We start from the raw sequence: 213,135 nt of genomic DNA on the forward strand, positions 1-213,135 counted from the left end.
CTCTACGCACTTTCTGATGAAACACGTTACACTATCAGCGTATAGCTCGATGTCGTCATTAGAGGCGGACCGGAACATCTCCCAGTCCGTGTGATCAAAACAGTCTTGTAGCATAGAGTCTGATTGGTCCGACCAGCACTGGATCATTCTGAGGGTGGGTGCTTCCTGTTTCAGTTTCTGCCTGTAAGCGGGCAGAAGCAGAATGGAAGAGTGGTCCGATTTGCCAAATGGTGGGCGGGGGAGGGATTTGTAGCCGTCCCGGAAGGGAGAGTAGCAATGGTCCAAAACCCGGTCCCCTCGTGTGTTAAAACTAATGTGTTGGTGGTATTTTGGTGCGACTGATTTGAAACTGGCTTTGTGACATGCACTGAACTTTGTGGAAATGCTACTGTAACCATTTCTTTCCATGCTCAGAAGCATTTGGCCCAATGGTGGAAAAGCGGCTAAAAGGCTTTCTTAATGCAACATTATTTTAAATTATAAAAATCAAACTATAGCAGTTAAGATGATGATGTTTGGTTGTTTACGTTCAGTCTTCGCCTTTCATTTGAAATCATTTTAAAACTCATTATGTCCACCGGAGGAGATACTTGGTCCATTGTTTCCTAGCAACACTGTCAGATGTCCTGAAGCACTGTGGGAGGCAAGTGTGAATATAAGTGGAATGTTTTGGTTCGATGTTGACATTACATAAGGACACTCTATGCTTTAAAGAATACAGTACAAAGTTTTTATTGAATCACTCACCCTTGTTCCTGAGTTTTGGCTTTGCATTTTTCCACTCTAGATGTTGGCCAATCTCTTTGTTACTTCTCAGTTTGTATATACTGAAATGGGGTGCTTTTGTTTGGTTAAGCCTGTCTGTACTAATCCTAGGATCTGTATTCCAGGTTTTTCATTCCAGAGAACCTTGGTGTTGTCCATTATTCTGGAGCCTTATTTGATTCATCGCCTACTGGCTCTTTATAGTCTGGGGATATTTTTTCACCAATGCTACATGTCTAAGCTAGAGGTCAGATGCCATACATGGCCCCCATACTATGAGCCAGGGGTCAATGAATGTGCTCTTACAGGTGACAGCAGTGTCCCCCAGACCAGACCTTTGCTCCTCCCGGTATGCATGTTATTTAGCCAGAACCTCTAAATAATCTGCGTCTGAGATGATTGAGGATGGAGGACCGCTGTGTGGTCCACTTTCACTGGTTCTGCCGTCACTTTTTATTGCCTGAGAAAGTTTCCTCTCTGCTCAGCTTTCAGGTTAAGGCAGAACTGAACTGAACACTAACCAGACTTCACCTCTGGGCTTTTCTTGCACCCTTGTACAATTCCATGGCTCATCCTCCTGACTCTGATCTCACATCTCATTCATGCCATCCCACATATGATCCACTCTCCTTTGAGTGATTGACACTAAGCTGAGCATCTTGGCCTGATGTGAAAAAATATGATTTGAATCACGTGACCCATATTTGAAAGTATGTGTGTTAAGTGTTTGACCTATTTCCTCTGCAGGTCAAGTGGAATTGGTAACATCTGTTTTTAATTTTTTTGATCTGACCTTGTTAGATCACTGTGCTTGAAGATGGAAAGTATGGAATGCGATAGAATAAGAAGAAATGGTAAAACTTTACACTAAGGTTGTATTTATTAACATTAGTTAATGTACTATATATCATGGACTAACAATGAAAAACATTTATTATTCTTATTATATTAAGAGGTCTATCATAGTACCTAACAAGAGGTTAGATAGCCAAGGTAATTGTACTGTCAACAGGGCTAAGAGACTAAAATCAAATAATTTATACCTTAAATATAAAAATTCGAAGTGAATTCGGATTTTCAAGTCACCAAATATTTACATTTATGTTATTTCCTAAGTCCAAAAGACGGCGCAACTAGACAGATAAACCCGACAGCACCGTGTTATTATTGAAAAGAACATTCCTGGCTGTTAAATTAGTCCATTCAATTTTAAACTAAAGTGCATAAAATAATAATTAAAAAATTAAAAGCCAATTTATTTTCTCAAATGTTAAGTAAAAAGTAAAATGTGAAAACTATTATTTTCCTGGCTTCTTTACACACTCAGGCACACACCAGGAGAGCTCAATCAAGTTCATGTAGGAACATGTTTGTTACATTTTTATATCTTCTCCTCCTTGTTCCTAATACCCAAACATTAATTTTGCCTACGATTTTATGCAAAGCGATGGAACATGTTTCCATACGTTTATCAACAGCACACAGATACAATATACAATAGTATCCATCTGCTGAGCCACAGAGCTGTAGGTTTGACACAGAAGTATAAATTGGCCTTAAGTCACAGTAGTTTCAGGCCCACAGTCTCCGGACTGGTGTTCTGGGCAGAGCGAATGACAGAACAATCATGTCGGAGAGCACGGTAAGTTGTTGTCTATGTAAAGTTTGATTAAATCTAGCATTTTTGGTAAACAATTACTTTATTAAGCTAAGTGTTTTTCTGCTAACTACTGGATCTGTATACATGTATTTCTTGTTATTCTTATAGAAGCTTAAATTGGTTGTCATAACAAATATTATTCTGGAAACAGTTCGATTAATGTTCGGGTTGTATTTTTTTTAAATGCTTTTGTTGGAGCCTGGGTCGCTGACAACCACCCCTGGAGTTCGCTGATTACCACCCCTCTCTCCCTAACAAAATGGATGAACTACATCTCACTCATACAAACAAGGACTTTTCAAACTCTGTTGCCTTGTGCTTCACAGAAACCTGGCTGAGTGAAGCCATTCCAGACAGCGCGTTACATCTGGCGGGCTTCCAGTTGTTCAGAGCGGATCACATTGCGGAGTTAACGGGGATAACATGCTTTTACATCAATGAAATATCAATGTTGGTTTACAGATGTAACAATGTTAAAGAAGATGTGCTGTCCTAATTTGGAAGCGCTCTTTATTAACTGTAAGCCTTTCTATTCGCCGCAGGAGTTTTCCTCGTTTATTCTGGTGAGTGTTTATATTCCTCCACACGTGTGCGTGAATGCAGCGCTGCAACAGCTGGCTGATCAGATCACAGACACGGAACAACAATACCCGGACTTTCAACAATGACAAACCATGGTTTACAGGAAAACTCAAACAGCTTTGTCATGCAAAAGAGGATGCTTACAGAAGCGGGGATAAAATCTTGTATAATCAGGCCAAAAACACACTGACTAAGGAAATTAAAGTGGCTAAAAGAAGCTACTCTGATAAGCTGAAAAACAAGTTTTCAGCTAACAACCCTGCTTCAGTGTGGAGAGGCCTGAAAGACTTTACTAACTTCAAGACACCATCCCCCAACACTATAGGGAACCAACAACTGGCTGACGACTTTAACGTGTTTTAATGTAGATTTGAAAAGCTCAGTCTCACACCCCACACCCGCTCTGACCTTCACTTCACACAAACACCAACACCACCTGCAAACACCCCCCACCCCCCACCCCGCTACTCAACCTGCAGATCTGTAAGTATGTGTGCTGGGTCTTCCGGAATCAAAAAACAAGAAAAGCACAGGACCCCAGACGGTGTTGCACCCACTTTTCTAAAATCCTGTGCTGACCAGCTGGCCCCCATCTTCACACAGATCTTCAACAGATCACTGGAGCAGTGTGAAGTTCCCTGCTGCTTCAAATGCTCCACTATCATCCCTGTCCCAAAGAAACCCAAGATCAAAGGACTTAATGACTACAGACCCGTCGCTCTGATGTCTGTTATCATGAAGTCATTTGAAAGACTGGTGTTGGCCCACCTGAAGAACATCACTGGACCCTTTATAGATCCCTTTCAATTTGCTTATAGAGCAAACAGGTCTGTGGATGATGCAGTCAACATGGGATTGCATCATATCCTGCAACATCTGGATAGACCAGGGACATATGCAAGGATCCTTTTTGTGGACTTCAGTTTGGCTTTCAACACCATCATCCCAGCTCTTCTATGGAATAAATTAACCCAGCTCTCTGTTCCCACGTCTGTCTGTCAGTGGATCACCAGCTTTCTGACGGACAGGCAGCAGCTAGTGAGACTGGGAAAATTAACTTCCAGCACATGTACGATCAGCACTGGTGCCCCCCAGGGATATGTGCTCTCCCCACTACTTTTCTCCCTGTATACCAATGACTGCACCGCCAAGGACCCCTCTGTCAAGCTCCTGAAGTTTGCAGACAACTCTGCTGTCATCGGCCTCATCCAAGATGACAATGAGTCTGCATACAGAAGGGAAGTTGAACGGCTGGCTCACTGTTGTAGTCATAACAACCTGGAGCTCAACACGCTCAAAACAGTGGAGATGATTGTGGACTTTAGGAGGAACACCCCAACACTGACCCTGCTCACCATTCTAAACAGCACTGTGGCAGCAGTGGAGTCATTCAGGTTCCTGGGCACTACCATCTCACAGGACATGAAGTGGGAGACCCACATTTACTCCATTGTGAAAAAGGCCCAGCAGAGGTTGTACTTCCTTCGCCAGTTGAGAAAGTTCAACCTGCCACAGGCGCTGCTAATCCAGTTCTATTCAGCAGTCATTGAGCCTGTCCTCTGCATTTCAGTAACTGTCTGGTTTGGTTCAGCTATGAAATCGGACATCAGAAGACTACAAAGCAGATTCCATTATTTTTTATTATCATTATTATCATCATTATCATTGCTGGTTTTATAGTTATTATTATAATTAATAGTTGCCAACAACAATAATATAATTCAGCAAATAGGGAGTAGAAATTCATAGATATTATTGAAATATGATGGCAAATGTTTAAATAAATAACATATACACATTTAATAACAAAAGCGTTTTGTTTTTATTTATATATTTGCAACATGAATAGTCTTTATTTATTTATTTATTTATTTTCTCCCCTTTTCTCCCCAATTTGGAATGCCCAATTCCCAATGCGCTCTAGGTCCCCGTGGTGGCGTAGTGACTTGCCTCAATCCGGGTGGTGGAGGACGAATCTCAGTTGCTTCCACGTCTGAGACAGTCAGTCTGCGCATCTTATCACGTGGCTTGTTGAGCGCATTACCACGGAGGCCTAGCACGTGTGGAGGCTTCACACTATTCTCCGCGGCATCCATGCACAACTCACCACGCGCCCCACCGAGAGTGAGAATCACATTATAGCAACCACGAGGAGGTTAACCCAACATGACTCTACCCACCCTAGCAACCGGGCCAATTGGTTGCTTAGGAAGCCTGACTGGAGTTGAACTTGCGACTCCAGGTGTGGTAGTCAGCGTCTTTGCTTGCTGAACTACCCAGTCCCCCCGTGAATAGTCATTTTCAGCAGCTTCACTCCCTGCAAAAATTTTGTGAGTACTTTTCAAGATTAAATAAATATGTAAGGAGTAAAAAAGTACTATTTTTTCTTTGCAAATGTAAGTAAAAGTAAAAGATTTCTGTTTAAATTGCACTCGAGTAAAGTATAAATCCCAAAAAATAATACTTAAATATAATACTTCAGCATTTTTACTCAGTTACATTACACTCCTGCTCTAGTCCTCAACACACCCCCTCCAGGGTCTCCAACAACAGTAGGGAACTACACATTACTTCACATCTAATTAAAGTTCCTCTCAAAAGCACCAAATTATCCAGACAACATGCAGCTTCTCTGATAAACAACACAGTTTAGCCTGTTAGTCGTAAAACTGCAGCCGCAATTCCAAGTCCATATGCCAAATGAGTGCGACTGAAAGACTGTGACTTTTTGGGACATTCCCACCTTAGTGCAAACAGGAAGTGAAATATAAAAAGGCCACTCAGGCTTATTACACAAGATAATAATAAGTCCCGAATGTACTTGGCCAAGCTCACACCAGCTTTACTGCATGGGTCTGTTTCACATTTATGTTATTAAGATTAGAATTCTGACCCAGAACTGCAAATTTAAATAGCAGTTATTTAAATGTCTCATTCAAACATTAACGCAAATGCAAATGACCGTTACAGGTGTGGCTGTACAGGTGGGCAGAGTGGGGAGAGAAGAAACTGGTTTACAGCTGAAGCTGTGCTGAGGTGAGCTGAATTATTTCTTTCTTACCTCTGTCCTATCTTCTTTCCTATATGAGAATCAGAATTAGTAATTAGCTTTATTGCCAGATATGCTTACACATACAAGGAATTTGTCTTGGTGACAGAAGCTTCCGGTGCACAAACAATACAGCAACAAGACAGAGATAATAAAAAATAAAAAAATAAAATAAATAAAATAAAATAAAAAGTGAATAGAAAATAGAAGTATATATAGAAATGCACAATAAGACAATATATATATATATATATATATATATATATATATATATATATATATATATATATATATATATACACACACACATATATATGAGAGTTCTTATAAACACCAGAAACTGATCTGTTTGAACAAAGATAGTTAAAATTGGATTTATTTGGCCTGATTAACTTTGATATTTAGTTATTTCTAAATAATAAAAGGTGTCATTTCCTTTGCATGTGTGTTTTGTTTGGCTCGTGCACATACCGTAGTAAGCTGATGTTGTGTGTATGTGAGAAATCTTCTACTCAGGTGTGGTCTTTTAAGTGCTCATTCTGAAAGATGATTTGCATGCAGGAAGGGCCCTTGTGATGTAGTAAGGCAAGTCATTCTTTCACATTCACTTCTAATCTAGAAACGTTTTCATATGAAGAAGCTTATCTGGTTTACTGTATGTATTTCATATATTATAATACTATCATAGTGTGTGTATAATTTTACAGTGCACCACATTAATCTGAGGTGTATTAAGATTTGATCTTATTATTTGTGTGTGGGTTTGAATATAAAGTACTATTGGTAATTGTATTGGATGTATGTTCTATATTTTTCGCGTTGTGACACAGTGTTTTATGAAAACGTGTTATATATGCAGTAAATATCCTGCAATACCACTGCTTTCAGCTCCTTTGGGTGAATCTTACGAAAACGTGTGAGAGTTGGATTTCACCCCAAAATCAAAAGAGAAAAATAATTATATGTTGCACTGACAATGATGCATATTTTTACACCATTAACATTTTTAGCATTGTGACACTATATTCATATAATTAAATAACAGTTCTCATTATCATTGATGAATCTCATTAAATTCTCAATATTGTAATACTTGAATGAAAATAAACCTGTCCAGGCACAGATATTTTTTATTGAAGTGAATTAAAAAATGTATAGTATATTATATTATATTATATTATTGTTGGCAGTACTAAAAAATATTGGATAGATGTGTAAACCTTACAATGTAGATAATATATAGATATATAGATATATCGTCAATTTATTTTGATTCCAGTAATGAGAATAAGATTTTTTCGCAATACAGTAATGTGAATCCAAGGGAGAAATTTGCGAAATTGTCATGAAAATGACACAACACAAAAAATTTCAATGGTACTAAAAACTGACTTTGTGTTCTCTTTGCAAAATATAACAATATTTTTGTCTTTTGACAGTGTCTGAGAGATTCACCCTTGTTTTGAGTGTCAATATCTTTAAACCGCCGTGATCGCTGACTCGTCATTCTCTTGCCAAACTCAGCTGCTGTAGGGTTGTGTGTTGTTTATTATCAGGTTGGTTTTTGTAGCATATCATATGGGATACCAGAGGCAATTTTAGTCAGACCCTGACCTCTGCTTCTAGGTTAAGGTTATTTCAGAGCCCGGTAATAACAGTCCTCTCTCTTTCTTTGAGCTCATTAGACGAGGGATGCAAATTTCAATTAGAGTCATTAATTGGAATGGGGGGCATACAAAAGAAAGAAATGAACACCTGAAGGCAAAAGAGAGAGTAGTTGGGATTTTAGAAAGAGCAGGGGTGATTGGACAAAGCTGTGTGTGTGTGTGTGTGTGTGTGTCTGCATCTCTGATAATTCTCAGCATTCTTATACAACACTGTTTTAACTGCACAGTTGAGCTGATAGACTATTTTTTTGGTTATGTCCCCATTTGCCCTTGCAGACTGTCTGTCTGTGGGTTTTGTGTATGAGACATTTTTTGTGTCTCCATGTGTGCTGTGTGCCATCTCAGACTTATTCTCCAGAATTATTCTCCAGGATACTCATGTCAGGTCTCTAGGGGTGGAGGTTATTCCACACCAAGTGTAAATTCCTCGCTCAAATTCCTCCCCCCTCTCTTCTTCAATGTTTCTGTCTCTCTCCATTGTCCTATTAATAAAGGTTAAAAAAAAAAAAGCAGCCTGATCTCATAAATAATGGGAATGTGGCAAAATTTTTGCAAAATGACATAACATAGTTCATAACATGCATTTCGGCAGTTCCAAGGTAAAATGTCCACAATGTGGCACTAAAAGCGAGTTAAGTGTTCTTCTTAAAAAACAGATACGGTTTTTAAGGTTAATGCTCTATCGAGTTTAAATCAACAAAACCTTCCTCCCTACCCTAAAACTTAAAGGGATAGTTAAAATTACTTAGAATTAAAATTCTCTCATAATTTACTCACCCGTATGCCATCCCAGATGTGTATGACTTTCTTTCTTCTGCAGAACACAAATTATGATTTTTAGAATACTTCATCTCTGTTGATCAATACAATGCAAGTGAATGGTGGCCAAAATTTTGATGCTCCAAAAAGCACATAAAGGCATTGTGAAAGTAATCCGTAAGACTCCAGTGTTTTAATTCATATCTTCAGAAGTGATATGATAGGTGTGGTTGAGAAACATAAATATTTAAGTCTATTTTTTACTAGAAATTCTTCTCCCTGCCAGTAGTAGGCGGTATGCATGAAGAATGTGAATGACCAAAAAAACAAGAAGAATGTGAAAATGAAAGTGGAGATTGACTGAGCATGGAGAAGAATTTATAGTAAAAAGGGACTTAAATATTGATCGGTTTTTCACCCACACCTATCATATCACTTCTGAAGACATGGATTTAACCACTGGAGTCTTATGGATTACTTTTATGCTGACTTATAAGATTTTTGGAGCTTTAAAATTTGGCACCCATTCACATGCGTTGTATGGACCAAAAGAGCTGAGAAATTCTTCTAAAAATCTTCATTTGACTTCAGCAGATGAAAGAAAGTCATACACATCTGTTATGGCATAAGGGTGAGTAAATGATGAGAGAATTTTCATTTTTGGGTGAACTGTTCCTTTAACCGATAGTGTCAGAAAAAGCAAATGTGCAATTATTCTCAAAGACTGGTCCAAGGTCAGCACCTTTTTGGATCTTCAGGACAAACCAACTAGTCAGAGTGTATAAATTTGCCTACTCAGCCACTGTGCGTGTGTGTGTTTGTGTGTGTGTGTGTACTCTGTGGGTGGTGAAAGTGCATTCTGTCCGTTTGAGGAAGGGATTATTCCTTTTTCTTTCCTTTGGGACAGGACATCAGTCTGACTGGGAGGAATTTTTACCTTCTGATGTTTTAATCCCCCTATTTCTCTCCTTCATCGCCCACCCACTCCATGCCCCTTACTGCTATCCTCATCAAAATGATGCTTAAGCATCTCTTCAACACTAAGAATTTTTGATGGGATTTAAGCTGCCTTGCATTATGGGTGTGTGTGTGTGTGTGTGTGTGTGTGTGTGTGTGTGTGTGTGTGGCTATGAGTGTGTTTATCTCTGTATGTGATTGTTTTTTTTTTTTATTACAGACAATGTTCAAAACTGGATTTATAATGCTGGCATACAGTATTTAATCAGAATATATCTTGTATCAATATATCTAAGTGCAGAAGTGTCAAGGTTAGGCACAATTCAGAATTTAGGACAATTGGTTCCCTTTAAATTTAGAGGAATTTACTGAATTGCAATTCAAAGAAATTTAACAGTCACACTAAAGTTTGGTGACAAAACATTTCTGCAATTTCAAATTGGAATTTAAAAGGCATTCTCAATTCAATTCCGAACGGCGCACAACCAGATTTCTGTCCTGTATGTGTGTTAATATGTTCATAAGTGAGAATTTAACACATTTCATATCCAGTTAGCTGATGTACAGGGACAAGCATAACTTGATGAGTGCAATTAGAGACAGTTCGCTTACTTTCTGCCTGACCTGGAAATAAGAGATTCACATTATGAAGTGAAAGAGGGAGAGAGGACAGAATGAGAGAGATAGGAAGTGAAAGAGGCGCAAGAGGCGGCCGTATGTTGCACTGGCGCATTGCTTTTGATTTGCATGCTCTAGATCTCTGAACACATTTGTGTTTCGTGCTATATGGAGATAAAACTAGAGCAGAGCTATTGTGCCGTGATCCAGTAAAAATGATGAAACATGTTAAGAAAGATGTTTGGATTCATGTACAATCTTCTCTTTCACCACATGGCTGATTCTTAAGATAAATCAGAAATCCACTAACATGCAAATACAAGTGGTTCATTACTATAATTAAAATAGAATTATCCACTCATTCCATCAAATCAGCATTAGTACTGTATTTCGGATCTAGCTATCCTTTGGGGAGATCATTGCTGAAAAATGTCCTCAGAAGTTAACTAAATCAGAAACAAAAAGAGGGTTTTCTTTATTCATTTTAGAGTTAGGAGTTGGTGTAGGCTTAAGCCAGAAACACTCTATGCAAGTACATGAATGCAGACGGTTCTAGCTATGCAAGCTTGATTTCATGTGTTGTTGTGTTCCAAAATGTGTCCGACCGCAATTCATAACTCAAAGCATGTATGCATTGCATTATCAACACTGCCACAAAGGGCGCTATTGTGGACATTAGTGTGAACTGTCCACTTCTACAAGTAGGTATAGCTGCAGGCCGTAGATCTCCATATGGGTCAGAATCTCCAAAATAGGGCGTGGTTTCTCCATAAGGGGGCAGGGTTAATCGAAAAGGGGGTTGCACCAACTCCAAAAGGGGGTGATACCGCCACAGATGGTTGGGGAAAGGGTTAGGTAAGGGGCTCTGTATACCCTTGCTGGTGATTTTGGAGTTCTAGCTATACCCTTCTTTACTTCTATGGTGAATTTTGTCTTTCAATCAACTACTGTAATGGTGGAGCAACAGTCTGAAAATTGCTGAGGAAATAAGTCAATATATTTATAGCAACATACCTGAATAACTAGGGCTGTACAAATTTTAATCAAATTAATTACATTCTATGCAGATTAAATCATTGCGTTAATAGCAATTAATCGCAAATATCAAAATTAGCAGAGAATAAAATAATTTAATATATAATGATTAAATAATTATATTTTAATAATTATAAATATAATTCATAATAAATATGATAATTCAGATAATTAAAATACTTTACATTATTGTGGCAGACAAGTAAATCATTGATTAGACAATACAAAAAAAGTGTCTTTAGAAGGCAATATATTATTTCCATATCATTGAACACAAGCCTGTATTTGGCCTGTAGTACACAGAAATTAATTTAGCAATTAAATTCATCAATCTGTCAGAGGTAGACTTATTATAAGGGCTTTTCTAAGGATGCGTCTGTGTACACGAGTTCAGACGAATGTTTTTTAAGAGTCTTACTTTGGTTGTGTCATCATAAACACAGCATTTTTAAGATGATGTCAATTTAAATGTAGTTTGAAACTACTACATATTGAGACCTCTGCATTCGGAGTTGTGCTCCGTCCAGCTGTGTTTGAATGCAAGAATGCATCCTAATATTGCTGTCTCCTGTCAGTGTGGTTTGTTGCCTGTTATGAAGTGCATCGCCTGTACAGCTGGAGTTGCGTTTACTGCCCCATGCTGACTAAGACTCATAAAAACATAAAGGTGTTACTTCAAGCTTGAATTGCTTTGATGGTAGGAAAATTCCTTATTATGGTCCGGAGACATGATTAATCACGTAAATTTTTTGAACGCATAATTTTTTATAAAATTAATCACACTGATTTAACACATTAAACCAACAGCCCTAATAAAAACACATCCAGTTTAATTACAAAGACATCGTCCCCTTGAGTACTGAGGTTTAATACCGCCACAGTAACACAAGAATGTGTGAATATGTTCAACCAATAACAATTCAATGGCAAGTGCTTGCTTCTGCACATGCATACTTGCATAAAATTTTTTTTTAGCCTTAGAGTTCGTCTATAGCAATTAGAATTACATTATTTTAATTACAATGGAAACCAATGGTAGTTCTCCATTTAGATGTGTGTGTGTGTGTGTGTGTGTGTGTGTGTGTGTGTGTGTACAGTATGTACGCAATACAGCACTACTATGGTACTGTGATGCACAGTCCATATCACACTCATAACTCCAGGTACTTTCTGCAACTAGGGATTACCCAGGTCCAGTGTACTGATTATCCCGATAACCAAAAACCAGCACACACTTAATATACTACGTGCTTCACTCGTTACTTCTCATTCTGATAAAATCAGTATTATCTGTGCAACTCCCACTCAAATGGAACTAATGTCATTGCATGATCCCAACAGTTTCCAATGAGTTTTTATATTATCTCTCCAAATGATGCAGGGACACAGCATTTACACTGTATTTTCAGTTACAGATATGTGACTATTATTACTATAAAGTCTAAGCTCTGACCCTTATCGCTTCTATTACATTACACAAGGCTTTTCATTTTGCCGTCTCTCTGTGACTAGCCAGAAATCAAAATATTTGAAGTGAAGTGAATAGCTTTTGCGCTTCGGCTCATAAAAGCAGTAATGGTTATGAATACTGTTCAGAAGATTTTTAAATTCTCATTGTTGATTCAGCCTACATGATCCACAGACTGTTTACAGACTAAATTTACATATTCACATATCTATGTATTATAGTTACCTTAGCTATTCACTATTGGTCTGATGGCTTATCAACTGTCATTTTGTTCTTCATGTATGAATTTGTGTGTTTTAGGGTTATGAAGGTTGTTACAACTCATTATTCTAAACAGCATCATAAAGGGTTGTATATATATATATATATATATATATATATATATATATATATATATATTCTTGTGGCTGCATCCTAAAAAAAATAAAAACAAGTGCTCTTGTTTTAGAAATGGCCACAATTCCAGAGTATTCCTTCAAAAATTCCATAATCCATTTCAATGAAGCTGCAAATGACAGGACTCCTCTACAACAAATTAACCTGCATTCAGAAAGCAGATGGCATGACTGTACGTAAGCAACATTCCTCACCGATGTCATGCTGAAGACCTCAATCAAAGTCAACCAGTCCCTGTCCCTGCCCTTCATATTCCTTTTGAATAGATTTGCATATTTCAATTTTACAACATAATGTAGTGCATGATGTTGTTTGGTCAAGTCCCATAAACCCATACTGGCATGTTTGCTCTCAAAAATATTTTTTTCTCAACCCCTAATGGACAGATCTCTCTTCTTCTGCATCACTTAAACGTTCGGCTCGATTTGCTCACTGGACTTGTGTCCCAGGGGTTTTGATGTAAATTGGAGAGAATCGCGGCACTTGGACACTCAGTCTGGGCGCCCAGCCTAATGAGTATGGCCTGGGTCAGCTCTGCACCTCCCTTTGTCTTGCGCTTTGCCTGCTCTTTCTATTTTCTGTGTGCCCTCCTTCTCTTTAAGTCACATCTTTTTCTGTTCTCTCTCATTTTTTCCATATCTAAACAAACACATTATTTTCATGGGCATAGTTCACCCAAAAATTCTGTCATTATTTACCCACCATAGGGTTTTGGAACGACATGAGTAAATGATGACAGAATTTTTATTTTTGAGTGAACTATTCCTTAAAAATACATTATTTCCATCTGTTTGTTCATTTCCATACATTTATCCCATTCATAATACATCTCCCTGAAGAGGAAGACCATGAAGTGGTTTCCTGCCCTCAATAGTCCTGCCCTACATTTTCAGCTTACTGTCAGATGTAATAATGTAGTAATATTCCTTCATTAGCATGTCTGGTTAGGAGGTGCCCATCAGCCTTACTGGGCTTAACTGGGGCTTGTGTAATTCATGAGGAACCAATCTGTGTGTAAAAAGTTGTGTCTATAATTCTATATATTGAGGAAGGGCATGTAGAGTTTCTATTTAAAATATCTGTAATGACTGGTTGACATGAATCATCCTCATGTACTGTATGATAAGAAGACACTTATTTAAAATAGTCAGAAATTTGCCCTGATCTCACTCTGTCTCTTTACAAATCTTGTTTCTGAAATATTAATAATAAATTATTGTAATATAGTCACTTAAGCTTTACATTACAGGAAAGAGACAGGCCCCAGTATGTGTATATATATATATATATATACATATATATATATATATACTGCATATAAAGAGCACAATAAATGTCAAGATTTTTTTATGAAAAATGACTTTAAATTTAAAACCTATATGCTTTCAGAAGACTTGGAATATGACAAACGAATCACGTGGACCTCTTTTATGATATTTTCAGAGCCTTTTTAAGCTTTAAAGTGAGTCACTATCCACTGCCTTTTTATTGGAAAGACTGACCATGATATTAATTAAAACATCTCTTTTTGTGTTCCGCTTAAGAAATTAAGTCATATGCCTTTGGGACGACATGAAGGTGAGTATATGATGACAGAATTCTCATTCATGCTATCTCTTTAATGTAAAAAATTTAATTCAAAATATTAATTCCTCACATTAGAAAATTGATACAGGCCTATTATTGTGAGGTAAAATGTTGCAATAATTTGAAATGTAGTTTTTGTTTTCTCCCCACCACTTAAAATACTTGTATATTATGTAATACAGTGTGTCACACCCATCATGGGAGAGCGAGAAATGCCAAATGGCAATGCTCTTGCGTGTTCCTGTCATGTGTGGTGTTCTCTATAATGATGCAGTCTTGTTAATAAGTTGTTCCTGTTTTTAGAATTCCTTCTGTGATTCAGTCTCCCTTTAGCTGCACTGTAGCTGCTGTCACAGGTGTTCTTAAGATAATTGATTAATTTGTTTATCCAGGTGGCCTCTGTAGCTGCAGGCTGACCGTGCCAACCTTGCTGTGGGCAGAACAGGGGAACTGAGTTTTAATCGCATGAATGATGCCTTGCATTACCTTTGTGTGTGTTCTGTGTAATTGTAATAGGGACACTGACATGTTTGGACAGTCCACAGGCAGTTTAATTGTGAGACTTGGCCAAAAACTGTTTACGCTTTGATCTTAATGGTCTCCGATGGTCTTTGTTTTAGCTGTGTATCAGCTCATCATGTTTTTTGGCTTGTGTTTGTGTACATGTGCATGCAGATTATAAGGGAGTTGGGATGGAGTTGGGCAACGCTGTATCCATTACTGTGTGAAAAATGTGAGAAGAATAGACCTAGGCCTACAGTAGGTCTAGATCTATACAGAGATCTAACTCCAATTTTTTTTCCCTCATCTTGCTTGAATTGCTACATACAACTCCATTTGATATGGCAATATTGAGACCAGAGTAAAAAACAGGTGTGTGCGTATGTGAGTGAGAAAGAGAGAACCCCACATACAGTATGTTTTGCATTTCACATTAAGTGTGACCTCACTTCCACACTGTAGAGTTGCTTAGAGATAAGAGAGCTGATAATGTCAACATGTGTGTGTCTTACCGGAAAGATAGGTGAGAAAGCAACAAGATATAGAATCAGATTTGGAACTAGATATGGACAAACAAGTCCACCAACCCCTGAGCGCCATGGCCTATTTATAGTGCACCCAAAAAATATTTGGACACTTAAGACAAACTTAAAAATGAATTAATGAATTTGCATTATGTAAACAAAATATCAAACCAAGTAACATTTATTTTAAATAAATATAGCACACCTTTCAACACAATTTTCAAGCAAAACATTTGACAATAAGTTAATGGCAAGTCAAACTTTTAATCATTCGCAGCATACAAGTTGTTATCAACATTATCATTTTCACTAGTTAAAATTTCAATTCTTGATATCAAGAATGTAATTACTACTAGTGAAAGTGCTCATTTTTTATATCAGTTAAAAACGTAAATTCTTGTTATCAAAACTGATGTCATTACTCAAAAAAATTCACGTTCTTGATTTCAAAAATGGAAATTCACAATGATCTGTCATCCACTCCTATTCGAAACACAATTACAGATATTTGAAATTAATTTTGGTAACACTTTACAATAAGGTTCCATTCGTTAACATTAGTTAATGCATTAGGTATCATGAAATGTAAGCGCAGCGTAGTTCTAGCGGGAAGACTAGCAGCTGTACATCATCGCACCATTAGCTAGGTAACTCCTAGCCAATCACATGTTAGCCATTCTTTATAAGTTTGCTCACAATCTATCATAGTGCTGTTTCAGTGTGCTAACACGGCAACCTCCACCACCCCACCACCACCAGTTGAGTCCCGTCATGCACGTGGGTCGGCTCCTCGCCCCTGCCTTCTATCTCTGGCTTCCGGTTCCGAGTACAACTTCTTCGGACCACCAGACGGGGCTTACGGCAAATAGAGACATTACATTTTCTGTTTTATATTCATCAAATAAATGTCATCTTGAATTTCACTCAAGTCTGCAAGTCTTCCTGATAGAACTAACAATTAACAATGTGTTGTTTACAGCATTTATTAATCTTAGTTAATGTTAGTTAATAAAAATACAGTTGTTTATTGTTAGTTCATGTTAGTTCATTGTGCATTAACTAATGTTAACTAATGCTCATTTTGATTTAAAAAAAAATTATTAGTATATGTTGAAATTAACATTAACTAATATTAATAAATGCTGTAAAAGTAATGTTCATTGTTAGTTCATGTTAACTAATGTTGTTAACAAATGGAAACTTATTGTAAAGTGTTACCTTCATTTCTTTCTAGTTGACGTTCCAATTTCACATATCAGCAATGCACATCTTACTAGTAAACATGATCATTTCTGATATCAATAATTACATTACTAGTGCAAATATTCATTCATGATACTAAAAATGTAATTACAACTTGTGAAAATGCTAATTTTTGATATATGTAAATGTATTTCATCATTGTTAGATTTGGTATTTCCGATATCTGGAAATTAATTTTGGATATCAATAAATTGAAGAGAAATTTCAGATAAAATGGCATTCTCACTAGTTCAGTCACATTACAGATATCAGAAATTAACATTTTCACTAGTTGCAATTCGGTTGTTGATATCAGGAATAGACATTTGCATTAGTAACACTATTTGCAATTCAGTTGTTAATATCAGGAATAGACATTTGCATTAGTAACACTATTTGCAATTCAGTTGTTAATATCAGGAATAGACATTTGTATTAGTAACAATGTAATTGTTGAAATAAAAAAATATCACTTTTACTAGTAAGAAGTGTATTGTTGATATGTGAAATTGGAATTTAAACTAGTAAAAATGACAGGTTTTACTAGTTGAAATTCCATTTTTGATCTCAAGAATGTGTATTTCTGCATGCTGATGTAATTTTTTATATCAAGAATTAACCATTTTACTGGTGCAAATGTAATTACTGATATATAAAGTTTACACTAACTAGTGGTACGAACAATCCTGATATCAAGAATTAGTATAGTATAGTATAGTATAGTATAGGATAGGATAGGATAGGATAGGATAGTATAGGATAATATAGTACAGTTTAGTATAGTATAGTATAGGATAGGATAGTACAGTACAGTATAGGATAGGATAGTACAGTTTAGTATAGTATAGTATTGTATAGTACAGTTTAGTATCGTATAGGAGAATATAATATAGTACAGCTTAGTATAGTATAGGATAGGATAGGACAGGATAGGATAGGATAGGATAGTATAGGATAGGATAGGATAGTACAGTTTAGTATAGTATAGTATAGTACAGTTTAGTATAGTATAGTATAGTATAGGATAGTATAGTATAGGATAGTACAGTTTAGTATCGTATAGGAGAATATAGTATAGTACAGCTTAGTATAGTATAGGATAGGATAGGATAGCATAGGATAGTACAGTTTAGTATAGTATAGTATAGTACAGCTTAGTATAGTATAGTATAGTATAGTACAGTTTAGTATAGTATAGGATAGTATAGGATAGGATAGTACAGTTTAGTATAGTATAGTACAGTTTAGTGTAGTATAGTATAGGATAGGATAGTACAGTTTAGTATAGTATAGTATAGTACAGCTTAGTATAGTATAGTATAGTATAGTACAGTTTAGTATAGTATATTATATTATAGTATAGGATAGGGTAGGATAGAATAGGATAGGATAGGATAGGATAGGATAGGACAGTTTAGTATAGTATAGGATAGTATAGTATAGTACAGCTTACTATAGTATAGGATAGGATAGGATAGGATAGTATAGGATAGGATAGGATAAGATAGGATAGTACAGTTTAGTATAGTATAGGATAGTATAGTATAGTACAGCTTAGTATAGTATAGGATAGGTTAGGATAGGATAGTACAGTATAGTATAGGATAGTATAGGATAGTATAGTATAGTATAGTATAGTACAGTTTAGTATAGGATAGGATAGGATGAGATAGTAAAGTTTAGTATAGTATAGGATAGGATAGGATAGGATAGTACAGTTTAGTATAGGATAGGATAGGATAGGATAGGATAGGATAGAACAGTTTAGTATAGTATATTATAGTATAGTATAGTATAGTGTAGTATAGTAAGAAGTAGTGAAAATGTAATTGTTGATATCAACAATTCAATACCTGCACTTGATTAAAAGTCAGTTTGGCTTGCGATAGAAGTTAGCGTTTTTACTAGTGCAATCTTAATTACTTATATCCAAAATCAGCATTTTCAGTATTAGTAATTCCATTGCTGATATCAAGATTTAGTATTTTAACTCATGAAAATTCAAATGTAGCTATTTACTGTATAATCCATATCCTGCTCGTGATGTCGAAAGGGCTTGCGATAGTGGTTACTCTGGACACCTGTGTCAACTTTAAAACTGACTTTATACATCCACTAAAAATCACCTAGTTGGTTAAAAGTAATGGAAAAATAGCTCAGAAAAATAACATTATTTCTGAGAAAAGGTCTAGCATAATTTTTATTTTATTTTATTTTTTGCAGATGCCACTTGGTTTGATATTTTATTATCTAATGCAATGGAATTCATTATTTTTTTAAGTGTGATTTAAGTGCCCAAAAGTATCCAAATATTATCTGGTGCCACCGAATGTCTAGACATACTGTACCACGGCTCTGACATATGTGCTTATTTCTACAGTGTTTGCCCTGGCCCTGGTGGTGGAAAAACTGCCGCTAAAATGATTCTGCAAACACCACCAGAGAGCTGCAACCCAAATGAATAATCCATGTCAATCAGGAGTGCAAAGAGCAGTGAGAAAGAAAGAGAGAGAAAGAAGGTGGTGTTCTACACTCATTTCATCTTTCCTCTCTTTTGTTTCTTGTTCACTCACTCAATCACCCCCTCTCATCTTAAAATGATTCTTATGGCAGTTTTTGTATTCCCCCTTCCCGCTCTTTCAGTCTCCTGCATTTGTAATCAGAGTTTGAGGTCTGTGAAGATAAGGGAATAGAGGGTGGACTCACCTGCTCTATTGTGTGTGACAGAGACTCATCTTCTTATAGCAGTTTACTTTCTTTCCATTTGACAGTTGTGAATTCTCATTTCATACTGCCTGAAAGGAAGCTTCAGCTTCAGCTTCAGATAACAGAATGAGGTTTGTTATCTGGCTTAAGTCATGTGATGGAAATATAGAATCTAATTGATATAAGTTAGAGTAGACGCCATTTTTAAAGTTGAATTGTGTTATTTTTGCAATGCTAAAATACTTTCTGCTATCCCAACTTTAAGGTGCACTCAGTAATTGTTCCCCCATTAAAAATGTTTTACTCTTAAATAATTTAATTGTTATTTTAAAACATATGTTTAAAATCTATTGATTTTGAATGATGCTGCATCCACACCACTAGGTGTCACTGTAAGTCCAAGATGACACTAACAAAAAGTTACTGAGTGCACCTTTAATTTGAACTTTAAAAAGAAAAAAACGGAAGTTTGAAAATCTGTGTTAATGTTCACGGATACCTAGTGGTGTATGTGCAACATCACACAAAAACAAAACGTTCTCTACCGATGTCATTGTAAAAATGTGCTATTCGCAGTCAGCTATATTAATTTATTCCACAAGTGGATGCGTCCAATTACAGGGGATTATTAAGAGAAAGCGAGTAATATTCGGCTGGTCATATGATCTCAACATGCCAACACTCTTGAATGTGCGCTCAGTGCCATAAGTAGAATAAAGCAGCTGTTTCTCTAAGATTGATAATGAGGAGAGTGTTCATTTCTTGTGAGTGTACATCATTTTAAACATATTTTTCAAAAATGCTATTCTGCTACAACATTACTATTTCTTTCTTTTTTTAATGTTTAGCAATTTCTCCCAAAAAGTGTAGCCAATGTGGCACTTTCAAAACATTACTCTGTTTGAGCAACCTGACCAGCCTGACGCGTCAACTTTGGCTTAACCAATGGTGTGAGTGTGGGGATGGAACTATATGTTTGTCCAACCAATTAAAGATGAGGGGAGTGTTTAAGAACATTCATTACTTTTGCAATTCCGTTTGGTGACACTAGTGGCACAAAAATTACACAATTTACCTTTAACTGGTATTGAACCTAGAACTTTCCGTTGAATAAGGTGCATTAGCATCTTTTATATTTTTATGATTATTTTGTTTAGCATGTCAAGAATAACTATATTTTCACATGTGCAGGAAGTTATGATGCCTAATACACTTGTGTATTTTGAGGATGTGTGTGTGTGTGAGAGCTAAACAGAATAATAGACTTTAGCGCTGGCTGACAATGTGCGAGACACATGTGAACAACATACAGGTTGAGCATCTCACACCTTGACTCTTTATTTTGTGTGCTTGTCTTAACACGCTCATCGCAGCTGTATACAAATAATTCTAGGGTGGCAGCCAACCAGTCAGCATTGAGTGATATTGAGTCAGTGGAGCAGGGGAAATGCACACATGCAGTCCAAAAGCTGAAAAATGCTGCCTTTACAGGTAGAACACGGATGTAGGAAGGCACATCCGAATGTAATGTTTCTGTTCCATTATACCTAGAATGAAAGTTCTGACAAAGCTTTTGAGTGTTCTTAAGATTTTTCCTAAGTTCCTAACCCAAACCCCAAACCTAAACATAAATGTTACTGTAATAGTAAAATAACTTTTGTGTACCATGGAAGAAAGACAACATAAGGGTTTGGAACGAGACAAAGGAAGCATATTACAGATTACTGACATATATCAGGCTTTTGTATTCAGGGGCGTGGCCAGAAGAGTGGCACAGGGTGGGAGATGCCACCCTGAAAATGAGCTTTGGCACCCCACTTGCCACCCTAACTCACACCCTGCTAGCATACTGTAGACGGTGTGCAACGGCTTAACTCTTCCGTGTCGCGCATGGTCCGTGACAGAATTCCGCCTCCCCCCACGACAACGTTAACACCCCCCTCCCCCCAGTCAGAAATCTGGAATGGCACAACATTCCGAATGCTCGGAACAAATACTCAGGGGGGACCCCCGCTTGGACGGTGTGGCAGGGTGAGCAAGAGACGTGTCAAGCTTCGGAGAGGCATTTATTGGAAATAATAATCAAAATAACAAGTCCATAAAGGGGATAATAAAGTGTCCAAGGGGAATAGTGTTCATAACAAAGAGGGAATCTGGCATCCTCGTGGTGAGACGGGGCTCCGTGAAGGGCGGGTTAGTGCCTTTGGAATGGCCCAGGCATGAGCTGGGTCCGTCGGCCGCACACGCTCCCCTCCAGGGTCCACGGTGCGAGGGGCGGCGGCGTCCTTGGCGGCCTGTCTTCTCAGGCCCACGACAGGTGAGGGGGAAGGCGGCCCGGCCTCTAGCCCGTTGGCAGCAATGTGTGCAGTTCTCCCTCGGCAACTCATCTAATCCCGGGGGTCCGAGGAGCGGGCCCGGTGGCGCATTATCTCGTCCGAACTCTCCCAGCAATGGTCCTGGGCGTGCGAGGATGCCAGTGTGTGCACACATGGTGATTTGAAGCCGGCTTCCCGAGAAGAGGTGCACTCTGCATTTTAAAGACAGCGGTGATGAAGCATTATTCACATCAGGTGTGTTTCATTCACCACTGTCAGAAAGAGGCTTATTAATTACGCACCTCTTCTCGCTCTCCTGTCCAACTCCCGTCGTGAGCCTGGCTGAAGGACGGCCCTAAGAGGCAGGGCGACGATGACGAGCCACAGGGGCAGATCATTCCGTGTCAGACTCAAACACCATTATGATACTATGGAGCTTGTTTGGTGTGTGAATGCCGTGGAGGGAAGGTGTGTCGTCTTAGTTTTGGGGGGAAGTTTGGTTTAGGTATAACGAGTGTTGGAGAGGCACTGCCTTCAACTAATTCTCCACTCCGCCCTGCTCCCTGCTCAGGCATGTTGGACTCTCACGGTCAATGAGTCACTCTTTCTTGCTTACTTATTTTCTTCTTTTCCAACTTAGTTTGATATTTTATTATCTATGTAATGAAATTAATACAGTAAATTTTATATGTGTCCAAAAGGGTCTGTTTGTGAATGTGGAAGCATATGAATGTGGAAGTGTTTCTTGTGTGTACAAATCTATATCTAAATTAGGTTTGTAACCCAGAAAGACACTATAACACTTATTTTCCTTGCCAGGAAGAGCTCTGACTGGTGATGTAATCTGATCAAGAGTGCTCTAATCTTGCACTCTATCTGTACTGTAACACAACAGCCTGAAGGTGTTGGTTCTGTGGTGACCTATAGACAGAAGCACATAAGGAATGCACATATATACATACACCTATGGTTTCTATTCAGTGGTATTAAGCGCTAGTTACTTATTGACCACAGTTTCCAGTGGAGTCTCTGAAACAAGAATAGTAGCTCTTTGTGATGTGGGTGGCTCCCAGCAGTTTGCTGTGGGTTAAATCCCTGATCTCCACAACTAGGATAAATACAGAGTTTCCCACGCCCCCTTCTCCCACTGACAGACTCGCCAGAGGCAGATGTGACCAGCTGAATTTCACAACATCTCTACTTTTAACCATAAATCCAGCGACATAAAATTATGTTCCTCATGGACAATCCCACATGATGTATATGCCATTGCACCTTTTATGTTTTTTTTACATCAACAGTATAAGATATGGTCATTTTAAATTTTGAAATGGTCTTTAAATGGTTAGTTCACCCAAAAATTTAAATTCTGTAATCACTTACTCACCCCTATATTTTTCCAAACCAGTCTTTCTTTCTTCTGTGGAACACGAAAGGAGATGTAAGGCACAAGGTTAAGGACTTACTGCCTCAGTAACCATTCACTTTCATTTTTTTTCATACAGTGGCAAAACAAAGGAATATTCTGGGTTCAATACAAGTTAAGCTCAATCGACAGCATTTGTGGCATAATGTTGATTACCACAAAAATTTCTTTAAAAAAAGCAAGTTAGAGTGGCACTTACATTTGAAGTAAATGGAGCCAATTTTTGGAGGGTTTAAAAGCAGACATTTGAAGTTTACTGTATAATTTTATAAAAGCACTTTAATTCTTATGTTAAAACTCATATATTATTTGAGCTGTAAAGTTGTTTAAATTGTAATTTTTACAGTCATTTTAGGGTTTTAGGGTTTGTTGACATTACATTGTCATGGCAATGAAGCTGTAAAATTGGCTATAACTTTACATAGAAAAGGTTAGTAAGTGATTTTATCATACTAAAATCATGTTAACATGCATATTGTTTATGTCTTGTGGCTATACTTTTGAAAAAGTGAGTATAATGTATAATCACTTCCGTGTAAGTGCCTCACTGTAACACAAATGTCTTCTTTTTTTTTTTAAGAAAAGGAGGGACAAGTCAAAATAAAATGTTGTGGTAATCAGTATTATGCCACAAATGATGTCGATTGAGCTTAACTTGTATTGAGCCCGGAATATTCCTTTAATAGAAAAAAATAGACCAGTTTGTTAAAGGTAATTGCTAAATGTGCTAAGAAAGAATAACTCTCAGTCACCATTCACTTTCATTGCATGTTTTTGTTTTTCCATACACAAAGTAAATGGTGACTGAGGCTAACATTCTGCCTAACATCTACTTTTAAGTTCCACAGAAGAAAGAAAGTTACACTGGTTAGGAACAACATAAAAGTGTGTACATCACGGCAAAATTTTAATTTTTCAGGTGAACTAGCATTTTAAATTGCTGTTATTTAAATCTGATTGAAGCAACTCAATCGACAGCATTTGTAGCTTAATGTTAATTACCACAAAAAAATATTTTCGACACATCCCTCATTTATTTAAGAGTAAGGAACTTACAATGGAAGTGAATCGAGACAGTCCATAAACGTTAAAATACACACAAAAGTATAAAAGTCTCAAAAGTATATCCACAAGACGTAAACATTATGTGTGTTAACACGATTTTAGAGTGATAAAAGCCTGATTGTAAGCCTTACTGTAACTGTGTTTTTTTTTTTTTTTAATAATCAACATTATGTCACAGATCTTGTTGGTTGAGCTTTTCTTGAACCCAGAAAATTCAGTTATATCTGAAATTTTCATAAAGATATGTTTTTCACATTACACATACAAGTAAACATTTTAATCTATCATACCCATGTGTTGTGCTATGGGATTATGCATGTGTGTGTTTGAGGACAGAAATGTGTTATCTAAGGACTCATGGGCAGGCAATTTAAAGGGAAACAGGGGATGTCTTAAAGCTTAGGCGCAAAGATCTAGGCTGCGTCAGAACAGATACTATTAAACAGAGGGGGAGGTGAGAAGGAGAGGGGGAGGAGAAGCAAAAGGAGGAAAGGGGATGGCTGAGCAAAAGGGTGAGAGAGAACAGAGAGAGAGAGAGAGAGAGAGAGAGAGAGAGAGAGAGAGCGCACACCCCTTTCTGCGCTCTCAGCAGACACACTCATTCTCACATGGTTGGACTGAGTGTGTTGTGGAGTTCTGAGATACTAGAGACACAGAGACACACAGGATTATGGCTTGTACTGAGAGGAGACATTACCTGTATGAACTGAGCTAGGAGACATTCAAACCACTGATGATTGGATACTTTATTGCAAAAACGAAAACGGACCTAGACTCTACCCCTGAGGTATGCCGCACTGCCAACTGCATGTCTTTGATGTTTAACTGTCTTTCAGAGTCTTCTGTGCGGTTGGGCATTAGTGTCTGTGTTGCACTGTCTCTGGATCCCCCGTGTTGGTATATAAGTGGATGGTTGACATTGATAAATGCCACACTGCTAGGTTCATAATGTTTCCCTCTCACAGAGGCTTTGAAAGTCTGGCTCTTGTGGCTTTGTTGGACAATCAATATGCTGTGTGTTTGTGAGTGTGTGCGTCTGTGGGGTTTGTTTTGGGAGGTCTTGGAAACAAATGGTTTTGTGGTGGTAAAGCCCCACATCCAGATGGAGATGTCTGGAAGCAAAAGAGGAGGAAAGATTCCTTGTCTGTCAATTTTTTATTTAATGTAATTTTTGGCAATTTTTTTTGGTATGCTTGTTTTACATACAGTATTGTCGTAGTATCAACACATACATAAAAACAGTGATAGAAAATAAATTAAGATGCCAGTAACATTAATAAAAATGCTAATTGCAATATAGAATATAAAAATACAATGGAATAAAATAAGCAAGATTTAAATGGAAAATGAAGGAATATTCTGGGTTCAATACAAGTTAAGCTCAAGCATGTGTGGCATAATGTTAATTGCCACAAAAATGCTTTTTGACTTGTCCCTCCTTTTCTTTAAAAAAAGCAAAAATCTGAGTTACAGTGAGGCACTTACAATGGAAGTGAATGGGACCAATCCGTAAACATCAAAATATTCACTGTTTCAAAAATATAGCCACAAGACATAAACAATATGCGTTAACATGATAAAATCGCTTAATAACCTTTTCTGTGTAAAGAACATTCCAATTTTAAAACTTTGTCACCATGACAACATACCGCCGCAAACACTAAAATTACCATAAAAACATTTTAAACAACTTTACAGCTCAAATAATGCACAAGTTTTAACAGAAGAATTAATGCAAGTTTTTCTTTTTTACTTATTAAAGATTCATATTTCTACCTTGAATCCCTTCTATTGTACAGTAAGTGCCTCACTGTAACCTTTTTTTTTTAAGGAGGGATGAGTCAAAATTCTTTTATGTTGTAATCAACATTATGCCACAAATATTGTTAATTGAACTGATATTAAACCCATAATATTCTCTTAAGATTACACTGTTGTACATGCAATGAATGAACTAGTGAGTAGGAAGATCAGAGCAGATGGTGCCAGTTAGGAGATCTCTCTCTGTTTCGCTCTCTGTCAAACTGTTCTATCACAGGTTGCTTTTCTTATCCACATACTTTCTCTGTAAGTAGGGTGACAACAAGCTTTAGTTGTGAATGTATGGTTTGTATGTTTACATACACTGAGCCATTGAGTTTTTGTGTGTGTTTCTGTGAGAAAGTGTGTAAATGTGCTCCCTTACAAAAATTGAGAGTTCAAATTCGCCACAGATCATTTTCACATGAAAATGAGGCAAGTTTGCAGCTAGTTTACATTTTTTGCAAGGGCTGCCATATTTTACAGCGTTGTTAAGTTCTGATGTGTTAACTCATGAATAATATCCCTCCTTTTAAAGTTTTACTATAAACCGCCAGAGCAGCTCCAGGACACTTGTGTGCTTCTGTGTGTGTGGTCTACCGTTCAGTGGAATGTGATCATTGTAATGTGATGGCTGGAGAAACAGCTGAGCACAAGATTAGACTCTAAGGAAAGATAGACAAAAGGCAGCAGATACATAAGAAGACAGGCAGCTTTCAGGTTTGAAAGATAGTCTAGTCAAAACGGACTGATTGAAAATGACAATAAAAGTTAAATAACATAGATGGGTTGGGCAAATGCAATCCTGGGTTACTTTGTTCCTTGTTTCACACTGTTCATACTTTTTCCTGGCTTGGTAATTTAACCTGAGTATTCAGGTTTCAAGATTTTACATTGTACATTTGTAAACATTGGGCTAACGTTCTGTTTTGCATATTTATGAGATAATTATCATAGACTGGACAAATACAGCTCACAATGGGCACACAACCTGTTTTAAGAACTGCTTGTCCATCTGTAAAAACTTCTCCACGTGCTTGCCATCACAGTTCTAAATTTTCATTTTTTTCCTCTCAGATGCTGAAACTAAACAGTGCATAAAAGTTTCTGAGTGTACTGAGCACATGAATATTAAATGAGGTAAGCATTGTTAAGTTCATGATTGGTTGTCTGTTTCCAAATAACACAACAGTTCCTGCCCACTTTTTCAGTCGTCTTCATTCCAGAGGTGTTTTTTCTCATTCTATTTTTTTTTCCATAGAGATTTCATAAAAGTCTTCATAAAATATTTCTAAGCCACGAACCAATCCAACCAGCTCAGAGGTGAATCACAACATTACAAACTTTGATTTGAAGCAAAAAGTATTTAAAAGTCGGACAAGGAGATGAAGGTACAAGAAGGTACTTACCGTCTTTAATGAGGGAATGAACTACTCGCAATAAGCATCGCAAATGAAATAGCTGAATTAAAAATGATGGAAATATATAAAACTAGTGATTTTAAGTTGTTGATTATTAGTATAGAAACATATTTTAAGTTTATCGCTAATATTCAGATATATACAAATACATAAGTAGTTTGAGAGTGTGGGGAGACAGATTTGATTGCGTCATTCACAGTGCATCATGAAAGTGGGCAGTCGCTGCACAGCTTTTATAGGCCTATTGCGATTTACTGATTGGTGGATCTTTCTATTCAGGATCAAGGGTAATGTAGTTCTTCAGCTGGAATTCTGCTTTTAAACATGTTTTTGTTTTAAATGAAGTTAGAATAATACAGACTGGTGAACAGAAACATATAACACAGATGAACAAACTCAGAGCTTACGGTAGGTCTGTCTTTAAAGATTTATAAGTTATCATTTAAAAATCAATTCCCCTATGGAAAAATCAGAACTGGAATGTATTGGAATCATTACAGCCTAGCTCCACACACTGCATACCTCTGGTGAAGCATTTTGGTATCAAAATCCAAGCAGTGCTAACCCTGCTGTACCTTGGGTTAAAAGTGGCTTTAGCTTGGGTTTAAAAATGTGATAACCCAGAGTTAAGCACAGTGTGAAAAGTCCCATATGAGTATTTGAGACAAGGGAAGAAAAGAAGTGGTATACCTAAAAAGGAAGATCTTGCAAGATAGAGAGACAGATACTGTCTTAATGCTCTAAGGTGTGAGATTTATACCGGTCTGTCTGGGCTCATGGCTTCACTGCTGCGGGTCTCAGCTGTTCAGACTCGGAGACAGAGAGAGAAAAAGGGTGCCAGATTCTTCGGTCACCCAGCTCTCTCTGCTGTCTTTATGAATGGATTACCTAAGTCGGACCAAACAAAGACACTACATACTTCACTCTGGTGGCAAACAGAGCAAACAATGAACCTCACTCTTCAGACACCAACTGTATCACTGACTGCCCCCACTGCTGTCCAGAAACAGCGTTGACAGAGACAATCTGTCTCTTTAAGAGCTCATATCTGGACTTTATCATCTGTGTCTGTCTTGTTCCTGTCATATGCTGTTTAAACTATCGATTAGACTCAATAAATGCACTCACTCCTTAAAACGCCTGCTATCACACAGCCAAATTGATTTCCAAGCCCACTAGCTTTGTGATTTGGGTCAATATGTAGCAGACACAGTTGTTCTTCAAACACTGGTTGTGTTTGGGAGCAAGAGACACGTGAACATAGGCACTGAAATGTAAAAACAACACGTTAACATGTAAAACAAGGGCATTTTTGAGATTTGGTATGGCGGACCTTGCGGTAGTCACGAGTTAGTGATGTGAAAAAGGGCAAATGTGTGTTCAAGCATGAGTGGGTGTCAGTCTACTGTATATGCATGTGCTTGTATATTTAACACGTTATCAGTCTAATAAGATTGTGTATTTGTATATAAGTGTGTGTGTATGTGTGTAAATATAAAGCTTATGAAGGCAGTTATGGTGCTTGGCTTTGCTCTGTGAGTGTGTTAAGTTGAACTAAGGAACAGAATGGCATCTTTGACCCTGAGGGCATTTCTTCCTTTTCTGCCCCACTGGAGCAGAGGGCATCAGGATGAAACGTGGGTGGTAGAGGCGCTATATGTCTGTGGGTGGAAACACTGTTTAAATGGGTCACAGCACTGCCACAGCGTGTGTAAAGTATATATTAACAAAGTTAATAAAAGAGATTAGGAGATAAATGTTCATTAAAAGTGACATAAAGGAATAGTTCACCCAAAAATGTAAAAAATTTTTCATTTTGCTCACCCTCATGTCATTCCAAATACTTTCTTTTGTTCGTTGAACAACCCATAGAGAAGATAAGCAGAATGTCTGAGCTTCTCTCTTCAATACAATGACAGTGGATGGGGATTTGGGGCAGTCAAGCTCCGAAAAGGACAAAAAAGCACCAAAACAACAATAATATTCCTTAAGACCTGCACACTTTATTCCAAGTCTTCTGAAGCCATGTAATAGATTTGTTTGAGGAATGGACTGAAAATATAAGTCTCCTTCACTGATAATTTTGCTTGATACCCATGGACCCTGTTTACACCTGGTATTAAGATGTGTGTTGGGTGATCTGATCACATGTGGTCAGGCGAGACACCTGATTGCTTAAATGCGTCTCCTGTGACCACTTGTGTTCGGTTTTCAAGGGGAGGGTCTCTGATTTAATTAAGACATACATCAATCACTATGTCAGTGCATTACTGCATGACATTAAAGTGCAACAAAGTCAGAAAAGAAAAAGAAGTGTGAAAAAAACAGCATGCTGTTTCTCCCAGATGCATCTGAAATTTAATCTAAGCACAAACGTAACATTTCGAGCAAAATTCTTAGTTATTTTAGTGGATTACCTGTATTTAAGGAGATTCAGAAGTGTGTGATTCTCATCTGTGTCCCTGCATGTTGATATCAGACACACTGAAAAAGATCTGTGAAGTTCCCATGCTTGTGTATGTATCCACTTTTTCAAATTTTCCGTTTGAAATGTCATTTCCTTTTAAAGCCACACGTAACCGGCAAAGTTTAAACTCTTGTTTTAACGTACCATTTGATTGACAAGTAAGGGGTGGTGCTTTGCTGGATTAGCATTTGCACCTCAAATGTGATGTGGTCACATGCATTGTTGACTACTTTCGTATGTGGTTTTTGTGATCCTATAACAAAACTTTTTAGATCCCGTTTCGACCTGTATTTAGCGCTGACCTCATGTGATCTGATAACTGGAAACACATCTTAATACCAGGTGTAAACAGGATAATGGTCACCATTCACTTTCATTGTATGGTAAAGAGCAGCTTGGACATTCTGCTATAAATATGTCCTTTTTATGAATATGAAGACCTGACAGATATTCCCCATTCTCTCCCTCCAATGTGTTATTCCTAATGCAGCATATACTTCATTCATTCAGCGTGTCCTCCTCTTTCAATATTAGAACATGACAGCGGGACTGTTTAAGCATAGACAGCCAGGAGGAGAGAGAGATGAAGGGGAGGAAGGTGACAGAAAAAGAGAGACGGATGTGAGAGGAGGGGTATCTGGGAGAGAGAGAGAGAGAGAGAGAGAGAGAGAGAGAGAGAGAGAGAATATTCAGAATATGTATCATTGATTTTTTGTTTTGTTCTGTCTGTATTCTAAGTTATAGTTAATGTTTATGTCTCTATCCCTTAGTCTTACTCTATGTCTTTAACAATTAAATGAACATTACTTGCACTCTGCACTGTTAAAAGTGCATTTATTTATTTAAGGAGCTATTTCTAATCTAACCATTAAAATTGGTCTTAAAACCCTTTTATGCTATTTCTGATCTAACCCTTAAAATTGGATTGGTGGTGTAATCCAATGTACAGTAAAATCAGAAACAGTAGGTTGACCTTTCTTTAGATAAAATCGGTCTGTGCTTACCGAAATTCGAAACACTGCCCCCAGTAGGAGCCTGTGTAGCTCAGCAAGTAAAGACGCTGTCTACCACACCTGGAATCGCAAGTTCGAATTCAGGGCATGCTGAGTGACTCCAGTCAGGCTTAATAAGCAACCAATTGGCCCGGTTGCTAGGGTGGGTACAGTCACATTGGGTTAACCTCCTCGTGGTCGCTATAGTGTGGTTCTCGCTCAATGTGGTGAGTTGTGCGTGGATGCCGCGGAGAATAGCGTGAAGCCTCCACACACGCTAGGTCTCTGCAGCAACGCGCTCAACAAGCCACGTAATAAGATGCACGGATTGACTGTCTCAGACGTGGAGGCAACTGAGATTCATTCTCTGCCACCCGGATTGAAGCGAGTTACTACACCACCACGAGGACTTAGAGCACATTGGAAATTGGGCATGCCAAATTGGGGAGAAAAGGTGAGAAGATCCCCCCAAAAAACAAACACTGCCCTCAGTGGCCAAAGCGGTAAGTGTCGTTGGGTGTATGGGCATGTGTGAGCTTCATTTGCCGGGTGTAATGTCCATGGAGGGGCGCCAAAAGAGAGTTGTGAAGCAAGTTGTTTTCAGCTGTATCCAGATTTTTTCTACTTCCTGTGTTGCTTAGCCAGAAATATGGGCATTACTTCCATTGTCAAGTAAACACAGTTGTTGTTGCATCATACATCCATTCATTCTTTCGTTGCGGTGTTGGGATTTTGAGGAGAGTGTGTATGATTTCGTATGGACATTCATCAATCACTATACCAGTGTGTTACTGAATGTTAATAAACAGCAAAAAAGTCATAAAGACAAAGAAAGCTCAAACAAAACCGTCACGCTGTTTCTCCCAGATGCAGTTGAGATTTAACCTAAGCACAATTGCAACATTTTGAGCAAACTGTTTTAGTGGAGTACCTGTGTTAGTTCAGCTTCAGATGTGTGTGCTTGTCATCTTGTCACCCTGCATGTTCAAATCAGACAGACACACTGAGGAAGAGCCGTGAAGTTCTCATACTTGGGTATATAATCGCAATAGTTTTCCAATCGGATGGTTATTTCCTTTTAAATCCGCACGTAAGTTAACATTTGTTTGGCGGGTGATTGACTGGTGAGAGGTGGTGCTTTGCTGCTGTCCGGGATGCTTCAGGATGCGGTTTAAAACCTCAAATGCCATGTGGTTTTTGACTACCACTGTATGTGTTTTTTGTGATCCAATCACAAAACATTTTGCACCCCGTTTACAACTATATTTAGCGCTGACCATTTGCGATCGGATCATCCGAAACGCGTCTTATTACCAGCTGTAAACAGGGTCAAAAATGACTGCAGCCAGAGCTAGGGAATGCTGTAGAACAAATTCCGGCAAGTCCCACCCACATTTGTTTCCCCAATAAGTCCCCCAGAAAAAAGGTGGATAGGCTGTAATACAGTGAAGAGGAAAGCATATTTTATTTACTGTTTCAAACGAACTAGTGAAGACAAAAGATAATTTTAATAGATGACAAAAATAGTGACCAGTTACAGGACATAAAATATACAACTCCCTTATAAATTCATATACATTTTAACCTAAAATCTTACTGTTGATTTTTAGAAAAGTCCCTGGACTTACAGAAGTGACCAGCTTCTACTATCCTTGTCCATTATCCAATTAACAGTGCAAAATCTAGCAAGTTAAAAGAGATTTTCAAGTACTGCACTTTACGTTTCTAAGAACATGCCATTGCCTACAGTAAGGGTGTGTGAATCTTTGTGTGAATGTGTCTTTCTGACATTCACTTATGTCATATTGTTTCATAATGAACAATGGAGGCATCTCCTCCTAAGAACCCAAACCCCGTAGAACCAGACAATTGGCATTTCTAACCCGAGGACAGGAAGACACACGCACACATGCATTGCTCGTTTCAGAAGTTCCATGAGAAAGTGATTCCAGCAAAGACAAAAGACCAACAAATGAACATGCGTGTGGCTGTGTGTCTAAGATACATGTGTTTATATGCAGTATTTAAACACTAGAAAGGTGATCTGTGTGAGATACCGAGTGGAAGAAGCTGAATCAGACTGTAAACATCTAGATCAATCACCTCAGGGTCACACAAATTTATTCTTTCTATTCTCAAGGAAAATCCACAGTGGATTTCAGATCAGTGTTTACCATTTTAATTTACCTGTCACAACAAAGACTTTGATCATCTCAAAATCACTTTAATCTCAGAAGATCTTCAGACCACAAGCCTGTATATATGGGCCGCACAGCTGCAGGCAAACCCATAGATTACACCAGCATTCACTTAACGACTTTAGGGAGACGAATGACAAGAATGTTGTTAAAAAGAGAGAGAAAGACACAGAGGGAGGAGTTTACTAAGAGAGAATTGCACCAGATAATACAGTATTTGAACTCAATGGCTGTGTTGTTTTAGCACCTGATTGACTAAAGGAATTATAGAAATGAATGTAGGTAAAGGTGCAAATATGCCCAAAAATGTAATGTTGAAAACAATTTGCACAGCATAATTCCAGATCTTGCTTGACGGTACTGAGTGCTAGGTTGTGCACAAGGCCAGACTGATCTCACAGTGAAATCAGAAACAGTGTTCAGATGCATTTGATTGAGAGTGAATGGAGCATAAAGTCTAGTGTTGCTATGGCTTAAGGTGCAATCTTTCAAGCCTAAATTGCATAGAAAGGAGGCATGTTTGTGGTAAAAAGATAAATAATGACTTTAAATGAATTAAAATATGGTGCAGTGCTATTTCTATGCATTTAGCACCTGGTTAAACAGGATTGCTGGTGGTAAATGAATAAGACACAGGTTTTGCAATGAGATACTGCACACAAAAGTAGCGCAACGTTAGTTCACTCCATAGAGAGAGAGACTAAAAATAATGAGAAGAGAGTGAGAGGGGGCTGTTGGGATTTAACCATGTGAACTTTTCCACCCTGCTGAATTTGTGTGAGTGTGGTCATGTTAAATTTAGGGAAAAGGGACACTTGGCCACTTAATCCAGCCAGTTCCCGTCTCTGTCTGTGACTAATCTCCTTTCAGCCACACAAAAGAGGCCCCCCTTCTGCATGAGCCATCAAGAGAGAAGATTGGTTTGCTTAGTATCATCTGCTGACCTGGAAGAGATCTGATCATGGGCTGAAAGGAGCGACTGCCATTGCATGCTGGTCTATTTTACTTTTTAAATTAGCTTTCTTTTAAAAAGAGACTTGAGTGTCTTCATTTTTGTCCTGTGGCATGCGGGTTCAGGTTTTGTTTAATCTCTTCTGCTTTTCTGCACAGAGAGGTTGTATGAATAAAAGTAGGTCTTGTTATGATTATGAGCAAAACCTTTTTCTGTGATCGCAGCTTTATTTAGCACAAAAGCACAGCCTGTGATGCTTCATTTTGGCTTTTACAAACAGCAAGGTCCGAGGATTAGAATAATACAAAGTCACACAAATAGCTAGTCCTCTCACTGCCTGGGGGCACTGTGGTCCAGCTCAGGAAAGCTCATATGTTTTTCTTTATAGCGAGATGTACATTTTGATTTTGTGAGCTTGATGTGAAAGTCCTCCAGGCAGTCTGATATTATAATATCTGAGAGTTAATCTCTGAATCCTGGCTTTGGTTTCTATATTTAACTAGACATGCACATGAGTAAAAGCATCTTTGTATATAATATGTTACATGATGTAGCAATATATAAGGATCTCTTAGATTTAGTGGGATCTTAGATAGGGAATGTAGGATTTCTTTTCGGAAGCTTCATATTGTACTTCTAAATGTATTTTTTCCTTGAAGTTCCTGAGAAGGGCAAGGATTCTTGCTTCAAAAGTCAGGTTACATTTATTTCTACAGCATATTTAAAAACAGCAAATGTTGGACAAAGTCCAACGAACATTAAGATCAAGCTAAATAAAAATAATAAGTTGGGACTCAGGACAATATCCTTGACTGGTTGTCTTTCCACCTTGAGGCGAGAACTTTTTCCATTCACTGTAACCTGCGGGGTACTGCAAAGCTATGTTTTAGGCCCTATTTTGTTTTCTTTATACACAGATCAGCAACAACATTAAAATCACCTGCCTAATATTGTGTAGGTCCCTCTCGTGCCGCCAAAACAGCGCAAACTCGCATCTCAGAATAGCATTCTGAGATTATATTCTGCTCACCATAATTGTACAGAGTGGTTATCTGAGTTACCATAGGCTTTATCTGAACCAGTCTGGCCATTCTCTGTTGACCTCTCTCATCAACAAGACATTTCCGTCCACAGAACTGACACTCACTGGATGTTTTTTTGTTTTTGGCACCATTCTGAGTAAATTCTAGAGACTGTTGTGCATGAAAATCCCAGGAGATCAGCAGTTACAAAAATACTCAAACCAGCCCATCTGGCACCAACAATCATGCCACGGTCCAAATTATTGAGATCATATTTTTTCCCCATTCTGATGGTTGATGTGAAAATTAATTGAAGCTCTTGTCCCGTATCTGCATGATTTTATGCACTACACTGCTGCCACATGATTGGCTGATTAGATAATCGCATGGATGATTGTTGGTGCCAGATGGACTGGTTTGAGTATTTCTGTAACTGCTGATCTCCTGGGATTTTCACACATAACAGTCTCTAGAATTTTCTCTGAATGGTGCCAAAAACAAAAATCATCCAGTGAGGGGCAGTTCTGTGGATGGAAATGCCTTGGAAACAGCGGGTTGGCGTTGATTTGGCAGCACAAGGGGGACCTACACAATATTAGGCAGGTGGTTTTAATGTTGTTGCTGATCGGTGTATATTCTCTCTTAATGTTCTATTTTTTTCGAAAACACAACCCGTCATACCATTGTTATGCAGATGATACTCAGCTCTATCATCACTCAGAATGTCAACAGTTATAATACCACCATAACTACAGTCTCATTCATCATGAGTTGTATGATTTTGGCAGAATGAGCAGCCTTCTCTTTAGCAGTCTGGTTAAGTGTGTTCACTGCTAGTGATGACGCAAGTTGATTAGACACCTTCTGTGATACATGACAGCCTGCTGAGGGGGAGAAGGTAAGAACAATAGTGTACTGTATATATGGTAGGTTGGGTATGTGAGTGTTTTTTGGTTGTTTTTTGCCGGTTAGTGTGTGAGATAATAGGGGTTTTTAAAGGACAGACTGGTCAGCACTAAGTCTTGCTCAGAATTGAGCCCAAATAACATGTGGCACTGATGTGGTAATGGGGTATTGATTTGTAGTGGAGTGGCCAATGGCAGTGTGTATATCTCAGAAACAGCTCTATTGTGTGCCTGTAAATGGTAAATGGCTGAGTCTTACTGGTACATGGACACACAAACACACATGCGCGCACACACACATACACACACACGCACACACACACGCACACATGCACACACACACACACACACACATATGTTGGTGCGGCTATCCTTATGAGGACTCTACATAGATATAATTATTTTTATACTGTATGAACTATAGATTCTATCCCCTAAACCTTCCCCTAACCCTCACAGAAAAACTTTCTGCATTTTTACATTTTCAAAAAAACATAATTTAGTATGTTTTTTTAAGCAATTTGAATTATGGTGACACTAGAAATGTCCTCATAAACCAATTTTTAGCATAATACCCTTGCAATTACCAGTTTGTGACCTAAAAAAATTTCCTCGTAAGCAACACAAACCTGCCCACACACACCCATATGCACGAATGCATGCACGCACACACACACACAAAATACCATGGAGGAGAGATAAGATTCATTGCCTCTTCAGCATAGAAGCACGATCATCCAGCACGGAGATAAATGTGTTGCTTCACACACAACCACTAACACAACAAAGTCACTGTACACACCCAGTGTAGAGGGCATGGTCACTTCTTGTAAAGTTAGTTCCTGTTTCTAAAAAAGAGCATCAAGTGATACAAATTAGCAAAATTCAGCATTTGGTTACACTTCACAATATGGCTGTATAAGTTAACATTAGTTAACACAATAGTTAACATGAACTAACAATGATAAATACTTGTATAACATTTATTAATCTTGGAATTTAAAATTGAATAAAATCTATGCTAATCAGTTTTTTTTTACATTGAAAGTTGTAAATGTTAACATGAATGCCTAATGTATCATTATGTAAACTAACAATGAACAATAATATATTTAGAAATTAACATTGATCAAGGTAAATTAATGCTGTGTTATTACATTTTGTACTATTTATTTTTCATTTATATAAATATATTTTATTATTTGTTAAGAATTTTTTGTTCATTGTTTTAGTTCATTAATCATTTAGTATATGAATGTATTAACAGTAACTTACAGTAATTGTAATTGTAGAGTGTTACCAGCTTTTAACATTATTTTAACATCGCAGTCTTTGTTTTATTTTATTTTATTTGGCAGATTTATCGTGGCTTTTACCAGCAGTGTTAATTAGCATCTAAAAGAAAGAAAGAAATAGATGCACATTGTCTGTCTAAAAGTCTATCTTTACTTTTGCAGAGTCTCTGTGCTGTTTGCGTGTGACATTCCTCTCAGCGTCAGCGTCCAAAACAAAAGCTTGTCTTTCACCTCCCTGTCCTTTCTTTCTTCTCCTTTCTCTCCTTGAAGGAGCACTTTCTTTGCGAGGTTCTGCTTGTTGACGCAGGTGCAAAAAAGTTTGAAAATAAGAGAGTAGAATAATTAGAGAAATTACCCCTACTCCTCAAACTCAGTCTGAGGTGGCTTGAAGCATTATGAGCTCACTCATTTTACTCCCTTTCTCTCTCTCTCTCTCTCTCTCTCTCTCTCTCTCTCTCTCTCAATGCACCTGTCAGGGCTTGTAGGTTGTTCTCATCAACTGTGAAAGTTTCTGTCCGTTGGCCTAATGTGTGCTGAGAAAGCAGGAAGGGTTGTACAGCACTAGTGTGACATTCAGGGTCTCCTAAACCCCCTCCACACCCCTGTCTTCCTTTCCAATGGGACTCTCTGGCAGATGAGAAGAGCCGTGGGCATGGAGCCAAAGCATGATCCAACCTCTCATTCACTGTCAAGCACCGGAATCCCTCCACTACGTGTGTGTGTTCTGGATGTGTGAACAGCAAGCATTTGTGGGCATTCTCTCACACACTTGACGCAAGATGCCCAGGTGTGCATTGAGAATTTGCTTTGATTGAACGTGCCATAGTGCTGTGGACCAGACATAAAGAGAAGTGGATGCTTATTCAGGAAGAGAAATGCATAGAGTGAATACAAAATCTCCGGTGAATGGTACATTTGATTTTCACTGCTGCTTTTACTTTGAAAAACAAATTTTTTTGGGGTGTTGTGGCCTAGCGGATAGCACAGTTATCACTTTCTCTTTTGTTATTTTAGCTTTGTAAAAGTGAAGCAGAACATGGCCAAATCCATTCCAGACAAACTCGTTCGCATTCATCCTTTTGTCTCATGCCCTCCCCATGTCTCTCTGTCTTTTTCCCCCAGACTGGCACTCTTTGTTCAAGTGTGTCATTGGAAGTGTGTAAATGGTGAGCCCCTCAGCCAAACATTTCACTCTCTGATCAGTGAGATGACCCATCTGCAGTCCTCCTCCTCTTCTTTTCTTTCATGTCATCACTCCATTCTCCCCAGACAGAGGACACAAATTAGCCCCATTTACACTCCATTTCCCCCAACTTCACTGCCTCTAACCTGATAATGACTGGCGCATCTAGATTAATTGGGATGATAGGGGGGAATTGTGTGTCAGAGTGTGTGTGTGTGTGTGTGTGTGTGTGTGTGTGTGTGTGTGTGTGTGTGTGTGTGCAATATCAAGATATAGACATTGAGCATGGCCCTGATGTGTAAATACACACACACACACCTGATAAAATTAAGCAATTAGCCACTCAAGGCCATGCATTACAGTGATTTTACCACAGGTAGGTGGTTATTAGAGCTTTATAAGTCCTTTTTACCCCTGGTAAAAAGTGGTAAAATCACTGTAACGAATGGCCTCGAGTGGCTTATTGCTTTTTAAATAAGATAAAAGTCACCAATGTTCTCTAAATAGTCACATTTATTAATATTATTAACTGGACTAAACAGTTCTTCCACTAAGTAATGTAGCTAGTTCATAAGCCTACCTTTAGATCATAAGCATGGCTGTTTATGATTGCCAAGCAACTAGCAATTTGGCTTATAAATATAGAATGTGCTGTCACAGGTGTGCATTTACAACAGCTTTTTTTTCTCCCCTTTTCTCCCCAATTTGGTATGCCCAATTCCCAATGCACTCTAGGTCCTTGTGGTGGCGTATTTACTCGCCTCAATCCAGGTGGCGGAGGACAAATCTCAGTTGCCTCCACGTCTGAGACCATCAGTCCACGTATCTTATCACGTGGCTTGTTGAGCGCATTACCGCGGAGACCTAGCACGTGTGGAGGCTTCAGCTATTCTCCGTGGCATCCTCGCACAACTCACCACGTGCCCCACCGAGAGCAAGAACCACATTATAGCGACCACGAGGAGATTAACCCAACGTGACTCTACCCACCCTAGCAACCGGGCCAATTGGTTGCTTAGGAAGCCTGACTGGAGTCACTCAGCACACCCTGGATTCTTGCGACTCCAGGTGTGGTAGTCAGCGTCTTTACTTGCTGAACTACCCAGGCCCCCATACAACAGCTTTAAACATGTCTTATCCAATCAGAATTAAGATTTGGAACTCTGTTTTATAACAGACATTTTCCCTCAAATATAGAATAGAATAGAATAGAATATTTCAGCACTTTGCTTAAAGCTTTGTCCATGACTATTTTACAGAGGCACTGTCTACAAAAGTACACACCAGAATGATCAACGTAACTACAGAGAGAAAGCTTTTTTGGTTCCACAAGAGAGTGTATTTGCTCCCTGCAGTCGGGCTCAGTTCGCTTTACTGGAATAATTATGGAACCGCAGACTCCATCTCCCCTTCTGAGAGGTTTAAATAGGATGAATGAGACTGGCAGGTAAGATACGCTAAGCACTATGTTGAGGTTTTGAGGAGCATGGAGTTTTGACTGTGGAACACCAGAGAGGGGTTAGTTTGAGGCGTGTTAGGCTCACAGCAGGGCTAGATCTGATCCCTCTTCATCTACTGGTCAGCAGCCTTCTGAGAGACAGAGATTTTAAAGGTCCCCTCAAAGATTCAGAGAAATTCACAGCTTAAATCTGCTCCTTTATTTGTTGATACAACCTAAAGTGTGCATCGTGTGATTGATGACAGTGTAACGTTTTGCTTCGGAGCAAATCTCTTCTCCAATTTTTCATTTAATCACACAAATATCCCCGAAATCACTATAGCACGTCACCCTATGTATCATCAGTCTCTACTCTTTGTTCTTTCATCATCACTTTGTCATTTCTGGAGAGAGGAAAGGAGCCTAGATAACTCAGCATTCCCTGTCGTGCGTCACTGGACAAAAGAAAGGAAACTGGTCTGCTGGTCTCACAGAAGTGAGTCAATAATCCTCTTCCACTTTAAATGATGGCACTTCTGGGTTCCTTTATGTAGGGCGCTGAGCTCGCCTAAAGGCCCCAGCTCACTTACTGAGAAGTTCTTTGTTCTTCGTTCAGAGGTTAAAAGAAGTTCGCTGAGCAAAACCGCTGTGGGAGGCGTTTAGAGGAGCATGTAAATATGAGGACACACAAGACTTCATGTAAAACCTTAATTAATGTGACATTAAAATGTGTTATCAATGACTTCATGCCTTATTCTATGAGTATAATTCACACGAGATCAGTAAAAGAAGCTGTTTTAACCACTTGATATTGATTTAAAGTAATACAGTATATGTACAGTAGAAAATTCATAACTTGTTTACATTCTGATTTATTGGTGCTAAGGTGCTAACACGGTATAAGCAGCCATAATATGCGCCGATTGCACTCTGTTATTGTAATTTATGATGACACTGATACTACTACAAATATAGGTGTATAAAAGAGTGTTAATGGGTGGAAAACAGACAAAAGAATGATGATAGGCATCTTTTACTTTGAGTAGATGGATGAATGGCTTTCGGGTGCAGATGGCACATGAGTGAAACAGCATATCAAACAACAGTCGGCCTAAAATTAGGTGGAGCACTAGGTCACACCTACTGATGGCATGGAACTCATTCAAGAAATGAATAACAGCATATTTATTGCTGGATAAAAAGTGTAAAAATAAATCACACTTTTCGTCTCACTGAATACATATAACCTATATTTGGCCATGTGCTTTAGTAAGAAAACATTTTCTAAGACAATATAATAAACACATAAATTATAATTCTACAGAGTCTCTCCAACCCTTTAGAAAACAAAACTGCCTGTTTCGAGTCAGTGGGGGGTCAGACACATCGGTGGTCTGTGTTTAAAGCATCAGCCTCTCATTACCGCTCATTGAGCTCTGCCAAGTGCAGACACGTCCTGTCACTTCATCTGGATTAATGGACAGTTAATATCTCCTGCCTTTGAAGATGAGGACTGCAGAGCTGGTCATACGGAAATGCTTTCCTGTGCTGTCATACACAGGGATATATGATAACACTTCCTTTTGTCTATGTTGCTAGAGTAATTTATTTAAATGTTTAAGACACAGTATCTAATTGAGTTATTGCAGGTTAATTTAGACTTAATATTGTCTTTAAAATAAGAAACACACATCGATGTGAATCTTTGCATCAGGTTCCTGTTTGTATGCCCCTCTCCTTCATACCTTGGAAATGAAGATGTTAACCTTTCCATCCCGTTGTAAAATAACTTTTCAACATAGTGAGCCATTATACTAGTAAACAAAAACGTACAAATAATCTAGAACTTGTGGTGATAAAGTTGTTATGAAGTCTCTTTTCTAAACTCTTATCTTACTGTCTCCATCTGTCCTGGTCTGTCTCTCCCTCTCTTTTATCTATTACTCCCAAGAGAGTTTTGTCATGGCTTTCAAGTCCCTCACATCTCATGCTAAGCGGGTCATTCCCTGGCGAAAATCCATGGAGGAATGCAAGAAATGGGGAGAATCGCCTGTGGGCAGGGTGGGTTTTAGAAGGTTCAGTGTTTAAGGTCAGGGGTGGATATTGTTTAAAGGTACAAGAGTAATTGTGAGCACAGAGTTGCATTCACCAATTAGCAGTGTGTGTGGATGGACTATTAGAGGCATCTTAAATTGGTTTCCCAGCACAAAGAACAAAGGTCAACACCATTATTCTGGGAATGTAGTTATGGAAGTCTCATGACACTCTGGATGAGATTTTTACGATCAGCACTGTTGAAGAAAGACCTTTTCTGTTAAAATATTTTCTCCTATCCCAGCTTAATGAGGAAAGACAACTGGAGTCAACTACAGTATATACAACTAAGTCATCTGTAAACTGATTTCCGAAAAGTGTAACACTGTTGCTCTATGGCGCTATCAAAACATTGCTCTATTTGTTTGAGCATCCCAAACCAGCCCAACACAGCAACATTGGCTCAACAAAAGGCATGAGTTTGGAACAGGACTATCTGTTTGCCAACCAATGGCAGATAAGAAAAGTGTTTGAGAAACAGTCATTATTTCTGTACTTCCGTTTGGTGCCACTAGAGATGCCAGTTCAAGAGAGATAGACAGAGAGAGAGACGCACATGGCCGCGTTGTGTGTGGCTGTGTGTCTTTATGTTGTTTTAAGTGAATTTATATCATTAAACTTTACGTTTACTGTTCAGCCGGTTCCCGCTTCCTCCTTGCCCATCCCTTACCCCGTTACATTCCCGGGTTTCGGGAATATGATGAGGACACACGGCTGGCACTGAATTGGGCTAATCAGCCAGGAGGGGGATAAAGACGAGCTGGAGGCGCCAGTTCGCGAAAGAGAGAGACGCACTGGTGCCTTCGGCTCGTCTCCCTCGCAGGTTTCGGCACCAATGTAATGGGGTAAGGGATGGGCAAGGAGGAGGCGGGAACCGGCTGAACAGTCAACGTAAAGTTTAATGATATAAATGAACTTAAAACAACCTAAAACATACAGACACACACAACGTGGCCGCATGCGTCTCTCACTCTCTCTTGAACTGGCGTCTCCGGCTCGTCTTTATCCCTTTCCCGCCCTCCTCCTCATCACACCTTGTTATTACATGAAAATTTAAATAGCAGAATTTCTGCTATTTAAACACAACCATTTTGTTTTTCATTTAAAAAAATGTATTATACGATTTAAAATAATGAAATAATTATTAAATTAATAATTAATGTTTTGGGCCTGGGTAGCTCAGCGAGTATTGACGCTGACTACCACCCCTGGATTGAGTGACTCCAGCCAGGTCTCCTAAGCAACCAAATTGGCCCGGTTGCTAGGGAGGGTAGAGTCACATGGGGTAACCTCCTCGTGGTCGTGATTAAGTGGTTCTCACTCTCAATGGGGCGCTTGGTAATTTGTGCGTGGATCGCGGAGAGTAGCATGAGCCTCCACATGCTGTGAGTCTCCGCGGTGTCATGCACAGCAAGCCACATGATAAAATGCACGGATTGACTGTCTCAGAAGCGGAGGCAACTGAGACTTGTCCTCCGCCACCCAGATTGAGGTAAATGTGCCACCACGAGAACCTAGTAAGTAGTGGGAATTGGGTGTTCCAAAATTGGGGAGAAAAGGGGATAAAATTAAAATAATAATAATAATAAAATAATGTTTTAAATGAATAATTATATTACGCAATAATAAAATGTATTTATATTTTTTTAACTGAATGAACTAAACGTAAATAATTATTTTTAAATTATTATTATTATTATTTTTAATCAAATATAAAGAGCAAAATTAAAACTGGTGGCCATTATTTCCTTGTCGAACACATGATGATGGTATAGTTGTGAGTATCTATGGGATAAATCAGCAGAGAAAGACAGTCTTTGTATGTGCTCTCTCAATTACACCAATAAGAGCAGATTGAGCACATTCAGAATTACAGATTCCATCTGAGGGAACAATAGATTGCATTTCTAATCCACTCTAGTCTGCATTCACTCTTTCTATGTCTTTGTCAGTGGGGCAGTAAAAGCCCACAAAGCCTTCCCGCAACTCTGTGCGCCAGTGCTAGGCTTTGGGGAGGTTTTAAACCTTGCTCTTTGCCCCAGGCCTTAAAGACAGGGAACAGAAACAAAAGTACTAGATTAATGGGAGCTGGTTTAGGGAAAGGAATAATGCTTTTCTGTTTGCTTTTCCCTCCACTTATAGTAACTCTCAGCAACCACTGCTTACAGCTTTTCTTTGTCTGTCTGGTGAATTTGCTTTTTCTTCCTGATATTCATCATGAATAACTAATACACTATGAGCGTCCCAGCACTTTCTATACATTTTGTAGTAGAAAATATTAGATATTATAATATCTGACTGAATGAAGTTTGGTGATTGAGTTATCAGACTTTATTTGCGGTTAAAATTTTGCCCTAGTTATTTTCAAGCAGGCTTGTCCGTGCTTTAATCATCCATAATGTGATATAAGGAGACATTTGGGATTATTACACTTCAGTAATGATAGATTTTGTGATTCATAGCAGCTCTTTTGAATTTAATATCGAAGAGCTTTATTTGTTTTCACACCCACCTTACCTCGCTACCATCTGTTTGCTCTACACTTTTGAGAGAGCTACGAGAGGTAAAGTTAGTGTGCTAGTGATCTATATAGTTACAGTTTATTAGCAACATAAGTCACCGTATTCTTCTTAAAGGATGTTTTAAAATAGCCCTTTGTGTGACCTGGAAACGGAAGGAAGCAAAGCTGCAATGACTTCCTTTTTTAACACTTGGCCCCACGCTGCCGTGCGTGTGTTGGTGATCCATTCTATAGCCTCCCTTTCTCCTGAAACAAAAGAGTATCTGAGGGAGGGAGAGGGACGTTCACTAGAGTCAGTCCATTTCATTATTCCATTACAATGCACACCATGCTCACAGCCAAACATTCGCTTTATACTCATCTGCAGAGAGAATGGGGGAAGAAAGCCTTTTATGAGAAAGAAAGAAAGAAAGAAAAGTCATAATCATGTAATAGTTGTAATATTAGTATGTGATCAATATTTAATAACTTATTTGTAGTATATGTTATAAACAAGGGTCTTCAACAGGGGATCCATGGCAGTACTGCAGGGGTTCTAATTTTCGTTAAAAAAAAAATGAAAATGCATTAGGTTGATTCTCATGAAATCAGTGAATAAAAATGTCATGGTCATATTTAACCCAAAATTAATACAGGACATATGAAATAATTTTTTTTCATAAAGAACATGAATCCTACATTCAAGAAAATTACGATTTTTTTGCATTGTAAGCACATATTACCCCCCAGTTCTCATTACTATAACTTGTCTGGACTTTTTACTCTTTCCATTGTTTTCAATGATGACTCTTATTACCATAACACAGTCAGGTTTTTACTGTATTACAGTACAAATATGCTGTTGTACAAATTTTTTTATTTTATTTTATTTAAATTTGCGAGGCAGTGCCAAGGGGGTACTACTACAATGTATAAATACTTAACAACTTAAATAATATATATATATATATATATATATATATATATATATATATATATATATATATATATATATATATATTCATATTGTGGTAATGAGAACATCATATTACCAATTTCTTTTAAACAATTCTGTAATGAGAACTGTGGGTAAAATATGCATGACTTTCGCAATTCTCTCAACATCCCCTTATGCCATCCCATATGTGTATGACTTTCTTTCTTCAGCAGAACACAAATCAAATTTTCAGATGACTGTCTCAGCTGTGTAGGTCCATACAATGGAAGTGAATGGTGGCCAGAAATTTGAAGCTCTGAAAAAGACATAAAGGCACCATAAAAGTAATCCATAAGACTCAAGTGGTTAATTCCATATATTCAGAAGTGATATGATAGGTGTGGGTGAAAAACAAATCAATATTTAAAGGGTTAGTTCACCCAAAAATGAAAAATCTCTCATCATTTACTCGTCTTCATACCATCCCAGATGTGTATGACTTTTTCTCATTTGCTGAACACAATCAATGATCTTTAGAAGAATATTTCAGCTCTGTAGTTCCATAAAATTCAAGTGAATGGGTGCCAAAATTTTGAAGCTCCAAAATCCACATAAGGGCAATATAAAAGTACTCTAGACAACTCTGGTGATTAAATCCATATCTTCTGAAGTGATATAGTAGGTGTAGATGAGAAACAAATCAATGTTTAAGTCCTTTTTCCTCCTTGTTCTGTTTTTAGTGATTCACATTCTTTGTGCATATCGTCCCCTACTGGGCAGGAAGGAGAATTTATGACAAAAAATGACTTCAAAATTGATCTGTTTCACACCCTCACCTGTCATATCATGTCTGGACACATGGATTTAACCACTGGAGTCATATAGATTACTTTATGCTGCCTGTATGTGGATTTTAGAGCTTCAAAATTTTGGCACCCATTCACTTGCGTTGTGAGGACCTACAGAGCTGAAATATTCTTCTAAAAATCTTCATGTTTGTTCTGCAGAAGAAAGAAAGTCATACACATCTGGGATGTCAGGAGAGTGAGTAAATGATGATAGAATTATTTTTGGGTGAACTATCCCTTTAATGGCCATTAAAATAGCCTTAATTTTCTATATGCAAATTCTACTTTCTATTTTGTTTATTTTGATTTTAGAGTAAAATAGGACTATGAATTTTTCTTGCCAGGTTTTGTGAGAATCACCCAGTAGTTAAAAGACAATATTAACTCATCTTCAACCAAAGCTAAAGAATAAAGCTCAGCTAACTTTTAACTACCATTGTCCCTCCCACATTGTCCCTCCCAATGTATTAAGTAAAAATAACATTTGATGTAAATTGAAGTAAATTACTCTGTACATCAGTAAATATTTCAATGACTTACCAATATAAGCATCATAACAAAGTATGTAAATCAAATACAGAACTATACACGTTATTATAGGCCAGGTTTAAAATGCAACACTCAGTTTTATACAATATGTAACAGGTCCCTGCTCCATCTGTCTCTATCCACCAAGGGGGCTTGGCCTGGAAAGGTTAAAGACCTCTGGTATAAACAAATAAGAATAACTGTAATTAGCATGCTCACATTGCATCAGAAGTTCTGATCTTTAGTACTTATATGATGTACAAAAGTACTTATACTTGTGCTATATTTCTTGCTTTTGTATAATCTTTTAGAGCAGTATTGATATTTGTATGACTGTTGAGGTAAGATCAGAGTGTATGCGAGTGCTTGTGTGCAAGTGTGACTCATTAGTGTGTCTGTGAAAGATTGTGTGTGTGTAAGTGTGTGTGTTTAATAATGAATCCCAGGCTAGCACGTCCTTCACAGTGAGTAGAGTGAAGTGGAGGAGGTGTCCTCCTAAGTGGTTGTGATTAAAGTTTCACTGTGAGACTATGCAAGGCTCAGCAGGCAATTCCACTGCCACACACCCTTCCTCCATCCTCTCCACCTGCCTCTTCCCCACAGTGGACATCTAGCTCAGAAATGACAAAACTATTTTATGTGTGTGTGTGTGTGTGTGTGTGTTTTAGGTGTCATTCCTAACTTGTACAACTTTCTTTCTTCTGTGGAACACAAATAAATATTTTTGAAGAGTATCCTGGCCACTCTTTTTTATATAATGAAAGTGAAAGAAAGTCATACGTGTTTTGAACACATGAGGATGAATAAATTATGACAGAATTTTAATTTGTTCGGGTGAACTATTCCTTTAACCCAGATATGCAGGGTTTACGTATCATCACAGAAATGTTTATGGTAGTGGGTCCTGTTGTCGTCATGCTGAGATTTATCACACATTATTACTGCTGAATCTCACCAGGGATGTAAAAGAGTATCATGTTGGTGAGGAAGAGGGAGAGAGGAGAAAGAGTGGGCTTCAGGTCATACGGTTCATTCGCTGACTCACGTTTTCCACTCGACTCATCGGGATCACAGTTTCTCTCATCGATTTTCGTTAACCTTTCAGTTATGACTGCAATGACATTTTAACTGTAGATCCCACTGTGATATTCCATCTGGGCTGTTTTTTTTTTTTTTTTTTTTTTGTGGTTGAAGGTTTGATATTTAATGGAATCGTTCCAGATGGTATCAAATCTGTGCTTGATTAGCACACATATGCTTATATACCATCAGAGCTCACATTCGCTTAGAGTGGCAAAAGACAGTGAAAATCTATTCAGGACTGGAAAAGACAGCATGATCTCATGAAAATTATGTGGCTGTGGCAACATTTTTGCTAAAGGATATTATGTGGTTACTTACACATATTGTGGCAGTTTAGAGGTGAAATGTCCACTGAGGGGTGCTAAAAGCAAGTAAAATTTTCTCCCAAACAGATAAAACAGAGTTTTAAATCAACAAAACTGACCTCCCTATCCCTAAACCTAACCGGTCAGAAAAAGCAAATGTGGCATGAAAAACGGAATTGCTAAAACAACCTCGTCATTTTGTGGGGCTTCTATGACACTTCTGGCTCACGTGTCGGCTTGCATGCTCTTCAGGACTCTGCATGCTACCCCAGTCCTTTGCACCTTAAGTACAATGCTCAATCAGCTTGTAAATGTAGCTGGTTATGTAATGCTAATGTTGAAATGTACCACCTTACAAGTCATGCATTATAGTAAAAGTGTTTAGATGCCATAATATATCATTATGTGAAGAACAGGGCAAAAAGTATTTGTTAATTAATTACTGTTTTATTCGTGATTTGTGTGAAAGTGAATGAAAGTTCATGTCACCACCAAACTGCCGAGATACTGTATGTACAGTGGGCCACGTAAGAATTATTTTGCAAAAATGTAGGCATACCAATGTGATTCTGTGAGACCAGGTTGGAAGAAGATTGCCAAAGTCCCTTTAAGGCAAGTCACTTTTCTTTGCCAGAGAACAGAGAGGATGCGCTATTCCACACCAATGAACAGCATACATTTACTGCTGATATAAAATTCTGAAGCTTAAACATGCAAAGTGGAGGACAAAGCATCTAACTGGACATGGACAGGAAGGTGTATAGAAAGTGAGGTGGATCTGCGAAAAGTAGTGAAGTACAGTGAAAAATGAGGTCAGCTCTGGTTTATGTAACTCTACAGCAAGGTTGAGTAGACTTACTGCAGTGTAGAGGTTTTCTATTGCTGTTCTTATGTACACAAACAAACATACACAACTCTGCAGACTGCCATCCTGAGAATTGAGAGTATCAGCTGGGTTTTTCTCTCTCTCTCTCTCTCTCTCTCTCTCTCTCTCTCTCTCTCTCTCTCTCTCTCTCTCTCGGCCTTAGTGCCTTGTTGACCCATACTGCTGAAACTGGACATGATCCAGAGAAATAAACACTGGCCTCAACACACACACGCACCGGTTCTACTCTACCCGCTCTGAGCGGGAATCGAACCGCATGAGAGGCGGGCGCGCTAACAAGGAGGCTAAAGGCTGCAGCCTCTAGCGTCAGTCGCTAGTACGCCTCTTGAGGCCAGGGTTGTGAGGTTTACACACTGCACAGCTACCTACCAGCTGGCTACCGTTACACACGCATGCACACACACATACACACATGTTGGTGTGGCTATCCTTATGAGGACTCTCCATAGACATAATGATTTTTATACTGTACGAACTATAGATTCTATCCCCTAACCCTACCCCTAAACCTAACCCTCACAAAAAAAAAAAACTTTCTGCATTTTTTCATTTTCAAAAAAAACATTCTTTAGTATGTTTTTTAAGCAATTTGAATTATGACATTTATAGCATAATACCCTTGTAATTACCAGTTTGTAACCTAAAAAAATGTCCCCGTAAACCACCCAAACCCGCCCACACACACGCACGCACACACGCACACACAAACACACACACACACACATTTACTAGTTTGAATCAAAGACCCTCTGGCAGGGAGAAACAATAAACACACATGCAAGAAAAGTAAAAAAAAAAAAAATATATAAAAATAAACAGATTTGTACATTTTCTGCAGAAAATATGATGTTTCTTTCCCGTGTAAAACTCGCCAATACTTTTAAAAAATTCCAAAAGCTTGAGGTTTAAAAGTTTATCAGACCTTACAGTAAGACAAACAGGGTTGTATATTGAAGGTAACGATCAGGATGATAAAAGTCTAGCGATAGTCACGTTCACACACTGTGTTGTTTATTTGGAGCTAGCTAGCTAGGTAGGTAGATGTGAAAAGTGTAGCATGTATGTTGGCTTGAAAAAGCCTCAGCATATACTTGTAATGACAGACATGCATAGGATAGACAAGGCCACTTTGATCAAAATAATTTTACTGTTTCTATTATAGCGTCCGATCATTTACTTTTCCATATTAAATGGATCTAATGTGCTACAACCACCAGAAATATACTCATTCTCCTATTCTATCCCTCTCTCTTTCTCTTTCTCTCCCTTTATTTTATCTCCTGGTTAGTGGAACAGTGACCATGTCATTTTAAGGCTTATCCACAAAGTGTGTTCAGAGTGCAAAAAGTCTAATCTGAATTCTGCTGCAGTAAGGAGATGAGGCTCTCTCTCCTGCTTTCTCTCTCTCTCTCTCTCTCTCTCTCTCTCTCTCTCTATGCAGGCCTTGAATTAGAAAAAATAGGTTAGATTGGCATTGATGTTGATATAACTGAGGTTCAGATTTATGACTGCTGGGCTGCCTTGATCTTCTGTCATAATTACCTTATTGTTGGCTTCTTATGGAAGGAATGAAGACAGTCTGAGCAAATTCTCCCTCTTGTGCAGCAGTGAGGGTGTGTGAAGTGTCGTTGAATGACTGTTGTGTTTTGTGTGACCGCACCTTAAACCAGGTGTGCTTTCATCTTCTCATATGTATTTTGTAATCCACCCATCACATCCTAAGAAACCCAGTACAGTATTGTACATCTCCAAGCAATCCTTACATCTAGACTTAATCCTTTCTTGTTCCATTTATTTAAAAATGTCTATTATGCTTGTTTTTCAGGGAAAACTGCCTTAGGACTGATGATGAGGACCATGAGGTCTATAAATAGAAGCATCCAGTTGTGGAAATTAATCTGATCTGTTGGTTCTGCCTCAGGTACTGCTGCTAATTCACAAACATTACATCTTGCTCTAACACAATAGAACTATTGCACTTACACAACTGAGCGCAACAGTGCCACTTTTTCAGCCGTCTGGGTTCCGGATGTATTTTTCCCATTAATTTCTTCCATAGACTTTTCAAAAAATCCTCCATTAAAGAGTTGTAAGGCATGAACTAAACCAACCAGTGCCGAGGTTAATCGCAACATTACAGACTTTGTTTTAAGGCAAAATAGTATTTGAAAATCCGACAAAAAGACAAAGATACAATTCTGTGTACTTACTGTCTTTCATGAGGGCAGGGACTGCAATCCCATGAAGCATTGCAAATGACGTAATCAAATACAGTATAAAACTATGGAAATATATAAAACTATTGATTTCAGGCTGTTGATTAGAAGTATAGAAACAATATAGTTTACGTTTATTGCGAAACATTCCGATAAACACAAATATGTAAGTAGTTTGAGAGTCCATGGAGATCGACTCGTTTGCGTCATTTAGGGTGTGTTCACACTTGTAGTTCGGTTCTCTTGGTACTCTTGGTCCGGACCAAAAAAGAAAATGATAATTTTAGTCCTGGTTCGCTTAGCGTTCACACTGGCATTTTTAACACCAAACCTAAAGATACAAAACAAAAGGCATCAGGAAAAAGTCACAACCTGATTGGACAGCTTTTATGATGTATATTTTGCGACGGAACTTTCAGAATATCCAAAACAATGCTGGCTGCTAAATCGTTAGATATATATATGTATATATGGTGGTATTTTTACCAGCTGAGAACAAACGAAGAGCTAATAAAACGTGTAAAGGAGTCAAAACAGCGCCAGGAATTCCTCCGTTGCACACACAAACGAAGATATGCTGCAAGGACGGCTGACGGCGGTTCCGACACCTGTACCGAACTGTAATGGGCAACATAGCTCCTATGATGAGAAGAACCAGGTATGCTTGAGGTCAGTATTAGGCAAATTACTTCCTGTTTTTGGTCTGTTTAGACATCTTTGGTCCATGTTGCGGTCGAACCGCACCACAGTTTGTCTGAAAGTGGACCAAGACCCAATATTCAGGTGGTCTCGGTCCGCTTGTTTGGTGCACACCAAGGTTCGGATGGCAAAGTTCACACTTGTTCAAATGAACCGCACTAACAGAACAATTGCACCAGAGTTCGTTTTAATCGAACCAAACCTGCCAAGTGTGAACACACCCTTAGAGTGTGTCATGGGAGTGGGCGGCCACTTCCGGTCTTATTTCGCTGGCTTTGTTGGCCACAGTTCTCTGATTGGTGAAGCTTTCTCTGCTGTACCATGGGTAATGTAGTTGTTCAACAGGAATTCCACTATTAAAGACGATTTTCAAACAAAGAAGTTGAAATAACACAGACTGATGGCTTCAACGGAAGCATATACCATCGATAAACAACCTCGGAGCTCACTGTAGGTCTGTCTTTAAAGGTTTATAAATTGCCGAAAATCAGTTTGTCCATGGAAGAAATTAATGGGATTTTTTCTTCCGGAACCAGACTGTTGCGCTCTATATCTCTTCACATTTTACTTTGAGGTGATGTCATTTTTTGGTGCAATTTATTGAGAAAATACTTTCTCTTATACCTGCTTAAGTGGATAGACAACCATAAGTAAGCTTTTATAGGTTGATCTCTCTAAAAAGTGTAAACACTGTGGCTCTTTTTGTTTGAGCATTATGACCAGGCCTGACATGGCAACAATGGTTCAACCAGTGGTGTGGGTTTGGGGCGAGAAAATCAACAGTATTTTCCGACCAATGGCAAATGGGGGAGTGTTCAGGAAACCTGTTTGAAAAAAGTAATTATTTGCAATTTAATTTGACCTTTAAGGTTACTCACCATAGTGCATGGTGAATAATGGATATACATGTATATGATCACATTCCTGTTTCTTTTTTAGGAGTGTGAAATAATTTGTACTCAAATTGAGTCGTTCCAACAATTTCAACAGATTTTAACAGAGATATGTATGGTGAACTCTCTAATGGAGGTCACTGATGATCCCAGCACAGCAGGTTGAGATTTTTCACATCCCACTCCTTCCCTCTCTTTCTCACTCTGTCTTTGTGTGCGTCAGAGATATTTCTAGTGTCAGGCTCTGATCACATGCTCTTCAGCTCTCACTTTTAAAGATGTTGAGATTGATTTCCTTCGCTTTAGATACTTACATCCTTTTTAATCTCTTTCAGCACTGTAATAATTCTCAAACCCTGAAACTTCCCCCTTTACATACTGTAAGTGCTGGACTGAGCAGGTATGCTGCCTCTGAGCTCCAGTGGCTCTTTTCGGCCATCTCAAGATAGCATAGCAAGAGTGTGGTGTGTTTGCTGATCGATCGGGACCCAAAGACTTGCAAATCTATCACTGAAATGACACACCGTCTCTTCAGCAATGGGACCTGTATGTTGTGCATTTAGAAACTGTTGTGTCTTTCACAGACATTAAGCCATGGGGAACGTGGAGAGCCAAAATGGAGACCACACCTACTACTGTGAGGGGCAGGGCCACCTCTCACGAAAGCACATGACCAGATCCCTTCGCATCAACAAGCAGTCTCCGCAATCACGTCACACCTTGTCCAGCAAGTCTGAGCACCGCAACTCTGAGACCAGCACGAGATCCAGCAGCACCCCTTCCATCCCCCAATCCCTGACCGAAAATGGTCTGGAACCCTTCAACGAGACCGATGCTCTGGAGGGCTATGGAGGAACCATTTGGGTGGACCGGGTGGCCATGAACTTGCAGCCAGTGTCCTTTCACGACCCCACCACCACGCCAGGCTCTGAAGATGGAGTGGAGATGGACACAGTGGTCCCAGAGAATTGTGATGATAAGGGACTATTCACAAGTGAGGACATGCACCTTCAGAGAACCAGAGATGGTCCTCGGGAGGGTGGCAGCTTCAAGAAGAAACGCTCCAAATCTGCAGACATGTGGAGAGAGGATTCCATGGAATTCTCTCTGTCAGATCTAAGCCAAGAGCATCTGACCAGCACTGAGGAGATTATCAGGACAAACGAGGATGACTGTGGAAGTCGACATCGAACCTCCAGCCCACGGACGCTCGAATCTCACTCCGGAGAGAAAGCAAACTCTTTGGATGAACTTTGCACGGAAAGGCTACCTCCTCTTCGTGGCTCCCACCATCTCTATAACAGTCATGATCTCAAGGTGATAGAAGGAGGTGTAATGAACAGCGAGGTCTTGTCTCCTGTGGAGGAGGACGGGAACGGATATGGAGCTTACACGCTTCCCTGTCGTCGCTCTCACTGCCTGTCGGAAGGACTGTCCAATCACCAGGCTCCCATCTGCTCCCGTATGCAGGGCCGGCGTGTGAAAACAACACATGTGAGTTATGCCTCTGACACATGATTTCTCACATCATCTCAACATAAACAGCTCATGATTCATCCAGCCTGATCTCATGAATATTATTTGACTGTGGTGACATTTTTGCAAAATTATATTATGTGGTTTATAACACGCTTCGTGGCAGTTCGGAGGTGAAATGTCCACTGTGTGGTGCTAAAAGCAAGCTAAATGTTCTCCAAAACAAATGAGGTTTTTAGGGTTAATGCTGTGTTGAGTTTTAAATCAACATAACCTACCTACCTCCCTACCCTAAACCTTAACCTAACTGATAGTATCAGAAAAAACAAACAAATATGAGATAAAAAAAAAATAAAAAAAACACAGATTTAAAGGTTAATGTTTAAAACAGGCTTGCAAATTAGTTCATTATATAATGCAAATGTTAAAATGTATCGTAAGTCATGCGCTATAGTAAAAGTTTTTAGATGTCATAAGATAGCATTATGTGAGAAACAGGGCAAAAAATGTCTGTGAACTTATAATGTGCCATTTTACTCGTGATTTGTGTGAAAGTGAATAAGTCGTTGTTGTAGTGTCTCTTATGTTAAATTCGCGTACAACCAGCCATGTAAAATTCATTTTCAAAAATGTACTGAAGGTATAGTAATGTGATTCCTTGAGACCACACTGGATTCACCTGCCATTTGTCCTGACTCTTTGTTATAAAACAGGTGTTTTTCCCTGATTAAATACTTTTGTTCCAAACCTATATGACTTTCTTTCTTCCCTGGAACACAAAATGTCAGTCACTATTAAATTGCATTGTATAGAAGAATATGCAATAAAAGTGAATGGTGACTAAGGCTAACATTTTTTCCTAAAATCTCCTTTTGTGTTCCAGAAGAAAGAAAGGCATAAGTGTTTGGAACAACATGAGGATGAGTAAATGAGAGAATGTTAATTTTCTGGTGAACTATGCCTTTAAGTTAAAATGTGAAAGGTAAAGACACATATTGATCCTTTATTCAAACAGAATTCAGACAGGCTTTCAACTTTTTGTGCATATTTGATATGATTTGAACTGTCTTTGCTTGTCAAGGAACTTTCAATTTTGAGTGGTCTCCATAGACTCTTCAAACACACAAATCCTGAATCATGTTAGAAACTCTATTAGAAACATAGGCAGTATTTCAGTGCTAGCAAAGGGAAGCATCATCCTCTCTGTAGCATGTTTCATGCAGGGTTCCTCTTTCTCTGTCATGCACAAGTAAAAAAGTTAAGAACAAGTAGAGATTAGTCTCGTTCTTTGTATTTATCAAAGGTCGTAAACAAAAAGAGCTTTTTAGCAGCCCAACGGAAGTTAGTTTCCTTCAATGTTTTATGAAATGTCGCATCATTGTTGGGGTTGTTCACAGGATGTTCATGAAAAAGTGTTGTCACTGTAGAAGGAGTGTCACCTTTTATCTTACCCTGTATGTTTGCTGTGTTTATGTGTCTGTACATGTGTGTAGGATATCACGGCAGCAGACGAGGGCAGTGAGTATGGAGACAGCGGTATTGACGGTGGCGCAGCTGAAGTCGAGCATTCATCGCGCCGTTGTAAGGCCATGTCCGCGTCCTTCTCTGTCTACTCCACTGCTAGCGGGAGTATCTTCGCAGGAAGTGACAGCAGCAGTAGTAGCGGAGGTGGAGGAGATCGCGAGCACCAGCCAGGTGGAGATCAGGGCATTTATGAGAACTTCCGGCAGGAACTGGACTTGAACTCATGGCAGACCCGGGAAGAGGCCAGGTCGGCTGCTAGCGATGAGAGGAGTAGCGGTACGCTCAGCTCCATTTATCCATCAGACATTCTGCTTAGCACGGTGCAGGGCACGGTGCGGAAGGCCGGCACGCTGGCCGTGAAGAACTTCCTGGTGCACAAGAAGAATAAGAGGGTGGAGTCAGCTGCGAAAAGGAAGTGGAAACAGTACTGGGTGTCAGTCAAAGGTGAGACGCAGGCTTTGGGAAAGCATACTTCGATATTACTGTTTCTGCAGTATATAGTATGTGTACTGTGCATAGTATGCAGATTTTCTGTATGCATGGCATACTACTACTTTTGATAAAATGTGTAGTTTGCAACAGAGCGCATTGCAATACAATGACATTCCTTTCTAGTGTGTTAAATGAACTCGAAGTAATATCAACTGTGATTTTTTTAACATCCATTACTAGACTTTCCTTCTTGATATGACTGCCAAGTTTGTTTGTTTTTGTACAAAAACTTGGATTAAAATGCAAACAAAACAAAACAAAACAAAACAGAGCATAGCAAAACAAAACAAAAAATATTCCTGAAATGTAACTATTAGCTCGACGTGTTGAATTAAAACATCCATATCTACTCTTTTATCTGTTGTCCTAAAACACAACACTGAAACACTTGTCAAAATAGTTATTACTACTTTCTAAACCTTCAAAATCAGTTTTGGTTAAGTGATCAAGATTGCTTTCATGGTTGCAACAGTAAAGCAAATGTTTGATTCTGAGCTTCAAAATGTCAAAAATCAACAAATATAAAAACAATGGCATCATACAAAACCTTTTTGTCTCTGCTTCAGTTTTAAAAAAGCGTATGCACCTATTATTCCACATCAAGATAATCGCATCAACACTAGTACATTTATTTTCTAACTTGGAGCCTTTGGTGCGGGTGTTTGATGTTTTGTACCCTTCCCATTCAATCAAAATCTAATTTCATACCCATTGCCATTTTAATTGCATTTTTGCTGTTGCTATTTAAAAGGTACAAACAAAATAGCATCAGAGATATTACAGGTCATCCTTTGTGGTAGAAATATAATCAAGTTATGCGAACAGTCTCCTCCAAACCTTGTGCCGTTTATTAAATCTAATGCAGCTCGACCCATCTGCTTCAAATCAAATTATTAATGCAATTTATAACATTCTTGAGCTAGAAGCTCATCTTCACATGACCATTGTGCTGGAAAAATAATCACCCTAGTTTCCATTTATGTATTCATTCTTGTAGACAAATCTGATCCAGACAACCTGAAACTTGTATTCCATTTCCACTCTGACTTGTGTTGTATGCAAGGCATAAAGAATCCAAATTCAGTTGGATAGTTTTTCACAGCTTAATATCTGATCTTCCCTCCAGGATGCACTCTATTTTTCTACGAAACGGATGGACGTTCAGGGATCGACCACAACAGCATTCACAAACATGCCGTCTGGGTGGAGAACAGCATTGTCCAGGCCGTCCCAGAGCATCCCAAGAAAGACTTTGTGTTTTGCCTAAGCAATGCACTGGGAGATGCCTTCCTTTTCCAGGTAAGATCTCAAAGATCTTAGAAGACCTGAATCTCAAAAGACTAATATTAAGGGCACACATAAATCCAGTTACTCCTACAAGCTCAGATTTTGGAGTCTACATTTTTTAAGTCATTGTAACAACAGGTATCTTTGAAGAACATCTGTGATATTTACATCCTCTACATTTGCAAACACAAAGCTGATACTGTGGCATATTTTTGTTATCAACAAATTAAATTGAATACTACCAAAACATTGCTCATGATCTACTGGTTCATTGTAAACTGCTATATGCTATTTCTGAATTTCCGTGGGTCTCTGTGACATTTTCTTTGACAGGTGGCAACATTCTGCTTTCTAGGTGACATTCTTAAAGGTTAGCCAGTCAGGTCTGACAGTCAATCTGTAACTGTCATTTGATAATTTATTTATTTGTGTTGAAAGAACCTATGTTTCTGTAGCTCTGATGGCACATGGCCTTGAGATATAACCTAATATGCATTATATGGAGGATGCTATTAGATGGTTTAATCCAGACCTAGTTTATCCATTTCTGTCAAAATATCACTAAGCAAGAAAAAGTAGTAACATCTATGCTTGGGTCCACTTGTTTTCAGACATCAGGTCAAACAGAGTTGGAAAACTGGATAACCGCCATCCACTCAGCCTGCGCCACCGCCGTTGCACGCCAGCACCATCGCGAGGACACGGTACGATTGCTGCGTTCTGAAATCAAGAAGCTTGAACAGAAGATCGACATGGATGAGAAAATGAAGAAAATGGGCGAAATGCAGCTCTCTGCTTTCACTGATGCGAAGAAGAGGAAGACCATCCTGGAGCAGGTATACACAGGCCACATAAGCCTCTACTATATTCTAGGTGGCAATTCATTAAGCTTAAAGCGTGAAGTTACAGAGTTTGAAGCGCGTGCAGAGGCAGAGTTACAACAAACAGGAAGGAATCTGCCCGGATCTTCATCAGCTCAGATCCTTCCGGGGGGTTTCCACCATTATCTCTGAATAAGAGCATAGATTGGCAAACCCATCTGTCACAGGACAGATCATTGTCTTAAGGTCTTTCCAAAACCTAGTGAGGCAGCATTTTAAGGTATCATAGGGGCGATCCCGACTCGAAATGTAGGTATCTTAATTATGCTGCCCCCTAAAATATTTCATTTTGGCCAAATTCTAAATTCAAAAACTAGCATTGTATGTATCCTTCAAAACAGAATGGTAGGCGATTCCAGAATGCAAGATGGCGGACAAATGAGGGAAATTTGTATTATAAATATACTTATCCAATCAATACTGCAAAAGTATCAATTGAAAATAGTTAAAATAATAGAAAAATGACTATTTTATACAAAATATGCATGTGATATGTATATTTATGTTCGTATAATTATGTTTGAGTATCACGTCGTGCCTCTCGCATCACCTGTATTGAAATCAGTTGCGAGTCGAATCTCCCATGTGCTGTGCATGAGGAGCGCTATTTGAATGACGCGCGGAGCTGCCGCCTATGAAGAGCATTCCAAATCGCTTACTTATGAGGCTCCATTTCAGTAAGGATGCTGCCATAGAAGACAGCTGCCTATGTAGGCAGGAGACAGCAAGGCAGCTCACTAAAGGCTTGAGTATACTGTGTTTTTCCACATTCCGGGTCGTCTCGTACACAGTCGAGCACTCAGACTTTCAAAATATACTCGTTTGACCTTGAGCGAATGTGAACGGGTTCCGACGCATGCATACTACAACTGCTTTGTGATGCTAATTTAGCACAGTCAACAGCAGGCACATGCGCCGTCGATGCGCACTGACGAGGACTGTCCGCGTGTCAAGAATATCTGGCCCGCACGCGGACAGTCCACGCAGACTGTGCTGATGGCTAAATTTGTGTCACGCATACTGTGTGTGTTCCGATCGTGGACAAGTGATGTATAATTTGGCCTTAAGTTTTGGAACACACCTTAAGTAAGAGATCTGATTTTAGTTAAAACTCAATTTTGAAAAAATCTGCAGTTAATACATTTTCCATTTGCATCGCAGTACAGGTGAGCCACCCTGTTAAAAACTAGGACACATCAATAATAGATGTTTTGTTTGTCATAATAAGTCTCTGATTTGGTGTTTTTAAGTTAATAATTGTTTAGGTTTTCCATGGGTCTCATGCAAGGGTAGGATTTTGTATCTATTTCAATGTGGCCATTCAAAATCATCTTTGACCTATATGATTTCATTGTTCTTACATAAAAGATGAGTGAATAAATGCATGTCTATTTATGTGTTTGTGTGTGTGGTGTAGCTCTATGTTTGAGTGGAGGTGGGCATACTCCTCCATGGTCTCTGAATAGACTCGGTCATGCTGGTATGGAGGAAGGCCGATGACTAATGATATATTCCAGTGTCCTTCTCCAGTAAATAAAATCGTATTAAAAACACTGCCCACACTCTTAATAGTCAGCAGCTTATATACTCTCATCAGTGTACGAACACTGAAAACAAAAAGGGCAGAGAACATTAAACTATTGAGAAAGTACAACAACTGAGATCCTTTTTACTTAGGTTAGACTTTTTCTGTCAAATATTTAACTTACATTCTTTCTTTTCAGATATTCCTCTGGGAGCAGAATTTGGAGCAGTTTCATATGGACTTGTTCCGTTACCGTTGTTACCTGTCCAGTCTGCAGGGCGGTGAGCTTCCGAACCCAAAACGCCTACTGGCTGTTGCTTCCCGCCCCACCAAGCTGTCCATGGGTCGTCTAGGCATTTTTTCCGTATCATCCTTTCATGCCCTGGTATGAAATACACTCATGTTTACTAATAAATCTCAGACATACCATAGACCTTTCTTTCTTTCTTAATAAATAGAAATGATTCAACATATATATATATACTTTATTTGCAAATAATTTTGTCTCCTAAAATATAGCTAAATATGTACATATATACACAGACCCACGTTCAAACACACTTTCACGCTCTATACTCATTTTTTCTCACACACACCTTTAGACTTATTCTAATACTCCATATTTGTGCATTGTTCCCTCTTTCTCTCTTTCTCTGTCTCTATCACACAAATGCTTTTCTCGCTTACACTTTCAAGTACATTTAGTTAACATCCACTTTTTATTTATTCACTCCATGAGAGGCTTGTGAGCGCACAGAGCTGCCTGCCAGCCTGCTCTTGGCTCGAATCCTGACAGAAACTGCATAACAAAACATGCTGTCGTCAATGTTTTTTGTTTTTTGTCATTCCTGTGGTCCAACACAGAATGTACAGAATGGCGTAATATTGGGGCAAATGCCTGAAACCACAACTGTCACCTCAAGTCCCAGTGAGGCGTGGAACAGTAACTCCCTTCTGATTGCATAACTCGTCAAGTTTCTTAAAAACTAAACCAAGTTTGACAGGAAATCATTGACGTTTTAAATGATGAAAAAGGGATGGCTCTAAAGTGGTAGATCAGTAACTGCCTCATGCTGCCATACCTTTTAACTATTTCCCCACATTTGTGTTTTTGTCTTTTAAGTGTTTTTAAAAATAAACATTGTCACTAAGAACAACTTTAAATTAATTTACCCAGCAAACAAAATGATATTAGTGTATGATTCCCATAAAGTTATTTTTGTGAACAAATTCTTAACATTCTAGGCATATTCTTATTAGGTTTTATTTTTTATAAACTTACGTTCCCAGAACGTTGCTGGGAGGTTTTTGTCTGACAACCTAATACGAACTCTAGCTAATGATTATCTTTACATGTAATTTTTCTATGAACGTAAACTAACCCATTAGAATTTTGCAGAGAGGTTTTTGAGTGACAAATTACAGTAATAGGCAACCAAAAAAGGACTTAAACAGAATGTTATCCCCTAATAACAAATGTAATCCCCTACTAATTTTTGCTTCCTGGAACGGTCTGGGAACTTTTTGTTGTTGTTGTTGTTGTTGTTGGTTCTCAGAATGTTCCCAGAACAATGCTTTGAGTTTTGTTTTTGTTTTTTATGGAACTAGGCATTTGTTTTAGGATGTGCATGATAGTCCGGACAACTTTTTCCTAATATTCCTGTAAACTTCCTGCATTCACTCCAAAACACACACACACACACACACACACACACACACACACACACACACACACACACACACACACACACACACACACACACACACAGTTTTAGGCCTTTAGATACTCTACTGCCTATCTCCATTAAATTACAAAGGTTTCAGTTCATGTCCATTCACCAATACTGTAGGTTTATGGAAACTCCTCTATATGGTCCAATTACTGAGGAAATCCATTATGACTTCTGTGGCACTGTACTGACGTTTATTATCCCAGAAACGTCAGTGTGGTTTTGTGCCTGTGTGTGTGAACGGCTGAGGGACATAATGACACCATGGTAGTTTATGTGTCTGCTGCCACTGAAGTGAGTCATACTGTCAGATTTTTTCCCATCACTGGTCTTGATCTGAACCCTAAAGGCACAGATTTCCCCTCACTTTTCAATGAATCTTTTCACACAGTGTCACTGAGGCAATTCATAATCAATGAAGGTTGTAACCTCTAGGCAGAATAAGAGTAGCTCACTTAAAATAAAATAAAAAAGCTGAATTACAGTCAGCTCATTTCTAAGATTAGATGTTTGATACTAACATTGAGTTTATGATGACAGAATTCTCATTTTTGGGTCTTTCCTTACTCTTTAACGTCCCATTCTATAGTGACAAATGCTAAATTGTTAAAACTACACACTGTGTATTGTTTGAAACCCTCTTGAAGATGTTTATTGATTGACTATAATAGTGTTTGTTGCACAGGTGGCAGCGAGGACGGATGGTGGCATTCGTAGACGTTCTCAGGCCCTGTCGCGTTCCTCCAGTAAACGAAAGAGTCGTTTCTCCTCCCTGTGGGGTTTGGACACTACCTCAAAAAAGAAAACCAAAGGCAGACCCAGCATCAACCAGGTCCACATTTGTTTCCTGCAATGCAAATCACTTACAGTCTGTTTATGACACCATATTACATTTGCTTAATAGAATGCATCACTATTCACTCTATTCATAAGTGCATTAATTGTTTATAAGAATGTTTCAAATTCTCTCACACACTTGTGGTGGGCTCAAAGTGTCACTGAGGCAATTGACACAGACAATGCACCAAATTCATCTATGTGGATTCTAATTAGAACATCAAGTTCCTTTCTAACCAGTAGCTTTGTCTCAACTGCAGGTGTTTGTAGACAGTGAAGAGCCGGTTAAGAGAAGTCTTGAGCACATGTTTGAGGACCCTGGAAAGGAGACTCTGGTGAGGGAGACACTTATACCTCCTAAAATGTTTTGAATAATTAAAACTGTCAAAGAGAAGGCTGTCAGAGGCAGAGTGAATAAGAAATAAGATGTTAGGCCGTGTGAAACCCCCAACGGGAGCTGGAGAGAGGTTGAGAGAGCTAAGACACCAAAGCTGGGCTGAAGGGCTTGGGCTCTCCTTGGCAGTGTTAGGGAAGTTCCTTTGAAACTTGTAGCTTCAGTAGTTACATGCTACTCATAATTTTAAGTAGCTAAACTACAGTCAAGCCACTCTTTTTAAAAGTAGTTAGGTGTACAACAAGTTACTAACAAAAAGTAGCTAACTACATTGAAGCTATTTACTACTAAGATATACAGTACTATCAGATGATGTTATTCTGCAATCACAAGTTCTATAAATAAATATTTATAGTTTAGTAACTATGAATATAGTTCTATTTACAGTATTATTTATAGTTTTATTTTTAAAAGATCATTATTGCTTTTTTTTGCCACATAAATTCTGTTCAGTGGGTAGCACAAAAACAAAGTAGCATCTCAATTAGGGTGACAACATCAAATCAAACAATACATTTATACTAAATAAAACAAATAAAACTAGACTGCACACTCATTTTACAAAACTAAGTTAAAAACTGATCAATATTTACTATTAATATTTCCTTTTTTACTATAAATCTCCACTTTCACTTTCACTTTCTTCTTTTGTTTTATGGCGATTGACATTGTTCTTGCATATCACCACTTACTGGTTGGGGCTGGTCAAAGGTGGAGATTCAAAGATAAAAAGGAATTAAATATTGATCTGTTTCTCACATACACATATCATATCGCTTCAGAAGACATGGATTTAACCATTGGAGACTTATAGATTACTTTTATGCTGCCTTTATGTGATTTTCGGAGGTTCAAACTTCTGGCCACCATTCACTTGCATTGAATGGGCCTGCAGAGCTGAAATATTCCTCTAAAAATTCCTTTGCTTTCGCTACATCGCCACTCGTTGGCTAAAGTAGCTTGTTATTGTGAAAGCTATGCTAGTTTTAAAGCAGCTCAGCTAATGTCATTCCACTAAAACATGTAGTTAAATTTATGCCACTTTTAGTTAGTTACTCCTTAACACTTCTCCATGGCCAGACTCATCTCCCACCCGGCACATCCATTAATAGCCGATAGAGGAGGCAGATGGCGGGTGTTTTGGTAGGGGAGCGTACGTGTGTGTGTTTGTGTGAGTTTGCTTGCACATTTGTATTGAGAGACTGAGTGACAGAAGGTTGGAGTGTTTAATGTACTGTCTGCATGTGTTTTCCAGTATGAGAGTGTGTGGGGTGTGTTTAAGTCCCTCTGACCCATTTTCCCGCTCACCCACTCTCCTTCACCATGTGTGGGCTTGCTGTCTCTCCATGATGGGGGACCACCATCACTGCTACACTGTGGGCAGATTGTCAAAAGGAAGGGGAGGGTGTTAGGCTGTCACCCGATAGCGGGGATAATCTATCTGAGCCAGGCAGCATGCCGATGCTGACAGCAGGCCAGACCCACTGACGGACCAAAGATCTCCCGAGAGCCCCACAATACAATCAGCCATTCACATCCCAGCCGGTGTACGTCAGCTCATCGATCATCCGCCAAACATCAGACGGAGACATTGCGTGTTGCGCAGAGCTTGCACATTGTTGTGGTTGGATGCCAAGTTAATTAGTTGTCTCAGATTAGATATCATCACATTCAGTGGTGGCTCGATGCTTGTCTGCTGCATCGATTCAGGCAGCTCTGCTTAAGTGTGATCAGGCTGAATTAAGCACACATCACCACAAATGTGAGACCTCTGTTAGTCTGCATACAGTGTTTAATAGATAATTAAGGAGCGTTTGTAATATTCACTTGTAATCATCACGGTTCCACGCATCATAGTAACTTTAAAGTCAGCGTGAAATCAAAATTGAGCTTAGTTACTTCCTTAAAGGAATGTTCCAGGTTTATTCAAGTTAAGCTCAACCGACAGCATTTGTGGCATAATGTTATAACCTCTAATTTCGATTTGTTCTTTTTTTTTTAAACAAAATCAAAAATCATGGTTGCACTTATAATGAATGGCCAGCTCATTATCGTTAAAATACACACTGTTTTAAAAGTATAGCCGCACGATGTAAACAATTAACATGGTTTAAGTGTGATCAGTTCATTGATTTCCCAGTGTAATAGTGTTAACGGGTGTTAAGCTGTCATGACAACAAAGTTGTAATATAGGATATGACTTTACACAGATAAAGTTAGCAAGTGATATTATTACACTTAAAACTAAACTTGACCCTCAGCCTCTACGTCCCATTAAAAAAGCCTCCAAAAGTTGGTACCAGGGTAACCAGTCTGGTATGGAAATGCCCACTTTTCATTTATCCAATATATTTTTGATGCCGGTCCAGCCTTTTTTTTCTTATTTAATTTCTTGTTTTACTGGAAAATACAGTACGTCACATTATGGTCACATTAAAATCGGTTGGGAACACTGTTTCAGGGTGCCTTTAAGCACTTTCTTTAACAGTTTTATATCTTTCATTATTTGTTTTGGCAGAAGGAGCAAGAAGGTTCGGTTAAAAGCCTCCCCCAGCACAAGACGGACAGTGAAGTTTGGGTTCCAGACTACCTCACGCCATCCTGGGTCTCTTTACCTGACGATCAGCCCGTGTTGGCGATCATACAGCCTGGCGAGACAGCCATGGAGGCCCTGGAGGCCCTCTGCAGGGTAAACGTCATTTGTACTAATAAATAAATAAATAAATATCAAAGTAAAAAATGGCAAAAATATAAATCAGTCAAGTAGATAACTGTGTGACTACCTGAACCATGTCACACTAATGTTCCCAGTCCCAGAGGGAAAGACAGGTAATGATACACGCTGTCCTATTCATTCCACATACTGCACATTTTAACCATACTTTCATTTTTGGATTATCTTAGTCTTACTTAACACATAATTCTTCTCACAGTCTCATGTAGAGCAGGAAGTTTCAATATGTTCCAGCATACCACATTCATTGTGGCTTGTTCTGTCTGATTACCTCAAATTAGTGCCGCTGCTCCCATATTTATGTCTACATAGGCACCAACCCCCTAGTGGGGCACCATCTTATCCTAGTGGGGCACCAAAACATCCACCGGCTGCCCGTCCTTGCATATTATATGAAATTGAAGAGCCCGATAGCAGTCGCAGAACTCGCACCCATCAAACCCCTCCCCTTTAGCAGACCCCTAAACCTTAGTATTAAAGGAATAGTTCACAAAAAAATTAAATCATTTACTTTCCCTCTTGCCATCCCAGATGTGTATGACTTTCTTCTGCAGAACACAAATGAAGATTTTCAGAAGAATATCTCAGGTCTGCAGGTCCATACAATGCAAGTGAGTGGTGGCCAGAACTTTGAAGCTTTGAGGCACATAAAGGCAGCATAAAAGTATTCCATACGACTCTTTAAATTAGGGCTACATCCATGTCTTCAGAAGCAATTTGACAGGTGTGGATGAGAAACAGATCAATATTCTTGTAAGTAAATATTCCAAGTCCATTTTACTATAAATCTCCACCTTTTGCCAGCCATGACCAGTGGGTGGTGATATGCACAAAGAATGTGAACTGCCAAAAAGCAAAAGAAGAATGTGGAAGTGAAAGTAAAGGTGGAGATTTATAATAATAAAAAAAAAGACTTACATATTGATCTGTTTCTCACCCACATGTTTCCTGACATAAGAAGAATTTAAACCCTACTGAATGGTGCTTCTCATTATGTAGAGGTGGGTAGAGTAGCCAAATCTGTACTCAAGTAAAAGTATTACTTAAAAAAAAAAAAAAAAAATACTCAGGTAGAAGTAAAAGTGCTAACATAAATAATTACTTAAGTAAGAGTAAGAAAGTGTCCAATTAAAAGAATATTCAAGTAGTGAGTAACTCGTTACTTTCACAAATGACATAATAGACGTTAACTCCCCTATATTCCATTACATAATACACATTTAACATTTATTACAGAATTATTATTATTAATGGAAATTCTGTCATCATTCACCGTCATGTTGTTCCAAACCCATATGACTTTCTTTCTTCCATGCAACACGAAGTAGATTTTAGACAGAATGTTTGCCTGAGTCATTATTTACTTTCAGTGAATGTGTATATATATAGATCTTGAAAGTGAATGGTGACCGAGACTGTCAGTCCCTAACATTCTGTCTAACATATTTTGTGTTCCACAGAATACAAAGGGTCACACTGGTTTGGAACAACATGAGGGTAGAGAAATGATGACAAAATATAAATTATGGCTGAGCTATTGCTTTAAAGAGATTACCCAAAAATGAAGATTCTCTCATCATTTACTCACCCTCATGCCATCGCAGATGTGTATGACTTCCTTTCTTCTGCAGAACACAAATTATGAATTTTAGAAGAATATTTCAGCTCTGTTGTCAGTACAATGCAAGTGAATGGCACATAAAGGAATCATAAAAGTAATCCATATGACTCCAATTGTTAAATCCATATCTTCAGAACTGATATGATAGGTGTGGGTGAGAAACAGATCAATATTTAAGTCATTTGAGTAACTTTTTTAAATTGACGCACAAAGGTTACGGTGCCAATGCTTCCCAAACCGTGGGTGGCGAACCGTATGGTTCGTTTTTTTACCGAGAACTGTTACACTCCTAATCCACACCTATCAAGATATTGATTTAACCACTGGAGTCTTATGGATTACTTTTATGCTGATTTATGTGATTTTGAGCTTTAAAATGTTGGCACCCATTCAGTTGCATTATATGGACCAAAAGAGCTGAAATATTCTTCCAAAAAACTTCAATTGAGTTCAGCAGATGAAAGAAATTCATACACATCTGGCATGAGGGTGAGTAAATGATGAGAGAATTTTCAGTTTTGAGTGAACTATCCCTTTAAGGGCTCTTGTCAGTTCAGGATGAATTTGTCAATAAGAAGAGAGGTTTGGAAATATTTCTAGTAATTATTACGGTGAAAACGTGAACAATGTCCCACAGGGACATTATATATAATGCGGAAATATAAACAAAAGCAAGATCATGCTATATTAATGCCTAGTTTCACTATTTCATAGCTTTTAGATCTTACTTCAGTGTAGTTACAGAGTTCAGTGCAGAAATAATTTAGATCATTAGTTCTGTACAGCAGCACTGCTGCTCCCAATACGCAGAGTATGCAGCCTGCGTAGGGCATCAACCCCGGTCGTGGAGCACTCTCTTCGCCATATGATCGCCTCGCGCCTGTACATCTCTCACGCACCTCACTGTGCACGTGCAGAAATGCTGTCTGTTCACGCTCCAGTTGTCAATCACACGAATGGCAGAGCAAAATGCATTTACACTTAACTTGGATGTTTACATGGTTTTATACAGTTAATCAGCCCGAAATAGCTGCGATAGCTGTGCGGGGTAAATGTGTAAATGCTGCTCATGACATGCGGGACGTGGGACAAAGCGCACTGATATATTGCTGCAGATTTAAAAATGTACACTTAAAAACTGGTCATAAGAGCCCATATTTACAGAATCACCCTGAAAATGGTATCCATCTGACTCCAGTGTTTTAATCCATTTCTTCAGATGCGATATGATAGGTGTGGTTGAGAAACAGATAAATATTTCAGTCCTTTTTTACTATAAATTCTTCTCTCTGCCCAGAAGGTGGCAGTATGCGCGAAGAATGCAAATTGACAAAAACAAAAGGAGAATGTGAAAGTGAAAGTGGAGATTTATAGTAAAAAAAAGAAAATAAAAAAAAAGGACTTACTGTAAATATTGATCTGCTTCTCACCCACACCTAGAATATCACTTCAGAAGATATGGATTTAACAACTGGAGTCGCATGGATTAATTTTATGCTGCCTTTATGTGCATTTTGAGCTGTTCTGGCCACTATTTACTTTCATTGACTGGACTTACAGAGCTGAGATAAGAAGAAAAAAAAGGCATGAGGGTGAATAAATGATGAGAGAATTTTCATTTTTGGGTGAATTATGCCTTTAAATGCCACTGTGGTAACTGGAGCAATCACACTCCAGTTACTCTGTCCACTTCAAATTTATGAGTCCTCTAAATGCATCTCTTTAGATAGTTGGTAACAGTGTAGCATGAAACACACATGAAGATTTATAAATAAATTATCCCGCGATGGAGGAAAGTGGTTGCACTAAATCCCCAAAATGATTTTCTGTCAAGCGCAGAAATAGAATATTAACCAATTCACAAATGGAGCACAACTATACAAAATTAACATCCTCTTGTCATGGACAAAATGTTTTAGATTTTAAGATGGTAGAAAGTAACAGCACTGTCTGAGTGGTATCGGATTGTAATTTTAACTCAGAGTTTGTTTTGACCTCACAGGCTCACAGACTGGAACTTTCTAAGCACTATATACGGTTGAAGTTCCTTGTTGACAATCAAGTGCAATTGTACGTCCCCAAACCCGAGGAAGACCTGTGTGACCTGGTGAGTCCAAGGAAAAGAGCCTGTCAGCGACCACACTGTGTCCATGGACAGCTAAGTACGCTTAGCGGTCAGAGACACAGCATGGGGTGAATTCATTACACAGGGGCTGTTCACGCCTGAACTTTATGTAAAAGTTTTCAGTTCGATGTAGGTTAAAGTGAGTCTGAACTCTCCAGCGGTGTTGGGGAGGGGCTGGTGCATATGTTATGAATTATGTAGAAGATGCATGTGTTGCATAATGTGCTCGGAATAGTTCTTCTATCCCCATAGCTGTGTCTGTTGCTTTTTCTATGTGAGTGTGTGTGTGTGTGTGTCTTAGTGTTTGTGGAGCCTAGGGAAAAACACATTTACAATGACTAGGCAACCTCAAAACTTAATTTACCCTGCTAGTTTTTTTCTTCATGGTTGTTCTTTTAAGATGACACACTAAACTCATTTGCATAGTGAGTCTTTGTGCTCCCCTTGTCTGCTCTCATCTTTTCTTTTTCTTTCTGAAGAGACTTGAGTCTCTCTTACTTTTACTCTCCCTGAAATGATCAAAGCCTAGATTTGTTTTAGGCTCCCTTGAGAACATGCTGATTTTTCTTAAGCGTATATATTTAAGCCGTGAGTTTCTGCGGACTAAGGCATTTCACTGTTTTTTTTTTTTTTTTATGATATATGTGAGCACTTTCTGAATGCATACGGCATTGTACATCCTAAGAGTGCAATCAATATTAACCCCTATCTTTCTCTCTGTTTCCCTTTGTTTAGCTCTACAAAGAGATCGAAATTTGTGCCAAAACAACCAAAGTCATGCACTTTGATAGAGATGAGTCCTGTGCTATCGGCTACGGTAACAATGCTGGTTTCTTTATTTATTAGTCTTTGTTATTTTTCAGTTATTCATATCCCTTCCTCTATAGGGTTTTCTGTGGCTGTGGTCGAGGAGGATGGAGGGCAGCAGCTTCATATCACAGAAGTGAAAGACAGAGGTCTGGCATTCGCAAAAGGTTTGAGACTGAACTCTAAATGGGACTATGCCATTGTCTTCATCATATCTGACACTGCACTTGGCATGTCACGATTATACGGTTTCACTATTAACCCCGCTAAAAATGTCATGGTTAATTTAACCATAAGTATTTCGAATCTACGGTTAAAAACCATGAAATGTTTTATTTACGCATGGCAAAAATATTAACTATAATATATATAAATATATAATAAATAAGAGTTTTTCGGTGTAAGCCTAAATGTGGAAATTCTTGTGCTTGTGCCTGGATGGTTAGTGCAGCTGTTACTGTTGTTACAGACGGTGTTGACGTGGTGCTTGGCCAGGTATCGCGAACTGAACGTGAACTTTCAATTCAAGGGAATCTGGGGCTACCTCAAATAATAATACCTCAAATTGTGTGGTTTGTTGAGGGGAGGTGTGCTATTACTTTTCAAAGTGATCAGATTATCTTCATAAAAATGATCACCTTGCGGATGATAAAATGGGCGAAAAAAATTCCATAGACATATCAGAAGTTCGTATGTTAATGTAATCTTGTGTTGAAGTAGTAAACGTATTTGGCTTGCTGTCCGTATACTGGAGGGCTCGGAGCTCGAGACTCGACTCGAGTCCTGATTACGCCCCCCCCCCCCCCAGACTTTTCTAATTTAGATAATGAATCAAGAGAATAGGTGGAGATAGGGTGGAGGTGGGATGTCAGGAGAGTTGTCACAGGAAGCAGGTAAGCAGCGGCTTATATACTCCTGCTCATGGGCTGTGATATGTCAGATTAAAATTAACATGCTCCTCCCAAACCTCTGTTAATTAACTCCCTACATTGAAGGAGGCACCCAAGCCATATCTTGGGACCAAAATATCATATAGACTTTGGGTTGAGCTCCTTTGACTTGGGCCAGTAAACGCCTACCTATTAACCACCCAGAACAACATAGCAATACCCTAGAAACTACCCAAAACACCCTGTCAACCATATAATATTGCCCTGACAACCAAAAACAACACCCTAGTATTGTGACAGCAAGTTCAAACACTCACATTTTCTTTAGAAAGTGTAAAAATCTAGTTTATAGTTTAGTGACTAATTTGAAGCCATTGTATAGTTGCTAGAAGTAAGATTTTATTTCAAATCTGCTCTAAGAATGGACTACACTTTTATTTATGGTATGGTATTTTAAATCACAAAAACTTCCTAGATTAACCTACTACCGATATTCAAAGTGTAAATTCAAACCTTATTCAGTTTTCCCCACCGTAAATGCCTCACCTGCAGTCGTGTATTAAACTGCTGAGAAATTAGCAAGGGAATACAGAGCAGTCTGAACTGAGAGGACTGGCCCAAATCTTCACTCAGCTGGAGAAATATCATTTAAAAAGCTTTCATATGAGCACAGGATTACCACGAAGAGCAAATTAAACCATTACACACTGCCAGTGATATCTGTGCCAAGTGACTGTGTTCATTAAGGGCAGCTTTCAGAACAGGTTTAAAGTTCTGACACTCTCTGTTTCAATGTAGAGTTCAGTTATTGAGAATCAGAGGATTATAATTTACGGTGCTTGCTAAAGCATGCGTGACTATTACTGTTGCTCAAAACTGAGGGTTAGGGATTTGTTCCAAACCCCTAAGTATTAAATGGTTGTGCTACAGAAATGAATGATACCTCAAATCATACGGCTTGTTGAGGAGAGGTGTGCTATTATCTTTAGAATTTATTGGACTTTCGATCACTTACGATTTTCACCTAATGGACAAAAAACAGGTGAAAATCCCATAGATTTACAATGAAAGAGGGACCTTAGCCATTCAAGGGATGAGAATATCTAAGAGAATTGGGGGTGGGTTCTTTGACTTATGGCAAATTCATGTCACATCGCAATTACCGTAATTACTAGTTTCCAACTTGCAAAAATTGTTTACGTGTTCGTAGAGCTTCGTAGAACAATTTGTAAACACAGAAAGCGCAAACTTGACCATTGTGACCATAGATATACATATGTAGATGCCTCATTCGGAGCGCCATCTTGGAATGGTCAACAAGGAGAGCTGTTTGAATGGAGAAGAAGCCTCAGATCACTTCTTTTATGTGGAAACTGTTCATCATGTAATGAGTTGACAGACTGGGTGCTAATTTTCAGTATATTTACCATGATATATTCATTTGAAGAGGACTTTATTTGCAGTTTTCTATGAAAAAGTACCCCTGTTTTAGAAGAGATCTAAAATATTGCCCAGTGTTTATGGAAACTCAGATAATGTGAAAGTTGGCTGGAAAAGATTCCAGACTGTTACAGACCATATCTGTCAATATACTTTCACGTGTTGACGGAAGGCTCTTGACCTTTCCAGTATGGCGGACACGCCGACATATCACAGCCCATAGGAACAGCTGCTAATAAGGTATATATGTATAGATATATCTATGGTTGTGACGTCATGGAAAAAGAACCAAAATAGCAGAAGCCTCAACAGGTTGTTTACAGATATGTCAGTTTTATGTCATTTTATTATTGCGCTTTTTTTTTGTTCTAAAACCTTCTGCAAAAGCATATAGTAAACTAATGTAGTGATTAAGTATTTTGCTGTTGCTATAGAAACAACTAATTTCAGAGTAGAATCTCTTGAGTCGTCATCGCATAATTCCAGTAATTCTCATGAATGCAGCACTAGGCCAGTAAACAGCTACCTAGCGACCATCTAACAATGCCCTAGCAACTGCATAGCAGCATGCCAAAAACCACTCAGAACACTTTAGTAACTGGACAACACCCTGGCAACCACCTACAACAGCCTAGCTTTGTTGTTGATAGTTTTGTTCAGCAAAATACACTATTTTCCTCTAAAAATGAACCCAAAAAAATCTAGTTATATTAATTTACTATGAAAACTATCTATCAGTGGATACAAACCCAAGTGGACAGTGTTTAGGTTGGAAAGCAATTCCCTTTTTTTCCGTAAGAATATGCCCTGAACACATTAAGTACAAGGCTAAAATTAGAATTGCCAATTAAAACCATGTGCTGTCCAGAATGAATGGAGACAGAGTGTGTGTAACAGACAAAGAATGTCAGTGGTGCATTGGCTGGAGGGAATACTGAAATTCAGGACAGTTTGGACACAAAGCACTGGGGGCGCTTGTTGATTACATCACTCCAACATTCATCATTACCCTATTGCCTGGGGCAGAGCCAAGCCATCCAATAAAAATCCTTTATTACAGCTGACATTTTGCTCTACACAAAACTGGGTCACACTTCAGGCAGTGTGTGCATGCATGCATGTGTGCAAGACCATACAGCATTTATAAAGACCAATGAACAGCAGGGAAACAGCAGTTTTCCTATGGGAACTTGGAGAATGGACAGGGGTGTCAATAATCAATTAAAGTGGCGGTCCTGCCTAACACGCCTTAACTGAGCTATTGGAGTCTAATTGAGCAGCTGATATGTTGTTAATTGATAATTAAGAGAAGGCAAGTCAGGTGGCGAGGGGGATGGGTAAACAAGAACCTTTCTTTGTTTTCATCCTGTCATGCACAACCTATGCACAAAAAACCTGCTTCAAAACGTTAGCGTAGCAATATGTAAATCATTTCCCAACATGCTTGTATAAATAATTAACTTCTTGGATTAATAATTAACCTCTCTAACAACATAACATTTTGTCAGCCTCCAAGAAAACAAGATCTTTACCGTTTTAAGATAGATGAGTTACTGAAAACTTTTGTCTCTGTTTGCCACTGACTGTGTGTTCAAGTGAGTTATTGCCTTTCGAGGGCTTACAAACTAGATTTGAGCTAATGTATGACATTGTGTGTGAAGTTTGGAGAAAGCCTTTCTAACTAAACTAATCAAAGACCAACTTCTTATTCACTTAACAGGCTACAAGTGTCAACTCTTAGGCCATGTCTACACTCATTTTCACTTTGAAAACACATTGATTTTACCACGTTCACAAGTCTTATCCACAATGGAACGGCGTTTTCTTCCACCAAAAATGGCGACTTTCAAAACCGTTCTCCATTACTGCATAATTTGGAAAAAGATGATGGTGGGAAACTGAAAACGGATTAGTGTGGATACATTTTCGTTTGAAAACACAGATTTTGCTACATTTATGCCTCTCATCCACACTGAAACGGAGACTTTCCAAAACATGATTATTGGAAACTGAAAACTGACTTTTTAAACTAAAACAGATTCGTTTGGATACGTTTTCATTTGTGAACACTGATTTCGCTACGTTTACGCCTCTGACATTGCAATTGCGTTTTCCTCCAACAAAACCGTAGCGTTTCGAACACGCACTCCATTACCGCATTTTTTGGAAAACAATGACATTAGGAAACTGAAAACAGAGTTTTCAAGCAAAACAGAATTAATGTCTTTACCTTTTAACTTGAAAGTTCATTTATTTTGCTACTTTTACAAGTTTTATCTGTACTGGAATGGTGTTTTCCAGTGACTTTCCAAAACACTCCATTAATGCCTATTTTGGAAAACATGATGTTTGGAAAAATGAAACAGACTTATCAAACGAAAATGGATTAGTGTGGATAAGTTTTCTTTTGAAAATGCATTGATTTCGCCCCATTTAAGCCTTTCATTCACCACTGAAAATGGAGACTTTTAAAACGCTCTCTAACGATGAAATTAGAAAATGGATTAATGTGAACGTGGCCTAAATTTGTATTCTTGGGTGTCTAAGCCTTGTGCACAGGCTTATGGAGAGGGTTGCAAGTTATGGAAAAGCCAAACAACTAGCAAAAATGCTGTTTAGGATCAGCCATTATTGGTAGTCGCAGTTAATGGGAATCGGTATTGCCATTTAATAATTGATGTGTGGAGTGTCCTGAGAATGATCTGAGAAGTGTCCATCAAGTTTCTGTAACCTATGAATCTAGATTTGAGCTATATATGTCCTTTTTGTAAGTGTCTTGTTCAAGTGGATATAAAAAGATATTTAAAATGTACATGCATGTTCTTTGTTCAGGTCTGCGAGCAGGTGACGAGATTCTGAAGTTGAACAGTAAGCAGGCGAGTGTGTTGGAACTGGCAGACATGCAGGCTGCGTTCTCTCTGCCCTCTCTCACCCTCACTGTCAGCACGCTGCCCGCGACTGATCCGCACCAGCTGTGCCAGCTTCCCCCCCGCCGATCAGATGGTGCCCAGGACCTCTGCACTGACATCTTCTCCCAGAGCCATGGTAAACTTCAATTCTGCTGCTTAATTGCATTTATTTCCATGTATTATTCTCATTGGGTCACTCTGACAAAAGAAGTTACCACAAACAGCTCAACTGATTTTCAAGCATGTGCCTTAAAGAAATAGTTCACCCAAAATTTTTAATTCTGTCATAATTTAGCCTTTCTAATGTTGTTCCAAACCTGTATATACACACTCCATTGCTCCCTCTAGAGGACATCCTGGATGAAGGTGTTGGCCTGGTGCTGCACAGCCCAGATGACACAGTGGAAGATCGGGCCAGTCTAGCAGCCGAGAGCCCTGCTGACAGCCCGAAGGATGAAACAGACTCGAGATACAAGGTGAGAGACCACCTATCCCGAAGATTCATCAAAACAAGCTTTGCTCGAACTGTCAGCCGTCTGTCTGTTTTGAATCACAGAGCGTGTCACCCCAGTTTCTTTTGCATCGGGGTCATTTTCAGTTGTGTTATTACGTTATATTTCCTCCGCTGCTGTTGTTGACATTGTTTCGGTTGGGTAAATATAGGCTCTTTATTGTCTGATATGAATGGTTTGTTCTAGGGTCAGGTGACAGAAATGTGATGGCTGGTTAAGAGCTCTTTGTCATGTAATCTAAGTGACCTTTGTTTTTAAGGTCACTTGATGAGAGCGTTCAGAGGCAGCAGCAGATGGGGAGACAGGTTGTCTTGCCTTGCGGATCTACACACACACACTTTGAGTTGTGATGACATATTAGTTTGTTTGATGGAGGTTAAGATCAGAGATGGCAATGTAATCATTAAAGCTGCCATACCATACATAACCTCTCTCTCTCTCTCTCTCTCTCTCTCTCTCTCTGTCTCATGCATTTAAAACACATATAAAACAGATAATATAAAACAAATAAATCAATATGATTTTGTTGTTTTCTAGTAAAATTTGAAACATCCTTACAAATTTACTTACTGTGTGTGATCACAAGACTTTTTTTTTTTTAAAGAGTTATCTATTTTTATCATTAACCTTGCTAAATTTTGTTAGATTGTTGCTTAAAGGGATAGTTCACCCAAAAATGAAAATTCTCTTATTTACTCACCCTCATTGCCATCCTGGATGTGTATGACTTTCTTTCATCTGCTGAAATAAAATGAAGATTTTCAGAAGAATATATCTGCTCTGTAGATCCACACGATGTAGTTGTATGCAGGGTCCAAAATTTTGAAACTCCAAAAAGCAAAAAAATGCAGCATACAAGTAATCAATAGGACTCCAGTGGTTAAATCTAAAGCTTCTGAAGCAATATGATAGGTGTGGGTGAGAAACCAAAAAAATAAATAAATAAATAAAACAAAACATATATAATTCCTTTTTTACTATAGATATGGAGCTCTGGGTTGGCATGAGTGTTTTGGATGAATTATACCTTTAAAACAAGTAAAAGAATATTTGCTAAAGGGGTAAGAAACAAACGTATATTCTCTGAAAACAAATCGTATATTTTATGCAAAGTAAATTGATCTTATTTAGAGAATGTTTAAATATTTTTATTGTAAATCAAAAATTCTGATAAACGATTTTTGCTGTGTAATTAAGGCTTTAGTTTTGTCTGTGATAATCGAGAACTGCTGCGATTTGTTTTTCTCTGTTTTGTTGTTTTCTAGTACTCTCTGTAGGTCACTCTGATTATTGGTTTTCTCCAGTTATTGACCTGATGTCTGGCCCCTTTTCTTGTTCTCTTTGTATAATGTTCTGTTTCTCCCTCCTACCCCCCCCCCTTCTCTGTGTCCTTGTCTGTCACACTGACACTGCCAGTCTGCCACAGTCTCTCTGCCCTGTTCTCCAGCACACCATCTGTTGCAGGGACACATTTAGCCCTAATAATTCACCCACAACAACACCATACACTGTTATACTATGTGTGTGTCTCTTCCTCCTCCCTTTTGTCCCACCCAAGTGTTATGTTGCCCCTTTCATTGTGTTGGTAAGATGTTTTGTGTTGTAACTGGTATCATGACATCCAGACAGTCACATAACCACATCACAACTGCTCTTTCTGCATCCAGCACGTGCCAACTCTGGACAAGGGGCTCTAATTCTGGGTCGCCACTTTATCCCTGGTCACTAAAATATGTTTAGGTTTGGATGCTGGTCCACAGCATGAGATGCTAGTCTCCTCACAAGGCTTCTTAATGAAATTGCAAATGTAAGTTTGTGAGGAACTTGTTCATCTAGGCCTGCCAATCTCCCAAGGATATATAAGCAGCTGCTTCCCTCACACCGGTGATGATTGTTCCGGCATCCCTCCATCTCCCCATCTCGAACTTTAGAGTTTATAACACTGTAAAAAAATCAGAAGTTGAGAACTTAATAAAGAGCTCAAGCCCAAAATAGTCCTTCCATTATGGACAGCATGCCAAATATGTTTACCTTAAAGGGATAGTTCAACCAAAAATTCTGTCAGTATTTACTCCTCCTCATATCACTCAAAACCTGTATGCATTTCTTCTGTGGAACACATAGATATTTTGAAAAATGTCCATCCGGTGTCTTTTTGTCCATACAATGAAAGTTAATGGGGTTCAATGTTTTTTTGGACCCCATTGACTTTCATTGTATGGACAAAAACAGTTGAAACATTCTTCAAAATATCATGTTCCACAGAAAAAATAAAGTCATACAGGTTTGGAGTGACATGAGGGTGAGTAATTGTTGACACAATTTTCATTTTTGGGTGAAATATCCCTTTTAATGTGCTCCAGGATTAGATGAACCAGTGTACATGTGAAATTTGCTTGGAGAAATTAGAGACTTTTTGTTTTTTGGAGAAACTATATTAAAAAATTGTGCACACACAACCCGAGTTTGGTACAGGTACAGAAAACATTGCTGCAAAACAGGAATAATATAGTAGATTTTAGATTAATGCTAATATGATGAAGACCTAGAGGTCAAAACGTGCAGATATTTACTATTTTCTCTACTTAAGTAGCTTAACCAGCAAGACTTACTTGGGGACTGTTCACACTGAAAGCAATTTTCCATCTATCTGTGCTGTTTTTCCATTGTTTTTTAACCGTATGTAAACATGCACTATACAGACAGGTCTTGCACAGGAGCACAGAATTTTTTTAGATGTTGTGTCAGGTTAAAAAGAACATCAACTTTTAAAAGCATGTCTCGAGACAGTTATGTTCTGTTATATTCATTGCACTTTTAGCTAGCTTTTTTTTATTGCATATACACATGTTTGGTTAGTCAACCAGCATCACCAAGTTTTGCTGATACATCTTTGTTATGCTGGTCAACCAGCTAGACCAGCATCAAACAAGCCTATAAAAGCATCATGGACCAGCATGGATTCATGTTGGTCTTTTCAGCATGGTAGTCAGTCCACAGACCCAAATTGTTGCATGATCCCAGTAAAATTCTCCCTCTGTCTAGACAGGAATCAGTACATTTCTCACAAACGGCGAGCATCATTTGAGCTGAAACCTTACTGATGGCTCCTAATCAGAAGTAATTTGATCATTGGCTTAAATGTGTCAGATTCATGAGTAAGAAGGAAAACCACATTAGACTTTGCTTATTTTTATCTTGGCTGCTTCTTCAGGCAATTTGTTCTTCATATTAACAAGATTAAGCAAACTCCCTCATTGTTTTCCCGTTTTGAGAACTTATTCTGTTGTCGTACGTGTTTTTGCGTGTGTGTGTTTGACAGAATGACACAGATAGAGGCTGATTACACTTGGCATAATTTATGGGATTCATATTCTTTCCTCTCTCCTCTTCCCACATTAATCACACGGCTGGTTATCATTATTATCTCCCGTCAATTCTGTTTTCTTTTCTCGCTTTGAGGTGAGGGAGAAAGACGAGGAGGACATCTCCTTTAATTAGCTCTGCATTCTAATTGCTTGATTATGCACATCGATTCAAAACGCTTAACGCTGATAAATTATGGAAAGACCTGCCGGAGGAAACAGACAACCCAGAAGACAAAGGACAGGGGGACTTCATTATTTTCCAGGCTTGAAAATGACTGTATGTATCTCATCAGGGGTGGGTACATCCTGCAAAACCCCAAAACTTATTTTCCTGCTAGACTTTTTTACAATGCAAGTTCATCCAGCTGAGCAGTTTTGCCCTCAAGTTATCACTTCTGAAGAGAAATACAAATGCGTGTTCATGGATTTGGGCTGTTAACTGTCTAAATATTGACTTTTCTCATCAGCGTGTGTGTGTGTGTGTAAGGGAGAGGGATGTTTGTAGTAGAGGATTCTTTTAGTCATGGTTGGTCTGTTGAGGATACACATTATGCGCTACCAGTGCTTGTTCCAACCTGCATTCTGTGAAATCTCCAGAGAAATTTATGCATCTGCATGTTGTATATGCTCAGAGGTACTGCAAAGCCTTTAAGCTTGTGTGTATGGTGAGTTGTGAGAGAGTGAATGGGTGTGAGAGAAACTGGATAATAAAGGACTTTCTCTAATTTTTTGCTCTTTAGCATGCAAACCAACCCTGCCCTTACAAAAAAATACCATGGGAACTATTGTTTCTGCCTAAACATACTATAGTTATTGCTGTTATTGTTGCTCTAAAACCATAAGATAACATAGGTTCTCCTTCAAACAATGTAAGAAGCTTTTAGAAAGCTGTTACTTCAGTACAGGGTACACTACAGATAACAGTACTATCTGTTGTATTTTGACCAGTGGTGGGCTGTGCATTAAAAGTCTAGGCCTTCAGTGTGATTCATGCCATTAAGAAAACACAGTTTCACAACGAATAAGACACCCTATGCCTTTGGGCATCATACATTATGCCGCAGCTAACTAGTTATACCAATTGACATTTAAAAAACACGTCCATGCACGAAAGCCAGAACTTGAAATGACACAATGCTCAAGCAAGCCTAATTTTAACTGCAGCATGACTGTTTTGTGAAATGTACATCTCCTGAACAGACATTCAAAAAATCATAATTTTTCATATGAATCTACCAAGGAGGTCTACAATACCTGGAAAAATCTATCTAATAATATTTTTGCGATTTAAATGTTGCTTGCAATAAATTTCATTTCGTCAGGGAACACGGTTATGCTGCGTTCCATTCAAGTTGGATGAGGGATATTCCTACTTGATATCTCTGACCATAAATGCATTCCATTCCCTGATATATTCGGAATTGCAATGCTCCCATTAGCTTAGCAGGGGTTTGACTCTCATTACAGATGTCTCCTAGCAACCCAACTGATAAACAATGCTGCAGCGCTAGCATTTGTGCTTCAGGTGTACCATTATCAAAAGAGATTATAATGTTTTATACACCTGCTTCTGCAGGCGTTTGTTAAACCAGCTTTAATATCATGTAATGTGGAAACGAACTCATTTATCAATATTACTTAATAAAGTGAATGTTTATCACTTATGCATGTTTATATCTCCCTGAGTGTCCACCTGTTTGTGTGACATCATGCACCTGCATCTCGGTGATATCAGAGTTGAGAATTTCTGCATGAGCCTACAAGTTGTAATTCTGACTTCAAGATGCATTCCATTGCACTTTTCCTAGTAGGAAGTTGTAAAATCCGACTTTCCGAGTTGAATGGAGCGCAGCACTTCTTTTCAAAACTTGATCCGACACTGAATGCTCAAGCAGCCTAAAACTCCTGATGTTGCTATAACAATGCAAAAAGCACTTACCTGTTAGCTTGAAGTATAAATCAGTCCTCCTTTCCTGTTTAATTTATCAATCACACGGTCATGCAGAACATCTCATGTTTTTAAATCCATAAGGATCTCTTTCTCAGTGGTTATGTGGCAGCCGACTCCTCTGCAAGATCTCGCGCTTTTCGCTCTTGAATTATGTACATCACTTAAAGCGTGATTGCGTCACTCAAGGCCAGCTAGAAGGCCTTGACCGGGACATATCCTAAAGATCACACCCACCAAGAACAAATAAATCAATCTGATTGGCTGATGAATCTGACTTTAGTTGCACATTCATTTGCACTGTTGAGGGATTCTGTGGAAATTCTGAAGGCCTAAAGGGGTGGAGCTCAGACTCACGCACTGCTTCCAGCATGCGATTTGTGAAACAATTGTCACACTTTGCTTGTAAGCATCAAGGAATAAATTCTGACTGGGTAAACTTTTTGTTTTTCTCTGTTTGTTTGTAGATTAATTAGGAGTGGAAAGCGATTAAAAATACATAGGCAAAAAGGTGATTGAGAATGAAAGGATGAAAAATATTTATATATTTGGCATGTTAAGCCAGCAGAGAAGGCTTTGCTGGCCCTGATAAATTGCCACTGATTTTGACAAACCATTAGGACTGGGTAAATATATAATCTCCCAATTAATCGCAATCTTCATTTAAACGATTCGGATGTTGATTTTATAAATTCCAATTTCGATCTTTTACTTTATAGTTTACTTCAATTTTGGCTGTTTATTATATTATCTGGTTTAAAAAAAAAAAAAAAAAATTAACTGCATAGTTTGGGCCCTATTTATAATTTACCATGCAAGTATAAATACCAAGCTCCCTGTACAATTTATTGCATTAGTTGATCATTTGTCAGGTTATCATAAATTATATCAAAATTGGAATAGAATAAAATCGTATTTGGAAATCGATATCAATACCCAGCTTTAGAAAACAGACGTGTTTGGAAAGTTGTTCAGCTGTGCTTTCACGATTGCGGCGTTTGAGCTGTGGTAGCACAACAGAATGAATGCAAAATGTTAAACATTTCTAAGACATTGCGTTTTCTTAAGATGCAACATTAACATTTACAGTTGAAGTCAGAAGTTACATACACCTTAGACAAATAGATTTAAACTCAGTTTTTCACAATTCTTGACATTTAATCATAGAAAACATTCCCTGTCTTAGGTCAGTTAGGATCACTACTTTATTTTAAGAATGTGAAATGTCAGAATAAAAGTAGAGAGAATGATTTATTTCAACTTATATTTCTTTCATCATATTCCCAATGGGTCAGATGTTTACATACACTTTGTTAGTATTTGGTAGCATTGCCTTTTGTTTAACTTGGGTCAAACGTTTTGGGTAGCCTTCCACAAGCTTCTCACAATAAGTTACTGGAATTTTGTCCCATTCCTCCAGACAGTACTGGTGTAACTGAGTCAGGTGTGTAGGCCTACTTGCTCACACATGCTTTTTCAGTTCTGCCCACGATCTTTGCTGATTTCTTTTGATTTTCCCATGATGTCAAGCAAAGAATCACTGAGTTTGAAGGTAGGCCTTAAAATACATCCACAGGTTCAGTACACTTTCTATCAGAAGCTAATTGGCTATTTGTCTAATGGCTTGACATCATTTTCTTGAATTTTCCAAGCTGCTTAAAGGCACAGTTGTGTATGTAAACTTCTGACCCACTGAAATTGTGATATAGTCAATTAAAAGTGAAACAATCTGTCTGTAAACAATTATTGGAAAAATTACTTGTGTCATGCACAAAGTAGATGTCCTAAATGACTTGCCAAAACTGTAGTTTGCTCATATTAAATCTGTGGAGTGGTTAAAAAAATGAGTTTTAATGACTTCAACCTAAGTGTATGTAAACTTCTGACTTCAACTGTTAATATAATGGTACCTGTATGTTTAAACACCCTTTGATTTTATTCCATCCACAGTTTTGACATCAAAATTCTCATTTGAAGACATTGTACTGCTCTTAAACTTTGTTTAACTTTGAAAAGTAGTCCTGAAGTCAGGTTTTGAGACTGATATGGGGCATCTCTACACTTTCCAAGGAAGGAAACCTACCTCTTCCTGTCTCCTATGAGTCTATGCATTGATAAGATGAAGCCACATGAGTCTACAGGACAGTGAAGGCTCTCTTCTAGTGTGTGGTTGTGGGTCTGTGTCATTTTCTGTGTCTGTTAGCAGAGAGATTCCTTTAATGTTGCATGCAGGTTGGAACTTGTGACTGAGAGCTCTGGCTGAATGAATTAAGGTATGTCTGTCATGAAGCCATATTCATGTTTCCATTAGGAATTGTGTTGTCTGTTGTGAATATCTTGTTTACTGTTGTTGCTAGTGTGTGTGTGTTTGGCCACTTTAGACTCTTTTAATTTTGCAAGCCTGATTGACTTAAAGGGATAGTTCACTAAAGAATGTAAAACTGGCTCTCATGTCATTGCAAACCCATATGGCTTGCTTATGTGGAACACAAAAGGAGATGTTTTAAATGTCCCTGTTCGTCTTTTGAATACAGTGGCAATGGATAGTGACTCACATTTAAGCTTAAAACAAGATTCAAAAGTATCGTAAAAGTAGTAGAAGCAGCTCATGCATCTTAATTCAAGTCTTCTGAAGGCATATGATGGGTTTTGATGAGAAATGACTTGAAACGAAAGTTTCAGTAAAATGATTTTTCAGTGAAAATCTTGACATCTTTTGTGGCTTGTGCATCATATTCCTAATCTTCTGAAGCCATATGATAGGTTTTGGTGTCAAACAACCTGAAATGTAGGTCTTTTTTAACTAAAAATCCTGTTCGTTGCAACTCATGCATCGTTTTGCAAGTCTACTGAAGACATACGATGGGTTTTGGTAACAAACAACTGAAATTAAGGCATTTTTTAGTAAAAATCTGATCTGTGAGAAACTTTACAGTTTACAGTGGCTCACGTTCAGAGCTAAAAACAAGAATTTTCATTTTTGAATAAACTATTCCTTTAACCTCTGGGTTTTGGAGCTTTGAAATTCACTTTTGAAAATGTCAACAAGTTTTGCTCAAGTATGGGTTAACTAGGGAAACATTAACCCTTGACTGAGCTCTATTGAAGGAAGGATTTTTTTTATTTAATTTGGTGGGTGGGGGGCTTTTCTGTTAGATTCATACTTTAGAGAGAGTGACAGAAAATTATTGGAAAAGAGAGGAAACCATATTGGTCAGGGTGGATTAAAACCAGTGCCACCTGCATGAGCACCTCAGCTCAACGTACCTGGAACCACTGCACCACAGCACCTACTTTTGTCTTAAGTTGCTTTTTTTTATACTACTCTTTCAGCAGTACAAAGGCAAACATCTAGCACCGTTAGAATCTGCCACAACTGTTGTCTTTGTTCCTGTTAATGTTTTCACCTGGGAGAGCTGTGCTCTTCCTAGCTGTCTTATGCTGTGCTAACAGAGGAAACGGATGATGTTTGTGACTTTCCCATCCTGCCCCCTCCCCTTCTTTCCTCCTCATCCCGAAAAGATTATTATTATTTTCTCAATCTCTCTCTCTCTCTCTCACACACACACACACTACCCCTCTCTCTCTGTGTGTGTTTACTGTACCACCACAGCTGTCAGATCCCCATTCCATCCATCCAGCTAAAAACCAGCTCAGACAAGCATAGACTGAAGGAAAGCGAGGGAGAAATTCTAGGAAAGGAGGGAGGAGGCTGTGGATTGGGAAGGATTGTGGAGTTGATAGTGAAGACACACTCAGTTTATCAGTTTCTCTTGTGCTGATCAGAGTAATTCAGTTCTTGCTGTCACGGGCAATTACAGTTTCTTCTGCAAGAAGATAAGGAGGAGGCACTTCCTGTATTTTTGTTACGGGTCACTATACTGTAACATCTGTGACCTCTAGGCAGAATGTCTGTGCTGTGGAGACACAGGAGTTCCAAACGCTCCTCTGAGTCCATCTATGACATGCTGCAATTGGTGAGCCTAAGTGTGTGTTTCTGTTCATTTGTGTGTGCAGGTTTTGGTGGGACTTAATCAGTGTTACATAACAGCTCATGAGCTCCATTTTATAACACACACTGTGAATTGTTGCAGATTTGGCGGCTTAGTATGTTACGTATAGATGTGCATGGTTAGGCACAAGTTTCAACGGTTTAAGGGAATATTCTGGGTTAAATACAATTTAAGCTTTATGATAATGGTGGTTACCTCAGAATATATTGTATAGTTTATAAAAAAATATATATATATAAACCAAAAACATGTAACTATCACATGTTTCAAAGTAGGCTATAACCATTATTTCAATAGTATGATCATTACGCTTCAGTGTTGGCACGGGACTCCTGTGATAGATAAATTTGCCAACTCTATCTGTACAAAGTTATATCCAATCTTTCAACTTGTACCATGACCAGCTTAAAAAGTAGCCCTGGTTACTTTCGCTTGGTATCTGTGGGAGGATACCAGGAAGGAACAGGGAAGGAACAAAATGTGATTATCCATATCACACTGTTTGCATGGAGCAAACTCCTCCCACAGCCACAGGTCAGTGATACATAAACAGAAATCCATCTAGAAAAGTAGTTCCACCTGAAAAGGATGATTTAAACAACATTACAGCTCAGATAACAATTTTTACTGAAGAGTTCATGTAGGTGCTTTAACAAAAATACAAATAGCATATTTCTGCTTTTATTCCCCCGCAACGCTTGCCCCATTGTCTTCCATTGTATGTGTAGTACTGTAAACCTGTGTTCTGTTTTCTTGTAAAAACTGAGGGATGAGTCCAAATAATTTAAGGGATAATGTACAGTCATTAGGTTATTGCAGAATAAACTCCAACAGGGTGATCTAGGCCTGATGCGTAGCAGAGGGGTCTTGTATCACTCTAAAGGGGTTTATGTTGTGATTAACATCTGGCTGACTGTACATTATCCTTCTTATTACATGGCTACTAACATGGATAAATAAATACATGGACATAAAATATTGATCTGCGTTAAAATTATGTAATTATGTGAAAAGAAAGAAATTGCTGGACAACTGAAATCCACCTCCGGTTTGCGTCAGAGTTCTGTTGGTGTTTATTTTGTAATTGATGAACGTCTGACTGCTCATTATGCATCTGTTTACAAGACTACTTGCCAAATAAATAAATAAATGTACATGAAAATTGATTTGAGTTGAAATTATTTTATTAGCTTACTTGTGGAATTTGCACAGCAGGAAAATGACTCGCAATACTCGGATGAGCAGTGGATGTGCAGTTGTTACTCGGATATATCAGACCACTAGATGGTGCCATTGACCAATCAGAATCGAGTATTCCAGAGCACCATCTAATAATCTGTAATAATCAACAACATGCCACAGATGTTAATCAGAGATATGCTGATATTTTGTAATACGGTATACTTAGATATTTAATATGCACAGTTGTGTTATTGTAGACATTTAAAAAAAATAGTGAGGTTTTTTTTTTATTATTATTAATTTTTTTTATAAAAAATAATGCAAAATGCAGTTGCATGGCTGGTAAGAAATATTTATGATAATTATATATATTGAATTATGGAATGTAAACAGAAAACATGGACAAGAAGCATGGCTGGAGGAAAGCTTCTGACCAAGTCTTAAGTGTGGAAATATTTTAAGACATAGTGACAAATTAATTATTTTATTTACACTTTTTTTTTTCAACTTGTGGATTTAAATGTTCAAGGTTCTTTTAAAGTTACTTTGTGATCATTTAAAGTAGAAGGTCAGCTTGGTGTTTGAAAAAGTAATGAAATTTGTCATTAAAAACAAAGTTTGTTAATCTTCCAACCTGTTTTGTAATGAAATACAATACTGTGATAGTACCATACACTGCGATAAAGCTTCAGCAATTATAGCAATATGAAAATGTTGTACCAGCACATGCCTATTGTTGAAAGACCTTATACTGTGTTTTACCTGGAGTATTGCTTTTTTAAGTGGAAAAAACAAAGCTACATGCTTTATCTGTCAATCTCTCTTTCTTTCCTCCATTGCTCTGCCTCTCTCTCGGCTGTCCAGGCTGGTTAAGGCATGCTGGCATGTGTGGGCTCTTTGTCAGTCCATCACTATGTGTTTATCAGAAAGGAATACATGCTGCTGGAAGCCGCATCTGTCCTCCGTTTCTCCTGTCTGTGTGAATCTGTTCCACCTATTCCTGAACATCAACCCAAGTCTGAGAGCTCACAGTAGCACTGTCTTTAACCTCATCTGTACTGAAGCCATTAAGTTACATTTTAAGATATGGCATTTGATTGAAATCTGTTGTTTAAGACAGAAGTCTCAACAGTTACGTGAACATGAAAGGAATAGTTTACCCAAAAATGAAAATTTGGTTGGTATTTAATTTGGTGTCGTTCCAAACCCTGTATGCTATTATTTTTTCTTCTGTGGAACACAAAAGGAGACATTTCGCTCTCCTCTCCAACAATGACAGTTCATAGTTATGACTAAAATGTTAGTCTTTATTCACTGATAATTTTGCCATACAGTGAGCTTTTTTTTTTTATTTAAAAAAAAAACAAATTATGAAAGTTCACCCAAAAATGTCTTCATTTACTTAACCTCATGTTGTACCCAAGGCCACATTAAGGTACTGTGGGGCCCTGACATTTGTTACAATGATATTTCTACTTAGGCAACAAAATCTCAATGTTCTCTATTTGCACTGTCAAACAAACAAGTGATAGCAAGTGCTGAAGCATTTTACCAATCAGAAATTAGCATTATAATAAATCCTGATACAAGTAATGGCAAGCATAGTCCAATCACTACCAACCATGTTCAAATGAAATTTAGCAAGATAAATTCTGAATCTAAGTACTGATTACCATTGTCCCATGTCTGCCAACCATTTTGGTGCAAGCATAATCTGCAGCCTGAAACTGAACTTTTGACTATTTTAGGAGTGAATGCACTTGGCTGCATAGGAAAGCTATAGGATGCTCCCTATTTAGTGAATGACTTAACCTCCAGTGTGCTGTCTATCTGTACTGGTCTCAGGACAGTTCAAAATGCACCTTCATTTCATCCTAACTCCATATCAGTGGTCATCGTGTTTAACAACATGCCGTTTCACGATAAATCGCTCAAATTAAAAAAATTGCATGTAGGATGAAACAAGAGACTTTTTAGTCTTTTGACTCAAACAGATTTCAATGTAAAAACTTAATGAGGTTTCTTACAATATGTAGTTTGTTGGCATTTCTCCCAAAGACAAACTTCACTGTGATCGGTGCCATATTGTTTTATCAGAAGACTCGGCGCATCGCAAGTTTAACCCTTTAATGGCCTGGGGTCGCACGAGGTTAAATAGACATGACCCGGGGTCGCACGAGGTTAAATAGACAGGAAGTTGAGGATCATTCAAGAAAGCGAACAGTTTTAGTTGAGATCTTTTTCCACTCCTTCATGGTGGAATGTAGGCCTAGTTTTTTGTTTCTCTTGGTTTGTTTGCATTGCTTTTTATGCTGTTTTCAACTGATATAGTTGTTACTGCTGTTAAAAGCTATGAAACAAGTTTTTAACCCTAATTTGTAAATTTGTTTCTCTCTGCAGAGTACGGAGCAGATGACCGCTTTCTGCCGTAACCTCCATGACATGAATTCCACCGAGGGTCCTGTTTCCTGTAGTTCCTCTTCCTCCACGTCTTCCTTGCCCAGCCCCATCTCACCACTGCCTGTTCTCTTCAACCCCCGCCAGCTCTCTGACGCAGATAAACTCCGTAAGGTCATCAGTGAGCTGGTTGACACTGAGAGGACCTATGTTAAGGTTAGTATCTACTGCTGTACAGTATGCTTTGAAAGCAGAGTGTGTATTTCATGTGTTAAGTTAGATGTGATAATAAATGATCAAACATCTCACACCATTAATTCATTCAGGGTAAAAGGTAACAGTAAAAGGTAAAAGATGCACTAAAACCAAAGTTGAACAAGTCTCTGTCTTTCTCTCTCCAGGACCTGAACATTCTGATTGAGCGCTACCTGAACCCACTGCAGAAGGAGAGCTTCCTCTCACAGGATGAGGTGAGCTTCAGCTTTTGATCAGGTTTTGGATGTTGTAGTTTCATCAAAATATAAAGTTAAGTAAAAATGAAGTTCTGTCATCAAGTACTTCTCATGTTTTTCCAAACCTGTATGACTTTCTTCCATGGAACAGAAAAGGAGATGAATGGCAGAATCTTAGCCTCATCTCTATCCACTTTCATTGCATAATTTTCCATACAATGAAAGTACATGATGACTCTTAAGTCAATTAATGTGGGTAAATTGTCTGATTTTTGAAAATCCATTTGAATTTATCCTCCAACTCTGTGACTTCCTTTAGCTGGATGTGCTTTTCGGGAACTTGGCGGAGATGGTTGAGTTCCAAGTGGAGTTTCTCAAGACTCTGGATGATGGAACCAGATTAATTCCAGATTTAGACAAACTGGAGAGAGTGGATCAATTCAAGGTGTGGTTATATTAGTAAACATTTTTTTTAATGATTCTATAATAGTGATTACCCTTGCTTAATCCCTTGCAGTTTCACAAAAAACATCAATAAATACTATAGTCTCTAAATTGCAAAAAAAAAAAACAAATTGTCTTTAGATGATGCCTAATTCAGTTTCTTCTATCTTACAGAAAGTTTTGTTCTCTCTTGGCGGGTCCTTCCTGTACTATGCAGACCGTTTTAAAATCTACAGTGCATTTTGTGCCAGCCACACAAAAGTGCCCAAGGTCCTCACTAAAGGTAACACCACCATCCCACTACAATCTTAGAGACTGATTTACTAAAGTATTGGCACATGCGGCACCATTTAAAGTGCAAGAGAGCCTTTGGTTGCACAAGGTATTTTAAACATGCCATTTTAGTGCAATATCCAGCAACTGGAAAGTTGAAGTGCTTGCATGCATTAAGTTTTCTATTTTGTTCTTGAATATCTGAAAGCCTACCACCAGCACCCAACCAGAGTTTATTCAAAGCTAGAAGCATGTTTTTTTTTGTTTTGTTTTCTCAAGTGCATGTAATATACCCCAAAGCATTTTTACTGAAGGATGGTCCATTGAGGGCCCATTCTTGGTTTCTTAAGTACTCTATTCTCCTACTGTAAAAATGTAATTTCCCAAGGCAGTCAGTGTATACAGCAGCTCTCTCACTGATGCAGAGTGGTTGACTAGCCTGATCGGCATGTGGGAAGAGTGGACCTGGTTTTAAAGACACTGAAAGATATAAATGAATGATATACATATGGTTAAATGCATTTAAGTAAATGATGATAGTATAGTTTCTCCTATGTTTTTGATGCAGCTAAAACAGACCCAGAGTTCAAGGCGTTCCTAGCGGAGAGGAACCCCAGGCAGCAACACTCCTCCACACTGGAGTCCTACCTGATCAAACCCATTCAGAGAGTCTTAAAATATCCACTTCTGCTGAGAGAGCTTCATTCTCTCACCGACCCTGACAGCGAGGAGCACTACCACCTGGATGGTAAATATGGAGAATTAAATATTATATGTAGCATAATGAACCCTTGGGTGGATCTATATTTAGTGTAATCTAAAACTCTCATATACCGTGATATACTGAGCTAGATGAGCAGGTTTTGAATACTTTTAAAGGGACCATACAATGCAAAAAAATATTTTGCTTGCTTTACAAATGTTTTTATTGATAAATTAATAAAATACTTTATAAATGCAATATATATATATATATATATATATATATATATATATATATATATATATATATATATATATATATAATAAAAAAAAATGTTATTTTTTATTTTTTATAAATGTACTTAATTTTTATGAAATTCAAGTATTTTTGTAGAGTTCAATTTTCTATATAGACATACTCGGACATTCACAATGCAAAGCTCCCTCCCCAGTCCACTCAGAACATTTATAATGCTTCCATATTCAGCAACTTGAGAAACCCGCCCTGATAAACAATTTTGGGAACCACGCCAGCAGTTTTCACATGCAGAGGTTAGCCAATCACAAGAAGTAATTTGCTGTACATATAGAAGTCTTAAAGGTGCAGTAGCAAACACAGCCATTTTCATTATAATAGCCGTAGAGAATGGAAATTGTCATAAAACTAAATTACGACTGTGGCAGGTGTATGAAACTTTGACAAACATTATAAGTGGACTTAAGGGAAAAAATAAAATGTTAAAAAATACATTAAAGGGAAAATATTGTACATTTATGTGCAAGAGATAATTTTCTTTGTTGGTAAGTGGTGTGCTATCTATCTAAAGTAGTAAATCAGATTACAAAAATCAAGTAATTGTAATTAGATTACATTTTTTACATGAGAAATCAGATTGACTACTTTTTATGATTACAATATTACAAATCGATTACATAGTGAATTTGAAATCAGTACCAAATTACATTTGAAAAGTAATCTACCTAATACTGCTTAGTGCCAGTCTAACTGGCTTGTGTAACTCTCTGTGTAATTGTCTTTAGATCATGCATTCCATTGAGTGCTGTCTCTTTTCCTTTGTAGTTGCTATGAAAGCCATGAACAAAGTGGCAAGTCATATAAATGAGATGCAGAAGATTCACGAGGAGTATGGAGCTGTTTTTGACCAACTTATCAGTGAGCAGAGCTCTGACAAGAAAGAGGTAAAACACCTCCAGTCTCCTAGAAATCTTTGACTTTCACATTTTTTAAAACTTTGCAAAGAAATTTGATCTCTTTTTATACGAGTAGTTTGTTGGCATATTCTAATCTCATCATAAAATGTCATGACATGCACATTATGTATTCTTGTGATGCAGGTTGCTGATCTGTCAATGGGTGACCTCTTACTGCATGACACAGTGGTCTTGATCAACCCACCCTCTTCCCTTATGAAGGGGAAGAGAGACCCAGAGCTGGCTGCTTTCGGTGAGTGCTCATGAAGCGTTTCTTCCCAAAATATAATCCTGTTCTCTTATTCATTACACTGTTCCCTACATTAATGGTTTTCTACATCAGAAAAAGGCCAGCTGTGTCTTTGGACACAATGGCAACAGAGCAACCACCTTGTCCAATGGCTCTTAAGGCATTAAAGTTGCATCTATAAGCATTCAAAGGCTTTTTTCTCAGACTGGGACATTTTTAAAGAAGGATTCTTTTAAATGCTTTGAAAATGGGTCAGTTTGCCAGTGTCAAGTTAGAAACATTTCACAGGGTCATGTTTTTACTCAAAAAGTGTCAAAAAGAGCTCCAAGCTTCTGTATTGTGAATGTTCATAGCTGCACACAGATTCTTGTAATAATGCTTTATTCCTTTTTCCTTTCTCTTCCAATGTTCCTTCAGTTTTCAAAACGGCAGTTGTTTTTGTGTATAAAGACTGCTCCAAGCACAAGAAAAAAATCGTAAGTGCTTTATGCTTCATTATTCATTAATAGAAATATGACATAGGCTTGCAGAGGTAGTTTTAAGTGCTCACAGCCTAGCGCATTTAAGAGATGCAGTTTTTTTTTTAATTGTTTTTGAAAGGTGTGTGTCGTGTGAAACAGGGATGCCCTGCCATTAACACATCTTGCAATTTATTAATTTCTGCCTTCCATTCTGCTCAGTTCACATGGCCAATTAAACTCTGTAACCAATGAGTCAGAGACCCTTCACTTGTTTGATTTATTTATATTGCTTTTCACAGTCTGATATTATCTATAGTTTGTATACAAATATAATGCAAATACAATCCCTTAAAATGAGCTACCATGGTTAAGATAGTATATTCCTGCAAAAATAAGAAACTTCCTATTAGTGGTCAACCGATACAGGTATTTTTTTATGGCCAATACTGATATCTACAGTGCAAGGTGGCCGATGGCCATTTATAGTGGTGCTAATTTACAATATAATTTAATGAGAGCAAATTATGTATATAAAACAGAGGAAATTAAACTGTTATCCGCCGATCTTAAAATGGCCGATATATCGGTATGTCACTACTTCATTTACTACTTCCTGTCTTAAGTTAAGATCTGACAAAATAATTTGATGATAGCAAATAAGATGTACACTATCAACCGATGCCGATATCGGCCCATGCCGATAATCTCAAAATAACCAATATATCGGTCTGTCACTACTACTTTTACTTCCTGTCTTAAGGTCTAACAAGATAATTTGATAGCAAATAAGATGTATACTATCGACTGATGCCGATATCGGCCCATGTCGATAATCTCAAAATAACCGATATATTGGTCTATCACTACTACTTTTACTTCTTCCTGTCTTAAGATCTAACAAGATAATTGAATGATAACAAATAAGATGTACACACAAATTGTTGATATGAAACCATCAGCTGATGCCGATAATCTCAAAATGGCAGATATATCGGTCTGTCGCTACTCCCTTTACTACTACTTGTCTTAAATTAAGATTTGACAAGTGAATAAAATCTTAACTGAAATCGCCATGGTCACTAAACACAGGATAGGATATATAGTAAGGGGCCATTCAGAACAAACACATTCTTGCGTGTTAAAAAAGGTTGACACAGCGCAACAAATTGAACAGAACGCAGGTGTCTTGAAGTGTTTTTAAAAGTTAACGTTCATTAAATTGACACAGCCTCTTAAAAACACTCCGCTAATGTGTGAGATGCTAATAAAATGGCGAGACACGTCGCAATGGTCCAATACGTCCATCTAGTGCATGTTTTCCTGTGTAAAAATTAAAGGGAAAAAAACGGTGTGAACGGCCCCTAAGAATGTTTCTGTAATACAGCCCCTGGTCTATTTTCTGTGTTTGTCAACTGGTCTCCTCAGATAAAGTTTTTAGTTCATTGGATGTGATGTATTTTCTCTGTGTTTGGTATTATATTTGTCTTAGGGTGGATCTCACAGAGCATCAGTCCTTGATGAGAGAGACCTGTTTCGTTTTAGACACATGATCTCTACCGATGCTCTCCAAGTTCGCAACCTGCCTAGTGAGTAATGGTCTACTAATCAATTCAATGAACCATATATATTTACACAAAATTAGCTTGGTTTTGGCCTGTGGAACATTTTTATAAGGTTAGACTGGGATTTGTGCTATTCCCTATCGATAACGGGGCATAAGGTTATCCTTCAGGAACTCTGGGTCAACCTACATAGCCCATGCCGGAAGTTCACTAACCCTGTTCTAATCTTGTGGGATTTGTTACAGAAGACGCCTTGCGTAACACATATTTGCAAGAACTTTTGTACTGTCTACATCATGGTGTCCAGTTCAGAGGTCATTTCTGTTTTTGGGTTTCCCACAGGGATTGTCCAATTATCTCTGTCTGATGTTTGTTTTGTCTCAGATTCAGATGGGTCAGCGATGTGTGAGATTGTTCACCTGAGGTCAGAATCTGAAGGGAGACCTGAGAGGACATTTCATATCTGCTGCAGGTGAGCTGAGCTGAGGTCCAGAACGCATCAGGCCTGATGGCTGCCAGATAGATTAGTGCCCATAATGGTTATTTCTGTTTCCTCTCATTTCATACTTCAACCCACTAAAGTCCTCTATGGTATCGCACAACTCATTGGGCCTAGGGGAGAGGGGGACCACCAATAAAAATTTCACCCAGGCACTGTGAATTTAAGCAACAGGTTACTTTTTGTTTTATGTAGTCAGTTCCCTTCGGTTAAGAAGACGGTTACTACGGACATGTTCCATTAATGTTTGAAAAACTAGAATGTCTATTGCTTAATCATATCAAACCTATCAATCTTCCCATTATGAAATATTTTCCTTAAAAATTGTGCTTGTGTCTTTCCATAAAGATGCACTTCAATTTTTTGTTTTGTTGCATTGCCATCTAGTGGTGTCACCTTCATTGCCACCTAGATTCAGCATCTTGCAAGATCAAAAGTTCTCAGTTGCAGACACCACTGTAGAAATGTGAATATTCACAGTCAGCCATTCTTAATTTATTCTGTAAATGAGAACTTCCAATTACAAGGGATTATTAAAATAAACAGTAATATTCAACTGATCATATGATCTCAATAGGTGGCACTCATTAGTGTGTGTCCTCCACCATATGCAGAATTAAGCAGCTTTTTCTCTAAGACCGATATGACTTAGTCTTCATTTTACGTGAGTTTTCATCATTTAAAACATACAGTGTTTTGCAAAAATACTACAATTTCTTTCGGTTTATACGTTTAGCAATTAGCCCAAAAAATCACTTGGTGCACTTTAAAATAAATGCTTGCCTTAATATTTTGTTATCTAATGCAGGGGTTTTCAAACTTAACAACAAATCTAATGATCCCCTTGCGAGGACCCCCAGCTATTTATTTTAATGTTTAAAGTCATATTTATCCTGTGTGACAAAAATAAAGTGTGATATTATAAAGACAACATGTTGTTTGCTCAATTTAAGAATTGGCTTTTTTAAAATAGCACTAAAGATAAAAGACATTATTAAATATTATATAGAAAATTAGTTTCTAAGTAGACAGCGTATCTTTTTATTACACAATATTAGTATAATATTAAATATGCAGTACTGTATATAAAACTGAAGTGAAACATTTTCAATTCAAATGTATTTGTACAGCGATTTGCACTGTTCAAGTACAACCACAAGACAAGTACAATCTATTCTTTAAGTATATATATTGTAAGGAAGGTGAGATAAAAACTTAGAAATTGGAAATATTTTTTGCACAAAATATGTAGATTTGTCAAATGCTAACATTTAAAAAAAAAAAATAATAATAATAATTTCGCATTTCTTTACTCTGGCATTTTTCACGGACCCCAAAGCGCACCCTTGTGGCCCACTGGGGGTCCTGACTACATTTTTAGTGTGTCTGAAGTGTCCAAATACTTTTAGAGACCATTGTATGTGGGTAATTAATAAATACATAAATGGGGGCCTGGGTAGCTCAGCGAGTAAAGACACTGACTACCACCCCCTGGAGTCGCAAGTTCAAATCCAGGGCATGCTGAGTGACTCCAGCCAGGTCTCCTAAGCAACCAAATTGGCCCAGTTGCTAGGGAGGGTAGAGTCACATGGGGTAACCTCCTCGTGGTCGCTATAATGTGGTACTCCCTCTCGGTGAGGCACGTGGTGAGTTGTGCGTGGATGCCGCGGAGAATAGCATGAAGCCTCCACACGTGCTATGTCTCTGCGGTAACGCGCTCAACAAGCCACGTGATAAGATGCGCGGATTGACAGTGTCAGACGCGGAGGCAACTGAGATTCGTCCTCCGCCACCCGGATTGAGGCGAGTCACTATGCCACCATGAGGACCTAGAGCGCATTGGGAATTAGGCATTCCAAATTGAGGAGAAAAGTTTTTTTTATTTAAATAAATAAATAAATACATAAATTACTTTTGTGTTCCTCAGTTAAAGTTCTGAATGTGCTTTTTCAGCTCTCCAGAGAGTAAAAAAGACTTCCTGAAGACAGTTCATTCCATCCTGAGGGACAAACAACGCCGGCAGTTAATGAAGACCGAGAGTTTACCTCCGAATCAGCAGTATATTCCCTTCGGAGGGAAACGGCTTTGTGCTCTAAAAGGATCACGACCCACCATGAACAGGGCGGGTAGGTCGGGCTGTCTGATGCAAATTGAACATTGATTACTTTTTTTCCACCATACCATCCTTATCTCTGCTCCTCTTCTTATGTCCCTTCATGCTCTCTCTTTTACTCTTCCCAATTCTTTCCAAAGTAAACTGTTTACTGAATATAACCCTGCTATGTTTGCTAACTTTTCCTGCTTGTCCACAGTTTCAGCCCCATCTCGAACTCTCGGCCGACGCAAGCTGATCCGGATCCGTTTCACCATAGACACAGATGTGGTTTTCGATGATGGCTCCACCCAAAACTTGTCACCCATCACCCCAACAAAGTCCCCGCCATCAAAGCTGTCCCCTTCACTCCAGAAACCTCAACAGCCAATCAGAGACACCGACCGCTGGGTGGAGGACCAGTTTGACCTGCAGCAGTACGAGAATGAGGGTGACGTAAAAGAGACAGACATTCTCAGCGACGACGACGAGTACTGCAAATCCGTCCGGGGCCCTTCTTCTGAGCCGAGCCTGGAGGAGTCTTTTGAGGCCCTCTGTGTGGAAGGAGATGAAGAAAAAAAGGAAGACAAAGATCTCAGTGGACTCTCGGAGGACAAGCTATCCCCAAAATCTCATGCCCCTTTGAAGCTGACCCTTCTGAGAAAGCAGTGTGCAGTGGAGGGTGTCACCTCCGAGAGGGATCAAGAGATTATTTGGGTTCGTAGAGACGATTTCAGCAACAGCTGCAACAGTGACATCTTCTGAGTGAAAAGAGAATAGGACCGTTGTCGAGGGGGGCAAGCAGGCCTTGTGGATTTATGCGAGAGCCCTGAAAGGGAATAAAAAGCAGTGATGCTTTGTTTCTAGACTCGTGCAGCAATAGACAAGCCTTACATGAGAGAATGGGGCAGATTTCTTCCGAGTCTAAGCCTTCATAGACACAATGCACTGACAATCATTATTTGAGATATTTCAAGCCACTGCACCCTAATAGCAATGCAGGCTACCTGCCTATTGAGTCCACACATCACAAGGAACGTTCACAGAAGCCCAATGTACAGCCAAAGGCTTCACACTGACATGGTGCCTGATTTGCATGTGCAGATAACAGGCAGCTACACTTTCTTTTAGTTGATTTTCTTGCCAAAAAAATAAAAAAAATACATTTTATTTTGTAAAAACATAGGAAAATGGGTCAATATTTTAAGTTTTGTCGAATTGCTGTTCAGTTTGTGCTTCATATCACCTCCAGCCCTCTTTTTTTGAGGGATTTGTGACTTAACAGTTGGAACAGTATAATCTTGCCAGCTCTTTGTAATGTCTGCGCACAAGTGATTTGTCGAGCACTGCAACAAAACTTTAGTATTATATTCACTGGAAATGTCACAACTGTTTCTAATTAGCTATTTAAAACCATTCCTGTTACAAACCTGACAGTTCCTCGCTTTCTCTCTTTGTTTCCTTTTTTTCCACAGGTTAACCAGCAACCCAGTATTAAAGAATGTTGCTCTCTCAACAAATACAAAAAAAGTTTCTCTGCTTAAATTTTAAAGAACTGCAATAATGTAATTCAGGTTTTTAGGTTATGAAATTAAACTGCACATAAAGCTCTCTCATCCATTTAGATGTATAAATTAAGGCTTTATAAATCGGAATACCCCTACAAAGTGAAACTCGCCAGCGGATCATGTTGCAGATGTTGTTCTTTCGTAATGAATTTATTGCACTGAGAATGAAATTGAGGAGTTTAAACCTTTTGTAAGACTTTGTACTGTACATTAGTAATGGTAGGTTTGACATGGAATGCCCTAAAAAAAATCCCCATGCCTGAATATTTTACACATTAAAAACGCCCATTCACTTGTGAAATGCAATCACTTTTCCTTCAGCCATGAGACCTTTTTGAGTGATTTAAAAATTGTTGTGTTGTATTTAAAACAAAAAAGTAAAAACTTCTTTGCTTTTACCCTATGCCTTTTTGAGACTGCGTATGTTCATACTGTGGAAATAATTATTAGCCTAAAATAAATTTTCCTAATTTAAATTTGTAGTTTTTTGCAACTTATAACTTTTGTATGTGGTCTGTCAACAAGACACCAATTGTGGTGTTTCAAATAAAGTTTGGTGTGACTCTGAACATGTGGTTTGTCTTGCTAAAAACGAAGATGCATTTTGTCAGAATAGATAGAGATCTTCTTTTCTGAGATAATATCTGCACTTTAAAGCCCAAAAGGCAGTATAAAAGTAATCCATAAGACTCCAGTGGTTAAATCCATAGTCTAAAGTGATATGATAGGTGTGGGTAAGAAACAGATCAATATTTAAGTCCTATTTTAACTGTAAATCTACAGTACACTTTCACCTCCACATTTTGGTGTGGAAGTGACTTTCACGTTCACATTCAGCCACCTACTGGTTGGGGCTGGTCAAAGGTGGAGATTGAAATTTAAAAAAGGTTTTGCTTATTGATCTGTTTCTCACCCACACCTATCATATCACTTTAGAAGATGTGTATTTAACCACTGGAGTCATATGGATTACTTTTATGCCATCATTATGTCACCTTCTGAGTTCTGGTCACCATTCACTTGCACTGTGAGGACCAACAGAGGTGAGATATTCTTCTAAAAATCTTCATTTGTGTTTAGCAGAAGAAAGAAAGTCATACACATCTGGGATGGCATGAGGGTGAATAAATGATGAGAGAATTTTCATTTTTGGATGAACTATCCCTTTAAGTGAAGAGCTGTTTATTCACAAAAGCAGTTTATTCAACATACTCAAGCATGTCCTCCATAGAAAAACGGTTATGAATAGAATGTCTATGGGACCGCCACGTTATTACTTTGCTAACCTTGTAGGTTCCCTTGATAGAAGGGTTTCGTTGACCTTGTTCATAGTATATTTGATTTTTGACGTGAAACGAGGATGTTAGGGATATACTTAAAGTGACAGTCTCTTCAATGGTGTGCACTGTATAAGATGTGATCTAGGAGTTTTATTTTCCACGCCTTTTTTTTTCTGGATTTATTTATTGAATGTTTTGTCAGCAGAATGATCCAAACCACTTTAAACATCAGTGCACCACATTGGACAGACTGTGACTTTATCCCTCACAGCCTCGTTGCCATTCCCGTCAAAAATGAAAGATGGCGCTGCTGTACTTTTGAATGGCTGTCAATGGAGAACTTTTTGTACTATCAAGGAAGGCCAGAAGGTGTCAGTATAGCCCTATCACTGCACCAACTATCTGACTAGGCACAAACAGATAGTTGGTGTTTTTTTCCCTCATTAAAGGTGCACTCGATAACTTTTTGTTTGTGTCATCTTGGACATACAGTGACACCTAGTGGTGTGGATGCAGCATCATCCAAAATCAATAGTTTTCAGTTTCAGATGCCATTGTAGAAATTCACTATTCACAATCAGCCATGATTAATATAAGAGTGAAAGTGTCCAATAACAAGACGGTTACTGAATATGCTCCCCTTTTCTTAATTTTCTAAGTATTCTAAATGAGAACTTTATAAAACCGTGCAGAAACGATTCAAGTGCAACTAAAAATGACTTTGAGTGGTCTGTAGTCTCATTTGGTCTTTAATTCATTAATAAAAGTGAATGGGGAGGCTATTGTATGAGCTATTCTTAAATAGACATTTACTATAGATATTCTTTATATATTTTCAAGCTTATATGGATACATCTGGCAAACAATTTTCTGCAAGACTGGAAACCCATTCTGATTTAGAAAATGAAACAACATTTACTGTGTTTACTGTAAATACAACACCCATAAACAGTACTCTTCCATGAAACCCATCAAAGGAAAAATAAATAAGGAGTCATTTGCTTATGGCACTTTACATTCCCATTTAAGGGAGCTGTCAGACTATTAGAGCCAAAAGTGAGAAGAATGTAACCAAAACATCAGAATGAGGGACAGATGTCCATCATCACCTCAGTAACATCAGTTTTGGAATCTTACGTTGATAAACGGGCACCTTTTCTGTGTCAAAGACTCCCAGATATCTTTCAAGTCCAGCTTTGATTCAATGCAGTGTTTTGGAGAAATGCTCTCTACCCTTTAAGTAGAGCACGATATGTCTATAGAATGAAAGTAGAAGAACATTCAACTGTAAGATGGTTGCAGAATGGTTCATGGTGGTGAAAGAACCTCATGACTTGACATGGTCCTGAATCCACATCCCTGTTAGTTCCTGAAATTTTTTTTATCAACTAATCAGATTTTAGGGACATTCTGATTTTAGGGGTACTTTATTAGTCTTATCATTGTTTGATAGAGATGTTCTGCCAGGGACAATAAAGGATGTCAAACACATACACACACACCACTAACAGAATATCATGTTCTTCTCCCCTACCAGCCAGTGTTGACCATCTGTATTAACTTTGCCACGTGCAGACAGCATCATAACAGGGCTGAAACAGTAGTTTAACAACATGAAATCATGGAAGAGGCTCTGAATGAGGAAGATGAAACATCAATCAGGCCCAGCAGAGGAAGAGTCCTCTGTGTTGATTTGTACCTTAAATTCTGGCTTTTTTTTTTTTTTTTTTGGCTTGCTTGTGGTAGCTGTGACCTTAGGTCTAACGAGATGGAAACCCACTGTGCACTCTGGCTTGTGTGAACCATGTGCAGAATATGAAAGACTATGGACTAAATGTTCCTTTATCCGTGATTCCAGTTTATTATCATGCAAAGCCTATTCAGATCCAGCCCCAGGGTCAGCTCAAAATGTTATAATGTTCTCTTTGGTTCTGGCTGTGCATGGATCAGTTCGCTTGCGGACGTTCGGTGCACCCATCTCGTCAGTGCCAGGCACTGCCTGTTTAGAGCGGACTGTTTGCACCTGCTTGCTTCAGTCACTACAATCATCCCTGTGTCCTGGACAGCACTCAGCATCATCCATGCTGACTGAGGTCTGAGCTCTATTCGGTTCCACATGGGGAGGCTTCGTTTGCAGGCTGGCTGGCATCGTGTTTGTTATGCACGGCTGGGTTGTTGTAGAGCTGTTCTGGCCCTCTCCACAGGGCAGGAGGAGAAACCAGCATCGCTGAGACCTTCAGTCACAGTGACATCTGTTTGGATACGCTGTTTAGCCCAGTCAGCCAAGACTCACACACAAGCATTAAAGCATCCATTATGGAACAATAAAAATTGTGCTTGTTTTAAATTTCAATAAAATGTTTGGTGCATAAAAAGCATATGATATATATATATATATATATATATATATATATATATATATATATATATATATATATATATATACACACACACACACACAGGTGGCCAAAAGTTTGGAATATTGTACAGATTTTGCTCTTATGGAAAGAAATTGGTACTTTTATTCACCAAAGTGGCATTCAACTGATCACAATGTATAGTCAGGACACTAATAACATGAAAAATTACTATTACAATTTGAAAAAAAATGTTCAGAACTTCTTAAGCTATTTCAAAGATTTCTCATAAAAAAATCCTCCGCGTGCAGCAATGACAGCTTTGCAGATCCTTGGCATTCTAGCTGTCAGTTTGTCCAGATACTCAGGTGACATTTCACCCCACGCTTCCTGTAGCACTTGCCATAGATGTGGCTGTCTTGTCGGGCACTTCACACACACCTTACAGTCTAGCTGATCCCACAAAAGCTCAATGGGTTTAAGATCCATAACACTCTTTTCCAATTATCTGTTGTCCAATGTCTGTTTCTTTGCCCATTCTAACCTTTTCTTTTTGATTTCTGCTTCAAAAGTGGCTTTTTCTCTGCAATTCTTCCCATAAGGCCTGCACCCCTGAGTCTTCTCTTTACTTTTGTACATGAAACTGGTGTTGAGCAGGTAGAATTCAATGAAGCTGTCAGCTGAGGACATGAGGCGTCTATTTCTCAAACTAGAGACTCTGATGTACTTATCCTCTTGTTTAGTTGTACATCTGGCCTTCCACATCTCTTTCTGTCCTTGTTAGAGCCAGTTGTCCTTTGTCTTTGAAGACTGTAGTGTACACCTTTGTATGAAATCTTCAGCTTTTTGGCAATTTCAAGCATTGTATAGCCTTCATTCCTCAAAACAATGATTGACTGATGAGTTTCTAGAGAAAGCTGTTTTTTTTTTTTTTTTTACCTGATACTGACCGTAAGACATGCCAGTCTATTTCATACTGTGGCAACTCAAAAACAAACACAAAGATGATGTTAAGCTTCATTTAATAAACCAAATAACTTTCAGCTGTGTTTGATATAATGGCAAAAGATTTTCTAGTACCAAATTAGCAATTTAGCATGATTACTCAAGGATAAGGTGTTGGAGTGATGGCTGCTGGAAATGGGGTCTGTCTAGATTTGATCAAAAATTACTTTTTTCAAATAGTGATGGTGCTGTTTTTTACATCAGTAATGTCCTGACTATACTTTGTGATCAGTTGAGTGCCACTTTGGTGAATTAAAGTACCAATTTCCTTCCGAAACAGCAAAATCTGTACATTATTCCAAACTTTTGGCCGCCAGTATATATATATATTATTCATATTCATATTTGATTTGATGTTCATAATTGTAATGTCTTACATTTCTATCGACCAAGGAGAGGAAGGTGGGATTGATAGGCCAAGAGTAATTTAGGGGGAAAAAAAGTCATTTACAAAAAAAAAAAAAAAAAAAAAAAAATTCTGGGTCTCAGGAAGATAATGACATTTAAATAAAAAATAAATAAAAAAAATCTGATTTTGTCTATTGGTTCGAAAACAGCTTAATACAAAATTAAATAATAATAATAATAATAATAATAATACAATTTCTTACTATTATTTCAGTGGTCAAGCTTTATGCGGTTTGCATAGCTATTGAGACATTTAGCTCCTTGCTATTCTAAGCTTTGTCCAACGTGTGGCGATGTCTTCCACCTTTAGAAAAAAAAAAAAAAAAAAAAAAACACGTGAGCTTTATAAATTTACCGGTTAATTATAACATGCGCTTGAAGGTTGTGAATTTATGATCCCATGACGGCACTTCGTCTCACTCCATATTTGTCTAAATGTGGATATAATATTTAATAGAACATAAATGTATATGTCTACTTTGGAAAGAAATATAGTGCGTGATATCTAAATTTTGTCGCTAAAACGATTTAAACCCGTTTTTTACCCTAACCAAGACCCTTGAACAAACATGTAAACTTGACTGCCGTCTGTGATGACCGAAGTAAGCCAAATGCTGAGCAGATTTTCATTTAATCCCCGTGTGGACCATGTGTAAGTAAGTGGCGCGAGCTCTTTCCATCATCGCGGTGTGCCACAAGTATTTGAAACGATGAGCGGACGATATGAGGCAAAAATCTTACCCGACACGTTTTGAACAGCGTTACATCGTGGATTTGACAGGGAAAGGTGATAATGTGTCGTTTTTAAGGGGCTTTCCCGAGGATTATTTTCCTTCACGCGCGATGGGAAGTGAATGGAACTTGACGATGAGCGGCACGCGCTACGGTTCTCTAAATCTCTATTTATGACATGAAGTTTTTAATTTTTACCTGTTTTGATTACAGAGCCATGGAGAAACGCAAAAGACTGTTACTTTTCCTTTTTTACTTGATGTCAAAGTTTTATCATAGTGACCAGCAAGTCATAAGAATCGGTAAGTGATTGGTCAGTCATTACTCTGCACTTACTTTTAGTCCACTTGCAAATTCATGACGTTTGATTCATGAGTAGTAAAATTGTTTTGTTGTAGGATGTGTTTCATAATAGTTAATATTTTAATCTGATCTGTTTTTGTGACCTCTATATGCATTCTGTGGATAAGTGATGTTCATTGATGCAAATTTATGCTTAAATAGAATATATACGTTGCAGGCATTCACATAGCTGCAATCTGTATAACTATCCGTTTTGTTCCAGAACCTGATTTAATAGGTATGCTGCTACAAATATGAAATTATTAGCAGGGAATATGTTTTAAAATGTGTTTGTTCTAAATGTAAATCACTGTACGTTTGACTTCTTTATATATATATATATATATATATATATATATATATATATATATATATATATATATATATATAATTTTGTTTTAATTAAAAAATTTTTTTTTTTTACATAACGTGTCTTTGACAGGTCATCTCAAAAGTAAACAATAGCATTCCTCATTTTTTATGAAATCATTACCACCATTATCATCACCACCATCATCATTGTCATCATCACTGGATGGGATTTGGGAGATTTTGTCTCTGACTCTCCTCCTGTGTGTGTTATTGAGAGAGAGCCTCATGTAGTCACAGAGAGGACAGTGCTGTCTGATGATTACTGCTGTCTGACTTTGGCATCACGGTAAATCCCCAAAGCAGTTTGAACAACCTACATTAATCTTCTTTCCTACCCAAGACTTGATTTGATGTTCCACTCCAAAAAGACGCCACTTCAGTTGAAGAAGAAAGTAGGATAGATTGTGCAACATGGATTTGGAAATATATACTTATTTCCATTTTTAATAATAACACAATAAGATAAATTAATTTGATGGTGTTTATTCAGTAAGTGCTGTATATTGCAGTTAAAAAAATGGTTTGCCTCTGGTTAACTTAAAATTGTTCAATATAATGCTTAGCAAACAGTTCCTTTAAAACGGATGCACAAATTCATTAAATTAGCAAAAATTGATTGATTTTGTGGAGCTTGCAGGCACGGCCAGTGTTGGGGTCCTGTGATGAGGGTGGCCTTGCTAAGGTTCTTAATGGTGACAACCAAGGCTGTGCAGGGCCCAGGGTGAGTTAGAATGCAGGGCCCCACAGTAGTGATTTCCGCGGGGCATGCTAAGGTGCGGGGCCTAGTGCGGTCTCACCGGTTGCACCGCCTTAACAACGGCCCTGGGTGAAACCTACTAATTTTATCCAGGAGAGAGGGGTCCACCTACACAAATTGTGTCCTGGGCCATGTGAATTTTTACGATGACTCAGCATACAGGTATAAAGTTCAAGAGTGCCCACCTACTTTTTCAGCGGCCTTGGTGCCAGAAATATTTTTCTCCTATTGATTTCTAATAATTCTTCATACAAGTGTTATAAACCATGAACCAAATCCATCCAGCTCAGGGGGAATCACTACATTATAAACTTCTTTTTTTAATATAATTTAATAATTACTATATTATTAATATTATTATTAATTATATTATGTAATTAATATATGTATATTATTAAAAACAACAGAAAAATATAAAACTGTTTATATACAGCTGTTGATTATAAGTGTAGAAACAACATATTTTACGATTGTTGCTAAATATTCTCATATACATAAATATTTTTAGTCATTCGTTGTGGGCGGTCCCTGCTGAGCTCATTTGGCATGCTTTGTTTGTACCAGGTTGAGTGGTCCTTCACCAGAAATTGCGCTATTAAACACAATATTTAAAACTTAAGTTAAAATCATGCAAACTGATGGCTTCAGTTGAAGCACATACAATCGATTTGCAACCTTGGAGGTCATGGTTGGTTTGCCTTTAAAGGTTAATAAGTTATTGTTAAAAGTGTAGTCATATGGAGAAAATGAATGGGATTTTCACTTCCAGAACCAGACTGTTGTGCTCTGTTTTGTTAACAATCTAGTGTAGATGAAAAGCTGATATACTGTACATAGTCAAATAAACTAGTTTCTACCCACGTAATTAAATTTAAGATTACTGGGTGGACCGACTCATATTATTGTTGGTAATCTTTTGTACTCTGGATTTGTATTGAGCAGAATAAAAGAGTGGTTTAGCCCTCAATGTAACCTCCTGACTACCCTATTGATTCCACAGGTATTATATAAATTCTTATCCTTGGGGGGGCGGGGGGGGGGGGGCCTGCTCAGAACACAGCATGTGTGGACCCTCTTTATCAGGGACATTTGTCAATGTTTATCAGATATTGTAGGTTTACAGATGTCCTGTCCTCTTGGACACACAGTGATCTGTCTTTAAAATGGATGTGTTTTGAAGCAATAAATCATTTTATGAGATAAACATACACTCTTTCGCGCACACACGCACACACTGTTATGTCAGCCTTTAAAGAGACCAGAGACACAGACGGCCAATGCTCCTGCTGTGCTCTCAAGAATTTGAGATACAGTATTAGGATTTGTCTTCCAGGGAGCTGTAATGGACACAGTGGCCTTCCTTACAAATGTTGGTTTTATACGCTACTGTGCATATAAGGGTAAAGCTTTTATTTTCAGCTAAGGATGAGACATAAATATAGGTTACATGATACAATAACATTTGTAAGATTTGCTCCTGAAAATAACCCTTTTTAATATTCAGTAGACTAATTTAAAACTGACTATATTATGTTCGAATCCTGGGCAAAATATTTGAAATGACAAAAAAAAAATATATGCACTTTTAATATCACCAAAAGGAATAGCAAAAATTATTATTTTTTAAGCTGGTTTCCTTAACTCTCCCTCCATCTCCCATTAGTCAGGCAAACAGAAATCTGGGCTACAAACGCCATTAGTTGAGCCAATGTGGCTGTCATGCTGGTCAGGACGTTTAAACAGAGCAATGTTTTTATAGTGGCAAAAAACCACAGTGTTTTGCTTTTTCTTCAACTTCTGACAATTTCATGTCCCAGTGGCTGATTTTTTTTATTTATTACAACAAACTGTATTTAGAGATTTTACAGTTTTAGCCTTGTCCCAGACCCAAACTATGAAAATCTATTAATAAAATAATTACATGTTTAAAACTATGATAATATAAACAGAGAGTGAAATAAACCATTACAATATTTATTGTGTTTTTGTGGTGTCCTTTCCACCACACCAAACAATTTAGCTCCTAATAAATTGATCCAAGTCAACAAAAGTGTAAGTGAAGAGCATGCATGAGATAAAATAACAGACAAGTGATGTTTGAAGAAAACAAAGAAAAATCAAAGTAAAAATCACTTGTGCCTTATCACAAATTAGCCTTGGTGGCAGCCAACATATTTAAATAACTTTAAAATGTTATTTCCATCACCATCATTTCCACCACATAATTCTGTTAAACACAATATAGAATTAGAGATGTTCTGGAAATGACAGTGGTGGGAATTTTCAAGACTTTCAGAAAAAAGAAATGACTTCAGTCTTCTGTGATGTATGTACATTCACTGCTGGAAATTATTAAAGGGATAGTCCACCCAAATATGAAAATTCTCTCATCATTTACTCACCCTCATGCCATCCAAGATGTATATGACTTTCTTTCATCTGCTGAACACAAAAGATTTTTAGAAGAATATCTCAGCTCCATAAAATGCAAGTGAATGGGTGTAAAATTTTGAAGCTCCAAAATCCACATAAGGGCAACATAAAAGTACTCCAGATGTCTCTGGTGGTTAAATTTATATCTTCAGAAGAGATATGATAGGTGTGGGTGAGAAACAGATCAATATTTAAGTCCTTTTTTACTATTAATTCTCCTCAGTGTTCAGTCATCCTCTACTTCCATTTCACTTTCCCATTCTTCTGTTTTTGGTGATTCACATTCTTCATGCATATCTACTAGGCAGGAAGAAGGATTTGTGATAAAAAATAAAATAAAAAATGTATCTGTTTCTCACCCACACCTATCATATATTGTTTGAAGATATGAATTTAACCACTGGAGTCCTATGGATTATGACTCCCTTTATGTGGATTTGGAGCTTCAAAATTCAGGCACCCATTCAATTGCATTGTGAGGACCTAAAGAGCTGAGATAATCTTCTAAAAATCTTAATTTCTGTTCTGCAGAATAAAAAAAGTCATACATATCTGGGATGCCAGGAGAGAGTAAATCATGAGAGAATTTTAATTTTTGGGTGAACTTTCCCTTAAAAAAGTGTGAAAATGTTTCCAGAGTGCTAAAAATGTCAGAAGTTGAAGAAACATCCATTTACACTTTTTGTTTTCTCAGGGAAATAAACCTACAAATGGCTCACTTATAGTTGCATATTAAGATGGGATAAGAGAAGGTATTTTTTTACATCGAAAAATAGCATACTTCATCTTCAGGCAAGTTGCAACTTGGTACCTTGATACAACCAAATAAAGGTTTTTATCGAAATGATTTTTTTAAGAAAACCAAATCAACAAATTTTTATTTTTTATTTTTTACTTTGTGTCCTAAGTGTCTGTTGATGCCATACATAGTCATGACAGTAATTTGCTTAATGTCTGGCTCTGGTCCAACTGTGAAGAGCAGGATTGTTACCAGGCTTATATTTTATTTTTTTAATTTTTTTTTACATCTACATAAATCTAATAATTATTATACAACCCAGTATGAATGACTTTATGAATTATCATTCTTTGTGGATATTTTATTAATTTTAAGCTGCATCAGCTCATTCCTATGAGTGGTTTAGAATAATCACACATTCTGGAAATGTTGCAGTGTTGACTGAGGGAATATGCAGTGCTGGTGGAAATATTACGCAGGCCATGTGTGTGAAATAAATCCTTTTAGATTTGGATCCCTGTGGCCTCTGATGTATGTTCAGGACTGTGAAATGCCACTGCTCTTTGAACATCAGCAGAATTTTCTGAAGTCTGTATAGATATGGTAAATTAGATGCATGGCAACCTGGTTTCCAAGCCCCTGTGCATCTTTTTCCGATTAAAACATTTAATTGATTCACATACTTGAAACAGAAAAGCAAAACATATATTCACCGAATCAATTTTTAGCCGCCATTATTCCCTTTCCCCCTCCCAATCCCCAACCCCACCCTGACCCTCAACACATATCACTGTGGTCACAACTTGAGTTACCCACACACACACAAGAAGAAAGAAATATATATTTTAAAAAAATAATAATAATCACACACATTTAAAATTGCACATCTCTCTCCACTGCCCCTCCCAGAGAGCCCTCCAAAAAGGCCAAATAACTGCCCCATTTTTTATTAAATGAATCTAAGTTGCCTAGCCTTCTACATGACATCTCCTCAAATGCCGCTACCCTGCCCATCTCTGTGCACCACTCTTGAAAAGAGGGAGCTCCAGCCGACTTCCATCCCTTAAGAATGATCTGTCTGCCGATCATAACACTGGCTAAGACCCAATTTCTTATGAATTTATCTCCTATAATAATGACCGCCCCATCGCCTAAAATACAGAGTCTGGGGCAAAATGAAATCTGAGTGCCCAATACGTCACACATAAAACTCTGAATCCTCAACCAAAATTCTTGGATCTTAACACACCACCAAAAAACATAGGTTGTGTCCCCATCTTCTGATTGGCATCACCAGCAGGTGGGTGTTTCTTTAAGACCAAGCCTATACAATCTAGAGGGGGTCCAATAGAATTGATGTAAAATCTTAAATTGCTTAAGGCACACCCTTGCATCTCTAGATGTAGACTTGATATTTTTTAGAATCCTAGCCCACACTCCCTCCTCCAATACCAAGTTTAAATCTTTCTCCCATAATCTCTTGAGAGAATCCGAAGCTCCGTCCTCCAGACTCTGAATTAGCAGGGAGTAATACACTAATGCCTCATGACCTTTTCCAAAAGCAGTAATCACCACTCCCAGAGTATCTGCCACTCTAGGGGGGTGTATGCTACTCCCAAAAATAATACAGAGCAGGTTGCGCAGCTGTAAAGACCTGAAGAATTGAGACCTGGGAATCCCAAAATGTTGAACCATATTTCAAAGGATCTCAACACTCCACTCTTATATAGGTCACCGAGCGTATTAACCTCCCTCACAATCCACTCTGTCCAGCAGAAAGGGGACTTATTAATAAATAATTTGGGATTCAGCCATATGCTCGAAGCAACATTTAAATAAATGTCTGAATTAAATACTCTGTACACTTGTCCATATCGCGTGCAAATGCGAGATAATGGGGTGGAACTTAACTTCTCTGGTTAGTTTGATAGAAATGCTTTGCAACACCAAAATAGGGGCAAGAACTTCCTGTTCAATACAAAACCAGGGAGGGGCTCTCTTAGGTGGAAGAGACCAATGAGCCAAATGTCAGAGACTGAATGCATAATAATAAAACAAAATCTGGGGTGGGCCTAGCCCACCTTTGTCAGTCGGCCTATGTAACTTATTGAAGTGTAATCTGGGACGTTTACCATTCCAAATGAAAGACTTCCTTGTGCTATCAAATTGCTTGAAATAAAAGAGGGGGACATCTATAGGGAGAGATTGTAGCAGGTAGTTGAATTTTGGAATACAATTCATTTTAATAACATTAACCTTCCCAGTCATAGATAAATGTAATGAAGCCCACCTGCTCACATCGCTCGAAAACCTTTTTATTAAAGGGTCAAAATTAACTCTAACTAAATCACCCAAATTTGCTGGGAATAAAATATCCAAATATTTAATGCCCTGTTTGGGCCACTGGATGGCACCTGGCTGAAAAGCCGTTGCCAGGCAGTACATCGTTAGAGCCAAAACTTTGGATTTAGACCAATTAACTCTGTATCCTGAGAACTTAGAAAAGGAATGAATAATTCTGTGGAGGCAAGGCATAGATCTAGTATGGTCGAAGACAAATAATAAAATATCATATGTGTAAAGCAGAAGCTTATGTGCCACACCTCCCGCCACCACCCCTGGAAAATCATCATCCTTTCTTACCACGACTGCTGATGGTTCCAGGGCAAGACAGAACATAAAGGGGGAAAGAGGGCAACCCTGTCGGGTGCCCCTATCCAGAATAAAATAATCTGAAATTAATCCATTCGTTTGAACCGCCACTACCAGGTGTCTATAAAGTAATTTAATCCACCCAATAAAAGTATTCCTGAACCCGTACATTTCCAAAATTCTAAAAAGATTATCCCATTCTACCATATCAAACACCTTTTCGGCGTCGAGTGAGATGGCAGTTACCAGAGTCTGATCGTTCGCCACTGCCCACATGACATTAATGAAACGCCTAATGTTTTCAGAAGAGTTACGGCCCCCAGATAAACACCACCTGATCTATATGTATAAGAGATGTCATAGCTTAATCAGTTAGCCAAAATTTTGGACAATATTTTAACATTTAGCTGGATCAGGGAAATTGGATGGTAACTCATACACTCACTTGGATCTTTGTCCTTTTTAAGAATCAGACTGATCCGGGCTTGTGTCATGGTTGGCGGAAGCTTTCCATTCTTTAATGCTTCCATAAAAACTTCTAGCAAAAGTGGAGCCAGTTCTGTAGCATAAGATCTAAAAAATTCAGCAGCAAGGCCATCTGGCCCCGGAGTCTTTTCTGTAGGCAAGGCCTTAATTACCTCGCCAAGCTTCTCCAAGTTTATCTCAGAATCAAGAAAAATTTTTTGCTCAGCCATCAGTTTAGGAAGTTCCAATGGTTCCACAAATTTTCTAATATCCTCTTCAGTAGATGAAGACATGGAACTATAAAGATCAAGATACAATTCTTTAAAAGCATTGTTAATATCAATGGCCGAGGTAAATATTTCACCACCAGTAGATTTCACCAAGGTAGAAAAAGACTCTCTCTGTTTTATATATCTAGCCAGAAGTTTTCCTGTCTTGTCCCCTGACTCAAAGTATGATTGTCTTGCCCTGAATAGCCAAAACTCTACCTTCCATGACAAAATATTTCAATCGGGTCAGTTTTCTGTGGCCATTAGACGACATTCGGTGCTTCAGCTCTGCCTCGGCACTTTTAATATTCCCTTCCAATTCCACGAGTTCTTGTGCTTTGGATTTTTCCATGAATGCGGCATACGGTATGATCCAGCTCCTAAGAACCGCCTTAAGTGCCTCCCAAGCCACGCCCACAGAGGATACTGAGGACCAGTTGGTCTCCATATAGACATTGATTTTAGCCTTTAATATTTGTTGGAATTCAGGATTTTGCAAAAGGGATACAGCGCCAACTATATGATTTCCTTTTCTCCATATGTGGCAACACCTCTAAACATACCAGAGCATGATCTGAGACTAAAATGTTTCCAATTGAGCAATCAGCAACTGATGAAATGAGGGACTTGGATATAAAAAAAAAAAAATCTATTCTTGAGGAAATCTTATGGACTGATGAAAAAAATTTATAGATTCATCTATAAAACTGTCCTGAATGTGTGTTACTCTACAAAATAAACTCCAGCCGCTAGGCGGAACCAGCACAAAAAAAGCACACAGATTCCTCAAACAGTCAAACGAATGTTCAGTGAGGTGATCCACTCGGCTGCAACATTAGTGCAAACATGTGACTTAATCACTCCAATGTCTTTGCAAGAAATACTCCACAAAACAAACTCCAGCCAATAGGAGGAATAAGTGCAAAGAGCATATAGATTCATCCATAAAACTGTCCTGAAGGTGTGTTACTCTACAAAATAAACTCCAGCCGCTAGGCGGAAACCAGCACAAAAAAAAAAAAAGCGCTCAGTTTCCTCAAACAGTCAAGCAAAAATTCAGTGAGTCGGTCCACTCGGCTGCAACGTGAGTACAACAAGAAGACTTACTCCATTGACTTTATGAAGTATATCACTTGCTGTGGGCATGTGAAGGTTTTACAGCCATCTTTAGCATCTATTCTCAATTTGGCCGGGAATATCAGTGCAAAAGCGACCTTCCGTTGATGTAAAAGTTTCTTGTATTCCTTGAATCGATCATGTTTCTCTCTTGTTAAATTCACAAAGTCTGGGAACAAGAAAATGCTGTGGTTTTTCCAAGAAAGTTTACTTCTCGCCTCGCGTAACACAAGATCTTTATCGGATGATCTCAGAAATTTGGCCAGAATTGATCGGGGCCTGTCTCCCTCCGCAGAACGCTGAGCAGGAACCCTGTGAGCTTACTCGATTTCCAGCTTATGGCCTGCTATGTCGAGCAGATTCGGAAGGAGCCCATCCAGGAATTACACCATATCCTGTCCCTCTTCGCCCTCAGGAATTCCGACAGTACGTACGTTATTCCACCGGCTACGGTTCTCCCTGTCCTCCAACTTCTCCTAGACACGCTCCAAATCCACCTTGGTCGCTAGCGGATTAGCAGATAATTCTCTCTCCGATGACTCCAGGTAATCGATCCGTTTCTCGACATCCCCCACTCTTGTAACCACCTCAGCGAACTTCACCTCCATGGCAGTGATCGATCAGCGTATCACAGCAAGATCCTCCAAGTCAGCAACGACTTTCATCAGCATTGCCGACATGTTCAGCATCATTAAAACTAGCAAAGTGCGCAGAGCTCGCCGTTCACACTCGCATGACATCACGTGACCTCCCCCTGTACATCTTTTTAAACTGCCTGCACGTGTGTGAAGTATTCGTCAAATTACTAATGACTTGATCAAGTCATCAAACAGCAATTTTATTTTTTATTTTCCCGGAAATTTACATCAGAACATACTTTTATTGCGCCTTTTGTAGATTAAACATGAAACAACAATAAATAATTTCAAGCATTTAGAATGATCCCCATTAGAAAATCTAAGGGTTCTATCACAGAAGCAGAGAGAGAGAGTGGAGAACACCTAATGTCTCTCTCTCTCTCTCACTCTCTCTCTCTCTCTCTCTTTGGTAAAAAACCAAGAGCATTGGTATGCATGCTGACTCTATCCTTTGTGTTTTCTTGTGTTTGTCAGAAGGGATGTGTTTGAACAAGATTTCATGAATTTGAATGAGAAAGAAGGTTTTTCTGTGATGATGCATTTGGCGTATGTGTGTTTGCAGAAATCATTGTGATGTCTTTATGAGAAGTGTGTGGAATACATCACAGAGACTGAGCTGTTGAAAGGACAGAGACAAAGTGAAAGAGTGCCAGAGATGACCTCAGTATACTGTATGTGCTAGTTTGGCTGTGTGTTTGAATGTGTGTGTACATGCATTTGTTTGTTATGTGTTTATGTTACAGATTTTAATGATCAATTAATAAATGTTTGTCTGGCAGATGTACATATTTGATATTGCGCCCCGAGTGTTTATAATTACCTGAAAGGGTTTTATAGAAAAGTTAGTTCTATTCCTGTAGTCTGATTGGACAAGTGGCATTCCATAGAGGGCTGAAATTTAGTATAGCAGCATTTGAAACGCTTCACTGGTTGTAACACTCAGCCTTTTCTGTGTTTGCAGAGTTCCGGACAGGCTGACAGTTTACGCGTTGCTTCATGACACACAGCAGTTGGTCCTGTTTTGGCTTAATTTGCAACTAGTTTCATTAGTGAAGCAAAATTAGACAAAATAACTGGTCATATTGTGTCTAAAATATAAGAAGTTATTTTCAGTATTAAAGGAATATTCTGGGTTTATTACAAGTTAAGATCAAATGACAGCATTTGTAACAATGTTAATTACCATAAATAAAATAATTTAGACTCATCCCTTCTCTAAAAAAAAGCACAAATCTGGGTTACAGTGAGGCACTTACAATGGAAGTGAATTGGGCCAATCCATAAACATTAAAATACACACTGTTTCAAAAGTATAGCCACAAGACGTAAACAAAATGCGTTTTAATATGATTGTAGTGTGATAAAATCACTTACTAACCTTTTCTGTGTAAAGTTTTAGCCAATTTTACAATTTTGTTGCGTAAACCCTTAAACGACTGTAAAAACGATGATTTTTTACTTTACAGCACAAATAATACACTAGTTAACAGACAAATTAATGTAAGTGCTTTTTTTATTATAAGCGTCATATTACTGCATTTAAACCCACCATTAATTTGCCCATTCACATCTATTGTAAGTGCCTCAATGTAACAGATTTTTCTTTTCTTTTTTCTTTCTTTTTTTTTAAAAAAAAGGAGGGATGATGCGAAATACATTTTTATGGTAATCATCAGTATGCCACAAATCCTGTCGATTGAGCTTGACTTGTATTAAACCCGGAATATTCCATTAACTTCTAGCATATAGAATTGTCCTATAAAATCAACATCACATGCTGATGTGCTGAATCTCAGTACAACTATTCAGTACAGCAGCACTCTTAAGCTAGTGTTGCTTATTACATGACTGTCTGGAATACTCTATTCTGATTGGTCATTGCGACATCTAGGGGTCTGATATTTCTGAATAATAACCCCACATCCGGGGACTACCTGAGGATTGTGAATTATCTTTCCTACTTCTTGTATCACCCTGCGATCTCTACAAGTAAGCTAATAAAATGATTTAACTCAGTCAGTATTTTATTAGATGGAATTGAGCTGTTTCTAGACTCTGTGATTTCTTCTCACATAATAACTTGATTTTAACATCAATATTTAATGTCCATTTATTTATTTATTTGGTAGGTAGCATGTAATAAGCGATTGTCACAAAATAAACCCCTTCAGGCTGATACAAGACCCCTCCGCTTCATTTTGTGATAACGAGCGGTTGACTGTATGCAACACATAAAGGACGGGCAAGGATGAGGCGGGAACCGGCTGAACAGTAAACAAAGTTTTAATGTCAAACTTAAAACCAACATAAACATACATGCAAAGCAAGATGCCAGCTCGCGCCTCTGCTGGCGAACGGAACCACTCCTCCTCTTCTCAGCAGACGTCCGCGGTTCCTTCGGCTCTCAGTGGCCGGCGGCGACCCCTCTGTCCCCTGGCGGATGGCAGTGGCGAGGACTCCGCGACAGTGCATCCCTCCTCCCTCCCGGGTTTCGGCATCACTGTAACACATAAAGGACGGGCAAGGAAGAGGTGGGAACCGGCTGAACAGTAAACATAAAGTTTTAATGTCAAACTTAACTTAAAACCAACATAAACAAACATGCAGCGCCCGCGTGCGTCTTTCTCTCTCGAACCGGTGTCTCCGGCCGCCCCTTTATCTCACTCTCCCGCTGATCAGCTGATTCAGCGCCGGCCGTGCTCCATCACGGCCTGGCCATGCCCTCCTCCTCGTCACACTGTACATTATCCCATCATTACAGATTAAAATGAACGATATCAATGTAACTGAGTAATTTAACTATAACTTGCCTTGATTGATCATAATCATCTTACTCAGTTGAGTGAAAGCAAGTGGAACATTTTCATCATCAACTTTAAAAATGGATTGTGATCATTCAAAAGTGCATTATATTTATAAGCTGTCTTTCCCCCTTTGCTTTTGCTAATATTTACTTTTTTTGAACTATTATGTTGGTTCTTTTACCAAGATAATAAGAATAATGCTGGATAAAACCCCCAACAAAGCCATCCTAAGATCGCCAGCATTCAGTGTGTTCTTGCTGTAATGTTTCTTGCTCTTGATCATTGAGCCAGAGCATTCTGTCTTCATCGAGATGAGAATGACAAGCCCTAAATGTTGTTAACTGTAGAGTTAGAGCTGTCAGATATGCAACATTTCATTAACTGAACATTTCCTGGAATGATACAAACAATATTTTTTTTCACCCCAAAAATACCTGACTGAAAACAGAAGAAAGTTTGGGAGCCTTCATGGATGATTATAAGGCCAGGTACACTTTTTCTAATGGTTTTGCTTCATTATTAACATGAGACAGGACATTTGAATTTTTTGTAAATGCACAAATAGAAGTGTGATTGTACAGTCTTTTTAAGTAGTTTGAGTTTTTGGTTTCTAAATTGCCATTTAATTTTAATGATTTCGGTAGCAAATAATTAATTGCACAAAATACATTGAGAGAGAGAATGCACACACAGCAGCTGCCTTTATCCCTCTCCTCGGCTTATTAGCCCGATTGGGGGCTGGGCATGCGTAGTCACGGCCCGGCCCCACCCTTGTCCTCATCACACTGTCAAATAGATTTATTTATTTCTTCAGAAAGACAATAAAACAACAAGCTTTTTAGATTCTGTAAGCAATTTTAGCCATTTTTAAACTTCAGCAAGACTGAGCCATTGAATTAGACATCCCTCTCTTTCCAAAACCAAAGACTGTTGTACCATTGAGACGTCACCAATCAAAAGATTGAGACGTCACCAATCAAAAGAGCAGCAGTGTCTTCTCAGGTTTGTCAAACACAAAAGTAGCAAAACAGTGCCTTCAACTGACAAGTGCAATGAATCTGAATATAGCGTTAAACCTAAGTGATCCACTTTAACTACCATACAATGAAAATGTGCAAATTGATTGGCTTCTGATTGGCTGATCAAAGAAGGTTTCCGTGGCCTTTGTTCTCATTTTTGTTTGCTGTTTACACAGTCTAGTGCTGTCAAAGAGACCCACCGGTAGGGGCGCGGTAACAGGGAAGGTTAGGACGATTCTAAGGGCCCAGGACAAACATGGGGCCCAGCAGAACTCCGAGTCTTTTCCTGCATGATTTTCTCAAATGTGCTTCGCATCGAGCGTGTCTAAACGCGACTAGATGCAGCTGTTGTCACGGAGATGGTGCACAACCGCGAAAGGCGTTTGTTTAGCCCATCTCTGCACACACCCCCTAGTCCCCACAGGTTGCGTATTTGTTGCAATGCACATTAAATCTCTAAAAATCTCATTCTCCACAATATTAATCGGCCTTCAGACTGTGGCTATCTGCTTTGATACAGCAATTGTGAAGCCGCATTCACTATTCGTGTCAGGGCATTAATGCCAGCATCAAGCACCCCTTTAAACTCTATATGAAAAGCACTTGCAGACAATGTCTCATTCTGTGTTTTGGTAAGAGTAAAGACTTGACGTGCTTCTGTGGTAATTAAATTGCGGCTTACTGAGGCTAAATAATTACTTGATTTTTTTGTCACAAGTCCCAACTGGGCTTATTTTGTACAACAAATAACGTTAAGAGGTCCTTTTCCCATCACTTGGTCACTGACACGAATCGATGTTGTGTTTTGGTGCAATGTGTTGGCAGACACATCGCAAAGGTTCCGACCTATTCCAACCACTGCAGTGTTTATAACTCACACAGTGCTTAAGAAAATGTTAGATTCTTCTGTCAAATCAAATGTGTTAATCGTGATTAAGAAAAACTAAGGCGTTAAACGTTTTAAAGGGGCATTCAGTAGTTCTCTAGCTAGCGCTAGCATTGCTCTTCTTCGTGTACTTCAAGTACTGATGTTACAGTGGTGTTAGACGTTATACTGCCATCTTTCGACGTGGATCAGCATGATCGTCTCTGCTGTACCCGTCAACTTTGGATTATAATTTTCAGCTGGAAAATGTCTGCGTTTGAGGTTATTTCTAAAGTTATTTATTACTCCTATATTATAATTGCTTTGCCTAAAAACAAATGTCAGAAATCAAGTGAACATGCCTCTATTGTTAAGGATAGATTATTATTGTCCCTTATATCAATAATCTTTGTAGACTGTCTACGTTTCACGTTATTTCTAAAGACAGTTATTACCTTTATTAGAGAACTACTTAGCGTAACATAAACCTCAATTATCTAGCGATACAGAATGTTATGGTAAAGGAAACATTAGAATTGTTTTTGATGATCAAATTTAGCATGTCCATAAATACTGTATTTGAAGAACTTGTTTTATTTCCAAGCAGCCAACGTCATGGTTTACAAAAAATCCACAACAATTGCTGGGCCAAGCTACTTTGCACTAAACTAATGAAGACGTAGATGCCTTACCATTACTGTTTTTTGCCTTTGCCGGTCTTTCTGTCTTCTTGCTTGAAGTTGCTTCAGACCTTTTTTTGCTTCTTCGGCAGTACAGCTACTGGATCTCCCGTTGTCTCCACTGCTAAATCACGATAAATATGTATGTTCCATTGTGTTCTGTCACCATGACAAATTCCTTGTGTGTGTAAGCATACTTGGCAATAAAGCTCGTTCTGATTCTTTTCACTCTTTGCGTCACCAAACAGCAATGTTCTAAGCATAACCAAGAATATCTACACAGGCGGCAGCCAGTGAGCGTGAGGATGCTCTTCTTCTACGTTTAGTGAAACACCGCGGGTCATGTGATTTCAACATAGCAAAACACATTGAAGGGGGTGACCCGCACAATGTAGAATAAAGCACTTTTTATAGAAAACTGTTATGAGTACAGTCTTCATCTCATGTGAGTGTACACCATTCGGACCAAACTTCACAAAAATACAATTCATTCGTTAATGTGTACAACTTTTTATATTGGCTCTAAACTATTGAATGCACCTTTAAATTAATCGCATGCATTAATGCATTCATTTTGACAGCTCTAACATAAACACATGATTAATGTAGTCTAGGTTATGTTTTATTTTACCTTGAGTAATTGTATAAATGTGTTTTGAGCATGAGGGCATGACACACAACCTGTCCCTGTTGACATCTGCCTAATGACATATAAATTTGTGCCAAAATAGAAAGTAAAATGAGGACTATGGTTAAAATTGCTTGAAGAGACTTTCACATTTTGTTCTAGAAAACAAATTACACACAGTCATATCTCAAATATTTATTTTAAAGCTACTGTGTCTTTTAAAAATGCATGTTGCTATCACAGTGCTAATTAGGGACTACAGCTACCATCAGCATGTGAGGTTTGTGCTTTACAATATGGATGACTGTTGAAGTCCTTATTTACCGAGCAACATGTTCCGTTTATTTACAGCAACATGCTGAGATATGACAGTAAGTAATTTATGTTCTAGAACAATTCTCTTACAGTCTCTTCAAATAAGTTTCACCACAGATCTTAATTTGAAATTCACTATTCTTCAAATCTATTGGAAATTCCTGTGGGAACCCATGTCGAAGTAGCCTTCCGGGTTTGCTTACAAATTGATGTCATGGCTGAACAGCTCTTTATTTTGCTATCTAATTATGCATGATAATGGTTAGTTGCATTTTATTATTTGCATTTAGCATTATTTGATCCCTGCTGTCCACAACCCGGTCAGAACTGACCTTCGTTTTTGGGTCATGACCCACCAGTTAAGAACCACTGCTTATTACCAAACATGACCTAAGCTGCCCTATCACCTAGCAACTTTGCACCAAACAGCTTTGTATCACTTTCAGTTCCATTTTCATTGATTTCATATACCACAGTGTACTCAGTGTAAAGTTCATTTAGCTGATCATTCAAAATAATGTAGACACTTCAAGACCAGCAGCAATTTAGAGCTGCATTGAACTTGCCTCTCTGTATAGAGACATAACTTCCAACACATCTTTGAGATGTTAATTTTGGTAAAAAGTTGAAGAGTTAAGTAATGTAGAAATTGACTGTAATTGCACACAGGCTCAGAAGAGTAGAAATTACAGCTGTTATCTAAAAATCTCTTTTGTTTTCTTCAGAAAGCCACCACTTTCTGAATGAAAGGCCTACTCTTTCCTTTATCACTCAGTTCCTGGGGAATGTGAGAATGAATTAAATGGTGAGAAAGAAAGAGAGTGAAAGACCCTGGGAGCTAAAAAGCAAAAATACAATGTATCCAAATGCACAATCCTGGAATGGAGGCAATTACCTATAATTCAGCTAATTTACATCAGTTTGAATGTAAAAACTGCTAAACGACTTCACTTGTACTGTGTGCAGAATTTTAATGTTAACCAAACCAGATTGTTGACACTCAAATTAGACCTTCCATAGTAACTTCCTGTACTGTATGGTTTTATCTGAACTCTATGGTCTGTAGTTGTCTGAAGCAGGTCCATTTTGTAGTCCTTAATCTGTGCCAAAAGTTTTTGTTTTCTCCTAAAACATCACTGCCCCTTAGTGTTCATGCTAGTGCTAGGGCAGGGCGTCTTTGAACTGTCTGTTGATCAAAGCCAAAGAGGCTTTGCATACTATGTATGTCACCTGTCACCCACCTTGGTTCTGGGAGAAGGATAAAATAAGACATGTTCCACATTAAACTTTCATAAACTGCATAAATTAACCATTCTCTGAGAATATTGTCAGCTGGTGGAGTTTTAACCTTAAAAGTGAACTGGGAGTTCTCTTATACTGTATACTGTAAGTGCTACTGTATGTATACCAAGAAAGTTGTTCCTTGTGCCTAAATGGTGCTTGTTTAAAAAAAAAATAAAAATACAGAGTAGAATATTTTCGCAGTTGTTATTACGTCATATGTTTGGGTCACAGAGACAAGGCCCACTTTCCCAGACGCTGTATGTCTGAAATGAATTCATACTGCTCACCTGCCTACCTAAAGAATGTACTTTTTTACTGGCAGAGAAAATGCAGTACATACTCTTACAGTACATGATTTCGGATGCAGCTTAGGTGAAAAGTTTTACTTCTGAAGCTGAAAAATTTTGTAAAATGTATGAGCACGTTGTTGAATCTTTGGCACATAAGAGCTTCAGTTTTCGGATGAAATGTCCACAGAGTGGCGGCAAAAGTGAGTTGTATGTTTAGTTTTAAATGATGTAATACATTCAGCAGGAATGCATATTTTATTAACCATAGACCCTAACCCAAACCTAAACATAAAAGGTCAGTGGAGTAAAAATGTAATTTTAGAGCAAAAGTGCAACCTTTGAATTGCGCTCACCATTGTTTACTCTGACTCTAAAGTTGCTCGTGCAACACACTATCAGTAGCACTAGAGGAAAATGGGGAGGGAGTGATCAAGCTTGAATTGATGCAAAAATGTCTGACGGCACTTGTCAGTAATTCGGCAGAATGGGGTCGATTTCAAGGTACAGGAACTTTTGAAAGCAACATGTCGAATTTTATCATTTGATCGTTTTGAACCCTAGATATGAAACTTTGGTGTGTAACTTGTCCCACACTGCTTGTGGCATGAATGATCTCAAATCGCACTCAAATAGTGCATGTTGTTTAAGAAAGTTGTGGCTCTGTTATTTTTCTTAATAACCAAACAAATGATTTTCCCTTGGCGGCCAATAAAACAGGTGAGAAAAAAATTTCTTTGGTGGTTTTCACATTGGGCATGTTTATTGAGGTCTGAATCTGAGTGCGATTGTTCCCGGCACCCCCACAGCGTTGGTCTGGTTTCAGAATCACATATGATTCTTACTTTGAAGGAGAGACCCAAGAATATCATGTACTTAGGGGTGGGTACTTTTGACTGACAGTAAGGAAGAAACTAGCTACCACCCAAAATACCCTAGCAACCGCACAGCAATTTGCTAAAATCCACTCAGAACACCTTAACAACAGCATAGCAATGCCTGGACAACCACCCACAACACCTTAGCATCATGGCGGCTAGTTATGTTCTAGTCACAGCACTGTCGCTCTCGTACATGCTCTGGTCACATCCCATTTGGATTATTGTGATTCCCTTCTATTTGGTCTACCACAAAAACTTCAGTATAAATTAAAGATGGTACAAAACTCAGCTGCACGGATTATTTCACAAACTTCTAACTCTGTCCATATAACTCCTATTCTTCAACAACTTCACTGGCTTCCTGTTAAATTTCATATTGAATACAAGATTCTGTTACTGACTTTTAAGGCTCTTCATAGCCTAGCACCTTCCTATCTTCTAGATCTTCTTCATATATATTCTCCTACCCGTAATCTTAGATCCTGCTCCTCTCTCTCTCTTGTGATACCTTCGGTTCGTCTGACTTCTATGGGATCCAGATCCTTTAGCAGTGCTGCTCCATGACTGTGGAACTCTTTACCGCCAGATATCCGTAATTGTGATTGTCTTTCCACTTTCAGGTCTCTCCTCAAAACCCACGTTTTTAAATTGGCTTACTACAAAAAAAACTTTATTTATGAATGTATTCATTTTTATGATTATGCATATTTTCATTTGTGATTTTAGATTTGTATCTTTTATGTTCTTATTGTAAACTTGATTATGTATGTAAAGTGTCCTTGAGAGTCTTGAAAGGCGCTTATAAATAAAATGTATTATTATTATTATTATGCATGGACAAGCACTTCTCACATTTTCTTCTAAAGATTCAAAAATCTAGTTTATAAAAGAGTGGTGCTGAATTTATGAGCTCCAGATGTTTACTGTTAGTACAAAATGCCTGTAATGACACAAACATCATGGGGGAATAAGAATTCATTAAAGTCGTGGTCTCAGAGGTGAACTGCATAGGCTTGGGACCTCCCTAGAGAACCATTTTCCAATGAATAGAAATAAAGCATTATGCATGCTCAAGTAACCATCATGGTGCCAAAAAGATGCACGTACATACACAACAAGTGTGTTTGTGTGCCACTTTATCTGCTTATTTTCACTCTGTTACTCATGCTTGTTTTAAAGACAAACTGTAATTCTGTTTTGTTCTAAAGACTACACTGACATTTGCATTAAGCTAGGTTCACACTGTACAATTTTGCCATCTGAGACAAATTTCATGGATCATGAAAGATTTCTCTTGTCATCGGGCAAAATCAACAGTCTTTGTTTGACATGTGGCAGTGTCTGAAATTTTGCATCGTAGTTGTGCTGTGACTGCTCCCACAGTGGTCGGGTAAGATAAAACACTCTGTCAACACAATCAATTGGGACAATTTGGACCAAAGTCTTTTTCTATGGTGTGTGTTGATCATATTGTACAGTCTGACAAGCAACAATCATAAAGGACAGTGAAATAGTAAAGTGTTTTTTTTTTTAATAACAATTAAAATTGTGGTCTGTTCCATATTCTAACAAAATTTTAAGTTTTGGGTGAACTAATAATTTAAATACAGTCAGTGTAAGTGCAGCGTAGTTCTAGCGGGAAGACTAGCAGCTGTACATCATCGCACCATTAACTAGGTAACTCCTAGCCAATCACATGTAAGCCATTGCTTTATAAGTCATTGCTTAATACTCACAATCTATCACATTGCAGTTTCAGTGTGCTAACACAGCAACCTCCCCCACCCCACCACCATCAGTTGAGTCCCGTCCTGCACAGGGGTAGGCTCCTCGCCCCTGCCTTCTATCTCCGGCAGGATATGACAGTTCGGAGTACAACTTCTTCGGACCACCAGATGGGGCTTATGCCAAAGAAAGACATTACATTTATATTTTATATTCATCAAATAAATGTCATCTTAAATTTCACTCAAGTCTGCGAGTCTTCCTGATAGAAATTGGATTTACTTTCTTTATTATGTCACAGTAAATAAACAAGGGGAGACCGGACACTTCCTCAAAAACTAACAGAGAATTGTTTGCTGCCATACTCAGCGTTATCAACTCTTCTTCATGTTAGTGCATCTGTCATGTCTAGAAAAGCTGCAGGCTTCATTCACATCTCTAGCCCTCAATCGGACCCAGTCTGGCCATATCGCTCTATATGAAAGCAATCAGCTTTTCACAGACCGAATCTCCTCTTCTTTGTGGAGCTCTCTGTCCCCGCTCTCCCCGAGGGACTATCTGAACATCAGCGACTGTTATCCACAGGTTTTGCTTCAAGACCTCCTCTTTCCAGTTCAGCTTTCAGAAAGTCTAAAACAAACCACAGAAACTTGGTTTTACTGATTTTCAAATCAAAACTCATCTCAGACACTTTAACATCCCCAATTTATTAATCTTATCCTCATTCACAGTCTTTTCATTAAAGGCCCAATCTGTCACTTTCACTGTTAGAGATTAGCTGTTTATTAGTGAGTTAATGGCCCATTATTTCCTGTTAAGGCCTGTTTGTTGGCAGTCTATGAATAGAGCCCAATTTCAAATGGATGTCCTTCAAATGAATCTTGACGATCTTTATTGTATTTGCAGGTTAAGATGTCCCAGTATCTGTAAAATTGTAAATAAGTAGTAATAAGGTATGACAATGTGCTTGGTGACAGATGCTCATGCATAATTTCAGGCATATATAGCATTTATGCAATGTGGAGTTCATACCATACTGTGTAAAATTAAGGGGTGAATTCACAAACAGTTTTCAAGCCATTTTTGCACAGTATACAGTGCTGAATTTTATTAAAAAGAGATGTTCTTATACATTTTCTGGATTATAGCAGCAATAAATTCATCAAATCATGGAGAATGGTAAATGGTCTGCACTTATATAGCACCTTTTATCCTTAGCAGTTCTACAAAGCACTTTACACTGTGTCTCATTCACCCATTCACACACACACCAATGACAGCAGAGCTGCCATGCAAGGTGCTAACCTGCCATTGGGAGCAACTTGGGGTTCAGTGTCTTGCCCAAGGACACTTCAGCATGTGGAGTCACATGGGCTGGGAATCGAACCGCTAACCCTGCAATTAATAATACCACCTGAGCCACAGCCTCCCACATCACACAATGGAGAAGAGCAATTTGACTGATTGCATTGTAGTCGAGCAAACTTTTTCCATTAACGACCTGCAAGATTGGTAATTGCAGTGTGCAGATTTCCTTCAGCACTATAGTTTTTGCTGTGTTTACACTTGTACCTGATTTGAATTTCTGTGGTGAATTGGGCACTTTAACAACTCGTGCAAATAAACAACCCCATCAGCGGGCGCAATTTGTGCTTACTGAATTCCACCAAGTCTTGATTGGCATGTTCAGGTAACAAAGCCTGATGTTTTGATCATAAATATTTGAATGCATGCCATCAGTCTGTTTTGATCTTGATGACTGTCTGATTTGCATGTGATCAGTGTGAATAGAGCTGCTGTTGTCTGCTGGCCAGTGAATCCAGATCAACTTTGTGTAATTGTAAGAGCTTCGCTGCCAGCATGGGAATTGATTTAAAAATAGCATGTTAAAGGTCAAACGCAGTGTTAGCCAATTAGTCAAATTTCTGGTTACCCGGGAAAAAATGCATGATTTGCCATTTCAGATTTTCTAAATGTAATGAGAATATCTGAATAACATGGTGTAACCTGTTTAGCATGTGACAGTACATACTTGGTACTGACATTTAGAGGCATCATACTGTATAATGGTAGTGTAAATGATTTAAGAGAAATAAGTAACTGCCACTGTGTTCTGCTGTGGTGTGATAATCATATATCAAACTGCATATTTTTAGTTACTATTGAGATTCATTCATAAAAGGTAGTGTTTGTAAGCACAGGTTTTAGAGCAGACCAGGGGTGATCCCAGCCCAGCCAATGGGATTATTTGACACAAACATGAAAAGGAAAATAAGCTTAAATATATTTGCATCAAGGTTCAGTCTCTCGGTATGATATATTTGGTATGATATTTGGTATAATATTCTATTTTAGCGCTATTGGATCATACAAACTCTTTAATCTGTGGTGGTGCATGTTACACCTCAGTTTCAGAGTATTTAGTTTGGTGCTCTTGTTATCTGTCTTGCTAGGATGTAAACGGGATGAATAACTTTTGAGAAAAGTAGTCTAACCTGTCTAAATAGGTTTTGGGCTGATCAAATGGCTTTAAATATTTTTAACATAAGCTGGATTTAGCTTTTTAAGTATGCTTTAGCATCTGCTTACATCAGATATTGTTTGTATTCTGCATGATCTTGGCACTAGTGTTTGTGAATGTTTTCGAATTAGCGTGGAACTGGATTTTAATTGTGTTTATGCATAACTATGCCAAAAGTTTATGCAAAACTAGATGCATTACCATATAGATTTCCTTTTATTTGTGCATTCACTGGGCACTGCTTTTTATATGTACTTTTACATTATTAAATCAATTCATATTTATGCATCTCAAAGTGAGACAAATAAAACTCAAGTTTTACTGATTTGAATTTTAAGTTTTATTTTACTTACGTGTTGCTTCTTTCTTATTTTCTCTATTCTGGTTGCAGGGGGCATTTTTGAGACACGGGAAAATGAACCTGTGAGTATGGATGAACTCGCCTTTAAATTTGCCGTTACTAGTATCAACCGAAACAGAACCTTGATGCCAAACACCACGTTGACCTACGACATCCAGAGAGTAAACCTCTTTGACAGTTTTGAAGCTTCTCGAAGAGGTATGACTGTTTAAAAACAACACATTTTCTTAATATTGGATTGAATGTATTTGTATTTTTTTCCTAAATTTTTTTATTACATGCATGCATTTTAAAATGTGTAAGCATGTGTGTAAAACCTGTTTGCTTATACTATTTAAACCAGTGTAGGGTAATTTAAAGGTGAAGTGTGTTATATTTGCTCCACTACTATCACCAGAAGGAACTGCAAAAATAATGATTGTTTTCAAACAGCTTTCCAAACAGCTAAATACTCCCCCTGTCTTCCATTGTTTGGACAAAAAAAGATAGTCCTGCCTCAAATTCTCATCATTTGTTGAGCTAAAGTTGTTGTGTTGGGCTGGTTGGGATGCTCAAACAAACAGAGCCACAGTGTTCATTCAAACGATTGTACACTTCTCCTTTAATTAAAACTGTATTCCATTGCTTTTCTAATGTACACTGCATGTTCTATGCTTTTTTCCAAACCCTTTAATTCTCCCACATCTTTTCTCATGTCATCTGTGTTCCTTCCCCTGTCTCTTTTCTCTCCATTTTCTCTCAGTATGTGATCAGTTGGCCCTGGGGGTGGCAGCGGTCTTCGGCCCCTCTCACAGCTCTTCAGTCAGCGCCGTCCAATCCATTTGCAATGCCCTGGAGGTCCCGCACATCCAGACTCGCTGGAAACACCCATCTGTGGACAGTAAAGACAATTTCTACATTAACCTCTACCCTGAGTACACCTCCATAAGCAGGGCTATTCTGGACATTGTCATTTTCTACAAATGGAAGTGTGTCACTGTGGTCTATGAGGATAGCACAGGTGAGTGACTGTTATGATTTAGGAATGAGAGATTTTCCACCAAAGGGATCTTTAAAGGGCACCTCAATGTGCCAAGGTTTTGTTGAAAGGATTTGCATACCTTTGTGCTTCTCAGTGCTTTAAAATGTGAAACTGCAGGCCACAGCATTACACTAAAATCCTCATTTTTGGTGATATTGCTTTGTGGTTGGAGAAAGTGATGTCCGCATACATTTGCATTCTATTACATTTGAAACAAATGAATACGCTTACTGAATAAAACACTAATCCCCTGTTGCATTCTGCAAATTGTTGGACATACTCTCTATGCATCATTTGGAGGGATAATATTTAAAGGAATGTATATAATGACCCAAAATTTACCCTAATTACTTTCTTATTACATGTATCTTGTCTTATTGCTTACAATTCATCTGTGCATGTTATTCTAAAGCAAAAAAATTTTTTTCCATCAAAATGTAAAAAAAAAATCTTCACTTCTTAAGTGCCTGTTCTACTGATATAACTGGCAGGGAATAATAATACTAACCATGGGCAGGGCTAGGGGTGGGCTACCAGGGTTTAAGCCCTGAATGTTTTCAGTAAAACACCAAATGTTTTTTATCATCTTGTAGTGATGACAATAATACCAGTGATTCAGAATTAAGTTGGTACTAAAATATAAATATATTTTAATATTACGTAATATACAGAATATTATATATATTAATGAAACCAGAAACTCTTTACAGTATATTTTACACCAAATACTAACTCAATTCAGTATATACGCTCTGTCTTGTTGGTGGCTGCTTTCCATCACTCATGCAAATGTGCGCGCATGCAAGAAGAGTGCCTATTTTAGCTTTTGTACATCCTGTTATCTTCTAAACTAACTTAAAACACAGACAAATCAATAATAGGCTATAAATTGGTCAATTGTACACAATTGTATGTCGAAATATGGAAAGCTGAAAGGGACACAAATACATATATATATTTTTAAATCACGTTTTAAAAGCACACAACTTCTGATCTTTGAGTGTTTCTGAGGCTGACACAAAAGCTACCTTTTAGTTTCTGTAATGTTTAAAGATTTACTAAATAAATGACACCCCACAAATGTAACATTTAAACTTTTATTATTTAGTGTATTATATGCCGATATTCCATCGTATCCAGGTCTGGGATAAGCTCAGAATATCAGCTGATCCTAGAACCTCTCCTGATAATAATATTATAATAGCAGCTCTATCGTGACCTACGATCCACAATTCACTCAGATCTCAATGGATAAAAAAATCAAGCCTCGACCAGCATTATTTCCTGCTAGACTAATCTAAAAGGCAGGTTGTCAAGCACAGTTTGGGACAATCATCCTAGTGTGCCATGCAAAATTGTGGAATCACTTCATATCTTTTTTCACATAAAATATAATGGATAATTACATTATATGCAATTTTAAGGCAATATTCTATAGTTCATAAAACACACTTTCAGTGGTCCCTCGATGGCATACTATTCAAACTTCACACTCTTGCTTGCGAACAACAATCATAAGGCAAAAGAGATGGAAAAATTTCCCTTCGAATGCTTCTATATCTCTAACTTTAAATGAGCCTAAAAGTGTGCTGACATCACAGCCACTTGAAAATGTTTTTCTAACAAGACCAATATTGATTCAACAAAAAAGATTTTTATGAAATTGACCAGCTTTGAAATTATTAGTCTGTCTGATTCATAGCCAGTGGCTTGGATCGAAATCATTAAGGGAGCTTGGGAAACAGATGCCAGCTTAAATTTTCCCCAGGATGTGCACTCTTTACATTACACATCACAGCTGTCACCAACAATAGCCTGTTTCGTCTCACAGTACTGACACCCATCTGTTTGGAAACACAAATTACACTTAACTTTCTATTTGTTTATGTTCTAGAAATTAAGTCACTAAAGTGGCTCCAAACCCCTACTGTTACTGTGCATCAAAGAAATGCAACCATTCCAGTGATTACAGCATTCAATTGTGTTGCCAAAGCCTGTTTTTGGATGTATTATTGGGCATTTGTAGGCAAGACTTTAGACTACCCCTTTATTCTAGTCATTTTAGATTGAACTAAAAGTGTATGCAAGCACTGCCTCATAAGAAATTCATACACCAATATTAGTCTGGGGATACTTTTATTGAATTTCACCTAAAGGACTGCATGAGGTATTTGCTTCTAAACATTTGAAGAAATATGTGGTTTGTTATTTTGTCATCCAATTTGGATGTCTTTGAGTTTTGAGATATGAATTATTAAAGCTGGTTTTAGAATTTGCCAAATTGCCAGTGTGGTTACACAGCGTGATGGCCTGATACAACCATCTTAAGATTATAGATTCAAATCTATACAATGCCAGGCTCAGGCTGAGCAGCATTAGAAATGTGATGTTTATCCAAGTAGCTGCATGGAGAGGAAATCATTTATTTGAGTTAATGCAGGGATTTTCAAACTTTTAAATGCCAAAGATCCCAAATATGATGATCCACTTGCGATGGACCTGCCTCCTTAAATATAAAGACTGTATATCTCCATGCATGTAAACCCATTTATGCTGTGTGAGGAAAATAGTAAGCATGATATGCCGTATTAATTAATGCAGAGTAAAAATATTATTTTGTAATTATTTGTATTTACGTGAATCCTTTATTACCCAATTATAATGGTAGATGTACCTGTAGAGACACATTTTGAATTCAAATTTAGTTGTATAGCACTTTTCACAATAAATATTGTTCCAAATCAACTTTACAGAGAATTGCCCAGTGAATGAACACCTAGAAATAAATAATAAATGTTTGTTCATATCCTATGTAACTAAATGCAGATTTGTTTTTATTTTTTACTGGTAAAAATTATGTCTGTCAGTAGAATAAAACAACAATGAATCTCATGATTGGTCCTTAGAAATCAGAATGATAAAGTAATAATGCCTAATTTAGTTTGACTTTTTTCCCCTAATATTTTCAGCGGACTCCCTAGGACCTCATTGTGGTCCCCTGAGGGCCTAATGCACATACGTAAGGAAATGTGTTTAGCTGAGAAGTGCAGTTTAAAATTTTCAAGATTGCATGCCTGTAGCTGTATGCTTGATGTGATGCACTGGTTAGTACTGGGTCTTGCAAAAATATCAATAACATACTGTAACACACAGTATGGTTTATACAGAGTATAGTATAACTGGTTGACTACCGGTGCATTCACACTGATAGCGATTTTGAGCAACGGTGTGATGGGAAGACACTCATGTTCAATAAGAGTTGCCCTATTGAGACAACGCAAAAAGCAGCAAGAATGCAACAGAGCTGAGCATAGCTCAGTTTCATGCAACTGCACAATGATTTGATTCAGTAGAGGCCCTTGCTATTGCCTTTTCCATATCTGTTTGACCTTTAGGTGTAATTATGACCTACTTCTGTTTAATGCATTACTTTGTGCCACAGTAGACTGAAATGTCTTTTGATTAAAAAGAACAAAAGGAAATAAAGACCCAATTTGTGGTCGCATAAACATCTACTATCACACTGGGTAAATCAAAAGTGCATCCAGTGATGAGTTTGTTCCTCTCTCAATGCTGGCCACTTTCGATTACTCTTTTGTGTTGTGTCATTTAAAGGATTAATGCGCATGCAGGAACTGATTAAAGCTCCGTCCAAAAACAACCTGAAGATTCGTATTCGCCAGCTGCCTTCGGGAGGAAGTGATTCTCGCCCCCTGCTGAAGGAGATGAAGAAAGAAAAAGAGTTTTATATCATCTTCGACTGCTCTTACCAAGTAGCCGCCGAGCTTCTCAAACAGGTGGAGTATGATGTCAAAAAATTACCAGTATTTCAGACTAAGTTGACACTAAAATAACTGGGAACCTTCAATGCAGCCGAAATTTTTTGTAGCCATCCCCAGATTTGTGCCTCGAGACAATCCTGTCTCTGAGCACTGCAGGCAGTTCCTTTGACCTCATGGCTTGGTTTTTACTCTGATATGCATTTTGAGCTGTGAGACCTTATATAGACAGGTGTGTGCCTTTCCAAATCATGTCCACTCAATTGAATTAGCCACAGGTGGACTCCAATCAAAGTGTAGTAATAGGGTTCAAAATAATGTTACTATGAATGCAAACTTTAATACAGTGAAAAAGACACTCTATTAGCATAACATAAATATATATAAATAAATAAAAATGTCCAACATCCTTTTGAATCTCCATGTACTAAAATAAAATATTTGATGCCATGAGTGTACCTTCATTAACTATTACTATTATTTTGAATGGCCATGGAAAATGTAGCAATGTGATAACGAATTTACCTGATCGCAAAAAGTAGTCTGTTAATTTACCTGATGAACTTTCACATTTTGCTGACCCTTTATGCTTCGCAGAGCTAATGTGTGCTTCTAAATCACTTGCACCTTTATTAGCAACTGTCACATAAGTGCCAGCTTTACATTCACATTCTGTTTCCCACTGATCTCAGCCTGATGAAAGCATGGGAATTTTTTGTGCAAATCTTCTGTAAATTTGCACTTTTGTTTGGGCATTGTTTCCACTCAGCTGTCATTTGCTGCTACTGTCAAGCAACTGTTTGATGCCGAACGCAACAGCGCTTCGCGCGTTCGCGGAGAGATTGACAGGCAGGAATTTGGCCAATAGTTGCTGCAAGCGACCGATTGATGTGCGAGATGCGGGACTTACAAAGAGGGGTTAAAGCAATGCAAATATGCGTGCACACACAATGAAGTATTAGACCAGATGCACATCATAATGCAACTAAAGCCGAATCCCAGACACTTTCACAAATTTATAAATCCCAGCCGGATGCTTTTTTAAGGTCCGAAAAAGAGGGGGAAAGAGGACGTATGGTCACCCTACAAAATGTGAAAAAAATGAAGGGGTCTGAATACTCAATGAATGCACTGTATATATATATATATATATATATATATATATATATATATATATATATATATATATATATATATATATATATATATATATATATATATAGCTCTGGAAAAAATTAAGAGACCACTGCAAAATTATCAGTTTTTCTGGATTTACTTAAAATAGGTAATGTTTGAGTAAAATGAACATTTTTGTTTTATTTTATAAAGTACTGACAATATTTCTCCCAAATTCCAGATAAAAATATTGTCATTTAGAGCATTTATTTGCAGAAAATGACAGTTGGTCAAAATACCAAAAAAAGGTGCAGTGTTTTCAGACCTCGAATAATGCAAAGAAAACAAGTGAATATTCATTTTTAAACAACACAATACTAATGTTTTAACTTAGGAAGAGTTCAGAAATCAATATTTGAATAACCTTGATTTTCAATCACAGCTTTCCTGCGTCTTGGCATGCTCTCTACCAGTCTTTCACATTGCTGTTGGATGACTTTATGCCACTCTTGGTTCAAAAATTCAAGCAGCTCGGCTTTGTTTGATGGCATTTGGCCATCCATCTTCCTCTTGATCAAATTCCAGAGATTTTCTATGGGGTTCAGGTCTGGAGATTGGGCTGGCCATGACAGGTCTTGATCTGGTAGTCCTCCATCCACACCTTGATTGACCTGGCTGTGTGACATGGAGCATTGTCCTGCTGGAAAAATCAATCTTCAAAGTTGGGGAACATTGTCAGACCAGAAGAAAGCAAGTTTTCTTCCAGGATAACCTTGTACGTGGCTAGATTCATGTTTCCTTCACAAAGACGAATCTGCCCAATTCCAGCCTTGCTGAAGCACCCCCAGATCATTACCGATCCTCCACCATCTCGTCTAATGGTTAGACTGAGACCTGGAGAGGCCTTCAAGCCACAGTGTTTCGCACCCACTGTGAAATTTGTGGAGGATCGGTGATGAAAACCTCCGGAATGTGATCAAGAGGAAGATGGATGGCCACATGCCATCAAACAAAGCCGAGCTGCTTGAATTTTTGAACCAGGAGTGGCATAAAGTCACCCAACAGCAATGTGAAAGACTGGTAGAGAACATGCCAAGATGCATGAAAGCTGTGATTGAAAGTCAGGGTTATTCCACCAAATATTGATTTCGGAACTCTTCCTAAGTTAAAACATTAGTATTGTGTTGTTTAAAAATGAATATGATCATGTTTTCTTTGCATTATTCGAGGTCTGAAAACACTGCACCTTTTTTGATATTTTGGCCAGTTGTCATTTTCTGCAAATAAATGCTCTAAATGACAATATTTTTACTTGAAATTTGGGAGAAATGTTGTCAGTACTTTATAGAATAAAACAAAAATGCATTTTACTCAAACACATACCTATAAATAGTAAATCCAGAGAAACTGATAATTTTTGCAGTGGTTTTTCCAGAGCTGTGTATATATATATATATATATATATATATATATATATATATATATATATATATATATATATATATATATATATATATATATATATAGATGTATGTATATATATATATATATATATATATATATATATATATATATATATATATATATAGATGTATGTATATATATATATATATATATATATATATATATATATATATATATATATATATGTGTGTGTGTGTGTGTGTGTGTGTGTGTGTGTGTACAGTATATACATAATAGCATATAAGTTTTGCATTTGCTGTGGTATTGAAATTGGTATTGAGAATCATTTTAATGGTATTGGTTCCCTTTGCTGCAATTCATGACAATTCTAGCAGTACACAAACAGCACCTGCTCTATAGAGACAACTTTCTGTGAACTCGTAGACTATTTCACACAGATTGATATGAATTGAAAATGGGAGTGAAGTGGCTTTTCATGCTGTGACCCAGCATGGGGTGCCGAGCTGTACTTTAAAGCAGAAGTGTATAATTTGTGCCAGACATCCGTCATTTCTGAATATTCCTGAAACCATCTAATTTGAAACTTAACCTATCATTGCTGTCTTTTCTTGACGGATTCTTCCCAAAAATGTTTTGTTGTGTTTCCCCCTGTAGCTGATGTCGATGGGCATGATGACAGAGTACTATCATTTCTTCTTCACAACTTTGGTAAGTAAAAAGCTCCCTGCTGCTTACTTTCCATAATAGCATTTTTTCATAGGATTTTGATAGGAGGATGAGCAGTCAAAGGTACAGGCGAATATCATTTCACTCCTTCACTTCAAAGCAAGGATGGATTATGACCCAAGTTAAAGGATGTCATGCCCCAGGCCTCAGATTTCCAGAGAGCCTCAAGTTGAGAAGCCCACAGTGGCCCAATACCTGGAAATAAGGCACTCTGTATTTAAAATTGATATAAACAGACGAACAGCACTTGAATGTGTGCCGATGACTGTTTGACAAAATGACAAAATAATGTCCCAGGCATCTCCTTAGGCATAAATAGTGGTTTCTGAAAAACTTGTTGCAGGTTTGAAGTTGCATACCTGTCGACATTATTGTCACCTTTGCAATGTATTACCCACATGGTGTATTCAATTGTAATTGTGACTTTCTTTCTGATTTGCTACTTTTATTTTTAATTTACTCATCATTTATGGGTGAATGATCACTTTAAGTCTGCACACACTCTTCTTGCCTTACAGGATCTGTTTGCTTTGGATCTCGAGCCGTACCGCTACAGTGGAGTCAACATGACAGCCTTCCGCTTGCTGAATCTAGATGATCCGTATGTGGCTTCCGTGATTCAGAAGTGGTCCATGGAGCGTCAGCTGTCCCCGGCCAGACCGGAGAGCGGACTAATGAGCGGCATTATGACTGTGAGGACTGGTCTGCAGACATAGTGAAATGAGCCCATCACATTGCTCAAAATGGTCATTTGCATATAGACCTGAAGTCAAGCCAGTCCTTAACTTCTCCCTATAAGCCCTTCATGCAAATTTAAAATGACTGGGATTAAGTCACACCGCTACTGACAATTTTATTCGTCCTCAAGAAGCCACCGTAGCTACTCAAAGTACACTCAACCTCATTAGACATGCATGAAAGGCTTAAAGCGGAAAGCATCAGGAGATTTATTCAAATCTATTTTTCCATCCAGGTCACATATGAGCACAAAATAACTGAATAACACGCAGGGAAACATAAGGTGCTTGTGGCAGGGGGGCGCAGGAGGGGCTTTTTTCCTGTGATCAGGTTAAAAAAAGACTATTAAACTATAATTCCATTATGCAGGGTCCAACAAAACAGGGTCCTTGTGAACAAAAAGATCTTTTGCATGTATTGCGGAGTCCAGGAAATTGCTTCTTTTTTGCATTTATCGTATTTAATACTATTTATTCATTACAAATTGTATTATCACCATAACAATTTTTATCAAGTGAAAAGTAGAATTTGCTCTGTCCTTTTTTTGCTTTAATGGCAGCATGCACTGGAGCTTGCAAGGACAAAACCTAATGATCCATGTTATCCAGCATGAGTTGAGAATGTTCCAAAAAGCATCTTTTGTGCTTCAATGGAAGCAAGGAAATATGACCTTTTGAACAAAGGATTTAACATGATCAATGTCACAAATTTGCTTACGTTTATTTAGTGACCTAGAAATAGTGTAGACTCATAGAAATATGAGAATATTTCCTATTCATTTCATGTCATAAGCTTTCTTTGTTTTATATTTATCAAAATTCTTAACTTTCTTGTTTTTTTTTTTTTTTTTGTGTTTTTTTTCTTTGGTTAAAATAGCAATAGTATTTAAATAGATTTTAAAAAACAGATTTTCAATGTGGTCTCAGACGTTTATACCTCACTGTATATTAAAGGGTTCCTTTGAACCCTAACCCTTATATTTAGAGCATGATTTGTGTTGTAGTGTGATCTTTAGGTGTGTTCTTCCACAGACGGAGGCTGCGCTCATGTATGATGCAGTTTTCATGGTTGCAGTGGCGTCTCAGCGGGCCACACAAATGACGGTGAGCTCACTGCAGTGCCACAGACACAAACCCTGGAGGTATGGCCCACGCTTCATGAACTTGTTTAAAGAGGTGAGAAGACATCTCCTTGTGAATCAAATGTGTAACTTTTAAAAACGTTAATTAACTTTAAAGAGGTCAAGACATGATTTTTTATTATTTTAATATGTTCCTTGTGGTTTTTTAATATATTTGTAAAACATGATCATTTTCCACCCTCATTCTGACCCTCTGTCACAAACGCTCGGTTTTGGTGCTGCTTCTCCTTTAAGACTTGACATTAAACACCCACTGTTATGATTGGCTCTCTGCTCTTGACTGACTTGCTCTCTCATTGCCATCTCACTGCTCACCACTACTGGGCGGGGCTACGGAAGTGATAAGATAAAGTAGGCGTTGATGTGTTGTCGTGGAGGTGGTCAGATGCCAAAGTCTACTACAGTGTGACATCACAATGTGGAGGAAGTAGAGAACGAGTCATTTTGCCAGCTTGGTTTACACAAATGCTCTTTTTGCAGTAAGGAGGAAGTTTTGAGTTCTGAAACTTACAGTATGTTTTTAAAGTACAACCTCTTATATGTTAAAAGATCAAGGAAAACATGATTCCTCATGTCATAACATCCTTTAAATATAACTTTTAAATGTTACAATTCATTCATTCCAGTGCACTTTAAGAAGTCATATCATGAGGCATAACATTTTCCTTGATGTTTTGAAATAAAAGCGTTCAAAGCACTATGAAAACATACTGTAACTTTGAGACCAAAGAGAGCATTGACACTTAATGCTATTCAAGACCACATCCTCGAAAGTCATAAATATGGTGTGATGTGAGTTCAAGAGATTTTGGTCTTGAAAATCAGAGACAATGGGCCATTTTTTTATTGCTTTGTTAGACCGACTGCAATGAAATGAAAAGCAAAATGTGCGTTTGCCATGTAATTGGTGCTGTATCTGTATTTTATCATTCTCGTGCTCTCACAGAGAATGATGGTCACATTAGTAGACTATGGACTAAATTAGTAGACTAAAGATTTATTGCTGTTCTTCATTAACAGGATACAAAATCCATTCCAAGAAAATTGTTCCATCAACATCCACAGTTAGAATTTATTTTGATCATTTAAATTTGTTTCTGCAAAGATTCAAAAATTGACACACCCAGAAAGTCCCACTGATAATTACAACTTTGTGTTGCAGTTCATGTGCACTCAACTCAAAAATATGTTCATTCCACATGACTGGAATGCTCCATTAGCTGCTAAACGACTTGTTTTCTTCATCTACAACTTTGTGACGTTACAGAGAAAAATGCTTCAACACACATTTACTTGGCAATGAATTTGGTCCACCCAGTCACATTAAAGAGAATACAGCCCTTTGGTAAAAAGTCAAAACACCCCTCTGTTTCAAAACAGTTGAGCTCTCACCACATTTTTAAATGATGCACTTAAAATGGGCGTGATCAGAAGCGGAGTGAGGGTAGTAGGGGGAGTGAACCAAAGCCCTTCTGATAGGGAAACCTACAAGGTTAGCATAGATTAGTGTAACGCGGCCGTTCTATAGACATTCTATGGTGATACACTGGCTAGGAGACAAGAGGCCGTTATTTTTGAATGGATGTCTGTGGAGGAGAAGCTTCACAATGCTGAATAAACCGCTTTTGTGAGGAAACAGCTCATCGTTTAATGAATTAACTGCCTGTCTGGTAATCTTTAACATGTTTTGCACTAAACAATACTTTTGGAGTGAACTATGTGTGGAGTTTACTTTGATAAAATTGCTGTTTTATGAGAGAAGTCACGGACCATTTTACAACCGGAAGATGCCCGTTTACGGCTCACTCCATTCTATTTGTATTCACCTTATGCACCAGAGAAAATGGAGTGCAGCCATCTTGAAAATTTTGTCTCGGAACTTACGGTCGCAGTTCTGTATAGAAATCTATGGTGTAGATGTCAAAATGTAATTAGCTAGCAGAGTGGATTTATAGGTTTTAGAGTTATCAAAAGCTATCATGAGTATTTTAAAGTGTTCAGGGGATGTCATAACAACTGGAAGCAGAGTGGGGAGATTTTAAAACTAACCTAAAACTATCCTACCTTCACACTGTTGACGTACTGATATGCCTCGTTGCTCATGAAAGTCCAAGAGATAACACAAAGTCATTAAAAATATCTCTGTAAGACACCTCTGGCCATTTTCTCGTTTCATTCCCCCATCGTGTTATAGTTAAGGTGAGCAGATTTTTTGAGTGTTAAACTGGGACGGGGGAGGGGTTGCAACTATTTTTATTCACACACACATATACATGTGAAAGTGTATGTTTTATTTTATATTCCGTTTACAACAATTATAATCACATTTAAACCTCTTAGAATGTAGGGTGACAAATTAATTTTTAAAAATACAATTGTAATTTTCTTTAATGTTATGAACTTGCATGTTGGAATTTTCATATCAACTACACATTTTAACACAAATTATTAACAAGTTGAAAGCTAAAAACTAAGAATTACACGTATAACAATTAAACGCTTGTATTATGAAAAAGTGCAGTGTCATAGCTGTCTGAATGTGATCTGCCAGGTCCAATCTACCTCCGTGTGTGTTGGAAAAACAAACATTTAGAGTGACAGCAAAACACCTCACAAGCATGTTCAAGTAGTAAAGGGGTGCTAAAGACTCACACCATCAACTCTTGGTGAAAAATACTTCATGTGCTCCCACACGTAATTCATTTTGATCGACTCTTCTCAGTAGCTTCAATGCAAACAGGAAGTTAGATGACAAAATATGGAAGAGCGGAGTGTGGAAAAGGGGCGGGGCTAAATAAGGTGAATAGCATCAGCAAACTGTTGTAAAATGATAGTTGACCATTACAGCCTTTACGCTCTTTCCAATGAAAGAACTGCAAAGGTTGTTATCTCAGTACTATAAGATCTCTGCGTGAACCCAACTACTGTCTGATCCAGTCACTCTGCTTTATCTCAACAATGCGGTTAACAGCATCGAAGATTCTCACAATTGCTCGTAACAGAATTCACAAATGAAGTATACACTGTCTTGTAAGCTCATAATACAGAATCAGAATCACACTGGTCATTTTATATCTGTAATTTAATATGCAAATAAATGCCAAGCCATGTACTCTGTATTGAAAATTTGTTAACATTTTTTACACTTTAATAACTTTTGAGGCTTATTCCAAGACGTTGATTTACAAATATATAAGTGCTTAAATCGGTTTACTCACATTAAGGATGAATGGATCGATAGTGTTCGTGTCTGGGACAATCAATGTAAACCACGTTTCAAACGAGCCCCAGTCAGAGACAGTCAAAATTGACATCCCAATCAGAATCTGATTAAAAATAATTAAATCAGTTATAGAACCCATCGCACACTATAGATGTGAAATCTGGGGCCCAGTCACAAACCAAGAGTTCACCAAATGGGACAAACACCCGACAGAAGCCCTGTAGGCAGAATTCAGCAAAAATATACTGCGAGTACAAAGAAAAACACCTAATAATGCATGCAGAGCAGAATTAGGATTGTACCCACTAATAATAAAAAAAAAAAAAGAGCCATTAAATTCCGTGCCCACCTAAAAAATCGTGATACACAAACCTTTCACTACAAATTCCTAAGATACAAAGAGCTGACCTCAGAGAGAAACCCCCTTATCCAGTTGGTCTTAGAGCTGACTTTACAATCTAAAACATGTTCAGCTAAACCCCAGAACAAAACCCCAGCTAGACCAAATCAAATTATTAAAACACAAAAAGTAAAAATATCTAAAACATTTGACAGAAGCAACAGCTCAACAAAGTAAATTGGAATGCTATCTGTCCCTATACAGAGATTATAAACTGGCAGAATACCTGAGCACAGTCACCGACCCTAAACGAAGAAAAGTCCTGACCATGTACAGACTCAGTGAACATAACCTCGCCAGAGAGAGACGGGTAGACACAGACAGACCTGGTTACCAAAAGAAGACAGGCTGTGCCCCCACTGCACACAAAAAAGTGGAAACAGAACTGCATTTTTGAACAACATACCCGAGTTATGCACAAATTAGGGAAACATTTTGTCCCCTTTTCACAACCCATCACAAAGACTTCAGTCAGATACATCACAAGGACAAACTTTCATACCTCTTTGGAGAAACCCCAGCAAGCTCAAACCTGGCTGCGAGATATGTCAAGTTCTGCCACGACAAAAGGACAACCAGTGGAACAGGACCACCACCAGACAATAATCGAAACACTGTGCCACATGCATAAAATGGAAAAATTGCATAACAAACCGCTTTTATTTACACTTTTTACTATTCCTTTATTTTATTGTATTTTTACATCATTTTCTTTAACTACATGTATATGTGTGTAAAAGTGTATGTATGTATATTTAATGTTACTATGCTTTGACAATGTAAGCTTTTCTTTTACCATGCCAATAAAGCTATTTGAATCTGAATCTGACAGTCCACCTCACCGCATATCTCGAAACACTCACGTTAATAAATGTGTGCTGCGTGAACATATAAAAGATGTTGCCGTTGACTGAAAGCCTGTCCTGTCCCTCTGTCTTCAGCGCGGGTGAGACTTGCGTCACGGTACTATCAACTTTCTCAACTTGAGAGAGCTTGAGAGTTTGAAACGCTGGTCACGTCACGTGCATAGCAATGACACTGACAAACCTGCAGTGCTCGCTTGTCAAATGGTAAAGGCCACACCTTCTCATGAATAATATCGACAACACCCGTGAGGTAGTGGAGCTGAAATTCAATGGAAAGCTAAACCCTCTACGTCACGACCTGTGACGTTGTCTCAATGTTCATTTCAAACCCGGAAGACGAAAATAGCCCGAAAAATCCCTAACCCTGTTCCTCTTGAAATAAAAAATAACGAATGTTGACATTCTCTTCCCTTGTGTGCAAGACATACAGTATATACCTGTTAACACAAAAATGTGTTGTAGTGTTTCATGACCCTTTAAACACAGTTACTGATTTTAATTTGCAATCTTGAAACACTAAAATGTATTAATTCCTGTCAAAACATACAATGATGCCAATGGGTGATCAGAAACTTCACAACGAGAAAGCAGGATTGAGGATATTAATCCTAAACACCAGAAGAACTAACGGTGAAATGGAAAAATCTGCTACACCTTGTGCTGTTCCTGACTGTGTGTAGCATCTGCTACTCTGCATATTCTTTTAAGGAATCCTAACAAAGGAAAGAGTAGCTGAAGTTCATTTTTATCAAGATCCCTCATAATTTCAGTCCGACCTTAACCGTTTTTGTGCTGCATTTCACCTTAGATCTGTTTAGTAAGCTTGACATAATGTAATGGAGTTGCTGCAAAGAGCTTGTTATTTAAAATGGTCATGAACAACAAAAATATGTCAAGGTTATTTACTGTGAAATTCTTACAGAGGTTGTGTGAGAAAAACACAGACTTGTCAGATTAGGATGGGATTAAAATCTCAAAGTATGTCTATAGCCCTATTTGGATGGCAATTGTTTCTCAGGGTGACTGACCAATTTTTATGGCTCCTCTGTGATAAAACTCATGCGTTCGGATGACAATTATGTCACGGGGGACAAGCGAGACTATTTGTCGATCACATAATTAAAGTTGCACTTTTTATATGGAAAATTCATCAATCCACAAACTCTGTCCTCTGTATTTGCGTTTAAATATGTTTGGAATTACGCTAAAGTGAAAAAACAATTTTTAAAGCATGAGGGAACCGTGCTGCAAAGCGCTGCAGACATTTACAGTGTACATTTTCACATACGACACAAGCCAAAGAAACTGTAGGGACAAGACTGTTTATCAACGCAAGCCAAATAAATCTGTCAATGGGGGTACGCATGTTTCGTCACCCCATCACTTCAGTTGCGCGCTCTCTCATCAAGACACAGTAAGGTCCATCAAGTCAAGGACAGTAAAGATACTGTTGTTAAATGAAATTTGAGGAGCTATGGTTAAAATGGTTTTCTTATGTTTTATCTAGCAAAATGGCGGACATCATTTGGAATTATCTGTCAGTGTTTAAAAAGTGCAGATGGAAATTAAACCTTTTAAATAAGATACCTGGCAACTTTTCTGGGACTAGTCGACCCGTATAAACGAGTAGTCATGCAAGCCCTATGTATAAATGTATTTAGTACACGTTTCTATATTAAAATAGAATATATTATATATTACAATTTTATTACATTGCTGCCATAGTAATGGACAATTTCAAAAGTTTACGTGATCTGGCTCTCGTTTTTCTTTCCCTTCTACTTAAGTGTTCCCACTCACTGTGGTGGAGCAGTGACATAATTTTATTATTGTGAATTATTTCAAAAATGTCTTTTACACAATCCTCCAACTTTCACAACTGTCCATTACCACCAGAGCTGTTACCGCGTGCAGCGCAAATGTACGGCATTTAGCAGTGGTCAAAAAGGATTTCCAAAACGACTTTTGGATTATAAACTCAGAAATGTGGTTTGGACGGTAATTAAATTACCACATGCCCTTGGTGTTTGTCAAAAAACAGTAGGTAATTCGGCCGGGAATTTTTTTTGTGGGAGATGGGAGAAAAACAGAGACATTTCGGATTCAGACGGCAATAAAATCATTGATTACCCCCTGTAAATGCTGGAATTACCTCACGTCCCCATGTAAAATAATTGTTGTCCGAATAGGGCTTATGAAACACAAACTTCCCAAACCTCCACAGGGAAAACTAGTCCCAACCAAATAGGGCTTTTTATTATAAGTGAAACTCAGGGAGCGAAAATTATTACATAATGATAAATTATGACCACTTTCAAGCAGAGTGTCTAATCATATTGGTTGTACACTTTGATTTCATAAAAGATGTGATGCTTGCAGTTTTATTTAACATGATACATTGTAGAATATTTATCAAATGGCTTATTTGAACTCTTTTTGACTTTAAACAGCATTTCTTTAGATAGTTTGACCTGTATGTTGCATACTTGTGTTTACGAGGCCAAAATCATCTTCCCAGGGCAGAAAGGGGGCTGAAAATGGATACAGATGCCGATCTGTGTTTTGATATGTTCAAGTCCCAGAGGACTGCTGGGTGCTCTCTGCCTTTGAACAGATGGGTCATAACACTTTTCCTTCATGTCTGAGTGTGGGTGTGGGCATCCACTCTGAGACTCCAAAAATGAAGCCCGTGATAGCAATGAAAGGAGACAGTTTTTAAAATTAAAAGTTTATTATGCCCATAGACTACTCCAAAAAATAAAAAATAAAAATGCAACAATAAAAAGTAAGATGTTGCAATATGGAACTGAGTACACGTGTTTGTGCGGGTCTCCATAAAATGTCTTTCATGTACATTTGTTCCCTATAGGGCTGGTCGATATGTAAAAAATATTTAAACAATAATCACCTTAAAAAATATTGCGATATCTGATTATATCGTCAACACACCTGCCGAGGGTCGGTGAATGTTTTTGCCTTGTTGATTTTGCTTTAAAAATAAAGTTCTTGTCGAATGTGTTTGCATTGCGTTTTGGTAAAACAGTTAATGCTGCCTGTATTCTTTTATGATTTAATCACTTTCGTCTTTGTTTCTTTAATAGAAAGATATATATATTACTGAACCTGCAGAGTTGCGTTCACAATGCGTAAGAGCAAACTGGTCTGTGGAAATAAAGTGAACTAAACTCACAGCACCTCCTGAGATGATCGGAGATAATTTGCATCATTCTCATAGACGACATTATTCTTGCAAACAGTTTACAGCCGAATGAAAAAGGAGTGATAACTCTTTACATGCACGTGTTCCACGAGACAGGGTCCTGCTGCACACCTCCAAACAAACAGTGAATCAGACACGAGCAATGACGGCTTTTCTTTTGTCTGTTTTTATATAATAAAATATAATAACATTTCTTCAAGCACGTGTCTTGTGTCTAACATCATGTGTCACTCCGAGACATCTTACAGGTCACCCGCCTGTTGTGGGTAGAAGAGCAAAATTACCAGCGCATGAAATACCTGCATTTGGTTCTTCAAAATATAATCACACATGTTTCTTCAAATGCATGTCTTTGTGTCTAATTTCTTGTCATATATCACTCCGAGACGTCTTACAGGTTGCCCTCCACAGTAGCTGCTACATCAACAAAATTACCCGCCACTGCGCATGAAAAATCTGCATTTGGCGGGTGTTAATTTCAAACCTTGTTCACCAGGAGTAGGCTGTATGACAAATTCGGGAGAAAGGAAATCAAAACAGTGTCACTGACTTCAAGCTTTGCAGTTGCACCCACACTTTCTGCAGGAAAATGATCTCTAGAAAGTTTTAAACAATCATGTGTTGGTGAATGGCGAGACACCCGGCGAGGTCCTGGTCTAGGGAAACGAAAGCCACTGTACTATAATTTTTAGATATGCTTTAAATTTTATATGCTTAGATTGTCTGCATACATGTTCCTATCCTTTTACTTCTGGTCTTATAAATGGAACAGGCTGTATGACTTGTCTGTAATGCAGAATAGTGCCATAGTGCATTAGAGAAGGGGTGACCTGGCTTGGCCCTCTAGTACAGAGGGCACATTTATTTCCCTGTTTCATTCTGATGTGTTTGTGTAGGAACTTTCAATCCTTGGTACTCATTTTGCACCTTAATCACAGAGTACCTGTACCAGAAAATGAAAAGATACAGGTATAAGAGCTGCTGAAATGTCCCTACTACCTGACAGAGGTCACTGAAATAGGTGTCCTGAGAAATCACACTTGTCTCTGTACACTGACGCAAGGCTCTGTAAACAGAAAGAGCGACCCTCTCCCACATTCTGTCGCAATAAAACCTGTCAAGGACATGTCTAGGTCAGATTTCACCCCTAAAATAAAAAGCTCAGCGAGTAAAGACGCTGACTACCACCCCTGGAGTCGTGAGTTCGAATCCAGTGCATGCTGAGTGACTCCAGCCAGGTCACATAAGGAACCAAATTGGCCCGGTTGCTAGGGATGGTAGAGTCACATGGGGTAACCTCCTCGTGGTCGCTATAATGTGATTCACTCTCGGTGGGGCACGTGGTCAGAGGTGGGTAGAGTAGCCAAAAACTGTACTCAAGTAAATGTACAGTTACTTCAAAAAATAATTACTCAAGTAGAAGTAAAAGTATTAACATAAATAATTACTTGAGTAAGAGTAAGAAAGTATCCAATTAAATGAGTACTCAAGTAGTGAGTAACTCGTTACTTTCACAAATGACATAATAGACGTTAACTCCCCTATAATCCATTACATAAAACACATTTAACATTTATTACAGAATTATTATTATTATTATTATTAATGGAAATTCTGTCATCATTCACCATCATGTTGTTCCAAACCTTTATGACTTTCTTTCTTCCATGCAACATGTAGATTTTAGACAGAATGTTTGCCTGAGTCATTATTTACTTTCAGGGAATGTGTTTTATATATATATATTGTAAAAGAGGACGCGAGAAGCAGTTTTCCTTTTTCAGGTGACGCTTTTATTTCCCCTCTTCCTCGACACCACTTTATAGTTACGTTTATACACTCTTTCCACACTAACACACACACTGCTTCTACAAATAACTTCCACTATTCGGGAATGGTCACTCTGGCTCAGCTCTGTCATATCCAGCCCCCCTCTGAGCGTTGTGTCGCTCTCTTTATGCCGCTCTCCCGTGCTCACTGAAATTAGAGACAGGTGTTAGACATAATTTAGCTCAGGAGTAAGCGCCCTTACCGCTTTCTCTCTCCGGAGAGATGCTTGACCACGCCCCCGCTGCCACATATCCCCACCGCCCGACTCAGGCCGGGGCGACATCCGGCCTGCCTACCACTCCCCCCCCATTCCTGGAAAGGAAGTCGGCGACAGCCATCTGCGCCCCCGGTCTGTGGACCACCTTAAACTTAAACGGCTGAAGAGCCAGATACCAACGGGTGATCCGGGCGTTAGTATCTTTCATGCGGTAGAGCCACTGGAGTGGGGCGTGATCCGAGCAGAGGGTGAAGGCCCACCCCAACAGGTAGTATCGGAGAGTGAGGACCGCCCACTTGATGGCGAGACACTCCTTTTCCACGGTGCTGTACTTAGTTTCCCTTAACGAGAGCTTACGGCTAATGTACAGCACCGGGCGCTCCCCCCCCCCACCACCTGCGAGAGCACAGCCCCCAGCCCCCTGTCTGAAGCATCTGTCTGTAAAACAAAAGGGAGAGAGAAGTCAGGTGAATGTAACAGCGGCCCCCCGCAAAGTGCGGCTTTAACTTGCGTGAACGCCTGTTGACACTGCTCCGTCCACTGGACCGGATCTGGAGCTCCCTTTTAGTGAGATCAGTCAGCGGGCTGGTGACGTCCGAATAGTTAGGCACAAACCTCCTATAATAGCCAGCCAGCCCCAGGAACTGTCTCACCCCCTTTTTGGTCTTGGGTCTCGGGCAGGTCGCAATCGCCGCTGTCTTGTCAATTTGGGGACGCACCTGCCCGTGGCCCAAGTGGAACCCCAGATACCGTACCTCCACCCGCCCAATCGCACACTTCTTCGGGTTCGCTGTGAGCCCCGCTCGGCGCAGCGATCTCAGAACTGCCCTCAGGTGTTGCATATGCCGCTGCCAATCATTGCTATAAATGATGATGTCATCTAAATAGGCAGCGGCGTAAGCTGAATGCGGCCTGAGGATTCGGTCCATGAGACGCTGAAACGTAGCCGGGGCCCCAAACAAACCGAACGGAAGTGTCACAAATTGGTGTAATCCAAACGGTGTGGAGAAGGCGGTTTTCTCACGGGAAATTGGTGTCAAGGGGATCTGCCAATAACCCTTCGTCAAATCCAATGTTGAATAAAACCGAGCAGTGCCTAACCGATCGAGCAACTCATCAACGCGAGGCATTGGATATGCATCAAATTTAGACACCGCATTGACTTTTCTATAATCCACACAGAATCGCACAGACCCGTCGCTCTTAGGCACTAGAACAACTGGGCTGGACCAATCACTGTGGGATTCTTCTATTACCCCCATATCAAGCATCGCATCCAATTCTTCCCGAACAATTTTCTTTTTGTGTTCGGTTAGTCGATAGGGGCGGCTACGTACCACCACCCCCGGCTCGGTCTCGATGTGGTGATGGATGAGGTTTGTACGTCCCGGTAGATGGGAAAACACATCTGCAAACTCCTGTTGCAACCTGGCAACCTCCGCGAGTTGGCTCGGTGAGAGGTGGTCTCCGCAAGTGACCGGGGTGAACTGTTTATGTTTTGAGCTCACCTCCGGTCCGAGCTCCGCCTTCTCGGGAACCACCGTAGCCAACGTCACGGGGACCGCCTCCCTCCACAATTTTAGGAGATTGAGGTGGTATATTTGACGTGCGTCCCCTCTATCGGATCGTTTAACCTCATAATCGAGATCTCCCACTCGTCGTGTGACCTCAAAGGGTCCTTGCCACTTGGCGAGTAATTTAGAGCTCGATGTGGGAAGCAATACAAGCACTTTATCTCCCGGTGCAAATTCCCTTAGCTGAGTTCCCCTGTCATACAGTCGGCGCTGTCGTTCTTGAGCTTGGAGCAAATTCTCCTGTGTTAGTTGCCCCAAGGTGTGGAGTTTTGCTCTAAGATCAAGAACGTACTGAATTTCATTTTTACTGTTTGAAGGTCCCTCCTCCCAGGCCTCTCGCATTACATCAAGCACGCCACGTGGGCGTCGCCCATATAGCAGCTCGAATGGGGAGAAGCCAGTGGAGGCTTGCGGGACCTCTCGTACTGCAAATAACAGGGGGTCGAGCCATTTATCCCAATTTCTAGAATCATCGTGCACGAACTTACGAATCATGTTTTTGAGGGTTTTATTAAATCGTTCCACCAGGCCATCCGTTTGAGGATGGTATACACTGGTGCGAATCGATTTAATATTTAACAGTTCGTACAGCTCACGTAGTGTCCGTGACATAAACGTTGTGCCTTGATCGGTGAGGATTTCTTTCGGAATCCCCACCCGGGAGATTATTTTGAAGAGTGCCTCCGCAACACTACGTGCTGAGATGTTGCGAAGAGGCACTGCTTCCGGATATCGCGTTGCATAGTCCACTAGGACCAATACAAAGCGATGTCTGCGTGCTGACCATTCTAATGGCCCAACGAGGTCCATTCCAATTCTCTCAAAGGGGACCTCGATCAAAGGGAGAGGGCGCAATGGCGCTTTTGGGGTGGCCGGTGGGTTAACCAGCTGGCATTCGCGGCATGCCGCACACCACCTGCGGACATCGCCGCCAATGCCCGGCCAATAGAAACGGGCTATTAGACGGTTCAGTGTTTTCCTTTCTCCTAGGTGACCTGCCATGGGATTATAATGAGCCGTCTGGAATACCATTTCCCGACGGCTCCTTGGAATCAAAAGTTGGGTTGTATCCTCTTTGGTTCGAGTGTCCTGTGTCACTCGATACAACCGCTCATTTATAATTGCAAAATAGGGATATGAAAGTGCGATGTCAGGCTGGAGTCGTTGACCATCGATAACTCTCACTTGGTCAAAGGCGTGTTTGAGGGTTTCGTCTCGCGACTGCTCCAAAGGGAAATCCCCCTCAGGGAATTCCCTGAGAAGGGGAGGGGCCGCAGCCTCTCCCCCTCTCTCGTCATCATGACGTGGAGCTGTCGAGGACGGCTCCGGCTCCGCCTCCCCTGCCAGAGCATCGCACATTTCACATCTCCCTATTTTCACACAGGACCCATCTGCACAAATTCCCTTTAATAAAGCTTTAAAATCAGGCCAATCAGTCCCCAAAATCAGCGGATGGGTGAGGCGGGAACTAACCGCAGCCTCCACTCTATGCTTTTTCCCCCAAAATTTAATTGTCAGGGTCACCACTGGATACTTGTGAATATCCCCGTGTACACACTTCACCTTCACCGTTTTGGATGTGACCAATGCCTCGGGTTGAACCAGGCGTTGGTGGATAGTGGTTTGATTACACCCGGTATCCACCAACGCTTGGTGAGTACCCCCCTTGACACTTACCGGTATCTGGTATGCTCCGGCCCGGTCGGGGGCAGCCTGTGGGAGGTCAGAGACCCGCACCACCGTCCCCAGCTCCATCAGAGGGCACTGATCTCGGAAGTGGCTCGGGTCTCCGCACCTCCAGCAGGCCGGCCCAGGCGCCACGCCTGCACTTGCGTCGGCGGGCGCCCCCCCCTGAGGGGGAGAGCGGCGGGGCACTGGAGTAGGGGAAGGTGTCGCCTCCCACACCCGGGGAACTGGTCTCAGGGGCTGGGTTCCTCCTCGTCTGCGTGGGGCAGGAACGGGACCTGGAGAGAGAGCAGACGAGAGAGAGAGAGAGGGGAGGGGGAAGAAACAGAGGGAGGAGAGAGAAGGTAGGAGGGATCTTCCGTCCTCGGGATCACCGCCATGTGGTCCTCCGCAAGTCGGATAGCTTCCTCCAATGACGCCGGGCGGTGGCATTGGACCCACTCCGCCGTTTTCTTTTTGGCAGTCGAACTATGAACTGTTCCAGTACCACCTGGTCGATAATTCCCTGGACGTCGCGATCCCCCGCTAACAGCCATCTTCGGCAGGCGTCACGGAGCCGCTGGGCAAAGGCAAATGAGCGGTCAGAGCTTTCCAACTTCAAGCTCCGGATGAGTTGACGACTTTCCTCCGGAGTGCGACCAACCCGTTGCAAGATGGCTTTTTTTAGATCTCCGTAGGCCAGGAGGCTCGACGCTGGCAGTTGTTGAGCCGCGAGCTGGGCTTCCCCGGACAGTAGTGGGATCAGTCGGGCTGCCCATTGGCCGAGCGGCCAGCCCCAGATCTCGGCGGTCCGCTCAAACAAATCCAGGAAAGCCTCGGGGTCGTCCGCCGCCCCCATTTTCTGTAATGCTGGCGGGGGTAACGGCGTGGGTGTGTCCGGGGTCGCGGCTGAGGATGCCCCCTGGCTGAGGAGGCTCCGGATCACCTGCCGGTCCTCGGCTTGAGCATGCATGAGCTCGACAAACCGGCGGTCTTGATCTTGTCGGAGCTCAAGCAGCGTTTGTTGGTGGTTCCGATGTAGGCTGGCGAGGGCTTGGAGGATCTCCGCCAACTGGGAGGACTCTACGGGACGACCTCCATCCATCTTCGACCCAAACTTCAATTCCCGGGTTTCGGCACCAGTGTAAAAGAGGACGCGAGAAGCAGTTTTCCTTTTTCAGGTGACGCTTTTATTTCCCCTCTTCCTCGACACCACTTTATAGTTACGTTTATACACTCTTTCCACACTAACACACACACTGCTTCTACAAATAACTTCCACTATTCGGGAATGGTCACTCTGGCTCAGCTCTGTCATATCCAGCCCCCCTCTGAGCGTTGTGTCGCTCTCTTTATGCCGCTCTCCCCGTGCTCACTGAAATTAGAGACAGGTGTTAGACATAATTTAGCTCAGGAGTAAGCGCCCTTACCGCTTTCTCTCTCCGGAGAGATGCTTGACCACGCCCCCGCTGCCACATATATATATATATATAGATCTTGAAAGTGAAGGGTGACCGAGACTGTCAGTCCCTAACATTCTGTCTAACATATTTTGTGTTCCACATAATGCAAAGCGTCACACTGGTTTGGAACAACATGAGGGTAGGGAAATGATGACAGAATATTAAATTATGGCTGAGCTATCACTTTAAAGAGGTTACCCAAAAATGTTCTCATCATTTACTCACCCTCATGCCATCCCAGATGTGTATGACTTCCTTTCTTCTGCAGAACACAAATTAAGATTTTTAAAAGAATATTTTAGCTCTGTAGACCAAAATGTTGATGCTCCAAAAAGCACATAAACGCAGCATAAAAGTAATCCATAAGACTCCAGTGGTTAAATTCATATCTTCTGAAGTGATATGATAGGTGTGGGTGAGAAACAGATCAATATTTGTTATTTTTTGGTAGACAGCAGGGGCGATATGCAGAGAATGTGAATCACCAAAAACACAAGAAGAAGAATGTGAAGGTGATCTGTTTCTCTGTTTCTCATCCACACCTATCACATCGCTTCTGAAGATATTGATTTAACCACTGGAGTCTTATGGATTACTTTTATGCTGACTTTAGTGATTTTGTTTAGCTTTAAAATGTTGCCACCCATTCGCTTGCATTGTAAGGACCTACAGAGCTGAGAAATTCTTCTAAAAATCTTCATTTAAGTTCAACATATGAAAGAAAGTCATACACATCTGGGGTGGGATGAGGGTGAGTAAATAATGAGAATTTAAATTTTTGGGTGAACTATCCCTTTAAGGGCTCTTTTCAGATCTGGATGAATTTGTCAATAAGAGAGGTTTGGAAACATTTCTAGTAATTATTACGGTGAAAACGTGAAAATGTCCCACAAGGACATTATATATAATGCTGAAATATAAACCAAAGCATTATCATGCTTTATTAATGCCTTCTTTAGCTATTTCATAGCTTTTAAAGTCCTGCGCTGATACTTATTTCAGTGTAGTTACAGTTTTCAGTGTCGAAAGAATTTAGATCTTTAGTTCTGTACACCAGCTCTCTAAATGCATATATGCAGCCTAGTGCGTAGGGCACCAACCCCGGTCGTGGAACAATCTCTGTGTCTGAAACCGCCCCCTATCCACTATATAGTGCATTATATCGGGTGTATGCCATTTTGTAGAATTGTCTGAATTCTGAGTGAGCCATTCGTTCCCTATTGTTGTTCTTTCATTATTACCCACAATGCACTCTAATTTAGAGTGCACTTTTGATGTACACTCGATGACGGTTAATTGCCCACAATCCACCACGGGGAAGACGTACAAGCTGGGAGTTTACTGCTTCCTTCACTCCTGCAATGTTTTATTTCATGCTGAATGTATTAAATTACTTTTTGACAAATCATTACTTGATTAAAACAACATAATAACTTATAGAGAGGCAAAACATACAGATTCATTTTAAAATGTACGCAAACGTGTTTGATCAAACGTGTTTACTCTTTATATTAATACACAGTATATATTAAAAATGACAAACAGAATGACGATTTATTGTATTAACATATTATTTAATAAGAATAACAGGTAAGGCCCAAGTATTTATATAAAACATTTAAAAATAAAATAAAATAAAAAACAATAAATTATATTGAACTGAAAGAAAATGATGCCTATTTTTTAGGACCATCAAGTGAAGAATGTATTTTTCTGTACCACTAGCTCACCCAATGGAAATGCAAAAATGAAATGGAACCTATACATGTTTTTTGTGAGATTCACCCAAAAGCAGAAAAAAGAGAGATACCTTTTTGTCTCAAAGCACTAATGAGTCCAGATGCTACATTTTAATGACCCATGAACTCTGTTTTATAATGCCATTAAACCCATAAAGCACAGTGTCATAAGAGGCCCCTCCACAGATTACCCATAAACTAGAGAATTTCTTAATGTAATAGATATTTCAGGTACAAAAACAAAACATCATTATGTGCAGTTGCCATAGAAATTCTACAGTTTAAAAGCAGCAGCAGAAATGTTGGAATGTTTTAAAAATTGCCAGGGCAGATAGAAATTATTTTCCTTAATTTTTGTCATTTTTGTTGTGTCCTGTTTATTCAAGTCATTTACACTCACTTAAGTACTGTAATGTGAGTTTTGGAATAAGTAATCATCTTTGACAAAGGCTGGATAGCTTTAAATGGAACATTTGTTTATGTTGATTCACTGGGCTAGAGATGCTGATCAGTGCAGTTTTACTCATGCCTTTTTATGAGAAAATAACCTACAAAATGTATTATGTGCCACATAATTTAAAATTATGTGGCTCCTGTACTGTGGCAGAAAAAAAAGACTGTGTGGAAAAATGTTTTCACACTCCATTTAAGGAGCATTGATTATATTACACTGTGTATGACCGACTTTTACCCAAAGAGCAAAGCCATTTTGACTGAGGTGCACTGAAAAAGGGAACAGCTCCAGTCACTGTACACACATTTTAGAGGGTTTCTTCACAATATTTATCCCTGCTTGAGGCCAAATTGTAGGACTGAAGTCAAAATGAAGTGTCATTATGATATTTTTGGCACCAAAAACATCTGTGATCCCACATGTTAGGGTCACCACCCTCTGCTTCTCAAGACCAATATGGGAAATGAGTGCTGTCATTATCACATTATACACAGAAGGTAACACACAAGAATAATTTGCTTCTAGAAAGAACTTTTGGTTGAAGAGTTGATAACCAAAAGGTTGTTGGTTCAAATTCCACAAGGTTTGATTCACAAACTGTCACTGATTTGCTCTTGAATGACTGCTGTCATTATCAAATTATACGCAATGATAACATGTAAGAAACTTTTGCTTCTGGAAAAAAATTTGGTGTAGTGTTTAAAAATATGAGTTGATAACTTAAAGGTTGTTGGTTCAAATCCCATATGCAAGAACCTTTTACTTCTAGAAAAAACTTTGGTGTAGTTTTTAAAAATATGAGTTGATAACTTAAAGGTTGTTGGTTCAAATCCCACAAGGGTTAATTCACGAACTGTCACTGATGTGCTGTTGAATGAGTCGTGTCGTTATCACATTATACGCAAAAGGAAACACTCAAGAAGCTTTTGCTTCTCGAAAGAACTGTAATGTAGTATTTAAAAATATGAGTTGTTAACTTAAAGATTGTTGCTTCAAATCCCATAAGGGTTGATTCACGAACTGTCACTGATTTGCTCTTGAACAGCTGCTGCCATTATCAAATTATACACAGGGTAACATGCAAGAACCTTTTGCATCTGAAAGAACTTTGGTGTAGTGTTTAAAGATATGAGTTGATAACTTAAAGGTTGTTGGTTCAGATCCCTTAAGGGTTGAAGGGGTTCCACCTGTTACGAGATTAAGATTACTTTTGCTCTCATCTAGTGCTAACTCAAATCGATAGCAATAAACTTACAACAAAAGTTGCGGAATCAAAACCCACAAGGGTTGTTGTGCCCATGAGCAAGGCATTTAACCCAAGTTCACCCCATGGGGACTTTGAATACAAATGTTAGCTAAATGACAAATTAGTATGTACAGTATGCTTAAAAAAATGTTAAAACTACGTTGAAAAGTTCAGGTGTTCCCTGGCATTTGCTCTCACATTAGGATGCAATGCACCTCCAGTCTCCTGTGGCTCCACTACAACTCTAAATCATTACAGTTTACTGAAATGGCTCCAGTGGTTCAATCCGAGGTCAGTATCAATTCTCCAGACAGGTTTTGACATAGTCCATCCACCTGAACCAGAGCTGGTGGCACGTTGAAGGCCAGCCGTTGCATCTTATTTTTAAACTAAATAGAGACTGGTCTGAAGAGACTACAACCTTGAGAATGAAAGTATCTGTTTCTCAGATATCTTCTGTATCTTGTTTTTCGACAGAAGCGAGAGTTATGAAAAGGGTGCATATAGGTGCTTCAGGTGATTGAATTCTGGGATTGTTAGATTTTGGTGTACCAAAGAAAAGGGAAACAACTATTGGAAATATTGTAGAATGACTGCATACGAGCTTGATGTTCTTTGCTTTTGATGGCAATATGCAGATAGGGCTGTACATTATAATATATTATAGTGTATATTAGGGCAAGGGCTACTCATTTGTTTCATTCAATTATTTTTTAGTTATTATGTTCTAATTTTAACTTTTCTTATTGCTCATACTTAGGGTTAATGGTTTGTTCTTGTGCTACAGACATAAATGATACCTCAAGTCATATGATGATAAAACGGGTGAAAAATTCCTTCGACTTACTTTGAAGGAGGGACACGAGCCATTTCTTGTGAACAGAATATTTTATATTGGGAATATCTTGGTGTGAGATCTTTTGACTTGGGTCAACAAGAAACCCCTTGGCAACCCGCAATGCCCTTGCAACCACCCAGAACACCCTAGCATCATGGCAGCAAGTTTTGCATGGGCAAGCACTACTCAACAAAGTTTTTACTGCTAACGCTCTGTAAAATAATCCATTCAACTAAAATTTAATTGACCAAGAAATCTGTAATGTTATAAACATTTCATGTTAACAAACACACATGCCTTGAGGCTGCACAATTACAACTATGATTCACAGACACAGCATTGTAAGCGATACTATGCATCATTTTCTGTGTACACCATATTTTGTTTTGTGCCTCAGGCCCAGTGGGATGGTTTGACAGGGCGAATAGTCCTTAACAAGACTGATGGTCTGCGGAAAGACTTCAACCTAGACCTCATCAGCCTCAAGGAGGATGGCACTGCTAAGGTAAGTCAACTCATACGGACACTTTGAAGGAAATGTAGACTCAAGGCTCTACTATTTATTTCAGTTGGTCTGTTAATCTTGCAACTAGTCATATGGTTTCCCCATCTACAAATGTACCTGTCAAGTGTTTAAATGTATTTTCAACAGCTTGTTTATTGTGAACTGAATTACTTGGATTTAATAGCCTATAAATGGATTCTTGAATATTCATTACTGTAGCCAGAAATATTTGTTAGGCAGTTAATGTGTATTGACCTTGTTGCTTCCTTGCTGTCTACTAAACTTTCCAACTCTTTCTAAAAGTGTTTGGCTGATGGTGCGTCACGACCTACTAAATTATGGACAAAGGTTCGTTCCAGTCTTGCTTTAATTCCCTGAGATTGTGGTTAGAACCTGTGGAGAGCTCGGATTCCCTACCCTGTGTGAAATTCATTTCAATAAACCTGACGCCCTTTCATCAGAATCCCTCTCCCTGTGGAGAACCCTTCACTTCTTTATAGGGACAGTTCACACAAAACTGAAAATTCTGTCATCATTTACTCACCCTCATATTGTTTCAAACCCCCATGTGACTTACTTTCTTCAGTGGAACACAGAGTAGATGTTAGGTAGAATGTAAGAGACTTAAAGTACAGCCCAGGACAGGACAGGACCTGGTTATTTCTAGCAATAAAATCAGAGTCAGTGTGAACAGGGTTTTATGAGAAGAGATTTTTTCTTTTTGCCAGAGCATCTTAATGAGATGCAAAATGTGTGCAGGCTGCTTTTATGACAGTTAAATCACCATATTTAAAATACAGCACTGTAAATTGGGTTCACTGTGCTTTGTGCTTCAGTAAGTGACGCATTTCTCTGAAAGCCAACTCGAGCATGCAGAAAAATTGCACATTAATCCACTTGCAGATGTTTAGAGCGCAGCTCTAATCTACTTTTTAAAGTTCATTTGAATAAGTCTCTCTTTTCAGACTCCTTTGAGTGGTATGACAAGTGCCATAAATAAACATAAAGTAGATTAAGCTAAAGAGAGTTTATCTAAGAAAGCAAAGCAAGTCCTCTGTCTGTCACTTTAATTATTTTACTGCAGACATCTTGTGTTAAAACACTGTTAAGTTGTGGAAAACACCTACATTCCTTTTTATTTTTACTGTGGTTATTAATTTGTGTGAAATTTTGACATTTTTCTCACCCCCATCTCGAATCTGTAGCATTTTCCAGTCTAAATAAAGAAGTCATACGTTCATGCTGTGGCATAAAAGAACATGTACTTGTAGCAAACTCCTTCAGGCTTTTAAACCAGACAAGCCTCTTTGCCTTCACTGAGCCATTCATGTTTTGTTCAAATTTATTGTAGTTTAAATCAATAAGCCATGAGAGGGCATGCATTACAGTGATTCTACCACAGGTAATGAGTGTTCTTAGGCCTCTGCTGCATTACAGCTCTCATCCACACTGGAACAGCTCCGTATACTTTGAAAAACGTTTTCCGTCAAAAACATATTAGTGTTGACGTCGCCTCAGGCACAACATTAGGCAGAGTTTGTAACTGGCTTTTTTAAAACAGCAGCAACAGCAATGTGATAAAAGACACCATTATTCTAATGTAACTAAAGTGTTACTTTTTATTAATAATAATTATCATAATTTTTCCAGCTAGTAATATATTTCATGATTCTAACCATAGGCTGTCGAGATTAGCTTCAACTTTGCGCATTAATAGAATGTGTGCTTTTATTGTTGTATTTTTGAACAATGGATTTGTATGTGGCTCTTCCGAACAGAATTTAGAGTCGGAACTCTCCGTTTTATTTAACTTTATTTAAAATAATTGATTAGGGACATGAAAGGGACTACTTCACCCAAAAATAAAAATTCTCACATCATTTACTCATCCTCATGCCATCCCAGATGTGTATGACTTTATTTCTTCTGCACAACACAAATGAAGATTTTTAGAAGAATATCTAAGCTCTGTTGGTCCATTCAATGCAAGTAAATGGGTACCATTTTGGTGCTCCAAAATGCACATAAAGGCAGCATTAAAGTAATCCATACAACTCCAGTGGTTAAATCTATATCTTCTAAAGCAATATGATAGGTGTGGGTGAGCAACGGATCAATATTTATGTCCTTTTTTACTATCAATCTCCACTTTCACTTTCAACATCTTTCAACACTGTGAGAACTTGGCAGTGCGATACTGCAGATATTGTTGACTTTTGTATGAGAAATTGCTTATGTTCCTCATTTGTAAGTTGCTTTGAATAAAAGAGTATGCTAAATGACTAAATGTAAATGCAATCTTCTTTTGTTTTTGTGATTCACAATTAGATGAAGAAGAATGTGAAAGTAAAAGTGAAAGTACAGATTTATAGTAAAAAAAAGGACTTAAATATTGATCTGTTTCTCACCCACACCTACCCTATAACACCTGAAGACATGGATTAAACCACTGGAGTCGTATGGATTACTTTTATGCTGCCTTTAAGTGCTTTTGGAGCTTCAAAGTTCTGGTCACCATTGACTTGCATTGAATGGGCCAAAAGAGCTCAAATATCCTTCTAAAACATTTTGTTTGTGTTCTGCAGAAGAAAGAAAGGCATACACATCTGGGACGGCATGAGGGTGAGTAAATGATGTGATAATTTTTATTTTTGGTTTAACTATTCCTTAAGGCACTAGTTTCTGTAAAGCTGCTTTGAAGCAGTATTCTGAGAAGCTCTGCATATCCCCTGAGAACTCCTGACGTGGCACTATGACACTTTTATATTAGCTATAGTGGTCCCTCCATTTGTGGTACCTCCAGATGATTTTTAACCCTCTCTAAGTCCCTCCCAAAATCTTCACTATTATAACCTATGGCGAATTATGATGATGGTATGATCATTTTAAAAAAAGGTGGAGATAACAGTATATGATATCATATACAGTATATATATATATATACAGTTGAAGTCAGAAGTTTACATACACTTAGGTTGAAGTCATTAAAACTCATTTTCTAACCACTCCACAGATGTAATATTAGCAAACTATAGTTTTGGCAAGTCGGTTAGGACATCTACTTTGTGCATGATACGAGTAATTTTTCCAACAATTGTTTACAAACAGATTGTTTCACTTTTAATGGACTATATCACAATTCCAGTGGGTCAGAAGTTTACATACACTAAGTTAACTGTGCCTTTAAGCAGCTTGGAAAATTCCAGAAAATGATGTCAAGCCTTTATACAATTAGCCAATTAGCTTCTGATAGGAGGTGTACTGAATTGGAGGTGTACCTGTGGATGTATTTTAAGGCCTACCTTCAAACTCAGTGCCTCTTTGCTTGACATCATGGGAAAATCAAAAGAAATCCGGCAAGAACTCAGAAACAAAATTGTGGACCTCCACAAGTCTGGTTCATCCTTGGGAGCAATTTCCAAACATCTGAAGGTGCCACTTTCATCTGTACAAACAATAGTATGCAAGTATAAACACCATGGGACCACGCAGCCATTATATAGCTCAGTAAGGAGACACATTCCGTCTCCTAGAGATGAACGTATTTTGGTGCGAAAAGTGCAAATCAATCCCAGAACAACAGCAAAAGACCCTGTGAAGATGCTGGAGGAAACAGGTAGACAAGTATCTATATCCACAGTAAAACGAGTCCTATATCGACATAACCTGAAAGGCTGCTCAGCAAGGAAGAAGCCAATGCTCCAAAACTGCCATAAAAAAGACAGACTACAGTTTGCAAGTGCACATGGGGACAAAGATCTTACTTTCTGGAGAAATTTCCTCTGGTCTGATGAAACAAAAATTTTACTTTTTGGCCATAATGACCATCGTTATGTTTGGAGGAAAAAGGGTGAGGCTTGCAAGCTGAAGAACACCATCCCAACTGTGAAGCATGGGGGTGGTAGCATCATGTTGTGGGGGTGCTTTGCTGCAGGAGGGACTGGTGCACTTCACAAATAGGAAGGAAAATTATGTAGATATATTGAAGCAATATCTCAAAACATCAGCCAGGAAGTTAAAGCTCGGTCGCAAATGGGTCTTCCAAATGGACAATGACCACAAGCATACCTCCAAAGTTGTGGCAAAATGGCTTAAGGGCAACAAAGTCAAGGTATTGGAGTGGCCATCACAAAGCCCTGACCTCTATCCAATAGAAAATTTGTGGGCAGAATTGAAAAAGCGTGTGCGAGCAAGGAGGCCTACAAACCTAACTCAGTTACACCAGTTCTGTCTGGAGGGATTGGCCAAAATTCTTTTTATGACTTTTTTTTGCAACTTATTGTGAGAAGCTTGTGGAAGGCTACCCAAAACATTTGACCCAAGCTAAACAATTTTAAGACAATGCTACCAAATATTAACAAATTGTATGTAAACTTCTGACCCACTGGGAATGTGATGAAAGAAATAAAAGCTGAAATAAATCATTCTCTCTACTTTTATTCTGACATTTCACATTCTTAAAATAAAGTATTGATCCTAACTGACCTAAGACAGGGAATGTTTTCTATGATTAAATGTCAGGAATTGCGAAAAACTGAGTTTAAATGTATTTGGCTAAGTTTTATGTAAACTTCTGACCACCTGCCTAATATTGTGTAGGTCCCCCTCGTGCCACCAAAACAGCACCAACCCACATCTCCGAATAGCATTCTGAGATGCTATTCTTCTCACCACAATTGTACAGAGTGGTTATCTGAGTTACCATAGACTTTGTCATTTCGAAACAGTCTGGCCATTCTCTGTTGACCTCTCTCAACAATAAGGCATTTCCGTCCACAGAACTGCCGCTCACTGGATGTTTTTTGTTGTTGGCGCCATTCCGACAACCAACAATCATCCATGCGATTAACTAATCAGCCAAACATGTGGCAGCATTGCAGTGTATAAAATCATGCAGATACAGGTCAGGAGCTTCAGTTAATGTTCACATCACCCATCGGAATGGGGAAAAAAATGTGATCTCAGTGATTTGGATCGTGGCATTATTGTGGGTGCCAGATGGGCTGGTTTGAGTATTTCTGTAACTGCTGATCTCCTGGGATTTTCACACACAACAGTCTCTAGAATTAGCCAAAAACAAAAAATACATCCTGTGAGGAGCAGTTCTGCAGATGGAAATGCCTTGTTGATGAGAGAGGTCAACTGAGAATGGCCAGACTGGTTCGACTAACAAAGTCTACAGTAACTCAGATAACCGCTCTGAACAATTGTGGTGAGAAGAATAGCATCTCAGAATGCTATTCTGAGTTTGGCGCTGTTTTGGCGGGACAAGGGGGACCTACACAATATTAGGCAGGTGGTTTTAATGTTGTGGCTGATCGGTGTAGATATACGTATATACATATACTGTATAAATATATATATATATATATATATATATATATATATATATATATATATATATATATATATATACACACACACACACACACACACACACACACACACACACTGGCGGCCAAAAGTTTGGAATAATGTACAGATTTTGCTCTTATGGAAAGAAATTGTTACTTTTATTCACCAAAGTGGCATTCAACTGACCACAATGTATAGTCAGGACATTAATAATGTGAAAAATTACTATTATTAGTGTATATATATATATATATATATATATATATATATATATATATATATATATACACTACCGGTCAAAAGTTTTGAAACACGACTGAAATGTTTCTCATGATCTTAAAAATCTTTTGATCTGAAGGCGTATGCTTAAATGTTTGAAATTAGTTTTGTAGACAAAAATATAATTGTGCCACCATATTAATTTATTTCATTATAAATCTAAAATTTTATTTAAAAAAAAAAAGTTTTTGAAATTGATGACTTGGACCAAATAATAAAGAAAAGCAGCCAATAAGTGCCCAACATAGATGAGAACTCCTTCAATACTGTTTAAAAATCATCCCAGAGTGATACCTCAAGAAGTTGGTTGAGAACACAGAACACAGTTTTGATTTATTTTGGATTTTGTTTAGTCACAACATAATTCCCATAGTTCCATTTATGTTATTCCATAGTTTTAATGACTTTACTATTATTCTAAAATGTGAAAAAAAATAAATAAATAAATAAATTATAATAAAGAATGAGTAAGTGTTTCAAAACTTTTGACCGGTAGTGTATATACTGTATATATGCTCTATGGCAGAGATGTTATAAATACCAATGTCTGCTTCATTAAGCTGTATAATAGCAGTACTGTACTTGGGGGAAAAAACAACGTATATTATACCTTCTTCAGTACCTCTCCAATCCCAAAATGTGTTTATCTGAATGTAATTATAGTGTATTTTAACTGACATTAACACACTAGTTGTCTCTCTCTCTTTTTTTGGTTACCATAATTTTAGCAGATGGATTTCTAAAGGGCTCTCACTTTTATTTAAAGAGAATTGTTAGTTGCATGTTATTTTACAGTACATGTAGTTTTTGTATACTTACAGTGTACTTACCCAAGAAAGTACTGTGTAATAATAGGTAACTGCAAGTACTTTATATGGGTTAAGATTAGGGTTGGGGTTAGGTTTAGGGTTAGTACCTAGTAATACTGTAGTTGTTGTAATTAAATAGTACGTAAATGTAGAACAGTACTGTAAAATAAAGTGCTATGGAATTGTTTAATGAGTGAAAAAAAATCACTTTTAATTTGTAGACAATAATCTTTCATGCTATTTTATTTAGTTTTTCTCCTCTCTTCCTTTCTTGTTTTTTGAATCTACACTGATTAAATGTGTCCCTCTTTTCTGTCCATTTATCCTCAGAAAAAGACTAACATCTAGTTTTTATATTTTATCTTGTCTTCATGCATTGCCATTTTTATACTCTTTTGTTAGATTGGAATATGGAACTCCTACTCAGGCCTCAACCTGACTGAGAGAAAAGACAACACCAACATCACAGATTCCATGGCTAACAGAACCCTTATAGTCACCACAATTCTGGTAAGAGATGGATCAGCTTCAATGTAACTTAGGATGCATGATCAGTTCAGTTCACTCTTTTATGAATTATTCAGTTCATCAGACTTAAAAAGCCCATGAAATGTCCTGACAAGCTCAGATTTCTTTCTTATGTTGATTTTTTTCACAATGAATCTAGAAATTTGGGCAGGGCAGATCGAAGGGGAGGGTCGAAGGACTTGTCCTTTTTTCAAAAGCCAATAGACTTTAGTATATATCACAAATATGGACCATAATTTGCTAGTAGCTAATCGGTTGCAGGTAGTATTAGTGGGAGGGAATCATTCTAGGGAGTATTTGATTGGACAAAATCTGTGTAGTGCAAGATGAGTCATCTATATTTTTGGTCTATTTACCCGGAAGAAGGCGACTGTAAATTTTAAGTATATATATGCAAAAAGTTAGTTTTGTCAACTTCTGCAAGTACACTAGCATATAAATGACCTCAAAGCTAGCAGACATGGACTAAAAGCCACAAAACTCCAATTTTGATTGGATTGAACATAGGGCTTTAATTTAATTAATGGTGTGTTGATTGGTCTATGCGGAATTTTACCAATAGTACATGTGAGTTTTACTTGTGAACAGGAAAACCCTTACGTTATGTATAAGAAGTCTGAAAAGGTGTTGTACGGGAATGATCGGTTTGAGGGCTTCTGTCTGGACCTGCTCAAGGAGCTCTCCATCATCCTTGGATTCACCTACGAGGTGAAGCTGGTATCTGATGGGAAATACGGAGCTCAGAACGATAAAGGAGAATGGAACGGCATGGTTCGGGAACTCATCGACCACGTGAGTGATCTCCTATGATGCCACATGAAGTAATCAAAACTGATAATTACATCATAAAAATTATATGAAAGAGTGCATTCAGTATATCTCACTATGTAGTGTTGTGGACAACAGTCAGACTGTTAATGTGTTTCCTGCATTAGTTACTTGATATTTCTGCATCATATTTGAGTTCCACTCAGGTAATTCCGAGGACCTGGGAATTACTTTTCTTTTTACTGGAAAGCAGTCTCTTGTTCATCTCTAGATATGCTTACAAAGCATAATGAAGTAATCAAATTTGGTTCCATTTGTTTGATTATCTTTATTTACTGGAAGTCTAAGCAGTCCAAAGGTTTGGCAGAACGTCAGGAAAGACGCTGAAACTGTGTATACAAAACATCAAGGTATGCAAGTTTAATTTTAAGTACTACTTTGTGGACAAAGAAAAATGAAAGGGTATTTAGAAAAAACATAAAAGGCATTGGTGCTTTAATTAGGCTGTATAGAGTTGCTGTTTTTAGGGCATTGCCCCTATCGTATCTGTTGGTTTTCTTCTTATTAGAATGATTCCCCTGCCATTGGAGTCAGCCCTTTGAACTGTTCATAGAAAAATCATGAAATTTGCCACACTTATAGAGGTGGGTATGAATAATCCCCAGACAAAATGACTAAATAAATGGGGTCCTAGGACAAACTTTATAACGCCACCACCAGTTCAAATATTCACTTTTCTTTTGTATATATCTTTTGAACTATTTGGCCTACTCTCCTCCCGATGAGTCAAATGGACCCATTACTTTAAAACTCCGCCCATTACAGTGGCCATCATCTTGGATTATGATATTTTGATATGTGCTACCATTCAGAAATTATGCCAACGTGAAGTTAACGATTCAACATGAAACAGGACCTTAGACAAATCTCGGCAACGCTTTGTCCTTCCGAAGCAAAAATTGGCATGCTTCATTAGGAACGTGATCTGAGGATACATGCAAATTTTGGTGATAGCGCCAACTATGGGTCAAGAAATGTCAAAATTGGCTATTGTGGTCCATAACTTTTGAAACTGTTTGTCCTAGAATCATGATCCTGTGTTTTTGGATGTTTGGGGTCATACGGAATCCAACAACCACACATTTTCCAATACATTACCCAATTTCATGCATATTGGCTCTCTGCCATTTAGAATTTTCATATAAAGTGAAATATCTTTTGAAACCGTTGTTGAATTTATTATTATTATTTTTTTTTTAAATAAATTATCCACATCATGTCCTGAGGGTACCTGATCAGTTCGGAGACAGCATAACCTGCAGTTCAAAAGAAAATAGTCTGTTTAGCATGGTTATCATGCTACATGCTATGATAGATTAACATGCTAATCTGTTAGCTTGCTAACAGTAGTGTATTCTATCTTTTAAGGCTATTGGATCACAATACTATCTGTACGCAATATTAGTTTAGCATGCTAATCAGTTAGCATGCTGTCACGGCCGGCTCGTAAGCCGCAACAATAAGAGAAACTACACTTTGGATATCTTGCTCAAAGTATAATTTATTAAAAACAAAAGAAGTAATAACATAAAATAACTGGTAGCAAAAGAGAATGATAACACAAGTCTGAATCGGGGAGAGGCACTTGAAGACTAGCAGAGAGCCAGTTTTAAAGCCAGTGGAACCCTCAGCACAGGTGAATACTGCCAGGACTAATCAATTGACTAATGAACTACTGATGTTAAATCTGATCTGGTAGCTGAGACTGTCTCTTGCACTACTTTGGGGAATGAGTCTATTAATAATCTGGATGCAATGTTAGCCCATTTGACTGATTCACAACGTGCTGATCTGATTAGCCTAATTAAACTGTATTCTGTTTTGTTTGCTGATGTACCATCTCGTACACACTGGGTGGAACATGATATGGACGTTGGCGATGCTGAGTCCATCCGCCAGCATTTCTATCGTGTTTCCCTAGTGAAGTGCAAGCATCTTGATGCTGAAGTTCAGTATATGCTTGACCATGATAGTGCACAGCTGTCGTTCTCAAGCTGGGCATCACCCTGCTTGTTGGTCAGTAAATCTGGCAGTACATTTCGTTTTTGTACTGACTATAGGAAGGTGAACAGGGTGATTAAACCTGACTCTTTCCCCCTTCCCTGCATGGAGGATTGTGTTGACATAGTTGGGGCTGCCAAATTCGTAAGTAAATTAGATCTGCTGAAGAGCTATTGGCAGCTCCCTTTGACAACATATGCACAAGATATTTCTGCTTTAATTACATCTGCAGGATTATTTTCATACAGTGTTATGAGTTTTGGTTTACGCAATGCCCCCGCAACATTTCAGTGGCTTATGAATAGAGTTGTTTTTGGGTTAGAGAGAGTGGCTGTTTATTTGAATGATGTCGTCGTTGTTAATGTCTCCTGGGAACAACACTTGCGTTGCATTGCAGCATTGTTTAGCCACCTGGAGGAGGCGCAACTTACTGTCAACTTGGCCAAGTGTGAGTTTGCCAAGGCGACAGTGATGTACCTCGGAAAGGTGGTTGGACAGGGGAGTGTGTGACCTGTGCATGCCAAGGTTGACACTATTGATCATTTTCCCTCTCTGACAACCAAGAAAGAGTTGATGCGTTTCTTGGGACTGTTCGGCTACTATCGTAGTTTTTGTAAGAATTTTTCCACTGAAGTTGCCCCTTTAACCAATCTGCTTAAAGCTAAGGCTGCATTCGATTGGACGCCTGCCTGCCAGCAATCTTTTGAAGCGCCAAATTGCTTCCCACTTTTGCTCCAGTGTTGGCGGCACCACATTTTGATCGACCTTTAAGTTGTGTATTGATGCCAGCAACTATGGCTTGGTCTATGGCTTGTGAGTTTGAGTCCAGCAAAGAACAGTTTTAAAAATTGTACATCTGTTGATCTCTGAGTCTTCATGTTGTGCTTACTGTAATGTAGGCCTTACATCACTGCAAAATTTCCACTTTATTTAAAAAAAATGTGATGTAACAAAACATTAAACATTATGCCTCTGCTGTACAGGAGCTCTTTGCATTGTGCTAAGTGAATGCCAGCAGGTTCTTTTTTATTTTTATTTAATTTTTTTATAAATAAATAAACGAATATAATTATACTATTTTATAAATATCTTTGTACTTCTACATAATTCTTCAACATATATTTTTTTAAAGTCTATATGAATTTACTTGACAAGCACAAGTTCATTTTCCTCTGTCGACATTTCTTACTGAAACAGGCAGGTGGGGCATATTGAAGGATTCGTCCCTTTTTTAAAATAGCCAACCTGAGTCATCAACATTTTTTGTTAGTTTTCCCGGATAATAAAGATTTTAAATGCGTATGCCTGATAAAAGTTAATTTTGTAAACTTTTAGGGGTATAATAGCATATACTGTATATGGCTTCAAAGATAATTGACATACTAAAAGCCTCAAATCTCCATCTTTGTCAACCACCAACCTCCTTCATAACCCTCCTTTCATTTGTCAGTACGGCAGCAATAAAAGTTTGGAAAATTTACTAAAGAGTCTATTTGCACTTCTTTAGTTTAAACAAGCTTAATAAAATAACAAGAAGCTCAGAACAGACTGTAATTTTTCATCAAAGCCCTGTTGTGGGACTCATCCCCGCAGGCGCTCCAAGATTAGCTTCATTTATCTGCTTTTTTTTTCCAGAAGTCCAGGAATTTACTACAGCAAAACAAGCTGCTGTGTTCTTTAAACAAGTTAGCTACCCTTTCTTTTCCCCTTAACCAGATAGCTGACCTGGCTGTGGCTCCATTGACAATCACTTACGTCCGGGAGAAAGTTATTGACTTCTCTAAACCCTTCATGACCCTGGGCATCAGCATACTCTACCGCAAACCAAATGGCACCAACCCAGGGGTGTTCTCCTTTCTCAACCCCCTCACTCCGGACATCTGGATGTACGTGCTGCTGGCCTGTCTTGGAGTGAGCTGTGTGCTCTTTGTAATAGCCAGGTATGGATGCCGACTTGAGCTTGATGAATTGATATATAAGCGTTCATGTACTGTCATTATCACAAAATAATCCTGGGACAGGGTGATCAGGACCTTCACCTGAAGCAAGAGGGCCTTTTATGAACCTGAAGGGGGTTATTTTACGATAATGACCACCTAACTGCACATTATGCCAATTATTACATATCTACTTTTGATATAAATAAAGAAAATAAATTAGAGTTACAGCAATTTGATTTTATGTGAGAAGAAAGGGACCACAGAGTGATATGAGTACAGTGTAGAAAATTGGTTGTCAGGGACAACGGTCAAATGTGCAGTTTAGTGGTCTTTATACAACAATTATTATATGCAGAATGCTGCGATTGACCAATCAGAATCGAGTATTCCAGAGAGCTGTGTTATAAAGCAAAGAATACAATATGTGCAAATTGGGTTTTAGATAGATCTAGGAACATTGACCCAATTGTTCAAAAGTGTTTTATAGTTTGTCATCATACGGGGCACATTATCAGGCTGTCATTTGAAGAATTTTGCTGTTATCTGTTTTCTGCTGCTTAAGGGAACATCTCACATCCATTTTTAATCTTTGAGTCTGGTTGTACATTTCTCTTTGAAGCTGTCAAAAAGTTTTACAAAGTGCATTGATCGATATCACATTTCTTCGTGGGAGTGCTTTTAAACAGTGTATTTTTCACATATTATATAACTCCACTTGTGAGATGCCAAAATCAAAATGCTGATTTGATGTTGAAACAGATCAATAAGTAATAAACAAAGCTCCCCACATTATTATATTGCTTTCGGAAGATAGATTAATATTGTTGTAATTTCAATCATGGTTATCCACTTTTTCCCAGTACATGCATTATGCACTTTCTCAGTTAGCTCTGTTATGTTTTGTATTTTGAAAGAGGGAGTACACAGTTGCTCCAGAATTGAAGCCCAGTTCATATGCTGTAGCCTCGGGCAGATACCTCTGTCTGTATGCTGAACGAGAATATCAAGCAAGCCATGATACTACATCAGAGCGAAATGGTTGGTTGCTTCTATTAAAATGCAAATTAAAATGCAAAAGCTGTCCAATCAGACTTCTTTAATGGACATCTGGTGGGGTCAGTGTGTTAGTGTGGGTTCATGTTCGTTGGATGACCCATTTGTTTGGAGATAAACTCTGAGGGGGGTCTCTCAAACTTCAATCTTGAATTTTGGCAGCTTTGATGGCACACATTCTGCAGTTTATAGAGTGGGTGTCACACCATGAGGCATGACAAATGTGTCTGGTGACATGTTCTGATCAGGCATTGATTTAGCATGTTTTTTTTTTATAAATGAACTAATTATTGGGATGTTATGGTGGATGTCTTTCAGACACTTTTGAGTAAATGTCGTAACCTCTTTTCAACTGAATTTTCTGCTAATTCTTTCTTTTCCTTGTTTTTTACACTATAAAATGTGATGTGTAATTATTACTTAAAAGGGATAGTTCCACAAAAGGGAAAATTCTATCATCATTTACTCACCCTCATGTTGTTCCAAACCCATATGACTTTCTTTCTTCCTTGGAACAATAAATGAGAAGTTAAACAGAATTTTAACCTCAGACAGCTTTCACTTTCATTGCTTCTTTACAATGAAAGTGAATGGTGATTGAGGTTGTCATTCCCTAACATTCTTCCTAACATCTTCTTTTGTGTTCCACAGAAGATAGAAAGTCATATGGGTTTGAAATGACAAAAGTTATTTATACCTACCTGATCTGACCCTTAAAAATTCATTTTAGTGGTGTAACCTAATTTAGTCAGTTTGATCCAGTCATACTAAATTATATTTTTAGATTTTAATAAAACCAGTTACCACAGGATTGGTTAATTGTGGCATTTTGTGGTCAAATATTTATGTATAATGGCCACTAAACTGTATAATCAACCATTGCCCCATGCAACCAGTTCTTAAATGTGTTCGTAAATGTGATTGCTAGCTTGATATCTTTCGGATCACCCACAGTCTCTTTCTTCTCACATAATAAAGTCATTAAAACACTAATCCATTTTTAATTGAATTATTCCTTACTAATTTAGCTATTACATGCCATATTTTTAAAACAATTTCTTTTTACAGAGTATTAAAAAATCATCTGTGAAAATTCCATCCAACTCTATCCAACTTTGCCTTCATTTTGCTAACTGGGAAGATTAAAAAAATGGAAAGTGTTCCCATAAAACGAGTTATTAATCTGCAGACAGAGCTTCGTTGCTTTTTTTGGCAGATTTTTTTATTAGATTTTTTTTTAGCTGCTCTACAAAAGCAGTATTGAAATTCCCAAACATGCAGCCTCTCAAGTGCACAATAATGTTCAATCTTCTGGCATATATCTGTATTTTCTCTGTGTAAATCCTGTTTTCTTTGACTCCCTCCAGGTTCACACCATATGAATGGTACAACCCTCACTCCTGCAACCCCTCCTCTGACGTGGTTGAGAACAACTTCACACTGTTGAATAGTTTATGGTTTGGAGTCGCGGCTCTCATGCGTCAAGGTATTACACACAACACATCTTTAGTGTGCTTCATTGTTTTCACTGATAAACCTGTGAGTTTAACATTACTGTTTTCTGGAAATCAAAACTAAATTCCACCAATCATATGAGATTTTGCATCAATAAAGAAAGTAATGTGAGAAAATAAGTGTTTATTATGAAATAGTGCAAAAAACTGATTTCATACTTTCACTAAAAATGACCTTGATACCAGCTGGCTAAAGGGATAGTTCACCAAAAAATGAAAATTCTCTCATCATTTACTCACCATCATGCCATCCCAGATGTGTGTGATTTTTTTTTTTTTTTCTTCTGCTGAACACAAACAAAGATTTTTAGAAGAATATTTCAGCTCTGTAAGTCCATTCATTACAAGTGAATGGTGGACAAAACTTTGAATCTCAATAAAGCACATAAAGGCAGCATAAAAGTAATCCATACAACTCTAGTGATAAAATCCAAGTCAGAAGTGATATGATAGGTGTGGGTGAGAAACGGATCGATATTTAAGTCCTTTTTTATTATCAATCTCCACTTTCACTTTCAACATCTTTCAACACTGTGAGAAGTTGTCAGTGCGATACTGCAGATATTGTTGACTTTTGTAGGACAAATTGCTTATGTTCCTCATCCTCATTTTACTCAAATCTACTTTCAAACAGCTCTCCAGTGCACGTTTACATGAGTTCTCCTGTTATTTTTGCCGATTCGCATTCTTCCTGCATATTCTTTCTCCTACCTGCCCATTAGATGGTGATATGCATGAAGAATACAAATTGCTAAATAGAAGAATAACTCATTCCACTCGTGAACATGCATGGGAGGGCTGGCGAAAGTGTAGAGTTATAGTAAAAAAGGACTTAAATATTGATCTGTTTCTCACCCACATCTATCATATCACTTCTGAAGATATGGATTTAACCACTGGAGTCTTATGGATTACTATTATGCTACCTTTATGTGCTTTATGGAGCTTCAAAGTTCTAGCCACCATTCACTTGTATTGTATGGACCTACAGAGCTGCGATCTTCTTTTAGAATCGTTGTTTTCTGCAGAAGAAAGAAAGTCATACACATCTGAGATGGCATGAGGGTGAGTAAATGATGAGAGAATTTAAATTTTTGGGTGAACTCATAGCAAAAATGGTTTAGAAAAGTAAAGTTCTAAGAAAAGCTCAAGCATCTTTTGTGTGCTGATGCCACCTGAACATTTTGTTAATGCAAAATTAAAACAGAAACGTTCATACATTTTCAAGTTTCATACCACTCAAAAATTATTCAGACAAAAAAATAAATAAAAAAAATATAAATATTCAGATTTACAGAGATGTTTAACTTAAATATGTTTTAAATTTTATAACTTGCAATTTTAATGTCATAAAATTTGTTACCAAACTGTATTATTTAAAACTTAAGTTCATACATAAGTTTATAATCCTCATTACATAACATTTATTTTGAATTCATAATATGTAGACTATTTACTAATGCAGTTTGATGGAAATTTGTCATACAATTGAAATGTGTAAATCTTATATATAGACAGCTTTGTGTGTGTGTCAAGTGGGAATTGTGGTGGCATAAAACACACCACTGGCAGTCATAAGCCACAACCAGTTGATATTATATTGATTTTTTTTCCAGCCTGCAAAGTATTAGTTGTGGTTCTTCTGCTGTACGGGGTCTGATGTGGTGAAGTGAGGTCTGTAGGTTCCGCTACAGAAGGCATGAAACAAAATGGATGACCTGTCAGGTGTGCAGAAAAGTGTGACACCGCAAGAGCGACTTTAATGAGCACTGGAGAATCGGACAAATCATTATGCACCATAGTCTGACCTCACATTACCAAGAGTTTCCCTTTGAAATATTAGATCAATCTTATTTACTTCAGTGAGACTGCTCAGCCATGAAGCAGTAATGCTACCAGAAAGTTTAAGCTCAGTTTACAGTAGAAAGAGCTAGAGTTAGAGGAATTTTGTGTCACTGGTAAGGATTTATTGGGCAATTTCATTACACATAAGGCGATATCATGAAAAATAGAATGTTCCTTGATCTTTAAAAAAAAAAAAAAAAAGGCTCAAAGTACTACATAAACATACTGTAAGTTCCAAAAATGAAAACTGTCTCCACAGTCCCAAAAGACCATATATTGAAAGTAAACTGCAAAAACAGCTCTTTCAGAACTTCTGCAACTTTTTGATGTCAGACAGATCAATGCATTAAAAAAACAAAAATGATAATTCTGTTATAATTTACTCACCTTCATGTCCTACCATACCCTTAAGACTTTCTTATGCTGAACACAAAAGTAGATGCTTTAATTAATATTCTGGTCTGTTTTTTTTTCTCAATACAATAGCAGTTGATAGCAACTTACTTTCAAGGTTAAGAAAGACCCAAAAAGTAGTCCATGTGAGTAATGCATAATATTCCAGATCTTCTGAAGCAACACGATAACTTTTGGTGAGAAACAACCTGAAATTTAAGCCATTTTTCAGTGGCTCTTATTCTTTTGGGTCCTTTTTAAGATTTAAAATGAGGCATTATCCGCTGCCATTGTACTGAAAAGACAGGCTGTGATATTCATTAAAACATCTTTTGTGTTCCACATAAGAAACAAAGTCATACAGTCATTCAGTGTGGATTGTTTTGTGAACCTGACACAATGTATTGCAGGCTTTTAAAAGAGGCTGTTAATGAAGGTTGGGATATCGCTAACTATTTTTGGAGCCGACAGCAAACCCGCAACCCACGAGTAAGCATTTTTTTCTATTTACGTACACGAAGAGAGCAAATAGAAGTCTTGAACTCTAATGTAATTGTAAAGGTCAGAGAGAGGGTATAAAATGGTCATGTGAAACAATTTTTGTGCAAGGTATCAACCTTGACAAACATCAGTGGACCTCAGGGAAAAATAAAATGAAAAAAAAAAAAAACATGATATATGTCCCCTATAATCTTTTTGAAACCCACCCACACTCATTGTCTTACTTAGAGTTATGTATGTTACTGTATTTGTTTTGTTTTTGCATTGTCACCTACCACCTACATGAGGTTACTGAAATAACCTTGTTGTTGTTGTTGTTGTTGTTGTTTTCAAACACTTCATCAATTAAATCATTCAGTGGGATACAAATAAGCCAACAGTAGAAAAGCTGTGAGAATAAATCAACACAATAACAAAACTGAGATAAGATTTTTGACATTTGTTTCTCCTTAAAGGGATAGTGCGTCCAAAAATGAAAAACATGTCGTCATTTACTCACCCTCACGTTGTTCCTAACCCTCAGTCATATGGGTTTGGAACAACATGAAGGTGAATAAATGATGACAGGATTTTTATTTTAGGGTGAACTATACCTTTAAGTTGACAGAACAATATTTAAGAGGATTATTCAATGATGCTAAGCCTGTTTTGGGTTTCGTTAACTGTCTAGACAACTTTCGTTAATCTTGTCTAACAGTACTTTGTAATAAAATCAGGATTATGATTGACAGGTACGTCCTGCCCTTGCCTTTTAAGAGCAAGATGGGGGTCACAGCTAGTGTCTGGCTGTGCTAATTATCTGAGATTAGCCACAGTGGCAGCGTATGCAAAGGAACAAACACACCTCGTAGCGTCTGTCAAAGAGTGTTGCTCCCTATGAGTCAATAAAGAGTGACATCAATTAAAATGGTATAAAATGACTTTTGTCAAACTCAATAATTAATCTTGACCTTTCAGTTACGCCAGTGCTAATAGAGCCCTTTAGAAGATATCGAACACTATCTTTTGCATTAGCCTTGGATTCTTGTCTTTTAGAGAAATTTGCAGCATAATACAGGGTCTTTTTCCATTCAGTTCCCCATGACAGACTACTTTGATGGAAAACAGCATGTATGGCCATTTTGTTGTATTGTGTTTGTTTTGGCTGACTACCTTGCAATTGCTAATCGCAGTTGCTAGACGTACCTGGCAATCAGGCTAAATTTTAAAGTTGTGCTCTACGTGATGCTTTAGGCCAGCAGTTACCAATTAGCAGACCGCAGTCTGGGTCTGGACCCCGGCTTTGTTTCATCTGGACTGCGAGTCATCATGACAACGGTTGCCACATCTTACCGTTTCTACAGTTTAAGTGAGCAGCATGTCAAAACTACGGAGCTGTACACACCACACTAATTAATATTTTTCTCTTCCACCGAACACGCTTCATTCCCACTCCCCACGCGTTGCCTCTCTCTCCCTGCTATAGATATAAGGTGCCACATAAACCCTGATAAGTATAGTGTTACTGTTGTTAAAATAACAACAGTAGCCAAGATATGGTGAGCAGCAATATAGATGGATACTAGCATCTTTCACCTAAACACATTGCAGAAAACAAGAATGTAGCAAAGTGAAACTATCTTCATCTGTCTGATATATGACTCTGATGGTTCAGCTAAGGCAGGTTTGTGACAGGACAAGTTAACGTAGCACCTATAACGTTTTTGTCCCCCTGTCTAAATTTTAGCTTCATTAACCAGCATGTCACGAGCCTTTCATAATAAACAAACTGATTTTTGTTCTAATTTTGTGAAAATTAATCAAAGATGTCATCATCTCTGGCATGGATGGCAAATAAAAACAACCAAAACTTTTGAATGACTAGTTATCCTAGTAGAGTTCTCTGCTGTTGAGAACGTTTCCATTATTTCATAGTCAGCCTATATACAGTTGTGCTCAAAAGTTTGCATACCCTTGGAGAATTGGTAATATATGTACCATTTTTAAAGAAAACATGAGTGAGCAGGCAAAACACATTTATTTGATTTCTTATGGGATTCATATTCAACTGTAGGTTATAACAGAATTGCACAATCATAAAACAAAACATGGCAACAATGAAAAAAATGAAATGACTCCTGTTCAAAAGTCTGCATACCCTTAGTTCTTAATACTGTGTATTGCCCCCTTTAGCATCAATGACAGTGTGCAGTCTTTTGTAATATTTGTCTATGAGGCCCCAAATTCTTGCAGGTGGTATAGCTGCCCATTCGTCTTGGCAAAATGCCTCCAGGTCATGCAAAGTCTTTGGTCATCCTGCATGAACCGCACGTTTGAGATCTCCCCAGAGTGGCTCGATGAAAAAAAATTAAAAAAAATAAATAAATAAATAAAATAAATATATATATATATATATATATATATATATATATATATATATATATATATATATATATATATATATGCATACACAAGTGTACAAATGCACACACAAACTACTGTATGAATTTGTTTTGTTGTTCCAACTTCCAGCTCATTCATGCATGAAAGACAATCACTGCCTCTTCAGTATCAGAGCCATGGTCTGTCTTTCTGACTACAAAATTATCACACATTAATTGGTTAATAGAAAGTTATCCACCCATTTATATCTTACGGACCCACACCCAGTTAATTGCAGTGACTTGTCTTATGGTGCCACCACACTCAAAAAATTTATTTTTGGGGGTTGTTCAGTTTACTTAAAGTAACACAATTCTTGAGCATTTTGTCACAACTTGATTTCATTGCATTCCATCCAATTAAATTTGTACATTTTAAGTTTACTTTTACTAGTTGGGACTACATGAATACATTTTGTAGCATTAATGAAACTGGGCAGGAGATTTCCATTTCCCAGCATGCTTTGCATGGGACTAGATGGGGTGAACAAATGTTGAAATTAAGTGTTATTTTATGCATGTTTGAGCAAGATGAGAATAGGAGGAAATTTGTTAATGTTTAATGTTCTAGGGCCTGGGTAGCTCAGCGACTATTGACGCTGACTACCACCCCTGGAGTCGCGATTTCGAATTCAGGGTGTGCTGAGTGACTCCAGCCAGATCTCCTAAGCAACCAAATTGGCCCGGTTCCTAGGAAGGGTAGAGTCACATGAGGTAACCTCCTCGTGGTCACGATTAAGTGGTTTTCACTCTCAATGGTGCGTGTGGTAAGTTGTGCGTGGATCGTGGAGAGTAGCATGAGCCTCCACATGCTGTGAGTCTCCACGGTGTCATGCACAGTGAGCCACGTGATAAGATGCGCGTATTGACTGTCTCAGAAGCAGAGGCAACTGAGACTTGTCCTCCGCCAACCGGATTGGGGAGAGTAACCGCGCCACCACGAGGACCTAGTAAGCAGTGGGAATTGGGCATCCCAAAATTGGGGAGAAAAGGGGATTAAAAAAAAATACAAAAAGTTAAATGTTCTATTATATAGGTATTTAAATAGAGTTTCTGTTAGGCTGGAGTTTTGGGGGTTCCACTGTGGTGAAGACTGGCGTTTGTGCTTAGGTTAAGGATAAACTTAACCTTTCAAGTGATTCTTGATTCAAGTACTGTTTAGCTGCATAATCAGTTGCTATCAAATTGACAGTGCAGCCGTTTCACTGTACTTACACTTGCTCGCCTGGTATGTACTAATGATTAATAAGATAAGTTGGACCACCATAAGAACATTAATTAAAATATATATATATAATATTAAATTGAGTACCAACCTAACAAAGTTTAGTTAAAACTACTAAAGTACATTGAATTGACCTAATTTAACTAAATTATGTTGGTTTAATGAAACTGACTTAATTTGAATTAATTAAATTAATTCGGCCTATTCGGCGACACCGTCGAGGACTTTGCCCAGCAGTTCTCCATGGTGAAGCAGCAGACAGAGGCTTTCCGGCACATCCTGCCCTGGCATGGCTCAAGATCCCGCACCCCGCCTGCTCGTCGTAATGATGTCCTTGGTCCCCCTCGCCCGGAGCATGGAGCGTGGCTTGAGCTTTCCAACCCGTCGCAATGGCTGATCCGGACCGTCCGACTCGACTACACGATTCAGTTCGCCAGGCGTCTGCCCAGGTTCAGCAGCATCCACTTCACCTCTGTGAAGGGCGAGAACGCTGCTACCTTGCGCGCAGAGATCGCTATCCTCCTATGGAAGGATGTGACAGAGCCTGTCCCTCCGGCCGAGATGAAGAAGGGGATTTACAGCCCCTACTTCATTGTACCGAAAAAAGGCGGTGGGTTGCGGCCAATCTTGGACCTGCGAGTACTGATCCGGGCTTTACACAGACTCCCGTTCAAGATGCTAACGCAAAAAAGCATTATAGCGAGCGTCCGGCATCAAGATTGGTTCGCGGCGGTAGACCTGAAGGACGCGTACTTCCACGTCTCTATTCTACCTCAACACAGACCCTTCCTGCGGTTTGCATTCGAGGGTCAGGCGTATCAGTACAAGGTCCTCCCTTTCGGCCTGTCCTTGTCCCCTCGCACCTTCACAAAGGTCGCAGAGGTAGCCCTTGCCCCGCTAAGGGATGTGGGCATTCGTATCCTCAACTATCTCGACGATTGGCTAATCCTAGCTCACTCTCGGGATGTGTTGTGTGCACACAGGGACCTGGTGCTCTCGCACCTCAGCCGACTAGGGCTTCAGGTCAACTGGGAAAAGAGCATGCTCCTCCCGGTTCAGAGCAACTCTTTTCTCAGCTTGGAGTTGGACTCAGTCGGTGCTGACCTGTTTGAAGGCGTTCAGACAGAAGACAGCGGTTCCACTGAAACTGTTTCAGAGGCTCCTGGGGCATATGGCATCCTCAGCGGTGGCCACTCTGCTCGGGTTAATGCATATGAGACCGCCTCAGCACTGGCTTCAGACTCAAGTCCCGAGATGGGCATGGCACCGTGGGACACATTGCGTGGCCATCATGCCGATCTGTCACTGCCTCTTCAGCCCTTGGACCGACCTCACGTTTCTATGGGCAGGCGTTCCCCTAGACCAGGTCTCAAGGCGTGTCGTGGTTACAACAGATGCCTCCAAAACGGGCTGGGGCACTGAATGCAACAGGCACGCAGCCTCCGGCTCATGGATGGGCCCGCGGCTACATTGGCACATCAACTGCCTCGAGTTGCTGGCAATTCTGCTCGCCCTGCGGAGGTTTCGGCCATTGATCCATGGCGAGTATGTGTTAGTTTGGATAGACAACACGGCAACGGTAGCATATGTCAACCGTCAAGGCAGTCTGCGCTCCCGTTGTATATCACAACTCACCCGCCATCTCCTCCTCTGGAGTCAGCAGCACCTCAAGTTGCTGTGGGCAACTCACATCCTGGGCGACCTCAACACTTCAGCGGATGCACTGTCATGGCAGGTTACCCTCAGGGAAGAGTGGAGGCTCCACCATCAGGTGGTCCAGCTGATTTGGAGTCGATTCAGGCAGGCACAGGTAGACCTGTTCGCCTCCCAAGAATCCTCCCACTGCCCGCTCTGGTACGCCCTGACCGAGGCACCTCTCGGTATAGACGCGCTGGCACACAGCTGGCCCTCTGGAATTCGCAAATATGCATTCCCCCAGTGAGCCTACTTGCACAGACCGCCATCCCCGCCATCCCCCCCCCGAACCTCTGGAATCTCCATGTCTGGCCCATGGACGGGACACGGAAGACTTAAGCGGCCTACCACCCGCGGTGGTAGACACAACCACTCAGGCTATGGCCCCCTCTATGAGGTGCCTGTATGCCTTTAAGTGGCGTCTGTTCGCTAAGTGGTGTTCTTCCTGAGGCGAAGATCCCCAGAGATGCGCAGTCAGATCGGTGCTTTCCTTCCTGCAGGAGAGGTTGGAAGGGTGGCTCTCCCCCTCCACCTTGAAGGTGTATGTAGCCGCTATAGCGGGTTCTTCAGGGTCTACGGAGAGACCCCTTTGAGCCCTTGCAGTCAGCTGAGCTTAAGGCACTCTCTTTGAAGACTGCCTTCCTGACTGCCCTCACTTCCATCAAAGGGAGGAGACCTGCAAGCATTCTCTGTCAGCGAAACGTGCCTGGAGTTCGGTCCGGGCTACTCTCACGTGATCCTGAGACCCCGACCGGGCTATGTGCCCAAGGTTCCCACGACCCCTTTTAGGGACCAGGTGGTGAACCTGCAAGTGCTTCACCAGGAGGAGGCAGACCCAGCCCTGACGTTGCTGTGTCCGGTGCGCGCTTTACGCATCTATTTGGATCACACGCAGAGCTTTAGAGTCTCTGAGCAGCTCTTTGTCTGCTTTGGTGGACAGCAGAAATGAAGCGCTGTCTCCAAGCAGAGGATCGCCCACTGGCTCAGTGATGCCATAACAATGGCATATCACACCCAGGACGTGCCGCCCCCGGCAGGGCTATGAGCCCATTCTACCAGAGGTGTAGAGGCCTCCTGGGCCTTGACCAGTGGCGCCTCTCTAACAGACATTTGCAGAGCAGCGGGCTGGGCAAAACCAACACCTTTGTGAGGTTCTACAATCTCCGGGTGGAACCGGTTTTCGCAGGAACAAGCAGGTAAGTCCGGGACAGTTGGCCGGGTGTATCGCTTGCACATAGCACCTTTCACCTCACCTGAGCTGAAGACGTGCGCTGTTGACTCCCAGTAGTGTTCATAAACTGTGTTCCTTGGATGATTTCCTCCGAGCCCTGTGGCAGACGAGTTCGCGGAGAAACTCGCTGCCGGCTCAGTACATGTGCTAACTAAGCCGTGTACTGGGGTAGGTGCTCCACATGTGGTGGTTCCGCATAGGTAACCCCATGCGACGTATATCTTCCGCTAATTTGTTTCCCTGTTGGTAATCTGAAAATGTTTGTAGAAACTCCTCCCCCATAGGGTAGGACCTACCATGGGACTTCTCCACATGACATACTTCCGACAAAGTTTGGCAAGACCATGTGACGTATTTCCACTCAAAATACCCCCCCCCCTTTCTGGGCAGGGTGTGGTCACCCCCCCCCCCCCCAACGTAGACCTGGTGGCCCCAGTCGGTTAATTCCTTTTTTTTGGGGAGAGGAAAAAAAAAGAGGATAAGAGGCCACGACTGGGCTAGACTGTCTCTATCTTTTGGGCAGTCAACTTGTCCCCAAAGGGCCGTTCGACACTCATAACAGTGTTGGGGGAGGTTACGTGTCGGCCTGGTGTGCTGGCTACAAGGCACACAGTGGTCTGCCCGTCACACACCACCAGTTCACGTAACACAGTTCAGCCAGTTGCGGCATTTCGTATAGGGACCCCTAGTGTCACTACATCGACACAACGTCGAGTGAGTGACAGATAGGGAACGTCCTGGTTACTTGCATAACCTCCGTTCCCTGATGGAGGGAACGAGACGTTGTGTCCCTCCTGCCACAATGCTGAACTACCCACTGAAATGGCCGGGACCTTGTCTCGGCTCCTCAGCACAAAACCTGAATGAGTGGTTGCATACCAGCTCCTTTTATACCCGTATGTTAGGGGGAGTGGTATGCAAATACCACTCGCCAATTTTCATTGGCCTTTTATCAAAGACCAGAGGTGTTTCGGGATCCCAAGAGTGACCCCTAGTGTCACTACCTCGACACAACATCTCGTTCCCTCCATCAGGGAACGGAGGTTACACAAGTAACCAGGATGTTTTCAGGGTAGCAAAGTTTACTGTTCTGATAACCTTTACTTTTCCCTGTGGAACATGGAAGCTTGACCTTTGACCTAGTTTATTTACTGAATTTATCTGAATTTCTTCTTAATCTGAAAATTTGAACCTGTAATTTTATAATCTCAGTATTTACAGCCAATTCTGTCTCTAAAAAAAATTCAAAACCAAAAACCTGATGTTTAAAAATACTAGTTTATAAAATACACCAGAAAAAAATTTAATTTCTTAAATTTAAATGTCTTGTCTAGTATTAAAATGTACAAAATTCAGATTCAAATCCTTTATTCATTGTTCTTGCTCCATACATGTAATTACTACTCAAATGTTTCATTTAGATTATGTTTGCAGATGTTTTGCGCTTGTGCAGTGCATCGTAAAAAGTATGCATGCATGAAACTGTAGTTCCAGCTTTGGCCATTGGAGGCAATTCAGAAATTAGGAAAGCAGAGACTGATTTTAACAGACAAAAAAATGTGACCTCCTGTTGCCGATTTTCTGAGGGATCAGTATGTGTCTGTATGGTGAGGGGGTGAATCTGATGAAGAAATGTTGGGGCCATATTTCGCCCCCAAATCAAAAGAAAAAATTATATTTTGGAAAATAAAGGAACATTAAGATATAAAGTTTTGCATTGTGACACTATTTCCATGACAAACACATGTTCAATTACACAATGATATATATATATATTATTATTTATTTTATTTTATTTATTTTTTTTATCAAATCAGCATAAATGAAAGGCAGTAAAACAAATACTGCAATGATGTACACTTGGGTAGTTGATGTATAACATGTCCATTATATTTTTTTTATTTACATCAAGACTTTAGGTAAAATTATATGAACGTATATGGGAAAGTGTATATTTTAGGTGTCATGACTGGTCGTCATTTCTTTAAATATTTTTACCTTTTTTCCTCTACTTTTTTTCTTGATTTACAATGATTTCAATGGTATGACCGTGTATTTTAATTGTCATGAAAATTGTTACAATGCAAAAAAAAAATCTTAATCTTAATATATTATCCTAAAATAGGCTAATTTTCTTTATGAAAAGATAATTTATTATTTTTTACTTTTGATTTTGGGGAGAAATATGACCCAGATATTTTTTTGACAGTTTACATGAGAATCTGTAAGTCCAGGAGAGTTTATTCAAGGCTAGAGGATTCCCTGCCTTTCATCGCTTTTAGTTAAGATAGCGTACAGTTCCCATGATGGCTTCATATTACAGCAATCTATCAGAGCCATGAGCATTCCTGCCATAGTGAACATGCCGTTAGAAAAACACACATCAGATTTATCATTAAACTGTAGGTTAAAATCTAGAGAGAGCATGATGAAAGAAGTAATGTGAACCCTTGATAAAACAACGAACTTCACAGCAAAGTTCATGCTGCTCTGTAGGGAAGTGTTGTCATTTCTGTTTATATCTTTGGTGTCCTGAGCAACTCTCAGTCACGTGTGTGTGTGTGTGCGTGCATGTGTGTGTGTGTGTGTGTGGTTTTTCTGAAATGCTTTGCTTGTGCTTTATTCCTTCAAAAAAAAATGCCACTTGGTATGATATTTTATTATACAGTGCAGTGAAATTCATACATTTTTAAGTGGCCAAATACTTTTTGAGAGCACTGTACAGTTCATTATGATCTAATAGCGTAGTGCATGGAATATTTCTTCAAAATAAATCTCATGCTATGAAATTAATGCTTTTTTCATTGTGGCTTAATTGTCCAAATACTTTTTGGGGCCACTGAATATGTTTTGCTAAACACTTTTATCTGTTATTTCAGGATCTGAGCTGATGCCCAAAGCCCTGTCCACCAGAATCTTGGGAGGGATTTGGTGGTTCTTTACTTTAATCATCATATCTTCCTACACAGCCAACCTGGCTGCTTTCCTCACTGTGGAGAGAATGGACTCCCCGATCGATTCCGCCGACGATTTGGCCAAGCAGACTAGAATTGAATATGGAGCTGTGAGAGATGGATCCACAATGACCTTCTTTAAGGTAACATGTCTTACATGTAGAATTGATGAGCTGATACACTTTGTTCCCAAAAAGCAATTGAAATACAATATACAGCAGGAGTGTGAAGCCATGATTCAAACACTCAATGGATTTGAGCAAATTATTAATTTTACAAGTGCCTCACCTGCACAGAAGAAGCTGGGATAAATGTATTGAATTTTTGCTGGGAAAAAGCATATCAGTCTGTTTGTGTCATGATAAGATACAAACTAATAAAACTGATGCAAAGTCACAGACAGATACGTTTTAGTTAGTGTTTGTGTTAACCAAACGTTTTGTGTGGACGTTTTCTCTCTGACAGCATGATTCATCAAAAAGTTTGCACTTAGATTTTGTTTCTTAATTTAGGCTCAAATTTCGAATCAAACTGAACTCACACGAACGCATATTTAAGCTGTGTGTGGGTGTGTGTGTGTGTGTGTGTGTGTGTGTGTGTGTGTGTGTACATATACATATGCATGTTACATATTTGGAATTATAACAATATATTCAGAATTTACAGTATATAATTATTTCGTGTTCAACCCCCCAATAGTATATACTATCTATATGTACATATACACACACTACCGGTCAAAAGTTTTGAAACACTTAAAAATCTTTTGATCTGAAGGCGTATGCTTAAATGTTTGAAATTGGTTTTATAGACAAAAATATAATTGTGCCACCATATTAATTTATTTCATTACAAAACTAAAATTTAATTTAAAAAAAAAAATGTTTTTGAAATTGATGACTTGGACCAAATAATAAAGTAAAGCAGCCAATAAGTGCCCAACATAGATGGGAACTCCTTCAGTACTGTTTTAAAATCATCCCAGGGTGATATCTCAAGAAGTTGGATGAGAAAATGTCAAGAGTACATGTCTGCAAATTCTAGGCAAACGGTGACTACTTTGAAGATGCTAAAATATAACAGTGTTTTGATTTATTTTGGATTTTGTTTAGTCACAACACAATTCCCATAGTTCCATTTATGTTATTCCATAGTTTTGATGACTTTACTATTATTCTAAAATGTGAAAAAATAATTATAATATAGAATAAGTGTTTCAAAACTTTTGACCGGTAGTGTGTGTGTGTGTATATATATATATACAGTTTAAACAGTATTATGGGGGCTGAACACGAAATAATTATATAAGTCCTAAATATATAATTGTAAATTTGTAAATCAGAATATATAGATATACATTTGTACACATAGTTGTTATACATCATGAATATATTGTTGTAAATCTGAATATATTGTTTTAAATGCTGAATAAATATTATGAAAAACTAAGTGAACCTTCGTGTTTTACTTTTAACGTTTTACTTCTATTTCAGAGTAACAAAAGTCTTGCTTATTTCCCAATTTCAGAGTTTAAAAAATGATCTTTTATAGCTCAATCTGGGATTGTTTAACATACAGTGTAGGTTTATAAAAGGTTTCATTTTAAAACTGTGTGTGTGTGCGTGTGCAATGAAATGCTGAAAAGCAGATCTTTGTGTATGTGTAAAATAAAAGACTACGTGGATTGTTTACCTGGCTCCCACTTCCTCCTTCAAGAAGAAAGTTACAGAACCTGTCACAGTGGTCCTGAAACCCAGGATTAGGAGGAAGAAAATGCTGTCATGGAGTCCTTGCCACTGGCCGAAGTATTGAAGACCCTCACCAGCATCCAACAAGCGCAACATCAGTCTCTGCTTGAGCTGCTTCTGGAACAGGAGCAGCGGTTCCAGGCACTCTTCCAGGCTCGAGCGGAGGACCAGCAGGTACTATGGAGCTTGATACACCAGGAGGGATCTTCAGCCGCAACCCCGGACCCACCTATGGCCGTGCCGCACATCACGCTTTCCAAGATGGGACCTCAAGATGACCCGGAGGCTTTTGTTGCGCTCTTCGCGCAGATGGCTGACGCATGGAAGTGGCCGAGGTCCCAGTGGGTGGTATGCCTACTGCCACTGTTGTCCGGAGAAACCCAACTGTTCGCATTCGTCCAGCAGCTCTGTGACACTTGCCAGGTTGCCCCAACCCTCTCCGCTCTCCCCCACAGGCTGGTGAATCTGCGGGTGTGGGCGTGAAGTCTGGGCCGGTCTCCAGGACCATGCCCCAAGATGGAGGTGGAGACACTGGTCCGGATCTCCGACGCGGTGTGTAGTGTGTGATTTAGGGCCGTCTACGTCAGGGCCGTCTACATCAGGAAGACGTAAGGGACGGGGAAGTCTCGGCTTCCCCAGCCCTTAGAGGATTCCCTGCAGGGGATTTCCTTCTGGAGCAGATGCGAGACGAGACCCTTAGGCACACCTTTGACTAAGTGAAAATAATAGATGGTCAACGCCTCCAGCCAGACATTGCACTCGCATATCCGTATTTTTCAATTATCAAGGATCAGTTGTATCAAGTGATGCATGATACTCAGACAAATGAGGAAACAACCTAACTGTTGGTACCAAACAGCCATCGGGAAATGTTATTCCAGATGGCTCATTATAATCCGATGACGGGTCACTTAGGGCAGGAAAAACACTGAACCGTCCAATGGCCCATTTCTATTGGCCAGGCATTCGCAGGGATGTTTGCAGGTGGTGCGCGGTATGCCGTGAATGTCAGCTGGTGAATCCGCCGGCCACCCCAAGTGCACCATTGTGCCCCCTTCCTTTAATTGGGATCTCCTTTCAAAATAATTGGTATAGACCTCATTGGGCCATTAGAACAGACGGCACGTGGACATCGCTTTGTATTGGTTCTGGTGGACTATGCAACAAGATATCCAGAAGCAGTGCCTCTGTGCAACATTTCAGCGCAAAGGGTTGTGGAGGCACTCTTCAGAATTATCTCCTGAGTGGGGATTCTGAAAGAAATTCTCACCTATCAGGGCACTACGTTTATGACACAAACACTGAGAGAATTTTGAGCAAGAACTACATCGTGACCACGAGGAGGTTATCCCATGTGACTGTACCCTCCCTAGCAACTGGGCCAATTTGGTTGCTTAGGAGACCTGGCTGGAGTCACTCATCACACCCTGGATTCAAACACACGACTCTAGGGGTGGTAGTCAGCGCCAATACTCGCTGAGCAACCCAGGCCCCAAGAATATGACTCTTAAGTTCATGCACGAAGATGCTCGAAATTGGGACACGTGGCTCAAGCCCCTACTATTTGCAGTACGAGAGGTCCAGGAAGCCTCCATGGGGTTCTCCCCATTTGAATTATTGTATGGGTGTCGGCCACATGCCGTGCTCAACGTCCTACAGGAAAATTGGGAGGAGGGACCTTCAAACAGCAAAAACTAAATTCAATATGTTCTTGACCCGAGAGCAAAACTTCACACACTGGGGCAACTAACACAGGACATTTTGCTCCAGGCTCAAGAACGTCAAATCCGGCTGTATAATAGGGGTACTCGGCTACGGTAATTTACACCGGGAGATAAAGTCCTTGTCTTGCTCCCCACATCAAGCTCTAAATTACTCGCCAAGTGGCAAGGACCCTTTGAGGTCACACGGCGAGTTGGGGAAATTGATTATGAGGTGAAATGAAAGGATAGAGGTGGAGCACGTCAGATTTACCACTTCAACCTCCTAAAACAGTGGAGAGAGGTGGTCCCCGTGTCTTTGGTGATGGTGGTTCCGGAGAGGGAGGTGAACTTAAAAGTCACCAATCGAGAACAGTAAGGATTGACACCTGTGGGAAATTATCTCTGACAGCTGTTCTGTGTTGCAGTGAGAGCTGGAGAGGGATAAAAGAGGCAATCCAGACCACCGGAGGAGAGACGCATATAGAGCACCATATCGAAACGACCCCAGGGGTAGTGGTACGTAGTCATCCCTACCGATTACCCGAGCACAAAAAAGAAGTGGTTTGGGAAGAATTAAAGGCCATGCTGGATATGGGGTAAATAGAAGAATCCCACAGTGACTGGGCAAGTCTGGTGGTTTTGGTTCCTAAGAGCAACGGCTCGGTCCAGCTCTGTGTGGATTATAGAAATGACAATGCGTACCCGATGCCTCGGATTGATGAGCTGCTCAATCGGTTAGGTGCGGATCGCTTTTATTCAACACTGGATTTGACGAAGGGATATTGGCAGATCCCCTTAACTCCCATGTCCCATGAAAAGACGGCATTTTCCACACCGTTCAGATTATTCCACTTTGTGACCCTTCCATTCGGTTTGTTTGGGGCCCCGGCTATGTTTCAGCGGCTCATGGGCCGAATCCCTAGACCGCACACTGCTTACACCGCTGCCTATCTCAACGACATTATTGTTTACAGTAATGATTGGCAGCAGCACCTGCTGTCCTGAGGTCGGTGAGATGGGCAGGACTCACGGAAAACCCAAAGAAGTGTGCAATTGGGTGGTTGGAAGTATGGTATCTGGGATTCCATTTGGGTCATGGGCAGGTGCGGTCCCAAATTGATAAGACCGCAGTGATTGCAGCCTGCCCAAGACCTAAGACCAAAAAGGAGGTGAGACAGTTCCTGGGGCTGGCTGGCTATTATCGTAGGTTTGTGCCTAACTATTCGACCGTCACCAGCCCGCTGACTGATCTGACTAAAAAGGGAGCATCAGATCTGGTCCAGTGGATGGAGCCATGTCAGCAGGCGTTCACGCGGATGAAAGCTGCACTTTGCGGCGGGCCGTTATTGCACTCTCCTGACTTCACTCTCCCTTTTATCTTGCAGATGGATGCATCGGACAGGGGGTTTGGAGCTGTACTGTCCCAGATGTAGAAGGGGGAGGAACGCCCTGTGCTGTACATTAGTCGCAAACTCTCACTGTGGGAGACTAGGTACAGCACGAGGAGTGTTTGGCCATCAAGTGGGCAGTCCTTATCCTCTGGTACCATCTATTGGGGCATGCTTTCACCTTCTGTTCAGACCACGCCCCGCTCCAGTGGCTCCATCGAATGAAGGATACCAACGCGCGGATCACCCTTTGGTATCTGATTCTCCAGCCTTTTAAGTTTGAGGTGGTCCACAAGCCGGGGGCACAGATGGCTGTTGCAGATTTCCTCTTCAGAAATGGTGGGGGAGTAAGTGACAGACCGCATGGCTCCCTGGCCTGAGTCAGGCAATGGGGGTATGTGGTGATGTGGGCGTGGCTGAGTGATGCCTGTGGAGAGTGAGGCCAGGAGAGGAAGAACAGTAAGGATTGACACCAGTGGGAAATTATCTCTGACAGCTGTGCTGTGTTGCAGTGAGAGCTGGAGAGAGATAAAAGAGGCAATCCAGACCGCCGGAGGAGAGACGCACAAAGCTGACTGTGTGCAATGTTATGCTGAAAACCAGATCTTTGTGTGTGTAAAATAAAAGACTACGTGGATTGTTTACCTGGCTCCCGCTTCCTCCTTCAAGAAGAGAGTTATAGAGCCTGTCACACAGTGCTTTTAAGGCAGTACTATATTGATTGGGGTTTGTTCTGAACCCCTAACCCTAAGAATAAACTTATTCAATTAATTCAAAATTAATTATTTAATTTTAGCCATAGGTGTGCTTTGAAAGTTTGAAAATCTCCCATTGGCTTGCAGAGATGAAATGCTCAACTTTCTAAATGTAACCATCAGCAATGACTTAATTGTAATATTTGCATACTGAATTGTGAGAACATTAATTACTACATTATACTACATACTATATTAAATCAGTGATGGTTTTCATAAGTCAGAAACTCATAATTATGGTAATTCCGACATGATGTGAGCACTGCATAAGTGTTAATTCTTGTGTGTGTACTTTGTACACTTAAAACAAGACACAATTTGACTGAGTGTCATGACAATGCCAAAGAGGCTCTGATTGCCCAAGCCTTACCGAAAGCTTACCTAAAACTTTAACACTATCTTTTTGCTGCCTTCTGCTGCCTTGCATGTATTTCTTCTGGAAATATAAATCTAATTATATTTGAAAAGCTGACACCAGTAGATGCCTCAAGAACCAGGTCCAATTAAAAAAAAAACTTTTCAGAATTTAAAAAAAAATATTGATTGAGGGTTTACTTGATTTACATCTTTAATGTTGTGATTTTAGTAGTTAGAAAAACAGAATAAACTTTTTGTCATTCCTTATTTGCTTTTCAGAAATCAAAAATTTCAACATACGAGAAGATGTGGGCGTTCATGAGCAGTAGGAAGAACACTGCGCTGGTGAAGAATAACAAAGAAGGCATTACACGAGTCCTGACCACAGACTATGCCCTCCTTATGGAATCCACCAGCATAGAGTACATCACCCAGAGAAACTGCAACCTCACTCAGGTCGGAGGCCTGATAGACTCTAAGGGCTATGGAGTCGGCACTCCAATAGGTAATGACTTACACTTGTTTTGTTTTGGTTTGATTTGTTTTTTCGTTCCATATGTTTTTTTGTTTTGTTCCTATCTGTTTTTTTTTTTTTTTTGCTTTTTTTGGGTTGGGGTGGGGGATAAAAGTAGAAATTTTTTAATAAACTTTAGACAGCTTTTGTCATACAAAGACCATGGCTGTCAAGCTCCAAAAAGGACAATAAGCATCATAAAAGTATCTTATACTGTAGGTAGTGCAGAAAACTCATTCAATATATTCCAAGTCTTCTGAAGCCAGACGTTAGGTTTGTGTAAGGAACAGACCAAAATTTAAGACATTATTCACTGATAATCTTACCCTCTCCCGAAGCTTATGTCTACCCCACATTTGCATTCAGAATTTAAATATGGTCAGTCATGCTTGGTTTATACACACATGAGAACCAATGCTGTATTGGTACCAATGACATTGATTATCAGTGTATAATTACTTAAGGTATCATTGTATTGCAAGAGCTGCCAAAAAAATTCTTCAAAATTGTCTACTTTTGTCTTCCATGGGAAAAAAAATAGCAGCATACATGTTTAGATCAATGTGAGGGTGAGTAAATAATTACAGAATTTTCATTTTGGGGTGAACTATTCCTTTAACAGCTTCAGGCAAAATTTCTTCAATATTTATCTTGATGCACTCTGTTTGGGGATATCAGTAGGAAAGCACTTAATGCAAATGAAAACCAGCTATGCAACCCAACTGCTGAGTTCACTTCAATGGAAAGCATTTGCCATTGAATTTGAGTTGCCTTGCTTGGTTAGTTGTGCCCTGCTCTATTTGCAGGAAGTCATGCATGGTTTCTTACAACATACAACCTCAAATTTTACAAAACAAATTTTTGTTCCACGGAAGCAAGAAAGGTATAGGGGTTTGGAGCAACATGAGGGTAAGTAAATGATGAATTAATTTAATCATGAATTAATTTTTGAGTGAACTGTGAACTGTTTTTTTACAGGCTCTCCCTACAGAGACAAGGTGACCATTGCTATCTTGCAACTACAGGAAGAGGGAAAGCTGCACATGATGAAGGAAAAATGGTGGCGAGGTAACGGATGCCCTGAAGAGGACAATAAAGAGGCCAATGCCCTGGGCGTGGAGAACATCGGCGGTATCTTCATCGTGCTGGCTGCTGGTCTTGTCCTGTCCGTGTTCGTTGCCATTGGAGAGTTCATCTACAAGTCACGCAAAAACAGTGATATTGAAGAGGTGAGTGAGAGGCTGGTTGAGCTGCCCCACGGGGCCTGAATCTTACAGGAGCTAATTACCCACAGAAATGAGCCGTGTAAACAGAAATGAGACACTTACGAGATGTTTTTGTTGCAGCCCACTGGTCAGGAACGTGTTTGAGACTTAAAAGTACACTCTGTTTATCATGCAGTTGTTTTCCACCATTTGCCTTTTCTAACAAATTTTGGTTATTTTGCTTGTTTTTGCCAGTTAAAATTACAGTATGTCATTATTTACTCACCTTCATGTTGTTCCAAACCTGTATGGTTTTCCTTTTTCCGTGGAACACAAAAGGAGAAATTTTGAAGATTTTACCAGTCACTCTTTTCCATATAGTTGCAACAAATGGAGACTGGAGCTTTCAAGCTTCAAAAATAGGCAAAAGCACCATAAAGCATCATAAAAGTAGTCCATATAACTCAAGCGCTATATTCTGAGTCTTCTGAACCCATACAAAAGCTTTGTGTGAGAAACAGAATGACATTTAAATCACTATTCACTGAAAATCTTGAATCACACCCAAAATTTGTTTAGAGAAGTAGTGATGTCCAATTCATAACTGAATCGTTCTTTTGAGTCTAATCTTTTCAATGAATTATTTGATTCAGTCTGAATGACTAATTCAGGAACCGGACTTAATGATGTGGTCACAGTGGTTCTTGAGTTAAGAGCTCACTGGAGGAGAAAATTATCAGTGAATAAAAATTTTTTTTTTTAAATTTAAAAAACATTTTTTCCTCACACAAAAGCTATTGCATACCTTCAGAAGACTTGGAAAATACCTGGAAATCATATGAAGTACTTTTATGACATTTTAATGGTGCTTTATCATCATTTCTGTAGCGTGAAAGCGCCAGTCCCCATACATTGCATGGAAAAGAGCGACCAGTGCATTTTTCAAAATGTCTCCTTTTCTGTTCCACAGAAGAAAGAAAGTCATGCGGGTTTGGAACGATATGAGATTAAATGATTTCACATATTTTTGCATTATTTTTGTTCATTAATGTTGCTTTATTTGTTATAATCACATGGATTTGCATGCTACTCATCTTGTATTGCTTTTTCTTGTCGTTCTGTTCTATTTTTACCATTGATCTGCATGCACAAGGCCTTCTGTTTCTTTTATGGCATCCAATCCCAGCAGTTGGAAAGAAGCGATTCCATCTCCTCCACTGGCACTTCCTTATCAACAGATTTAGAGAGCGGGCGTCTCCTTGGGGATGACATATGTTCTTCACATTAACCACAAACACCCTCAGATCTGTAAGGGCTGTGCGTTATTTAAAGAAAAATAAACTCCTTTCCCCACATCCGGCATCCACTTACTTCCAAACCATCTTCCCAAACCCTTGACCTTAATCCAGCGTCCATGCAGCTAAGAAATTTAGTACGCTTTTCAAGGAGATGAGGAACACTTTCATTTCTCATTGCTCACCCTGTCTGCAGACAGATAAGAAGTGGAGTTCACTTTTATTTACTGGTGAGGCAAAAATTTAAGTCTGGTATTTCAATATTTGATGTCCTAAAATGTTCTCAGCAGTCTCTTGAGAGTTTGGTTATGATGATAATAATAATGAGGGTTATGATAATAATATGTTCTGCCACAACCATCATTCACTCCATTTTCTTTATATCAGAGCCCGACATTGAGTGTATAGCAATGTAGCAAGGAAACACTGATATCAGTCTCTCCACTGTAATTAACTTTCTGCTGCTGTGTTTGGCAAAGAGAAGACATCAATTGTAGAAGAGGAGAGTTTTCATAATGAGTTGATAACTTGATGAAATAATGATGGACTCTCAAAAAGAAAGAACAATTATGAATTCTCAGATTACTGCGTCTGAAATTAACCAAGAGGATAGCTGTAATCAGCTGGGAGCTCATTCTCAGCACACACTGAAGTGGGCTTATCTGACTCCCACTTCCCTAGTGGCATTTCTTGAGCTGTGCCCTTCATTGCCTTGGGCTTATTAAATAACCATCTCATGGCAGACAAGATCAGGAAGGGGAACGTTAATCATAAACAAAGAGATTCACATCATCAGAATAGTAAACAGATAAGACTAAACAATCAATTCATCATCAATCCAGTCATGTCTATTGTGATGCCATTACAATGTCAATTTGATTATCAAGTGATGATTGCAAGCACAATGTTGGAGTTGGTCTAACAAATTTTCAGTGATTACTAATGATGTTCTGATGCCTAGATATGGCTGGGAACACATGTGGGGCATCTGTACTCTGCCCCAAATCAAAAGATGCCACCCCCATGTCTCTATATTATTCTGGTGCCTTGTTATTGCTGGGGTCCCGAGGGGTTTATGGTACTCTTTCTCCTATTTTATCATCTTCTGATGAAAATATTAAGTCAGAACACTTAAAAGTAATAACGCACCTCTTCTTGACAAGTCGCACGAGAGCGGTGCAGGACAAGTTACATGTCGAAATGTAATACTAATAGAGCAATAGTAATAGTGATGCTTGCCATAGCAATATATTTGCAATAAACAATAGACTTATACTGTATGTGATAAGACTCCAGCGACAAGCAATTTGACTGTCCACACTGAACGCGAAACTGCTGCGTAATGCGGCACAATCGTCATTCAGAGCCAATTACAATATATCTAAAGTTTAATGTACAGGTATAAGGAGTGGGATTTTGGACCAATGAATTTTCACAGTGGCTGGGGCTACCCAGTGTGATGTCACAGAAAAAGAAAGCAAACGATCTACAAAATGTCCCGTCACGGTTGGTTAGGACAAAAACATTGGATAAAATGGAAGAGATGCCTTTTATTGTTTGTCCCTTTATTGTGTCGCATCTGGTTGGGACGTGTTAGGGTGAATCTTTATTTCAAGTTGTTGAATCGTTGTAAGTTTATAGCATGAGAGAACCCTGTTCCCCCCTCTTCCCTCCATCATTTTCTGTTCTCTCTATCAATCCCTATCAACAAATGTGCCAAAAACACCCCCTGCAAAAAAAAAGAATAAAAAATAAATAAATTGAACTGAAAAATGCAAGCAGAAAGTTACAGATACGTTTTGAAATACACTCAATGACCACTTTATTAGTTACATCTGTACACCTACTTAGTCATGCTATTATCTAATCAGCCAAACATGTGGCAGCAGTGCAATGCATAAAATCATGCAGATACGGGTAAGGAGCTTCAGTTAATGTTCCCATCAATCATCAGAATAGGAAAACAAATTTCAGTGATTTCGACCGTGACATGATTGTTGGTTTCAGATGGGCTGGTTTGAGTATTTCTGTAACTGCTGATCTCCTGGGATTTTCATGCGCAACAGTCTCTAGAGTGTATAGAGAGTGGTGCGAAAAACAAAAAACATCCAGTGAGCGGCAATTCTATGGACAGAAAGGCCTTGTTGGGTTTTTTTTGCTGACAGAAGTGGAACCCGACATGGTCTTCTGCTGTTGTAGCTCATCTGCCTCAAGGTTTGACATGTTGTGCATTCTGAGATGCTATTCTGCTCACTACAATTGTACAGAGTGGTTATCTGAGTTGCCATAGCCTTTCTGTCAGCTCGAACAATTCTGCCCATTCTACTTTGACCTCTCTCATCAATAGAGGTGGATTTAGGCATGGGTGACATGGGCAGCTGCCCGGGGCAGCATGGGATTGCCCAGGGCCCATACAAGCTAGAACCACCACTGCTCGTCAACAAGGTGTTTCCATCCACAGGACTGCTGCTCAATTGATGTTTTTTGTTTTTGGCACCATTCTGAGTAAACTGTTGTGTGTGAAAATCCCAGGAGATCAGCAGTTACAGAAATACTCAAACCAGTCCGTCTTGTACCAAAAATCATGCCACGGTCGAAATCACTGAGATCACATTTTCCCCATTCTGATGGTTGATGTGAACATTAACTGAAGCTTCTGACCCGTATCTGCATGATTTTATAAATTGCATTGCTGCCACATGATTGACTGATTAGATAATCACATGAATAAGTAGATGTACAGGTGTACCTAATAAAGTGGTCGGTGAGTGTAAATGTTTATTGACTGTTTTACTATGGGTACATAGCATATCACACCAAAGTCTCATTTCTATTCCATCCCCTACAGTACAGCTATAGTATAGACTGGCATGCAGGCAGTGAGGTTTTTGTTTGAGCTGAAATGAACATTATTAGATTATGATTGTTTGTATGTGAGTGTGCCTGTTTGTGCACGCGTGCGTGTGTGTGTAGAGACTTACGAAAGCCCTCGTGTTCTTTTTTGACAGTGTGTCTCTTTCAGTGCTTTGATGGAAGACCTGGGCATGTCCCTCAGGTGCCACAGGGCATTGAGGAAGAGAGGCAGACACAGAGGAAAAGCAGGCCTGTCTGGAGTCCTATGTAACCCCAAACGCATCCCAAGGAAAGAGACAATGGCTTAGATCCACCTCGAAAGGCTTTACTTTGATGGACATGTCAGTAAAATGAATCTTCAACGCCATTTTTATTCAGTTTTGTTTTTATGTGCTCTTTATTTATGATTTTCCATTTTCTACGTGGATACTGTGTGGATTGCTTTTGTTTTGTGTCAAAAGTAAACATCTTGGTAATATCTTCTGTTGTTGAAATTGTTGAATTTTAAAAATTGAAAGGAATCATTCATTTTGAAAGGTATTTATCACTGTAAGAACACATTCCATTAATTCAAGGTAGCATTTTTGTGCTGTCCTTGATTTAAAAAATAAAAAATAGATTTAAATATTTTACTCAAACTCCATGAGAGCATTTATCTTGTTACAAAGTTTCTTTTGAGTGCCGCAGGTTTCATTATTTGCTTATATATATATATATATATATATATATATATATATATATATATATATATATATATATATATATATAGCCACTGGAGAATAAAATAAAGAATTGAAATGTGTAATCTAGAGGCACAAACAGAATTGCAAAAATAACTGTTTTTAAACAGGTTTCCAAAACTACAGAGCCCCTTAGAGGGCAGGGAGAGAATTTATTTTATGAAAAAGTTTTGCGTTCCCTCACAATAGTTTTGCTTTCCCTCACAAAATGTTTTACGTTCCCTCGCAAGTCACAATTATTTTGCAGGGCTTGACAATAAGGACTGCCCGATGGCCCGGGGCCAGTGTGAGAAAGATTCGGGCCAGTTGCAAGAACTGTCACTGGCCTGATTGGGCCAGTGCTGATTTTAAAATGTTAGTGCAAGCAGACAACAAGCGAGAGAGCACAAAAACTACATGGAGCGAACACTGTCTTCTAACCAAGCACTCAGAGACAAGCGATCGTGATTATATTTAGCTCACAAACACGTGCGAGCACATAATAAATCAGTCACGTGAGCGCACAAAAAGAGTACAGACACCGAGCGCACTCTCCTAGAGGTGTCCTCGCTCTGTTCCAAGTGTCTTAGTAGCACCAATTACCAATGTGTTGAAAATTGCAGAGGAAAAAATCTTCAGGAATTTCTTCTGCAGGGTGAAGATGACTATTTAAAACAGTCTTCTTCATATCTTTCTCATAACACCTGTTACATTCCTCGTTTCTGGACTGTACAGATATTTTCTTTCTGTGCTTTGCGTATCAGTCAGTGTTGGTCTTGTTTAGGTTGTCTAATTTCATGTTAACATCCACACTCTTAATTCACAGATTAGGCCTAATGTCAACCTACTATATATTACACACCACGACCGATTTAGTAGCATGGTCTCCTCTCTCAGGGATTTATGTGTATAACATTCAGTCAATAATCAAATCCTTAACTCGGTGACTAAATCTTTGATCCTGCTTGTGAAAACTACACAGAGCTTAAAAGATGACAGCAAGACTAAACGGGTGACGGAAAACCCATCATTTGCTTCACAGAACTCTTCACTTAAAAACGTGTAAATGGCAGGATGGTTAAGGTTAATATGATGAATTTATGAATTTATATCTGTAAAGCACTGGTATGGGGTTACATAAGGCATAAATCATATCTTGCAAATTATGAATGTGATACAATTTTGGGGGAATTTTTTTTTAAAACATAATATTTCTTAATATATATATATATTTAGCTTCAGACACATTTTTTAAAGCCATGATGGTAAAAATAGCTATTCTTCATTTTTGTGTTGGGGCCAGTGAAAATTTTGGCAGGGCAAGTAAAAATTTTTAACCATGGTTTTACAACAGTAACTATATTTTAACAATGATATATAGATTTTTTTTTTCCTCCCCAATTTGGAATGGCCAATTCCCAATGCACTCTAAGTGCTTTTGGTGGCATGATCCGGGTGGTGGAGGACGAATCTCAGTTGCCTCTGAGTCTGAGACCATCAATCCGCGCATCTTATCACGTGGCTTGTTGAGCGTGTTACCGCGGAGACGTAGCGCGTGTGGAGGCTTCACACTATTGTCCGTGGCATCCACGCACAACTCACCACTTGCCCAACCGAGAGTGAGAACCACATTATAGCAACCACGAGGAGGTTACCCCATGTGAGTTTACCCTCCCTAGCAACCGGGCCAATTTGGTTACTTAGGAGACCTGACTGGAGTCACTCAGCACGCCCTGGATTCGAACTCGCGACTCCAGGGGTGGTAGTCGGCGTCTTCACTCGCTGAGCTACCCAGGCCCCATTTTAACAAAGATATTTAATATTTTAACCATGGTTCTTATCACAAAAAATGGTTACTACATTATTTTTTATAAAAACCACTGATCTTGTACCTCAAATTACCATGGTGTTACTATAGTAAAACTGTAGCATCCACATTGAGATTGTTGTTGTTGTTGTTTTTTGGGTTAAACTTTATTTTAGAGTACATGTACTTTTTGTATACTTACAGTGTACTTAACCAAAAAAGTACTATTTGGTAACTACATGTACTTAATATGGGTTAAGGTTAGGGTTGGGGTTAGCTTTAGGTTTGGTACCTAGTAATTACTGTAGTTGTTGTAATTATATAGTACGTAAATGTAGAACAGTACTGTAAAATAAAGTGCTGTTTTGTTTTTTGTTTTTTCCAGATTGATGATGATTTTTATTACCGTAGTTTGTTTTACTGTATTATTACTATGATTTTACTATGAATATCATGGTTAAAATATGGTTACTGTAGTAACACTATGGTACATTTTTGTAAGCAATGAATAAAGCAGTTGTGAGGGAACCCAAAATAGTTATAAAATGATTAAATTATTATGAAAAACAAAAACAAACAATTTGTGAGGAAACGCAAATCTATTTCAGAAATTTCGTTCCTTCTCTGTCCTCTTAAGGGCTATGTACAAAACATTCCCTCAACTGCCATTGGACGGTCAAAAAACTGTTCCACCCCAAACTTATTCCATTGGTTAAATCAATCTTGTTGCATATGGATGGCGGGCGCTCAAACAAACAGCGCAATGTTTTTGAAAGTGACACAGAGCCATAGTGTTTACACTTTTTGGGGAAATCAACCTATTAATGGCTTACCACAATGGCTCATAGTTGTTTCAGCATATTAAGCTACAATAGGAGAAAGTATTTTAACAACAGAAAAATGTCACACTTCACCTTTAAGTCACCCCTCAGCAACTGTTCCAAAAAGAATGTTGAGCAAGACTACTTCAGCATTACTTTTTCCATTTTGACCCTAACAATGCAAGACGTTCTGTCTGCTACAGAAACTATTCGCCTCGAGGTACTGACCAAAGTATTCTACCTCAAACAGAGGCACACTCAGAGTTCAAAGGTCAGCCTCTGCATCAAGAGCTAGCTGCTCCATGACCCAAACAAATTGCTCTGAAGATAAAATGCCTTCTGTTCAGTAACACATCATGTAAGATGTATGTAAGATGCATGTTACAATATGTAAGAATGTGATCATTTTGATTAGAATTTTGAGTTACGAATAATTTTTCCAGTGGTCGTCCAAAAACGCTGTATCTCCAAAAATGTGTATATATAAGCCATCTGGACGTGTTACCGTCTTTTTTAAAACATATATAAGTCAGATTAGGTATATAGGTCTATACCCTTTCAGATCACAAAGACTGGTGCATTTTCTAGCTCAGTTTTTGCCTCAGATAAATTCATACATGAAAGATGGTTTGTTGTATGAAGCAATGTAAGTCTACTGTGCTTGTGTGTGCATATACAGTATGGTGAAACTTATTGGCTACTGGCAAACAGTATAGAAATTATAGGACTTCAGAGAGACCAAGAACCATTCACACAAGAAGATAAGGACTGCTGCAGGTCATTCAGCCATGGCAGTCAGTTTCAAAGCCCAAAACTTCAGCCATTGAAAATGACTTTTATGGAGTCCTTGCTCCTTGCTTAAAAGAGAGGGCTATTATCATGCATATTGAAATATTTTTCCCACCAAATTAAAACCTACTCAATTTCAATATGATCATGCATATATGTGAAGAGAATCCTCTTAAACTCATAAATATTTAATTAACTGGATTTAGATCAAACGTGCGATAACCTCCGAAATCCGAGACAGATTTGTTTTTATCGTAACAAATTACAGTGAAACAACATCTCAGTCATAGCCACGGGTCAGATTGATGTTTCCTGATATCAATCTGCAATCAGCTTTAATAAAGAAACCCCTGCAGATCTGATCCAAAGTTCTGCTAATCTACTAAGTGCCTCTGCAATGACTAATCGGAGCGTCTCATGAGAATAGAGGCTATCTATCTGTCAGAACAGAGTATGGTGTCACTTCTAAGCTAATGACAGATCTGTCATGTGGTTTGTGTTTTAATAGTAACGGATGCCGTTTGGGACTAGGAAAGTGCTTTTAAACAATTATTCTCTTTGTTTCTTCTGCAATGTTATTGTATGGCGGTATTGAAAACTGCACTTTGAACTAACATTCACAAACAACTTAAAATCCTTTTGAAAGCTTTAGCATTAAAGGAAGAAGGAAAATACTGATAAAATCTGGTATTTTTAAGCTCACCCCTGTTACTTTACTGACAGGTCTGCTCGGACTCTGCTCTGTTGGACCTGTGGGAGGGTGTATGTGAAAGCCAACACATTGAAAGAAAGCAATGGAGAATGGAGACATAATTCTTGATATCTGGAACTGCTAAAAGAATTTCACAATGGTCTGTCATTCCATCTTGCTCAAAACACAGTTACAGATATCTATCATTAATTTCTTACTAGTTGAAATTCCAAATACACATATCAACTATGTACTTCTAACTAGTAAATATTATTCTTTTTAATATCAATAATTACATTGATACTATAGTGCAAATGTTGAATTAAAACTATGTTGGCAATGTTGATTTCAAATATATTTAAGTTATTGTAACTAATTATAAAGTCTTTAAACATATCTTTAATTACTCTTCAGTGTAATTAAATCTGAAATCAATTTCCAGATATCTGAAATACTGAATTTAGTATGTAAAAATGTATAATTATAATTACAGATATCAAAAAGTTGAATTTTTAATGAGTTCATTCATTCATTCATTCAAACTTTATATCAGGAATGGATGTCAACAATGTAATTACTGATCTGATCAAAAATGATCAATTTTACTAGTAAGTAGTACATAGCTGATATGTTTATTTGGAATTCCAACTAGTAAGAAATTAATTATAGATATCTGTAAGTGCATTTTGAATAGGAGGGAATGACAGATAACTGTGAATTTCTGCTAGTGAAAATACACTTTCAGATAACAAAAAATATGGCTTTTACTTGTTGAAATTCCACCATTTGATATCAAGAATGGGTATTTCTGTGTGGAGGGCCAAATAACTAAATAAATAATTTAATTATTATAAATGGCTTATCTAAATTTTTGTTATCTTTCATCTAAATGTAACAACTGCTTCCACCACTGAAACGACTTTCCTTTTCGGCTTTACGTCACAAAGAAGTAGTTCACCCAAAAATGAAAATTCTGTCATTTACTCACCCTCATGTTGTTCTAAACTCGACACACACTAAACTATTTGGCTGTGATAAACCCATTCTGTCTATGGGTGTGAAAAGGGGTGCAGGTGTAGGGTCTCTCTAACACTCTCAAGAGGACTCTCAAATGCACATTAATCCATAGGCGTCCACATACACAAGGCCAAGTACTCCATTACAGCTAATGACTGTCCTCTTATGCCAAATAACAATCACCTTTGTGCAGTGCAAGCCCATATGTTGGGTCAGACAGCAGTGTTAATAGTAAGGACTTCTGGGACATCAATACTGTAACTGAGAAGCAATTAGTTTAACTGATGTCTTGTTCTTGTGTTGTTGACTTATCATTCACACTTAACATGGTCTTACTCATGTTATTGCAAACTTGTATGACTTTCTGTATTCTGTAGAACACAAAAGGAGATATATCTTTTTCATACAACAAAAGCAGACAATATATATATATATATAAATATACCAGTGAGTGGCAGTTCTGTGGATGGAAACGCCTTGTTGATGAGAGAGATCAACAGAGAATGGCCAGACTGGTTTGAACTGACAAAGTCTACGGTAACTCAGATAACCACTCTGTACAATTGTGGTGAGAAGAATATCATCTCAGAATGCTATTCTGAGATGTGGGTTGGCACTGTTTTGGTGGCACGAGGGGGACCTACACAATATTAGGCAGGTGGTTTTAATGTTGTGGCTGATCGGTGTGTATATAAATATATATAAATATTCTGAGATGCTATTCTTCTCACAACAGTTGTACAGAGTGGTTATCTGAGTTACTGTAGACTTTGTCAGTTCGAACCAGTCTGGCCATTCTCTGTTGACTTCTCTCATCAACAAGGCGTTTCCGTCCATAGAACAGCCGCTCACTGGATGTTTTTTGTTTTTGGCACCATTCAGAGTAAATTCTAGAGACTGTTGTGTGTGAAAATCCCAGGAGATCAGCAGTTACAGAAATACTCAAACCAGCCCATCTGGCACCAACAATCATCCATGCGATTATCTAATCAGCCAATCGTGTGGCAGCAGTGCAGTGCATAAAATCATGCAGATACGGGTCAGGAGCTTCAGTTAATGTTCACATCAACCATCAAAATGGGGAAAAAATTTGATCTCAGTGATTTAGACCATGGCATGATTGTTGGTGCCAGATGGGTTGGTTTGAGTATTTCTCAAAATTAGTCCCATAGTCCTCGTCGGAGGTCATCGTGTTAAACAGTGTGCTGTTTCGCGACACATCGCTATTATTTTTAAAATGGCATATCGGATTAAACTAGAGATGTTACTCTTTTTATACAAACAGGTTTTCATGTAAAAACTTAATAAGGTTTCTTACCAGATGTAGTTTTGTTGGCATTTCTCCCAATGACAGTCTCCATTGAGATTGGTGCCATGTTGTTTTCTCACAAAGCATAGCCCTTTAATGACAGCCCAGAGTGTCCTAAACTGAGATGAGTAGGTTTTAATGAAATTAAAGTATGCATAGCGAATAGTGAAGACAAAACACAATGTAAGCGCATTAGGATGCGGGGTCACACGGGGAGAGTCGTAGCTCTCAAATTTCATTCGCACTTGCACCTGTTCAAAATTGCCACATCTAGATGCAATGTGCTCGGTTTCACGTTATTATGAAAAATCTGTACCAAGTTCATATGCGTGCATTTACGAATGAGATTTGAGAGCTTAAGGAGAGGGGAAGATTTTCAGTCTGTTCCTCACACAAAAATATCATACGACTTGGAATATATCAAATGAGTCATCTTGGACCTACTTTTATGTGCTGTTTGTCTTTTCTGGAACTTGACAGCCCTACTACTTGCAATGTATGGAAAAAAACAAACACCTTTTGCCTTCCATGGAAAAGAAAAGTCCTATGGGTTATGAGCAGCATGAGGGTAAGTAAATGATGACAGAATTTTCATTGATAGGTGAGCTATAAATACTTTTGTCCATATTTTTAGGTGTATTTTAGCGTTACTGTGGCGCCTCTGATGAATTTGACCAGTTCGTTTCATCTGTATGGTCATCTTTTGTAGATTCTGGCCTTTTTAGATTTCCTCTGTGTCGTTGATTTTTGCTGATGACTTGAGGTCAAAAGAAAAAAGAGATCTAGAAGGTGATGTGTATAAAGCGATGTAGTGGGTAGTGGGTGAGTACAAATAGTCTGCTGTTATCTAACTAATGTTTAGATATGCAACAACCTGGTGGGGGTGATACAGAATTATGTGTTCGCTCACGAGCCAGGTATTTCAGAAGATCAGCTTTAGTCGTCCGGGTAAAATTAAAAGTTACATTAAATTCCAGTGAATTCCAAAAGATGTCAAAGTACCGGTAACACACAAAGGGAGTAAATATCACCTAGTCTCTGCACTTTTATAGTACCTAAATGAATACGAGCTTTGATTCAAATCCACACAGATGGCATAACATTACAGGGCTGCTGAATGCAATGATGTTTACTGCCAGCTTAAGGTTTTTTTTTATTTTTTTTATTTTGATTAATTCCGGGATTCGGTTTAGACCACTGTAATACTGTTTTCCCTGTCCCTAATCTGCTAACCTCATAACTCTTAATGAAATCCCTGAGCAGATTTTTCCCCTTTTTCCATGGTATATTGTAATTTTGAATGAATGAGGTCACTGATTATGCGCTTGTGACATTCTTCTCAACACAGGTCCAGCTCTTCGTTTCAGCTGATCTTACCTGAAATTCCTTTCTAGATTGTTTTCTCAGAACAGCACCTTCTAGACCAGTGATTCCCAACTAGGTGTACATAATATATAAGAGCTAAGTTGACCAATTCGCTAGGATTACACTCAGAGTAAAATAAACTGTATGTGCTTATATATAAAAGAATCAGTGGTCACATTAATTTAATCATTCATCTAATATGAATGGTAATACCGAATGATATCCAGTATAATACGAGTTTAAAGGAACACATTTCTGGTTTGGTGTCAATGAAGGGGTGCTAGAGCCTTTCTAACTGGGAAACTGTTCCAGAACAAACAGTAAGGGTCCTGTACTATGGAAGCCCAGGAGTGCCATTTACAAAAGAACGAAAGGAATCAATTATCAATCTATTAATTTGAAAATACAAATGTGAATAAACCAATTTATAAATGGACAAATAAATAGATACATTTAAATGTGTTTCTTTAATTCATGTTTTAAAAATGTACTTATATTTAGCAAAAAAAACAGCACCTTCATAAGTTATTTTTAAATACACCTTTTAAATTGCATTTTAAAAAGCATTTGGCAATTGCTTTTCTTCATCCATTTGCCAATTATTTTTCTTTATTGTTTGACTTTTCCTTTTCTTTTACTATTTGTCAATCCATACCAGCTAAAGCCCAGGAGTGCCAATTAAAAAAGAATGAATGAAAAAATTATCAATATATTAATTTGAAAATAAAAACTAATAGCTTGAATAAATAAGTCCATTTATAAATGGACAAATAAAAAGACACATTTTAATGTGATTATTTAATTCGTTTAAAAATGTCATTATATTTAACAATAAAATTGTGCAGTAATAAATCATATTTATTTCATGTTTAAAACGTCATTAAATGTAGCAATAAATGAGTACATTAATGAGTCTTTTAAATGCACTTTTTAATGCTCTTTAAAAGCACCGTTTACGTTGCTTTTCTTATTAATCTGCCAATTGCTTTTCCTCATCCATTTTCCAGTGGCTTTTCTTTTTCCTTTTTCTTTTCCTTTTCTTTAACCAATTGAGAATTGAGTTAAAAAAAATGCCATTGGACTGTTGACTCGTGGGAGCAACCAATGAATGTCGACTCAGTTATAAGACACCCCCACTCTCCCACGTGCCACTCGAAGAGGATGTAAGACGGCCTGTCATTGGATGACAGTACGAGCAGTTTACGTGATATTATTGGACCTGCGCACAAGAAACGGATGCGAAACATATCAGAAGTTAATGGTGGCTCATTCATTGTTGCTGTGAAATGTTGAACGCGGCCCTACCTGAGCGTGCACAGTGATAATGTGTCCAGGGTGGGAGCTGATTATCATGATGCTGTCAACAGAACCAGCCTCCTGACCCGCGGCCTGAACTGAAACACGTGACGTGATGAGCAAGGGCAACGGCTTGAGTTGCTGGAGAAAGCCGATGGACTTTCCAGAACTTATACTGAAGAAAACACACATCCCCTTTCAGTTATATCACATTTATTTTAAAAACACTGTATGATCATCTTTAAATATTTTATTTTTATTAAAATAATTGCCAGTGTATGATCGAGAAAAGGACTGTCAGAATGACGGTCAGCTGAGGATACAGAGAAGGCAAGTGAGCACACTTTTGTGGAACAAATGGCAGTGTTTAAACTAATGTTGTGTATTACTTATGTGTATTATGAAAGTGTCTCTTTCAAATGAAAATATAAAATATATATATATTCCACACCAACCTGCTGTGTATATCTGTTTATAATGTTGCAAATAAAGTTTGTGCTTCATCTTTTGTTGTACTCATCTTCATAGAGATGTTTATTGACTGACAGTAGCTATACACACAGTAAATACACGATGTACACATTGTTTTATCACATTCCTCTTTTACAATTGTAGTCTGGGTCTTATGGATTTAACATTTTAAATTTTGAATGAATTTACATTTTAACTGTACCTGAATCCATTATATTCTAGGCGAAATTTAACTGACAGATAATGGCAATTAACATGTCAAAGATGTTTGAGGTAAAATTTCCAAGATTAAGGCATGACATTTTCTGAGAGAAAAAAAGCAATAACCAACAAGTGTTTTACCCCTTCACTGCTAGAATTGTGTGAAATGAAAATTCACTTATAACTTTTACTGGAAGAAAAAAAAAGACCTTCTGGTTGTGTAAACGAAAGATAACACTTTATTAAGCTTTATAAACAGAAACAGTTTAGCAAAGTTTCATCGTGTCCCAGTGCTTATGATCGATGATCTCACAGTGCACAGAAGGTACAGTATATGGGCTTTGTTCACAAATATGGCAGAGAGAGAGAGAGCGGTCATACAGTAATGAAACAGGTGAGTAGCTGTAAGTTCAGGCTGTGCAGAGAAGCAATTGCTTTAGTAACCTCCATGAAGTTTGCAACCCATATGTATAATCATTACCAAATCTATACCATTTGTTTGTGCTGTGTTTGTGCTGATTTGTGCTGGTTCGGTGTTTGAGATTTTAGACATTATTTTTTTGACGTGTGACGTCACTCTCCACCCCATATCATCCAAATCGTGTCTTTCATCTGTGCTCGATTTGTGCTGATTTGTGCCATTAAAATTAATCTCGTATCTATTTCCCTTCCTTAGAAATAACAACTTGTATTCAGGAGCAGTGACGTCACTCTCCACCCCATGAAGTCCAAATTAAAAGTGTACATCTCAACCGCTGAATGGGTTATGTATGAGTAAGTCTCACAAAAACTATCAAGAAAATGTCTCGGCCATATTTTCACCCCAAAATTAAAAGAAAAAATATTCTTAACAGTCATTTATTGCTACATTTAATGACATTTTAAACATGAAATAAATATGATTTATTAATGCACAATTTTATTGTTAAATATAATGACATTTGTAAACATGAATTAAATAAACACATTTAAATGTGTCTTTTTATTTGTCCATTTATACATTTATTTATTTATTTATTTGTAGACTTATTTATTCAAGTTATTCGTTTTTATTTTAAAATTAATAGATTGATAATTTATTCATTAATTCTGTTTTAATTGGCACTCCTGGGCTTCAGCTGATATGGATTGACAAATGGTAAAAGAAAAGGTAAAGTCAAACAATAAAGAAAAGTAATTGGAAAACGGATGAAGAAAAGCAATTGCCAAATACTTTTTAAAATGAAATTTAAAAGGTGCATTTAAAAATCACTTATTAATGTGCTGTTTTATTGCTAAATATAAGGACATTTTAAAACATGAATTAAATAAACACATTTAAATGTGTCTATTTATTTGTTCATTTATAAATTCACATTTTTATTTTCACATTAATAGATTGATAATTTATTCCTTTATTCTTTTGTAAATGGCACTCCTGGGCTTCCATACTGTACTCCATGTGGCATGTTAAAATAAAACCCTGACACCTGGGCACAAAGGGAAGCCACATCCACTGAGCACCCAGCAAATCAATCTGTCTCACAGAGGGATGCACCTGTGTCCTTTTCCGAAGACCTCTGTTGTTTGTTTCTCTCTGTCTGAGAGGCATGGATTCCTTACTTTGATGTCTTATGATACACTGCATGACCACAATCTTGGTGCAAAGCATCACTTGCCTTTTTCCAGCAGAAATTTTCTCCATTTGTGCCCTGTCATGGATTGAAAAAAGCAGCATGAAGCAGCAAATCACCCTGTGACGTTTTTATTATGAGCATGTAGCCTGCTTAAAGGTGCGCTCAGTAAGTTTATGTCTATGTTGCCCTGGTTGCGTCTTGGACTTATACTGACACCTAGTGGTGTGGATGCAGCATTTGGATAGTCCAACGGGGCCTTGGACATAACCCCACCCCTGCAACAAACATGTCAGCCCCCTTTGAGGTGACCCACTCCATTTATTGTTTTCCTTATAAGGAGAGTTTTACTACCCCCAATAATTCATTGTAATTCTGAAACATATGTATAAAATAATGAGCACTCACATGATATGAAGACTCCAGTCATACCAGTAACCTTATAAAGGGCCCCTTCATGGGGGCTGCCCCATGTTTGGATAACATGACCAGTCAAATTCTTGTTAATCTCAGTAACCGTCCTGTTATTGGACACTTTCAGTCATGGGTTAAATGAATTATGGCTGACTTTGAATAATGAATTTCTACAATGCCATCGGTAACTGAAAACCAAAAATTACCAAGTGCACCTTTAAGATGAGCTGACTTTCACCATATTGTGGTAACATCTGGATCTTTAAAAAAAGATTAAAATCCATTAAGTACGGTTTTACAGCCTCAGAGGGATTTGTGTTTGTATGTTGCATGCTACTCTCTCAATATCAATCACACACCTAGCAGACAAAGATAGCTTACCAATTTACTGCATATCGTATTTTTTATACATTTGACTATCGTGTTTTACATATCATGGCTTTTTTTAACATCATACAAATCAATATGCTTTTCTATTTTACTGTAAAACAACAGTACTAACATAGGATACTGAGAAAAATATCTATTTCCTGATGGGCCAATGACATCCTTTATGACATATGAAGATAAACGATATCCGAAGGCTATCTGCATGCAAATTAAACTGATGAGTTTACCAGATTAACCCAAGGGAAACACAAACATGAGCATACTGTTCCATAGCTGACAATCAGACTATCCATCAAAATAATTTCAATGATGAAACATGCCATCAGCCTGCCAATATCCCAGCACCCATTCCTAACTCTGCAAGAATACAGCTTGTAATATGACAATATTCTGCAGATTTATCTTCAAGTTGCCCTCCTATAGACTGGAGAATGTTTACAGATTAGAGATGAAATACAACTACAGGTGCTGCTATTATGGCAGTTTATCCCCATGAATGGAGATGGCAAATATGTTTCGGTGAGTGCTGCCATCTGTTGATACAACTATATCTCTGCACAAATTTTATTAAAAGGACAGTGAATTAAAAAGTCTGAGTCCGTTTGTAAAATGCTTCTATTTTGCATCCTTCTAATTTAATACAGATTTTTCCTTTATATGATCAGAATAAGAATTTAAGTGAAAAGTTGAATTAAAAAATGAATATGAATTTCTTAGTATTTGGTAATAAACTAAGTTTGTGTAAAACTAGATGAGCCATGTTATTCTTGCATGATTTAGGAAGGGAACACTTTGTGCGCTTCAACAGAAGCAAAAAATCAGTCCTTTTGTACAAAAGAGTTGGCATGGTCAATGTCACAAATTTTCTTTATTAGTGAAACAGAAACAGTGAACAATCTTGAATATATATATATATATATATATATATATATACACACACACACACTACCGGTCAAAGGTTTTGAAACACTTACTCATTCATTATTATAACTGTTTTTCACATTTTAGAATAATAGTAAAGTCATCAAAACTATGGAATAACATAAATGGAACTATGAGAATTATGTTGTGACTAAACAAAATCCAAAATAAATCAAAACTGTGTTATATTTTAGCATCTTCAAAGTAGTCACCCTTTGCCTAGAATTTGCAGAAATGTACTCTTGACATTTTCTCAAACAACTTCTTGAGGTATCACCCTGGGATGATTTTAAAACAGTATTGAAGGAGTTCCCATCTATGTTGGGCACTTATTGGCTGCTTTTCTTTATTATTTGGTCCATGTCATCAATTAAAAAATAAAACAATTAAATTTTAGTTTTATAATGAAATAAATTCATATGGTGGCACAATTATATTTTTGTCTATAAAACTAATTTCAAACATTTAAGCATACGCCTTCAGATCAAAAGATTTTTAAGATCATGAGAAACTTTTCTGGCAAGTGTTTCAAAACTTTTGACAGGTAGAGAGAGAGAGAGAGAGAGAGAGAGTGAGAGTGTGTGTGTGTATATATATAACAATAATAAACTATTTTAAAAAGTTTAAATTACACATATATATACAGGTGCATCTCAATAAAATAGAATGTCGTGGAAAAGTTCATTTATTTCAGTAATTCAACTCAAATTGTGAAACTCGTGTATTAAATAAATTCAATGCACACAGACTGAAGTAGTTTAAGTCTTTGGTTCTTTTAATTGTGATGATTTTGGCTCACATTTAACAAAAACCCACCAATTCACTATCTCAAAAAATTAGAATATGGTGACATGCCAATCAGCTAATCAACTCAAAACACCTGCAAAGGTTTCCTGAGCCTTCAAAATGGTCTCTCAGTTTGGTTCACTAGGCTACACAATCATGGGGAAGACTGCTGATCTGACAGTTGTCCAGAAGACAATCATTGACACCCTTCACAAGGAGGGTAAGCCACAAACATTCATTGCCAAAGAAGCTGGCTGTTCACAGAGTGCTGTATCCAAGCATGTTAACAGAAAGTTGAGTGGAAGGAAAAAGTGTGGAAGAAAAAGATGCACAACCAACCGAGAGAACCGCAGCCTTATGATTGTCAAGCAAAATCGATTCAAGAATTTGAGTGAACTTCACAAGGAATGGACTGAGGCTTGGGTCAAGGCATCAAGAGCCACCACACACAGACGTTTCAAGGAATTTGGCTATAGTTGTCGTATTCCTCTTGTTAAGCCAGTCCTGAACCACAGACAACGTCAGAGGCGTCTTACCTGGGCTAAGGAGAAGAACTGGACTGTTGCCCAGTGGTCCAAAGTCCTCTTTTCAGATGAGAGCAAGTTTTGTATTTCATTTGGAAACCAAGGTCCTAGAGTCTGGAGGAAGGGTGGAGAAGCTCATAGCCCAAGTTGCTTGAAGTCCAGTGTTAAGTTTCCACAGTCTGTGATGATTTGGGGTGCAATGTCATCTGCTGGTGTTGGTCCATTGTGTTTTTTGAAAACCAAAGTCACTGCACCCGTTTACCAAGAGATTTTGGAGCACTTCAGGCTTCCTTCTGCTGACCAGCATTTTAAAGATGCTGATTTCATTTTCCAGCAGGATTTGGCACCTGCCCACACTGCCAAAAGCACCAAAAGTTGGTTAAATGACCATGGTGTTGGTGTGCTTGACTGGCCAGCAAACTCACCAGACCTGAACCCCATAGAGAATCTATGGTGTATTGTCAAGAGGAAAATGAGAAACAAGAGACTAAAAAATGCAGATGAGCTGAAGGCCACTGTCAAAGAAACCTGGGCTTCCATACCACCTCAGCAGTGCCACAAACTGATCACCTCCATGCCACGCCGAATTGAGGCAGTAATTAAAGCAAAAGGAGCCCCTACCAAGTATTGAGTACATATACAGTAAATGAACATACTTTCCAGAAGGCCAACAATTCACTAAAAATGTTTTTTTTATTGGTCTTATGATGTATTCTAATTTTTTGAGATAGTGAATTGGTGGGTTTTTGTTAAATGTGAGCCAAAATCATCACAATTAAAAGAACCAAAGACTTAAACTACTTCAGTCTGTGTGCATTGAATTTATTTAATACACGAGTTTCACAATTTGAGTTGAATTACTGAAATAAATGAACTTTTCCACGACATTCTAATTTATTGAGATGCACCTGTATATATATATATATAAACATTTATGCATTTCCATTTCATAAAAAATCCATTAAATTAAAATGAGTAATCTTTTAATTAAATTAAAAATATATATTATTAATTTAATTTAGTTAAAAATTACACAATTCAATTTGATCAAATGCGTAAATCTTAAAAATAGACTAAAATATTTTTTAGTGTATACTTAATCTCAGATTTTAGTGGACTCACTTTTAAACCCTATTGTATTTAATATTAAATTATTTTGGATATGTTTGCTTATGAAAATACTTATTTTCTAAAGCAAAACAATTGAGAAAAAAAAAAAACTATCCAATTAGATAAAAAATGTTAGCCTATTTCAAATTCACAATCAATTTATTAACAATTTATTAACTATGTTTCTACTTCTTAACAGATAACGGTTTAATTTGGACCCAAGTAAGACAAGCAATGAAAGAGTGGAATAATTAAAATGTAATTATATCAAATTCAAAAATGATCTGCTTTTTTCCTAAAACAGAATATATACCATTACATATGTAACCATTTTTGCTTACAAATAACCAGCTGATAAAAAACATTTAGTCCGCAATTACATAAAATCAACAATTCAGTGAATCAGTGTCTATAGTAGGAATCTATAGCATGTGCAGTACTGAACACCTGAGAGTTTGATTCCAGATTCATTGGTCTATTAGTTGCAAGTTTTGTAAAGTTTAAATGTGCTTATCAATATCTACTGACTGGGCTCAAAGTGGAACATCTTCAGCAAATACAGGCATTTTCTTTTCTGCTAGAAAACAGTAAAGCACTGTTTAGTCCAAACACTGTATAATCCAAACACAGCATGTCCCCTGAGAAGAATAAAAATGTCTTTATTAGCTATCAAACTTTTTAGTTGTGCATGAGTCCAAAAATGATCATGATCCTGTGGATTGAGGCTGAGAATGTGAGGACGTTTGGAGGACATGTGTATTGAGACTATAAATATGATTAAGGTCATACTTAAAATTGAACACTGAAAAACAAAAACAAAACAAAACAAAAAAACACTAATTTCACAATGTACACATATGCCTGTCAACAGAATTCGAGTAAAAAAACATAAGATGTACGACATACGATCAGACAAGGAATAGTAGTGATTTCTTAAATGCACCTTCTGTGTGTTTGTGCCACATATAAAAAAAAGTCCTTCAGTGATTTTCTGTGGCCCATATTCAACAAACAAATGTTTGATTTTGCTATTAGTCAGTTTCATGCTTGCCAGTGAGATCCGTTCTGAGTTTCACAATCGAACACCCACTTTTCTTGGAAGGCCATATGTCAGTTGAACAGCAATGTGACAGAGCGTCTTCAAGCCCCGTAGGTAAAAGGTTTTGCAAGCTTGATTGTGCAACACCACCAGTATATTCCAATGAGGAACTAAGTGATGGTTTGGCTTCAGAGCAACAGGTGTATGAAGGAAGTCCTGAAGCTTGCTGAAGCTGAGTGCTCTGAGAGTGGTCTGAGGAGGGGCAAAGGAAGGCAGACAGTGGGCAGTCTGGAGAGGAATATTTGGCCAGTACCTGAAGCTGTTCGGGTCTAAGGGCAGCTTCAGCACAGACCCTCTCATACAGGCCTGAGTAAGTCTGCCAGGCCTTCACCTTCATCTGATTCAACTGCATCCTCTCAGCTGTGAGCTTCTCTCGCTCACTCCTCTGCAGAGTACATGTACATGTAAGAGAGAAACAACATATACATCATTCAGTCAGTTACACTGGGAAGACAGACTCTGGAATGAACATTGACAAAATTTGACAAAGCAAGAATAACAAATTATTATAAATAGCTGAATAACGTAATAGCTGAAATTTCAATTGGCTATGAGCACTATTAAACTTAATCCACAAATTGCAGCTAAAGGTAAAAGCTTTTAACTGGAATAAGATATTTGACAGATTCAACCAGTGTACATCTTAACTGCTGAAAGGGTTATGTATGAGTAAGTCTCACAAAAACTATAA

The 213,135-nt window shown here is 38.6% G+C and overlaps 3 protein-coding genes across 14 annotated transcripts in view; 2 read left to right on the forward strand and 1 right to left on the reverse strand.

Annotated features, from left to right (window-relative positions):
* Window positions 1-24,924: 24,924 nt before the first annotated feature.
* Window positions 24,925-99,160, forward strand: LOC127432814 (rho guanine nucleotide exchange factor TIAM1-like). 2 transcript variants are annotated; one of them, XM_051684243.1, is made up of 28 exons: window positions 24,925-25,109; window positions 27,200-27,262; window positions 51,002-51,097; window positions 53,569-54,478; window positions 55,954-56,428; window positions 57,603-57,775; window positions 58,375-58,599; window positions 60,369-60,554; window positions 62,585-62,731; window positions 62,997-63,071; window positions 65,649-65,819; window positions 69,488-69,592; window positions 70,346-70,427; window positions 70,498-70,584; window positions 75,580-75,792; window positions 76,005-76,132; window positions 89,080-89,292; window positions 89,478-89,546; window positions 89,848-89,973; window positions 90,147-90,255; window positions 90,814-90,993; window positions 92,029-92,147; window positions 92,304-92,412; window positions 92,827-92,885; window positions 94,360-94,456; window positions 94,817-94,904; window positions 96,885-97,057; window positions 97,244-99,160. In XM_051684243.1, exons 4-28 carry the CDS (start codon window positions 53,579-53,581, stop codon window positions 97,786-97,788), a joined length of 4,854 nt encoding a protein of 1,617 aa, XP_051540203.1. In that variant the 5' UTR covers window positions 24,925-25,109; window positions 27,200-27,262; window positions 51,002-51,097; window positions 53,569-53,578; the 3' UTR covers window positions 97,789-99,160. The 2 variants fall into 2 exon arrangements, with proteins under 2 accessions (XP_051540203.1, XP_051540201.1); XM_051684241.1 differs by lacking the exon at window positions 27,200-27,262.
* A 4,885-nt stretch (window positions 99,161-104,045) lies between these two features.
* On the forward strand, window positions 104,046-195,726 carry LOC127432848 (glutamate receptor ionotropic, kainate 1-like). Of its 9 annotated transcripts, none has more exons than XM_051684302.1 (17): window positions 104,054-104,675; window positions 127,557-127,724; window positions 128,269-128,526; window positions 132,163-132,344; window positions 135,522-135,575; window positions 136,112-136,285; window positions 137,363-137,506; window positions 156,605-156,712; window positions 163,558-163,665; window positions 164,272-164,475; window positions 168,229-168,452; window positions 170,873-170,991; window positions 183,209-183,426; window positions 189,514-189,739; window positions 190,727-190,977; window positions 192,107-192,261; window positions 195,271-195,390. In XM_051684302.1, the coding sequence occupies exons 1-16, from the start codon at window positions 104,552-104,554 to the stop codon at window positions 192,239-192,241; spliced, it is 2,697 nt and encodes an 898-aa protein (XP_051540262.1). In that variant the 5' UTR covers window positions 104,054-104,551; the 3' UTR covers window positions 192,242-192,261; window positions 195,271-195,390. The 9 variants fall into 9 exon arrangements, 7 of the variants coding, with proteins under 7 accessions (XP_051540266.1, XP_051540262.1, XP_051540261.1 ...); XM_051684301.1 differs by having other exon boundaries at window positions 195,257-195,339; XM_051684307.1 differs by lacking the exon at window positions 192,107-192,261 and adding an exon at window positions 157,016-157,060 and having other exon boundaries at window positions 104,055-104,675; window positions 195,257-195,726.
* A 15,756-nt stretch (window positions 195,727-211,482) lies between these two features.
* LOC127432863 (transcription regulator protein BACH1-like) overlaps window positions 211,483-213,135 on the reverse strand; it is an 11,796-nt gene continuing 10,143 nt past the window's right edge. For all 3 annotated transcript variants that reach the window (XM_051684343.1, XM_051684344.1, XM_051684342.1), the window contains one exon: window positions 211,483-212,829. In XM_051684343.1, the coding sequence (XP_051540303.1) occupies window positions 212,377-212,829 (453 nt within the window). In that variant the 3' untranslated portion in view covers window positions 211,483-212,376. The remainder of the gene's footprint in view (window positions 212,830-213,135) is intronic.

Source organism: Myxocyprinus asiaticus, chromosome 42, assembly GCF_019703515.2.
Source record: "Myxocyprinus asiaticus isolate MX2 ecotype Aquarium Trade chromosome 42, UBuf_Myxa_2, whole genome shotgun sequence".
Lineage (NCBI taxonomy): Eukaryota > Metazoa > Chordata > Actinopteri > Cypriniformes > Catostomidae > Myxocyprinus > Myxocyprinus asiaticus.

Coding starts and splice junctions, on each gene's coding strand:
- LOC127432814 (XM_051684243.1), top strand. CDS start 53,579: ATGGGGAACGTGGAGAGCCAAAATGGAGACCACACCTACTACTGTGAG. Junction 56,429..57,602: donor GTACTGGGTGTCAGTCAAAG/GTGAGACGCAGG, acceptor TCTTCCCTCCAG/GATGCACTCTATTTTTCTAC. Junction 65,820..69,487: donor CCCTGGAGGCCCTCTGCAGG/GTAAACGTCATT, acceptor TTGACCTCACAG/GCTCACAGACTGGAACTTTC.
- LOC127432848 (XM_051684307.1), top strand. CDS start 104,552: ATGAAGTTTTTAATTTTTACCTGTTTTGATTACAGAGCCATGGAGAAA. Junction 127,725..128,268: donor TTTTGAAGCTTCTCGAAGAG/GTATGACTGTTT, acceptor ATTTTCTCTCAG/TATGTGATCAGTTGGCCCTG. Junction 135,576..136,111: donor ATTTCTTCTTCACAACTTTG/GTAAGTAAAAAG, acceptor CTTGCCTTACAG/GATCTGTTTGCTTTGGATCT.